The 288358-nt window shown below is 37.3% G+C and overlaps 2 protein-coding genes across 9 annotated transcripts; one reads left to right on the top strand and one right to left on the bottom strand.

Moving 5' to 3' along the window:
* Positions 1-51389: 51389 nt before the first annotated feature.
* GPATCH2 (G-patch domain containing 2) lies at positions 51390-185773 on the bottom strand. Of its 8 annotated transcripts, XM_054194457.1 has the most exons (10): positions 185487-185773; positions 175173-175886; positions 169659-169720; positions 161852-162034; positions 160698-160777; positions 92426-92490; positions 89663-89702; positions 86244-86314; positions 68964-69046; positions 51390-56023 (listed from the first exon to the last, which is right to left on the bottom strand). In XM_054194457.1, exons 1-10 carry the CDS (start codon positions 185756-185758, stop codon positions 55854-55856), a joined length of 1740 nt encoding a protein of 579 aa, XP_054050432.1. In that variant the 5' UTR covers positions 185759-185773; the 3' UTR covers positions 51390-55853. The 8 variants fall into 8 exon arrangements, with proteins under 8 accessions (XP_054050432.1, XP_054050435.1, XP_054050439.1 ...); XM_054194460.1 differs by lacking the exons at positions 51390-56023; positions 68964-69046; positions 86244-86314; positions 89663-89702; positions 92426-92490 and adding an exon at positions 103302-104365; XM_054194464.1 differs by lacking the exons at positions 51390-56023; positions 68964-69046; positions 86244-86314; positions 89663-89702; positions 92426-92490 and adding an exon at positions 121719-126789.
* Positions 185774-185983: 210 nt separating this feature from the next.
* Positions 185984-272628, top strand: SPATA17 (spermatogenesis associated 17). The gene is made up of 10 exons (XM_054196585.1): positions 185984-186058; positions 190756-190845; positions 192910-192991; positions 197663-197713; positions 201843-201946; positions 219563-219686; positions 237686-237889; positions 243181-243332; positions 252227-252362; positions 272548-272628. The coding sequence occupies exons 1-10, from the start codon at positions 185991-185993 to the stop codon at positions 272626-272628; spliced, it is 1092 nt and encodes a 363-aa protein (XP_054052560.1). The 5' UTR covers positions 185984-185990.
* Positions 272629-288358: the final 15730 nt, after the last annotated feature.

Raw genomic sequence — 288358 nt, 5'->3', positions numbered from 1 at the left:
TTGTTTCGCACTGCTCCTCTGCAGCAGAAATTCCTCTTCTCCTCATGGTATGCCTAAGGCTGAAGGCAAGACAGGGAGCACAAGTGAGCACACAAACCTTTGCTGTCCCATAGAATAAGAAAGAGATTCAGTTTTGTTTGGTCTTCTGGAAATCATGGAGGTAGCTGTGAACTGGGAAGACTTGCTGCTCCTGAGGCTGCTCTTAGCTGAAAGAAAGCAGTGTCCCAGTTGCTGCTTTCATAAACCTGCCAACCAATGTAGGATCTGGAATTACAGCTGAACTGGTGAAACATTGGTCAATAACATTGGTCAATAAAGTTGACCACAACTTTTGTATAAGTCAGATAAAAAGAGATCTGATTGCTTCCTCATGAGGTTGTTTACGCATGCTCCCAACTGTCCCTTTCAGCTCAATTCTCACACAAAAGCATGAGAGGAAAAACCAAACCAAAATTATTCCAGATTCAGATTTTGAAAGGTGGTTTTGTGAGTGTCCTTTCTGATTGTAAACACATGGAGGGCAATCAGTTGTGGGGGTGCTGGAGACCACATGAAATCTTCGGTAGTTACACAGGATCAAGGAAGTCTGAGATAAGCTTATAGGACACAAGACTAGCTAGTGTTATGTGCGGATGTGGCTGCTCAGTGTCAGTTGAAGAGAAGAACATATTTCCATCTCTATAGCCAGCTTTTAATAGTGAATACTCTGCTGGAGCCAGCAGAGAAGATGTATTGTTAAAGTGTTGTTTAAATGTAGAAGCTTAATCTTTTTTATCTGAAGATGTAAAAAAAAAAATTTTCTTGCATCATTTTAAACTCATTCTTTTCTCTTAAAGAGCAGGTTGGGAGTTATATTGCTATAGGCAGAAGGAGGCAGAGGTATTCTTAGCTAGGTACTCTGAAAGTCTGTTGTTGGGGGGGAAAGAACCCCAACAAACCCTTAAAATTACTTGACAGCATTCAGACATCATTGTAAGATGCATCTCTCTAAGTAGGCCTTTGAAAACTAGTTGTAATTTTTTTTACTCTTATTCAGAGTATTTCTTTCTATTAAAATCTTTCTGTGTGTGCTAAAACCCACCCCTATCCTTAGCAACATTCAAACAGCCTTAGCTGGGTGTGCAAGTTCACACCTCATTGAGGAATAGGGTGAAACATGGAAAATTTCCATCTTTGCAGCTGCTACAAGCTGACATGGCAGTAAGGCAGGTTGCTATGAGGACAGTGGTACATCTGCTTCCCTGTTTATGGCAACGAACCAGACTCTATCCGTAGTTCCAGTTTCCTTGTGCTGCTCATGTAGTGCAATGGGATGCTATGAAGTCCCCAAGTACCTCATAAAGAATTAAAATTTTGGAGGGGGAAAAAAAAAATTCAACACTCACCTAAGCATGCCAGACTTGAGTTCCCTTCAATGTGGCTCCTACTCCTAGTCATATTAGGTGATGAAAGTTAAATTTTGGGAACAGTGGTGCACTGCTACAACCATGCACTAATGGCCTATTCCAAAATTACAGTTTAGCACAACTTGGTAATTACTGCTATCCAGAGGAGGGAGTGAAATGCCTTTAAAATGGCTCCTAAGAATATATTGAAGGGAGGCCTTGTGCAGGAAAGAATTTAACCCCAAATCTTTGAAAAGGAAAAAGACAAAACCTTTGATCTTGATCTTTTGCTACGGCCTGAGCTTACAGCTCAGGGCAGAAACATTGGCCTCCGATATCTTCAGAGCCTGGGATGGCTGCATGCCAAGCGAGACCTCTGCAGTCCAAGCATAAGGATGGCTCTAAATAACACCGGCTACCAACAGCCCAGAGGGCAGGAGTGCAAGAGCAAAGAATGAAGTCGGGCAAGCAGTACCGTTGCCATGCATCCTATTTTGGCAGCAAAGAGAGGTGATGATTTTGAGAACACCATCCCTAAGTTGTCTCTTGATATAATATAATCCTCTTGTTTCCTGCTGCATCAGTTTTAAGGTCGCTTTGGTCTTCTGGGGCAGTACAAAGCTGCTCTAGCTCCGTAGGGGGAAATCCTGGCTATTCCTTTTAGAACAAAGCTTGACTGTCTGAGATGTTGTAGAAAGGAACATGAATCTCAGTAACCCTCTGAAAGTGCAGTATACACAAATAATCTTTGCGCCTGCAATTCTCTCCTGGCCTGGATGCTAAGGCAATTTTTAATGAGGATTTGGCTCTGAGTGTGTGTTTCCATGAAATGCTTACAATCTTCTTTTCCAACCCCCACAATAATACCTATGTGCAGACAAATAATGAAGTCCCGTGTACAAATATGCAGAGCCACATGCCAGTTCTTCAGTTTTCCAGCCCTTCGAAGGGCTCCAGCAGAGCGGCATTAAAGAGGGGGCAGGGGGGAGCTAAGATGCTGATACCGCGAGCATGGAGCACGGAAGAACATATTGCACCCCTTTGTCAGGTCAGATCTTTACTCTGGCACTGAAGAGAGAGCTATAGACTGACAGAAAGTGTTTATTACCCGGACAGCAAGAAGGCAAGAGTAAAAGGATCAAGGCCTGTTAAAGCAGGATACAGCTGTCCCCAGAGAACTTGATCCCAGCCAACGGGCTTTGGCAAGTAACAGTTCACACGCAATAGCTGTGTTTTGCTGTGGACAATTGCCTAAATCCCAGCTTAAAGTAGTTAAGTGCTCCTTTCCCCCTCACATGATGAGATCTCAGTCAGGTAAGTCTAGGAGAGAGGGATGCAAAAATAAGTAAAAATTAGGTTTTATCTGTGTTTCGAAACACCTATTCTATTTTCATTATGAAAATAAATATATAGGGGAATGGATGGACATGACCTCTTTGCTTCCTTAAGGTTTGAGCAAAATTTTGAGAGACGGTGGGAGGAGAAAAAGGCATGCTGGAATAAGGAAGAGCGGAAAACTACAAAATGTAGATCTTTCATGCTAAAATTAAGATGTCTAATGATTGTAAGAGGAGTACTAAGAGACTGTGCAACATTTCAATAAATAAATGCCATTCACTGATTTCTCAAAAATTGTCATTATCCTTAAGAAGACAGGAGTAATAACAAATAATTCCGGTAATGCTACAAGGTTTTTCTCTATTTACAAGAAAAATAAAATGATAAAATGTTTCTATGCCGGAAAATACAACCTTGAAAAATGAGTGTTTTTCTCTTGGGGAGATGCAAAACATGAATTAATTAAGAGGATGAGGAAGTGGAAGTGTCCACATCAACAGAACGGACCATGGGATCACAGGGATAAAGCTACCTGGAAGGGTCCAAAAGGCAACTGACTCTGTGCAGTTCAGTCACTTATTGGTGCAAAGTCTCTGTGACCAGAAAGCCCTTTGACACTAAAAATTCTACTGGGCAGTGACAGTGACATCAAGTGGATACATTAGTGAATTAAACAACTGAGTTACTCTGATACAGGAGATACTGTATTTTAATAACGATTCATCTGAAAATTGCTTATACCATAAGACAGATTGAAAAGTGACCTGCCCTTTGAGAGACTTTTTGTGTTCGTGCGTACAGCATCCTCTCTCTGCCTCTTCATATGGAGAGTAACTCCCACTTTATTTATTTGAACAGGGGAATGGGGAAGTTTTCCAAAGCAGCTGAGAAAAGAGTAAAAAAATTAGAAGCTTCATCCTTCCAGATACAAATAGCAACAGTTCATGAATGCAGAATTAGTTTGGGAAAACTCAGATGCATAAAATAGGGCTGCCCCAGGCTGTTTTAACTTCTTCACAACAACGCTGTAGTAGCTATTTAGTTATCCAGTAATGCCAAGCAACTGCTGACGACTTCATTATCCACAAAGTATGCATGCATGCACCCAAAATGAGTCCACTGCAAATGTACTCGCATCATTAAATTTAGAGTAAGGCACCAAAGCATTTTTAAAACACACTGGAACTCTTCAGTGAAAAGACTTTTTCTTCCTTATGTGGGTAAAAATATTCAAATGCAAAACCTTTGGCATGCCTTCAATCTAAGAAAAAAACGTGCCATTTTCACCATGAAAGTGGTGGCAGGGTCTCTTTTATCTTCATCTGCCAACACCCCTGTTTCAACTCTATACTCCCATGTGACCACTACTCCCATTTCAGTGTAAGTACTTGCCACTCACTGGGACTTTTCTATATTTGGACATTTTATTTAAGGGATTGTACTGCTTACTCAGCACTGCTGGAGGAGTGCCTTGCAAGTGATGGCCAAGTATGTAGTGGACTTTATGGGATACCCACACTCTCGTTTGGGAGTTAAAAACATGCTTGCGTTTTGTCTTGATTTTTCGTCAGTGTCAGCCCTCTCACTACGAGTTAAAACTAGGTGTTTTAAACCTAGATGAGCTGGTGACACAACCTTTGATGACATGGCCCAATAAAAGGTAGTCCAGATGTCAGTAAAACTTCTTTTGGACCATCTCCATTGCCTGCAGCTTACCATCACACAGACTGCGTGTCAGAATCACTTTGATCTAAGTGGATGGATGCCTAAAGAAATGCAAAATCTTGCATTAGAGCAAGGTTTCCTCATGTTGCCCCCCACAGGAGGCATGGCAGTGAGGAGCTGCACTGCTGGGCACCATCATTCTGCCGGTATTAAACAAACATCTCCAGGGACTCTTGTCTTGCCCAGCTTTTACACAGGAGCCAGGGTGATGTCCATTATCTCCACCTAATACCTACTAGAGCTGTCACTAGGACAAGGTTAATTCTTTTGCACACGCCATGTACATGCAAGACTTTCCCCTTATGTTGACTCTTTTCTCTCCAGTCTTCTCCGAGGTACAAAACAAGCTCCCCTTGGAGACTCACTGGAGAAGAGGTTTTCTCCACTTGCCCTGTGCAACTAGGGTGGTTACCAACTTTGCTCCCTCTTTGGATGAGAGCACACAAAAAAGGAGATGAGAGGATCAAAGAAGGCAGGCTCTTATCTCTCGTTTTGTTCAGGGCCATGATGGCTTTTTCCCTCAGCTTTCATCCTTAGAAACAGCATTCCCTTAGACTGTGCATCTGCTGTAAAGGAACAAATGTCTGTCTGTGTCCACCTCTGTGTGAGCACCTCAGCGTTGTTCATCCCCTGTCTCCCCAGAGGCCTGGGTTTCTCATCGTGGAGGTGCCCAGCCTTTGCTGAAGCAAAGTGACTAGGCTGAAAATCAATAGTACACCTAAGCACAGTAACACCTCTCTGTGCTTCAGCTTCCAACACCAATCATTTTCAGCTCTCCAATATATGCCGAGAGGAAATCAGAAATATATTTTAAATAAAACCTTTATAACTTATTGTGAATGTAACTTTGCTGTAGATGTATAAGTGGAAGTAGGAATTAGTTTCATTCATCACTTCAGAAAAAACTTTAGAGAAGCTTACAGTAGCTTTTACCTTAGTGTTGACCAGTACCTTGTAAAGGAATTATTTTTGAAAGGGTTCGGATGAAAAATAGAATACAAATACTGCTGTAAGTAAATCGGAGATTAGTTGCTTTCTAAAGACTTTAGATTTCTGAAAAATAAAATAAAATAAAATATAAAAGAGACGAGAAACTCTCTATTTTTCTATAGTAGAAATGTAAACCATTTACTTGAATGCTTTAAAGACCACTGCTAACTTTTCCCTATTCAAATCTAGATGAAAAAGCTTTCTTCCCTGTAAAACCATTGTAATGTACTCAGGCAAGGAAAACGTAGAAAAGCCAAGGCATTTGCATAGCTTCAGTGTAAGTGAAGAATAATTAGTATATAGGTAAATACTAATCCTAAAGAGTGTGCTAATGCAATGTAAACTTGCATGAGATCTGCATTTTGTAGTACAGATTTCATATCAATGTCAGAGAAAGAATAATGCCTCACAATTAGAGTTTGTGATGCTCTCACTAGGAGGAAAGGATTTCATTGCATGTCTACAGGGATCATCTTATGAGGCCATTTGGATGCAAGATTGTGATGGCAAACTATTCCACTCTATGTCTAGACCCTATGACTATTGCATTACAATGCTGTTAGGGTGCTGGGGCATAAAGATTTTACTACAATCATTCTGGAGCTAATACGTCCAAATAGTGATCTCAGTGTAGCTTGTTTTCCCAATAGTTTTTTTAAAAAACAGAAAAAAATAAACAAACATCCAAAAACAATATTGAAGGTTGTTAAGGTCTGGGAAGAGCACTCCACTTTAGGAAGGCACATAAGCTCAGACTTTTCCGTATTATTGCAGCACCAGTTGGTTCATGAGACAATGGGATGTGATGCATACAGTTGGAATGGAGAATCCTAAACTGCAAGATATTCTAAATCCTCTATTTTTGAGTATTTTGGATTTGAACTTGTGTAGCTGTACTATCCCTAGAGCTCCTGGAGGGAATACCATACATAGTCTCAAAATCTTTCTCAGATGTGAAATGTTTAATCATTTCTATTAGCTGCTTTAATGCTCTAGTCATATAGGGTTAAAGTTGACTGATGGGGTCGCATACCCTTTCAGAATATCCAATATATCTGTATTTACATTTTTAAAGATAAAAAATGTGAAATTAAAGTATGTCTCATCCATGCCTTAAAGCCTTAACTCTGCCCCTAGACTTAAGAGCAGTTCAGTTAATGGGAATGTGTATGTATGTTGCAGCCACGGCACGTGTCTGACATACCATCCCTTTGGCAACCCCTTGTCTCATTTATCTTCTTGAATGCTCAGCTAACCTTCTCTATGTTATAGGCAGCTGCTGTGATTGGCACAGATGTTAATTAAACTAGGTAGTACCAGTACACACACTGAAAAGGCAGCCCTCGGAGCTAAAAGAGATCCAAGTCCCCACCACTACCTCACTGCCACGCTCAGTTCTATGCATTGCGCAAGGAGTGAAGCAAAATCATCTTATCCGTGTTCCTGAGACTTGTAGCAGTCTGTAACATACCTAATGATGGCAGAAGTAGGGACAGGTCAATCATCAACTGGTGGCAACAGGTGGCAAACGGAGGGTACTGGAGAGCAGGAGACGCGGATGAAACATTGTTAACCACTAATCTTGACTTAAATTCAATTTCTGTTTTCTCTGCCCATGGTTAGCAATTTTCTTTTTCCTCATTTGAGCACTGCATCCTGAGATGTTGTCATGTTGGTTATTTGTCAGGGTGAAATATGGCATGAAGATAAAGACAGAATTAAAACTACAAGAAATAGGCTAATACATAGGATCAGAGAATGGTTTAGGTTGGAAGGGACCTTAAATATCATCTTCATAACCTTAAAGTTCCAACCTCCCCCCTTCCCACCATTTGCTTTTCTTGAATTTTGCAACTGATATTCTGGAAGGGTTTGAAGTATTTATCTCCTACAAATTTTCATGGTGACTTTCTTTGTTATTAAAGAAAATCACAGCTATAAGATGGTCATAACTGTGAGAAAGCCAAATCAGGAAGTTTCCTCTGAAAATCCCGTTGCCATTCTACTGTAACACCCATTCACAGAATGCTGCAAAAGGCAGGATGAATTCCCAGCATAGTGCTGATACACAAACCTAGTTGGACATAGTACTTTTAAAAGCCATATGCTTACTTCAACCTCAGTAAGTCCCTGTCCAATGCTCTGATCTGTAGTAGAGCACTGACTGGTCTTCCTGCACCTATTTAAATGGCTCACTCTGCTGTGCCACCTTGCCTCTAGCTGTGTTGCAGATACAACCTGAACCTTGGATAGGTACCGGATAAGAGTGATGGAAAACAAGCATATCAGTTTAGGATAAGATCCATCACTCAGCTTCAAACATTCATGGCAAAGAGAAAAGAAAAATCATTCTTGGGTGTCACCTATTGCTTTGAGGATGCCATGACAATGGCTTCCTCAAATGGTTCAGAGCATCATTTTTACTTCAGATCTGAATAAGCACAAAGATATTTCAGAACAGAGAAAAACTGTGGATTGTGCATTTCAATAAAAATGGTTTGATATGAGAGAGGGAATGTATTTGATATAATTTTCACTAACTGCTTTAGATTTACTGGGTTCCAATTAAGGCTAAAAGTAGTATCAGAAATTGGTTGATGTTTTAACAGGTACTCCAAATTTGAGAGCATCTGGACCAGACCCGCCTGCAATCAAAGCTGTATACTGCTTTGTGAGCAATGAGCAAAGATTCTCTGTACTCGTGAGCAAGAAATTACCTGCTGACAGCTCTGCAGCCACCAGTCAGCCTTCCTTCTCATCAGTCCTCTCACTCAGTTCTGTGGGGCACCCCAGGTCCAAAAGCGCTCTCTTCCCCGTGATGTGCAACCTGAATATTTAAGGCTGTTAAAGGTCTCAGAGGATGTTACCAGGCTCAAGTCATTACTCCTCTCCCCAGCCAACGTGCTGCTTAAGGACTTTATGCTCTGTTTGCCTTAATCCTTCTTGCTGTTACACATGGCATGCTTCCCCTTTCCTTCTCCTACCAGTTGCAATTTCAAATACATCAGAATATGACCCAGCTTTACCGTAACGGTGTGCTGTTTGCTGCACACAGAGGAGGTAGGAAGCTCCTCTAAGCTCCCAGTCTTTTTGAATCATAGGAATCATATTGTTAGTCTCAGAAGTCCTGTGCCAAGTTCATACAAATGGAACTTCTGTCAAAGTAGAGGAACACTACTGCCATTACAGTATTTAAAGTAAAACCTTTGGCTTTGTGTGCCATTGGAGAGCCTGCTCCTGAAGTGCAAATATTATATAGGTAGAACTGAATATCAGATTCTTCAATTTCCAAAAATTAATTAAAAAAAGTCCTTCTATCCACCTGAAACACTGCTTTGCGAAGACATTTCTGATCAATAACCCTGCTCCTATACTATTACTGTGTGTACGGTGCTATCACCATACGCTTTCTGTAGCTGGTGAAACTGTTCAGTTTAATTTCATGGTTTCACATTCTGCAAACAGAATGCAGGAAAAAAAAGGAAGACACTATCTAGGAAGTGAAGCAAACACTGAAGGCCAGTCAGTACATATCACAGCTTCATAATTTATAAGTTTCAGCTCCACTCGTAAAGAGCTTAAATCACTTATCCCTATTTAGTTGCCAGGAAAATCTCAATGTGCTTGTATTAAATATAATATATATACCTACATAAATATATATATAATTTTATTTTCCTGAGTAGGTTCCAAAAACAGACCATCAGCTCTAAGAAGTACTTGTTAATACTTCCATCATATGACAGCATTTGGTTGAAATATTTGCATGCCATATAGTTCAGAGTACCTTCTTTTTTCCAGGCAACAGCTAAAAATTTTACTACAATATTAAGAAATTTTAATCATTGTTAAAAGGTTCCCTAATGACTATAATAAATGACAATATTTTATTGATGTCAGCAACTAGCAGTTGACTTATGCAGTACTATTTTTTATTCTTCTGGTCTGCTGTGTTCTTCTTACATATCTTTGCTTCAGTTCTTAGAGCAAAACCTTCTGATGCATCTTTGCTGTGACTTAACAGGTTTACTAATAGTGCTAAAGAAGTTAGTGCTGAAGTTAGTTAATGAAATAAGTGCTGTCTCTCCAGTACGTGTTTAATTTTTCATGCTCTTTTCATGCTCATCTTCATTTACACTGGGACGGATGTCTATGAAGCTGTCCAATTGCTCTCCTAGGCTGGAAATCCAAAGTCTCATTATTCATGCCACAATTATTTTTCCAAGTCATCAGCAGAAGGTCTAAAATTTGATTCACGGGTAAAGACGACATTCCAGGCTTAGATGCCCAGTCCATTTCATTGTCATCTACCTTGGTAACAGAAATTCATGCATCACTTTGTTACCACCTGGTGCTCTTTCCTTAGTATCTGTAGAAGTGCCTATGATGATCTATCAGGACGTCCGGGAAGACCACAAAGAGAAAGGTAGAAAGCCTTTGAAAAACTGCAAAAAGATACAATCAAGCAAGCTATTTTTTCCTGAATACACCCACACCGTACAGAAATGAGATATGGCTAGGGTTCTGATATATTTACATTTCTGATTTACTGTATGACCTTGGGAAAGTCACTCATCCTTTTTGTGCCTTTGTTTCTGTATCTGCATTACAGAAATAATAATTACATTTTCTGCTTCACGTGGTTCTTCTGAGTCTTATTTAGTGTTATCAATACACTATGCTTCACAAAATAGTGGAATTATTATAACAAATATGGCAAACTAGAATCACCATTGAGAATAACAAACTTAGAACCACGATCGGCCCCCATGATCCCAGCCGTCTATCTGATAGAGAAAGCTCTTAAAGAGATGTATTATCAGTGAAAGGCAGTAGTATCAAAGCCGCAGGGTTGCTCTGGCCTCTAAATGCTATTGCCGGAACATAAAGGTGAAACAGATGCATGGCTGGAGCAACCCTCATTAACTGCGCAAGAGGGAATTAACAGTTAGGGAGCAAGTCTAATGCATTCACTGGCTCCCGTGGCTGGGCTGGTTGCTGCACAACAGAGCACAGCCCATTTAAAATTACATTGCCTCTCACGTTCCTCCTTGCAGAATGCTGAAATCCCTTACTTTTGATTACTTCATTACTTCCCCTGGTGGAAACCACATTTGGAGCCATGTCTTACACATAGGAAGGGAAAGATGGAAAGGACTTAGGCATGAAGATTTCCTACACAGAAGTCCGCCGGTTTCTTGCAGCATATTAGCAGACCTCCCAGGTCCTTGCAGAGACTAGGAGACCGCAAATTAACAGGAGCGATTAATTAATTACACGCAAGTTGCTGGGCTCATTATGAGGGAACGGAGAGGACAACCATCCATGAGGTCAGAATCGAGCCTTAATGAACCTTTCTGGCCTCAAACCCTGTGACTATTCAATTAGGCATGAGACCTCAGTGTCTGCCAAAAGGCCTTTCGCTGCAGCCTCCGGTGCCGTAGCTTGGCCTTGCTCCGTCCAGCACTTCGTGCCAAGCCACAGACCTTGCCCTGGAAGTCTGGGCCTTCGTTAAACGCCGGGCAGTTGGGCTGCTCTGGATCTCAGCCCTGAAATGAGGGCAAGCAAGCGACAGCCCAGCACAACTGCAGCCGCTCTTCACTTCAGTCTTGCCTTTAAGGGCATTTTATTTTGTCCTCTTAAATTACAGTAAAATTGCAGTCAGCTGGGTAAACCCAAAGGCCCGTGTTGTTCTTCGCTGGCTTCTGCCATTCACAGAGTTTTCTCTCATTGAATCTCATACACACTTGTGGTCACTCAAAAAATACTTAAACGCTATAATGTTTGACAGAAGGGGAGGAATTTCGTGTTTTAAAAAAAATAGCTATTTTTTTTTAATATCCGTTCGCTCTTTAACCCGCCTCACAAATCTCCTTCAAAATGATCCCTTTTTAAGTGATTAATTTTCCACGAGAAGATGCTAACACCAGGACAGTGCAAAAATAAATATCAGAAAAGAGCAAGCAAAAGGGAATGTGTCACATACTGACTACAGGGAAACAGTGCAAAACATCTAATCACGGCAGTGCCAGGAAACTTGAACCTGTCCAAAAGGATCCAGTGCTCTCAGTGTTTAATTGCTGTTGATGGCTGCTGGTCAGTCATGCATGACAATGTGTGTGTCACGCTGCTTCCTGCCTATGTTCATTCCTGTCAGCCTTCACTCCAGGTGACGAGTACTGCTTCTCTGACCAGGGGAGAGAGAGAGAGAGAGAGAGGAAAAAAAAGAGCCCTCACAGACACAAAGCAACACGTACCCAAATAACCCAAGCCCCAGGAACAGAGCACCAAAACTGGACAGCCAAGGCCAGCTTTTATCAACTTCTCTACCCCTCTTCATTTATGTTAAAAAAAAAAAAAAAAAAAAAAGCGGAGCATCTGCGACCGACAGTATTCCAATTGGCAAGACTCAAGTCTCCTGTTTGCTTGATTATATGTTTGAACACATGCTTGGGGCTGCATGGAGCAATTTGAATTACAATCGGGTAGCAATGAACATTATAGTTTTTGGTGAACTGGAGCTTTAAAAACCTCCTCCTTGAGCTAATAAGAAAGAGAGAGTGGGGAATGTAGGAGATATGACTTAAAAGGTCTAGAAATTGTATAACAGCTTTCCACCATTTTCTTAAAGTGACTGTTTAATGGTTTATGTATCTGGGCCCAGATTCAGCAAAGCACTTAAGCATGCATTTAACTTTAAGTATGTGAATGATCTCATCCTTATTCAGCAAAACCCTTAAATGAGTGCTTAATTTTAAGCCTGTGCTTAGCTGCTTTGCTGTAGCGGGGCCTCATCACAGACTTCTGCATCCTGTTATGTCTGTAATATAATCAGAAGGAGTGCTCCTCTTTTACCTCCTCCATCACTGTCGCCTTTTCAAAACAAAGATCATTATTCCATCATTGTTTAACAATTCCGTCACTGTTTAACTTTTTTTGAATTCTGCTTTGGGCAAAACTGATGCCTGAGAGTCAATTCATTTCTTAAACATCCAAGGCGTATCTGCTCATTCATGTTCCACTTCAGATCCACCTGCAGTCGAAGTTCAGTGGGAGCCAGGCCGGGCTCTCGGTCAATAACCACACTCTGAATCTGTTGCAGTAATACTTGAGCTGAGTTGTGTAAGAACGGGAAAGCCAATGTGCGGGGAGATTTTTCTGCAACAAAAACACAGTAACAAGGCTTTAGTTGTTTCAAAAATTGATCTGACTTTAGCTGCAGCTTCCTTGAGGAAGGAACTAAGGCATAATTTCTGTACCACCATGTTTAAAGTAATTAGGACACAGAATATGACGTTAGTTTGGATGATGTAATTGTTTTATGGCCATTTTGTTATTCTGTCTGTGTAATACCTTCATTCATCTCTCCAATAAGTTGGAAATGAAGGTAGAATACAAAGCAGGGAAAAGAGGTTGTTTCACACAACATTTCTGGCTCATTTGGAGATGTTCCTATTGCAGTTACCAGCCTTTCCCCTCTCCATATACAGACAGACCCCAGTGAGAGTCCGGAAGGCAGTTCAATTTCATTGATGTTAAGGATGATGATGATGATGAGAATTGTGTTTAAGTGATAGTACACAGATACACATTGAGAAATGTTGTCTGGGGGCTCAGTCTACTTTATCTTTCCTGAATCAGCTTTTGCTAGCTTTAATATTTGTAAGAACTTTAATATTTGTAAGAACTCTTACATCACTGAGAAAAGTCTATGGGGTTTTAAATTATTATTACTACTACTACTAAATAGATGATATGGACTAAGAGAATAATAGGTGCACAAGGAAGAATAACTCTACTCGATTTATGGTATTTAGCATATGTGCTCATTCTTTTTTACCACAGATTGAAAAGCCCTAGCAAAATAACTATATAGAGAAGTCTGAGGTACCTGCATCTGTCACATTATCTACATTCAGAAGTGCCATGGAAGGAAAATAAAACCATAAATAAGTAGTTTTGCAAGAACAGAACTAATGAAGCCCAATTTCCTATTGCATTGTGTCTCATAATTAATTGTGAACTACAGTTGAAGCTTTTCCCATGGGTGGGGCACATATGGTCCATCTCTCACACTCTCCGAGAAATATATAGATATATATACTGTGTGGATTCTTTATCATTAATAATGCATGAACTCACTCTGCAGTCTTGTTGTTAGGCAGGGTCCTTATCTGTTGTCTCTTCTTCACCATCCTCCTCCATCCATCCATCCATCCATCCATCCATCCATGCATCCTTCTACAAAAAGTAGAGGATTTTTTTTTTTAATCTTAAAGATTTCTGTTTTGTCAAATTTGTCTGAAATCATCAAATAGATTAAAATCTGATTAGGTTAAAATACACGCATGCATATACACAAACATGCAAACTGTGTGCTTGAATAAGCATTACATGTTTACAAAAGGTGGCTCCAAACTGCATGCAATACCTGTAGGCATTTCTTTTCATAACATTTAAAAGCAAGGGGAAAATACTACTATTTAATACCTTGCCCTTTTTAGGCATCTACTGTTATAAAAAAGAAGTCGCCAAAACTCATGAGAACTGCAACGTGGATAAGCCGAATGTGCTCACAAAGGGCTGACAAGCTCACTGCCAGTATGGGAACATATCATGGAAGTTTAGTCTATGAACTTCAGGTTTTGAAGGCATTACAGGTTCTGAAGCAAAGCTCAGACCAGTGGTGTACATGCTGGCACTGAAGAACTTCGTTGTGTGTGCATCCTTTTCTTTCTCTTCCACAGGGATATGAATGATTTAAAGCATTATAAGGCATTGTTACTAGTTATGGTGGTTTTTAGAAAATGGGGACTGTGGAAACAGGATTATCGAAGCATTGGAAACTCAGAACCAGTTCTGAAGTTCAGGCTATATAATGACTGTGTGTAGAGAAGGATGCAGCAAATCACTTGGAACTTGGCCCCAAAAAAGCTCATGCAAAATTAATAAGCAGCCTTTCTTTTAATTTTAAATGCAACCAAAGCCCAAATGCTGGAATAAATACATTCTGTATACAAACAGAATTTTCATAAATCAGCCATGCTTATCCATATTCTTTGTACTTTGTAACCATTAGCCATACACTCTATTGAGCATAATGTTTCCTAAGATCCCCGGTGGCTTCAGTATTAATCTGAATTTTGCGATTCTACTGTCAAGTTTAAATTATGGATCTGACCACAAACTCATTAGAAAATGTACTGCTCTATTCTGTGCTTTGCCTTTCTTGATTTCGTATTTTTACGAAAAATTTACTGTTTGCTCTAGCAAAAGACTGATCTCTATGATGTGGCAACATGCCAAATTTATTATAGGAAGTGTTAAAAAAAAAGGAAATATCTTCATCTAATCCATAACTCTAACATAAATGGAATGCTTGATGTTATATATTTATAACAATTACATCCTGCATCTATTTAATTATATATATTTTACGTAAAGGATGAAAACGTAATTCTCTTAAATACCAGGGGGCAAGTATAATCTATCCAGAGGAAAGCATAGTATGGCCAGACAAAATGATAGCGCTCTCACACTGCTCTGTCATTGCGACTAAGCCCTGACATGAAAGCCTTAAGGGTGTGGTAAAAAGGACTGCCCTCCAGTGTGCCGAAAGGAAACTTCAGCATCCTTGCTCATTCGTTTTTTGTATAAAAACTGACAGATGTGTCAAAGGTGTGATAGTTTCGTGAATAAGTAACAAGTCCTGACAAGTTGGACCTTATCATTCCCTTCAGCCTAAGGTGAGGAAGGAGCCTGGGGTAACAGAGGGGGCAACTGAAAAGCCCTGGATGGGACTTGCGGGATGGCTCGCCTCGTTCGTCTCTGCTCCTGCTGGTACCAAATGGATTTGACGACAAATCTGATCAAATTCATCCCTGGTGTAATTTCAGAGAGGTCAGTGGTGTTACACCAGGGAAAGCATTGGTCCCTTGTGTTTATTTAGGGAAGATGACAGAAGCTTTGGAATAAGAGCCGTGCACTGAGCCATAAGCTTTCTTACCCTCAGCAGAGCGGTACGGATACTTTACAAGAAGGGCAGCGGTTACCAGAATAACGTGTAAGTACTTTGTCAAAACCTGTGTTTCAGCGTGGCAGGAAGGTGCAATTACTGCACTCAGCCACCGTGACCCTTAGATGCCTTGCCCAACACTGCCGGATCCACCTGAAATCTCTTTCCAAACAAAACCAAACCAAGATTCTTCTCTTTGCAAAGGGACATCAGGGTCATATTACAGGAGATTTACATTCAAGTAGAAGAAAAAAAATTACAATATATTTATATGTGAAGCGAAAGGCTTGCCTTTCTGCAGGGACAACAAAGCTTAAATTTTAAATACATACACTTGCAAAGATCACCAGTGAAATGAGAAACGTGCATGAGATATTTTGGAAAGCAGAAATTCCACACAGAAGGGAGCACATCCAAATGGGAACACAGAAATATTGTTACATTTGTACCAGTAAATACTTATGCCCTCAGTTTGTGATTTTCATAAAAAGCTTTCAACACAAGGAAGTGAAACAGTATGGAAATGACAAAAACAGAGATACCTAAGAACATTATTATCTCTTAAACTTGGAAAAAAATGCGTTTGGTAAATTACAATGCTACTTAGTAGATTCACTTATCTATATATTTTTCCACTCAGATATCCAATAAATCAGGAAAATTGAATATAACATTCCAGATAACGGGAAGAGGAAAAAAAGATCAGCCTAACATATTGTTATTATACCTGCAACCTATGTAGGCCATATACACAAAGAGTGAGAGACAAGGATACGGCGTAAGCCATGTGCTGCACAATGGCAGGCAAATGGCATTAACTTTGCAGGTGATGGATAGAAGGAAGACACACAACCTCAGGGACAGAGGAAAACTGGGATATGTGGAAAGCAAAAAAACACACAAGTGTGAGAGGTGACTGCAGGAATGGCACGGCAGTGAAGGACATCCGTGACAGAAGTCAGGAGAAGGTCAGAAGCAAAAGCCAGACATCATAGGGAAAAACATAGAGCCCATTTTCCTGAATGCAGGGCAGCTGGGAACAGGGGCCAGCACGGGGTAGAGGTAGAGAAGAGATGTGATGGGACAGAGATCCGAAATACCCCTCAATGAGGCCAGACAAATGCTGGCACACAAGTTTGGGCTGGGGGTAACAGCCTGTTCCACATTTCCCAGACTTGCTCTAACTACCGAACCTCCCCTTTCTTTATTTTTAAAATTGATTCAGTGCTGTTTTCCCTCGTTTTTTTTCTCCTAGGGCCTGAAACATGATGCCTGCTATGAACACTATCTTCTTTTGACATTTTCACTCCCTGATAATGCTGCAAGCTAGCCTTGAATTTTAAAGAGTGGCGTGCATGCACACACTCAAGCACTCCCACTCTGAGGCTGTCATTCTCATCAAACATCTGGAAGTCTGTTTGCCAGAGTGCTGCTGCCAAATGCTACTGCCTCATCCAGGCAGAATTTTGCTTCCCCTACAGGGTAAGCAAGAAGAGCTCGAGAGCAGATTTACAGCTGTTGATGTGGCAGCACTGAAGTCTCACGCTGCAGCTCAGAGCTCCTTATTTATGGTTTTAACCCTCAGAGGAGTTTGGTTAGAGAACGGATTGGATGTGGACATCCAAAGACTTCTTGCAGCCTGAAGAATCCTTGCTTTTCCTTTTATTTCTAACTTCTTTACTACCCAGTCCTTCATAACTCCAGCCAAACACAGATGGCTGCAATTCCCTCAGACTCTGAAGACAGCATCGGTCTTGGTACTGAGACCTTGCTATGTGAAGTGCCACAAGATTTCATCTTTTTGGCCCAGGGGGAGAAGAGATGGAGGATCAGACTTCAAGGCATATAAGTACCCAAATCCTGTCCCCTCTCTAAAGAACTCTCTGACCTGAAGGGAATCCGCATATTAAATACTGTCTTCTCTTAGTTCAGGGCATAAGAATAAGTGATTCCTCTGTCCTGTTCCCCTGCCCCTCTCCCCCTACCAAAAAAATTAAGTAGGGAAATGGGGGGGGGAGTTGTGAGGATGAGGCACTAAGGTTCTGAGTTAAAAGAATGAGGAAATATATTCGTGGAGAAGAGAAATGGACTTTATTCAATCCAAAAAGATGTTTCTATTCAGTTCCAGCTAGTGAGTGGAAAAGCAGAGGAAGAGCAATGGGAAATGATCAGAATGAAGGCAAAAAAACAACAAGCCACCTGCAGAGGCAGAGAAGAGCAGTAAACGAACAAAAAAAAGCCTTTCATGAACTCCCCACAATATCAGGATCACCATCCAGGAATCCTAATGCAAAACTCAGTCACAGCTGTTACTCTCCTAGCGTAAAATAACTTAATAGAAAATTTACATCCTCACTAAGACATTCAGCATGCTGGTATGCAAATCAGAAATACCCGATTTCTAAAGGATTTTTCCGCAAAGGAGCAAAGCTTGCACACCAGGGCACAGGGAGGCAGTCGATAGCACAGCACAGAAGAGGGAAGTGACTATTCTGTCCCGATTTGGACAGCTGGAAGTTATAGTTGGTGGGCCATTGAGAACAATGGGTTGGAGCCAATGGAAAGCCAACTTCCAAACATTTCAATTTAAAGGTCTCTCAGCTATGGAAAACTTTTGCCATGGGGCTTTGTTTCAGGTCACGGCATGAGGGAAAGAGCGTTTAGAAAGTACAACAGTCCATTTAGCCAGCATGCGTCAGCCACAGGCGCAGATTCTTTCAACAAATGCTTGGTTGTATGTGCGTGTAATCTTCATCCAACTTGTAGGAAGAACAATACTAAAAGGTGAGGACTTTTTCGGTGCTGTTTGCAGGGAAAAGCTCCACACAGGCATCTTCTGATAGGAAAAAAGGCTCTGAATAAGGAGGAGCTATTAGTAACTGCTGTGCTATTTTATGGCTTGTAGGCCAGCCTTTTTGACACACCATTGAGAAATATAGTGCCTTCAGTCTTGATGATGGAAAAAATGAAACGGTACATTAACAGTATTATCTTAACTGATGAACAGCTTGAATAAAATGAAGGCATTTAGACCTTTTTTCTCCAAACATTTATAAACTGCTTTAGTACTCCAGTTATGTTTTTAAGAGAAAGCATGAACAAAACCAGCCAACCAAATAACCCTAAAGAAGTTGAAAAAGCACAGAATACGTCAATATCTTGTTTGAATTTGGACGGTCCCATGGTTTGCCCTAGGAATCAAGACCTAAACAAAAGGAGGCTAAAGCTGATGCAGCCCTGATTACTGTTCACTGTGGTTCACTTGAATGGAGACAACAATGCAAGGAAGACTGAATAACTCACTGCCGGCATAGAGAACCATTGGCACAGCAAAAAGGTACCCCTGTACTTGAAACATAATTAATGTAGTTGGTAGGGTCAAAAGTAAAACTCAAGGAAAAGAGGTGAAGGGAAATGTAGTTACATTTCGCCTTTTCAGCCTTATCTATCACTGCTTATTTGTGCAAAGAGGAGGAGCAAGGTCAAAAAATACTGAGCTAAGAGTTAATTGGCTGATTTAGCACTCACTGAGTTTACATTTGTGGTCCTGCATCATTCTGCATTTTACATCTTGCTTTCTACTATCACACACATCCCGTCGCATATGTCCTGCCCCGCCCCAAGTTTCACACGTGTGTCTTTGAGTCTGGAGATTCAGGGTAGTGGCCCAGGTGTCAAAATGCCATCTCCTTTTAAGCTGTAGCGCGAATCACTTTGGATGCTTGATTACCCAAGAGCAGAGAGACTTATACTGGAATTAGTTGCCCTCAGCAGATGATCGGCTTATTCTACAAGTCTTATAATTTTATCTTGCTTGGGAAGAATAGGATTTAGGGGGAGTCTGAGTCATTCTAATAGAACACATAATCGTGCCTGTTTTATAATTGTGAGAGTAGGCTTGTTATATTCATTAGCTATCTCAGTTGGCAGGAGCACTGTTTATAAAGAAGTTTGAAGACTACCTGAGGCAGCTTAGGCTTTTGAACACGAAAGAACAGCGGTTTTGAGGTACTAAAGAATTAATGGTTTATTTCCCAGTCTTCTTCCCCCCAATCAAATGTATCCTATTGTAGTGTGTGAATGTAGCATGTATGAAGTATAGCTCTCCTGGGAAGGGAAGCAATGAAGACTTACCAGCACACTGGTTCGGAGATACAGCAGGCAGGGATGTAGAGCAAAGCTTGGTCAAGCGTAATAAATCAAATCTGCAAATATATGAAATAGTCAACAGAAGTTTTAAGCAAAAATTATATTTTATGTCCCCAAATAAGTCTTGGCAAAGTAAAGAAAATAGGGTCATTAATGGCTTCAATCCCAAAATGAAAGGGATATGTATTAACCCACCTTTTAGACATTCCTTATAGACAGAGATCTAGTGGGTACAAAGACATGAGTAGTAGATTAGAAAGATCTTTATTTGCATCTTTCAGTGGTTCCATTACAAACTAATCAGTTGTTTCTCTATTACCCGGAAAACACAAAAGTCTCATTCATTCCTTATGAAAAAGATTTCAGTGTACAGACAATGGTGATTTGGGTCTATTGCATCTTGCATGGATGACTGTCTGCTACCTTTTGTTTAGGGATCCTCCCATGTATGCATAAAACGATTCATGTGCCAAAACTTAAATTGCATCAGAACCAGGATGCAGATTCACCCTTACAGGCCGGAACCCTCTGTTGCTCTTCTTTTTTAAAATTTTTTTTCCTAGAATGGCATTTTAAGAGGACTCCACCATTTGTTGTCTCTACATTTTTCCAGTCTAGTCAGCCTCATTATTTTTGTGTGCTTATGTGCTAAGGTGGTGACAGCTGATCTGGGTTTTATTATGTTTACTTTTCTTCTCTTGCACACCCTTCACCTACTTCGACAGAAGTAAGACATCAAGGAAAAAAAGGACTGAAATATTAACAAAAAGGAGGAAAAGACTGAATGCAACAAAATTTTACTTTTAATCAGCTTTGTTCTAATTTCAGCTTGCCCAACAGTTTTTGATAATGCAAAAGAAGTGTCCTTCATATTGATTTAATGAAAATGGTCATTTTGCTGAGGGTGTGAGTATGTATCATCCATTCAAGATTTGAATATGCCCAGCTGAGGTTTTTTTGAGCTCAGTATGCCCTCTGGTTTATTTCCCACTGTTTTAAAAATTATAGCAACTAAATCTGTTACTTTTGCCAATTCAAATGACATTCATTTTTTGTCATAGCCAAATCATTTGTTTCAGCTTTAAGTTGCTTTTCTTAAGGCATTTTGCTGAAGGTATTTCTTTTTCTCTCTCTTCTCCCTGTGCCCACACCTATTCATCCAATATATCATAGAAACTGGTCTGCTTTGAACCTCCCCTTTTGTCAGCCACAATACTATGGAAGGGAGTGATTTGTAGGCTCGGAGCAGCAGAGACAATGCATGCCTGGGTCACTAGTAATTAAGGAATGTCAGTGGTCGAGAAGAAGAAAATTCAGCTCAAGCCAAACTGAAGCATTTAGATATTTTACTGCTGCATCCTTTTAGGCCTCTCGCAGCTTATAAATATTAATTTAAAGACTACCAACAAGGACAGTAAACGGATTTAGGCATAAAACTTCCTGTCAGCAGTGATTTGTGCCCAATAAAAGGAGAGCTGGATAGAGAAAGCCTGCTTCACTAAGTTTATGATAGACAGTGAAAGACTGCCATCAAAATAAAAAGGCTTTCACTATGTAGCCTGCTGTATTGCGATCTTCTGTCCTAACGAGCACCATACCGGTACTGTACTGTTTTCTTTCATAAGCATTCGACTCACTAAGGGAAAGGTCTTGGGGCAGGACCAACACTGGCAGTGGGCTCTGCACGGTCAGCATCATGGGAAGGGAACTTTTACATCGGTGGTGCCTTGTACTGAACTTTGGGATGGAAAAAGTTGACAACGGGTTAACCGTTTCCCTCCTAATGCACAACCTGAAAGTAGAAAAGAAGTCAGTAGCCCTGTGTAGTCTACGAGAGCATGCCCTTAAAATGAGAATACATTAATTACTTTCTCCTGGTCTCCTTTCTGTAGCAGTGCAGGATATATTCACTCTGAACTGTTTCATTCTTCAATGGAAAACAGCGTAAGTTTTGTTTATTTTCTTCATTTCTCTGAAAAGCCTAGTTTCTTTGACTGGTAAGGCGATGCTGTTGCTGACTGGTATGATCAGGAAAAGCTGAATACTAGATAAATATCAACTAAACATAACATTTTAAATGAATTCAACCTAAGGCTTTATCCACGTTTAAGTAATCGAGCTCAGATACAGCAGTTCATGCTTTCTGCCAGTTTAGCCTTGGTCTCTGCAATACACGCTCGGCTCATGCTCCATCTCTGTCGTTAGATCTGTGAGTGGACACTCACCTCACATCTGACAGCTGTATATAATGTTTAGCCAATTTATTTACCCCACACTCCATTTACTGCTAGAACTGCATTGAACATCGTTACATGGTGGCAGTAATTGTTCCAGTTTGTCCTTTTCGCCTCAAGTTTGCATCTCTACTGTTTTAGGAAGGCCAATTAAAGGACATCGACTTCTCCATGAACTTTTAAATCTCTAACATTCTCAATAAGTCACGATGAATATTTCCTTGCCTTGAGACCGTGGGCAGAAGTCATGCACAAAATGGCTGGCCCGCTTTTGAAAAAAGATCTTTCTGTGAATGGCCTTCCTCCTGCAGAAGCCGGTATCTGTAGCTCTTCAGTGGATTGTCAAGGCTCGGCCCACGGAGGATCACTGGGGAGAAAGCACTGCTTGTGAAAACCTTCCGAGCGGAGGGCAGTGGGAGGAGAAAAAGGGAACATACATGTGGGAAAATACCCTCATGAAAAAAGGCTGAAAGACAGAGCTAGGCTTTGTCGGTGGAATTAACATGAAGCAGGGGCCCTTGGAGAGGATCATTCTGAAAAGAAATGAAAAATACATAAAACTTTGTTTAATTTATGGAATTTATAGGCTGCTGACCAGTAAGTATAAAGTTCTGTTCCCCTGGTCCTCACTATCACTCATGTATTACTTGTCAGTAAATGTGGTGCACTCAGAACATAACAGCTACGGTAATATTTCTGTTCCCACTGCAGCTTTACTACGCCCATGAAACTCTGTAATCTTTAAATTCCCTCACTGTTAACATCTGCTGAAACATTATTGGTCCCAGCATAGCCAAGCTGCTCTGAAATTACATTTAGCAGAGTAGTTAATGCTAACAGTATAATTCTAGAAGCAACCATGTCTTAAAAAGGCTTTATAACTGGCGCAGTGGTTGTGCTTCCCTTTGCTTTCACTCCTTCCCCACATCTCTCTCTTTTTTTTTTTGGTCATTATCTCACCTGCAGGCCAGAATTCATGTTTAAACAGCATTTTGGTTTCTGTTAAGAATAAAAAGTTGTAATTTTGTTTCTTGGCCCAGACTGCCAAAACAAACTTCTGAAAGCACTGTTGATTGTCCTGGGAAAAAATCTAGTTAGTTACATCAAATTTTAAGAGTCCAAGGGGTTGGAAACTGAGAAAGCTTTAATAAAATTAATATCTTCTATCACCCATATAGGATGCTTTTCATGACCTAACATATAAACAAAATAAACTAGCTGCCATTATTAATGATACCTCAATATATTCATTTGCAGCTCATAAACAGCTCGTGTATTCCGAGCTTTACTTTTATAAGGAAATGTTGGACAGAGGGCATTTAACTTAATCACTGAATGTTGTAAACATGTAAATATTACTCCAAAAATTAAAATGCAAACACAGCAGAGTATCTGCAATTCTGCTATGGATGTTTTTAATGCTATATAATGCAATATATTTAAAAATACATCTGTATGGCTACTTAATGCGATACATAAAGCTTTTTTCACAGACGATCAGCAAAATAATCATATTTCTTAGAAAAAAATAATTTACATGTGTTTTTCTAAAAAAATTAAGCTGAAAACTTTTTTTCCAGTGGATGAAATAACCCCACCATGCAGCAGTTACCCCTTCAGCTAGCAATCCTGATAGCTCTCTTTCAAAAAGCACCCTTGAAACATACACATTCTAGAGCTGAAAGATTACCTTTGTTAAATGTTTATGTTCCTATTAGATTCTGTAAGTTGTGTATTTAGAATATGACCTAAACCTAAAAACTATGCTAATTAAAAAAATTATCAAGAATTTCTGTTCCCAAAGTAATGAACGGTATAGGTTGCAACTCTGAAGAATAATTATTGTAATACCTAGCATTGTACAAGGATGGATAGACTGCTAAACCTGTTAAATTTAACTGATTCCTGATTCATGAACAGCAGTAAATGACATCTGTGCCAGATGGTAGTCAGCATTTGTGCATCAATACTCTGATTTTCCCTTCTCACGTCCCATCTAGTCTCCGCTAGTATTTGCTGCTTAAGTGGCGGTAGATTAAAGCTATGCCAGTGAAGGCATTTCCCAGGAACACCTTGCAGGTTTTTAATGCTATTCCAGTAACAACAGCACTATATTCAAGACAATTTATTAAATATTCTCCAGTCTGGCTTTATACTTCCTCACACACGTCTTCTAGACACACATTTTTTAAGAGATCGTTTTTGTTACTGTTGTTTTGTTTAAAACATCACAGCAAGTCTTTTCAGTGAATGAGTAAACTAACGATTTCTTCTTTTCTTCTTGAAATCTTCACTTGAAGATTTCAAGTCTTGCTTCACTTGACTATTAAAGCAAGTATATCGCAGTATCAAACTATTTGAAGTAATGTGAAGTAATTTCTTTTGAAACTTTGCGTCAAAGTGATGTCCAGGACAACCTTGTTTGAGGTGTGAATCCCTTCCTTTCCATCTGTCCTGCCCATGTCTGAGGTAGCTGCTACTACCTGCCAGGAGAGACTCCAAATTATATCAATGACAGAGTTTTCCCAGTAAGAGGGAACTGCAGAGCCTTTGAAAGGAAGTGTTAGGACCTATTTTATGCGTCATTATCATTACACGCCAACCCCAAAGCCCATCATGGGGCAGTATTTTAGAAACTTTTTAATGTGGCTTTTTGGAATCAGAATTTAAATGCATTTTTTTAGTCCTGCCTTCCCCTATCACTGCCCACGCGCTGATCAGCACTGAGGATTTGTGGCTGAGGAGCTGGTGCTCTGGGGTGGTGGATGCTGCTATTAAATCTGGCGTTGTTCTGACGCTCCTCCTGCAGCACTGCGAATGAAAAGTGCAGCTCGAGCAGCACGGGTATTTACAAACCACAGCCCACTGTATTTATACACTTAGAGGAGGAGGAATATGTAATAACAGTGTAATGCTATTGTTTTGATAATGATTAATACACAGCCGTAAGTGATGCTAGTCTAAATGCTGAGCTCCACTGCAACTTTTCTGTCAGAAAACTAACTCAGAAAGAGGCAAAGAATTTCCTTAAATAGTTTTTAGAAAGAAACACGGAAAAACAACGCTTTGCTACCTAATCACAATCTTTTTTGAACAATGTGTTGCAACGCTCCATTTCAAAATGACTGCTGGCTTCAGCTACACGCAATGGCATGCAGCAATAAGTATATAAAGAAATAAAGGCAAAATCCAAATGCAAATTTTAAATTGACCCGAGACAATATTTTATTTTGGGGCAGGTGGTGAATTTTTTTAAGGGGTGGCCTGTGGCCTTCTTTCAAAGCACTTTCATTAAAGAAATCTTCTCTAGCCTGGCTTAAGTACTTCCAAGCTCTTTATGCTGCTCCTGACTTTGAAACAAGAGGGTGACGCGGGAGGGTAAGGTTTGTTCCACAGTTTGCAGTATGTGCTCACTCAGGATTTAGCATAAGATCATGGATGATTGTTTGCTGTACTAGCATAATAAAAAATAACAATTTCTGTATTACTGGTATGCAACAGTAATAAAATAACAGTACTGACTGATAACATTATTTTACAGAATTAATTAAATTGGTATTTAGCTGTGAAACTGATGTGGTCGGTGACAACATTTTACTGAGCGTATGAAGATTCTGACCACCTGCGCCAGACCCACTTTTTCCGTCCCTGGTTTTAGCTTTCTACTGCAAAACTTAGTTGGCAAACTGGTTGCATTTCTAGTTTTGCTTCTTCCTCAACAAAAGTCCAAAGCTGCTTAAAAGTCTTACTCACCTAGAAACCTAGAAATGTCTATTGAAATTAGCAACCAAGCTAAGCAGTCTGGGGGTGTGCGTATGATTTACATTTATGGCATTTTAAGGCTCCTTTACCCTTCCTGAGCAGTGGAAAGGTAGGTCAGCAAAAATGAAAATCAGGCCTTAGAACTATGCTATTTATAAAACAATATAAAATCAAAAGTGAATGTATTAAAAAGGCAGGGGGAAAATGGTATTTATATCCATGTCCTGCTGTTTTCTTATTCTTGTGTCACAAAAGCCCTTTCTTTTCTGAACAGGAGAGGTTTCAGAGTATAGTAAAACCTGTATTTTTGAAAAGAATTGTTTCATACAAAAGTTGAATAAAAATTTGCAGAGCCGCACTGTAACAGCATTAAGACACTCCTGGGCATGTTTTAATGGTCCATTAATGCACGCCTCCGGTGGCTGAATGCATGAGGCTGCACATCTACAGCATGTATTAATGGACCTCTGAAACATGTCCCGTCGTGTGTTAATCCTGTATTACAGTGGTGCACTACCTGGGAAACCTCAGAAGTAACTTCCAAAAAACAAGAATGTTTTTGATCTTTGGAAAATATTATTATTAATTGCGTGTCTATCTGTGTCTATGGCATTGTTTAGATATTCAATAAATACTAAAACAGAATTAAGGCAAATAATAAACTCTGTAACACCCACAGAAAACGATCTGTTTTTAAATATTGAAACGCACCCTAAACCACATTAGGCCTCTCGTACACATGTAGAATGATGAATCCTTGCCTTAAAGAGCTTATAGGTAAATGTGGTACAGCTTAAGAAAGGTTATAAATGAAGAAGTGTTGTAAGAGAAGCCTACATATTTCTGCTCTACTGTTTTCCTTCTCCATTTTTATTTTTCACTCTAACCTGTGCTTATTTTGTCTAATGCAACCCTTTTTTTATTCCTTCATAATAAGGATTTTGAAATACAAGATGTTGGGAGCCTCGATTACCTTGAGCAGAAAGCTATAGATCCTCATTAGAAAGAACTTCAGGTATTTTTAACTCAGAAGGGCCTATCAAGAAGTCTTATGTATGGTAAGCCTCTTGAGAAAAATACTTGAGCGTATGCTAAAACGTACTCCCACTCAGCAAAGCATTAAAGTTCCTCCATGAGCTTAATTCCATTGAGCTCCACTAGAAGTTACACGTTCCTAACCACAAGCATGTGTGTGAGCTTCCTGCTGGAAGGAGATGCCCTGATGATGCAGAACCAGAGCTGTCTGTAAAGCTGCCTTTTACATGACGCCACTTAATGCTGCGCATTAAAGTGCTGGGAAAAACACTTTGGTCACGAGTAAGGAAGGGAGGAAGATGTTTTTAAAATATAGTTTACTTACCCTTAAAATATAGTTTACTTATAGAAGCAAAAGATAGGAGTATTTAATATGCTTAAAAGTTGTTTCTTCATTTGTCATCAATTATTATTTTGTCAATTAAAAACACAATTGATGAGAAAATGAACCATTACTGCACAGATTTATGTTCCTCCTCTCCTGCCTTTTTTGACTCTGGTATTTTATGTCACTGAGAGGCCTCTTAAATAAAACATATTAAACAACTGGATCAAATTAATTGCTTATTAAAAAATAAATTAAATACACCTTGTAAGAGATGTGAGTAAGTAGTTACTTACTAAGCAGACTTCTTTTTCAGTCCTTTACTGGCAGATCGTACAATTCCAGGGTCACAGTGAGTTGCCACCCAGTGGTCTTTACATTTCTTCTGGAGTTGTCTGGCTCTATGTGTTTGGCTGAAAAAGTACCTGAAAGGTTTAAATGTTAAAGAAAATGAGACAAATCAAGATTGGGTAACTCTGGGGAGTTGTGCTTTAGTCAAACTGAGCTCATCACAGAGATGGAGGGGAAATGTGAAGTTATGTGACATACAAAAGGTCTAATGCTGCCTCCTGGCAATGAATTGACTTCCTGATTAGTAAGCATTTTTTTTCTTCCAATTCAGCAAAGAAACAAGCTGTGGTACTTTGCTATTGTGTTCACACCATTTGATAGATGTCTCCCTGCTGCCTTTTCTGGTGTTTGAATTGCCCAACAGATGAGGAGGAGCCCAGTCTGTCTCTAGATAGTCAGCAGGCTGGGCCACGAAACATTTTGCGTCCAACCTATACAGGAAACATGCCTCTTCTCAGTCCTATTTGGAAAATCACTATGTCTGTTGGGGTTTCAGAGGCTCTGAGGGAGATGATTTTCCAAGCACAATTAATAGCCTGCAAAAGACGTATTTCACCTAGAATCCAAACATTAACGAAAAGAAGATAGACAAAATTTCTAAGATCCATGTTCTGGCATTTATCACACAGTTAATCAGACATACGGAAATCCAGACAGAGTTTTAATTTTTCAAGCACTCTGATATGTCACAATCTGGAGAGCGTTTCCCTATTCGCCATGCCCGGGAGATGCAGGTCTGTATTTGCAAGGAGGCATAAAGCCTCTACCGCTCCTGCCAGTGGTTTCATGGAAAGGCTCCAACTCAGGAGCAAATTCCTCAGCCCCATGAAACGGCCCTCAGCTCTTTGCTGTGATCCCAATTTGTAAGCGGGCGTACACCTGAACATCCATCAGCCGAAGTGCAGGAGCGCTGGTAGCCTCTCTGATCTCCTCTGTGGGTGGGTGCATGTAGGTGTGATAGAGCTCTTTCAGAACAGCTCCGCGTATTTGTGCTGCTGATTCTGACAAATTTCCCTTTCTCCTTCATTACAAATGCTCTCGATCTCTTCAGGTAAATTGCTCATTTCTGTATCAGAGGCCTTCACTCATCTGCTTTCTTCTGAAAAACCTCCGCCCTTTGTTTTTATACCTCTATTACTTGTTGGACAGTTTTGCTCTCCATTATTTCCCCTCTGTTTGCATGTAATTTTTCTCTTTGGAAGCACTTTCCTGTTTCTGAAACCAGTGCTGGCCCCTTACCAAAAATAGCAGATGTCACGGTCTCGTGATTAGGTTACCCGTTAAAATAAAAGAACAGTGATATTGAGTCTGGTGATATGATAAGGTCTCTTGCTGTAAATAGGATGAAAACATTAAGGAAATGTTACCTATAAATTAAAATGTAAGCCAAGACTGAAAAGAAATTTGTAGCTGGAATTTTTGCCGCAGAGTTATGAAACGGTGATACAGAATCATGATACAGATACCTCCAAAACAGGACACTTAGGAAATTCAAAGGAACATAAGTAATTATAGGGATATCCCAAGACCAGTAGGAAGAAATAAAGATAGAGAAAATTAAAGTTGCCAAGGAAAACTTCCTGACATTGAGATGCACTAAGCTTTCAGCCCATCTCTCCGGGGAACAGAAAGGCCCATCGCTTGAAATGTTTAACAGTAGACTGGAGGAATCGCTAGAAAAATATACTACAGGGAACAACTTGTTATTGGCAGAAAGATGGACTGAATGCTGTAAAAGGGATTTTCTATCTGTAATGTTTACTTTTTATGATAGTCATTTATGTTTTTCCTTCATTACAGGTAGAGAAAAATCTATAAAAGTTATTGGCTCTGGCACAGCATATTTAATTTCTATAGAGCAATGTTTCTGGTGCATTCTAGCAAGCTTTAACTCTACTTCTTGCTTTTCCTCATGAAGTTTTCCTCATACATTTTGAGGTTCTTTTTAGTGAAAAAGGTAAAATCTTTACAGAACGGAATAAATGTTCCCTTCTCTTCTCTGGAGCTTTCTTAGCACGTATGCAAAACACCACGGAAAACCCCATTTAAACACCCCAGATTTGGATTTAGTTTAGGGGTAGGAGAGAATTATGTCCGAGGTTTAAAGGGAGAACTAAAACAGCGGAAGCAAAAAGGAATCATTCAGGACATGAGAAAGGGAAGGAGGAAGACATTTAGATTTGGGAAAGTGGGCATTGCACACATGCACGACGGGAGATGGTTTGCAGCTCTTTGGAAATTACCTAGAGCCAAGCGGGCTGGGAGCCCCTGGGTAACGTAAATCTCTGCTTTGGCAATTCCAACTTTTAAAGGACATAATTTCCCATATCCCTAAGTGATGAGCTGCATTCGGGATGTAAACAATATCGTTATGAGTACAGGAAAGAGCAAAAAGAGAAAAAGTAAGGGTAAAACTATACCTGGTGATGGCTCCTCATTGCCCTAGCATAGCGTGGCTGCTGGGGGGTTTGAAGAACGGGTGTTATCAAATGAAAGTGAACAAATAAAAATCCTTCCATTTTTGTATGTAAACCCCAGGTCCATTCCTTACACTCAAAATCTTTTCCTCAGAGCAGCAAAGTCAAAATATCGGCTGCACATTCTAAATAATATAACAATCCTGAATATGCGAAAGATTACCCCTCCCCATCACCCCCTGCCCCTTACCCTCCTCACTGCAGACACCAGGAGCTGGGGCTGGGTGTAGCGCAGACGTGCTACCAGAGGGATGTGGGGAGGACAGAGGTGGTGATGCGTTAACCCCCCCCGGGGACACTGCGACAACCCAGCCAAGAGGCATCTATTTTACCGTGGAGAGAAGCGGGACGAGGAATGGTTTCCAAAGACACGGGCCTCTTGTTTTTGCCAAGCAGCTTGAGTCTCCCTTCCTGGCTGCTGAGCAAAGGGTATGATTAATGAAAAGATGTCAGAATGATAATCCTTACTATCAGGAAATAGTGGACAGGTTTTTTTTTTTTTTTTCTTGGCAAATTGGGGGGTGGCGGGAAGGGTGAGGAGAGAATAAGAAAGCAAAAAGGAAACAAGGTAAAGGGAGAGGTTTTGAAAAGAGAAAACAGTAATAATATATGTATATAAAATACAACCTCTTCTCTGCCCACCCTTTTTAATGTTTCTCTGGTGGAGTAATAAGATACCTTCAGCGTTATAAATAGCAGCACAGATGTTGACAGAAAAATGCTCCCTTAATTACCATACAAACTGCTTTACTTGAGTGAACCGTTTAAAGCGGCCTCCAAAGGAAGTTCACTCAAGCAATTCCACAGATTACAGCTAATGAACAATATTTCCTCGCTCCTATTTAGTGCTCATTAAAATGTAAAAGCCTTTCATTTTCAACAGGCACACAATAAATAATTCCTCTCTCCCTCTCCCCGCTGCCTGGGAGCAGCCAGGATGGGAGCGGGGAAGGGAAGAGACCGGCAGAGGCAGGGGGGGATGCTGCAGGAGGCAAATAAGTGGGTTGGAGAATAGCGGCCAATTCATTAAAATCCCTGGAAGCGGCGGCGGTGGCCGCGAGAGGGGATGTCTGTGTTTGGAGCTGGGCAGGCGCGTTTGGCGTGGAGCAGACAGCCCGTACCAGCCCCGACTCAGCAGCCCGACACTGCGCTCCTCTGAGGCGCCTCCAGAACAGGCACAAATGACGCCGATGCTCGCGTGAACGCAACAGGGATAACTGGGAGAGGACAAAAGATGAAAATGCAGTGATGAAAACTGGCAGTCCAGCTCGGGCTCTGGTCTGTTTGGACCCTGCCTAAAATTTCTCGGTGGCTTCAACTTTGCAATGACCCATTGCACAGAGTCCCTTTTGTGCTTGTTTGTAATCCTGCCAAGTTGAACGAGGTATTCGCAGTGTCGGAGGTTTGCTTCATTCTTTAGCTGCTGAAATGAAGCATCGTACAGAGCCAGCCCCAGTACCTCGCTGAACAAACAAGGTACTGGGAGGCTGAAGATTAGAGGGGTCTGTGTATACTCAGGTGCCGCGAGACAAAAGAGCCCATGATTGTCTATTCCCCCATCCCCAGCCTCCTAGGATTTTAGCTTAATTTACAAAACAAAAAAAAATAAGTCTGTCAAACAGCAAACCAGAACCTTAGCAAGAAAAAAAAAAAATCAAATTCCACAAATCTGAAATTGTTATTTAAATAGATTTCCAGTTAAGTGGATGAATGGGAAATGCAGAGGTACCAGCTGGATTCAAGTTAGTCGCTGCACCTGTCTGCTCACAGGTATATGGCACATAGAAACAATCTCCATTGCTTTATGCAGGAATTGTTGAAGAAGCAAAAGGTCAGAAACAGAAAGTTTGCAAGCTACTGAGATGGTATGCAGGTACCTGTTTGAAAACCGCAGGAAAGAAAGCCTACTTCACCCTCTCTTCAGATGAATGGGTAAACCAACACATTAATGAAACACAACACTGACGTTAAGCTGGGGTATAAGACAGAACATAGCTGAAGCGATATAGAAACAGACTTTAACAGGGTGTAATTATAGATGGAAACACAACTCTTGCTTTCCTCATCTGCCAGAAAAACCGCACTACCCTTCCCACCGCTTTGGTTCACTGCTGCAGTATTTTTTAATTTACTTTTGATTTTTTTTTTTTCCCCCACTCCACACTTCTAAGTGGCAGAGGGTCTTCACAATCCCTTCCTGCAGCCCCTCTTCTTCCTACCCCCACCGCTGGAACTCTGCCCCCATGAGCAAAGCCACCCCCTCCACAGCCCTGCACAGGAAAGTGAATGAGCAGCAGAGGTAGTTGTTCTATCAAAGGCGATGTATTCCTGGGGGTGTTGTGTATCTCAACCTTGGCAGGGACTGCCCGAACAAAATCCCTGATATTAGCCTCCCTGAACAGAGGGAACAATCTGAGTAGGATAAAAACCATCAGAGCTTTCTCCTGTCTTTAATTTCAAGGCTTAAAAAATTGACAAGTGTATTTCTTGCGGTGATGCTGGTATACCCTATACCTGAGCCATAAATAAGACTGTAGGGGTATTCAATCATCAGAAAAGAAAAAAGCAAGTGGAGAACTAAGATCTTATATTGACCTAAGCCTCAGACTTAGATAAACTTGTCAGGAATATCACTTTGTGGTGACTTTATCTTTGTTAAACTTGTGCATGGGGAAGAGGTATTCTCACAGCTCGTGGGGGTCGCTGTGACCGGAGGAAACCCGCTTGCCGCATTGCCACAATGCCACCCCCTTGCAGTAAAATAAAACCTTGTCTCGTGGATGCAATGAAATGTCTATGTCAAGATAACAGCTACAATAGCATACTTTCTTTGAGAAAAATACTTGCAATTAGTAATTGCAAAAGAAGTGCAGAGAACTATAAGCCAGATCCCAGTCCTGCCCACCTTTCTTAAGAGGTGATGCCCCGCTCTCACTGCGGTCCCACCGACCAAAACACCTTAGGGTTTACGCAGTCGTGAACGGAGCGACTTAATATCTCACTCTCACGTGCGTCCTGTAAGCAGGCAGCTCTAGTAAAGAAGTAAGTTCACTAGCAGTGCGATATTATTGATGCTTTCGACACTCTGTACTTGGCTTTTAACTAAGGTCATTGGAAAACGGTCTTCAACACCCATCTCATTTGCTTTTTTATGCTTGCCAATTTAGTGTTGTATTCACAGTGATTAATTAGTTTGTGGTGAAGGTTTATTAGGTAATCTTTCTGTCAATCAAAAATCACTGAGGTTTCAGAGCAAAGAACACCCAGAGACTTTATAAAGATAAGGAACCGATATTGTTACATTTGTGTACAAAAAGTAGGAGCTTAACCTCCACATGTGACCATGTATGAAAGACTTTAAAGCATGTTTTTGTTCACGTTGAACCACAAAAGCAGTTTGATTCCCTCAGATTTTATTTATATTTTAAACAAGAATCTAGAAATCGCTTTACCTTCTATGTCTACAGCCCACGTTTACTGCCTGATGAACTTGTAGGGCTATTTCAAAAGACCAAGCACTAGACTTCAACAAAGAAAAACCTGCTGTAGCTCATCATTTGGGAAATTTGCTGTGTAGTTCACTCATCTCAATATGACCCAAGGTGAGATAATAATATTTCATGAATTTAAAAGCCTGGAAATTCTTTCAAGTGTTGATATTTGTAAACACAATTTTTATAAAAAAACCAACCTCATAAACAATTATAAAAAGAGATTTCTGTTTTCATCCCTTTCTTATGTGTGGAAAGATAGCTAAGATTAAGATAACAGAGATTCCTTTTAGGGTGAGATGAAAGATTACATCAAATTAACTGTTTCTAAAAATGAAGACTCAGCAGCATATTGCGTAAGAAACATAGACAATCATCAGCCTGCCTCCTTTATGTGTGTTTTTACCGACCCTTTATATTTTTCCCAGCATTGTGTGGAAATCTACTGCAATCTGGACTGCACTATTTTCTATTTATGAGCTTTCTTATTGATGGATATGCCTCAAAAAAAGTCCCCAAAAAACAAAACAAAAAAGGCAGAAAATTCCAAGATTCTTCTTTTCCTTTCTGATAGGTAATATAACTAATCTACATGAACTCAGTGTTTTCCAGAAAATCTTGAACCTTACTGTGAAAAATATAGTGAAGGTAAATGGCTCTCTTGACCAGAAAAGGTATTATACTTGAAGAGGTTGCGAAAAGGGCTTGAAGATATTAGCTGATTAAATTACACACTACGTAAATGTACGTCGCATTATGATTTTTACAGTATTAAGGTAACAGGTAAAAAGATATAGATTATTACTAAGAATGTGACTAGCTTACCACTTTTCAGAGCCATTACTGTTTTAAATTACACCAGTGCTGGTCTGAAAATGTAAAATCTTATATACCACTGTGAGAATAAGTAGTAAGGTAACTGGACTCTTTCCTCCGTCACCTCCTTGAGAAAGCTGTGAGTTATTTCTATCACTCAGAGGTGATGAACAGGCAGCAGCAAATTCAGATGCAATTATACAGATGTACTTTTTCCCCCCTCCCCAGCTAAATTCAGGAGTTCTTTTTGTGGGCTTTGGGATTATACATCTGAAGCTGGAACAGGAGAAGATAAAGGGCACACGGGGCCGCAAATTGGATAACTTTGACATAAGGACAGATAACATAAAACTATAATCTGTTGAATATATAATCAGAGTATTTAAAAGCAGCTTTTCCAAATTAAAAAAGAAATAGGCAAGTATATGTCTGTGATAAAATAATTACAGCACATGTTCTAGCCCCTCCCCACACCCACTCCTATATACAAACCCAATATAGATTGATTCCAACTGATTAAAGTGAATACAGACAGGCAGGTTTTAGCTGAGAGTTCTCCCACAGACTGAGCTTGGCTATGCAAATGGAATAGTTCTGGAGTGTATTATTTTAGTGCTACAAATCTAGCGGCTGAATGAAAATATGTTCAAAGTTATTCTGGAAACCAGAATAATGTAATTTCGGTATGTCTTTATTAATCGTTATTTTTTTATTTTATTATTTCTATTTTAGTTAGACTGCATTTTATTGAATTGGCTTTTGAAAAAGCTTTCTTGGCTTTATCAAAAGTGGTAAGGCTCCATTTAGAGGTTTCCTTTCATGCCTGAGACATGAAATTGGAGTAACCAACAATTTGCACACATAATTCCAGCATACCAAATGAGGAAACAAAGAGAGAGGCAAAAATTGAATCTGCTGCCTTCCTGGTCTTATTGCGGGAGACCACTGGGGGGGGGAAAGGCCAGCAAATTAGCTGTTTTCTTGAGATTCCCCCGGAAAGCTGTATCACCAGCATTTCGTCTATGGGTATGCAGGAGACGCCAGTACGCCTCGCATGCCTGTGGTAGATGGATGATACTGATGGCAATCTAACTGGAACATCCTGCCTGAATATGAACAACAGATTTGTCAGTGTGTGACAGGCTGACAGCCCAGCTCCCAGCTGCTTGTCCACTGTTGTTAAATCAGTACCTTGTCTAAGTGTTCAGCAAAGAGGCAATCTGCTTCCTCCATTCGTACAGGCAGGTTGCCAGTTAAAAAACAAGTATTGGCTTTAGGCTGCAGTGCCATAATGCATTGAAAAGATGCAATCTAAACCTCTGTATACTCCTTAGGCAACAAAGAGCAGGACTTGGAAGTACAGGCTCAGACTCGAGACTATCCTTTTCAAAACAACAAGGATAACTCCACAGGGGAGGCATGAAAGAAATGCATGAGGATTTGAAAGATGTGGATGACTTAATAGAACTTGTTTAAGGAGGAAAATGTGGTTTATTTTGGTATCAGGGAAGCCAGCTTGTGCTACTATACTCAAGAATGTGCCAGAATTGCTTTTATAACTCTATCTTTAAGCGGTTTATAATTCACCAACAGTAACAATTAGCTCTAGGCTGAAATTTCATATGCAAAGATACAATCCAGAAGCACTTTAGGGGAGGAAAAGAAAAAAGAAAGAGAAAAACAGTAAATAAAAAGACCATGCTAATGTACACAGCAAGACTAAGTTACAGAACACAAAGAAACAGCTGGTTTCGGGAGCCTTTTTTTTTCTGTGACAAAAAGTCTCCAGCTGGTTTCGTTTAGTTGCTACTGGTTGACCACATGAAAGAGATGTTTAAAAACTGTGACCATAATGAAACAAACTAAGGAAATCACAAAACCTAGCATTAATAGTAATGTTTTCAGCTTTTGGGGGTGGTGTGCACGGGAGGCAGCCTCTGAGGTGATGCTGTTACCCCAGAACTGAGAAGGATTTACACCACCAACTGCAACATCTCTTCCGAAGCAGCTTTGGCCTGTGAAGTTATTCACGAGGTATATTTAAGAGCCCCTAAATTCAGATCTATACTTCAGACAGGCTGAGAAAGAGTCTATTGGATCAATAATCATCATGGTCTTGTTCGTGCCCTCCATCTAAGTGAGGCTTCTCTGCGGTGCCGCTGGGCACCCCTGTCCTAGCTCAATGTGCCTTCAAGGAGGTCTTACCAAGACTCAGGTTTTGCTCCCGTTCTTGGCTGGGAGCCTTGCGCAGCCCTTCCAACCACTGCTCCTCCCTCAGGCAGAAATTTCATCGGCTGTTTCCTCCGCCATGGGTAACCAGCAGCACCTTCCCACCATCGTTTAGATGCCGCTTACCTTGGGCCCGTAAATCATACTCGAGTCCCACGTATGCAGCCACATAAACATATTAGGTTCTTTATGCGTCAGTATCTTTTTAAGCATCTTTTCCAGCCAGTCCTAGGTCAGGTAAGTATTCTTGTTCAGAACAATATTTATAAGCATACATTTCATCTGGAGTCAGTGAGATTTAAACATGCGCTTTTTACCGCTTTTCCCAATGACAGCCTATCTCCATTTAAAAATTTGTCTGAAAACAAGAAGAATTATATGCATGTACACATTTACATACATTCTTGAAAATTACCCATTCCAAAGTAATCATACAGACTTCTAAAATACATTAGTTATCAATTTATCTCCTTTGAAACCCACAATATGGCCTTTAGAAAATAAGGCAAACTGGAGGATGAAGAGACATGTAAAAAAAAAGCCACTGCAACAGAATAATTTTCTTGCAGAATAATATTTTGCAACCTGTGTGGCCTACGTGGAATACGTAATGGTTCAGAAAAAAGACACAGTTGGCAGGTTTAAGTCTGAATTCTCATCTTAGTAAGAAAACCATGTCTAATGAATGCTGAAGGAAACTTTAGGTCACGTCACATCATCAAGCATGCCGATAGCTAATAAAACAACTACATCTTATGAATAAAGGGAGAAAGAATTAAGCTAATATTCTCTTATCGTGCCCTTCTCCCATTCCCTTGTAATTACCAAGTATCCAATCAATTTGTATTATGATGTTTCTCCTTTCTTTAGCAAATGTGTAAGATTAAGCTTAAAGGCAAGGTACTCAAACTACGAGGTTTAAAGCGAGAGCACAATCAGTTTCTGGTTTCTAGGTGTACTGTAGCTGGAGCCATTTTTACTGTTTGCCACAATCTAGAAGGGAAAGGGGGCAAAATATTTATGGAAGAAATGGCTGCTCTGCATCTCATGTCGCTGTTGTTAGGATGCGTCATAAAATTAAAACATAATTCTGTGACAATTAGCTTCATAATAACATATTCAGAAATACAATGCTGCACCCTATGCCAGAAACTATTTTCTGCTTCAGTGTTTTACTATGGCTGTAACTTTTTAAAGGAGCCAACTATTTTAAACCAAAGCTGCTTCCCCCTCCCCACCCCCCACCATAGAAAAGTAGGACATCAATGTACTCACTTGTTACCCAGTAGTATTTTCCCATTTGTGGAAAAAAAGTTGCATTACAAAAAAAGAATCACCAAAGCACTGCTAAAAAGTTCAGTCTCTTCATACGCTTCATGTTAGGACATTTACAGAATAATACACTTGTTTGTTTTACCAGCCTTCTTGATGATTATCTCTAATTAAATCTGTAATTTAATTCCCTTTTTTCTCATTTTGTCCACCTTTGTCACCTGGCTAGTGGCAGTGAACATTGCACCTTTATGTACAGCTACTTTCACGTTTGTTTGTTTCTCAAGGCTAATGAAATGAAGTGCCTTCAGCAGCTCCGCTTGCACAAGAATTTGTAAAGCAGCTGTGTGAAAATGGTAATTAATATCATAATTAATATGGAGGCGTTATCTTACTTTTTATCGTGATACTGATGCTAATGCAAAAGTTACTGAGATGTTACTTGCTTGGCCAGAAAATAATAACGGCAAAAAAATTTTTGAGTCAATATGAATCTGACACAACGTTTACACAAATGAGTGGAAAATTTCTTTTGAATCCAATGGACTTTGGCTGCTATTTTTAGGTAGCACACAATTAAGAATACAAAAATAAGGGCATTATTTTGTGTAATTTTTTCCCCAATTTCTAATCATACACTGAAGTATTAATTTCAACACCCTGAGACCCGGGGACAGGGAGAGGAAGTCAATGGTGAGATCCAGTCCATGTCTCCAGTAAACCTGCGGCTCTGACCCCGGAGTTTCCTCTCTCTTCGTTACGTATATAACCAAGAATAGCAATGTACACCTAGAGACAATGTTCTCCCTTTCCCGCTTTTTTTAAATTCAGGAGGAAGAGGACTTTGTATGTGGATAACTATTTTTGCCTTCATGTTCCCCCATCCCCATTTCAAGATGATTTTCAGTCAGCAGGATATTATGAATCCTATTTAACTATGCTTAAGATCTCTCATTTAGAGTTAAGTGGAAGAAGAAAAGGCAAAATTGGCTTTGCAGATGTTAAGAAGAAATTCATCGTAAGCAATCATCATTTAATATCCAGTGCTGACTTTTTGAACAAGTGCTTTCTCTAAATAATAAATCAAATGAGTTGGCACCAACAATAATACCTTCGAATATGAATGAGGAAAACAAGAATATTAAAACAATAGAAACATTAACATACAAACCCCTGCTATTTACGGGCGGCAATGGCAGAGGACAGCGTGAAAAATAGCTGTTGCTTTTATTCAGTTTTGTTGTGATCTGTCACTGGCAGTGATGGCTGCTGTGAGGGAAAGAGAATTGGGTCCTTCCAGCCACCAGGTCCCCAGTCCCCTGCACCTCAGCCTGCAGCATTTATTCTTTAAAGAGTCGATGACGCTGCTCAGCAACACACCAGACCGGGCTGTTTGTCCCACCCTGTCCCCACCAGCGAGTGCTCGCTCTCGCGGCTGGGTGGGCTGGCAGGACATCTCCACCAGGAGCACCCTCCTTTCCCTTTGCCCCAGGAGTCTCACCCTGAGCCCTGCCGGTGCTTCCCAGGAGGATGTCCCATCCCTCTGGCTGCACGGGCCATGGAGATAAAAATCTGCAACCTGCAGCAGACCCGTGAGTGCACATGGGCCCCAGGAGCGTTGCGTGTTACTTTGTCAGTAGCACACGCCGATGCGATCCCCTGGCAAGTATTGGGACCTCTGAAGGTTTATTTTACCTTTGCCTTCTGTCGCTGAAGGGTGTTAGATCTCACACTAAGTAGTAGGTTACCCTCTTAACCAAAAGTGCCACATAACAAAGAGTCGGATGCAGGTTTAGCAAACTAATTCGCATTATGGATGTGAAGTCCACGTCTGGGGAGAAAAAAATAGCTGTATCCTCTCTATTTAAAGCTGATGAGGTACGTTTCAGGTGTTTGCATGATGCTACAAGTTAAGCAGGACCTTGGGAACCAGGTAGCACTTTGGCTTCTGTGTATTTTAACTATTTCTTTGGTCTGTTTTGAATTTAACATATACATTTTACATATTATATTCCGGATTAACCACATAATTTATGAAAATGGCATTGCCTTAGTGTCTCTGCCATATTGACTAAATATCAGAGGAAATGTAAATATCAGAGGAAATGAAGAGCGAATTGGCAGGTTGAAGACACAAGTTCCAAACAAAATAAGCAGCAACTTCCAGATTAGCCATCCACCATTTCACTGGTTGAACTATCTGATATGATCAGTGTAGCCAATTGCTTTAGACCACTGTGCTCCCTTATGTCTTGACTTTCACAACGATACCTGTTACATCTTCTCCTATGCATCTGGATGCCAGCAAACATAAAGAAAAATATTATGGGGTATTCAGGATTGACCTCAACTCATTGACTGCTTTTGTGTTTGGGCTGGATTGATGTTACACCTTGAAGCTGTCACAGAAAAGGATACACAAAGGGATGTGCAGGCACCTACCGCATACGAATAATCTGTGCTTTCTCCGAGAGAACAGTGTCGCAGAGAGACTAAATGACTTCACTGAGGTCCCAGTGAAAGCCTGGTGTCACCTCTGATTAAATCCTCCAAACAGGCCCTTAAACACCACCCTACCCATGCAAAAATGCAGTGGCTTTGAGAATAGGAACAAAACCCCTTACATGCTCTGAACTCGGGCACTACTTGGGCTTTAAGAAGTGAGGAACTGTTCTGCAGGTAAGTGCCATTTACCTGTACGTACCGACACGTCCCTGAGGTGCTCCAAGCATGCCGCCGCAGGAAAGGGGCTGGAGGGCACGCTGGCAGCCTGTCCCACTGCAGAGGCCAAGGAGCAGCAGCGTCAGCGCTTCCCAGCTTTGGGGGCTGGGACAGCCTTGTATTTCTCTCTGACTGCCCCAGACCTGTCTCTGCTGGACCTGGCACAGCTGGGGAAGCTGACTAGTACCTACTCTGTTACTAACATGAAGATGGTACAGTTTTAATTCCTGCTGTTGAGCTCTGTTTTAGTGACCTTATACCAACTCCCAGTATCAGAGCGTTTGTTTGGTTTTTTTTTCTTTTTTTTTTTTTTTAATTCAACAAGTGATTTTAAGGACCCTTGAGATAACTGCACTTCACCTTAATTATATATGAAGTACACCCACATCCTTGCTATGCTTTGCTTTCAGCTTTATTGGAATTTGCTGTGGCTTTCTCCTTGCCTTCTTGGGGTATTGCCTACACAATCCCATCTGTTATGGATATGTCTAAAATAGAAGAAAAAAATAGGGCTTTTGAGCAAACTGCAACATCCTACATTTGTTCGGCATCAGACACTAAGGGAAGATGATTTAGCAGCATGTTCCTACAGGCTGATGTTCCAGACCCTACAATCAAATGTGAGGCTGTATTTGGAAGCAATTGTACCAGATGGCTGCATATTATGGAAGGTTCAGTGCCACTAAGAAATTCAGGATGATAACAATAATAATTAAAGAAGGACTTCTTCATAATTTCACTCATGGCAAAACTATGGTCTTTTTAAAGGTGATGACCAAGTATTATTCAGATTTCAGGAGCCACTTTGGATGCTTGTTTAAAGTCAGGCTACAGCAGCACATAGCTACATCTAACACTCTGCTTAGCGTGTGTAAAGCAGCAGGAAATCTTCGGTCTGAATGGGAGGGGGGGAAAACAAGGCAGTGATTCACCAGAGCTGAAATCTTCGCTTTGTCATATACTATTCTTCTTCTGAGTGTGCATATATCATCATACTGAGTAACTGCTGAAGGCTGAAATAAAAAACTCTTCCAGATGACATTTAAGTTAAAATGCTGCTTTTCCAGTATGTGCACATGCACACACACAAAGAAAATATAGCAAGTCCATTTTTGGAACGTCGCCCACATCATTTCAAGACAACTGGTTTTGTTGATGAGTCACATTAGAAAGCCTGCTAAGGAGGGACACAGCAGCCCTGCCACAATGAACGGCAAGAGGAGAGGTCACTTCTTGTAGGGCAGATGTGGACACAAGCGAATGTGGGGAGAAGAGGGTGGTGGTGGATGGATATGTGATCACGTGGGCTGCGGACACGCTCTTCACTCTGGGAAATGGCAGGCACCAACACTGGGATTTCCAAATCCTACCATAAGGCCCTATGAGGGCAAATACATCATGGTGAAGGCTTTGAATACTTGCCCATGGGATGGATTTCAGGCTGTGGGTAGTTCCTTCAGCGGCACAGGAATAAGTATTACTGGTCTCTGCTCTTCACAAGCACTGTGTCACAATCTTCAGAAGGGATTTTGAAGGTAAATTAACAAAAAATAGCACATACTTAATGCTCTGAGATTGCATTGAGTGTTCAAAACTGTATGAAATGCACTTACTGAATCTAAACCCTTTCAGCCAACTGCAGCAATTTATCTTACAGATACATCTCCCAGGATAGGCTCCTGGGAGCCATTTTGCATATTTGCTCCTACTTTACCCTGAAGCACATGAAAAAAACTTTTAGGAGAAAAGTTAGTCAATGCTAAAGTGATAACAAAACTCATTTAGGGGCAGAGAACTAAGAAAGTGACGTCATGACAATAACATCGAAAGGATATTTTAGGCTCTTTTCCAACACACCTGCTGTAAAACCATAGATGAATGTAACTCAGATCGTGTCATCCAGTTCCTTCTGAAATAGGGAGCAATGGCTTTCCCACCCATCACCCCATTTGAAGTCATCACATAACCCACTGGCCACCTCCATACAGGGATCCTTAACAAACTGGAAGTTCTTCAAACATCCAAAGTAACAGAGCATCTATCACTGCTTGGCAGAGATTAGCCTTTTTTATATATTCCCTCTCCCAATACCAGAAAGCTTGACCCACAATAAAGTTGCCTTTTGAAATCTTTTGTCGGTAGCAGTCCAATCAATAGCTACATAGAGATTCAGGACTCGCCAAGAAGAAGGAGGAGAAAAGCTAAATTATTATAAATACAGTGTAAGGTTGAGGAAGAGAACGATATGAGTCATTTAAGTAATATTTACCTGTGATAACATCAGCCTTATTGTAGCCATGAACTGAACTGTAACAACTGATCCCAAACTGTAAGCCTTTAAATGGTTACACGGGGGGCAAGTGCAGGCAGATACAATTTCATCGGTTGAGACTGGATCCAACTGAGGTCTGGCTGCTCAGATTGCTGGTACCTACTTACATTTATGGTGTATTTGAATAAAAACAGCTGAAAAAAAATCAGGCTAGACTCCGCCACAGGTAAATGCTTAGTAGGTGCCCAATTATATACCTTTGTGAGAGAATTTTGATTAACCACCTTAACTTAATTAAATCTCTACTCCAGAACACAATGTCTAACATGAAGGCTGGCCTAGCACCATGTGGCACCATACTCAGATATACCCAAAGCGGAAGCTTTCAAATCTTTCTTCCCTCGGAAGCACGTGTGATCTGTAGGTGGCCATTTCTGCAGCCAAGCTCGTGTGATGTGGGTCGGGCAGCCTGTGCCACGCCTGGCAGGGCTCCGTGAGTTTGCTGTTGAATGTTGAATGCCATCTAGATGTTGCCGTCCCTTCAGGGACAGTGGCGTCTGCTCACGAGGAGGGGGTGAGAGGGGACTTGCCGGGCGCTCCCTTCTCTGCCACCCCTACTCTTCTTGAAGCAGTGGCAAACCCTCCCTAAAGCTGAGAAGACAACATCTCGTGAAGGTAACTTGGACACCAAGGGTTTGTGAAGCAGACAGCTTTACAAAACGGTTTCTTTTCACCTCTGTAACGATCAGGAATCAATTACACAGATTTCTGTTCATATATGCCTGTATTTCCACACGCCTCCCTTCCTCACACCTTCCCATTGAGGAAAATGGAGCTTCCCAAATTTAGACAATGATTCAACCATGAAAGCTATTGCCAAAATTGCATCTCCCTGGGGTTTTGTCAGAACTTGCTTCTTAAATTCATCATTTGCCCTAAAACTTTCTTTAAAACTGTTAAGAAGGTGTAAAGGTTGCAATTTACGGTACACGCGCAATACTGACCAACTTTTGCTTTGTTGCACCAGATACCCAATACGCAAAGCTTCATCTATTCGTCATAAATGTATGGTTTGCAACAGGGCGAAATATCTTTCTCGGCAATATTGATGGGTTGATGTCCTTTTAGAAACGAGTACTTCAGAAAAGACTTAGTTGAATAGTCCTCAATGATTATATTTAAAATACAGAAAGTATTGAACTGTATTTACTTCATATATTTTTATGGAAAACCTGCTTATTTAAATACCCTGCACACACCGAATTTCCTGGTTATGAAAAAAGTGAAGAAAAATACTATTTGCTTTTAGGTAATCGGATTCTGTGGGATCTAATCCTATATCCTATTTATGGCTGTGCTAGCTATTCAAAATTAAAATGAACCTTTCATCCATGTGTATCATAAATGGGCATTTATCAGGATTATATGATTTTGCAATCCATCTGAATATGTAACCAGAATTTGTTTTCTTTCCGTTTCACTATGTAATTACCATGCAACAATAACAAAAGTGACATGTTTGAAGAACAGATAAAATGCTGTAAATTGGCCAGTAATGGTGATATTTCCTCATCTTCTGAAAAACCCATTTATTCTCTCTCTCAACAAATCAAGGCATTGTCAGCCCATACTCATCTTGTGGCCAGAGGGGCCCTACCAATTTCTAGATGTAAGTGAATACTGGAATGCAGATGAGGGCTACTAACTAAAGCTTTCAACCCAGGCAGCTGGTCTTAGCTTGCCTCAATTTCTAAATCATCCATAATGGGGCCAAGACCTCCGAAGCACTAAAAAGAGCGAGCTGACATGCTGGACAAACTGTTAATTTTTTCCTGAAGAAGCTGCTATATTGCACATCTGTCACTGCTGTGCAGACAATTACTCACGGACTGGAAAAAAATCTGCTGCTTGTTTCTAGTGTAGTTGTTAACGGGTGTAATGGAGAAACACAAGAGCGTGAGAGCCGTGACAGGAAGGCTTCTCAGCCTTCTCCCTCCTTTTGTGAAGTTGTATTTAGAAATTAAAACATTTGAAAGCATCCATGCTCTGCAGCCTGCAGAGTCTGAGCTGCTACCATTAAACCCATACCTTAAGTCATTTGACATTTCAGAGCTACGTTAGAGGTGCCAGTTGCAAAAATTTTTGGACTTCAACTACCAACTGCCCTGAATATCTGCCTCTCTAAATATTTGCATTGCTCTGTAACACACATACGTAAGATTTTCAGACGCCATTCTTGCAAAAAGAAAAACACAACGTGTAAGATGAGAATAAATCTGCTGAAAGCATTTTAATGTTACATTTCTTAAATACCTATTCAAATTAACACGAAAAATAATGCCTAATTGTAAAACATCCACAAATTTTAGCCCAAGAGGTGCTCAAACTATCATTAATAATTATTCTGAGCTGAGTGGGGAAAATGATTGCCAGGGGTCCGAAGCTGGGGCAGCCAGCCAGTCCTCAGTCCTGGAGAGCGCGGGGAGCAGAGCATGGGACCACCCCACAGATATGAAAACTACTCAGGTCGGGGCTCATAATATTGTTCATCGAAGTTGATAAAGGAATCCATAAATATCACAACCTTCAACCACACCGGTCATTACACATCTAGCATAAAATACAAACCATAGACAGGCTGACCTACGGAATGGGTTTAATATTTTAGTTATTAAATCAACATACAGAACAATGAAAACATCAGGAAGTCCTGTACCAAACCTTCCTGACTGCAGGAAAACATTGCAACAGTAACCTACTGCTCGTCTAAAAGTTTCTTCCTCCTGGTTTAAGAGGTTACGTGACTCAGAGGATGACCAAGCACACACCTGGGTCCAGACCCAGTTCTACCAGCCCCAACCTTTCGGAAGTTTTGACTCAGAACTCCTCTTCCATCAATTAATAATTTCAATTTAAAATAATTAAATGAAATAAGAAAATAAAACATTACCTTCATGGTTCTTTTTCCTTTCCTCTGGAGCAGGAATTCTGGACCAAAATGGTGATGTTTTCCAGGTAAAGCTTTGGGAGGTAATACACAAACAGAAGTGGTGGCATTCAGCAAAATACGTTATTACGGGAGACTCCCAGAAGATTATATAGGACATGATAACAAGGCCTCATTTGAGGTCAAAACCAACAAAAAAATTCAAATTCACTTAAACAGTGAAAACGCAGCAGCGGACAGTCCTGGAGGAAAGGTCCACAGTGGGTGGGAAAGGGCAGCTGAAAGTGGAATGACAAGAAATACCCCACCTTCTGCAGGAAAATTAAAGAACCATCAAGGAACGTTCTTCCGTGGCAGAGCGGGCGGTCTGTGTGAACTGGACTCTGACAACTCAAAGGCAGAAGACAACTCTAATGTACAGATAAAACCAAAAGTGGCAAGAGTAGATCATACCCTTGTTGGCAGCTAGTGGCACTGTCTCGCTGGAGAGAAACCAGGATCTACTTAAAACATCAGGTGTATAACGTAATGCATGTGTGCTCACTAGGAGCCTCTGTGATTCATTTGCTATTTGGTTATATATTATCGTAAACCTGCTAAATAAAATAGTATTTCTTAACAGCTGAGTCAAAAAAAGATAATACCCAACATTTTCAGAAAAACTTTTAATAAAATGTTTGTGACATTAAACTGTAGACATTAAAATAGATTATGAAGTTGGATTAAAAATCAAAACAGAGTAAAATCGTATTTCATTTAGCAAAGTTAATAGCAATGAGAAAGCGGCAGCTTGTGCCACTGCAGAACAGGCTTTAATATTTACTTGGGCTGGTTGTGAAAAAGGGGTGAAAAATGTTCCACGGAACAGAACAAAACTTCTACCTGGGCCTGCAGCGGCTCCTGCCTGATCAGCAGGCGATGCCCATGGCATCAGGCTGGTGGTCACTTAATGCCTTTATGCTTCCTCTGAACACTGCTTCCAGTAACGTCCAAAGTGATTAAATTTGGAAAAAAAACCCCAACGTCTTGATTTCTGGGGGACTGTGACCTCACATGCCTCACACTGTCACACAAGGTCAGACTTTCAGTTTTCCTTTTGGTTTCTGGGTGGTTCAATTGCGTTGACTTACCACACATGACCTATAAATACATCTTGCTGCTGAAGTGACCGTGTTCACTTGCTGTTAGCACCTCTTCCCGCAAAGGATCCAAATGATCCGAGCCCAAGTCAGGCCAAGATCGGACATAATTTCCCCTTCCACCTGCCTTCGTGACCCTTACTTCTTCCTTCTCTTCATCAGTATTTACTGTGAGAAACAGCTGCCGAATGCGGCCCCACATGAACAAAAGGAGAGCTCTCATTCATCGTGCATTTCAGAAACTGCCTTTTATGCAGGGAAATTTCTTCAGACTGTTTCTCTCTAAAGATATTTTTCAGAAACAATTAGGATCACAAAGGTAGTATATGAAGTGTCACAGAATTTTTCTATGGCTTGAAAAATAATTATCAGCTTATTTGCATTGTTAAACGTTAATTAGCTATGAATGGTAATTTTTTTTTAACAATGCAATACTTCAATTTCTCATTACAAAATAATTTCAGCTCTATTAATTAGTTCTAACAGTAACTCATAGTAATGGATGACACCTTAAGTGAGCTATTAAATGTGCTTTACCACTGATTAGGAAGAAGACAACTAAAAAAACCCTGGCTAGGTTTACATAAAGACAGAATATGAAACAATACATCGCAGATTTATTGACATTCGTAGAAGCAACTCACCCTTTTTAAGGAATGTGGGCTTAGCAGAACCAAAGGCTTTGTCACACTTCTGTGAGCTATGTGGGGCGACAATTTAACAAATGGCCTAACATTTAACAACTGTTTTCATAATTTTATGTGTTACACCATTCTCTATAGAGATCTACATCTATAGGCACGTTTGTGTTTGCTTGTATAGACACACACAGGCAAATAACTTCGTTTTCTCAACTACACAGTACAACAGTTTTTTTTTAGTTTTGCCTTTTTGATTCGCCAGGTCCAAAGGCAGTGCAGGAATGTGGTCCTGGCCAAAATTCTTCAAATAGCCACTATCCTGGATGGTGACAAAAAGTCACCATAGGACATCTTCCTCTCCATGACATTTTAACTTTTTCATCACGATCCAGTACAATTAGTCTTGTAGTGGTTCATTTGGAACGATCCCCATCTCAAATCACTGCCTAAAAACTTGTAACCGATCCTGCATGCCAATGCACGAACTTCACAGATGAACCAGATGCTCTGTTCCACAGTAAAAAGGCAGCCTGTGCTAGTGGCTATCAAACTCCATGATCAGCGCATTTGACCGTGCTAGTGGCTATCAAACTCCATGATCAGCGTATTTGACCCTTCCAGGAATTCTAAGCCTGCACATACCAGGACACTGTTGGTAACATGTCTCAGAAACCGGTGCTGGCCTTTCCCCATGCTCACCTTTAGACTGAAGCGATCAGCCCATCGAGGTCAACCTGCCACTGGTCTGCGGGGTGAGTCGTCACAGACCACACTGCAAAACCAGCGGCTGCTGGGGCTGCCAGTGATCGAGAAGAACCACTACCCGAACTTCTCACGCCAAAGACAACTGATTTTTCACTGGCTTTAACAGGTAACATGGTTACTACTGGCGACAGTAGAAGTTGCCTTAGATGCTGTCCTTTGCAGGACATTTCAACAGTTCCAAAAGAAGTTTGGGAGCAAGAATGTGTTTTTCAAAATGTATTTTTTTTGAGCTGGTGCTCCAAGACCTTGCTGCATACCTAGAGTCTCTAGACCTGCCCACGTTGCAGCTCCCCGGCAGGAAGCTTGGGTAGTCCTGCCTCTACAGCCTCCTGACACAGGTCCTCCTGAACTGGCACAGAAATTACTGCCAGGGCAGCCTCCAGTGATTGAGCTATAACAGAACTGCCAGAGCCGCATGTTTTCCAGTTCTTTGCTCTGAGATGGAGAACTTGCAAGTTTGGAGAGCTTTTGTGAGACCTCCTTGCTGCGGGGCAACACCAGGTGGTTTCAAGGGTTGCCCATTGTCAAGACATCCAGTACTAACATACTGAGTATCGCTGGTATTCAAGAAATTTTTACATCTTGTATTAGCTATACTTATGTATCTATGGTCTATGTTGTAGATCATATCTATTATTACTAGAAACGAGAGGGCCAGCATCACATATACTAGAGTTTGGCATTCAGAAAATTTTAGAGAAGTACTCCGCTTCCTTCATAAATGGCAGAACATCTAGACGCTTGGATCACGGTAACTTGGAACTCTTGGAAAAAAATAAGGGAATGCATATGGAATTCAAACTCAGCTCTTGAGACTTGAAACGAAAAGTACAGCATTGAAGATTTGCATACTTGTAAATGCAACCGGAGAAATTCTTGTGCCTTCCAACACAGTATTCTGTAAGAAAATAGCCAAGTTTTCACAAGAGAGAAACCAATGGGAGTATGGTGAACAGAGCTGAGAGTCTTCAAAGAAATCAAGGATCTAAATGCAGAAACATTTTATGGGAGGAAAAACTAAAAACCGTTAGTACCGACTCTACAAATAATCTCCTTGTACCACTTAAACATACCTTATAGGATAATATGTTGAAACCACATTATGGGCAATTCCCAAGGAATTTAAATGTAAAAATTCACAGCTCGTTAAAGCAGAAAACAAAACTCATGGAAATGGGCAACCAGAAGCAATCTGAGGTCCATCACCAACAGCAAGAGATGATTGAGAAGACGATGGAGGAAGTCTGAGATGGAACAAGTGTAGAAGAAGCCAAGATGGCTTGCTGAGAAAGTTCGAAGCATTCAAAGTGGTAGATGCATGAGAAGTTTAACTTACCTCAGGTACTAAAACTGTCAGTGTCCTTCATAGGTGGGTCCAAAACATTGAGTCTATTTTGCCAAACACTTTGACTCAGTATCTTGTGGCACTAAGTTTCCTGTTTCATGTGTTTCTTAATTGCTCATAATAATAGTTCAAAGAAAATGAAAATTACTTATTTCTTCTTCTTGTCTTGTATGAAACTTTTTTTTTGTAAATAGAAAATATTACTTGTGACGTTTACATTTTCCCTCTGCATACTTCTGATGCCTGTTATCGCTTGCTCATCTGCCCCCGAATTTAAGAGTATTTCTGTTTTCTCATTGTATCGTAGCCTCAGAAGTGATATTGATCCCTTCCATTACCTACAATTCTTACTTTTCTGCTATATCCTTTTTGAACTGAAAACATTTTATATTCCTTCCTTTTTTTCTTGTTACTTTGCTGGAATGAAAGACTCCATAACACATACAGAATCAAGTACTCAGTACTAGACTGACTGCCTGATGGTGTCAACTGTGACCCAGACAACGTGGCATGAGCAGCTCGTTGTTTTATTTTGAGCTGTGCAAAATGGAGAGATTCCAGGTTGAAATGGCACCCTGAGTCCCTGCACTGCTGGGAGGTACCACATTTGGTACTGAAAGGAGAGACTGACATTAACCACAAGCCAACCTGTACGTTACAGCAGCCAAACAGGTACTCTAAAGAAACTCAATGCTGGAGATGAGCCAGCACAATCCAGCAAAGGGGCAGCTGACTCCGGGGGTCTGTGGGAAGTCTGACGCCATGGAAAAATTAGGACCCGTATCTTTTACAGGGAAGGAAGTTAAGGCCCCAATCTGCAAACACTTCCATGCATGCTTATTTTTAGACCTAGTACTTCACATCTTGGAAGTCAATGGAGATATTTATGTGCAGAAAGCATTACGTATCTTCCAGTCTTCATCAGCGTGGGGCCACAGGAAAGAGAGGGGCCAATGCAACAGCCTGCCCAGGCTAAAGAAATTTCAAGTTTTCAGTGTCAAAATCTCTTAAAACAACTGACAAAGACAAGATAGGCCATTCAGAAAACCAGTCTAAGGAGGTACTGGAAAACAACTTCACTTTGACTGGCATCACTTAGCACATACACAAGATTACAATTCAAGAGAGAAAAGTTTGTGTATAATCACTTAAAACATACATATGGTTACACTTTTTCAGAAAAATGGACAAATATTAATGATGAAAGACAACACTAAGGACAAGGCACAATTAAACTGAGCATATCTATGATCAAATATTCTGAAAGATAATATGATTTTAATACGCTCACATATTTAATCAGTGTAAATATATTACAATAAAATATACATTCCTCAGAGACTAATGACTTTTATCCACAGTTTCAGAAGTCAGACTCAATACTTAAATTCATCATAGCAATATGCCATGAGCAGTCAGGCCAAAATAATAATTTTCTATAGATGGAATATCTCATATTAAGTCAAACCACTTTTCATAGCTGTTAATAACCACTGTTCTCATAGATGCAGGAGATTAAGATTACAGAATCTTAGTGATTTTTAGCCTTTTACTTAAAGACTGAATATTCAAATACAAGCAATATATCATCACAGTGAAAATACCTCCAATATCTGTTTTATTGTAGGATGGGAGAAGAGAATCACAGGAAGCCCAAACATTTCCACTAGACAGTCAATCACGAAACTTTTGTTGCTTTTGTGAAGTTTTACACACTAACTTAAAGCACACTTACATTAAAAGGCTATTGGCAGTTTTACTGGACAAGCTCTCTTATAGCTTAGCAGATGCAGCTTATATTGATCTATGCTGGCAAAGTTTTTACATAGTTTTTTAGCAAAAAAAAAAACAACCCTACTTGAGAAAATCAGAACATCCACACAGAAATTGCTGCACCTTCTCCAAGACATTTCTGGTATAGAGAGATCATTTAAACAAACAAACGAAAAAAAAAAAGTCCTAATGCTAAATACCATACCTGTAAAAAAAAACCCTACTTGACCACAATAAAACCTTTTCCAGGGAGAATTCAAAGCAAAACCATATAACAATATTGAAAAATGCCGTTTTCTCTTTTAACATTTCACATTAGCTTTACAGATGGGCTACAGGCTGATAAAGAAAATTTTGAGTCTGTTTTTTCAGGCTGAACACACACACACTGCCCTTAGGTATGGGACTCCATGGTGGGTAACTTAGTTACGCAATTGCTGCTGTGTGCTAACTCTGCCACTGCTCCTGAACACTCTGCTAGGGAGGAAAGTCTAATTAAAAAGCCTCTTGATTTTAGAGTAAGAGGGAAAGGATCCCCGTTTCTGATACGCCTTTACTGTAACCGCCCTGGGAGCGTAGGGAGAGGGAAGGTAAAACAAAGGTTGTGAGAGTTCTCCTTGGAGGAAGAGTTTTGGAGAACTGTTTGAAGGGAAAGCACAAGGTCCTGTCACAGTTATCAAAGAATACACACACTTAAAGAGCTAAGAGAATCTGTATTTCAATGTCTTAGAAGAATATGATAACTGATAAAAGGTACTGCAAACATCTTAAGGCATTTCTTGATGTCGTGGTGTAATCTTTTCAGCTGGTAATAATGACCTAGAAACGAAGCACTAGTAAAAAGGTACGTACAATACTATATGTGTCCCTGCCCATGGCAGGGGCATTGGAACTAGATGATCTTTAAGGTTCCTTCTAACCTGAACCGTTCTATGATTCTGTGTAGTATAATAGCTTTAGCATAATATGCATCTGCTTGCTACCAGATATTAGCAACCTTAATTATATTTTCAGAAACAGCACGTTTTTATACTCACCTGGTAATAACAATGCTATTGAAACACGCAGTGTAAAGAAAAGAACATACAAAACCCATGAAGAATGGAGTCTTTTTATTTTATTTCATCTTGCATTTGTGTTATTGAAGCAAAGCATTCTATACATATTATTTAGCTATTTACTGCCATTCTACATCCATTATTGACCTAATTGCAGAAAGACAAATCCAGGGACACGCTTGTTAAATGAGCATATTGATAATGCTTCCCTGACTTCGACAAATTTATTTAAAAATAGGATACTGCTCACGGGTTTCTTTTATTAACAGTTAATGGCTCAATTCACAGAACTTTGAGACACCATGGAACACGCAGCAAAACGTAATGCTGTTAATACGTAATGCCTCTTCTCTTCACTAAACGTTCTGCATAGGCAGAACATTATGGTAACAGCTGAGCTACTGATTAATCAAACATCTACGTGGAAAGAATCTGGTGAGTGATGGAAGGTAACTTTTAGATACAAGATGATCCTGTATTTATTTATGTAGGCAAAAAAACTTCAGTGTCACAGCCAGTAGGAATTATTATCTGAAAATACTTACATATGTATTTTAAAATAACATAAGCCAGCTTTGTAGCAGGTATGATAGTATGATTGCAAGTTAGGTATGGGAAAGTTCCTGAAGAATAAAAACAACAACTCAAGTACTCTGACTTGGTTCAAAGCCAACTAACATTGCAACAGCTTAAAAAAGAAAAACGTACAATGCATTTTTATTTTGTTGCTTAACACTAGTTTTAATTGTGCAAAATCACACTACTGGAATATCTTTAAAACCACTCCTGTGAGATGTGGAAAAACAGAAATTAAATGATAGTGTAAGTCAGAATGGGAATTTTACTGCAACATAAAAATGTCTGAAAACACTACATTAAAGTATTTTAACAAATCACTTTGTTCTCCAGCTTCTAACACACAAAATTGACTGTCAGCTGGGGCATCTATGAGAATATCTGCTGGAAAACAGACAAGGTGTATCTATCTCTATTGACTAGTCTTAATGTCTAATAGTTTCTCACTAACAGAATGATTCAAAACAAAAAGTTGTAAGATTTCCAATCCGACTAAATAGTTCTTCCATTATGGTTGTTTACTAGGTTGGCTGCTTCACTATATCTGTATGAATGAATGAATGGAGTTGAATGGGCTTAAGACGTTTTCTCTCAACATATATCCATTATTTCCCTCTTATCTTTTTAAAACAGGAAACATTTTCAAGTACTTTTGGAGACGCAGACTGATTTCTTGAGGAACTACTGCTACGGTAAATTGCACAGAAATACTTCAAACAAGTGTTTTACGTGCCATACTTAGAACTTTCAGCCCAAGATATGTAGGTGTTGTAAACAACGCACAACAACGGAATTTTAACAGAGAATCAATATTCCTTTACAATTTTGCAAACAGAGCTGGAACACCAGAAGTTAAAGATTCACTTTCACAATTCACATGTTGAAAATTTTTTTAAGAAATTTCTGATTGCGGTGTACAATACAAAGACAGCTTTAGAATTCACTTGCTGTCAGTGCACATTGCATTGAAAGAACAGGAGCATGCCACATAAATTCATTTTTGTAAATAACACTTACACAAGTGAGCACCTCTGCTAGCTGCAGAATTCCAGGCTCTCAGCCCTTTGCAAGAATGTGGCCCTGAAATTTGTTGGATACGGAATGTATTTAATTCAGTTTAGTTGTGCAAGACATATTTGAAGTGGCGAACTCACCTTATGCTATGCTCCAAAACCTTCCAATAAAAAGTATATGCGTTGATTATAAATCCCGTGTCTGTTTGAATTTCTTATCATTTCAGAAAGCAATCCAACACAATCATACCAAGTATTTAAACAGCAATAGTTCTCCTGAAACTCAGAGAACATGTGCATTCAGCTATCATTAAAAAAGTATCAGGTACTAACTAACCTTTTACTCTAAGCTATGTATATAATGAAACAATGTTCCCGAACCAACAGTACTCACAGTGGAAGGCATGAATATTTCTTTTAAGCAAATTCAATGCTATAATGCTGCTGCTACTTCTTTTCCTAGTATTACTTTTTTCTGGAAAAATGGGTGAAGTTGAGAGAAAAAGAAAAGCAATAAAAACACTTCTTAAAAGTCATCACTCTATTTCACAGTCACACGAATGAAGCTGTGCTCTTTTTAGTCTAAGGAAATATCTTTGCAAGCATCTGGAAGCAAGTCTTTTTCTCTGCAGTTTGGGTGCAGAGGAAGGGAGACATCCTCCTCTTGAAGAAAAAAAAGACTGGAGAATCAAATCCTGTTCCTCCGCAGTCAGGGTAAATATTGCCAGCTACTACATGGGCGGGCAAGGGGGGGCAGGATTTTCTCCTTAGTCCATCTGAACAACAGTTTCCTTCAGCCCTATCATTTAATTTTAAAGTGGAATTTGTTTTACACTGCAGACCAATAAGTACCCTAGGAACTTGATTGGTTAGTGCTTAATGAAATTGCTTCTGCTGACATTAGATACATTAGGATACTGATTAAAACACTTAATGATTCCTCTTGATTTTAAATTGCTAGCTTAGATTTGTGAGATGCCATCAAAGTATCTTTTTCCTTCCTTTCCTCCACCCTAATCCTGCTTCTCCTTGCCCTTTTTCTGTTCACGATCCTTAAAGGTTGTGGCTCACTGGTACCAGCACAATCACAAACCAAATGACAACACAATATTGAACACTGCATTGTTTAAAACATGCCAGAACCCAGAATACAAACACTGAAAGACAGTCATCTTTAAAATACAATTTCCTGGTTCAAAGCTCAAACTACTCTTAAATGTGGGAACACTGAGGATTATTAATATAAAAGGAAATCCAAAGTCAAAATAAACTTTAAGTTTTCAAAATGTTTGCTGAAAAAAGATGATCCTGTAAATGTAAAAACAAGTATAAAAGCTTTGCTTTTGAGCCTGAATGTGGAAGACAGTGATACATTGCCAGATAATGGTGTTGGAATGGCATTCCTATGACAACAAAGCCATTTTTCAAGCTCTTATACAAAATTGCATATCATATCACCTTCCAGTGGGAAACGTGTATATCTTATGGGCAAAATGACAGCTTATCCTCAAATATTGTTAAACACTAGAAATACCAGGTTTGGAAACTTTGCCTGAAAAGGGGGAAAACACAATGGCTGTAAAAAGTTCCATTTTCCTCGACAAATCTTATCAAGACCGTTGAGATGGAATTACACTTACCAAAAAAATTTTGCTTATATACTAAAACCTGCTGTGTCAGAAGCTTTTATGAAAAAAAGTGAATATACGGAATTTTATGCTTAATACAAACTTTAAGATCACAGAAAATAAAAAAGTAGAAGTTTTTGTACATTTTAGCACCATTATAAAGTTAGACTCGAATGCCGGTTCTGTCACTGTGGCTGTACCTTGCAGCTGGTGTAGCTAATGTGAAGCGCCTTGACTTCAGTGATCTTTGAGAGAAGAATAACTGGATTTGCTGATCACGACAAATAATATGTTTGCCATTTTTTTTTTCCTTTTATTTTTTTTGTCTTTTTAAATTAAATTTAAGCTTTGCTTTTATCGGGCAGCCAGAGTGCATTTCTGTCAGCTAAATCCAAGTCCGAGTCCTTTTGGTCTCTGGATGGCTCGTATTGGCTCTGCCATCCCTTTGCCGTCTGGTCCAAGGCCCGTGCCAGGGGTCCAGCCCATGCTCTGAAGCATTCTGTTTCCAATGTTGTTTTCTGGGATTGGTTGGGTGTTTTCACCTACAAACCCTGAGATTAAAGAAACACACAGCATTAATCAGCGCTGCCTGCCATGTGGAGAAGAGCAGGATAATCTCCCTTAAAGCTTTAAACCTTCTTATTCTCCTAATTCGTCTAATAGGTTGCTAGAACAGGCTGTCTTTGCACATGTTGACCTCCTGACTGCATACGATTCTAAATAATACAGTCTTACGCTTTGCTTTATTTTTAATGTTTTTAAAGACTCACTCAGTTTTTAAGTAGGACAAATATTGCCATAGACCTTTCATATTCCAATACAGTGGATTTTACATCCGTCTCAAAGAACACGCATCACCTGCACAAGTCTAACAATACACGGGCAAGATTACCTGAATTTCTTGTCCTATACAGTTACTAAGCTGAGGCACATCACAGTAACATGACCATCTTTCCATTCTTAGCGGTATTTATCCATGCTCAAGACCTCTTTCAATAAAGCACAATAAATAATTTCTGATTAAACAATTACAGCTGTTACAGAAACAGTATATACAAGCGGTCTACTATGCTGAAATTCAGCTATATATTTATTCAGTTTCTCTTTTACTGAATGTTGTAAGAAAGATTGGATATATCCAAGTTTCCTTTTGTTATTGTCAATGCTGTTAAGTGCTGTTTACACTTTTTCTCTCTGAACCATCAAGATCTCTGGGAAAAAGCTGCACCCGTACTGCAGAAAATTTCGTCAGGATTGCAAGTGTTAATACAACAGATTCATTTTTTAATAATAGATTCTTTTTTTCCATGAACACATCACAAAAAAAAGTGACTGTCAAGTAACAAAGCTGTTTTTTCTCCTCATCAACCAAATTCCTCAAGCTAGTTTGGAGATGATGCACGGATAAGCCTTCCCATATATAACTGTCTTGCATGAGAGATACAAATGATATTTATTTCAAGAATCTGCAGTAAAAACTACCAAGTTACACCATACAAACATTTTTTAAAAGGGCCGAAGGTTTTGAACTAACACAAGCAGTTGCATGTAGGCAGCTGGATTTTGTTTTCAGCTTTGCTCAACATCTTCCTCCCCCTGACAACAGAACAAAAAAAAAAAACCCACCATGTGCCCAGCTTCAAATATTACCTGTTTAACCTTCTACCTATTTGTTCTGGCCTGCTACTTTTTGAAAAGTACTGTAGGAGGAGACAGTTTTGTGTTTTTGGAGACTATAATATCTTCAATCAAGAATTTACCGCTGACAAGCAGCTGGCTCATTATATTAACTTACTAAACAAGAACACAAGGAAAGTTGAACATACACTTCTGAAAAGCCTCAATTAACACACACAGGCAAAAAAAGCGAAGTCCCACAGTGGAAACAGCATACGCAGACAGAAGTTCAAAATGAGAGGCGCACATTAAAAACCTTACGATGATCGTGATGATGAATTTACAGTTCTCCAGCATTATCCACTATAGATCTGCCCATATTCAGTAAAACCCTGGCTACATAAAAGGTAGACAGCTTTCTAGTATCTCAGTTCCCGAGTCAAAGAAAAAGAGAAACGCGTTGGTTTGAAGCTATACTTAATGCCAGGCTTAAAATAAAGGCTTTTAAGTCAGCAGCCTCCAGTCCCCGAGAGGGTTCCTCTTGAACTGACCAGCACAAAATTCAATGTCCAAGACTTTCTTTCTTTTCAGGCCCCCACAGGCAGGGTAATTTTCATGCAGACGAGTCCCTGACACTGCCTGGCACGCACAACACAGGCTTTGCAACCTTCTTAGTTACCCTTTCTAGCTCAAAAAAAGGGAAAGAAAAAAGGCTACTATTCAACAAAAGTTATGGTAAGCTTTGCAGGTAAAATCCTGGGACGGTGTTTTAGTCCACTTTCTACAACAAGTGACGTTAAGAAACAGAGAGCATCGTTCCAATGAACATCTGTGGGACAATTAATGGAGAAATGTAAAAGCAAAGAAAGATCCAACAGACCCGCCAAGCAGGAAAGAGCAAGGGTAAGAGTATATTCATGACGTCTAAGAACTAGAAATATTAAACAATTCATCATGCTGCTTAGGCAAGGACAGCAATGCTGCTGGAATGGTATGTGAAGTATAGCCTGAGACAACGTAAACAACTTTTTTGTTAGACCATTTGGGGAGAAAAACCACGGACCTTTTCCTGTAACAGAGGTACCTTTCTATATGAATTTCAATTTTCAAGACAGTCAAGAGCAACCTCACAAAAAAATACATTAAGGAACAATCTGTCCCCTGACATGTTATTTAATAAACTGACATTTCTATTTTTTGTATTTTTTTGAAGTAGCTCAATGTTAGGGTTTTTTTCGGTGACTGACAGGATAATTAGAATACTTTTTGTTTTTAAAGATATATAAGTACTTCTAGGAAGCATACCATAACTATTTTTCCCACCACTGTACATACTTTTCTAACTCTTGTTAGAAGACCGAAACCTCCCCTGAAGAGTTCTGATTTATTCTTATATGTCACCAGATTAAAAAAAAAAAAAGAAAAAAAGAAAAGAAAAGAAAAGAAAAAGAGCAGACACTGCCACAAACTTGGCTTCACAACTCACTTTTGGGCAAACGATCAGACAACATACGCTGTCCAAAGGATAATGTATTTGGAGGCTTTGTATTGAAGCAAGAATAGGGGAAAACCGAAAATCCACCCAACTTGCCTATATTACTAATTGCAATTTTAACCCATCATTTGAAAAATTTATCTGTAATGCCACGTATTTCAATTGAGTCAGAAGAATATGGATAGTGGTATTGCCCCCCTCCTCCATTCCATGACCAATCAGCAATCAGGAAAAGGAAATTCACGTTGATAGACTGCACGACAGGAGAGAGCTCTTAAAAATCATGCTATTCTGCGTGCTATTCCCCTGACCCCCATTCCTGTGCTTTGGGCTTTTATTTTCTAATTAAAAGCAGTAATTGTCCTTGCAATATTCCTCTTCAAGTTCAGTTTTTAATTCATGCCTATGGCAGTTCTTGGACTAGCTGGTAGGGCCTGTTGGAGAGAATGGTCCAAGCGCGCTGGCTTTGGAAACGGCTGTGCTGCCTCTGGGACGTGTTCAGTCTCGACCCACCCAGGAGCAAGAGCAAAATCAACCCACTGCATCATCCCACAAAAAATAACTGTGCAAAATCAGACTATGCAAAAAGAAGCAGGGATACATTTTTTTTCTAAGTTTATTTCTGATGAGGCTTTGTGGGGTTCCAGGAGTTACGAGGAAGTTTCGGTACTAATAAGTTGTAGGAATCTCCTACACAGAGAATGTTTTTAGCAACCTTAACATCTGGGTTCCTTGTCTACCAGACGAGTAGTCTGCATGTAGAAGTGGCTGCCATTACACAAGTGAGGAGCAAACACCGAGGAAGAGTAGCTTGCTTGAAAAAATAGCCCTGTAATATGCCCTCACTTATGTTCCTTCTCTTTGCAATACTGCCAACTGACTTTAACAAAAAAAGAAAAAAGGCCAATCCTCAAACCTTTGTGAACATGAACAGACACACTTCAAGGTTTATACCCATTACGCATATGAACTTACATACATGGAATTTGTAACCTCTGACTAGAAAGAGGCAAAACTGGGAAGGGGAAAACAAAAACCTTGTCACATTTGTTTAATTTTGTTACGATATTTGTGATGGCATGAAAGGCAGGTTTCAATGAAAAATAAAGGTTTGTAATTTTTTCTTAACAGCTGTTGAGACAGGTATGTCCTGGTTAAACAGTACACTAGCATTCAGTGCCATACCCTTGATTTTACAGTGATTGCCATGAATTAATTTAATTCCATCTGTAAGCTAAAATCAGATCAGAGGTCTAATGCTGCTGCAGGCTCCACATCTGTTTAATCATTTTTGGATACAACAGCTTGCAAAAGTTCAGGTTTTAAATTTGCTTCGTATTTAAGAAACAATGTTACACCAGTGTACAACATCTTCAGCAGGAAACAAATGCGCCTATGCACAGTTTTGATCTGACAGATCCATTTGATTTGCAAAATGCGTTTAAAAAAATTAAAAGCTCACCAATTAAGTTATCATTTATTACAGAATAAAAAAGGAACTGTGACCCCATAAACAACTACTGTGACAATATTTATTTGTATGGTCCATTTGCTGGATAAGACTAGCATCAACCATGTTTGGTTTATATTGGGGTCAATAAAATCAGAATACAGCTAGGTTCAATCTCCTAAATAACCCTTATCTAAGAAAATGGTTTGGTTTTGTTCTCCCCCCAGTTGTAAGAAACAAATGAAGGCATACTGAAGTAATTTCATCTCTGGCCACCAAACTACTTTTGATGTTAAGAAAACGGGTTTTTAAACAGTTCTGAGAAAATGACACTGTACATAAATATAGTCTTGGCCTTTCATCTTTCTTTTATATGATTAAGACTTGTGAGCAGAACAGCAATGCCTTGCAGAGCATACCACAACTATTATTTCCTCTTCTATCGCTCCCAGCAGCCTCAAATCCTTTAAATCCTTTCCTAGAAGGATCTCTTTTTGCTTGGGTAATTTTTGCAATACATGGCCTGCTAACCCTTACCCCCTACCCTGGATCTCACTTATGTCTATCACAGCAGAGTCAGTCTTTCTACCTCAAATCTTCCAAGGAGCATTGTGGATGGTAATTCACTTGCGTAATTGGCTCAAGAGATGAAAATCTTGTATCTGCCTCTCTTAGCCACTAATCTATCCAGCTGACTGCAAGCCTAATTGGCAGCTTGTTTAGTAATTTGGCTCCTAAAGTGTTGTATTGATGTTGGATAAACAGCCAATGGAAGGAGAAACGATACATGCTGCTTCACTTTAAAAGCTAGTGTGCTTTCCCCCTCATTTTCTGAAAGCATTTAATATTCCATCTATTCTTTTTCTTTTCTCACTCCTCACCAGACAGATGAGCTCAGAACAGCAGGGACTGATCCTGATACACAAGACAATTTTACAAGGAATATAATCAGACTAATATATTGCTGTAGTGTATCTTTTTATGCCAGCTCTCTCTAACTAGCAAAATGGGAATCTGACTGCCTAGATGCTTATACTCTCAAACTGTTTTGGATAATTGCACAATCGGCATTATGAGCATAGCCGACAGCCATACTGTGATTTTTAGAACCACTACCTGCAGTGGTTTTCAAAAGTCAGTATACCATGGCTGTACATCTAAAAAAACCCCTCCAAACAAAGAAGTTATGAAAATGCCATGTTATTTAGCTAAATATTTGAGATTGCATTTTTATACCAGACTTTTACATATCCCTCACACTTGGCTATCTAAAACGTCTAAAGAATAACCTTAGAATGATTATAGTTCAGGTGAGTCTGCTTGCATTGTATTTTATTCTAGCTAGCAGAGAGACAAAAATAGCAGAGAGGATAGAACTATGACTTCAGTAGTGTTGGGAACATCCATATTTACCCAGCATCCACAGCAGAGTTTTGTTAATATCTGCACTGCCATATTCTCATTCCTACTGCCCCACTTCAAGGGGCATTCAAGGAATTGTCACATAATCGCGGCACGGGTAAATGCATTCTTTCTTGCAGCAGAGACCCTACATTCAAATCCATTTTCAACTCCCTTGAATATATAAACATAAATCCACGCACTGATGAAAACTGAGACACTGAACTGTAGGTTCAATTGGTCATCCAGTATCACAGAACACTTGGAAATGGATTTGCAGGTGCTCTTCTCCTATGCTTTATTGGACTACACTGTGTGTAAAGTGCAACTTTGTGCCCATTCAGTCTTTACTCCTACTAAAACTGGTTGGGAAGAGTTGAAATTACTACATTCCCATTTATTCCTCTGTAAGGGGAATCTCTTGAATACCCAAGACTGTCCTTTCACTTGGGTCGAAAGGAGGTCATTTTCACGCTGTGTCTATGCTGACAAAAAGACTGTCACTGGATGGCATTTTGGAAGAAGCGTTCTCAGTGGGGACCATTCCAAAGTTCTGCTCACCCCCCTCAAAACTTGGCAAAATTGATCCCTTCTGATAAGCCTTCCCTGACTTTTACAAAAAGACTTGTAACCTTACAGTGAAACCCACAGGGAAAGGATTTAAATCACAGTAATATTCTCAAAACACACAGCGCAGTTATCGTTAATTTCAGCAGGAAGATTGAGGATTAAACCGATATTAGGATCACGCACATTATGGTAGCTCTATCCGACCCTAACCCAAGTTGGGATGGATTGCCAGGGTACTGGAGGTGAAGTTCTACTTCTATTGCCTATTCTGTGCCTATGTGTTTGGAGTATTATCTTCTGTCAAATTATCTTAATTTAAAAATGAAGATTAATTCATTAAAACTAGGCAAGTACATCTGCATATTTTTTACTACAGGCTAAATAACTATTTGCCTATTTATTTATGCAAACAATGCTCACTGCGATCCCTCTATCGGTAATGAAGGCATCAGAACGTAACTCTTAGTTATTACATTAGCATTGGCAATGTCAATATATAGGCTGAAAGGTAAACTTCTCTTACAATCAATAAATCAGTTTCTTCTCACTTCAGTGGAAATCAGAAGCAAAAATTTTCTTGATGAAATCCATAGTATAACAGATACCTATGACAGCTTTTATCAGAAAATTTTCCACCAATTACAAAGATTTTATAGAAAGACAAAAACCAGAAATCCAAACTTGCCTGCAATGGAAACCTTATCAATGAATTTTATATTCTCACCTTATGAAAATATTTTCTCATATCTTAAAGTTATTTTTATTCCCCCGAAGTGGCAAAAACCTTCTGCATAAAGCTATCAGGTTTATGCATAGGCCTCATTCCTTATTCAAAGTGTAAATTACATGCTAACAAACCTTTAAGAAAAGTGATTTTTGCATAATCCATAGCGGGGCCTATTTGAAACAGCGGTCCCTATTCCCTTGGGAGAAAAAAAAACTAGTCACCATCAACTCAGAGGCTGTTGTGGAGAGTTGGGACAAGAAATTATATTGACTGGGGAAAAACTACACATATTTCCTCCTTGCACACTTTAACTCCCAAACCTCTGGTTAACAAAAGTCCTTTGGTATCACCAACATAAAGCAGATCAACAGAAATAGGTTGAGGAAAGGTTGAGAGAATTGGATACGTTCAGCCTTGAGGAAAGAAGGCTGAGGGGAGATCTTACCACGTTCCAGTATTTAAAGACTAGCTACAAAAAAGATGGAGACTCCCTTTTTACAAGGAGTCACATGGAAAAGTCAAGGGGTAATGGGTGCAAGTTACTCCCAGGAAGATTCTGATTGGACACAAGAGGAAAATATTTCACAATGAGAACAATCAGCCATTGGAATAATGTTCCCAGGGAGGTGGTGGATTCCCCAACAGTGGACACTTTAAGGATTCAGCTGGACAGGGTGCTGGGCCATCTTGTATAGACCGTGCTTTTGCCAAAAAAGGTTGGACCAGATGATCACTGAGGTCCCTTCCAACGTGGTATTTATGATTCTATGACAAATATCAGGTACTGCTTTTATTGGTTGAGTCCTAGGAAAACTGCATCATGTACCTCAGCCCATCTGAAAAAGGTGATGGTTCTAACAAACTGCATCTAAAATGGAGGTGGCTTCTCTCTGTGGGGAACCACTTCATTAAGGTACCTGGTGGAGAACAAGCAGAACTTGCAGAGCACATAACTGACCTGGAGGATGTCCCTACTGACACCTCTCAGTTTCACAGCTATTTCTCAAGCATATAACTATCTAATGAGACATACCTTTGGAATTTGAAAAAAAAGCCTGCTTCAGCCTTTTTTAAGCAGAAATTTCTCATGTATTATCTTTAAGGATGCTCTCACTGGTGATATACTCTGTTAAGCTGTTTGATGATTCTTGAAAGTGAAGTCCAAAAAATCCATAGAATCATAGAATATCCCAAGTTGGAAGGGACTCACAAGGATCATCAAGTCCAGCTCCTCATGGAGGCAATTTGAATACTTTCCACAACCAGAAAGAAACAGCTACCTTAGGAAAGACTCCCAGAGTAATTTGGGGAATTATTTTTGAACTTTGCGTATTTCAGAAGATGACAGCATTTAGAAAAGACAGGTACAGACATCTTCTATCAGCCTGAAGGTTGCTTCTTGACTTCATATTGGCTGTGTGTACAGCCTAAAGAATGCTGTCCTCTCTCTAGATCACAAGAAACCTATCAGCAAATTCCCAGTATAAGATTGGTGCTTGTTGCATTGTAGATCTTCTGAAGTTTGCTACTGAACTTTCCTCGTTACTCTGGTGTGTATACATAAGGGGCCCCACCTGAACCAAATGCTTCAGCTCAACATGAAAAGTCTTTTACTCTGCAGGGAGAGCAGTTTCCAGCAGTGGATGCCACTCTGCGATCTCTTAATTTTTGAGCTGATTTAGTGAGACAATATGGTAGCCAAAAAAATAAAAACAACCCAAAACAAAACCCACCCAGAAAGGAGGCCCTAAAATTTAATCTGCTGCAGAAACCAACGAACCAAGAAAAAGTATCCACAGGCTGGACGATCAAGCAGATATGCTGTGTGCCCCAGAAAGGACTTTGGTAGACTGAAGATAAGAAATGGTGCAATGCAGTCAAGGAAAGTGTGTTGCCTTGTGGAAAGGGATTTCTGTCTATGGAGTTGTACATTTAGTAGATGAAAAGCAGTGAATAGTGCATAATAGTTTGTCTAGAGTTTTGGAAATTTACTGCCAGTTCATCCAAGTACACAAAAGTCTCCCATTTCTCTGCAACCATCTCACTAAGCTGACCTTCACCACAAACTTAGCCTCAGCCACCTCTGTTATCACAGTGTAATCACAATCTTTTTCAAATCATCATTTCGGTACTGCAGATATTCAGGTCTGATTTTTAATCACTGACATATTAAGCATCAGCAAAATAGTTTGCTTAGCTGTTCCGTTGGCAATTTTTAAAAAGGAATGAAAACATGTACCCTTTTGATTACCTTGTTAAAGTGAGTCATGATGGCATTATAGCAGTGCTCAGTATTTCTGCTGTAATTAAGAATCTGTCATATTTTTCATTAAAACACATTCTTTAAAATGAGACTTTTAACTTGGCCATTTCAATCAGTACCAGCCTGAACTGTAGCATACAACATGCCAACTAGATAAAGAAAATGAGATCTGAAATTTGCTTTTGCAAAATGTAACTATTAAAGTGCCCATAACATACACAAAAATTTATATATTTTATATGTACATTCTCTGTATTTTAACTACAAAAAAGCTTTGTCTTTTTAAAATTAGTTTTTGCCTGTTTTCACCACTGCTCCAAAATATAAACCACGCTATGTAAACATCAGAGCAAAAAGATTCTTTTCAAATAGAAACAAATGGCTATTTACAAGGCACACAAGTAAAAACCTTTTTTTTTTTTTTTTTTTGTGTTCTGAATCAAACTTCCTACATTCTGTAAATTAAGTTATTAACATGCTGCAGATGTGAGGCGGCATTTGATTTTTTCCAACATTTAAGATTTAGAGGTTTCTTATTAAAAAAAGAAAAGAGAAAGAATCTAAAAGGTCTTAGAGATTTAACGGGAGCTGATTGAGGAAAACAAGCTTGTACAGAAGAAGACAGAGTCAACAGGAAAGGAACTGGGGTAAATGCATATTCAGTGTACGAACATGAGGTCTAAAATTCTGTAGCATCTACTGGTTTGATATGAAAGTTAAAACAAGTAGCCTGAGACTGAAATTACTATAAACATTCCCAATGCATGTGTTGCAAGTATTAACAATACTTTGCAGAGAACGTCCTTTCGCTTGCATACAAGTTCTTTTTTCTGTTTTTTTTTTTTTTTTTTGTTATTATTTCCATTAATACTGGACCCAATTTTGGTAGGGCTATTTCCATGATAATGTATTAGTTTGTCTAAGAGGTTTTTATACAAACTTGAAGGCACTACATTGCTGCAATGAAATATGTCAGGGTGTCATATGAAATAGTTCTACCACTCGGGTAGTCAGAGAGGGCATGAAGTCATTGAGAATGACCTGGTCCCAAATCTGTCTAGAATCGCTGAAATAATATTGGTTTCATGGAAGAAGCTGTGCAAAAAAGTAGATATTTAAAACCTACAACACCTTATTCTCAAAAGAAATCATAGGAAGTAAACAATTTCTACTAGTATCTTTTTTTATTTGATAAATTAACTATCTAGGTTCAGTAAAACACAGATGGCACTGTATCATGCACCCACAAACCAGAAAATTTATCTCAGTAAAAAAGGCAGAATAGGATGCTCCTGTCAGTACTGTCAGCTCCTAACAATCTATACCTAAATTATCTCCCATTTTCTTCATTGCTTTTCAACACAGCTTTTCTTCACCTTTACAAATGACATTTTTGAAACTATAAAATGCTCCGTGCTGCTCAAACTTTCTTGCTTCAATAGTTTCTCATTGCTGTACAAGTAAATCTACATCCTTTGTTACTAATATACACAAACCTATTGGTATGTGACTTTGACTCCAGGCTGAGAACAGGCTATAAATTTAGAAATCAATACCTAACTCTATCAATATTCATTTTACTTTTTCAATACAAAATACAAAGGTGAAAGAGCAGTAAATAAGCTGGAGTACTGAAATAAATTGGGTCTTCTTGTCACAATTAATAAATGCTTAACCAATAACACCACTTGCTACAGAATTCTACGGCTTTGTAAGATCTCTGAAAGTAGCAGGTGCTACCCTTGTGAGACTCAAAACCAGAGAACACGTTTCGGTACTTCATTAGGATCACCAGTCATTCTCTCAGTGCTACTGAATCTAAACACATAAATGACCATTTTCAAGACTGTGCAGAGTGCTACAACACTTAACTTACCAATGTGATTTATTCAAAAAACGCAGACGAAAATTTTGAAAATACTTTTTTTTTCAATGGATTGTCTCATATGAGGTGAAACTTTGCTAATTTGCAGCACATTCAGCTCAAGAAAATGTTTGCAGTTAATGACTCATTTACAGACAGCCTTTCGGGTTTCACCATGATTTTAAATGTGTACTATTATTAGCAGAATGCTTCTTTTAATTTCCAACTTTTGTTCATGTAAATATACAACTTTTGACCTTTCTTTCTTTCGAGAAAAAAAGTTTACAAATTCTTCTACATAAAATCTAGTCTGTCTGCTCCTGTATCCTCGTTAACTAAAACTACTGAAAGGAGAATAATCAAATAACAATCTTTCATTTTAATCCAAATTTCAAAACGTATTTCTTTTCTAACAGGAAACCCTGTTTCTTTCATCAAATGGCTTGAAATACTGACTAACAAACAAGGGCTGTGATGGATAAATAATAATTTAGCTGTGGGAAGGTTAGCCTTTGAGAAAACTGTAATAATATATAAAATGTTATACATTATTTACATATATGTACAAGTTTACTCAAAGTTTACCAAAGTTTCTATTTGCTTAAATACAATTACAATGCTGAAATATAGAAAAAAAAAATTTACAAGATCACAGAAAAAAATTTCAGTCCTGCCCAGAACAAAATTAAAAAGATTAACTTGAACTTGAAGAGAAAAAACCCCACACATTATTTAAAAGGCACCTCATATGAAACCTTTATCCACCATTCTTCTCCGTTACTCTCCATATAAAGGCAAATTTCAGGGGCAAAACAATCTCTAAAAATGTGAATACATAGATATATAACACCGAATGATCACATAATATATTTGCCTTAGTATCAAAATATTGGCTTTGCAAAGTTACGCAGAGGAGCTAGCTTGTAAAATAAAATACTGAAACACCGAAAGTCCAAGGTAAAATGAATAATAAAATGAATTTCATGATACTTCATACCCTCTCAGTACAAAATGACATCCTCTAGTACATGAAAGTTGTGAAGTGAAAATCACCTTGTAGAAATAATTATATTATTCTCTCTTCAGCCATTAAGTATTTTTCTCTCTCACTTCACATATGTTCAGAGTCCTAGACGTTGACCCATACATTCTCTTTTTCCATACTGGTGCCGCTAAGGTCCTTTAATAACATTTTTAATATTATTCTTGGTCTGTTTCTGCCACTGAGGTTTGAAAAAAAGAAGTTTCAGGAAGGGGAATTCAGTTGGAATACAAATATTAGGCTTCTCTGAAGACATATATTTAGAATATATTTGAAGAACTGTATGTGTTGCATATGTTGCTATAGTAATTGATAGATGACTAGGACACGCAATCAAGATTTCCGTATTAGTAATATATAAAAAGCCTCACACAGGCGGACACACACACAATCTAATCCTTCCAGTATGCACATATATAATTAATCCAACAAACTGATGACAGTCCTATAAATCACTGCTAAGTATTGAAAAAGTCATTTCACAGCTGTGACATCAGCAAAATGCATCCAATGGTTGTGACCTCGCATCTGTAAAAATCTTTCAAAAATATGCTTGCAAGTGCTTCCTATTTAATCTACAGCACTAATTGTAAAGCTGCGCTTCACAGCTTTATCTCCACATTTTCAATTGTTTGCCCAAGAATTCACATCCTATCTTTATTTTGCAGCATATTTATAGTATTCGTATGCATTCCTCACAGAAAAAAAGATACCTCATGTCTTCTACCCTGTAATGCTTGAACAGACATAAGCAGTAATCTTTACTGGCTATGATTCTCAGTATATCAAAAGAGATTTATTCTCTTTAAAGAAGTGCCGTGCTACAAAGGACTAGAAACTGGAAATGTTTGAGGGAGAATTAAGAGAGCCTATTTATTTCTTAATCTCTATTAATAAATAAGGACAGGATGTATCTGAAATTATACGGGAAGTTACTGAATTTATAGAATCATAGAATTGCCTACCTTGGAAGGGACCTTTCCCCAGGCCAATGACCTACTGCTTTGTATTTAGAGATTTAACATCTTATGTTTTGTGTTCTGTCCCAGGGAAATTGGTTACCTGTGGGTCCTGGCAGGGGAGCAGCTTTCCTTCTCCGTTTGATGTCTCCCATGCACAATGATCCTAAGTGTACACTGGTTTGCCTGCAAGTAATTATAGGAGAAAACTATTAGCAAAGGAAGAAAATCACCCCATAAACGCACAGCTTGTATTATCTGAACCTATATCAAAACATTCTCAACCAAGATGAAGCTGCACAGTCAAGCCACCAATCTTGTTTATATCGAAGCATAATTATGTTTGTTGACAAGCGCTCAGTAGCTAAATGCAGCATCATAAATTGTTACTGGAATGAATAATATAAAGGGAATGCTTTTTAATTTTCAAAACTGGCAATCTTTCTAGCTCAACATAAAACAAAAACACTGTTGCTCCTGACAGGAAAATAGCTAAGATTAATTATCTAAAGAGATCACAATACTCTTGGTAGGTTATCAATTGGCGGGTAACGCCTGACTGTCAGAACAACATTTATTACATGAAAAGTATTATCAATTTTTTTTTAAGGTAAGATGAAGAATGAATGAGAAAACATGAAACAATGAACTCTTCAAGGGTGCACGAAATAAACTTGTAGCACAACAATTTTTCCTTTCCTAATTCACTGGCAAGTTGTAAGAATGACAACATGGAAGCACAGTATCTGGTATACTCAAACAATTACGAGCTTACACTTGGAGACTGGAAAATTGGTGGAGCTACAGAAGATGACAAACAAGCAAATCTTTTTGCTTTACAGCCAGCTACTAGAAGTCAGGTACCACAGAAAAGGGTTTATTTGGAATTTCCAATATTGAATTTTGGAATATACTCTTAAAGGACAATTACAGTCATTATTTTTCTTAATGTACAGTGCCTGTAGAATGGAATATATGTAGCTGGCATTTTTTGGGAAAGAACTATAACAGAAGGGGGGAAAATGCAGTAATTTCTAAACTCCACAATTTTAGTATGTCTCCATAAGTGTTACAGAGAACTGTGATTCTTACCAAAGAAGCGTAGAGAATTTTGATAAAATTACAAGCTGAGAATTGCATCTGACAGTCTACTGTAGCACAGTAACACTCTGTCACTCACAGGATCTGGTTTCAGGGTGGATATACGACTTATTCTTTATTGCTTTTATAAATGTTTTAAAGCTGTGCTGCTTCTAAATGAATACCAAATGGTCACGTAATGTTGAGAGATCTCCGATCTGCTCAATAACGTAAAATAGTGACAACAATGCCTTGAAGAAAAAGATGACAATGTACAATCCTCTACATACTACTTCTAAAAAGTTACAGCAAATTAACAAGTACCACTGTGCTTTTATTTAAATAGTAAAATATTCCAAGAAATTTGTTTCACACAGAAGTGCACTCTAGCCTCACCTAGTGAACCCCTTTCTCAACACCTATTTAATTCACTTTGTTTTAAAACAGACATTTTCCTTGCAATTCTCCTAAGTTGAAATTGCATCCTATTTTAACATCCAGAAACTGAACACAGTTGAACTAATATACCAACACAGTGATAAATTTAAGTTCTAAATTTAGAAAAAAATAAAGCAGTGTAACCCTTTCATAACTGGCTGTACAATAAAGAAAATTAATATTTAAATACAATAGGTGGAAACAATTATTAAAGAAAAAATATTTAAGAGATGTACATAACATGCAGAATAAGTTGTGCGGTAAATTATATGTTAAACAGTGTGCAAATCTCCATTTTCTCTTCCGAATGAAAAAGGGAGAAAGTCTCCAGGAATACAAGTAGGATAAAAGATAAAAATTAATAAAGTCAGGCAATTGAACCTGAAGACCTGAGCTACAGCAGCAGCAGCTAGCAGTGTTTGAGTTATTTTACCCAGAATTGATTATCTGTTACACTACATTGAGATATCTAGATTATTGATCTGTAAGATTATGGTGCTGGGGTCTCCCCACTTTTCCTCCAGGCACATCGAATGGAGTTGCAACAAATAACACTAAGTAAGGACTACTTTGTTATTGTTGTCACCCTTCATGTAGAACACAGCAGTTACTTTTTAATTTAAAATCAATGAGCGTCTGAAAGGCAGCCTTGTTCCTTCGGCGTAAATGAATCATTCGCCTTTGCTGAGCACAACAACCCGATCGCCAGCCAAGGTGAGAGTGGGTATTTCTTTGTTGTCGTCCAAAGTTCTGTGTGCTACAAATAAATAACAATATGCTAGAGCACCAATTACGCTTTGTCAAACCCGTGTTTAGGGCCACTAACATCAAACATTAAGCTAACTTGCAATTCTAAAGTGGCATTTATTTTCGCCAGGTCTTAACATTTGATACGCACTGTCAATGTCGATTACAGCAAAACAAAAAAAGCTCCCCCCGCCCAAAGAGGAACAGACAAGAAGCATCAGTGCTCTGGAACAGGCAGGTTACACGAAATGAAGTATTATTCTGAAGCTGCACAGTACATTTTGAAATGCTTGTAATGGGGGTATTATAAAGTAGGGAGAACTCTGACCCCTAATCAGGCTAAGTTCAGCATTATGTTTCTTAGCATTAAATCAGAAAAGCGTGGATTACAGAAGGGAAGAAAGCTATTTGCCTGACTTCTCTCTACTTACCCCTAGCTTGCTTCCAGCTATCATTTATAAATAGTGCTCTGGAGGGAAGCTAGGCATTTTATTAGGGAAAAAATAAAACTTGTTAAGACCACCTTGCCTGAAAACTTGGCTTTTGACGTGCTGGTGACAGGGACTGGAGCAAGCAGTGTCAAATGGAATAATTTTTCAGGAAAGACAACAGGAACTTGTCGCCTCATTGTATGCATTTACAAATAGAAGCTTTTCAGAGTATTAGGCCTAGTTAAAGCTGCCCTCTGGATAAAAAGTGTTCCCAAGCAGCCTCAGACAAGCTTGGGAGACAAACAGATGTGACTATGGTCCCTGGCGTTTGGCAAGAACACTCACTGTCAATAAGAAAAATATGAGCATGGACAGGGCATCAGCTGCACCGCGGCCGAGCAGGCCTGCAAGTGTCACAGCCGCGGCAAAGTTGCGGCAGAGGGAAATAAAAGGGCTGCAAAAGCCAGGCTGGTGTGAACTTACACTAGCGTGCCAAGAATTTTTGTTGTTGTTTGTTGTTGTGTCATGCCTCAACATATTAAACAAAAACACTGGAAAAGCCACTGTCAATTCTTATTCATTTTTCGTCTTGCACACGGTGTTCAGATTCTCCTTTCTACATGCTAAACAAGATCTCAGGAATGAAGACGGACTGGAAAAGGCAGTAATGACAAAAAAGCTACTGAAATAATAAATAATGAACACAATAAAAAGTAGTTTTGATATAGCAAATACTTTTACAGAGGCAACAATATGTAAAGCAATTCACAAACATCTACGTATTTCTTGTGACAAACATTCACTCAGACAGAAATTTTGCTATTTTCTTCTTAAATAGCTGCAGTCTCCCTACTATGTCTTTTTTCAAGGTAATTTGCCCTGTACTATGGTAACATGCCTGGAATTGTCTCTTTAAAGTCCCCAAATATTTCTATGCATGCCTCCACAACACAACCTCTTTTTCTGTAATTTTCATAGCGCAACAGGCAAATATTTTTGACGAGGGCCTTTTCTGCGGTTACACTTGTTCACCTCTCCAAGACATTTGTTAAAGGCTATGTCAGATTTTTATCTACCCTGACCTTTGCAGTCAATGGACCATTCAGTTACATTCGCCAAATAAAGGTCTCTTCTGCGGGGGAACCTACAGCTGCACCGCTTTAATTGCAGTCCACCTTCTGAGCAACTGAACACACAGGTGGTTCTTAACTCTTTCACTAGTAGTTATCACCTTTGCTGCTATCAGAGTTCTAAACTCACCAGTCCCGTCACTGAGAAGGATAATACAATAAAATGGGTGTAGGGCAGCAGAGGCTCCTGAACATGAGTTCTAGCTCTCTTCTGCAATTACTATCATCTCATGCGTAAAAATCCTCAAACAAAACTAAATCCAAAACCCCCACCAAAGTGCAGAGAAAACCCCTCTCCCAAATTAAAAAAACCTATTCAAATTTGGTAATTGTTCCACAGTCTCTTCAGAAAGACGCAATGAAGACACAGCGTTACATAGCAGGTAGCTTCACAGGCACTAGTACAATAGCCTCAACTAGTGAGACTGTCATCTCCCTTGGGGGAATGCTGGGTACTACTGGATTAAATTCAAAATGTTTGCATGTTTATTTTATGCGTCTCACTGCACCAACATGTCTGTTGACCACTTTACTCTGTCTGTCTCCTGTTAGCAGCTGTCACTTTCCTTGCAAGCTGCAATGCTTCATTTGGTACCAGCCCAGTTGCTCTTGTTGGTGCACTTGAATTGTGACGACGGTTACAACTATATTGAATGCAAACTTAATTTTGTCCCTTAGTATATTTAGTGATAAACCATTTACCAGACAATACTATGACATTGCTAAGATTACTTGTAAGGAACAAACGCGATCGCTTTGTGTTCTGTTTCTGTCAAAAACGCATAAAGTTACTAACAAAGGCAGAGGTGGAAGAATGTGTATTTTTGGTTTAACAGTATTCTCTCTCCCCTGAGGAACAAATCCTCGGTAAGCAGTGCCACAATATCTATGCATTCCTGCAGATGGCTGTAGAACTCTGCACGTTTATCATCGCTGAATGCTTCAGCTAATGGAGAGCCTTGATAAAAGTTTATAAGTGAACTTCTTTCACAAGAGATTACAATAAGGCAAGATTGGACTGGTTTGCATTTTAGAAGGGACTTGAGAGAATTACTTTGAAGGGGAAATCTAATTGACGCTATCAGTCCTCAGTCTTAAACCATAGATACGAAATAGACATGAATATGGATATGATTGAAGAGAGAATGCAGTGAGGACCACAGCTCACGCGAAGCTTGAAATGACTGGACAATTTCTTACAAACCGAAACTGAGTAGGGAATATGTGAAGCAATGTTCACAGCAGCAGTTAAAAATGAAAAAAACAGAACTCACAATTGGGTAACAGAACAAGCCAATAAAATGGTTAAAAAAATGGAATGTGTGGAACAGCTCAACTTTATAAAATCAAAGAATAATCTGAGCAAACCCTCCACTATTCAAGTACCTTTTACACAAAACTATCACAGAAATGGTTCTCATATCCTTACACAGAATGGACCTATAGTAAGATTATCTCATTTCTTACATGGCTTAAAATGCAGACACTGCTGTATCTGGTGGCCAATGGAACTGCATCCATTAGCACTGCTTAAACAAAAGAGCTTGGATGAGTTTTAACTCTTACTGTACCTTCCTAAACCTTCACAAGTTGTAGACAATGGCTTCAAGAGCATCCTGAGTCCATGGAACAGTTTATGATCAGTTTAGAGGTGAACACCATTAAAAACCTGTTACATATGTATTTCTAAATGTCCAATCACACTATTAGCTAATTAGATAAGATGAATGCAAAATTCTACACTTTCATTTGACTTAGTTTCCAGAAGTACGGACTTAATCAAAGGTGTCACATCAAATACATGTACTAGGCAATTAGTGCTGTAAATCTGGGAAGACTGTTCTATACTACCTAGGTATAATGAATACTTCTAATCTTTGCCTCCAGCATCTACCTCAGTATAACCACAGAAAAGATGCACGATGATTTCATTAATATTACACTGAAAAATGGAAGGCATGTTTGCTTTTCATGAATAATACATGAAAAATAATGGCTAAGGAATTTTACAAGGAAAGATTTCCTCTTTCCCTTGTAGCATACAGCTTGGTCAAAACAGACACAGCCTCTGGTCTCCATTTGAACACCCAGATTAGAGTAACATATGCAGTAACGTACGTGCCCCATGGACAATTAGAGAGGGAAGGCACCTTGTCCATTCTGAAGAAGGTACCTACATTCTTTCACTCTCTAAAATATGTATAGTGCGTGTGCACTTCAAGTGGATAAACAGGACACTACTTTGAGGTCAATGTTTCTCGGCAGTAGATGAAGACAGAAAAGAGCGAACAAAACAGTTGCTTTAACAAAGAAGATTTGGAGTGCAAATCTTAGTATTATGGCGTAGGACAATCTTGAAAAACAATCTGGTAATGTTTTGTTAAGAACATTTGAGATAAAGCTCACTCAGTACAAATTTACCCAACTTTAGGTCAAATCAATGTCTGAAATCTATTTTATTTGTTGCAGAAACACATCAATTGCATGTGTGCCTATTGGCAACCTAGGCAGTCAGTGTATTAAATGCCCAAACACGCACCACAGTCTACACCAAAACTCCTGTGACAGCTGCATTCCTGGTGGACAGTCCCTCACCTGAGCTCTTCTTCCAGAGAAAAATACCTTCAATAATGGGACACTGAGATCGCATGCTCAGGTTGTATATGACGTCTACCTCTACATCCATCAAATCCTCTCAGTGAATTAGAAGGATTCATGACTTTAATGGAGCCCACAAAAGCAATATTGATGATGCGTAGTATCAGGAGATATCCAGATTCCTGGAAATCAGAAACTTAAGAATCCTGCTTTATAGTTTGCTTGATTTTGTTTTTAATATGTGAAATAATTCACAGATTCATACATATTGCTTCATGCTAACTTTCTGGAGGTTGTAGAAAGAACCACCCCTCACCTCTCCCAACACCAGAGTGTTGACAGCATTGGAAGGATTTGTCTCTGAGCTAGGAGTGGCAGACCAATACTGCTGCAAATTAGTCTTGTCTACAAAATACATTAAAAGTCTCTACAGAAACTTTTCATTCAGTACTAAAGAAATGGCAATATAATAATGAAATACAATGCATATGCAGCATATATATTATTTTTTAATGCTTACGAAGATGAATATATATTTCTTCTTGGTATGACTTTTCTCAGACACGATTCAGGTGAAATTAGTTCCACACTTGATTTCTCTACATCTTTTACAAACAGTAAAGCTTTTCTTCAGGCTTGTCTAAAGAATGACATCATCTATACAACAGACTGCTTCATCTGCCTCCACAAGTGCAAAAAACATTACATTAACCACAAGCACTATGCACTTTATTTTCCTTTTATTAAATCTTAAACAGATGTGATAAACCCATGCAACTCTATCAAACTCCTTTCATACTATGCCAATCTGTTCACAACATAATTTTAAACATAAGGGTGACATACCTGTATCATCGAAAGTCTTAGTGGAATCTTATTATGAGAAGAATACAATCTTCCCTGGCCCCATCAGATTATCTCATCACCTAATGCTATATCTTAATATGTTCCTTTCTGTTGTCTTTTTCAGCACTTCTAAGTGTTATTCAGACACAGAAGTTGTCCAAAATTTTCCTGAACTCTACAAATCTAGACACTCAACTCCACACTGACGTAATTTTACCAAACACAATGGAAAATAAAAACTTACATCACCACATACACTTTGACACCCAATCTCAAGTCACTTATGTATTTTATTTGTGAATTGAGTCTCCAGAAAAAAATTCTGTAATAGAGGCCTACTGCCCTCAGAAAGGATAATGCATTGTTTTTTCTTGTTTCTAATTAGTAATTTAAGCATATGTTCAGCATTTAACTCTAAATGTTTGCCTTTTCCCCAAGCTCTAAGACAGCTGTCCAAGATGTGAATGCCAGAAAACATTTAAATATCAACATCTGTTGAATTATGTTAATTTAGTGTAATATAATTGGGCATGAGTTGGAATTGATCAAAAGTATATGAATTACACAAAGGCAAATCCAAACCAATATCTTGGTGTACAAACAAGTCACCAAGGAACACTGAGGGAATAAAACCAAAAAATCCACTTCTGTTAAAAATTAAATAGCTAAAACTTACAGTTTTCTCAAATGACAGGATTTCACATTTTCAAGAAAGGAAACGAATATTCATACTAATTCAGAATATAGATTTTATATTCATTCAGAATATTTCTAAATATTTTTGACAGCAAGTTCCAATATTATTTTATGTCAAGCAACACCTGATGAAAATGAATAATGCTCACGTGTGTAATGGTGAACTGTAGTTAGAAAATAGGTTGCAGCAATAGAATACTATCCTGTTACAGGGCAATATTGTTTCAAAAATTCTAAAGCAAACATTCTTTTGTTTCTTCTTCATCTTGCGACAACATTGTTGGTATCCAAAAGGTATGGGCCCTGATCCAGCTGTGAAGTGATTTAGAAATTATCTTTGTGACTTGAGCAATAACCACAGTCTTGAACAGCTACTTCCACAGAAGGACTCCACGGCTTACTCAGCTACACTATTCCTTCCAGCTATTTCTGGACACATATTTGTTTACTAAGTAAATATTAAGCTGGTGCAGGACCAATGTATTTTGTTGAAAACACATCCTACCTATATAGTTCTAGATTACACTGATATAGAGTTATGTTAAATTACTTCAAACATTAGCACCATATTCAAAATCCTTTACTTGTAGAACAGGTACAGATCAAGAAGTAACACTAAAAATACACACATGTCTAATATAGTAGTTTAGAAATGGAACAGAGAAAATATCAGGTTGGAAACACTCAACTTGTTTATCAGTTTCTTTGTTTATCAGTTTCTTTGTTTACCTCTGTGCTGGGAAGGTGAGCAAGCACGGCCAACTGGAATGAATTTGGTCCACTATAAGAGACTGATAATTCAATTAATATAGGTAAACAGCCAGTACAACGTAATGATTTTTAATCAGTCTTTCAGACCTAGATCTGGACCAGTGATCCAGAAGCTTCTGTCACATTACAAACACTGCAGTCAGTCCTTAACCTACTGCCTTCCAATCGGTTCCAAGAAAGTAACAGCTCTGCAGCTGGACCCCAGCATCATTCTCCTCCTTAGTCCCTTCTGCTTCCCTATTTTTAATACTATGCTTGAGAAACAACTCTTCAAACAATCTAATTGTCTGGCCAAGATAGTACAGTTTTAATGCAGCTGATCTGATAAACAAAGAAATGTCTTCAACGTGGGATGGGGGAGGGAAAAAAAATAAATGACTAAAGCTAAGACTGAACATTAAGCAAATTATGTTTCCTAACACAGCACCCATTCCCCTCGGTAACTGTCATGCAACTCCCTTGAGTACAAGGGGTCTGCATGTGTAGGAGTGAATGCAAAATTTGACTTTCTAAGAACAACGGAGAAGGTAAGAGAAAGTTAAAGGAACATTGACTTTTCTTGTTCCTTTTTAGTTTCCAAATTCTCTATATTATTAATTAGTGATACTAAAACTTCTAAATAGATATATAAAGGAACAGAAGCCTTGGCAAAACAAACTCCCAAATCAAAAAATTAGGAGGCTGAACACTGAACAGTGTCCTTTTCTTCTTTTTGGCTATGACAGTTACTGAACGTTAGTTTCCAGATAGGCTGAAATGTATTATTGTAATAAATGATCACAATTTCAAAATACCAACAAAGAAAATAAATATGAAAATTCTACAGAATTTGAAACAAACTACTCAAATTTTCTTCTGAGCTCTTTCTCTCCTTACACAAAACCACAGTCTGGACAGAAGCCAGCGTGCCTACGCCTCAGAATTTTAGCGAATGTGCATCAGTGGATGCTTCTTTGTGTATATGGGATTCAAGGATTAGAAGCTTCCAAGCTTAGAAGGAACTCACTGTAAAAACTGCACAAATAGTGCAATTTACAATAAGAACAGAAAAACAAAATGCAAAATGACCTCTTTTGATCGCAATGTTGCTTAACAACAGGTTAAACAATTTTTGGAATTACAATGCAAGTTACTGCACACAGCTCCTGCTCAGACTTCAAACAAGTCTGAATGGTCTTCACACCTCTGAAGCCCAAATTAACTTTATCCTTATGCCATTAGCATTTTAACAAGTAAGATGAGACAAGCAAAGCTTAAGCTTTGGAGCACAAGCTCAAGTATAAAAAGAGAGAGATGTAAAAAAAAAAAAAGAGAGCCTAATGCAGTTGAGTGTGAGAAATAAGCATACCATGTGCTAAAATTCAGGTATTGAAATTAAGAAATTTGCTATCAATTCATCCAGGGGAAAATTCAATTCAGATGGTACATCAGGAGGATCCAGAAGTACATAATTTCTAGAGGTTATCTGATTTTTTTATTATATACATTTTTTAAAATCAGGACTAATTGAATTCCTGTTAGTTAGCATACTCACATGCACCTGGAATTCAATTTTAAATGACACATTTTCAGTATCATTTAGCAGCTTATTTATGTACAATATTATAAAGTATATTAGATTTTAGTGCAATAACAATGAAATTTGGCTTGTGGTTTTGTACTTAATTAGTTTTGCATTAAAGATCATAGAATCATAGGATGGTTTGGGTTGGAAGGGACCTTAAAGATCACCTCGTTCCAACCCCCCTGCCTTGGGCAGGGACACCTCCCACTAGACCAGGCTGCCCAAAGCCCCATCCAGCCTGGCCTTGAACACCTCCAGGGATGGGGCAGCCACAGCTGCTCTGGGCAACCTGTTCCAGTGCCTCACTATCCGCAGAGTAAAGATGCAATGAAACTGTCAGATCATATGGAAAAATATATTTTCCAAACACAGAACAGACTCTTCAAAAACTTCTGCTACTTTTGCATATGTTCTCGTGGAGTTAAAATACGTTTAAGACACTTGGTGGCTAACATTCATTTAATTAATGGATACTTTACATCTATCCATGAACCACTACTGAGGCTTGAAGATTAAAGCATTACACACTGGCTACATTTTGAAATAACAATTAAACTGTCGTAGTCCCGTCCTCCTCCCCCAAATGAAATGCTTTTTAGGACCTTAAAAGTAAGGCCATAGTATATAAAATTCAATCGGGAATTGTCCTCTTCCAAAATGGCACCATCTTTTACTCTTCCCAGAGAAGAAAAATACCAAACTGATGGAATAACACTGTCCCTGAGGGTGACAGCAAGGGAGGAAAGCAATGTGTCCTCAAACATTCACATAATTTAATCTGGAACTGCAAATATTATTAAGCACCAATCATAACATCACAGTTACTGCTTCATGGCACTCCAAAGAGGAGATAAAACTGCTTAGTTGTTAATTTCTAATGATGTAAACACATTTGGATTTTAATATTGCATCTGAATCTCCTGCATTATTAGCTCTGGGGTTACAAGATATTAACTTACTACCTTTAATAATTTTACACTTGAATTAAAAGGCATGTTTAAATATTACTTTCTTTTAAAGTATTTTTATTGGGAATATATGTTCATGTGATGGTAGAAGTGAATCATCGAGTACAGCAACTATGCATTCCTTAGCTTTACTGCAGTGTAAGTATGTGCACATTTTCATGCATAATTTTCAAAAACTGGCTGAATTTACCTCCTCTGGTATTGTAATTTCATTCCGCAAAAGCCACATTAAACAATTACAGTTCTTGTAATTAACCAGTAGTCTAATGTACAGTTTTCTTATCCCAATCCATTAACAGCTGCTCAAAAAATGTAGTAATTAATGGTTTCATTTATTTTTGGCAAACCTGCAACTCGACAAATAGTTTTGTATCTGCTGCAAATTAGGACTCTTTCCCAAACAACAGATGACACGGTGGGAAAGAGGGAGCAGGCAGAATCCTTGCACATCTTTGTCTCTTTAGAAGATCAAATCAAGAGCAGCTGTAATGCTATTTGTCACATCTGTGTAAAAAAGTGCCATGATCCGTATCATCAGATGAAAATGAATAAGTGCTGTACAAATGTACAAATAGGGGTTTCCCTTCCAAATGGGGAAAGGCAGAAAGTCGTATTTCTAACCAAATCAATAATACACTTTTGAAAACTCTCCTCAGGTTTGGTGTAAATTTTTTCTTAGGGGCTTTCTTTAAGTACTAATTCATAGAGAATACTGTTAGTCATAAAAAGCGAAAATACTTGAGAGTCATCCTCTTGTACCAACACAAGGCACAGATTTAAATTGGATTGAGACCAACTAGGGAAAGGAGGGAAAGAGACAGTTGCAGGAAACACAGGGAAGTTACGGCTAATGTTCTGGGGTTTTATTGACCCCTCACCATTTAGTAACATCTGACATATTTCCTTTACATAACCCTTCTCATACTTCTTCCAGAGTCTGCTTTCCTGAATGTGTCCTCCACAAGTGCAAAGACCTGTATTTCAGTCTGTGCTGTTCACCACAGCAGACGTCTTCAAAGACTTCTTGCCAGACCAAAACAGAGCAGCTAGAGGTGATCACTGGATGACTGGCACACAGTCCTCCTTTCACACTATAATAACAGCTGAGTAGGTGGCTCCTGGCTCCTGCTGATTTTTAAAGAACTATCAAGGTACTACCTCTACCTCAAGCTATGCTCTACTTTGCAGCCACAAGAAGTGGCAAACTACTGCATACTAAGCTGCTGCTACATGGATTAGATTGTTAGCACAGTATCAGTTAGCTAGTTGAAACCTAACTTCTATAATTCTACATCACCTTGAAATCATTTTTATGAGTATGACTTAGCCTTCTTTCAAGCCAGGACTGAACTGCCTAAGAATTACAAATAGCTTTTTCTTCTTTTAAAGATCTCTAAGGGAGCATTTGAGCGTGGAAAGCTAATCTGGAATTATTAAGATATGACCAAAAAGAAACCTGGTAAGTGGCAAAAGTTCTGGCACTGTTTTCAGTTTCTCCATTCACGCACGTGTCAAATTCTACTTACAGCACAATAAGAAAAAATAAGTACATAGAAAAATAATTAACAATATGTAGCAGAGGCACACTGTAAAAGAAACCTGCCACAAGACCATTATGTATATTAAAGGAAATAATCACACTAGTTGAACTTATTCAGTAGTCTCCTGTTTTCCCGATCTGTAATTCTGTTGTTTCTAGATTACAGCATAAATTTAGTACTTGTGGCATGGACTGTATGACCAAAGGCAAAATATTAAATTGCTTAGGTATTCTGGTTATTCTGTCAAACGATTCCTAACTTCGTAAGGTATCGCAAGGATAAATACATTAAACATTAAGAGACAGGCGACAGTTGTGTGATGGAGGTCCCCCTTATATTTAACAATAGAATCACATGTTCAAAATCTTGTTATAGCAGCTCAGCAAAATATTGTTCAATGCTGTCTCCATAGCTGACCAAATGAATCTCTTAGCCCCGGGGAGTCTTCTTTGGGTAGAACTCATTTTTATAAAATTTTACAAAGGTGAATTAAGAAAACGTGTTCTACCTTATGATGGGCGCAGGCAAACAATGAGCGCATGATCAGCTATGGCAGTTCAGCTGCCAAGCAGCAACTTGTTAACTCGCCATAACTCAATCATGTTCAATTGTTTGCCCACAGCCTGGGGCTACAGACAGACATTTGGTCTGCTAACAACTGCGCCAGATGAAGACATTACTATCCCGAGCTATTTGTTATCACACATCTGCTGGAGATTATCATCTCCACAGCTCTGCCGGAGGAAGAAATCATGTGAGCACTCCCTAATATGGTTTGTACAAAACCAGCCAATTTAATTTAAATAGGTGAGTTGAGCTAACCAGGCTGGTTTTGCCCGAAGTGTATTAAAAAATGCAGACAAAAACCCCTCTTTACTGGCAAAAGAGTAGAGGATGAAAACAAGCAGTTGGAAGAATTAACAACTTCGAGCAGTGTAGCTGGACTGGGGATGGGACTGTTCCTGTCCTAATGCAGAGAGACAATGTAAACAGAGAACTTCTTCAAGGCTATACAGGAAAAAGAAAGGCACCTTCTAGAACAGTATTATTTAGTACTGTTTATATAATTTAAATATTTAATGGAGAAACTACGTATTTGTAGATTAAAGCTTATCTGTAAAGGTAGCATAAATTTTTATATATATATATTTAAATGTGTTGAATACAGAAGATGTGTTGAAACGTATCAGCATAATATAATCTATTCAGGTTCCAATTTTTGTGGTGCAGGACTGTCCCCCTTCTTAACATTTGGTTCATAAGTAGCCATATCAATAGTTCTCAACAATCTAATTATTTTGTCACTAGTAAAAGTTTGTGTTAGTTTATGTAGGATTGGCTCATTATTATTAATTTGACAGAAGAAACCTAATACAAGCAACCCAGTACAGTAAAGCTCACCCAGAAAGTATCAGTATTATCCCACCACAAAGAGACAGCTGCAGACCACTGCTGTGCTTAGAGCTCCACACCTTTTTGATGTATTTACAGAGTAAATTATTCCGCAAGTCACTGATCTAACGTAATATGGGTATTTACATATTGTCTACATGCTGAAACAACAACTGTGTTCAGGCATCCAAAAGGGGTAAGAAAAGTCAAAGCAAGCATAGAAAAACGTATGTGTATATACATATGTCATGTACACACAAAAACCAGTAAAAAGGTATTCCAGAAAAGCAAATAAAACACAGTCCCACAACAAGAAATACAGTTGTGTGAAAACTATGTGAAGACCGACCCAGAGAAATTCAGTCTTGCAGTAGAAGCAGATTAAACTGTATTCTGGATAAGTACAATAATTTTATAGAATTTCCAATACTTACTACTGCTGTTCTACCACTGCATGTAGCAACAAACATTAAGACAATATAAGGTTACAGCCATTACTTTTTGTATGCCTCTTTTTAAGGGGGTTACTCATCTGAATTACTTTGATGCGTCAACTGCAATAGTTTAACACATGCAAGAACTAATTTAGAGTTAATTTTAGAAAGCTTCAGACTTTCATCTGCGAGAAAACATTTGCATTCAACAGAAGACTTAACTGCATATGCATGTAACACACTGAAATAATGGAAGATTTACTAGAATTACTAAAATTTACTATATTTATATTTATGGTATAAAATTTACTATAATTCTATAACTTAACCTTGTGACATTTCATTGGTATCATTGTAGTTTAGTGGTTTTTAAAATATTTGGCACATGCAAAAATCTAAATGACAGATTTCCATTTTAAGACTTCATACGCAGTAATGAAGATGCGCATTTGCAACCAAGGTGATGTTCACCATTTTGTTAACACTGTGAGCAATATTTGCTACTAAACAAGTAATTTCTATAGGTACCTTGTTAAGCATAAACATTTTCCTTCTCCCTATTGCCTGGTGAAACCAAGATTAACGCTTTTGGTAGAAGTGATAATTTAAAATTAAGTAGTTACAAAATCAGCCTTCGATATTAACCACAGATAAATCTGACATATGTCACTATGCACCACGAATTTCATTTGTAAGGAACAGAATACCACGGGAATTGTCTTGAACTGAATGAGGACAGGAACTTAGGAACATATGAGGAGATGAACTATGTATTTGTCATGTGTTGCTCCTATACATCTGGAATTCAATCTCTGTTCTGGTTGTAACAGCTTTTCATAAAAAGCAAAATATTAGGTTATAGAACACTAAAGCTACAGGAAGAAACTAGACACCAGACATGCTATTGGCTTGATAGAAAAAATGCTTGCACATTGTGCAAATTCAATTCTTATTTTCAGCAGCTAAACTGTAGCAAGAATGTTAAAATTTGTTCAAAATACAACTTGTAAATAAGACGTACATTCTAAGACAGCAGATGGCCGGCTAAAAATATCATTTTCATAGAAGTTTAAGAATTTATCTTCAAGTCACCTTAAAGAACTTACAGTGAAGTTTCTGTGGTAAGGAGAGAAAAAGGTGGCAGCGACCTTGCTGTTTTTAAGGGTATTACAGTATGACAATATACTGTGGCTTTATGTACATCATCATCATAGTTTATATAAGTCCTGTTTTACCATTACAGACATTTTATGGAAAATGCTAGTCTTCAGTCTTGGATTTGCCACCTGTTGCTCCTACACAGCCCTGCCAGACATTTACTGGGATAACAGTCTACTCACGCACTGCTGATTAGACATGAAGAGAGGTTGAAGATCACTTCAGGTATTTAATGCCATTTAAAAAAAAAAAAAAATCTCTAACTGCTTGTGTTGGTAGCAATCACTTCACAAGAGCTTCATTGGTCAGAATAACAAACACGTAAGTTATGATTCCGAATTCCTCAGACACCGTTTTACATTGCTACAGCATAAAGAAGATGCTAAAATGACTTTAAATATAACCTGTTTCTTCCTGCTCACTTTATATCCACTTTATACTCTCAGTTTCCTGTAAGGAGCCTTACAGGAAAATTCGTATCTAAAGTGTAGTCGTTCTAAAATTCTGAGCAAAGATATGACTTAACAAGTGTGCTTGCCAGAAAATGTATGCAGAAATTTTCAATTTTGTCTTAATATAAAAGGTTTAATAGACAAAGATAACACAATTTCTGAAGATGAATGACCAACACTTGCACGACCAATGTTTTATAGTCTGTAACTAGAACATGTATACAATGAAATAGATTCATACTTAATACGCATATTTTTGAAAGAAGTATTGGTCTCACTTTCCAGGTATTCATCAAAGCAAGTATTTAACAATATTAATAACTTATTTCAGGATGACAACATATATACTAAAAGACAAGTGCCTGAAAGACAAATGTCTCACTCAAACCCTTATTATTACATGATGATATAAATCTGTTATAACTTTTTGGAAAAAAGTAATTTGATAGCATATTGTCATCTGTACAGAACAAGGTAAAAATTGTGTAAGATGTTGTGTATAGCAAGGGAAACATTTATGTAGGTTTCTCATTTTAAAAAATACTAGAACTAAAATAATTATTTGGCAGAATAGATTCAGCAGGTAATACGTACATAAAAAACCCTCTAGGAACAGACTCCTAGACCAGTTCAGTGTTGAATTTTTTGTCTTTTGAGGGGGAAGAAAGAAGCCAGAGGATACAACTAGATTTTTTTTTAATAAGTCTTCACAATGAAATTTTTATTCTCAAAATGTGACATAAGAATAATTTAAGTATTACACTATTTATCTTTTTGATTTCAAAAGAATGTATGCATAACGATGATTTATGATTATAGTACCTTTATACATTTTCAGCACTTAACTTACGTGCCAGAAGCACAAACCTTACTTTTGCATTCATTTAATTCTGATGGTTAGTAAATAGATTAAGTTCAGCAAGTATAGTTGGATAGAGTCACCAATGAAGTCTAATACCTGTATTTTAGGCGAAGATTATGCCATATAAAAGAAATTCTTGAAAGTAAATCACAAAAAAACAGAAGAACTCTGAAAATGCCCCAAAAGAATGGTGTCATTTCTTATATAAAAATTTGCGAGTTTAGAAATCAACAAATTCATAAACAGGATTAATGGCAGCTGGAGCATTAATTTACCTGCTAGCTGTTTTTACAGAGCTGTTCTTCTTGTGTCCTCTCTCTGATCGGTTGTCTCGCAGAAGTTGAAGCTATTAAAAAAATTTTTCAGAACAGTTTCACAAGCAATGCCTTTATTTGCCTTTTAGAAATGTTTTCCTGACAATGCTATTCTTTCCTGTCTTGAGTAATCCTTCAATAGTTTTCAACCAAGACTTAGAAGAGATGGACATCTAATAGAGCTTTATTTCAAGATATATCACAGAATCACAGAATGATAGGGGTTGGAAGGGACCTCTGGAGATCATCTAGTCCAACCCACCAGTTTAAAATTCCTAAATAATTGAAAATGTAAAATTAAAGCATTCTGAAAGCATTTCAGAAAGCCATGCAAGTCAAACTTTCACAATTACCTATAAAGTTTTATAATTGTCACAATTTCAATTTACATTTTCAAAATTGTATAACAAAAAACTATTCAGGTTGGCACTTGTATCTAAGCAGTTATGAAACAGCTATAAACTCTTCTAAGCCCCCCAGGAGCTTTTGCAATTTGAAAGTTGCAGAATCAACAAAACCACAGTATTAAAGCTTCCCATAATAGTGGGGAAGTAGGAATAATGAAGGATTCATTTAACTGAAACAGTCATTCAGTTTCTGGAACAAGCTCCGATTCACTCTATTTTTAGACAAATAAAGGAAGACTTTTCATTCAGACTATCTCCGATATTCAGAAGTCTATTTCCAGCATTATGATATTTACCAGGATGAGTAAAGTGGCAATAACAGTAAATAATGATTGTCAAAAAGTTACACTAAAGATATTAACACTAGACAGTATAAAAATACAAATGTTTCTTGAAACTCAACATATATTAAAGAAAGTGTACAATGAAAGACTGTTTAGAAACAGTCTATAGGTAAATGGATCTAACATTCACAGCAAACTCATTTAGAAGTCCACTGGAAATTAGGAAATTATGAACTTTATGACTTGGCCAACCACACCTTAGTGTTGTACATGAGTAGGGACTACAAAAAATGACACCTATCTGAAAAATGACACTTGATTAATTCTTCCCCAACTATAGCCTGCTTCTTGTTTAAGGAATGCTCCTTGTCATTCCAACTATTCAGTTCCCAGATGCAGTAAAAATAGTGCAGTCTGGTATGTATCTGAAGGATACATAAAGGTAAGGCACCTTATCCTGACAAAACAGTTTTTTCATTCTCTTATCATCAAGAGTACTTATAATTAATATCTAAAGATAGCCGCAATTTAAACCAGCACAACATTCGTACAATGTATATCTATTTAATGACAATTCTATGATTCTATGATTCTCTGATCAAGCTAAGAAGAGCAGTCTTACTATTATCAATATACTCTGGCTGATAAGTAAATTGTAGTTACAGCATGTACAAATACAGATCACCTGCCAGACTTTGAATTTGGCTAGTTAATTACTTGTGTTCTAACATAACTTCAACTCCAGGAAATAATTAAAAGAGAAAGTAGCAAACCCATGCAACCATTAGTTAAACACTATGGATCTTCGCAAATTTAGTGAGAATTTTATAGGCTGTCAAAATTGTCGTAATTACATTGCACCATCATTATTATTTCTTTTACTTGTCTAAAAAAATAACCCATTATATGTCAGTAGCACCTATATTATTTGATGACATTAGCTTTACTTTACAATTCTGTAAGTTATGAATACAGTGAACTTCACATAAGCTCTGAAAACGCAGCTCTTATGAAATACAAAATAAACACGTAAAATCTAAAATTAATTCAAATCTACTATTATCTGAGAGAAGATGAATTAATCTGTCATGATATACCAGCTAAGCAGATGTTTTTCACACTCTACGGTGAATGGATATTGCTAGTACGTACGATGTAGGTTTATGTATTTCTCACCATGGAAATTTCTGTACTGTTTTAAGCTTAGAATCTTTCAAAGAAGTGAAGAGTACATCTTCAGTTAACTACTCTGTTATATGAGACAATTAATATATCAAAAGATCCAATTAAAAAAAAAAATCACTCAAACTCATTCTAATCTAGCAAATTTGACTACTTAGAGCATCAAAATTTCAGGAAGAGGATAAAGATTAACCCAAGAGAACTTTTATCATGATTAATTAAGATGAAGCATGGTCATATTTAAAATGCTCTTTTTAATGTCTGTCTTCTACTAGAAAATGTGTTACAAAATAATGAGAGTTAAATGTGAATCATATAAAGCCGTCTGTTTAGATGTTAAGTGTCAGTCAGCTTAATATAACATGTTAGAAGTTCACAATTTACAGCTAAAACTGTACTATGTTTTATCCACTCTGGTAGTTTTGGGCAAGTAATATAACTTTTAGAGATCCAGCTTGCTCTAGAGTTCAAAGGAAGGGAGAGGGGACAGGAAAGTGTATACACTGATTTAAACTATGACTTACTGGAGCTACAAGTGTTCATGATGAATCATCCTAAGGTGAACCCTCCAAAGATTCTGTGTGTCTTATTTCCTTTTGAACTTTCAAATCTATTTAAATTTGTAAACGTACTAGTGAACTGGCACAGACCTAATGAAATCAATGGTGTTATATCAATTATTACCAACTTAAAAAATTTACTGTGGAACTTTAGTCTTAAGTTTCAAGGCATTGCTGATACATTCAGCTTCTTTTACTGAATAGTTGAAGTTAACTATACATTTACAAAATGAAAACAGATATTTTTCACATTATAAAGTTCTTGGACAGTATGTTCTGTTTAGACCTTAACTATCATCCATAAAGAAAGGTATTCCTCCATATCTGAGGACAAGCTAAAGAAATAAGTGCTATGTTGATAATCAAGTATTAAACATGCCTTCACATTCCCTCAACAACATCTCTAGGCTTGGACATCCTAGGGACTACATTGTAGTGGCTCAGCAGACAAACTAGTGAGATATTTTGATCAATATCTGCACCATGACGGAGATCTAACAGTTCAATTTTTACTGCTGTGCTTGTTTTAACCAATGAAAGGCAGAAAAACGAAACAGAAAAATTTCCTGTAGAAGCCTGCCCACTCTTGTCGCTGTTCTGTATTTCTTCATTTGTGAGTCAAATGTTTTGCTTTCCAGCATTTTGAGAAACACAACATTTGGAGATACTACTATTAAGAAAATAATTTAAAAACTAATCAGACTTTTCATTTAACCTGCTAAAACTCCAAGATACTTAACTGAAATGAAGTAACTAATTAAAGATTTTTAATTAAGGGACTTTTTGAAATGCATTACTGTAATATATGTTTCCTTACAAGAAAATATGAAATCATACCTGCTTTGTTTATAATTTCCTAAAATATTAGCCCACAACCTCTGGAGTAGAGGTAGTTAAATTCCTTTACACCACTCAAGTAAACTGTTCTTGATCAAAGCAGTTCTTACCTGGCTATGTTCCTTCCTAGCCCCAGGGCTAAACCAGTGGCTGTGGGAGAGAAAGAAAAGACAGGTTTAACAATATAACTAACAAAGCACATGTTGTCATATGACCAGCCTGTGCGTGCTTTTGGGTATTTTATTGTCTGCCAGGAAAATACAGCCTTTGGCTATGCTTTATTTTAATGGGATATTTTTATTGAGCTCTCTAAGTCTGTAACACTTTTGAAAGAATGCACCACAAATTTCGCTTCTGAGTAGCTATTGGCTTTATAGGTAATTATATTTTGTCAAACAAGCTAAAATAATATATAAATAATAGTATTTTAATAGACCATAATGCGTGTGCTATAAATAAAAGTAATTCCATATTTAGTACTGAAGTGTTACTTATAAATGATTATAGCTAAAAAGATTTTTTAAGTACTCTGGACTACCTGGTAGTCGTTAATGTATTATTCCACAAACTGAGGTCTGAGTTGAATCTAAAGTGAAAATCACAGTCTGTAAATACAGTAACTTCATATCTCCACACAATTGCACAATTTTGCCTATTGGCAGCCTTATTTCATAGGGACAAAAATCTGGACTAAGACATTGATATGCAGGGCAAGGACTCACAATGTGACTTTTCCCTCAATAGCAGTAAAAGCGTATTAATACTGTCTCACATACAAACCGTGATCACAGAGAACCGAATTAACATCTGAATGTAGCTGTAGCAAGCATTATACAAACCTGGGGCAAATCTTGGCACTTCCAAAATAGAAGAAGGTAAAAACAATTAAAGCAAGGGGGATCTGAAATTACGTAATAGTACCTACATACCACTCATGTAAGCAAGCAATAGGTTTTGGGCAAAGGATAAAATAATTCCATCCATTATAATACTGCACAAAAATACCATTGCATTATCTGCTATTATGTTTGTAAATTCCTCTAGAAGTGTAACCATAGATCATAAGCTTAACCTAGTCACACTTTTTCTGAAGTAGTTAGATTCAATATAGTTTACTCTCATTTTTTCCCCACAGCAGCCACATGACGACACTAAAATTTTTACTTTAATAAATTTACATAGAATTGTCTGGTCTAAATTACTCTTTTTTTTTTTTTTTGGAAGTCACAAATCTGAAAGTTTTGTGGCTTTTTGTCACTCACTTTTTGTAAACTTGCTGATGAGTAGTTAACCCTTTCATTCTTCTATGCAAGACTAGCTGTCACTGAAACCCACATACAGCTAACTCCTTTTTCTACTTTTAAGATGACTAAGGAAAAAAAGTAGGAAATGACAAAAGAACAACATCAATAAAGGTCCAAGTATATTTTGAGATGAAAATTAGTAGATATTTATGTATTTTGGACATGAAACGTTCATCAACTGCACTGAGTAGTTCAAAATTTGAGGAAAACGGGGAGATTTCATGCATGCATGACTTTGATGTTGGCAGTGCATGAAAAGAAAAACCATCACATTTGCTAGTGACTCAACAAATAAGGTTACAAACATCCAGAAGCTGATGAAGATAAGAAATATAATGGGTTAGGTCTAACTTCCACACGGATGAGTGTCTCATCTCTGACCAGGGTCAACAGCAAATGCTCAAGGAGGAGCAGCAAACTAAGCTATCCTCCTCCACATAAACTCTGCTGGTTTGTGACAAATCAGTGGATTACAGACTATATGATTCGCAAAATGTATTTCTATTGAGAAAGTACATCAAAGTAATTCAAATGCGTCTCATGTTTAGACAGTAAAAAACCTCTTTCTAAAGAATAACACCTCTTCTAATGAGAACAGGGTTTTTTTGTCACACTTTTTTATAATTTTGTCCATTCACTTAATTACAGTGTTCTTTGTTTGCTTGTTTGTTTTAGTAAAATAAACACAAGTAAAAACCATAAAGTATCAGCTGAATTACTTCAGGGTAGAAATAACTTATGAAGTCACAACCTCTTTAGTTAACACACACATCAGGAAGCCATGGGGTGCAAGAAGTCAATCAGTACCATAAAGCAGTTGGTATCGAGGATCTGATGTTTGTAGTATATTTGATTTCGCAAGTTTTGTTTTCAACTGTGGATGCTATATCTAGTAGCAGTCAGAACACATAAACATTTCCGCAAATACATTATTTCCTAATCACGTGTGTCTGTGCTTTAGATTTTTGATTTAGAAAAGTATAGGAAAATGTAATCTTCTTATTGTAGCTATTCAAAAGAGATAACCAAGAAATAATGCTGCTAACGTTGTCAGCTGAACAGAGTAAGAGTTTACAGTAATGGCACACCAGAGTAACTAAACGAACCGAATGACATTCCGTATTTACGTGTATCCAAACAATTAACTGAATGTCTTTTTGTGTAATTTATGATAACCTTCTTCCTCACATGATACATCATGTTGAAGACTCAAAGGTGCGATGCTTGTTTATTTTCATATACTCAAAGCTTGGCGTTTCTGAATTTCCCTTTGGAGAAAAATAAAGCAGCTTTTTTTAAACAACTCATATTTGTTGCGTTTTAGGAAAGCATATTACTTATCAAGTTAATAAAAATACATTTACAAAGCACTGAACGCCATGTTTCTTTAACAAACAAAATGAATAATGTTTGTAATGCTTTTTAATTACTAAATAAAGATCATTATGTAACTAAGCTCAGGTTGTCTTTTCACATGTTTATACAGTTGTAAAATGTGGCTTTGGGACAGAGGCACTACTGTAAAGCAAACAATAATAAAAAGTTGTAACTCCCATCACTGATACTCACTCATGGTGAAGAGAATCCTGGGACAAGTGAACCGTTTTCCTGCTACCGCCTGGTCCTGGAGTTATCTAATGGAAAAAGCAGGAAAAAAAAGTCTTTGAATAATGGGGTAGCATACACTCACAGTGATTGTTTATTAAGAAAACATATTGCAAATACTAAATAGAGACAGTACACTAGATACAGTAAATGCAATTAGCAATATCTGCCATTTTTAAGTCAAGTCTGAATGCAGAAAGTACTACACAAGATTTGCCAAAATCCTTTCTGTGTAATTCTGCTCATGAATGTTAGACATCAGACATTTACAGATATCGGAAGCCTAAGTTACTTTTGAAAAGCCCATGAAACACTTCATCTCCAAAAAATTGAAGTTATATGTTTTCAAAATTATATTCAACATACACCTCTCCTTACCCCTCCTGCCCCCCCGGTACCTCTGAACAACAGATATGAGGTACTGAACGAGGATGGCCAGTCGAATGAGAATGTGGATGACGGGCAATCTACACTAGAGACACCTCCACAGTCATAAAGGCGTACTGCCTGTATTATTACGACACCCACAGGGAAGAAAAGAGGGGTTGTAGTCACTGGGGCTTTGGAATCTGAGGGCCAGACAAATAAGGATGGGGAGGATGATCCATCTAGTGAGTCACACAGGGCTAATCACTCACCCCCACGACTCAGGACCTCCTCAATCAAGAAAAAAAGGAAGGTAATTGTAGTAGGTGACTCCCTTCTGAGGGGAACAGAGGGCCCTATCTGTCGACCGGACCCATCCCACAGAGAAGCCAGCTGCCTCCCTGGGAGCAGGATCAAGGACATACGGAGGAAACTCCCTACCCTGGTTCAGCCTTCAGATTATTATCCACTGCTGATATTTCAAGTAGGTAATGATGAGATAGCTACCAGAAGTCTAAGGGCAATGAAGAGAGACTTTGGAGCCCTGGGACGGCTGATTAAGGGATCAGGAGCACAAGTAGTGTTCTCCTCTATCCCACCAGTTGCAGGGATTGATGAGGGGATTAACAGGAAGAGTCAGCAGATTAATTCCTGGCTCAGAGACTGGTGCAACCGGCAGAACTTTGGTTACTTTGATCATGGATTGATATACAGGACACCAGGCATGCTGGCAACAAGTGGGGAAAGCCTAACCCAAAAGGGAAGAAGGATTCTGGGACAGGAGTTAGCAGGACTCATTGATAGGGCTTTAAACTAGGTTTGAAGGGGGACGGGGATGTAACTAGAGTGACTAAAGTGGTGCCTGGGAGCAGCATGCCAGTACTGGTGGGTAAAAGTGCTAGCAAGGTCTTGCAGCCTGTTGTTGCAGCGGAGGTGGGAGATGATGACCCATGTGTTAGCAAAGACATGAGTAGTGGTAGGTTGGCAACTGCAGAAATGTCTGAGCGCAGACAGGTGGGAATAAGGGCTTGTCCCCCCCAGTAAAGTAGCAAGGTAATTAGCCCAGCTGAAGTGCATCTACACGAATGCACGCAGCATGGGCAACAAACAGGAAGACTTGGAGGCCATTGTACAGCAGGGCAACTATGATACAGTTGCTATCACAGAAACGTGGTGGGAAGATACACACAACTGGAGTGTGGTGATTGACGGCTACCAACTCTTCAGAAGGGATAGGCAAGGAAGGAGAGGTGGTGGGGTGTTCCTCTACGTCAGGGGCAGTTTTGAATGCCAAGAACTTAACAATGTGCATGACTTCACTGATAAAGCCGTCCCTCACGAATCCCATACCCTGGAGGCAAGGGGGAAGGTCTGGAGAGAGGAAGACTTTCCCTTAGTTGAGGATAACCGGGTCAGAGACCACTTGGCCAAGCTGGACATTCATAAATCCATGGGCCCTGACAGGATGCACCCGCGAGTGCTGAGAGAGCTGGCAGATGTTATCGCTAGACCACTCTCCATCGTCTTGGAAAGGTCACAGGGAACAGGAGAGGTGCCTGAGGACTGGAGGAAGGCTGACATCACTCCAATCTTCAAAAAAGGCAAGAAGGAGGACCCAGGGAACTACAGGCTGGTTAGTCTCACCTCTGTCCCTGGGAAGGTAATGGAACGACTCATTCTGGATGTCGTCTCCAAACACGTAGAGGAACAGGAAGTTATTGGAAGTGGTCAGCATGGATTTACCAAGGGTAAATCATGCCTGACCAATCTGATAGCTTTCTATGATGTTATAACGGCTTGGCTGGATGAGGGGAGAGCCGTAGATGTCATCTACCTTGACCTTAGCAAGGCTTTTGGCACTGTCCCCCATAACATCCTCATTAGGAAGCTGAGGAAGTATGGGCTAGATGAGGTGACAGTGAGGTGGACAGAGAGCTGGCTGAGTGACAGAACTCAGAGGGTTGTGATCAGCGGCACAGAGTCCAGTTGGAGGCCTGTAACCAGTGGTGTGCCTCAGGGGTCAATACTTGGTCCAATTTTGTTCAGTATATTCATTAATGACCTAGATGAGGGGACAGAGTGTATCCTCAGCAAGTTTGCTGATGATACCAAGCTGGGAGGGGTGGCCGACACTCCAGAGGGCCGTGCTGCCATCCAGCGTGACCTGGACAGGCTGGAGAGCTGGGCAGAGAAGAACCTAATGAGGTTCAACAAAAGCAAGTGTAGGGTCCTGCACCTGGGAAGGAAGAATGCCAAACACCAGTATATGTTAGGGGCGGACATGCTGGGAAGCAGCTCTGAGAAGGACCTGGGGGTCCTGGTAGACAGCAAATTATCCATGAGCCAGCAGTGTGCCCTTGTCGCCAAGAAGGCCAATGGCATCCTGGGCTGCATAGGGAAGACTGTGGCCAGTAGGTCGAGGGAGGTCATTCTCCCCCTCTACTCTGCACTGGTGAGGCCACAACTGGAGTATTGTGTCCAGTTTTGGGCTCCCCAGTTCAAGAGGGACAGGGAACTACTGGAGCGAGTCCAGCAAAGGGCAACCAAGATGATTATGGGACTGGAGCATCTCCCTTATGAGGAAAGGCTGAAAGAGCTGGGACTCTTTAGCCTGGAGAAGAGAAGGTTGAGGGGGGACCTGATTAATGTTTACAAGTATCTAAAGGGTGGGTTTAAGGAGGATGGAGCCAGGCTCTTTTCAATGGTTCCCAGCGACAGGACAAGGGACAATGGGCACAAGCTAGAACATAGGAAGTTCTGTTCAAATACACGGAAAAACTTCTTTACGGTGAGGGTGACAGAGCACTGGAACAGGCTGCCCAGGGAGTTGTGGAATCCCCTTCTCTGGAGATTTTCAAGACCCGCCTGGATGCAGCCCTGAGGGATGTGCTTTAGGCAATCCTGATCTAGCAGGGGAGTTGGACTAGATGATCTCTAGAGGTCCCTTCCAACTCTGAAGATTCCGTGATGACATTGTTAAGTGTTTATGGCCACTCTCCATCATCTTCGAAAGGTCATGGAGAACAGGAGAGGTGCCTGAGGACTGGACAAAGGCCAATATCACTCCAGTCTTCAAAAAGGGCAAGAAGGAGGACCCAGGGAACTACAGACCGGTTAGTCTCACCTCCGACCCTGGGAAGGTGATGGAGCGACTCGTTCTGGATGTCATATCCAAGCACGTTCAGGAAGTTATTGGAAGTGGTCAACATGGATTTACTAAGGGTAAATCATGCCTGACCAACCTCATAGCCTTCTATGATGTTATAACTGGTTGTCTGGATGAGGGCAGAGCAGCAGATGTCACCTACCTTGACTTCAGCAAGGCTTTTGACACTGCCTCTCATAACATCCTCCTTAGGAAACTGAGGAAGTGTGGACTAGATGAGGGGACAGTGAGGTGGATTGAGAGCTGGCTGTGTGATAGGACTCAGAGGACTGTGATTAATGGAGCAGGGTCCAGTTGGAGGCCTGTAACCAGTGGTGTCCCCCAAGGGTCAATACTTGGACCAGTATTGTTTGAAGTATTCATCAATGACCTGGACGAGGGAACAGAGTGTACCCTCAGCAAGTTCGCTGATGATACCAAACTGGGTGGGGTGGCTGACACCCCAGAGGGCCGCGCTGCCATCCAGCGTGACCTAGACAGGCTGGAGAGCTGGGCAGAGGAGAACCTAATGAGGTTCAACAGGGACAAGTGTAGGGTCCCGCACCTGGGGAGGAAGAATGTCAGGCACTAATATAGGTTAGGGGTGGACCTGCTGGAAAGCAGCTCTGAAGAAAAGGATCTGGGGGTCTTGTAGCCAAGAAGGCCAACAGAATTCTGGGCTGCATAGGGAAGAGTGTGGCCAGCAGGTCAAGGGAGGTCATTCTCCCCCTCTACTCTGCACTGGTGAGGCCACAACTGGAATACCGTGTCCAGTTCTGGGCTCCCCAGTTCAAGAGAGACAGGGAACTACTGGAGAGAGTCCAGCGTAGGGCAACAAAGATGACTGAGGGATTGGAGCATCTCCCTTATGAGGAAACGCTGAGAGAGCTGGGACTCTTTAGCCTGGAGAAGAGAAGGTTGAGGGGGGACCTTATTAATGTTTACAAGCATCTAAAGGGTGGGTTTAAGGAGGATGGAGCCAGACTCTTTTCAGTGGTTCCCGGTAACAGGACGAGGGGTAACGGGCACAAGCTGGAACATAGGAAGTTCCAATCAAATATGAGAAAAAACTTCTTTACGGTGAGGGTGACAGAGCACTGGAACAGGCTGCCTAGGGAGGTTGTGGAGTCCCCTTCTCTGGAGACTTTCAAGACCCATCTGTAATGTGCTCTAGGCGATCCTCCTTTAGCAGGAGAGTTGGACTAGATGATCTCTAGGGGTCCCTTCCAACTCTGAAAATTCCGTGATTCTGTGATCCTTATTTATGGATAACACAGAAATAAATTTATCAAAAAACACTCCCAACTTTTGTATCTCAACGTAAAGCTTTTGAAATTCAAGTTGACGTGGGACAGAAAGCAAAGATAAAATCATTTTTACCACACTGTACTGTAGTGCTTATCTAGTCCTTTATATATACAGTGAAACAGAAAATACGTAATATGCTCAATTTAAGAATGATCCTAACAATGCACGATAGCACATGCACTTTTGTAGATGATGTGATATTTCGGTATTCCTCAAGAATGCATTCAAACAGCTTCATTTTTATTTTTAGAATCTGCTTAATTTGTCTGCACCTATAGATAGGTAAAAGCAGAAGAATAAATGACCACCTGATCAAAGTCATGCTTGAAGAACCAGAGCAGAAGGCAAACTGTTCCTGTTGGAAAGAATGCAGGAACAAGTTTTCAGTTCCTTGGAGATAGTTTTACAGTCGGCAGATGACCAGAGGTGGGACTGAAATCATATGTTCTGCAAGTTTTGAAAGGAGACCACAAAAACTCAATGCCATAGGCTTGCCAAAAGTACATATGCAGAAGATTCACAGACAAAAATAGCCTACTCTTTATTAAAAGAACAATGCATTGAACTTTTAAAGGAAAATATCCCTATTCATCTGCTCTCATGCTGGAAAAAAGCCAGGGCATTTGGAGTTCTAAGTCTGGAAAACTTTCAAAGAACACTCACTGAATAATTTGAAAGCTCCATGCAGTAAAGTATTTGACCAAAATCTGTTTCTTTGCCCTGAAGAATGACATCGCTCAGGGCCAATTTGAGAAACCCTGAAGTGTTGTCACTTTTCTGGCTGGTGGCAATTGAAAAGAATTGGTAATAGCTTACTGCAGAAATATCTATGCAAGCATACAAATCCCTAGTAGAGGAAATCATGGCAGCTACACGGGAGAACAGCACCTACTGCTTTACCCGCATTTGGAATTTACTGTTTTATTAGACTTATTGAGGCCTTACATAGATAGAAGATAATAATAAAATAGTGACCAAACGTTACTTTTGCAATGTCATAGTTCAGCTAATAATAAGAGCAAAAAATGTCAATTCACAAAGACAGGCCCAGAAATATGAACAACTATTTTAATATGTAATTTCCAAATTTTAAGATTAATAACTAAACTGTTACTTTAACACTACAGGTAAACACGTAGCTCAGCTCTCCAGAGTTACATCCTGCATTAATCTCAAAATGAGGTTTTCATGCTATTCCAGTGGGTATCCCTGGAATATAGTAATCCATTTTCTACACTGTGGCTATAAGAAAAGCCGACTGTGCCTATGTCATGCTTTGTTAGAGGTTCATGATCACATTATCTCATGGTGGACCTGACACTTTTATTCAGTTTACAGTATGTTCTGTGTACAGGCAACTTATTTCCTTTGCCAGGGCTGCTGACAACCTTTTCCACACTATATTAATCTTGTTTACAGACTTTATCTTGGTACAAATATCAGAAAACTGAACTTTTTATCTCAGGGAGAAAATAAACAACATGTTGACAGAAGCAAAAGCTATTTTCTGGACTAAAATTGGTTGTTTACCTGCAGCCATACTTATGGAAACAAGTTTAAGTTTCCAGCTCACTCAAAATACATAATCTGAAATTTAATAAGCATGGAAATTTCAAGAAAAATCACTTGCTAAATTGCCAGTTTTAAAATAAAATATAAACCACAGAGAAGTATGTTTTTCCACTAATTTATATGAGAATATGAACTTGCCTGGAATACAGTTGCAACTTATCAGAAAGTACACTGCTGAGGTTTCTCTTGCACACCCTAGATAGCTGCAGTTACCAAGCAGCCACGGAATATTTATAAAACTAAATTCATACTGCATACATATGGATCCTTACATAAAACTGAATGCTGATTATTGTAAGAGTCACAATATGTTAATGCAAATGAATTCATATTTGAAAAAAACCCTGTTACCTCAGGAGTAAAAAACCAAAACAAAACCTATTACCCATCTTCATCTGCTAACTCATCATTACTAAAATCTACTGCAAAATTCCGCTGAACCTCCACAGAAGAGAGCCAACTGCTACAGAAGTGGCAGCAGATTGCAAAACGTTAAAATCAAAACAAAGAGCCTCTCAACTATTCAGATTGCTTATTAATGAAAAAAATAAACAAATGCATAGATATCTAGAATTGGCTTAAGTGATGAAGTCCCAGTGCAAAAGAAGAAATCAGGGGTTAATGCAAGCACTGCCTTTCTCTTGGGATACTAAGAACAAGCAACACAAAGTTTGCACAACTAATATTTTTTTTTAATTGAATGTATGTGAGTATGTGTGTCTGAGTGCATACATGAGTATCAGGGAATCAGAATTACTGTTATGGGAATGTTTAGAAGACTGACAGATCAGGCCCGTTTTAAACTACGTTCATCCATTAACAACACACTTCTTGATAGTGGTCAATTCTTACACACTATTAAACACCCCCCTTATATACAGAAGGACATTAGCTTTTAACCTCATATGCTATATCAGCTGTGCATACACAATTTCATAGAGCTGATGCTGTATAGAATCATAGAAAGGTTTGGGTTGGAAGGGACCTTAAAGACCATCTAGTTCCAACCCCCCTGACATGGGCAGGGACACCTCCCGCTAGACCAGGCTGCTCAAAGCCCCATCCAGCCTGGCCTTGAACACCTCCAGGGATGGGGCAGCCACAGCTTCCCTAAGCAACCTGTTCCAGTGCCTCACCACCCTCACAGGAAAGAAGTTCTTCCTAATACCTAATCTAAATCTACCCTCTTTCAGTTTAAAACCGTTACCCCTCATCCTGTCATTGCACTCCCTGATAAAGAGGCCCTCCCCATCCTTCCTGTAAGGCCCCCTTTAGGTACTGGAAGGCTGCTATAAGGTCTCCTCGGAGCCTTCTCTTCTCCAGCCTGAACAACCCCAGCTCTCTCAGCCTGTCCTCATAGGAGAGGGGCTCCAGCCCTCGCATCATCTTCGTGGCCCTCCTCTGGACCCATTCCAACAGGTCCATTCTTGTGCTGAGGACTCCAGAGCTGGACGCAGTACTCCAGGTGGGGTCTCAGCAGAGCAGAGTAGAGGGGCAGAATCACCTCCCCCGACCTGCTGGCCACGTTTCTTTTAATACAGCCCAGGATGTGGTTGGCTTTCTGGGCTGCAAGTGCACATTACCAGCTCACTTTGACCATCTTGTCCACCAGCACCCCCAAGACCTTCTCCTCAGGGCTGCTCTCAAGCCATTCTCTGCCCCACCTGTATTTGTGCCTGGGATTGCCACGACCCAGGTGCAGGACCTTGCACTTGGCCTGGTTGAACTTCATGGGGTTCGCATGGGCCCACCTCTCAAGCCTGTCCAGGTCCCTCTGGATGGCATCCCTTCTCTCCAGCGTGCCAACCGTGCCACGCAGCTTGATGTCGTCAGCAAACTTGCTGAGGGTGCACTCAATCCCACTGTCTGTGTCTCTGACAAAGACCAGCACTGGTCCCAGAACTGACCCCTGAGGAACACCACTCGTCACTGGTTTCCACTTGGACATTGAGCCATTGACTGCAACCCTTTGAGTGCGGCCAACTGGCCAGTTCTTTATCCACCACAGTGGTCCATCCATCAAATCCATGCCTTTCCAATTTAGAGACCAGCATGTCATGCAGGACAGTGTCAAACGCTTTGCATAAGTCCACGTAAATGATGTCGATTGCTCTCCCCTTATCTATCGATGCTGTGGCAACGTCATAGAAGGCCACCAGATTTGTCAGGTATGATTTGCCTTTGGTGAAGCCATGTTGGCTGTCACCAATCACCTCCTTATTCTCCATGTGCCATAGTTAGCACTGATGGCTATGGTCCTCGATGGTTCTTAGCCAAAGCGGTCAAGGTGACCAGGACTAAACCACTTGAGAAAAGGCACTGGAACTGAAGTGGGCTTGTCTTCCTTCTCATCAAATTCTCCATGCATATGTCTGATGTCTTTATGTTACTCTTCCCTCTGAAAAAGTGAGGGAGGGGGTGCCTTCTCTTTTTTTGTAACAAACACCTGAGCCATGGGTAAGTTAAGTGCAATCTGAAAAAGCGTATTTTGATAATGGCCAACAAGTGCTGTAGACTGCTTTTGCCACATGCTTTACAGGAAAAAATGCAGCAATTTTTTTTTTCTAATAATATAAATAGAGTAATATTTTTTTCAAGTCTTTCGATGGATAAACTTTGGGAAAAAAATGCCACGGCACACTTTAAAGTCCATACACAGCATGAACAGAATTCTGCCTTCGAAAGTTCTCTCCTATGAGACATTAAAATGCCTAGGAAATGCCCAATAACCTCTTCCAAGCTTTTTAGCAGTATATTTAATAGTCTGTGTTTCCAGAAGTCACATTACCCCGTAACCAAACATAATCACACTCATACTGGAACTTAGAAATATTTCTGCTTCTTATATTAGTTAAAGTCAATCTATTTCCTCTAATTAAGAATAGCAGCTTTGACTAGGAATGATATCCTACAGGATGAGGAACAATATCAACCTTCAGAAAGTACATTCATAGTAAGCAAAACCAGTAAAATTTCAGCAAAATTTTGCTGAACACTAGTTACATAAATAAGCTAACCATTTTTCTAAAGGAAAGAATAGGTCCCTTTTCCCATTCTAAATTAACTGCTATGATCAACTACAGATTAACACATGTAAAAATTAATTATATTAATCATTTTTTTTAAATTCCAGAATAAGAGAAGATACTTTTCTCTGGGTTCATATATTTATCTTTCTCTAAAACCACTATATTGATGAATACAATTTTCTCAGGCAGGGGTTTCTGCAAAACAAGTTGTTGTCCAAAACAAAATGCAACTAAAACCAAATCCTGGACAACAGGATTTTGCAGTGAAAATTACGGCATCACAATGGCACTTCCATAATTCATAGATCTGTAATTGCCAGTTTATCGGAAATTAAATCAAACTATATCAAGGACGAAATAGAGAAAAATTCTTCACTAGAAGCATGGGAAAGCACCTACGATAAAAAAATATCTGGATTTAAAATACATGTTTAAAAAAATATAGGTACAAATTCTTTGACTTGGAGCAATATAGAAAACTAGGAAAATAAAAACAGCTTTCACAGTACACATTACTGAATCATTGCCATAACGCTAGCTTGACATTACCATTACATTTTTATTCCCTCTACAAGCACACTCTTGTTGAAGGGCCCAAACTGCCCATTCCAGAGACGCATCTCTTTAACGTAGAGATTACCTTTAAGTGATGCTCAGTCAAACTCTAAAAAGTCTTCATGAAGACAAGGTTCAATGGCAGAATAATTCTATGCCAGTTTCTTGCTACTCTAGTTATAATTCTTTAAAAATGACATCTTGCTAACATAGTGTTGCAAAAATCAATGGATCATTGCCATTCTGCTTGCAAAATACATGCAAGTGATAAGAAAGTAGAAAAACCTCAAGAAAAACAGGTCAAAAGACATGGCCTTTTTAGGACTAATCCTAAAGCAAACCCACATCTCCCTGTACATGTTTTATTGTTTTCTCTTAGTAAAACAAAAAAAGAGAAATGAAAGAGCTATGCACCCTTGATAAAAGGAGAATCAGTAAGCTTCTTGGAGTTAAAGAATATGCCTCAGCTCCCCAATCTCTCTAGTGATTTCACATACTGTTAAGAGTTTTCTCCACATTTCTTTTCACACAACTGATCAAAATACATCTATTTCTTCATATATGGTTTTCAGTTGAATGATTAACAGAAAAGAAAAACTACGGTACCAGAGATTAAAAGAAAAAAGTCCACTACTGAACATAGCTCCTTCAGAGAAAGATGGAAAATTTCAATCTCACGTACAAAAGCAAAACAGCAAATTTATTTGTAAGTCTTTACTATTACAGAGTTCTTCTCTGCTGCTTTTAAGATAAAACCTGAATTTGAAATTAAATAATTATAAATTTAAAATAAAAAAGATTTTTGAGAAGAGACTAGTCTGGGTTAAGGTTTTTTGTTTGTTTGTTTTAAATGGTAACACTAGCAGAATCAAGACCATGTTTTGTCTTAAATCTTTGTCAAAGGGACAAACTTTTATATACTATAGAACAGGCAACAGAGTAAGTTTAACGATGCATTGTTATGTTATAAATTAATGCATACATGTTGCCTTTAAGTATGTGATACGGTAACACAGGAAGAGCTATTAAAGCAGAGAACATAAGTGCTAGTACGTAATGTAAAAAAATAATTTGGTCTATGGAGAAAGCATCAGGTAAAGTGAAAAGTGCAAGTGTCCTATCTGCAGGGAAGTCAGCAGGGGAGTTTCTTTTGAGATTCCTAACATTTAATATGAAATAGTACGAGGTGGCAACATTGCTCCAACAGCAGCTCACAGCACTGCAAAAAATGGACTGATTTATAAGTCTCAAGAGGAAATGATAAACCAGAATTTTTAAATTTTTTTATTTTGTTTTAAATTAAACCAACTCCTTGTTAAAAGGCAAATATAAGATACTTAGGACTGCATAAACACACAACACAGCACTACAATTTCAATTTTTTGTATTAGGAAAGGGAAAATCTTCAGGGCAGATGTCTGAATTGTATTAGATATGGCAACAAAACAATGGCCAAAATTTTGCCTTTTCATTATTCTGTAAATAGCTAATATTTAACAAATTTTATTTAAATGAAACATTTAAATGAAACCAAATTTCCCTTAGTACAAAGAGCTACTAATTAAATGCTGTGGTAACACGCTGTGTATAAAAAAACCCCTTTATTACGATATTTTTAGCTGTCTGTTTAGACATAAAACTTACTCTAGGGTGAAATCTGAGCTTCACTAAATCAACAGGATTTTGACTTCAGTATAGCTAGAACTGTACCCTTATTAGTTAAGAATTATCTAAAATGCTGAAATAATGTTTTTTCTGGTAAAATTACCATCAATAAGTGAAGGTACCCACACAGCGCTAGAGACAGGAGGAAGCAGCAGAGCAGTGATTAGGATATAGGCCCTGACCTGGGAGATGCAGGTTCAATTCCTTGCTCTGCTACAGGCTTGCTGTTTTGACCTTTGGTAAGTGTTTTCTGCAGCTCAGTTCCTCATTTGGGAAAAACAAGAAAAACATACAAACATGACCCTCCTTTCCCCCTCACAAAGTAATCTGTAACAGTTTTTCCTTACTTCATTAAAGTACTGTGTTATAATGACAGTAAATACTGTACTAACAACAACGGATTTTATCAAAGCATTTGATTTAAGACTGCCTGAAGTGTACTTCTGAAGGTGATTTTTATTCCTAATGCCACAGGACTTATTATAGGAAACAGAAAGACACCAATATTAAATGTATTTATATACATAAGCAGAATTACTCACAACAGAACTCTTTCCAGGTGCAAGTCATACTATGACACTTCATGGCAGTGTAAACTTATTCAGAGTGGATTAAAAACCCCATGCACACAACAAAATCCCCATTTTCAAATCACCGCCCAGCTTCAGCAGCAAGCTATGAGTGGCCTCTACTGGCTGACCAAAGGCTACAGAAGTCACTAAGCTTTTGCTATGAGTTACAGCTGTGGTTATCAAGTGTGTGAAGAACTGCTGAGAGAAAGAATACGCTCGTCAGTGCTAGATAATTCACTTATGCTATGGCCAAAGACAAAAGGCAAACACAAGATGAGTGATACAACAATCAGTGTGAAAAAAAAATATCTTTAACATCAGCGCTCCTAAGATTTGTCAAAATATATACTATAAATATATACACATAAAAGTCCATTTTCCAAAAGCTGACAATGGAATTCAGCACGATACACTGTGCTACCTCTAAAGGTGGAAACAAAACCAGAACTCAAGTAGTTTATAATTTGTTTATATAAGTTACATATTTTGTATGAAGACTAAATGACTTCTATTATTATATCAATGGTTTGATTTAACGGCACAATTAGAAAGCCTGTTGTGTCATCTGAGAAGGTATGAAACCAGAGACTACATAATCATTTTTTTCATAAACGTGCAACAGATTTGGCCTTTTTCTTACTTATAAAATTAAAAACAGTAAAATACAGAATAAAAAAAATGAAAAAAATGAAGTATGAAAGTGCATCTATTGCCACAAAGATGATCTACAGTTTCCTCAAAGTACATAAAAATTATATTTTTATTAAGAAAAAAAGAGAATAATTTAAAATAATTATGCTTTAAACGCCACAATAATTGTGGACAGCACAACTGGAAGACAGTAAAAGCTGTCCAAACATGGCAAAAAAAAAATTACTTATTAGATTATCATGCAATATCCATGTTAAAAAAAAAAAAGATTAGATTAAAAAAAATAGCATCACTAGCAAGCAAGAATTTTTTTTACTTCACCTTTCCTTCCTATAGGAATATGTACCTGATTTGCCATTCTCCCACATTTTAATTGCACCCTATCAAGAAGGATTATTGTCAAACCTAAGTGACTACTGATGCCAAAAGGTGACTGCCTTCATAAGCAGCCGTACGGTGCTCACACGCGACGCTGTACTCTGTGGTATTTCCAGCTCCCGTTCTGAATTCTGCCCCATTTCAGAGTTCTACCTCATTTCAGAATTCAGTCCCATTATCTCCACTGCTCAAAATTGTTCACAGGGTTATCTAGCTGACATATAAGATAACCCTCCATCTCACTAGACACCACTGGGATATGACATGCTGACCCACAGTAAGCCCTGATTATTAGCTTGAAACATACACCATATAAATGGAGCTTCAAGCCAAATAATTTGTTTTAAAGTCTTTTCATTTTACTTATACATTTAAACTCATTTTAAACATGCTGACATCAGTTCCATTAATCTACATAGCCATGAACATATTTAGACAAGTTAATGTTAGGTTTTGACTATTATCAGAAAACAGATGAAAAATACTGTGACTAGAATGCAGATAGCAAGTAATGCCTTTCTATTTCCAGGGATTTTAGTTTAATAACTTATAACCAAATGAAAAACAAGTGGCCAGTCACTGCAATTAAAGAGAATACCCCATTGCCTGCATCGCACTGAAGCCCACAGTTTCACCTCACTGAAAAAAAAAAGGCTTGTAGCAGACAGAAGTACAGAGAGGTCCCATTCTTTCTGTCCCATCTTTTCCATCCTGCTACGCTTCCAGTGACTGGGAAAGCAGTAAGGATTAGCAACTGCAAACAGAGGTGGGCAGAACTACTAGGATAACCCTCCTCTCCCTCTCAGCCGTAGAATGGTTTCCTGTCGTAGCACCTACAGTTCTGCTCGGTCTTAAAGTCTTGAACCTGTCAAGCTTCATTTGCATGAAAACCTCGTGACCTTTTGTTTTTAAAAGGGGCACCCAATGAGCCATATTTTACAGCCTGGACAACAAAACCCAGACAATACCTAAACTATTTTTAGGAGAATGAGACCATAGGAAGACCGGGCGCAAGAGAATGCTGGTAGCAGTGTAAGTAAGGATTTCCTACATGAAGAAAATAATTGAAGTATCAGAAAATTTTGGTTTAAAAGATCACACTTTGGTAAGACTTGGAGTAAAATACCTTCCAAAATTTATACAGTCTGATCAATAATAGACCTTATGAAATTTACACATTTGAATTGCTAGAATAAAAGCATGACCCTTTAGGTTAGACAACATTTAAATAATTAGTGCTCACAAAACAATTTTTCTTCATTACAAGTGAAATTCCCACCGGAAGGGCTCACACAAGTGGTGAAACTGCAGGAAGAAGGCTTCAGGGAGTTTCAGGTACAAACCTGGACAGTTTCACCATTGACAGTATTGTATGTGGATGACACTTTTTATTTTTTTGAGCTTGCATTTATGTAAATGTTTTACTCTGCAAGTTTAGATGACTGGCAGATTTTAGAAATCCTTCTGTATACGCCACTTTCTCTGTCATCTGAACTTCTAATGTATAACTATAACCGTCGTTTCAAATTCTAAATGCCAGTAGAGATGAACAGGGGAAGCAAGGAGGAAGCTCAGAAATCAACTTTTCATTGGGCACTTTTAAGGTCAAGCTAAATTCAGGCTTAATCTTTTTTATTTTTCTCCCTAAGGAAAATAACGTAGAAATAAAATATGTTTTAAAATATATTGCAATAAATGTAATTTTTCTTAGCAAGACATTCTTAAGCTTTTCCATCATCATGTCTTCAAATATCAAATGACTTCTGTTATAGAAGAAATGGAAACAAGCAGGTTCTAATGGGGGAGGGGGGGGAAATAAAATTGGGAATTCCACACATACATTTTAAAAGAGACTGTCAAGCTTGTTAGGCTTAATAGCAGCCCCACAATGGGATATCAACGCTTGGATAAGGTAGCATTGCATTTCAAAATTTCTACCATAATGCAGATACTGAAGATGTATCCTAGCAAAAGCTCATCAATGGATTGTGTAAAGTCACCATTAACTTTCATTTGAAGACTAAACTCTATTATCTTACTCTCTATTATCTTACCCTCATCAGTAAGAGTGCTCCAAGGTTCTCTTTGTACAATATCAAGCCCCACATAATGCAAAACATCACACTACTCTCTAAAGAGAAAGCCTATACAGATCCTTACATCAATCTAAAATTGCAAAGCATTAAAGCGATAGCAATCCCCAAAAGCTATTTCATAAAGGAAGGCGAAGCCTGTGCTGTCGGAGCAGAATGCTGCTTGTATCTGCTATCCACTCCTCCACCAAGATGAAATACCATTGCTATGTTTTGTCTTATGTTTTTAGCGGCACACAACACATACGTCCTTGGTAGTTTTATACTGTTTTGTTAAAATGGCGGATATTTCTGGAATTGTGCTGTGAAGTTAAACTTACTTTTACAAACAGTGCTTCTGTCAAAGTTGTGTTTAGCATGTAGAAAACTTTTGCTCCTTTAAAACTTAAAACTATGAGTTTAACCACTGGCGAGATGAGTGTGTGTGTGACTGAAGGCAGGGAAAGGTGTCTGACTCTGTGGTTTCCTCTGTTGCAAGCCCAATATCAGGGCACTGTTCTCATTTAGAGACTCTTCTGTTCTGGGATTAACATAGGGGAAAGACAATTCACTTTCCTCTAATATCTCTGGTGGCATCAATTTTACTTCTCTGGCCAGATTCGTAAGAATAGGTTTTGGTCCCTATGCAACACATTAGCTGCCTTGGGCTTCTGAAATTCTTGATAAAGCCATGTACAGGCAACTGTTGGCTACCAAATGCATATCCTCTACTTTTGAAGAATTACTCTAGAAATAGGGACAAGAGGAATAACTGGTTTGTTGGGTCCTGACTACACAGAGGGTCAAATAATGAACATTTTTCTCTCTGTTGCAAGCATTTAATGTGTTGCAGGGCACAGTGAACAACATTATTTTTCAGACATGAAGCTGTAAAGCACATTTTGCCAGGTCCTGGAGAAGACTGACTTTCCACACATCTTAGGGTGGAGACAATACGTCATAGAATTATGGCCTGTGGCTATCAGCAACTCCTTGAAAAATGCCAAGGAAATTCTAAGTTGCCCTTGGGGAGTGTTCTTAAGGGAGAAAAAAAAAAATAATTCAAGAGAAGCCAAAGAGAGGGTCTTTGCCACAGAGAATATCTTGAATCAAATACCTATATTTTGCATTTATATGGGTATGTTATTCTGGAAACAACTAGAGCTAACCTAGTCCCTAAAAAAGACAAATTGCCCTAAAAGCTTACAACTTGTATAAGAGCACAACATGACTCACCAAGACAGTGTCCAAGACAATGCGATGGAAGGAGCAGAGTACTGCCAGGGAAATACATTGCGTCCAGCTATTTATGAGTGACAGCCTTGATGTTAAAAATTTCTACATGTCCAGAAGTTTTCAGAAACTGTTTGTGGCACAATCTGATGGTCTCCAAGATACAAACTTCTCTTTCAGTCAAGGGAAGCATTTTCACTACCAGTACAAAAAGTAAGCATTCTCCTATGGGATGTTGGAATACATACGTGATTTTAGTTCGGGAAGACAGGAAGAGGAAAATCAGCCAGAATGAAAGCAGAAGGTACTGTGTGTAAAGATTACTATTTAAAAAAAATGGAGTATTTGGAAAAGCACACCTTCACAGAAATCTACAGTAAGATAAAAGCTAAGAGGCTGTTGAAAGGTAGTAGTGACTATCCCTTTAAAAAATGGTGCTTGGGGAATTCTTTGAATCTCTTTGCTCTGTTCAAGGCTCAAAGACATCAGGCTAATACAGCCCTATTCCTCTTCTCTCCCATCCCAAGATGGCTGAGAAAATACCACCAACACAAAGCCTTGCTGAACCCACTACTTGCCATTCAAGTTGGTTGTGGTACGATGCTGGGCACAGTTTACGAAGTGAGTTATTAAGTTTGCATTTCGTTTGCTGCCAATGCATACCTGTGATATTTGCTTACTAAATGCAAGTTTCGGGATCAGTACCTTTTATTTAGCTACTGAAACAATACTATGCTGACAGGCTATTCCATTTCCTACCAAATACCTGAAGACTTTACAGACTACCGGAATGGAGGCTGAATTGAGGGCACTCAGCATATCATTAGGCCTGGTTTGGTTTGCAGGCAAGTTTAACACTACAGAGCATGGTAGGCTTCCAGCTGTGGATAAGATGCTCAGATTTCTCCTGGAAAAATGAAAATTGCTGGTCAATGAAAGCTCATCTATTTAGTTATTAACTGGACGCCAACATGGTAAATACTGCATTTCACAAAGTTAACTGGAAACTCTGAGTTTAAGAAAAGCTATAGCAAATAAACAGCTCAAGTCATGGGAAAACAAAATGAAAACAGGCACACCTGTAATTTGGCTGGATGTCTTAAGAAATTGCAGCATTCAAGAAATTGTACAAATTGGCAGAAAGTACTGTTGTACGTATCACCCCCGATAGTGTGAAATTGTGCAGGTGGCCAAGAAGAAAAATATATGGAAATAGCCATTGGAATTTGGCATTATGACCCACAGATATTTAAGTAGCACAAAACAAAATACATTTTGAAGGTGGCTTTTTACTATTTCTAAAATCATAAATATATAGTGATATATTAATTAGGTGGAATGTTGCTGGAAAGAGACAAATGTTCACTGAAAAGGTGCCATAAATGCCATGAAATATTTGGGAACATTTTCAAGTTCTTCCTGCATATAATCATGTGCTGAAGAAAATAACCAATAGAACAAAGAAAACTTACAGAAAACTCCAGAAAGTTATCAAAGCAGCTCATATTTAAAAGGAACAATCCAGCTTACCATTAAACCAGAGGTCACCCGTCCAATACTGGATCAAGAGGTGGTACCTACTAAGGGAACGCCTGTTCCTTGAGGTGGAGGGAAAAATGGTACCAGTGACATGGTTCAAGATACCTTCTTGGAAAAGCACCAGTACAACAATCTTTAGGAAAAAAAAAAAGTCTTTCCAACTCTGAAATTGAGTGATGCAGGCATATTTGCCCTACTCTAGTTTTGCCTAGCTCATCCTTAACCCCAACTAAACCAGCTTCAAACAATACAAAGTGTCCTGGACCTTGAAAATTTCATATCTGCCTAACATGATACACAAACATTTTTATTTTTTTTTAAATACTGTTAAAAATATTTACCTCAAGTCCTTCCACAAGTTTAGCCAAATCTCTGGTGCAAGGATAAAAGCAGGTAAAAGTCCTACTTGAGAAAGAACTACGGTCTTCATTCATTCCTTCAAAGTGAAAGCCTATAAGCTTCAGAAGTATTCAGATCAAACTACTTAAGACAGATTTTGTGGCTAAAGTTAACAAGAGTATATTTTCCATTTGTATCCTAGCTTAACATTTCTGAAGTTATTTCCTATAATTTTGTACGATCCAATACAATAGCACCATTTCACTCTTAAGAACGATTCCTCTTTTTCATGCCCCTTGAATTCTTTGAAGGCACTTATCCATCTTTAGGTAAGATCTTAGTTTCGCATCTACAAAAATATTTCTAATGAAAGGTAACATAAGGAAACAAAAGGTGACATAAGGAAACAAAATAATTCAGGGCTCTGGACTGATTCAAGAATAAAGTAACATTGTATTTTGTTAAACCTAAATATTTGTGCAATTTCTACCACTTAAAAATATTTAAGGAGAATACTATCTCCAAGGTCTAGTTTTAGAAGTCAAATAGTAAACAAGCAAACAGAGAATAGCAGGGGAAAAATCCTTGATACCTCAAAACAGAGATATGACACGCTTCCAGATCATCCTTAGGCAACCGGAATATGTTTTATTCATCACACCACCAGGCTTAACGTTTTAAAATTGACAAGACCTAGGTAAGGGAAAAAGGGGTGGGAAGACCAAGGGTTTTGTTTTGACTCTGTAGATATATCCATATTGGCAGTTTTTCAAATATGTTATGCTTGGAAATTACTGCAGTTTAAATAAAGGAGCTACTTTTTAAATCCAAACATTTCAGTTTCTGTTCTCCTTCCACCTGACATCAAAGTCAACCAATGAATGCATTCCTGCCAAAAGAACAGACACTACATCTTCTCTGTATGAATATTTTCTTCCCGATGTGCTTTAGGATTCTGATCTACACAGAAGTAATTGCCCTTTTTTTTTTTTTTTTCATCCTCACAAAAAGCTACTCATGCTTTTGGTTTCTATTAAAAGGTATTTACTTCTTAAACCTGGTACAATACTGCGAGAGATCTATGGCAGGGTTTCAAAATCATTACTGATGAAACTAAGTACAATATTACAAATATGGGGCATTAGTAAAGAAACTGAAGACACAGGTCTGTGTTAGTTTCCCCATTGCCCCCCACTTTAATACAATTCCGGAAAAGCAGTTCCTAAAAGTTAACTTTCCACAGTTCCTCAGGGTTCCTCATTAAGTAAATGACTAACAATTTTGAGCTGAAAATCTTACCCCTAATACAACGGAGCTTTTCCCTTCTAAGTTTGGAATACATTTTTTTCCCATCGCAAAAACAGAAGCCTGCAGACAATGCTGCAGACAACAAAATGTGTGGTAGACTTAGAAGATCTAGCAAAAACAAACAGAAAACCCACTAATACCCCAAAGCTACAGCCATTCATTTTAACGGAGCACTTAGGTTCTCACTAGATGTCTAAAAAGGGAATAAACACTGAAGATGAGACAATATCCTTCACAAATGTTCTGAAAGTTAGCTGAGTTCAGAAACTATAAAACTTTAGGCTGATTAGGACAGGATGTCCCTTTGCATGCATCAAAGCAGCCCTCATCTATTATTGAATCATCACTTGCAGTGAAGAGCTATAGTTCAAAACAAAGTTTTAAAGATGCCACATAGTAGCAGAACAACAGGATGGGTGATCTTTAAAATGTTTGAAAACAGAAAGCCCTAGGAACCCTACACAGCAATGTCATTTTTACTTAATGTATGATATGCACATCTTAAAAGCTGGATTTTTCTTAATATAAAAAAATGCATTCCCACAGAGAGTATTTAAAAATAATTTCTCAGCTGTATGACTTGGAGAAATAAATAAAAATGTCTCCATTCAACAGTAAGCTCCCAAATCAAACTTTGTTAGGTGTCTTAATCATATCTGTATGTATTTCTTTAGGAGTGATGCAAATATTTATTTTCTGAAACGTGCCCTTCCTTCTGGCTGTTTGGAGTGACTTTGGTCCAAAATGTTGCACCCCATCTGTCAAGACAAGCCACTTTTCGTACCAGAAATGGTATTTCATCTCCACTTTTCTCTTCTTTTAATTGAATCATTTGGGGTAAAAGTTGTAACAACAACCCATTCCCAACACACCGAAGTTTCAACCAAAGCATTTTCTGATTGAATAACTCAGTATAATAGGTATTTTCCTTAAACGACAACTAAAAATAAAATAAAGCATTAACAAATGTACTGAGTGCATCATCACCGTAGCTTTTCCGCATTTACAAAGCTAAGAGTAAGAATGCATGCATGTAAGCAACAAATGTCTTGTTTTACAATACAGCTTTTTGTATCATAGCACACTGTTTGTAGATCTACTATCACTATATGGCGGACAGATAAGGACTTGCATTCTATATGAATTTAATTACCTTAAGTTTACACTAAACATAACACGTTTATTCCAAAACAAAGTGGAAATATCTTTAAGTAGTAAATTATGTCCCAAGTAGCAGGTGATAGGACAAGAGGAAACGGCCTCAGGAGAGGCACCAGGGGAGTTTTAGACTGGATATTAGGAAAAATTTTTCCACTGAAAGGGTTATCAAGCATGGGAACAGGCTGCCCAGGGAAGTGGTTGAGGCACCATCCCTGGAGGTATTTAAAAGACGGGTAGACATAGTGCTTAGAGATATGGTTTAGTGATGGTTTTTGTCAGAGTTAGGTTGATGGTTGGACTAGATGATCTGAAAGGTCCCTTCCAACCCAGGCGATTCTATGATTTTATGTCTCACACACTGACACCTCGGCCTAAGCCCATGAAACTGCCAATTCTGACATTTTAAAGTATAAGTTGCACTTATTTGACAAAACCCCCACCTTTAGCATTTCACAAGAAAGTGAACGCTACTACAAAGACTCTGTATAGCTACATTACTTCCAGCTCTATTAGTTTCAATTTCTTTTACCCTTATTTACTTTCCTGAGGGGACTAGCCTTTCAGCTGGTATAAATATGCACATTAAATGAGCTACAATTAATTGATAAAGCTACCATCCTTGTACTAGCTGAGGAGCCAGTTCTATAATGTACACTCATAAATATTTACATTTCCAGGGCAGTAAACTTCAAATAGACTTGAAAAAGGAAATGTTAAGATCCAGAACACTGCACGTCTTCTTCCATATTGCAGGACTGTAACATTTGTATTTAACAGTTAATTATCTCATGGTGTGAAAAGGCTCATTGGCTTCCATTTTCAAAGTAGTTATATATATTTAAAATATAAATATCTTTTGGCTCTTCAGCAAGAACAGACTGCTAGATATTCAAAAAGGGCAGCTGCCACATTGTTCCCTGGGTGCAACACAATGGCAGGTCAAACTTTTGTTCCTCTTGTCCTACAAACAATTTTCAAGCCCCCGCTCAATAAATAAATTTGGTTTCAGCACTCCCAATCAGGGCTGCACAATCCCCTCAGTAGCAGACCTATGATAAATGGACTTATTTTCCCAAATCAAACACTTGAATTTAAATTCAGATGAGTTAATGCAAAGGTCAACATTGTAATCAGTTCTTTTGATCTTTATAGAATTTCTAGAGTAATACATAATAAATCTGAAACAAGGCAATTTGCAGCTCTGTATGTGTGGCTGGTAATAAAAATCTTAACGATTAGAGCCTTTATGTACTTAGGGAACGTTTTATAGTAATAGCTATAGTGAGAGCCTCAATGCATGGGGAATGATGGCAATAGATAACACTGAAAGACATGATTGCTTGATTCTTTATATAGTTTATACAGTATGTATAGATTATACATTATAAATTAAAGCACAATGTTTCTGAAGAGTCTCCCAATGTTTTTCTAATACCCTACTTTGGATGTGTGTCTTCCACAAAATAGGGCGTTGACAAAAACTTGCTAATTTAACAAAGATCTCATATATTGAGAATTTTATTGTTCACATACTAATGTGTTACTTCAGCTAACTGTAAAGAAGAAATGAAAATGTTTGTGCACACAGTGTGCACATATGTCTTGGTGTCTCTTTCAAAGAGGAAGATTCCTTTTTCTGAAAGCATGTATTTAGAAGTACAGTATGTCACATCTCTTACGAACATAAAAATGATTATTAGACAAAAGGTATTCTAATTGAAAACTGGAACATGCAATCCTAAAAGCAGACAAAATGTCAGCAGTCATATGAGGAAATTCTTAAGATCAAAGGGGTAAAAGCTGATTTTTTTTTTTTTTTAATAATCCCTTGATTTTAAAGTTTTCTTGATAATAATCAGATAACTACCCAACCACTAAAAGCTGTAAAAACATCTTCCTTTTCCAATATTCACAAAACAAATGAGACATTTAAGAACTGGTGTCAGAGAACATCTTCCATAAACATACAATTACGTAGTGGAGCAAACATACGCGATAGTTTAGGAACTACAGAAAGAATACTTTTTGAGGAAAACTAAGAATAAGCAACTGTCAGCGATGACTGCACAGGAAGGACCAAGAACTCATCCATTGAAATAGCAACTGAGGATCCCACTATCAGGGCACATCCTTTTTCTGCATCTATTCAGTGAAGCTGAGAGATAAATAAAATAGATTATTTGTTTACTTTTCCTGTTCACAAGTCTCCTGTTCTCACAGAACACGTACGCTTCTCTTCGGCAAAAATATAACTCTTCATTGTCTCACTCCAAATTCACTTAGGTGTTAATTACACAAACTAAAACATACCATCACACAGAAGCATTACACATATTGAATGGCATTCATGAAAAATAAGTAAGGCTTATTGCTTGGTTTTGGTGCAAGACACCATCTCCTCTCTAATAAATGGAGTACTTGACAATGATCCTCTTGGCATGCTTGGCAGAACATCTTAAATCTCATCAGCTGAGATAACACAACTGTTTTAAGGTGAATACACATGCTGCATCATATAGGGGTTATGAAGTACATCTAAGCCTAAAGAATTCTCTAAAGAATCTGACTTGATAATGCATGACAGGTCTATTAAAAGTTATCGTTAGTCGAAAATCAATACACCACCTAGTATATATAAAATGGATTAAAATCACAGCTGATCATCTTCAGAAATAATTATATATGGGGAATCTTCCTCCAATAGACATATTCCCAGTGGCACTCCACAGGATTCTGATAAAGACACTAAACAGCAAAAAGCTAAGAATGCAAAACTGGAAAAAAACCCAAACCAACAAACAGCAAGTTGCAGCAGCTAGCATGCAGGCAATGTACAAGTTGCTATTGTGGCAAGAATAGACAAATCAGTTTTCATAGCTCTCAAGCTGTCCCTTTGAAAGACGCTGCTGGTTTTTGGTGATTCTCAATTATTTCATTAAACTTTCATCTACGTTCCTTAGAAAATACTGGTTTATCAAAACTCAGTTCACGGGGATGGACTGACTTTTGTAAATCTGTCACAGCAAGGGCTTTCTCCAGTCTTTCACTGCATTTCTTATAAAAAATAGAGGAAGCTTCTTGCTACAAAACAACCGATAATCTCACAAAGAGGAAACCTTCTTGGAACACACCAACTGAAGAGTGGTGATAGGACTTCAGTTTCTCATACCTTAACTCACTTGCACACCACATTGCTGGCTTAGTGTGAAGAAGATAGAGGGAAAGCATGACATACAGGCCTTCAAAGACGGTAAGTTACTATAAAGAAAAGCACATAAATTGCCATCTATGATTATTAGAGTAATAAACTTAAGAATGCAAGAAGGTAGATCTAGATTAAAGAAGAGAAAAACGTCCTTCCTAGGATAAGATCACAGACTGCTGGAGCAAAATGCACAGGGATTTCACAAGGATGGAGATTCTTCAGCTTTATAGAAAAACACCCAAAAACTGACTTTGTGGTTTTGAAACAGAAGGTAAGTGACAATACAAGTTAGTAAATATGACTGAAGACCACATCATCATATTGGAGTAACTGCTTTTGCTGTCAAGGTGACAGTTTGACTGCATTCCTATTAGGGAGTACTTGAAGAAACAAAGGCAGTAAGATTAAATTCTTATCTTAGTACCTTGTACACAGAGCTTCATGGCACAAGAAAAGAAAAACCCCACATATAGATTCCCTAAAAGTAAGGTGTGACTCTTAATCCACATTTTTAACTCAGATACCTTGCTGTACTGGACTGTTGGCTGAAAAAACAAACCTGTAAGGATCTTAAGAAAAGCACTTTAAGTTTGAAAAAAATCAGGAAAGGGAAGGCAGTGGAAGGATGATACTGCAAAGACATTCAGCTAAGAAAACAAGCTTCGTAACCCCATTCTAAATGGATATAAACAGGCAAGAATGATTTTGTCAAGGCTAGACAAGAAACTGTAGCTGAAAATACAGAAAAGATGGGAGCCTGAGCAAAGGATTAGAACTGTGTAGAAAGACAGAAAAAGAAACACTCTTTCTTAGCAAGACAGCCAAATAACACGGTTTACAAAGAAAGCTAAGTCAAAGCTGACACACACTATTGACTGATATGACAAAGGCTGTGAGCATTCTCCACAATGATTAAATAAGGGAGTGCCATATATATATTAAAAAAAAATAATAAATAGAATAATGATAGCCCAGATGGGATACTAGAATATTAGAGGTGAGAGGTGAAGGACTGCGTGAGATGGGGATAAAGACTAGTTATGGATAATTTCTTGTTATAAAAACTGGTTTTATTTCTGGTTTGCTAGAATAATTAAAAACCAATGCATAATAATTAAAACCCAATACTGTATACTTAATTCTTTCCACTATTCCATCTGCTGGTATGTCCCTATCCTGTCTCCAGCAATATCATCATGAATATTTCTCTCAGAGAACCATTTTGTTATTTCTGTTGAAACCAAGACCACCAGAATAGCATACCATTATTTTTATATTAAAACTATGTACTATTGTTTTTTACGTATAAACTATGGTTCTAGAATGCTAGCTACAAACTTGCTTTCATCTAGCAGGTTAAAGCCACCCCCCCCACACCGCCCAATATGCAACTATAATTTAGTAATTAAACATTTTGGTAGTATAATTAGTGCAAATACATATAACTTGCTAAGTAAGAAATATAATAATTAAGATGTGCAATTATACAATTATCATGTGTAATTACACAGGCTTTCTAAAAACTTTGCTTGATATGATGAAAGACCATTTTAAGAGATTCCAGAGTCTTTCACAATTTATCTTGTGGATTACATCCAAACAATCAGTTCTTATCACAGACTTAAGCGATGGAGTGTTTTTCCTCCAGAATAAACTTCCTGCAAATGCAAACAGTAGAAATGACAGAGCAGCCATGTAATTAAAAATATCTGTAATAGTATCTGAGTTAAGAGTCTGAGCTTTATAATGAAACTAGTCTGGATTGAAAGCTTGAAACTCCTTTAAAGGTACTAATCCAGGCTACTTTTCTTTGACAAATTACATATGAAGTGTGCTCAGAGTGTAGTTGGAAGAGAACTTGTCACACCTTGATGACCCTAAGCCAGCTCTTTTGCAGCTACACAGTCACTGTCTAACCCTTGAATTAGTGTGCAAAACACGAATATGAACAGTCCTATGTGCAGATTCACACATTATAACAGGCAGTCATTGAAGAAAACCCAGAAGTAATTCCAGAAGGGAGATCTGGGAGTTCAACCAACAGTCTACATTCTCACTTGCTTTGCTTCTTGCCCACAAGTCCTATTTTCCATTCTGCTCAGGGACACAACATCAACAGCAAGACAGAACAGTGCCCGTGCACAGCACTATAAGCTAGTTGTTACAGAGACTGTCTGCTGAGATGCAAGAGGTGGGTTAAAGAATTTTGCTAGCATAGATGGGCAATGGACCTAGAGCTTGCACCTACCCTCTTCAGTATGGCAAATGGTAAGGAGTTATGCAAAGACAAGACGAGGCTTCTGCCACTACCACCAGCATTGAGCCCCCGGATGCCTCTGCAGCTTTAGGCACTCTTCTCATGAGAAGGCTCTGAAATCTAAATTTTGTGTCAAGGAAAGCACTTGCCTACAACCCTGTCTCAAATGCCTAAGCTCTGCAAGGAAAATCAGGTTTCAGTCATATCTCTCTACATTTGCTAATTCTGTGCATGTGCGTGACTTTTTTGTCCTGATGTTGAAATGCACATGCACCGAGTATGACATTAGGGAATTGATTTTTTTTTAATAATTGTCATTTTAAATAATTAAATAGTATTTTCAAGTATTTTAAAATGTTTTCGCTTTTTCTCTAGCAATCAGAAACCAACAAAATATTTATTGATGTGTAGTTTGTATATGTTTACATCTTTTGAGTCTTACCATCCTCTTAGTAGTAAAAGAGTCAGTCATTAGTCTACAGAAAGATAAAGCCACCTTTTGGAGACATATTGCTGATAAAAAACCCCCCTACTTCATCTTTTAAGTAGTGCAATTAAGTTTTAGTAGGTACAGAAAATGAAGACACCAAAAAGAAAAAAAATAGGGGAGAGAACTATCCTTCTTCAAATGCAAGTTATTTTTAATATCTCTCAGTGCCTCAATTTGGTCAGATACAGACTTTAAGAAGCACGGGTATATGGAGAAAGCATTTTTATAACTTTTTTTTTAATTAGACAACATTAATAAACATTATTTAACTATTTATATAAATATAGTATTTCTATCACTTCACAGTTCCCAGTTTCAATCACAAAATTCTTAATACCACCTGCATACTATTTGCTGCACCAGTTCTAACAGGGAAGAGAAACAGAAGCAGTTAAAAATTTTTCTTATTTCTTTCAATTCAGTTATATTCAGTGACTTGTCTCCAAGTTCTTCCCATTCTACTACCCTTCCTTTGTTTTTTTCCACACTAGTCCCTTGCTGTCTTCTCTCCTCTGTGAATTCATGCCCTCACATCCAAAAAAACAACCTGACCCTACAAAAAGTAATAGGAAAAACCACAGTTGTTTCAGTCACAAGGTATCACTACTTGTGAGATAATCTTTTTGCTTCCTGCTTCTACTGCTCTAGGTATTTAGAACCGTAACACTCCCTGGGTCTAGGATTACTTTTACTTTCTGTTTGTGTATTGCTCAGACCAATGAAAACCTGAAACTCTGTGGTTTGTTAGGTGGTCTTCTGATGCATTCCAACATGATAATCAGTATTTAACTTACTTGTTAAAAAAAATAATCCAAATTTAATGTATGATTTGCAGATAGAATACAGACAAAAAAAAAATCTTAGGACTGTTAAAAAGCACAGAACAACTCTGACACCATGCTAGACACACTGATGAATTCAGCTTACACAAGACTAAATATTACTCTGGAATACCTGCCTTGGGAGCTTGCATATGGGGGTAGCATCCATGTCCAACAGAGGATTTCAGCTGGACAATGATGAAAAGTCCATATGTTACCATGCCACCATAAATTATGTTAGAACGTATGGTCAGGCCACAGAGGGGCTCCAAAAATAGGTTAGAAACAGCTCTCTGAGTGAAAACAAATTGCCTAAATTCCAATAAGAGAAAACAGTGTTCTTGACATATTTTCATGTGGCTACCGCTGTTTTGAGTTAAATCTATAGAGATCGAATACAATATGCCGCTACTTTAAATTTTGAAGCTATTATTCCGTCAAGACACTAAAATGCAGAGAAATCTGCATGGGTCTGATGCCTTCAGGCTTCAAGATTTATTATGAAATAAAGAAAAAATGAATGATGGTATGTCAGTTGGCCTGGACATCAGCTATTGAACCTGCGTTATAGAAGAAAGAAAATCTCAAAAGACTTTTAATCATCATAGACATTAAAATGTTTGTAAAACAACTATTATCGCACAGCTGAGACATGTATAAAATGTAACACTTTTGAAATACAAACAAAAGAACATACAAGCTAGAATAATATTCTCCCATTGCACTTAATACTCTTAAAATTAAAAGAGCACCTGACTCTACATATCTATAATGCATCACTTCACAACTTTGAATCTTTTAAAGCTGGGATTATGCTTTGTAAGAACCTACCCTGAATGCAAAATAAGGCAGCTTTACAGAAGAAACTGCTGCTAAGCAGCTTGCAATCTAGATAATATAAAATTCTAACCTCTAATAAAATCACCTTCATTTCAAAATGATGACATCTGATTTTTTTTCTTGCAATAAGTATCTCAAACAAAACAAATTTACAAAGTGCAATTATATTGACTTCATAAATTAATATTCAATAAACTCAATTGTCTTCTGTTGAAGTGCTATACCTCTAAGGGGGGCGGGAATCAATCTGGGATTCGCTGATTAACATGTTATGTTGATTAATCCTATGATCTCATTGAAAAGTCTAAAGATCAAACGAATATTAGATAAGCTGCCATGTTAAACTAAGCAGTATTCAGTTTTCCCGTTTGTATTTCTGGTGTACAACATTTTTTGGAATAATCCTTCATGCTTGTCTGATAAATACATTTGAAAGCTACACATGTGATGTAAACCCAGCAGAGTCACTTAACAGAGAAAAGTATCAAGTCAAAATGCATTAAGACAATTAAGATTTATAGTAATTACAACAAACTTGCCAGGGGCTATGCAACCCTACTACTTCTGTAGTAGCATTTATGATGTTTTTGCATTTTTGCCAATTTCTGTGTTACATTTTGATATTTTCAGATAGTGTAAAGCATGCTACTGGGAAAACACGCACACAAAAACCTCCATTGTGCATGTATTTTTAAATCTTTTTGCATTACCACCTTAAAAGTTTTCAGTAACTTGGCATTAACTGGTCTAACTTGACTTCCTTACTCAAAGAAATAAAAAGCTCTGTAATGTAAAGATTACTTCTTAGGATCACCTTTGGCTAAAGTAAAACAGAAGCTTGAAATAAATGAAAAATTTAGTTATTTTAATTGCCATTGCTGTACCAAACAGCACAAAGCCATATTGTCCCACAGCATGAAGTGATCAGATATCTGCCCAAAATGATGGACAGCTCTGGCCCAGTGAACAGGCAAAAAAATCCCATTTACTCTCTGCCAGATGGGACCTACTGGACGCTTCAGCGCAAACAACTCATCCTTCTTCAGACCTTCTTGTCCGACTCTTGAGCTAGCTCCAGCTGATAATGATGGATATCAAGGCTACAGTAAAGTGGGTGACAACAGCAGCCTTGTTATAACTGCCAGTCTTTCAGTCTTGTCATTATTACACATTGAAGATTTATTTGAGTTTATTGTTGTGCACCGGGTCTAGCCATTTACAATTCATCACCTACTACAGAAGGTTCAAGATAGTGGCCATAGCTATAATTGCCACCTCCACCTGCTTCTGGAAATTATGAGGTCACCAGCTAGGGCAGCTCAACATCCACAGAGCTCCGCAAGTCCTCACGAGCACCTGCAGCAAATACCACTGATGTTACTCCTGGTACTTTTGGAACGCCAGATTTTGTTTGTAGTTACAGTATACACACTCTTCAAAGCATCCCTGAAAGTTCTAATTCATCAACAATGTAATAAAGCTTTACACCTGCTTCAGAATTCAGTGAGCAGATGTCGTAATTCTTTTGTATTTGTAAGCTAATATTTATTTTATGTACCTACAAAGAATTAATATTACTTTAAGTACAATGGGAATGTATTTTTCAGACGGGATTTCTTAAGGCTACAAAACAACATGATGCACAATGTTCTAATGTTAAACAAATCAAAAATAAGTAACTTAAGAAAATAATTCAATGCAAAGAATCATGTACTTTTACCATGGGTTTCTTACTGCATAAGAATTATAAAATATTTTAGAAGCGGAAATTGGTTACTCACTGCTGAAGTTTTCCTTAGTATTGGTAAATATTCAAGTAGATAAATGCTATCTTGAAAGAACAACACTGGTTCCTCATCAGCTCCTCCATTCCCACTACTTACTGAAATATTTTCCGGTTTTAATATAATACTCTCCATACTTGCTTCTTTTTTCATTATTAGAACAATTACCGTTATCTAAAGTGAAAACCTTGTGAAACATGGATTTATCTTCTATTAGCAATTGAGGATATATTATTAAGAAAAGCCGCTAATTTCTCTAACATCCACAATATTCTAAACCCCCTAAACCTCAATATATGGAAACCAAGAGTAATGCTTCTGCTGTTCATTACAGGCAGTCGTTAAAGGCAGGAGGGAACAAGTTAAGGTTTTAGTCAAGTGGCTTGATGAAGGAAAAAATTAAAATTCTGTTCAGGCTAAAGCTGGGCTGAAGGTCGTCAGTAAAGAGGGTTAACTAGGACCTCACAGTAAGTACTAAGTCAACATAGCAGAAGTGCTTCTACCTGAAAGTCATTAAAAAGGTGTGGCTTTCAAAAAATAAAAATAAAAAGTAAGCCTGATCTGGCTAATGGTTACATATGCTGCTTAAATCCAAGGAAAAAAAAAAAAGTTTTCTGGTAGTGTTAGATCGACAGTATCCTTTCAGTTCCTATGTTAGCTATATTGCATGAGGGAGAATTGTGTTATATTTATGAAGAATTTAATAAGTATAAACTTACTATACACTCTCAGATTTATAGAACTATCACATGAACATTGAGGTTATTAAAAAAATACTTCAGGATTCAGGTCAGTCATTAAAAAGGTATTTTCTAACAAAGTCTCATACAGAAGTGCAAACATACACCAAATGATTAAATTATTCAGAACTCAACATGACCCAGCATTATTAAAATATCATTGATGGATTTGCACACTTCACTTTCAAGTAACTCCTTTCATCCAGGAGAAGCTCTCTGATTTTATTTTTTTTTTGCCTTCCCCTGTGTCAGACAAGCAAGAGACAAAGAATTGTCTTGGAGTAATTTCTCTTTTTAAGCAGCATCGTTTAATTTCCAAATGCAGAACTATCTAATAAAGTAAAATGATTTAAGGTCTCAGTCATGAGGTTTCCAATAAAGAGGAGTATCTTTGCTATACTGTAAGATACAAATAGTATGGAAAAGCGTATTGGTATAAGAAAATATTGAAGCACCTTTCAGGTTTTTCATCTCAAAGCAAAGCCGTATTCTGTTATTGCCTAACATAAAGCAAAACAGGAGACTGTTCACTTAAACAGTCTTGCATCGTTATTTTACTTATTTAAAAGTCCAAGTCAGGGATGAACTGTATCACATCCACTGAAGAGGTAAATTTACTTAAAAATCTAAAAATACATACCTAAGTTTAATAAAAGATCTGAGAATGAAAGTGTATACTTGCTTTGAATTCTGAATAAGTATAGGGGTTTAGCAAACAAGAGGGTCTGATGTTATTAAACTTCAATTAGTTACAAGTTATGATGCTTTATTTTTGAAATGTATTTAATGCAACACAAACTGAGCTAAGGCTATTTTTTCATTTTACAATTAAAAATATTTTCCTATTATAAGTTTGTTATAAAATACCATTTAGACTACAATCAACCCCCTTGCAAGAGTCCAAGCACTCTGAAACACAAGGCAGTTATTACAAGGATATCAAACTTTCCAGGTTCCATTTAAGTACAAGTTGTATCTGCAAAGGGAAAGTGTAGTCAATATACTAAGACGATTTCAGAATAGATTCTGTGTCAAATATATTGCATATGCTTTATGAATACTATTTCCAAATAGCGTCAGAAACTTATGAAGAGTTGTGAAAATTGTTTTTTTCAGGATTAGTGCCAGATTTTGAAACTTCTTTTTGCAAGCGTGTTCTCTGAAGGCTTGTCTCAACTGCTGCTTCTGTAGCTCTGCAATTTTGGGCAAGAACATGGAAATCCAGGTTGCTCCTTCACATTAGTGGAATGTAGTGGAATGCAAAATGAACTGGTTTTATTTTAGTTTTTGTGAATGTAGCTAGATTCAAAAAACTTGGAGATCTTGGAAAGAGACTGCACTGCATCGATGGGCAAAGCAGAGACCAAGCAGGCCAAGAAAAAGCATCAGCCTTTAGTTCTGCGTTGACAAAGTGGTGCCTTGGTATTCATGAAGCCAACAGGGAGAGGGGGAATGCTTTTATCTGACACAGCATCCTTGGGCTTCTTTGTGCATAAGGAGCAGCTTTAAATCTATGTATTTGTTAAGTCAAATATTTATTACCAAAAATCATCCAGAGGCATTTCCAATAAACGAGAAACTCAACAGAAAAGTTAAAGAAAACTTAATATATTTAGGATTATAAAGTGCCCTTTCATTCATAATGATCAAGAGGCATGAAGCAAATTGATTAGTACACGTGTCTGTGCTTTAAATAAAAGGATGGCAAGTAAATGGATGTCAAGAATCTTAGAGGAAGAATTAATTAATGCTGAAAAATATAAATAAAATGGTGACAGAAATGCAATGCTACAAATTACTAAAATAGCTTTAAAAAGTTTTTTTAATGCCTTAATTTGACATGTGATAAAAATCATCACTTAAAAAAGATAACATTATTTGCAAATTGAGCAAGAGGACCTGATGATAGCCATATATAATCAGTTGTCACCTTGCAGCTCAATTAGCCCTCATGTAAAAATGAGGCATGTAAGGAGAAATGAGGTTTTGACATTATCTCTGCCAGCAAGATAATTACACAGCCTTCATTTAACAGTAGGGCAACACTACTGTAGCAACAAATTAACTCAGCTCCATTTGCAATTCATGGTGTGTTTTCTCATTTAATACCATTTGTCTTACCCCAAGTGAATGTTTCCATTAGTTTTCTCCAGCACAGCAAAATACTCTTTGACTTCATACATTACATCACCAACTACTTTAGTTCCAGTAACTTTCAGAAAGCTGTATAAATTTGATTAAATGATCTTCCCCCTCTCCCCAGTTTTAACTAAACCATTTTTTTTTGGTTTACAGCCAAATAATAATACAGCAGGTGCTTTTGGATTTAATGAGCAAGGAACTGATTCTATACCACATTCATTTCATTCCTGTAGTTGACACCAAATGCCCTAATTTCCTTCATTTTATGGAAAATATATGAATACACATGTTTCTACTATAAATTTAAATGAAACCTAAATGAAACTTCCCCAGCCTCGGTAACCAAAAAAGTGATACACACTGCTTAATGGAAGCATTATTAAATAGAACAAGTTTGTGCATAAAACTGAGATCCAAAGACTTAAACGCAGATTGTCATGTCTGCCTTTTGTTAATGCTCAGAAAACGTGCACATGCATGATTACTTGGTTTTTTTAGACATGCAACTTCCCAGATGATACTATGCAAGGGACTATGGGCAAGAATTAACTTCCCACAAACTTGGATGTATGCTAACTTAAAAATTCCAGTCATACCTTAATGCTTGTGAGCTCATAGGAATAGTTAATGTTTGAGTAGAGCTCTCAAGAGCTCCTTAGTGCATGTACTAAACATTCGTGTACAAAAACTAAGAATACCTTTCCAGTCAGCAACGAGCTAGCTCTACATGCAGTTTTCGTTAAGTTTGAAGAATAATCAACAGTCACTTGCTGGTGGCTTCACTGCCAACTAAGCAGAAGGTCGCATAAATGTCTGAAAATTACCATACTTTGTGGTCTAGGAAAGTGTTTACATACTATTACATACTATTTTGCAAATATTTTAATTGCTAGTCATCTTTATAATGTACACAATTGCTAAACCCTTTTCTGAAACCAACATCAATAGTTTAAAGTCTTTTCTAAATTTTTTTTAAAAAATCACCATCTTCTAAAGGAAGGTCCAATCTGCATTGGAATTTCAATTACACTAGAAGTTGAAAATGCACGGATACTGTCTGTCCTACGTTACTCAGCAGGAAATGAAGAAATGAATTACTGCTTTCCAAAGCCGATTTCTTGGCATCTTCATTTTCTTCCTCATAATCACTCTTTCACTGTAATAAAAGAAGCTTTTTCATTAGTTATGCAAAACTCCAAGATGACTTGTAACTTCTTGATCTTCCCAAGGATTCTTACTATAAAAGTCTAGAAACTACTACAACTACTACTGTACTGACAAACACATAGAAGAGGTAGTAGAGGATCATTCATCACAGTGACAATCCATCACAAAAAATAACGCACCCAGAACACATAGGCCTAAAAACTTGAAGCGGTCACTGCAGCTACTACAAATTGTGGCAGCTTAGAACAGCCAGGTTTCTCAAAAGTAAGTTTGCTCTTTGTCTACTTTGGAAATATTCCCCTCTGCATCAATAAACAGATTTTGAAAAGAAGATATGCATTGGTTTTAATCACATACTGTAAAAGATTAGCTGGTTTTCGCACCAGTCACAAGTCTGTTATCATTTCCATCATATTGAAAGCTTATCCAACAGATGCCCTCCTCTTACCCTCCAGTAGCTCTTTGTGCACTCAAGATTAACACACTAACACAATGTTTTTCTGTATTAACCAGCACGAGATATTTGGAGGAGTCTTTGTTGCCATAAAATAAGGAAAGTTGCATTAAAGGCATTCAAATTGTGTTCACTTGCAAGGAACAAGAGCAAAATACTATGCCAGCACTTTGTATAGGGTATACCATGCAAAAACTAATTAAAGGGTTTGAAAAACAGTATTATAGATACTCTTTTGAAACTTTACTTCAGTTAAAATTGGCTACCAATGATGTGCTGAATGTCACCTTTTCCTAGTAAGAATGAGCAACCTCTCTGATAATAATCTAAACCACTTCAAAAAGCATAACTGTTTGGGGTTTTTTTGAAGTATTTAACAAACGTGAACTCTGGGCTTGACAAAGGAAAGCACAACTATTTTCCAAATTAATTAAATAGAATAACAGATAGAACTGACATACAGATGATTTGTCTAACTAAAGTTCATAAGATATATTTAGCCTATAGTAAAAGAAAGGGTGTCACTTTTTGTTACATGATTCCAAGGTGACTGCTTATATTTTGTACTGCTAGGCTAATTCTAGCCTGAGCACAAATCTGTCTTTTATTTCATAATTAATTCTCAGTGTCAAAACCAGTAGATGTCTTTTTTTGTATCAACGTACTCTGTCTGTTAATTATACCACCATAATAACCAGGCTTGAAAACAGAATAGTGCTGTGACAGTATGAACGCACAGAAAGACATTTCTGAGGGGAATAGAGAATCGAGGCTCCAGCAAGCAAATAAGTAAAGTGAGCTCCTAAACTCACTTGATAAGAGACTCAACTTCACAGAAACCTAGGTTTCTTTTATTACAATAACTGGAAAAAAGTAAATTGAAAATGAAACTGGTTTAGTCATGCTGGTATCTTAGTATGTAAAACAAATGGTATTGTTTTACATACACAAGGGTTATATTTTATATCATTGCTCAGAACACTTGTATACAGAATGTGGAACCTCTACCAACAGAGATAAGTGCTTATCTTCTATTTGCTAGCTTTCACCTAACCCAGATCCCAGCTCCTTTCCTGAAATCTCACCCAGGCACCTCGGGGTCAGTTTAATACTAATACAGTTCTTAAAGAACAAAGTAAAACCCAAACGACCCGTTCCTTGATCCTATTTCCAAAATCTTTTAATAACACTACAAAACTGTGACCAGCAGGGATACTGATGTCCCAGTCTTCCTCTCTGCCTGCTATTCTCATTTTAGGCAGAAATTCAGGTTTAAGACTCAAAGATTATAGGATTATTTGAATTCCACCACCAATATCACAAAATCTAATTCAAGCCTTACATCATTTTTCATGCCCCACACATTTTCCCCTGTTTTCTTTCATGCCATCCCCTCCTCCCTTGACACAGAAGACCAGATTCTGCAAAATTTGTTATTTTTTTTTTAATGCTCCTAGCATTAGCAGTTCTTTGACTTCTCCCTGTCTCTTGTGCACAGAACATTTTTCATGAACTCATCTGTACAGCTTTCACCTTTCCTCCAGTTAATTCCCTTTGGAAGACCCTCATCTGCCATGCTGCCCATGGGAAATCCAGCTGATTTATACTGACAAGTTAATTAAAAAAAAAATCAGCTTATTCTTATTTACCAGCCAACAGTCAAATACCCTGCTAAACTATTTCCCCTCAATCTCTTGCATGTATGTTTTTATCTCCTTGTGGCACAGACAGCGTTTTTTATATTTGGAAAGAATCTATTACTTTGTGAGAACAACAAAAAACAAGTACAAGTATGTGACACTCAAGTCCACAAGGAACAAAAATTCCAAGTTGTAAATATGTAAGAAGTGACTGATTGACTCCCCCAATTAAAACAGTAAAAGTTCAATCTGCCAGTGTTTTTGCTTTCTTTCTTTCAATAGTTACCTTTTCTAGACTAGGCTAGGTCTAGCCTTGCTCTGGAGTTTTTCTTTTATTTTAGCAGAATAGCACACTGCACTGGAGAGGGGAAATGGTGTTATTAATCCATCCTTGCCTATGTTCCTCTTATACCACTTGGCGCCTTCCATCAGCTATGACATTTACTGGATTCAGTGAGCCGATTCAATCCACTGAAATCCTGAGGGGTGGGAGGGTGCAAGCAAGTGGACAAATTCAAGTCGAATAATTTCAGTGAAATACTGAACTATTCCACTAAGTGGCAAGGAGCAGGATCAACTGAGAATGTGCATCCTCTTACCCTCTCCTCCTTTAGGGGCCACAAGTTGTTAAGCCAGTTCAGCTGTTCCATTTAACTTCTCAAGATACTGAATAAATTGTTAACCTTCAGGGTGGTGGTAGGGGAATATTACTATAGGAGACTGTTTCAAGTTCTTTACTGAAAGAAAGGCCATGCTGCTGACTTAACTTATTCTACCTTGAACATGAAAGACGGAAATAGAATCCAAAAGCCAACAAGCTAAGCCACAAGAAAATCTAACATATATTAAGAAAAAAAACCAAGAAAACATCTCCCTAAAGAATGACATTTGTAAATAAGTGCAGATGAATCATCATAGTGAAAGTTTTTGGTCACTTTATTGGACCCCCACTTACATTCTTTTGTCCATCCGATAACTGCCTGGATAAAATTAATTTAACTAGAGAGTTGAATGCATATTAAAAAGAAAACATAATTAGAGAGCTAGATATGGTACTTCCCAATATTTTGGGATCCCATCCTATGATCCAATCATAAGATTATAGGATGGGATCATTGGCTAGAATCAATAATTCAGGTGGAAAGAGACACCAGGACGTCTCTAGTCCAATGCCCTGCTCCTCAGATCTGAGGATAAATCGGATTAGTCAAGGCTTTATTCAGTTGGGTCTTGAAAACTGCCAAAGATGGAGACTGCATACCCTTCCGGGCAACCTCTCCCATTGTTCAGTTGTCCTCACGTTGAACTGAAAGAAGACATAACCTCAAATACGAGTTCTCAGCTAGTTAGATAACCACAATATATTTCAGTCTTCCAGACAAAACGATTAATGACAGGAAAAATATGTGACTGAAATGAGACTGGTATGCTGATGGTGAAAGAAGGTAGTAAAGCATTTTTTTAATTAAAACTGTACCACAGTCACATCCAGATTTTTGTTCTTTTGAAAAGAGTATTTTGAGTTTCAAGTGAATAACAAAAGTGATTTCAATGTACTTTTGTTTATCGTTAGCTGCCATATTCATATCCCAGTCTGATTAATAGCTAGATTGTCATATATTATTAATACAAAAAACAGTAACATTGAAGGATACATGTAAGTTTAAGAAAAAATGAACTTTTTCAACTAAAATATTTCAAATTCTTCCTTAAACGGGGGAACTGAGTTCCGTGACTCCCTCTAAACCAGTAGATAACATACTCACTGTACACATAAAATGATGCATATAATAATGCTCTATTATCACACAGTGTTTGTGCACACCTACACTAGAAAGGCAGCATGTTTCCTTGAGGCAGCAATGGTCTATTAAAGCTAAACTTAAACTGGTTACAAGAATCACCTTGCTGGGAAAATAAATTATATCTTTTATTGTGTAGACAAAAAAAATGTTGAAGTTCCACTTGTTTATACATTAAGTATTCAATGTTATTAACCATACAACATTATCAAATGAAAATATTTTAATATAAGAATTTAGCATAACAGGACATTACTGTTCTTGCGAGTTTAGATATTTAGGCAGCCCGTGTTTCTAAGACTACAGATTAACATCCTAAACTACTATTTCTTGTTTCAGGTACAGAACAGGGGAAAATTTAAAACATGCGTAGATAAGTGTAGATTACTATTTTTATGCTTTCTGGGATGCTTCTTCCAGAAGCAACAAATCAATGTAAACAGGATTTAAATCAACAGTATGCATTTTTACTTACAGTAGAGCAGTTTCTGTTTTTTTTTGTTTGTTTGTTTTTTTCCAGACTAACAGAATGTTTCCATAAGCACATTGCAGATTTTGGGCCAGATTCTCAGAAAGCATAATAATTTAGGGACTTACCTGTACTTTAAAGTGGAAGTTAAAAACTTCCACGGCTTTGCACCAAGAAACCTAATATTGAAGATAACTTCTCTGCTACACAGCAAATGCTCTGTTTTGGGGTTTTTCTCATCCCTGCCCCTTTCTGCTTTCTACGTATCACTCATGCAGAAGCGTTAAGAGGACAAGCTAATACATTAGACAGAGAAGTGTTAATGGCTGACTTTACTATAATTGGTCAACAACTTCACGAAGTAAATGTTTTGAACAGAGGATAAAAAGAGGGAGCTTTGATAAGGCAGTCAGCCAGGTTGTAGACTCTGGCTGGTTAACATTCCTTGCTGATTTAACAGTGGTAATTCCCAAGATAGGCATTGCTTCTGATGTAGGACTACCAAAGCACTTGAATTTAAATGTTTCCCTGTAAAATTTAAGCACTTGGTCAAGTGCATAAATCTCTATCAAGAGACTGCAGGCACCCTTTCAATATTGAATACTATTCAGTTAGCCAAAAGACTAAGTGAGATTAAGTCTCTGCCAAAACTGGTTCTTAACTACTCAATTAAATCTGACATGCTTTAAGAGACAAAAGGTGTTTAATCAGTTGTTACAGGTTTTTCTGACAGCTTGAGCATATGCAGTATACTCTGTTCTTACTCAAGTCAATTCCAAAAACTTCTGCACTGTTGCTTGAAGCCCATGAAAAGCAACAAGGCATACTTCCCATTTCCAGACTGGATACACACTGGTGCCAAAAATAGATACGAACCTTTGGATAATAGAAAAGACCAAGTAAGTTGCATGGGGATGAGAAAGACTATCATTTGCCCATCAAACCTAGACAGGTTTCTAAACAACGTCATAGAATCTTATTTCTCAGTTTTAACTTCTATAATCAAGAACTAAAGGTAAAATCCCACCAGGAAAGTCTGTCCTAAATGACTCACTACTGCTAAAAGAAGCTGTCCGGCATCCTCCTTTCCATCCTGCTGTCAGCTTCACATTCCTGTCAGAGTTGATGTTTCCAACCTTCTCCAGATCACTTCCAGTTCACTAAAGAGACCAGAAAGCTAACCTCAAAAGAAAAGTCTGGGTGTTTTTCCCCCCGTCTTGGTGAATTGAGGCAGCTCAGAAATGGGTCTTATAACTGAGAACTGTGGCAAGATATAGGGGATGAACCACATGGCCTGGAGCCAGCTGGGAGATGGGGTTAAGAGCTAGGATAGAGTTAAAGAAAGCAAGAAATACAGAGGCAAGCCTTTTCCTTCTGGTGGCAGGAAACCACTGGATTGACTCAGCCACCTCAAAGACCTTACATTTCAAATTTTCAGACATGTTTTCCTTAAATATTAGAAACTTAGAATATCCATTTCAATTCTCATTAACTGAAAGACTGAAATAACTTTGTAAATCTCAGCAAACAAGCAGTATTTTGTTTCCTTCAAGCTACGGACATAATTCAGATAATGCATCACACCTGGAAAGAGGCTTACTGAATTTGTGTGTGACCAACTCCAATTCAGTAAACAATTCACATGCAGAACTGCCTCCCTTTGCATCAAACGAATTGCGTTATAATGGAAAGAGTGTGATACTTGAAAGAATTGCTTACAATTGCACATACGAGAGAAAAAGAGAGCTAAATCTAAATTAAGATGTTGCCTATGAAGTTTCCAATAGGACCTTGACATGACTGTTGACCTACTCATGACATGATCACACCAGTAAGGATTTGGAATTCTATTAGTATTACCAGAGGAAAAAAGTCAAGGAGTCATCAGGAAAACAAATCTATATCTGCTACTCCATCAGCCAATTACTGTTGTTAAAGTGGAATTAGATGAGTATTGACAATACGAAGGGGATAAGGATTAAGCAGATGACAGAGTATACAGCTAGCATTGCTGTTCTGTTTTTTTTTTCCTACAGAAAGCATGAAAAAAAACTCAGATGGGAAAGGAATATGCTATACAAAATATAGTATTATAACTCTGATCATGTCCTGAAGTAGCAGTTACATACATTAGCCTTCCAGCTAATCACAAATCCAGGCCAAAAACTAAATACAGTATTGAAGTGGAGTCCGCTAAGGCAAGAGTATTATGTGGCATTAACTTAACAACTCGCTTCAACCTCAATTATCTGAATGCCATGAAGTAATGTAATTAAATTATGTTAGAGGTATTTTTCTTAGTTTTGATAACTATTTTAATGTAATAAATGAAACCATAAGAAATTCTCGGTTAAATGCAGCAGTCTTTACAAAGTCAGTGCACTTTCAACATTTAAGAAGTTAACTTCATAACCTATTTGTTAATCTTAAATACTCTAGGTAACGTGAAAAAGGGTAGACCTGTAATTCTTACTGATTATTTATTTAGACTGATACAGCTGTCAGGCTGCAACCTGGCTTTATCATCAGCTACAATCATCATTAATTTCTTTTTAAACACAGACTCAGCACGGAAAGAGTGTATTTCCACATAGAACAACAATATACAAAATCTTAGCAAACAATTTCCTCCTATGGTCTAGATTCATAGGCACACAACTTCCTTAATATAAGGGACATAAGTCAATCGATACAAACAAAGCTAATAATGAAGTTGTGATGAAGTAATATAAATTTTAATTGTTTGTATTTCTTACTGAGGATGCTAAATACTACTGACAAATACAGCAAATCTCCTGGACAGATTGTATCAAATTCTCTTTTGAATCAAACACTTCTTATCTCCTGAATGCCATTACTTTTAAATGAAAAACATTTGTTTCCAGCAAAAGTATTGAATTCCTGCAGAATTATGCAGCTATGACAGATTTTTTTCTCCAAGATCAGCAGTACTGAACAGTGAACTCTGTCTCTATGCAAATCAAAGGAAGAAACTTAATCATATTCAAGCAACTTAGTAGCATTGTATTATTCAGTTTGCTTATTTAGTCCAAATAAACATCAAGAATGGCAGGTGACATAATACCATGTAAGAGGAAATTAGAAGGAATGAAACTGTTGAATTTCTAAAAATTTAAACTCCAAGTGAGGGATAAAAAAAGATAGTATGAAGATGCACGCGCAATAATTACTTCATTTTATTTAATACTTATTAGTGCTGATAGATGTCAATGTGCTCCATGTAAGTCCAAATTCAAAGAATTAGCACACTATCTTTTCTGTTTTGTGCTTTACTTAACGGGACCTAGCAGAGACCCAATTCTTATTCTGTGCTACCAGAAAGCACATCTGCTTCCTCCTTGACCCATCATTCTTGGAACTCAAGGGACCTGCTGCTCTTGAAAATTTGCCAAGAACTTTCTTGGCATTATCTTTTATCAGTACCTTAGGGAAATTTAACCTTAGACACTATTAAAACAAGAAAACACAACATTTTTAGAATATTCAGACAAAAGTTAAAGTAAGATCTAGAGGTCATTACAGCCATAGATCTAGCCACACCAAAAAAAAAAAAATAAAAGAAATTAGTATGGCTTCTATTGGTAAAAATCTTCAAGTATAATGAGCTGAAATATAAATAACATTATCTAAAATAATTAAGGATAATAGAGGATACTAGTTACTAAACATAACTGAACTGGCGAGCGAATCAATAAAATCAGTGCTTCTGAAGTTTCTATTCTAACTATCTCTACCTGTTCTCATCATGCATTCTGGATTTTGATAAAGGAAACTGGAAACAAAACGAGCAATTCCATCTGGCTTCTTACGGCTTTACACCTGACATTTAACTGACTTTGAGGTCTAAATAAGGCAGAAACACTGATCAAATGTTGAAGTATTTATAAGGTTACTCTCACATAGGTTTCTCTCATGTCGAGTTTATGCTGCAAGCCTTTCCACAGAGGAGTTAATAAATTTAGGTTTGTCACCTCAGCCTGGCTACTTCTTTTCAAGAAACTTAAGGTATTTAATAATCACTTATATCTGAATGACTGTCAGATTTCAGTGGGTTGTCAAATAAACTAGGAATTTCTGAAGATGATGGAATGAGGCAAGAAGTATGAAAGAAAACTGACAATAGCTCACCTCACTTCCACAGAAAACACAGTTAAAAAAGGCAAGAAAAAAATTGGCTTTCCACTAGCGAATGGCAATGGACAACACCCGCCTCTCCCTCTCCCTAAAAGAACAGATTTATTATACTGGAAAAAACAGAGGTACCAAGAACACAGAATATATGTTCACAGAAGAGGTTATACAATGCTGGCTATGCATTTCAATTCATTATCATAAAAGAGTCTAAGATAAGATACTTACAAGTTCAAATTAATGTGATTTGGAGAGACAAAGAAACTGTTGAATTTTTTTTCTAAGTTATATTGTCTCTACAGATATGAAGCAGCTCTGGTATAAGTATTTTTTCTTGCCTGTGTACAGAGCAACTACCACTGGCCTCACAGCATGCATAGATGTCCCACTGCTACAAGGCTCTGGCAATCACTATCAACTTATCTCTGAACACAGAAACTACATGTCCAATTTCCAGAAGCTTCTCTACAACTTTGCTGACAAACATCACTTAATTTAAAATTTTCGATGGCCCATACAAATGTTACCACAATTCTCCTTTTCTTCCTTCTTTAATATACTATTTCATTAAAACAAAGTGGCTGCTATCATAATCTGTTCTTTCAATTTGCTGCAAGTATTCAGATTAAGAATTAGTACAGTATTAAAATAGATAATTGCTTTTAAAACTTAATCAACATGCATGTTTAATACCAACAGATAGACACTAGCCAGACCACTAAGAGAGAATTTTGACCTTTTAAAAGTAAAAAGACTGCCAGTTTCTCTTTCAGCAGGAAAAAAACCCGTTACCTGTATCCAACACTGCCAAAGAGAATCTCTTAGTGACTTTCTAGAGTTTAAGCAACTGGAATGACAGTATTTAAAAACAAAAAAAAAAATAAAATCAAAAAACCACTACCATAGTTTTTAGGGAACTGGTCAGTCCCCAAGTATATCTGCCTGGCACTTGGAAAGATTTATATGAACTTACTAAGCGTGATCTAAGTCTACATTTACTTACAAAAAAGGCTCAAATCCACAATATTTTCTCAATCTGCCCCAAACTGATGTTCCTCTAGCAAATGTTACGCCCAGCTTTACATCTCAGCTCCTCTCCAGATCAGCAATCAGCAAAACAGGCTGAGCGGATATAAACAGAGATACGGACAAAGAAATTTTAACAAAGTAAGTTAGAGGATACCCCTGTAGTCCAACTACTACACAAGTCTTCATTTGCTTACTTAGGACAAATGAAGTAGTTTAACATCCATGTGCAAGAGAACAGAGGAGACAAGCAGTAAGATTATTGGCATTGGTAACTGTTGTACACGTATTCTAAAAACAAATGACTTGCACAAGCAGCTGGCTGATGACAAGCAGTGGAAAAAAGAGGTAATTATATTGTTATCTCAAAAAAAAAGGGACACACCTGTAACACTTTACTCAAGAGCACTTACAGTAAAAGCAGTCATTTTGAGAATCCATTACTATTACAATACCATTAAATTTAAGAGCTCTGAAGCGATTTTAATTTTTAGGTATTAAAAAAAACCCCTAACCTTAGGCAGAATTTTCATATTTAAGCACTTATTAGGAGTTGAAAACTCAGAAAACTTAAGGAGGGTCACATTTGAATGACTGCAACTTTCTATGAATTCACAGTGCAACTGGCTGCGTCTTTTCTCGGTTAGGGGACATTACAAATACCTGTAACAGCGATTGGGAATAAAGGGCAAAAGAGTAAGAACACACAAACAAGTAACATGCAGAAATATAAACTTAAACCAATCCACTAAATGTAACCTGCCTTGCCAGATCTTTTTAAACTTATTGGAAAAGTTGTTCTTCTTAATATTGACAGAGAGATGCGTAAATCAATACATTTGGAACAAGCGATATATTTTAATTTAAAAACATTCAAACTGCAGCAGTAAATCTATGCACTTAGCACATACAAATCATCAGAGGGGTTTGCTTGTTGGGTACTTTTGATAAGACAAGATGGTACGCAAAGCTCAGATACAAGTAACATAACAAAAAATAAACTTTTTGAAAAATATACTAGCTAAAAATAGGAATAAGTTGAAATGAACTCTATTACCATTGGCTTGAATTTACCCAATGAAGTCAAGGAAGGAACAGTATGGAAAAACTATCAGAACTCTGAGTTGGTCTGTTTTGCAATCTGCTCTACCTACTTGCTACTGTCATAAAGTTCAGACCCAAGCAGTTTTCAGTAAAAAGAATGTCAGAAAGAGAAAAGAAAATGAGGAAAAAAGCAGCTCTAGAAGTCTCAAGTGCAAGTAAAGGCTCCTCATTTCTTTCTTATGGTATAATACTGCCCCCACACATTCTCCCCATGCTACTTCAAAATTACATTGCTACCTTCCCTAATTTCGTAGTCTGGTAGACATACTAAGTTTAATAAACTTTTCGTAAAAAATATGCAAATCTAAAGTCCATTACCTCAGTTTGACATTTTAACATAGATTAGAGCATGCCATACAGAAAAAAAAGCAACAGCTTTTTTTATTTTATTAAAAGACGTACTATGGTAAAATTAGAGCCTTTTTAAGTCAGCAAAATATACTCTTATCAAATTTGAAAACAAAAGCTTGGTATGAAATCATTAATAAAAGGGGATGAGGGAGAAGTCGAGTAACTATTTATCGAAAGAGTAATTATTTGAGGAGAAGGAGCAGGCAAGCTGGGACACTCTTTAAAGGATCTCAAGTTAAAGAAGTGTTAATTAATATATTCCATAATAGTTATTTGTGATTCTCATTTTGTGTTCTTTATCACTGAGGGTAACTGCAGTAAAAGGAGAGAAACCATTCTGAAGAAAGAAAAAACCCTATAGATATGATTTCAGAAAAAAAAATTAGTCTTAAATTTATAAAGCTATTATTTCTTATTTTAGAAACAATGATGTCACCTTCATTACATACCACTTGTGTGGACTAAAATTCTTCTTGGCAGCTCTACTGCTCTTTGTGTTTGTCCTATTTGCTATAGCCTAGCACATAATCAAAGTTTCTGCTGTTTCTGCAAATGAACTCATCAAGTTTGTAGTAATTTAAAATTGGACTACAACTTTGATCATAACAAATTAGTGATAAGGCGGCCAACTGTTCATTCACCATGATGCCATGCTATATTTGTGATCAATAGTAAAAGACTGATAATTATTTTACTTCTAGGTACAGCAAGAGAACATTAGAACCAAGAGCCAGTACTAAATCATTCAAACTGGATTTCAGCAACTGTGATCTTATAAAGAGTGGGAAAACACTCCTCTTTTCTCTTCCTCTACATTTCCTGTAAACACTGACTAGTAATACATTAATTTCTAATAACTAACCCTCACCCAAAGCAAAAATCCAAATACATAAGCTCATAAATGGCTCCTGAGGAATGGTTGTGGATAATAAAATAAAAAGGTGTTTTAAGAATCACTTTTAAACTCCACTGGAATGTGCAAACAACAAAATATACTATTATAGTTATCAAGTTATAGTATTTCAGATTGCTGTAACTGCCCAGTAAGCTGACCTGGTATCCTTTAAAATGACAGTGAGAAATATATTTAATATATCACAATTTTTCTTTAAAAAGGTTCCTCATGTGACATTTTAGCATGAATATAGGATTACAAAATTAGAACATTTATCATATCCTTACCACTAAAAGTGAAACATGCAACATATCAAAAGTATGTTGAAAGCAACTGCACTGTCTTCCTGATTATTTGGGTTCTATCTTCAAAACGAGCTTTCTCTCTCAGACTACACACCCATCCCATAATAAAAATTTTGTTGTACTTTGGGTAGTCGAAAAAAAATACAATAATTTGACCTTTCCTGGTAAGCTGCCAAGGCTTTTTATTCAACTCTTAAGAATTTTCCACTTTGAATGGAAGAGGGTTGCTGGTTGCAGCGCTGGACCCCTTGCAATCCATGTAAATTCCTTCTGCTGGAATGACTGTCTTGAATTGGGCTCTGGAAGCACAGAGTTCATAGAATCACAGAACAGTTCAGGTTAGAAGGGATCCTAAAGATCATCTAATTCCAACCCCCCTGCCATGGGCAGGGACACCTCCCACTAGACCAGGCTGCTCAAAGCCCCATCCAGCCTGGCCTTGAACACCTCCAGGGATGGGGCAGCCACAGCTTCCCTAAGCAACCTGTTCCAGTGCCTCACCACCCTCACAGGAAAGAAGTTCTTCCTAATACCTAATCTAAATCTACCCTCTTTCAGTTTAAAACCACTGTCCCTCATCCTGTCATTACACTCCCTGATAAAGAGGCCCTCCCCATCCTTCCTGTAAGGCCCCCTTTAGGTACTGGAAGGCCGCTATAAGGTCTCCTCGGAGCCTTCTCTTCTCCAGCCTGAACAACCCCAGCTCTCTCAGCCTGTCCTCATAGGAGAGGTGCTCCAGCCCTCGCATCATCTTCGTGGCCCTCCACTGGACCCATTCCAACAGGTCCATGTCCTTCTTGTGCTGAGGACTCCAGAGCTGGATGCAGTACTCCAGGTGGGGTCTCACCAGAGCAGAGTAGAGGGGCAGAATCACCTCCCTTGACCTGCTGGTCACACTTCTTTTGATGCAGCCCAGGATGTGGTTGGCTTTCTGGGCTGCAAGTGCACATTACCAGCTCACTTTGACCATCTTGTCCACCAGCACCCCCAAGACCTTCTCCTCAGGGCTGCTCTCAAGCCATTCTCTGCCCCACCTGTATTTGTGCCTGGGATTGCCACGACCCAGGTGCAGGACCTTGCACTTGGCCTGGTTGAACTTCATGGGGTTCGCATGGGCCCACCTCTCAAGCCTATCCAGGTCTGTCTGGATGGCATCCCTTCTCTCCAGCGTGCCAACCGTGCCACGCAGCTTGATGTCGTCAGCAAACTTGCTGAGGGTGCACTCAATCCCACTGTCCGTGTCTCTGACAAAGATGTTAAACAGCACTGGTCCCAGTACTGACCCCTGAGGAACACCACTCGTCACTGGTTTCCACTTGGACATTGAGCCATTGACTGCAACCCTTTGAGTGCGGCCAACTGGCCAGTTCCTTATCCACCAAAGTGGTCCATCCATCAAATCCATGCTTTTCCAATTTAGAGACCAGGATGTCATGCGGGACAGCGTCAAATGCTTTGCCTGAGTCCAGGTAGATGACATCGGTCGCTCTCCCCTTATCTACTGATGCTGTGGCAACGTCATAGAAGGCCACCAAATTTGTCAGGAATGATTTGCCTTTGGTGAAGTCATGTTGGCTGTCGCCAATCACCTCATTTTCCATGTGCTTTAGCAGAGATTCCAGGAGGATCTGCTCCATGATCTTGCCAGATCAGACTTCATAATGCTCCTAAGCTGCTACGGCAGTGAGTTCAGCATTGATGCATTGCTAAGCAAGGTCTGTTGTTGCTTTTCAGTCTCTGCTGTTACCACTCCTTAATGGCAACGTGTAAGTAAGCATTATGCTTACTGTGATAGATTTATTGAAATTACTACCAAAACCGGTACAAACAGTGCTGGTAATGAAGGAAATTATGATTATAAAGAATACTGATAAAAAGACTGAAAGAGAAAATGCTATCAAGTGTTTCTGGGAAATGAGTCCAGGAAACATTATATAGGACAATACAGTAGGTGGCCCTCTCTCTGTTTACCCTTATAGACCTGCCTCTGCAGTGATACTAAGTGGTAGTCCAATGCAGGACTAATGAAAAAGAGAAGGGGGTTCCAGTTTATTTTTTGTCTTAAAAAAGACAATTAAGCAAGCCATTTTTTAGCTCTTATTTGGACAACACAGATTCTTATCAAATATATGAAGCTTAATGGTCTGGGATCATGTAAAGTACGCCTCCATGCAATGCCTTACCTGATAAGAAATAGAGCATGATGGAGGCTGCTGTGAGCGAGCTGGTACTTTATGCAGTGGCTCTCCAAACACTTGCCTCTGCTAACATGCTTATGTCCACCGAGTCCTAAGGAGCTGCAGATTTTTCTGTGGTTTCTGGAATTCATACACCTAAACCAGGTAGAGAGAGGCCTAACCGGCCAAGTCAAAAAATTCAGAGAGAATGCCGGGGATAGGAAGAAAGCACAGCACTGTGCTGGAAACAGAGGCAGCATTGACACCACTGACTCCTAGAAATGAAAGCCTCAAGTACTAAGATTTGACAAGGCTGTTCTTCATTGTTTTACAAGATAAATATTTCATGATTTTATTTGTTTTTAGTAAATCTAAATAATACTTATTAAATAAAATACTTAAGCACAGAGAAACACTTTGCATTTGTTTTTGGCAACATGGGCTATCACGTGAATAACATACCAGCAAGGACAGCCTTGTCTTTTACCATACTCCCACTTTAAAATTCCTTTATTTGATAAATATGCATCTTTCTGCTACATGCTCTACATCAAAGATCTTCCCTTGTTCTTCTTAAAGCCCATGCACTATAAACCCTATTCTGCGTCAGCGATTTTAAATTTCATCTATAAAAGTCATTTTACATATACTACAAATAACAATACATGCCTCAGTTTGAATATTAAAGCTGTAATTCAATTTCAAGGTTCTTCTGACAGTATTTCAGGACCACTCTTTTTCCAGGTTTTACTTGAATCCTTTTCAGTAAATTCACAAACTACCACAAGTCAATAGCTCAAAAGCAGATATATTCCATCAAGAACTTCATGAGGGGTTATTGCTACCCATTCAAAGAGTACCGAGAAGTTGGTCCTATAGTATAATACTAGAAATTAACAAAAAATAGTTACACAATACCACATTCATAATCCATATCCTACACATATTATTTACAACTTGCTATGTATTTTCTTCTTGCATTCCTATCAAATGGAAAGGAGGGTATTATCAGCTATCAGAGAGATATGAAAGCCATAGACATGTAAAACCAGATTTGCAGAGCATAAACTTCACCCAAGTGTCTATTCCTTTGATTTTCTTAGCTTTAATTGCTCAGATATACCTAATTAATAGACAATACGAGGCATGGACTGGATGAAATAGATGAAACTTAGCCTCTACAAATCTGATTACAGTCTCAATAGAGACGTACTCTTCCTTCTGTAAAGCATGAGATTGTATTAACATAGTCACCGCTTGGAAATTATCTAACATACAATCACATGAGGCACAGTTTTTACTAAAACTAGTTTTCTACACTGAAGAGAAGTCATAGCTTTTTGAAAAGCTAAACATTAAACTTGGAAATCCTCCTTACTAGGAAGCAAACTAGTACCATAGAAGTGATTTGCATTGCTTTCTTAAAGTATGATCATATTAGTAAGCTATGTGCATTACATATAGGATAACACCTATAACACCTGGTATTATCCAGGCACATAAGAGGTTTTGTACCAGTTATGTATTCAGTTTTCCATTCTAATTTTAACTTCTCCAAGGCATTTTATTGAAACAAATAGTTTGTGTAAGTAACCTCAGCAACCGACAAATGAAAAAACCCCACCCACTTTTGAACACAACTCTATCCCCCCTCTCTATTTTCTCAAGCTTCTCTTTGTACTGCTGTAAGCATCTTCATATACAAAACCAAACCAAGGCTACCTACCCTGTATTCAGCCCAGCTAGCAGGATTTGGGCAGCTGGAGGAGGGGGCTGCAGGGGTGATCTGTGTAGGAGGTGGTGAGGGAGTGCTCTGTGCCAGTCACAGTTGGTGATGGACAAAACAGACCCATTGTGCACCAAAATGAAATCAGAGGTGGTTTTGGTTGTTGCTAAGTGGTTACAGCCTTTTCTGCTCCCCACACTGCCACACCAGCAAGTAGGCTTGGGGGTGCACAAGAAGCTTGGAGGGGACACAGCCAAAACAGCTGACCCCAACTGACCAAGGGGATATTCCATCCCATGTGACATCATCGCCATCATATAAAGCCGGGGAAGGAGGAGGAAGGGGAGGATATATGAAGTTGTGGTGTTTTATAGAATCACAGAATCATAGAATGGTTCGGGTTGGAAGGGACCTTAAAGATCATCTAGTTCCAACCCCCCTGACATGGGCAGGGACACCTCCCACTAGACCAGGCTGCTCAAAGCCCCATCCAGCCTGGCCTTGAACGCCTCCAGGGATGGGGCAGCCACAGCTTCCCTGGGCAATCTGTTCCAGTGCCTCACCACCCTCACAGGAAAGAAGTTCTTCCTAATACCTAATCTAAATCTACCCTCTTTCAGTTAAAAACTGTTACCCCTCCTCCTATCATTACACTCCCTGATAAAGAGGCCCTCCCCATCCTTCCTGTAAGGCCCCCTTTAGGTACTGGAAGGCCGCTATAAGGTCTCCTCGGAGCCTTCTCTTCTCCAGGCTGAACAACCCCAGCTCTCTCAGCCTTTCCTCTTAGCAGAGGTGCTCCAGCCCTCGCATCATCTTCGTGGCCCTCCTCTGGACTCGCTCCAACAGGTCCATGTGCTTCTTGTGCTGAGGACTCCAGAGCTGGACGCGGTACTCCAAGTGGGGTCTCACCAGAGCAGAGTAGGGGGTAGAATCACCTGCTTTCCTGGAGATGGCTGAACACCTGCCTGCCTGTGGGAAGTAGTGAATGAATTTCTTGTTTTGCTTTGCTTGTGTGCGCTACTTTTGCTTTACCTATTAAACTGTCTTTATCTCAACCCATGAGTTTTTCCTCACTTTTACTCTTCCGATTCTCTCCCCCCTCCCAACTGCTGGCTGGGGTTAAACTACAGCACTGGCCCAGAGCTTTATTCCTGTAAAGACAGCTTACTATTATATTGTTTGTTCCATAAAAGTCATTGTTCTACTCATGCTTTCAGAATTTTTTAGCTTTTTTTTTTTTTTTGAGAAAAAGGAGACCTGCATAATTATCTGCAACTTTTGACCTCCTAGCACTCCCTTGCTAGCTTTTAAGCCCATTAGCAAGTTTCAGCTGGCTCTAAAAGGAGAGCTGTCTTAAAAATAAGTTTGCATTTGTGACACCTAATGGGCAGAGTCATCCAAACCAGTGTCCTCACTCCAGGGAGACATCAGCACAAACTCAGCCAGCTCACACGTGGAGCCTGGAACAATTCATATCATACACTGCCCCTTTTCAGTCAGGAGTTAGGAGGATTGTATGCACATATATGAAAAGGGAACTGTGGGTATCATTGGGAACAAAGAAAAGACTGAAGTCAGAAAAACCCCAAAAGGTAGAGGGGAGCCAAGGTTACTGTATCTAAAGGAATTTTTAAAGTGGCAGCAGAAAGAAATCCTTAAGACACTAGAGTGCCTTGTGATTGTCAGAATTTTATTTGCGAACTGCATTTTATAAATCATTAACTTGCAAATAGGCATTTAAACCTTCAACCTGTTGAAAAATGGATGTTCAGAGTCTGCTATGTGAAATCTAACACAGTAAACACATGCACTTCAGTTTCTAAAAGTCCTAGAAGCAGCACCCATTTTTCCAGCCTACAAAACCAAGTCAGTGCTTCCCAATGTAAAAAAAAAAACAAAAAACAAAACATATGGAATTCAGGGACATCCAGAGCCAGGAGAGGACACCAATTCAATACCTGTCCAGAACACCACTTGTCAACAGAAAGACATACAAAGGTCACAAGCAAAGGACAGCTATAATTCATAGTTCTCAGGTCAACTTGCTTCACTTGGAAGAGGCAAAACAATTAAAACAAAGCACAAGACAAAACACTTGGACAATCTCAAAGGGGTTCTCCCCAGTCTCAACCTTCCATAACCCACCATTCTGCTACATGTAACAAAAACTCATGGTAATGCCGGCCAAAACAAAACCGCTTATCTAACCTCATTTGTTTGACAGCTTTCACATCAGCTATTGCCACACACTAGGTGAGACCCTGCCAAACTCTTAGAAGATCCTCGACCATGTGTAATTGGCACTGAAAAAGTGAATGAAGGTTCTAGTTCTGGATTATCACTTCTGTGAGAGAAGGTTTAAAGTGCTTGGGATTTGTCAGCCTTCCCCAAATTGTTCTTCAGAGACAAGTTCTTAAGTATATAGGTGCTGCTGCTCAAGCAACAATAAGCAATACTATTTTTGTCAGGCCACACAACATCTAGATGATACTACACAACATTGGGCATGCAGACCCAAAGGAGTGATCTATACAAAGCACACAGCCACCTAAGCTTTAAGAAGAATGAGGTACAAACCTATACAAGAACCACCAGCTTCCTCAGAACATTCAGAGTCAGAAGACGTGCACTAAGGAAAGTACATAAAGCTTCAAAAAGTCTGCTTAGAGACTTTGTGCCAGGCATTTTGCCAAAGGATAGATCATTAATGGTTTCAATGATCTCCCCTTGGAGAGGGGGCTGCCAAGACAAATCCTCTTAGTTATACTAGAAAGGTTAAGTGAGTTCAAAAAGTCCCACCTCTCCCCAGCTGTGGGCACTTCACCAGTTTGATAATTCTGATAAAGAAGGAAATGAATGCTTTAGGTGTTTACATTTAATTAGTCTGATGCCAGCAGAGTTTCTAATAACTGGTATTATACTTGGGTTTGTGTCTGCTTTGATTAGCTCTCTTAACAGCCGACCAGCTCTGTCACCCTACTGGAATAATCTATTTTGCACAAGTCAAGGCCATTTGAGACTTCTGGGCTATGTGTACGCTGACAGCACGGCTGGCCACTTTCAGCTTCCCTAGCAAGACAGTAAAATAAAGGGGACACCAGATGTACCTGAATCTCCAGGCGGTTTTCTGTCTCCCTTTAGGTTAAGGTAGACAAGAGAGCCTGTTTATTCTCTTCTGAAGGTGTAATAATAGTTGCGCCTGTGTAACACACTTTGAAAGCCACGGACAGCATAGTGGACAATACCTCAAGGATATTATTTACCTTCCAAATCAAAGTGTCTAAACATTCACCTGTTCCTAAACATTTCTATGCACAGGAGGAAAGAATTAATCTCCTTTCAAGAATAATACTCCTACAATTGATCTTCATGGCAGCAGAGGCATAACTGAAAATTGAATGCTGTCATTGTAACATTTAGTATCCTTTCAAAATAGTTAGCCACAACGAGTACTGAGAATTATTGATTCAAACACAGTGCAGTGTTCTCATTTCATTTATTTTGAGATTAAGTTTCTTTGCCTTACTGATTTAATGGAAGAACTGTAGAAGAAACATCCAAAAGAAATCCCGAATTTTTTAACATAAAAACTCACAGAACATTGACTGAAAGATCACCATTTTCTCTCAAAGAGCCAGTAACAAACAATACATCAATAGTCTGCAATAATCTTGGATAATTTTGCTAGCATTTTAGTGAAAGCTCTCTTTGAAATTAAAATATTTGCTACTCCCATCATCACTACATGGTAAACTAGAAGACTACAGATATAATGGATATAATCTAACACAATATAGCGCTTTCATATCTATTAACCTAGCATTAAAAGAACACTAAAAGATTAAGGACCTACTTCTCCAAGGTGCCACAATCATCACCACAACTAAAAGCAGGTTGCCATATTGAAGCTTTCCATGTTCATGAGGGATTTCAGGTCTGCTACTCTCTAAGACTGTCCAACAGCTCTGACCGTACCACCCACAGTAGCAATTCCCCTGAAACCAGCAAAGCATGTATAAATCTCCCTCCACAGGATTAAAAAAAAAAAAAAGCAAACTATTCCCCCTGACCAAAACCTTGAAAAGACACACAAGCAGACTGCTGTTTAGAAAGCACCTTTCCCCATCCCGTAACATCTAAAAGAGAAGACTATAATGGAACTTCTGGACAACCACTGGAGTTTGCTACTAATGGGTTATAGTGACTCTGCTTATGTTTTGTCATTTTGTATTCCTTTACTGTACACACATATCAACTTTTTTTTGTGTAGAAATCGTGCTCACTATGGACAGCCTTCTGATTTTGAAGCAAACACACTTGCACTGAAAAGATGAGATTTCTCTTGCATGCAGCATACGCACTTTCTGAAAAAAATAAAGATTCATGGCAAACAGTAGAGTCTGAGAAAGGATAGTATAATGAATTATTGAGAAAATTATGTTTTGAAGCTAGAAAGATTTTACACAAAGTTAAAGTGATCAAGTTTTCCTAATGTGACAATTGTTACTTCCCTGAGTACATTTACAGCCTCGCATCAGTTTATTCCATTAAACACTCATTATACCAACTAGGCTTACTGATGCTTTGCTGGCTTCTCTCCTCTTAGGCACTTCCAAGCACAGAAGAATGTAGCAAAAATAGAGTTACTCTTTCTACAGATCATGCATCCTCAGGCTATTGGTTGCAAATACTCCTTTCAAAGGTAATTTCTTTCTGGATCTTGCCAATTATTAGTACTAATTAGGTGATCTCCACTGCCCCACGGCAGTGACAAATACATATCTAAAGCAATTAAAACAGACAAGATATTTATAACAATTTGCTAAAGGACAAAAACATACACAATGCCTCCGTTAGGCAGAGTAAGCTACCATAGAATTAGAGGAAGAACCTTTCTCATGTAGGCTGTAGTCCTACAGAGGACATACCTCAGAACAAGAGTCCTAAGGGGACTCTAGACAGATTCGTATAATTGCTGGAAACTGAGTTTTGTTGCAGTGATTTTGATCATTTTTGTAACACACGCTATTATAAGTACCACTGAGTAGTATTGTTTTTGGCATTTTAAAGAGGGAATCTTTACCCAACTTATTCTTGTAGAATTTCCTAAATACATGCATTATAACATATGCACCCCTTAAGAAGTACTCTGAGTATTAGACCTGTATTTGGACGCAATTAGAGTAAGGCTTAACAAACATGTAACAGAATCATACTTCCATATAAAAATCAGAAATTAACTTTGAGAGATATGAACATATTGACACTATTTTTAGATGAGCAGGTAAGACCTGTAATTAAAGCCTGATCTTTGCCTAAGAAAACATCTGTTTTCTTCACTGTGTAATTAGTAAAATTAATGAATTCCAATCCATCCACACAAATGATTTTTTTAACTCTGAAATCAATCACCAAGATGCTTTCAGCTACACAAGTTTACTAATAAGTGATACTGTAGATCAAGTTCAAATTATGAATGTAATTTTCCTCAGTCATGTTTGAAACATTTTCTAAGCCTCTCTCCTCTATTCTGCCTACATTGACATTTATAATATAAATAAAACAGATTTGTGCATTAAGAGATTTTATATGGCTATGTACTACACCAAGCTTCTCATATATAACTCTTGTCAGAAAACTGACTAAAAGATAACACTGTTTAACTGGAAATATGATTATAGATAGATTTTTAAAAAATTAAGACTGTCCCTCTCTGACACATTTTATTGTATGCAGAGCAGGAAACTGCTGCGCAGTGAACAATTTCACAATGCAGATTAGCAAATCAATCTAGAAAAAGTGATGAAAAATTTCTTTTAAAATATTTTCTTCTTTAAAAAGTTTTACTTTTAAGAATGTGAAATAGCAGATGAACACACTTGAAGAGGTTAGCATCGGATAATTACAGACACAACAAATAATTGGAAGCATACAGTATGCTTTAGTGATCTCCATTGTCTTGCTGCTATAAAGGGACAACAAAAGGAGGCTTTGGTCACACCCTACATGGTCACAGCTGGATTCTAATTCAAAAGGGCAATTCTGACTGTCCGTACTAAAAATCTTTGGCCAAAACCTGTGTATCTGTTCGTTTGCTATAATTGTTTCAATCTTCCTCTTTGAATCAGGAAGATGTGCAGGAGAAAACCAGCTAACAATCTCATACCTACTTGTTTTATGAATCTGGCCCTCAGTGAAGAAGTTGCCGTGAAAAGTCTTTTAATCACCTTCTGATCAGAATTTACTGGATTGTATCTAAGTTCAAGGGTATTAAAATGTGCAAAGGAGACTATGAAAAAATGGCTAGGTTATAGATTTTAACTTCTTAACTAGAAAATTGACTCAAAATAGATTTTCTAATTTACAATGAATCAAAAGAAAAAACATTAGACCATAGCAAAAGTGGCACAAATGTATCAAAAAGCAAATGAATAAACATTTGAAAAGATTTATTATTAGAAATTGTAATAAATTTTGGAAAGATGAATCGATTTTAGTTAAAAGGTATAACTGACAATTTATTGGGCGGGAAGATGCATTATTTTCCAATTGTTATCCACCTACAGTAAAACTGATTTGTGTCCTATTGTATTTTATGGAAAAGGAGAGAGCAACTTTCAGTGATTTAGATTAAATGTATTAATCATAACCAGGCACTGTGAACTATATATCTACTATTAAAGAAGATTTTTGACATTTAATTCTGTAGCAATATTTTGGCTCTGTACTACTCTTCCTAAATCCAATTCCTGCTACAGTTGGCAGATTTCTCCCTTTTAATTTTATGGGGCTTAAAGTAGCATTTAACCACCCATGCGGTAAATAATGCAGGATTAGAAATATTTAGTGTTTTGTTTCCCTTTGAAGAGAACTAATCCATCAAGCCCCAAATATTTTTGAAACATTTTCCACATTCTAGTAATATTTAATGTAAGAATCAGTAAAACATCCTATGTAAATGTTTCCTGAAACAAACAAACAAAATCACATTAAACCCTAAAGAAAATATGTATATACATCACTGATATAGGGGAATTAATTTTATAAAGATACCAGCTTGTGTACAAAGAAAGCTTTAATATATCCTTCAGAGTTTTTATATACAATATATGATGTGACTATTACATAGTTTATTCTCAATAATCTGACAAAATATAGTTAAATGTTCTGTTCTCTGAAGAGGGGATAACAATATATTTTAAAATACTTATGCCCAACTTAACACTGAAATGCTAGCTTTTATTTATGCAAAGACACCCCCCCCCCTCATTTTTATGCAGTCATTTCCTATATTTCGCTTAAGTGCTATATTTTACGCATGGGAAAGTTGTCTTATCATAACTTCTAACAGGCAGTGTTCTTAAAGTTATGCTAGGTACTACAAATTGCCTTAGACCTACACCAATGATTAGATTCCAGATTTTTAAAACACACAGAAGAGAGAAAGCAATACGGCAACAGTATCTCAATTGCCATATGCATTTCAAAACACGATGTGACATAAAACAGAAAAAAGGTTTCTTTTTCTCCAGTTTGAACTATATTCTAATAGAGAATAAAAATGCAATCTACTATAAACCTACTGTATCTATCTGTTTAGTTCTTTGTAAAATAAGTCTTTTAGAACCAAGCAATCCAACAGGAAGGGGTCACAGAGAAGGTGAAATGGGGCACATTTCATCTAATCGCTTAGAAGTTAATTTCACAAGTGTTCAGAAAAATATATCTATAGCAGGACAGTTGCAACAGAACTCGGCAATCAGCTAGCAGTAAGAAAATGACTGCTTAAATAAACAATTTTCAGTTCTCTGAACTAAGGATAAGTTACTTGCTTGACCTTTAAAACCATAATCTACAGGACTGCTAAGTCAAGGCAGAGAAACAACAGAATAAGAAAGTTATTCTCACACTTGTGAATGCAGGTTTTAAAACTACCTGTCAAATGAGGGACTACCTGAAGTTAACAGCGAGGAAAGGAAAAACAAGCAACAACAAAAATCAGATCATCAGAAGCAAGTCAGAGTTTGCTGAATCGAATTGAAAGGGTGTCCTGGTTTCAACCGGGACAGAAGTAATTTCCTTTCTAGTGATTGCTGTGAAAGGAATGTCACCAGTGCGTATTGGTTTAATTGTTGCTAAGCATTGTTTATGCTTTTCAAGGACTCTTTTCAGCTTCCCATAGAAGCTGAGGAGGAGTACGGACAGAACAACCAAATGGCCAATGGAATATTCCCTACCATAGACTTCATGCTGGGTATATAAATGGAGGTTGGCTGGGGCGGGGGCAGGAATCCACTAACACTGCTCAGGATAGTGACAATTCACAGGGTGAGTCACAGAAAGTGACTTGTGTCATTACTGTTATTGTTATTTTCCTTTTCTATTATTGTTCTATTAAATTGTCTTTATCTCAAACTACAAGGGCTTGGGTTTTTTTCCCCCCATTTCCCCTCCTTTTCTCCCTGCCCTTCTGTGGGAAGGAGGACAACTGTGCCAGCGGCTGCAGAGTCCTACCAGCTGGCTGGGGCTAAACCACGACAAAGAGCCTGAGTGGAACAGATTTTGAAGTTATCAAAACTGTTGGACTGAAAGGGTTCACTTGATCAGTCAATGGTTTGTGCTTCACTTGGAAAAGAACCTAAAAAAGCAGCTGCTATTTCCTAAATGAAGGGACAGTAATCAAAAGGCAAGGACCAACAGTCTCTTGAACCACTCCAGTTGAAAGTGCTGATGTCAACAAACCTTTTCTTGTTGTCCTCTTTATTCCAATATACAATATGTAATGCAGTAATTAGACAAATGGTTTAAAGTAGACACAAACTAGAAAGATCACTATGCTTTTGAAAAAAGCATACCAACATTATACACGGGGATTTCCACAACATCAAGAGACCACTAAACAGAAGAAACTTCGAATTTTTCTGTGACTCACCTCGCAGCACTATTAACTTACTGATTACCTTTAGGAAATGACCTTTCCATTCTATGATTGCTTATTACCATTTATTTAAAGTTAGCATTGCAGACTCTGGTATTGGATAAACATGTCTGAGAAAGTATTCACTTCTGGAACTCATTCAATTTGAAAATCTCTCAGAAACACACTAAACAAGACTACAGTTCTGTAAAAAAAAGTGTCTCCTCTGCATTCAGTTACATGTTTACTTGCTGTAAAACCATGTGATAACTACAAGAAAAGGCAGTCCCTGAGAAGTTCCGAGTACTTTCTTCTCTCCTGAAAACTATGCTCTCAATATGCGTTTTTGATTTTCTTATTTCAAGAAAAAAAAATGCTAACGAAAATGTCATTTTCCAGCTAAGTCACAGGTATGTAAGGCTACAACAACTGCAGTTTGCTCCACTTCTTCATGGTTATTTTTAACAGGTTCTAGAATGTTGTCTTTACATCTGACTAACTAAAGTCACAGCAATCAAACAGAATGGCAGAGGAGTACCTCTTCATTCCCATATTATATCTCACATTGCAAAAGCAGCAGAATAATTTTCTTGGGCAATTCAGTTTCAACACAATGCATCATGTGTGTTTGCTACTTTATTTTCTGTGCTGTATTTTGAAGTTATTTGATATATGAATCTCCATGACAAATTGCTGGAGAGGACACTAAAGAACCAGTTTAATGCACTATTTTTACAGCTGACTCTTACTCTGCGTACAAGCCATATGAACTCAGACTGTATATATAGAAAGAAAACCCAACGTTTCAAGTTGAAGTTTGTATTTTTGCTTTTGTTATAAATCAAGAAAATTCAAACATTTTAATTCCTCATCTTTGCCTTATTTGAAAGATAAGCTGCTAAATGACTTTTCAGACAAGAATTTTTTAAAATATGTATTACACAAAGTAAAGCTACAACAGCTTTACTGTTTGTTCTAGCAAACAAATGACTACATCTGAGTATAAACTGTGTCTCAGAACAAATCTAGAAGGTCGCTATTAATAGGCTTAATCTAGATGCCTAGAGAAAGGCAGAGATCTAAAGGGCCACTGTTTTCCCAATAGATGGCCACCATATGAAATGCAACTGAAAAAACAGATGGACTGCTTTCAAGTTATTCTGTCCATCAGTAGCCCTCGTTCTCCCACACCACGTATTCTAGGCAAAAAGACAGTTTCCTTTGGAGTGGAAAGTCTACCATGTGAACGAGTTATTATGGTTTGAATTAGCAAGAAACTTTCAACAGTTTAGGAGCTGTATCTGATGTTGTCTTTGCTTTCAGTTAAAAAAATGCTGAATAATGCGTTAGCTGAAATCACTGTCCCAATTTACTTGACATTTATGATGTCACTACAGCATAAACGAGATGCTGCCCATCAGCTAAGCCACGGTATCTGTGTGTGTGTGTTCCTTGCCCATTACACATATGATTTTCTGTCTATTCTCAGCATTACACGATCAACTCCTCCAAGAAGCTCAATACAAGGAAATACAACTCCTAACTTGACTCTGGATAAAAGATGCTGCTGTTTTACCATTAATTCTTCAAAATGCTACTATTGAGGCATTAAGAAGTTTCTGGAAGAAACGCAATTGAGTGAAATTTTTGCAGAAAAGATACTAAACCCAGTTATATTTAAAGTAAAATTATTTCCATTAGAATTGCACTAAAACATAAAAGATTAAAGAACCAATATGGACTTCGGAAGTCAAAACAAGCAAATTCCAAGTGTCTGCAGAGGACACGTTTCATGCAGCCAGACACCAGAGTGTGGGATTTTTTCATGATAAGCAGCAGAAAACAAGAAGAATAATTATGCTGCCTCGTATTTTGAAGTCAGAGGTTTTTTAAAACTATTATTGTCTGTAAGTAGTGCTGTAGAACTGTATTAGAAGTGTTTTCAAAACAGACACTGCCTGAAGAATAAAAGGGATATCATTATGCTCCTTACCCTGGTTTAAAAGTAAACTTAAGTGAAAATGCAAATGACTATCATTTGAGCAGTTGGGTTAAGGTGAATTACAAGGAACGCTGCTCAGACTAACAGTTCATAGCCCTTGTCACCACGAATAAACCACAAGATGCATTTAAAAAATAAGGAGCATGTTTGGCATTTCTGAGACTAATGCTGGAGGCAACTATTTCGCTGAAGTGGGATGCTGGTTTTGACACTATACTTGAAGTGAAAGTCCAAGAAAAGAGACTAAGTCACCACATTCACTTTAGCTAGACAAAAGTTAATCTTTGATATTGTAAAGGTATGCTTTGATTACCACAGCAGGTGAAATACCAAGAAAAACCATTGCAAGCTCTGTTGCTCAAACAGAGTATCTGTTTCAGTGCTTATACCTAGGCAACATCTTCCTTTTGTCAATACAGTACAATTGTTACCTCTACAAGCTATTAATCACCTGATGCATTTAAACTATTTTTTTTTTCTTGATAGGCATACATTCTGTAAGAATGAACCTAAGACACAATTCAAGACTATACACTCTAATTTACAAGATAGGTGCTATAGAAGAAAAGAATAAGAGAATCACATGCTCACCTTCACCAGTTAGTCCCCTTACAACTACTACAAACCAGATGAGTATTTCTCTAGCTATTTTAATTACGGCAGAAGGGTTTTTACACTGAGGTAACAGAACTAATAACGAACCTGACCAAACTTATATTTGTTGAAATCCAAACATTAGGTATTTGAGTTACCTGTAACTCCTTTTTGGCTAATGAACTGCAGCTTCGAATGAGACAAAAATGCTGTGGTACTATTTGTGCTTGTTTACTGGTTTGATGACACCAAGTTGATCATAGATATTCATTAGACAATTACAAGTGACACACACACCCCCAAAAAAAAAAGTCACTGTTGGTTAAAACAAACATAGGTTGTAAGGCAGAGTTTATTAAACCTTTCAGGTCTCATAAAGGATAGGTAGAATTCAAAATATTTTGCAACAATGACAACTACACTGACAAAGCCGACCTACTAATTCTAATGCTCTGCCTTAAGTATGGGTACTACCATTGGTACTACCAGTGATGGGAACCACTTTGAAAAATGCTGACTTACTATGAAAGATGGTACAGGTATAATTATGATTCTTTTGATGTAGTATGCTAAGCTATCACTAAGCAGCTTTTACTCTTCCATCAGGTGCTTCCGTGGAACAAATTATATTAAGCTTGCATCAGTATAAGTAAAAGCTTTAGCAAAAGTGCACTTGAAAATTAATTTGTGGAAAAAAGACCCTCTTCACTATGCAAAATACGTAGTAGGTGTAAGAACAGTAAGCGGTTCCCAAAAAAATGTTAGATACATGAACATCAGAGGTAATGTCATCCGCAATATTTACATCCCCTTTTTGAAACCCACATTCTTTATAATGGAGTTTTGAAATCTGATAGAAGCTTTTTTTTTTGTCCCTTTTGTTTTCTCATAAAGTAAAGCCATTTCAACATGACTAAGTTCTGAAGTGTAGAAGAGTGCCATTTCATTAATTCCTTGGGAAAATTGTAGCATATTTGCCAATAGTGACTGAACACTGGAAAAATCAAAGGTAGGGCCTAAACTGCCATCACAGCAGCACCTCCTCTGCTAACAACCTGAATTTTTCTATCTGAAAAAAAAAAAAAAAAAAAAAAGAAGGCCTATCATTGGGAAGCACATGAGTGCAGGAAACCACCCACTCTGCTCAAGGAAGTTTCTCCCTCCCTTGTAAAACTAAGGTACCGAGTTAGCTAAAGTGGGGATTAAAAGAGCATGACTAATTCACTACATTTTGCATAAGCAGATATAAATTCATGACAATCGCAAACAAGGAAAAAATTTAAAAAAGAAAAAGGAAAAGCACAGCAAGCAATGTTTTAAATACCTGAAAATATATTTGATAACAGAAAATCTTAATAAAATGCCCACTACGAAAACCCAAAGCCCCTAACCTTACAACCACTTAAAGGAAAAATCACTCATGGTTTTAGCAGCGTAAGGTTTCAAAATGTCATCCTCAGACACAGAGGCCTAACGTTCCTGATCTTGAATGAGAGAAAGTCTGGAATCCAAGAAGAGTTTAGTTTTCTTATCAGACATCGTCTAATACCACTGATATTTCCACAGAGTTTGACCTAGAGACTAATAACAAAAGTCATTAACTAAAGAAAATAATTGAAAACTCACAGATAAATTATTTCATGCACCTCACTGAAACTGAATTGTGTTTTATCCAACTGTATGTCACACATCCAGAGTAAAACAATTCTCCACAACACCAAATTAACTTTAATCTTGAGAAGTAGGATTTTTCCAAAAGTTGAAGGGCATCTATAAAGACACTTCTGACCAATACTGTAAAAACAATGCCCAACTTACTCTTTAAGGAAACATTCCATAGATCTGTAACAAGGTTTCTTATCTAATACCCTTTTCACTCAATTTCCAAAATGTTGAGAACAAAAAAAAAAAAAAAATCCCTGAAAACACCTGGGTGTTCCTTCAGTTAGAAAGTACTTAGACACAGAAATGTTTAATTTGATTTTACATTTTGAAAGCAGTTAACACAAAGCATAAATGCCCAATACATCTTTTCTCTTCACATCAATAGAGGAGTAGTTATCTGACAACAATTTTTTGAAAGAAGCTCTTTTATCTTGGAACTTTTGAAGAAGACACAGAATTTGACAGAACTCCCCAGACTGCTTCAGATAACAGGTCTCTGAAATGTAGCTTTCATTCTCTACATACTTTTTGAATAATTAGAACTATGTGTAGTCAAGCTCAATAGTACAGCTGTGCAAAAAGAAAAAAACAATGCTAGCAGTGCAAGACTTAAAATAGGCTGTCTTTAATATCATGAAATCAAAACCCATGACATAAAGGTAGTGGATGAAAAAACTGGCAGAGTTGAAAGAAAGCACCCATTTTATTGGCCACGTGTTCTGCTCTTTTTATCCCAGTGAAATCTCTTCCCAGCTTCCAGCCCAGACAGAGAATCCAGGCAGGAAGAGATGACATGTAAGAATCCTCAATTAAAACCCTACAATGTCTCTCCCGGTCTCAGGGAAGCAACTGTATCTAGAACCACACAAGGAACAGCTAAGACGGCAGCACTGATTTTTAAAACCTTCACTTATTTGTATGGAGTTGTAAACAAAAGTGAAATTTTTCAGTCATTGAGTACTAAGTTGGACAAAACATTTTGAGAGGAACAAAAAAGTAGTCATGTTCTATTTATACTAACTATAATTATTAACTCTTATTTTCTTTAATTAGGGCTTTTGTGATCTCCCCAGGAACCCATCCGAGAAAAGCATGGTGGCCTTAACCATTGAAAGTAAGGAGTTCATCTAGTATTCTACATCATAGAAATGAACCTTCACATTTTCAATGCATCTAAAATATTATATTTCTGATTTTATTCTGCTAAATACCCAAGTTTCACATGTAATTTGTTGGAAAGAACAGATAAATGACAGTACTAGAAAAATGACATAAAAGTCAATAAACACATACAGGAAAAAGACAGGACCAAAAAAGCTTTCCTTTTAAGAAATCAACGTTTCATTCGTAGAACACTACTTCTCAATTGTGAAACTTTTGCCTTACAGAGAAGAACGCAGGGGTTGGGAATAGTTGATCAGGTCACATATAGCTGCAGAATTCAACCAAGCACAATATGATTTCATGCAATATACTTTATTAAAAGAGTACATTAAATACCTGTATGGTATGATAGTACACCTATCATGGTTCTGATTATAATTACAAAGTTGCTACTAGCAACTTGACACAGGAGGGATCAAAAGCATAGTGTATTAGAAAAGCCACATGGTTTTCTATTTCTTTGCAAATAAAGTTTTTTTACAAATGATGCTGCCACAAAACAAGTAGTGAAGACATGACAAGCCAGCATTATAATTGTACGTCAAAATACATATCTGACAAATCATTTAATTATGGATTCCTTAAAAAAATGTGCCTATCAAGTAAATCGGATAATCCAAAGGATGTAAGCCAGTTCTGATGAATTCTTTTTTTTCCCCAATGTTCTTGCTCAGCTTCTTCAGTTGTCATCTGCTGTATGTCAACTCATTCAACCTGCACTTTGGACAGGCAAGGATTTTCATAGTATTTACATGCTAGGTTTTTATTTCTCTTGCTTGTCCAGTGTTGCATGATCATTAGAAAAGTTTTGACTCAAAGGCAGTACACTTGATGACAGAAAGACCCATACCACTGCTTCCAGAAACCATGGTATAAAAATGATGTAAGCTGGCAGTTTGCTCATTATATAGCAAGTAATAATCACACTCTTAGTCTGATGTGTCTCTTAGAAGAAAACACAGAAACAGTTGGTCACTAAACACTTTTTGACAGAGGATGATGATATATCAAGGCATTATCATAGCTATTAATTCTGCCTTCCTAAACTTACAATCTCTTCAAGGCTTCACTAGCTGCTATAATTGTGGACCTTCAACTAAACTTTCCAAAAAAGTTTAAACACACATTGCCTGTATGCAAAGGTCTGACTATATTCTTATGTTCCCTAGATACAAGCTACACATCCTTAGATTGAATACAGGATATAATGCGTGCCTTTTAGGGAGTGTATCTCAGTAGGAAACCCTATGTTTTACTTTGTCTCCCTTAAAAGTCTGTGTAAAGGCAGTGATGCAGACATCAGGCTCCTTGCTGTTAAAAACGAATTAAGCCATACCACAACTCTGTTCAATGAGTTGAGTCTGCAGTGTTCTTTCCTCAGGATATTAATCTCTCTAAAAGCATTCTTGCTCTTCTTCGCTGTTACCATCTAATAGCAGTAATTACTTCTTGTTCTGTCTTATCAGATGTCACAGGTATTAAATGACTTTTTTTTGTCATTGGATTGAAGTGTCTAAAAAAGATTTTCTTTAAGAAGCAATCACTGACAGAAGAAAGCACATGAGCTCTGGCTTATAGAGCTACATTTGCAAAGACGGATGCAGCAGATGTGCCCACAAACATAAATAGTCATTAAGAAGGTCAGAAAACTGCAGCTACAGAGCCAACTGCACATCCATTCTATATATGCACTCCTGCCTAAATATAGTGGCTTAGAAGGTACGTTCACATGTCATCTTTGTTTCACAACACTATGTAAATGATATATTTAATAACTGGAGGTAACTGAATTATCAGTCTTTAGTAGATCAGCTTGCATTTTTGTTCTAAAGGGAACTACGATACCATCTTTATATATGAGATATCATGACTGGAAGACAAAATGGGCTCCTAAGGACAATCCAGAAAGCGTAGCAGAAAATAAACATTAGGATTTTTTATTATATATACGCATTCACAGTATATCTTCATCAATTGAAATTTAATCACCTTTTTACAATTTAGAGGAAAAGGCAGTTTTTAGGGTAGTTAAGCCATGTATCATCAATACCATGAAGCTAACCTATCAGTTATAATAGCTCCTATAAAATACCAGAGTGAAATTGCAATAAGCCCAGAAAATGGGCTACAAATCCCAGATATGCTCAAGCAAGCACTGAACCAAAAATAAAAATAGGTAGATAGGAAACCAAGAACTAGATAGCATTCATCTAATTCATGACCACTAACAGCAGAGATCACAGGCCAAGGTTTTAAAGCGTCTTATTCATCTCCAAATGGCAATTATTGGACAGGGACTTCAATTATAAAAACCTTCCCTCTTCAAAACAAGTTAAATTTCTAACAATTCCATTCTATTCTCCCCACATATAATAGATCTTATATTTCTCAGAAGCATCTTATTTTGTTTAGGCAAATTGAAATTTGAAAACATTTAATGTACTCAAATAATAAAGAACATTGATCTTACAGTATTTATTGTGCTGGGATATTTTTATTACACACTGACAAAGAGTCTCCCACATTCTCCTTTTCTTCCAAACACTATTCTGATAAGGAAGGAATAGACTGCACTACAATGAATACATTTTAAGATTTTAATTCAAATCTCTCTTCTCCTCATGCCCTCCTCCAGTGAACAAACTCTTAAAAATTCATTAGAATCTTGTTTTAGAAAAAAGCTGTATGAAAATCCAATTATTAGATTGTACAAAAATGCAAGGACAGTTGTATTTTTTTTTCTTTCACTCATAAACATTGCTCCTAGAGCTGAAGGCACTAAAAACCCCAAACATCTCTCATTTGTAGTCACAGCCTTGTAACAGACTCAGTCCAAAGGAACACATGATGTCTGTGACAGGAGCGTCACTAACTTGCTTCAAATATTTTGTATAAACCCTTTCCGCTGACCACACTGAAGTCAACCAAACAAAAGAGAATAAGGACAGATTTTGCAGACCAGACTTTTGGGAGAAAAAAACCCCCACATAATAAAATAAATCAATCCGAATTGTATCATAATCCATCCTAGAATGGTTTCAATATCGGAAAAACTTAAAATAACTTTGGTTTGATTTTCATTGTGAGAGGAGAGAAACATTATTTTTTTTTCTGTATAGACATAAGATATATATACTGAAAGTGTTAAATAATGTCCCCCTTTCCCAAACCTTTTCATTCACTCAGTTAAAAATAAGTACTGAAAACGAGTATCAGACTGTTTCTGACATTCAAGTACACACAAATATTCCATTACAACAGAATTGCAGTAGGAGGAGTCTCTCTATTAAAAGAGGTAAACACACAATATCAGGGAACAGTGGCACTGTAGTCTTACCATTCCATTACCCATCTACAACATTAGGAGACAGGCATGAGGGGAATATGCTTTTTTAAAAAAAAAAAAAACCTCTAAGAGCAGTGCACACTAGCTCACAATAATAAAAGCACCTACCAATGCATTCTGGTTTCCTGAAGCCTTTTTTATGTTTCTTGCTGGCATTCCATGAAGATGACTAAATCTACTCTGGAAACCTACAAGAAAGAAATACAAATTGATTTAAGAATATTTCTTATACCATATAACCGATACAATTCACCAATACATACCAATCTATCAATCTGACTTCAGTTAAACAACAACATCTTAATATTGTCAAGCATTGTACTGATGGAAACAAAAAGCACAGAATGGGAAGAACATTTCTGTAGATATTCTTACTGCCATCCTGGTTCTACGCACAGTTGGCTGCATAGGCAGAGCATACTGAAATACAGGAGGAAAGTGATTTTTGCTTCACTTACAACTTCATTAGTAGTAGAAAATGTTAAATCTGCTGAATATACAGAGACTAAGCCCTTAGAAACAATTCCAAGCATCTAGAAAATAAGCCTCTCAAAACAATTCGATACATTCAGTGTGCAGAGTAGTTTAAAAGTGATTTGACCACTGCTAACGTAAGAGATCTGTATTTGAATATGAAAGGAGATCCTTGTGGCAGAGGCAAAATTCTTTGGCAGCAAGTTGAGGTCTGACATCTTTGAACTTTAGAACAGAGTGGGTTCCTGGCTGTAAATGCAATCTAACACTGGTACAACTTACCATTGGATCCACAGTTTAAAGTATTTCAAAGGAGAAAAAGATTTGACGTTTTCTCAGTTACAATCTCAATCCTCACTCTAAAGGAACCCTTCCCACTTGTCTACAAACAATATGGCTCAACCATAAAGCAAAGCAAAACAGATGGTCACACTAGTCTTTCCAGCCTTTGAATTAATGAACTTATACAGAATTCTAAAGATTATCAACAAAATGGAATGTAAAGATATTTAAATATTTTAAATACCACTTAATAATTCTCATTGCAAACACTGAGACAACAAATAAAGGAGTAGGCTATCAAAATGAGTCACTTTCTGGCTTTTCTAATCATTGGCTTTTTAAAAATTATTTCTCTCTAATGATACCTTAAAAATGAAATAGTTCATGGAAACAAAGTGGTAACTCCAAGATCTTGTCAACATTTTACATATTTTGTATAACACACAGATATCTCTCTACTGTACCCAAGTGATTCTACAGTTTGCATTTGCTTGATTACTACTTACCTCTTCTCCCTGAACGGGACATAAGAGGGAAAGTACCAGTTAATATACTTTCAAAGACTGGATCAGGCAATTCTCTCTCCAGTTCTGTAGAGTCTTCTTGTTCCCACCACGGAATGACCCCTGTAATTCCACATGCTCCACCAGATTCATTTTCATGAAACCAATCACTCTGCTCATCATCACCTGCGTGAGGGCAGTATCCCCCCAAAAAAGAGGGAGGAGCAGAGAACATAAAAATCAGATGTTACCATCAATAAACACTCTGACAGGACAATTATTTCTTTTGCTTTATAGCTATATAACAATTACTTGTATATAGCGGGTTTATTTGGAAAATGTTTCTCAATAGCGTGACAAGTGTTGCCATCAATGAAACTACATAAAACGTAATGTTTTAAAACCAATTTACAATAGTGAAAAACAATAATAAACTAGTTAATCCTTTGGCAATAACAGCGGGGAAATCCATTTAAGTTACTGCACTTTACATATTAACAAAAAACAAGCCTAAATCTCCTGCAGGGAATTAAAAGGTATAAAACTGTGAAACTAGTTCTTTGCAGCTGATAATGGTATATAATTAGCTTAATTTCATGATTTGTATGGCTAGTAAAAGGGGAAAACAATCACGAACAGATGTGACTAAATGAAGTTAATCTGATTAAGTTCATTTAGAAATAAGTTTTGAAAAAGTTGATTTTAAATGAAAACTGACAGTATCATGCAATTGAGAATTATACTGCATTATACCACAAAGCTGGTTATTTTTGCTGACCATAGTTATAGATTTAGTATTTAAATACCTGGATTTAAAGTCAAAAGTAAGACAAGACTGAAAATCTGATCTTAAACATAGCTCATAAATGCACTGGCAACTAAAAAGAAATTATTATGCGTGTTTTAAAACATGGTTTTTTATACAAACCAAGTAGCTTACAGAAGGATCAGAAAATATCTTCATAAGACATGGAAAAATTTCCTTATTCCGCTTCCCCCCCCCACCCCAACGCTGATAGGGTAGGGAGAAGAGGGAAAAAAAAAAAACCAAACCCAAAACTCATGGGCTGAGATAAAGACAGTTTAATAGAATTGTAATGGAAGAGAAAAAATAATAATAATGGTAAAAGAATACACAAAGTGAAATGATGCAATATACTTGTTCTCAAAACCAGATGATCAATTGCCCAGCCTGTCCCAAGCAGCGATCGTGGATCCCTGTCCCCTGGCCAACCCCCATTTATATACTGAGCATGACATCTATGGTATGGAATATTCCTTTGGCCAGCTTGTCCTGTCTATGCTCCCTCTCAGCTTCTATGGGAAACTGAAAGAGTCCTTGACTTCATATAAACATTACTTAGCAACAACCAAATCAATACGCATTATCAACATTATTCTCATACTAAATCCAAAACACAGCAGCTGCTAGGAAGAAAATTAACTCCATCCCAGCTGAAACCAGGACAGTGCTGTGTATTTTAATGCTACTTCAAAGTATCAAAACCATGCCTCACTACTTCTGCATATAAATTATGTGTTTCGTATTTCAATTTTTAAATAGGCAGAATTAAGCAAGACACACATGCAAGATTTATTAGACATAATTTTCAAGAACAAAAAGCATTTGTGCAAAATTTCATTGCCACTCAACCCTACAATGGGAAAATACAAATAATGAAAACCCAAGCCAAAACTTGAGGTAAAATAAAATTCAATACTCTCTCCAAATAAATTTTTGCAATCAAAAGAATACTTCAAGACCAAGCACGAGTGAAAATGACTGTAAACATTCATCAGGACAAGTACTTCAAGAACATATAGAATAATTAAGACCCCTCACTGGTCACTTGCAGGTAAAGCATGATCCTTATATCTTTAGTGATCACTACTAAAAGCGAAATTAACACAGGCTAGAGAACAGGAACTTTTAGATGGAGGAACGGGAAAAGTGAGGTGGAAAGAGTTACATAGGTCCAAATAAGATTTAAGTTTCTTTGTGTTCCTCAAGCATTTCGGATTACTCTCCATATTTATTCTAATCCTCATTTATAGCTATGACATTTCACAAAGGCATTCACCATTAATTCTATCCTCATTACGTTACAGCCAGGTATGGTTTCTTTGGAGGATGTCTAAGAGTACTGAACAGAGACAGTGGTCATGGCGGAGGGAGAATCACACCTTTTCATTAAATTGATCTGTGGTTCAGAATTAAGTTTGAACTCCTTTGTTCCATTTTTCCAAACTTCCACGCAGATAAACTTTTTCTGAATATTTTGTCATAAGATGAGAGCTCTAGAGACCTCAACTAATAAGAAATACCATCAGGAACTCAAAAGAAGTCTTGTTCCACAATTCAGCTATGAAAGTAAGCACAGAATTCTGAAATTCAGTTTCACAATCAGCTCAAGAACAGAAGCCTCTTAGAGGCATGCGATGCTGTTTTAGAAGAAAGAGCCAGAATTTAAGACAGGGTTGGTGGACTGCAAGATAAGGCAAATAGTGGCTATAGAAAGAAACTAGTATCTTCACTATATGCCCAACAATGGCTCTTCGTGAAAAAATACAAGATGACTTTTCCTTTTTGTGCAATAGGAATATTTGTATGTTAAGCAACCATCTGTTAATACATCTTACCTTTTATGCTATTAAACACTTCCCTAACCACTTAGGTTGCTTACTGCCAAAGGCAGACTTAAGATCTGAATCTCATAGGCTCTTCCCACCTGACAGCAGAATCCAGGTATACCTGGTTTTTAGATCCCTTATCTGTGCACTTTAAACAACCCTGAATCCTTTTACTGTTTTCAATCATATCATCACCTTGATGTGAGCATAAACCTATTACTGCTATTATAATCCAGGTGAAAGCACCCACAGGCATTTTGTTTACCAGTTGCTCCACCTTGAAGTGATGTCATTTTCAAAAGGAGTCAGGGAAGACCACTGCATTTAATCTATCCACGACCTCATACATATAGGCAATATAATAGAGAGGCGTCCCTCTTGAGGAGGAGTTCGGTACGCAAATACTTGGATTTTATCCTACTTAACTTGCAGCTCTCAAAAGGCAACGCAGTATCAATAGCAAAGATGCACTTATGAGAACTAAAAATTCAGAGCAACATTTTTGACTTTAAAGTACTTCAAAAGATTCACCATGCTGTCCTTTCCTCTTAGGGATGCTGACACAGCACAAGACGACAGCAAATTATTGTATTCTTACAAGCTACAGGGAAGGTAAAACCACCTCCAGATCTCCAGAAACTCATCTCTGAGGCCATGCATTCTCCAAGCCACATATTTAAAATACAGCAAACTTGTTTGTGCGCAATGCTAATGCTTCAAGGAATTGAAAGATATCATGTGATCTCAGCTTTACGTTGATCTCTACCACTGTGAACCACATGCAATATTTAGGATTTTAACTACTCAGGTCATATACAACTACTTCATGTTATTTCTGTATCACCTGCAAAGACTATTTGGGCAGAACAGTTGAAAACTTGTGATGATTGGGCGGAACTAATTGGTCAGAACAGTTGAAAACTTGTGATGATTATGCCTGGCATTGCATATTCCATTTTTAATATAAAATATATGGAGATAGAAAAAATATATAAAATACATGGAGAAGAACACCTGGACACCTGCAGCTACTGAGATACTATACAAGGTCCAAATTAGTTTCTTGCTAGAGAAGACAAAAGGATGGAATTCTTATATACCGAATCAGTAGTGGGTCATCTTCATAAAGGACTCAGTAATGAATATGTTTAATCATAAAATAATGAACAGCTATCTTTAAAAACTTAGCCACATGACATTCCCTGACCTCCGATTTTAACTGTTTAACACTTTATTAATATAATTTTCCTTCCCACTTGCTTAAATCTTAAAGGACATTTCAAGCACTGCATGTCATGATTTAAGAGGTCTTCAGTCAAACTTTGAATTTCCCTAAGTGTACTAGTAGGTGTAGATGGACTAGGAATGCAGAATATAGTGTTTTATTTGCCATAACCACACTGCAAAATTTGTTAAAGAATATACTTGCAATTTTTTTTTCCCCAAAGCATCTATAATATCAACTAGTGTTTGAATAATGTTACAGTTCCGTTAACATTAACATTGTTAACATGAAAGCTTAACTTATAAAGTGCCTTTTAACTTATAAAGTGCTTTTGTAAAACGCACCTGTAAAGTGCCTTGAAACTGCAGGTGATCCTAATAACTAGGCCTATAATACAGTTGTATTATATGTTGCAAGGTAAGATTAGACATTCTATTTCAAAACACTTCTTGCAAAAGTTTTATACATGGGGCATGACACTGCTTATTATTAAAGTTTTTAATAATTGCAAAACAGGCATTTATGAAAATGCTTCTAGGAACAAAGGAAAGTTACAAGAATTTCTGATACATAAGCTACAGTCACTGTTCAAGCACTTTGTTGTCAGGCTCTCCCACCTCCATATTCAAGGACTCAAGTGCTTGATATACGCATAGGATTTTGGTTTTTTGCTAACTGTATTAAATCTTACCCCAAAGTTGGCCAATTTACAAACCTCTGAAAAAAAAATACAACCCATAAGAATTCACTTGAGGTTTGTTAATAGTTCAGCAGCTACCTTCTCTAGTGACTGTAACTGTATGGAGCATTTTCCATGATCTTTAAGCTTTTTCTGGCTAACTGTACGGGGTTCATGAAGTTTCACAGAAGAAAAACATTTGCCACATTGGGATTGCAAAACATTGAGTACCAATTACTTCTGCCAGAAGGAGTGGAATAGAGCACAGTAAGAGAGCTGCTTTTGCCCTTTCACATGACTTAACTTAAGCACCCGGATAACTTGGAAAAGGAAGACAAGCATGGCTAGGCTCAGAAGAGGATTTCATAGGAACAAAACAAATCAAACAAACAAAAAAGCTATGAGACTGGAACAGATGCAGGCTGGAAAGGAAAAGGGTATAAAGGTTTTTAAAAAAAGGTTAGATGGCACACCACATATCAGAAGCTGAACACAGGATTTTCAAAGTCTCAGCAATTTTCTTTTATCATGGCAATTAAAATATATTTATCTAATAATCCACTACTACCCCCAATTACAGCTACAGCTAGTTTTCTTGAATCAAACTATAAAAGCTGAAACTCTTCTGAGAATCTGTGCACAGTTACTGCAGTGGAATTTATTTCCATTTGCTTGCTGAAACAATTTTGGAAAATAGTAAAAGTTGCAAGGTCAGGCACTCCGAAGTTCAGAACTCAATATTCAACTGTTTAACTGACTGGCCAACTGCTCAAAGAAATTGCTGCTTTAGATCACTTTCTTTTTAGAATGTCTGCCCCATAGGATGAATATGCTTTGGGAATTAATTAGAGTTTTACAAAAGAGTATTTGTCTGTAATAAATGAGATATGGTTCTTAATCTCAGACACACAAAATGAACAAATGTTGCCCTGGAGAACAGGATAGTCTTGTCCTCTGCTACCCAAACTTCTGAATGACGGCAGGCACATCATTTAAACCACATATTTCACCAGGCAGCATTAATCAGTCTCTGGTTCTCCACTTGAATTAGCGGAAACCTGAAGTCAGAAAGTGCAGAAAATTTGAACTACAAATGAGGTAAAGATGCTGATGTCCTGAACATATATCCTGGAGGAAGGACACCGGGAAGACAAGAATCAGAGTCTAGCTTTCAAAAACAGACAAAAAAATAAGCCAGTTCTTCCCTTAAAACATTTTCATCCTGTCCTCTTCCAGCTTCATTTCTCTCACCTAGGTTTTTCTTTTGCTTTTATCAGATTTATTTTCTCCTTCATTCTTTTCAATTTTCTATGTGTCTTCGATCAGCTATAAATTAATTTATAGAGCTAAAATAACCTCATCTTACTTCATAAGGTGAGTACAAAGATAAAAGTTACTATCATTTTCTTTTTGGGGGAATAAGTATTATTAGAAAATAATTTTGGTTTTACAGTAGGATCTCTGATACTACTTTCACGGAAAGTCTTCACAAAGCCAAAGCTATAATGCAAGTACATCTGAGATCCAGTGTGAAACTAATGGTCTTCTGATCATACCCACAAAATAACTAGTCTAAAGTAGAAATTAAAAAAAATAATGTTTTGTCTTGACAATATCCTTCTCAAATTTAATTATTATTGTTCTTTTTATTTATATTTCAGAATACTATCTCAGGTCTAATGTTTTCTGCCTGAAAATTACAATTAAACTGAAACAAGCAGGCAAAAATAATAATTGCATCTCTGTAGTAAATAACCATACTAAAAAAGGTAACACTACACCAGTGAAATAACACTGTTCTTCACCAATCCCTCCTCTTCTCTCCTCCCACAAAATACATAAGAAAAACAAAGTAACTGAGAAGTTTTCAACCATATTATTCAAAGATTTAAACAATTTAGTTCAGGATTTAGGGATAAAAAAATTGATACAAACGTATCAGAAGGGTATTTAAAAAATGTATGTAATTATGAAATGTGGTAGGGTCACATTACATACAAACATACAGAATAAAAGTTTTAAAAATTGCAAGTCAGAAGAGAAATTCATACAGGGAAGTAAAAGCAAATCTTTTTGACATGTCTCAAAATAATTTTCATCTGAAGTTAAAAGATCAATCTAAACTTTCAAAGGGAGCCTCAATTCTTCAGAAAAGCTATGTGTTAGCATAGCTAACTAGGACAACTAAAAACAGACATTCAGACTGGGAGGTACAGTTTATGTAGCTCAATTTACTGTTGAGCCAGGAAGGTTACACCTCTGTTCTAAGTCTGAAAAATCATCTCCCTGTTGTAATGTTAAAAGAGAAGATAAAAACCAGAAGAGACTGAATTACACATTAGAGAAAGCAAAAAAACCCCAACCCTAAAAAACTGCTTTAACTAGATCACTACAGTGGAATGGGCCAGGATTTGTTTTCTTGCACACACTAACTAGTCTGTGCAAACTGCATAAAAAAAATAATCTCCATTACCATTAATTTAGAATTGCCAACAGAAAAGCAAGTCTTAATCACCTGAGAGACTATTTTTGACTCATTTTTGTATACTGCCAAAGACAGTGAATTCCTAGTCCATGAGCTGGACACTAAAATGCTAGCATAATACAGGTAAATGTGTTGTACTTAAAGATGGCAATAAACACTAAACCTGAAAAAAAAAAAAGAGTCTTATACTTCCATCCTCAATAGTTTTATCACATAAAAACATGTGAGAACATTGTACATACTGAAGGAAAATTTTGAATTTTCACTGCATTTTAGATTAAAGAAAAATTTTTCAGTGGGGAGAGACTTTAAGCAGCATGCATCTTCTAATCTCAATCTTAGACTGATGAAAATGTTTGTTTGAAAGCACTTTTCAAAGAAACTACTTAATGAAGAATAACCATAAAATTCTGCTATATTGATTTGGAAGAAAAGAAAGAAGCCACCTCAAAAACAGTTTGAGAAGCAGTACTATGATCACAGACTCCTGTCTGAAAATTGGAGCAAGTGAAGAATTAAAACTTAGTATAGATAATCTTTTAGAGATGCTCAAATTATAAGGACATTTATTAGATTACAGAGACTGCTTCCGAAGACAGCTTTTGACTAAGTCATGGATTCAGGACACCCCCGGTAACATTTCAAAATACTCAGAGAGCTATACTTCAACTCATTAAAATAGTAAAAGCAACCGAAATATAGTAGTTAACCCATGAAACGACTTGTAACGCTTACAGAATTTCAACTGATGTGGTTTGAGGGGTGGAGAAGGGAAAGATTGTTTCAATACCTTGTCTTCCCTCATCATTGGTAAACAAACCAGCATCGCTGCTGCTCAGGCTGCTGGATTCACTGTAATAAGAGAAAGAAAGAAACAGATCAAAAGAACAATTGATCTTTCAATCGTGAAATTTTAAGGAGACAAGGCTCTGCTCAAATTGAACTTAAGCCCAACAAAGATCGGAAAGAAAATAGGATGATTTTTTTTTTTTTAAATCAAACTGCAAATATCCTAGTTCCATTAACTACAAAGCATATTATTTTTGGCACGCAGAACCACAGGAATCTAATGGTACCCTCAGAGTAAGCCAGATGTAACTGCAACGAGGTGCTGACACAATTGATGCATTTTATTATCTGCTTCCATCAAATGCCCACTGCTTCCTTCTTATGCTGTGCAATTCAGGTTGATCCTGGAACACCACTGCTCAATAAAATAGGAAAAGTCTCAATCAAAAGCAGCCTAAGCCTTCCTTCAGCACATGTAATATAAGAGTCTGAAAATCAAATTACCTTGCCAAACATCATTTGCAAATATTTTGGAAACGACACTGCTTAAGGTTTCATGATGTACTACTTGAGAAGAAAGAAAAAAGTTTATAACAAAGGTAGCCAATTAAATCAAAATAAAAGTAATCCTGAAGAAAAGAAGTATGACCAATGATCATAACATCAACAAAAAAAAGCAAGCTACAGTTTACTTTTCCATGACTACCATCATGGCCTTAAAATTAGAATGTGTGTATAAACATGCACACATATCTAAAGTCAAAGACATCAGTAAGTAAAGTATTTTGTTCTTTGCTGTATACACGCTGTTACAAACAATATTCCATGTGTCTCTAAACAGTAAAACAGACCTGTCTTTTAACAACACAGATCACAATTTGGTGAGTTTCACATGAAAGGATTTTTTTGTAAACCGTTTATTTAATTTTTTGTCAAAAGAGTAGCTCTGCTAAGGAAATAACATTCTCACCAAAATTTAATCATATTTTATTTACAGTAAGATGTACAACAATTTGAAAAAAAATAAATCACTTCACCACACAAAACCAGATACAGGTTAAAAATACTATGGCTACTCTCAATGTTCCATACAAGCTATTTATAAGAACTTGTGGTCTGTTTACCTTTCTACACATTCATATTAAAACATACATGCAGTCCTACACTTGAATTCAACTGGTTTCAATTGGTTTTAGTTACTTTCTAATAAGTTAGGTTTATTTTTGGTTTTAAATAACTAGCACACGTAGGAAAATTATTTCCTTTTTAATCTTTTAAAAAAATAAGCCTCAATTTTTTCAAAGCTTGTAATATGAATTCTACAAAATTAGTCTAATGTGTGTTTAATTATAAGTATATATTTGGTTTTTGTATCTTCCTTGGGAAGCAACCCAACAGGATTTAAAAAACAATATGGTATCAGGAGACAGGAAGAAGCGAATTTTTTTAAAAAAGAATTATATGTATGTAAAAATTATAGATATATAAAAGAACATAAATATAAAATTATATATAAAAGAATATAACATGAATTATACATATTTACACAGATCTGTGTTTGAAGATTAAGTTTCCTGAATCCTTGGCTGTATCTTGTGTTTACCCATATTCTTACTCTACAAGCAATACTTGTATCATCTTTTATACACAATATAATCAGAATTATATTATATTACATTAAGCACTTGCACAATTGCCCTGAGCAGAAGAAAGATGACAGGCACGCAATGAGATTGGAAATGTGTTTCATGGGGGAGACCAAAACTGGAACTTCCTAATATTGCAAATCCTAGTAATTCTTTCTAGCAAGCATACCATCCTCACTTTAATTACAATATAGATGGCTTTACTGTTTTTACATTTCATTGTGCACAATTTTACATCATACACGTCAAAGAAAAAACATCCCCTTTTCATAGATTCCTCATGCCCACTTATTGTTTAGTTGTACTTGTTAAAACGAAAGTTAGGAAATCCTTTCAACTCTAGTATTTCAGCAAGTTTTCCCCACCAAAATTTCCAGTTTTGAGATAAAAAAAAAAGGAAGGACGCATAAGATATTTTAATTGTGCAATAATTCTTACTGAAGGACTAACCAGTTCATGAAAACAGAACCACTTGAAATTTTAAAAATTGCACATAATGTTTGGGGGGGGGGGGGGGGGGGGGAGTGTTTCTTTGTTTTTTTCTTTTTTTAAAATCAAACCGTAACACTGGCATATCCATGGCAGGCACAGTGCTCTTTCTCCTCAGGCCACAGACAAATAGGGCAGGGATTACAGCAGAGATAATTGCTACATGGCAGTCATTTCACTGAATACATTCAAAACCTTTGGAATTAATACATTAATATCTAAGTAAACGAAAGCTGTTATGATGGAATTTATTTCCAGTTTTAATGTAATTTTGCACTATGTATTTCTAATTCCTTTGCTTTCTACTGAGAATTCCCCTCCCTGCAAGACTTCCAGGAAAAATAAAAAATGCCATAGATTCCTTCTAGTCCTATAAAACAGGGTATGCAGGCAAAAAATTGCAAGGAACAGCTCTACAATCCAAAAAGCTTTCACAGCTTTATTTATACATTTGTGGAAACAAAGAAGTACTTCTTATTACTAGTTATTATTACTAGCAAACTGTCCCATACCTTGGTTTCATATGAGACTTGTGACCTTTGTTTACTGACCAAGCCTGTCCCCAGGGACTGACCAGTCACTGTACTTGCACCAACTGGCAGGCTGGTGGCTGGGTGTCTCCAAGTTTCACTGCTGCTCTCTTTCAAAAGGGGCAGTTGAGATTTCTCCTCTACTAAGTCACTTAAAATGCAAAGAATTGCCAAAGCCTGCAGGAATTAAATATCATCCAGAACTTCATGTGTTTCCAAATTTGGCTGAAACTGGCCAAGCACCTAAGCATTGACGATAAGGGAGAACGAGCAAAGGACAGGCTCTGATCACAAAAATCTAATTTCCAGTGCTCAAAACCAGCCTCACAGGAATTCATCTTTGGGATCATTTAGATGCTGACATTTTAAGAGCTTGAAGACTCCTCCTCCTAAACACTGCATTTAAAAACCAGTTATTGTTGTGTTTGAACACATGCAAATAAAAAACTGCAAAAGAAGTGTCACTTAGCATTTTTAATGTGCACTTCAAATATATAGGTTATGTTATTTTAAAGTAATTTCATGTGTACACTGAAAATTTCTCACCAATTTTAGATCCAAGCAATTTAACTCCCATTTAAAATTATTGGCTTTGTTTTGATTTTAAAAATTGAACTTCTAAAAAAGTTATTCCTTTTTTGGACAAATTGTCAAACTATGCACACAAATGTACAAAATTAGAGTAGCTTTGTATATTTTTTTATTTTTGCTTTTCCAGCAAGTGTTGCTGAAGCGCGAGTCTTATCCACGATGCTTTGTTAGCTCTCCATGTCTTGTGCAGTCTTACAAAACTAATGTTCCCTTTTAAAGTCTCAGCTTTTACTTTTAGAATATACTCTTAGAAACAGTTTGCTAGTTGTTTCCTATTCTTCTGTCTAAATGATCTCAAATAACAGAGGCACTATTGCATTCAAGTTAGTTTAAAATGAGTTAAAATTATTCACACACAAAATATTCAGCTACAGTACGGACCCAAGATGCTTAGATATGGTGGATTTCTAATCACGTTTTGGAACGCAAATTTTCTAATTCAGTAGTTTCCAAACCTTTTCACACAGATGACCATTGCAAGAAATTCCACAAAATGACAGACCATCACTCAACCATGTGCATGAGCAGAAAAACACTATGAAGATGAGAATAGTTTTAAAGGCCATTTACTGGGGCCACAGACAAACATTTGAAGTATGATTTGAAAACCACCACCATTCGGTATAACAAAACATTAAGCATTCTGAAGAGGAAGATGAATTTCTAACTCAATAACATTTCTTTGGTGAAAAAAATAAAAAGATATTCAGACTGACCTGGAAGTAGCACAATTTTGGGAGTGTACAGGGGATTTTCGTATTGGTCACTCTTCTCTCCACTCAAAAATTAGCTACAGAATTTTTGAGTTGGAGAACTGTTACCCTTGTAGCACAACAGAAATTTTTTTTATAAATAAAAAAGTGACATGACTATGGACATACAATAAACAATGCAATGGTTCCTAGCTCCAAGGAAATTTTTAACCATCTGTCTTCAGGTACCAAACTTGGGGGAACAGACTCCCAGTATCATCAAAGAAGATGTTTTCTAACTTGTTTCTAGATGTTTCTAGAAGCAAGTTTTCTAAAGGCTTCCTGACAACACACACTCCTGTCCGGCACGTCAAAATGAGATGTCTGAAGTTATACTGGCTGCCCTTAAGGGCTGCTTCTGCTCCAGTAATTAAGACATTAGGAGCAATCTTTAAGACTCAGGATTCATTCAGCTCTTTCAGCTGCTTATTGTCCGCAGGTAAGGGACAAAACTAGTATGTAATAAAAAGACTGAGAAGAACTTTTCCAACCTTAACTGGGGTTAGTCACTTACCAATACTGCTGCTATTACAGTAACCAATCTGTCTGCTCTGGTCAAAACCCCTGGGTACTCTCTGCATCTCCAGCATGGAAAAGGCTTAACAGTTTATAGATAAAATGCCTACATAAAAACCGGGGACACTAGTGCTGTCAAGCAACCGACCAAAATTATGTGTTTTAATACGAGTCTTTCTTGTTGACAGTTCTGCATTCAGAACCAGGCACATAGGATAAACATAATCAAGCTTACCAGGCCCTGCAGGTAACATCCCTTGTGTATGGTGGAAAAATGACTTACACCTTACTGTGTTGTCAAAATAGTACTTTGGAAACAATTACCATTGTAGTATGACTGCTGTCTGGAATGGATGGATGAGGTGTACTGCCAAAGGGTCATCATTCCCCCATTTTTCTAATGGTAAGCTCAGGTGTTTCTGAACTGTAAATTGGTTTTTGCATTTCGTAAATGATGTATATCCTTGGCAACCTGCAGACTTTTTATGCCCATGACACATAAGAACATACTGTCTAAATGGTGACTCTAAACACTGACAACCTTTCTGATGAATAGAGATAACAATCAAAGCGCCAATGTCTAGAAATTGGAAAAACACTTAATTTTTGTCTTAGAACTGTCACCAGTTGAAATACCCAGAAAAAAAGCATATTAATCATTTGTATATTCTGTCATTCTTAATCTTGAAACAATTCAAATGTGTTATTTCAAGAAACTGTCTTCTTGGTTATTCTTCTGCTATGTGACTACTTTATGCTGAATTCCTTAACCTAAGCAACTCACATATATTAAAAATATACTTAAAAAGAATTAAGACTTAAAGAATAAAGACTTAAAAAGAATTAAGAGTAACTTCTTAAAACAGATACTGTTGGTGCTAGCATTTTAACTCTGTAATTAAGGAAAAATCCAAATATTCCAAATACAAGCAATAGTAATAAAAGCAAACAAATATCCAAAGCTTCTGTAAAAAGGAAAAGAAAGAATAACCTGTCACTCATGTTCTCATCTGAGCCTTTTTGCTCCTCATACTCCATTTTGTCCTTATTTGCTTGGTTCAATTCTTCATTTTCTATAACTACTCCTTCATCCAAGATTTCCGGTCCTTGTCGAGCTGCAGCTACTTTTCTTTTTTTCACTTTGCTCTTGGAAAACTCTTGGTGTGGGTATGATTTATTGTTATTGTCCATTTCTTGATCTCTGCTGTTATCCTGCTGTTGAGTTATTGTCAGTGCATTAGAGACTTCTGATGGCAGATCTATTGCCATCCGTTTTACCTTTCTTCTCCTGCGCAAAGTTCTGTTTCCCAAACTGTCAACAGCCAAATCTGGTTCATGCCACAGAGGTCTTTTGCCTCTAATGTTATTTAAGTTTGAGGAAGGCCTACGTTTAGCAACCAACAACTGGTCATCAGAGTCACTGTGGTCTTTCTTATTAGCATGATTCTCCCTGTAGTCTTTGTTTGATTCTTCTAAACTGGAATCAGAACCTTCACTTAAGCAGTGACCAGTCTCCCAGGGATGATGGGTGGTAAATGAACGTCTTTTTCGTCCCCTCCTTTTCCTTGCCTGTCGCTTTAGAAGACAAGACACACTTCGAGAATGATCTCCAGTATCAGCAAAACCTCCTCTGGCTTGCTCTGAACTTTCTTCCAGTGCTGAGACTAGATCGTGAACCAGCTCCTCCATAGTCCTACTGAAATGCCTATATATTTCAAGGGAAAAAAAGCACACAAGAAAACAACAAATGAATCTGAAGTGTTAAGCACAAACTCTAAAATGATTTTGGCAGGTAAAGTTGTTATTCACTTTAGACAAGGTAGTCTTAATGTCCATCCTATAAAGATTACTGTATTTCTGCTAAGAGACAAATCATTGCCAAACAGTCCTATGCAATTTGCAACACATCAGCACACATCCCTTTTAAAAGGTATCATCCCAAATTTCTGTCTTGGAAAGAAGAGAGGGGTGGGTGTTCCCCATTTGTTTTTGACCTCATTATTATTTTTTGGTTTTAATTCACCTGATCCCATTTTTATGATTTTCAGGGATTCCACATGGTGAGAGCATCAAGACCATTCACTCTAACTGCAGGTCGGGAGCACATTTTAGATTTACAATTGGTAAACGGAATATATGATATTCTTTCTTGATAGTATATATGGGAGTTCTGTTAAAGAGTTGTCATTATGATAAAATATTTTTAAGGCTCATAATCTCTTGATGCTACCTAAACGCCAAAAAGTAGTTAAGACATAATTCTTTGATTATATATTACTTTTCTTTTCCCTAGAGCAACTAATTCTGTCTTTACAAATGGCTGATATCTGTTTGATTTTTTTTGAAAATATTGATTCAGTGCAGTGATATTAAGTTAGCTACCCTGCTATAGGTAATGCTAGAGTTGCAAATGCAAAATTTCCCACTACACGTAGGCACTCACATCCATAGAATCACACGTTTGTGTTAGGAAAAATATCCCTAAACACAGTGTGCAATTAAGACCTTATCCTTTTAAATGTTTTGGTCCTTCCTCCTCAAATTTCAGTAGCATTTGTTATTTCTTTAACTCATGCTTCAGTAAGTTCACCCATGCATTACATGAACATAATTACAAAAAGAAGAGAAAACATGAAGTGATTGCTGCTGAACTCTCTAATCCTTCTTTGAAGGCTGTGAACCTTCTCTGTAAACACAACAATCGGATTCTCACATCAAAGCATCAGAACACCCCTTAAAGCAGAGAATAATGCTCATGCTCTTTATGCCATTACACCAACTGATAAATATGGAAGACATTCAGTAAATTATGTAGAGGATGTTTAAAAGCAAGACTCTTCACTTTGTTTTACAATATAAATTGATGGAGGAATTAAATAGTTTTCTACCCATATCATCAGAGTTGTAGCTGTGGAGAAAATCTGGACACATAGCACACAGGTTCCCTCCCTCACCACAAGCTCCAATATTAAAGGTACCTAATGGTGATGGCTGAATGGCTGAACAGACAGTCATGACCATAAAGTATGCAAATTTTAAATATTAATGGAGGAACTGAGGAGCATGTTTAAGGAGAAATCCAAGCTGGTAATGAAATATCTTATCTAAAGAAAGCATATATTCTCCTTTTAAACCATTTTCAGAAATACTTATTTTAAACATTTCAATTGCAAAAATCACCAAAAAGTAGAGCGGTAGAAACACAAGCTCATTTTGAGTTCCTGAAACTACTGTGTCATTTGCATTTACTTCTCACACCTCTTTTTCTGTCCTGCTGTAATCTCTAGTCCTATTACTCCCTCTTAACCTAACATTTTCTTTGGCTCTTAGTACAGCACAATCATCATATTATCTTGTAAGACGCTCTGAAAAAATGCTACACTTTCTCCTTAATCCATTTGGTTCACAAAGAATCAAAACCTCCATTATCACACAAAAATACTTCTCAGAAACAAGAGAAGCAACATGGTAGGAAAAGCATTCCAAATAAAGCAACGGTTTTCTGAAAATTCAGAGAGAAAGAGAAAAGTAGAAGACAGTCAGCCTCGAAATTACTTTGAGACAAGTGGCACCACAATGAGTTAAAACCAATTCTTACTTTGCGTTTTCAAAGTTTCAATTACTGTGGAGGGTTTTTGGGTGTGGTGGTTTTGTTTGGTTGTTCTGCTTGTGTAGTAGGAATTTCAACCACCAGTAGAGGCAAGTCTAGGTATATTTGTACGAGGTTTCTACACATAATGCTTAAATAGATCTATTAACCCGTGTTTCTCAGTAGCTATAACTGCACAATGGGGAGGGCACTGGCCTCTCTAGCCTTACTGTTAAACACCCATGAAGACAGCTATCCTCGCAGGTGTGCATATCAGAAATTAGATGCCCTTAAGATTTAAAGGGCTTCCTAATACTTCTGTGCTAATATAACAGAAGCTATAAGAACTGAACAGCGAGGCTCCAGTACATGGATTTGAGCTGATTTGAGATATCAATTCCCCCAGATGCCTGACCAGCCCTCCTGCCACAGGCTTTCACATTTATAGCAAACCGATAGAAGTGAAGGCGCCACCAAAAACTGAACTAGTAGGCTTAAACCTATGTTCAGCTCTCGAAACAAACAGGTTCCTGCTAACATGCCAGAATATGAACTAGCATATAGAATCTCTTGCAGACCATTCTGCTACTGCACATGCAGCACACAGTAAAAGGGAAAGGAAAGACAGGGACACTAATGCCTTACACCAGTTTATGATTAATTCGATCAATTCAGTACCCCTAATCCATATGGATAACTATATCACTAAAATCAATGTAACTCCTAGAGTGGACATACCAATTTATTCCAGATAATGGCATAAGTATGGTCATAAAGTTGCCTTAGTTCTGTGAAATACTTCAAGATCAAACGCAATATATCCAGTTTGGATTTATATATCTGATCTAAACTTGCCTTCCCCCCCAAAATACTGTCAATACAGATGATGCCAGATCAAAAGATGAACCTCAAGAGGAGTGAATACCCTGAAGTGTTTTTGAAGTAAAGGGCTAACATGATTCTTAAAAGGCCCTGAGCAGTGAGGCACTTAACTTTCCATCAGACTACAACTTTGAATCTTGTGCACTCCTGCAATTAATCTTTTCTATTGAGTATCAGGTCTCTTCGTAAGATCTGTACAGGGCAGCGACCTTGTTTACCCTAAAAATTACAGCCCTGGCCTCATGTATAATATAACTGTATCCTAACTGCATTACCCCTTGGACAGATCACACAAATTAATATTATAATTACTTCAACATGTTTCCTTAGAAAGATTATGAGAACTACTTGATCTATTTGAGACACTGGAAGCTCCTTTCTAATAGACTGAGAACACAATATACACACTACTTCAGCTTTTTATTCACATTGCACTTCCAACATGCCAGTGGTCCACACTAAAACTTCTGAAAAAGTTCTCCTGAAAACACAAGAAGCCTCTTTTGATTTTATTGGAGCTCGCTTTTCTCTTGCTATAACTGAAAAAAAAGAAATGGCAACAGCAACTAGATAGAACAGTTAATCTGAAACTTGTCTCCAAAAATCAAAAGCGTATTTCTATTACAGCATTATTTATCAAAACCTCAGTTTTGCAACTTTCTCCATTGTTCATAACCAGCTGTCAAGCTTGTAATCCAAACCTATGAAGTAATTTTAATCATTGCTGCAGATATTACTGTAACAAAAATATTTGCATTTGAAAGAGGTTGAAAAATAACTCCAAGAAATATTAAAGACATTACCAATGAGCATCAACTGCGTTCAGTAAGATGAGAAATTTCAAAGGTCGTAATAAGGAATGTAGAACAACATATTGAGGTACATAAAATATTAAGTTGAGCCATAGTTTAGCATGACTCACATAAGGCTATAAAAACGCTGTTACAGCAACAGCCTACAGCTAGCAATAAACTGTAATGTCTTCACCAGGAGAAGACTCTACTTTACTATTAAAAAAAAAAAAAAACAAAAAACCTAGTTTGCCTACACTGACCTTTATATTTATCTGAAGTAATTTTAATGTAGTTCACCAAAGCTGACCCATTTCCTCTCTAACCCTTACCAGAACAGACCATAAAAGTACTGTTGCAGGAAACAGTGTAACCGCTTTCCCCTGCTCCAAAACAGTTCACACAGCTTGTGTTAAGCATCAATATTTGTATTTAAACTCCTAATGGAAATAATCAAATATCATTTTTGTTTACTTCCCACCTAAAGCATGTAACACTGTAAAGCTCTGACTGCTCACAAAATATTTAACAAGAACACACTAACAAGAAAGCTAGTTTAGGTGCACAACTCCTAAGGAGAGGCTATATCTTTTACTAAACCGACAGCTGCATTTACATTTACTTTCTAGTTCTACACCTTTTCCTGTTAAATAGATATGGAGCTTCTTGCAGCTCAATTTATGCTGCATCTGTGTCTCATCAATTCTGAGAAGCACCATGATTTCTGCTGCCTTCACAGCCCACTTTGATCACAACTTGAGCACAAGAAAAATCAAGTAGTTCCTTGAACATCAGGATTATAAAACCTGACTTTCTACAATCTTTTCCAATATGGATTATTCAATGTCTTGTAACATGGCTATCCTCACAGTGTACCTTTATGCTCAGACAGGTACTAATCTGAAACCCATTTCTCCACCTCAGAAGTTATTTTCACAAAGCCTTAGAAATATTAGTTTTGAGACCCCTACTTTATTGATGAATGTGACTGAAATTTGGATTGAACAGGTGCAACTATTTGGGAGAGAGCAGCAGATGATAAATCTCACCACCTTGCCTGAAAAATCTACAGATTCAAAAAGAAGAGAACTATCATGGTTCTTGGGATACCTAAAGGGGAAAGCAAAACGGACCAACACAATTCAGTTACAAGTAATGAATAGCTAGCAAGAAACTATGATGAAATCCATCCACGAGTCCTGAGGGAGCTGGCAGATGAAGTCGCCAAGCCGCCTTCCATTATATTTGAAAAGTCATGTCAGTCTGGTGAAGTTCCTGCTGACTGGAAAGGGGGAAACATAACCCCCATTTTCAAAAAGGGAAAAAAGGAAGACACAGGGAACTACAGACCCGTCAGTCTCATCTCTGTGCCTGGCAAGATCATGGAGCAGATCCTCCTGGAATCTCTGCTAAGGCACATAGAAATTAAGGAGGTGATTGGTGACAGCCAACATGGCTTCACCAATGGCAAATCATACCCGACAAATTTGGTGGCCTTCTATGACGTTGCCACAGGATTGGTAGTTAAGGGGAGAGCAACCAATGTCATCTACCTGGACTCAGGCAAAGCATTTGATGGTGTCCCGCATGACATCCTGGTCTCTAAATTGGAAAAGCATGGATTTGATGGATGGACCACTGTGGTGGACAAGGAACTGGCTAGTTGGCCGCACTCAAAGGGTTGCAGTCAACGGCTCAATGTCCATGCGGAAACCAGTGATGACTGGTGTTCCTCAGGGGTCAGTTCTGGGACCCGTGCTGGTCTTTGTCAGCGACACAGACAGTGGGATTGAGTGCACCCTCAGCAAGTTTGCTGACGACATCAAGCTGCGTGGCACGGTTGGCATGCTGAAGAGAAGGGATGCCATCCAGACAGACCTGGATAGGCTTGAGAGGTGGGTGGGCCCATGCAAACCCCATGAAGTTCAACCAGGCCAAGTGCAAGGTCCTGCACCTGGGTCATGGCAATCCCAGGCACAAATACAGGTGGGGCAGAGAATGGCTTGAGAGCAGCCCTGAGGAGAAGGTCTTGGGGGTGCTGGTGGACAAGCAGCTCAACAAGAGCCGGCAATGTGCGCTTGCAGCCCAGAAAGCCAACCACATCCTGGGCTGCATCAAAAGAAGTGTGGCCAACAGGTCGGGGGAGGTGATTCTGCCCCTCTACTCTGCTCTGCTGAGACCCCACCTGGAGTACTGCGTCCAGCTCTGGAGTCCTCAGCACAAGAATGGACCTGTTGGAATGGGCCAGAGGAGGGCCATGAAGATGATGCGAGGGCTGGAGCACCTCTCCTATGAGGACAGGCTGAGAGAGCTGGGGTTGTTCAGCCTGGAGAAGAGAAGGCTCCAGGGTGACCTTATAGCAGCCTTCCAGTACCTAAAGGGGGCCTTACAGGAAGGATGGGGAGGGCCTCTTTATCAGGGAGTGTAATGACAGGATGAGGGACAGTGGTTTTAAACTGAAAGAGGGTAGATTTAGATTAGGTATCAGGAAGAAATTCTTTCCTATGAGGGTGGTGAGGCACTGGAACAGGTTGCTTAGGAAAGCTGTGGCTGCCCCATCCCTGGAGGTGTTCAAGGCCAGGCTGGATGGGGCTTTGAGCAGCCTGGTCTAGTGGGAGGTGTCCCTGTCCATGTCAGGGGGGTTGGAACTAGATGATCTTTAAGGTCCCTTCCAACCCAAACCATTGTATGATTCTATTTATGTCTGTAGTCATTGTCCACTGGACAACCAGGTATGCAAAGCTGCACAGCAACAAAAACGCATTCTACCCCATACGAACCACCGCTGGGGGACATCAAGCTATCAAGCTACTGAGAACTCCTGTACTCTTCCCCGCTGAGGATCCTGCCCAGTGCTTCCTGTAATGACTAAGACCCAACGCACTGGCAACACATTCAAAAGTAAATCTGACATGCAGACCAAAGCAACTTAATACAAACGCAACTTTCATGTCATAAAATTTAAAAACGTGACAGCGTCAGAACAGAAACTCACAGAAATTAAACGTCAGGAACCATAATTATTTTGAGTTTCATATAAGACAGTGTGAACAGTTACAAGAATTGAGGACTCTTGAAAAAAGTCAGGACACTATGTTGGAGCATGTCTAGATCTGAAAAGCAAAAAAACCAGTCAAAATCCCAGGCTATTTCTCATTTTCAAGGCATGCCAACTCTCCTTGTTTGCAGTCAGTTATGTCTGTAGATAAATCCGTTTCACAAAATAAAAAAGTACAGGAGGAGTTTAAAAAAAAAAAAAGAAAATTTATGAAAGTCATTGTTCTGCAATTAAAGACGTAATTACTACACTTGCTGGAAACTTCTGCTTCTACTCTTTGTTTTATCAAATATGCAGCTCCCTTACATTTAATGGCATACAATTACTAGCAGCATTTTATTCCTCCAACCACATACTACACATCAATTCTTGGTACAAACTCTGCATTTGAGACACTTCTGTAGACAAATTTTGGAATTTCCTTACACTTGTCCTATACAATATAAAATTCTTAGTATTTGAGGAATGATGAAATTTTATTAACTGACAATGCCGCTGATCCCCCTAAAATTAGGGCCAGACAAACTTGCAATAAGTACATCTGATTTTTCTACAACTGCTGCTTATTTAAGGAGGCACAACCATAAATACTATCAAGTCTACTCATATTTAACAGTGAAAATGTGTTCAGTACAGAGAAATGGTACACAGTCAGAAAGATGCTGACATGAAGTGCATTTAATAAGGCTCTAACACAAATGAATTGGTCAGACAGAAATGAGATTTAGAGCAATTTATCACGAGAGGTAGCAATTCTTCCAATCCCATTGCTGCCATTTACTGATATGCTTGCCCTTTTCAGAAGTATGACTTCATTAATTAATTGTCAAGGTGGAGAATCACATGAACTATCAAATGATGGTAATATGCTGTAGCACCAAAGTCATTATCAAAAGAATCAGAGTGCCCACTAAGTACCCAAAATGCAAATTATTCCTAAATTGTTACATGTATTCACAATAGAAATGAAAAATATTCAGCTTCAGAGGAGCTTTACCACCCAAAGTGAACACTCTTCCTCTGTGGTTGTTCTGAAGCTACTCACTTCCTTAGGGTCTTAATGTTTTTAGAAAGCACAAGTTCTTGATCTTCTACATCAAGTATTAGACATTGAAAAAAATATTTTCCTGCATCTCACTCAAATGGGTTTCCTTTAACAGACAGCTTCTGAAATAACTTATGTATAAGGATAAGAAAAGTGAGTGGCTCTGAGAAGTAGTCAGATTTTTAACAAATCTTTCTTCAGAACTGCAAATTAACAGTCCTATAAATAAGACTTCAATAATTCTCCTGTACTGAATTCCTCTGGGCAGCATATTTGTACAAGCAAAATCATTACTCTCTGATGACAGTTACAGAAGAATATGCCAAATTCCCACACCTTGTGTTGCTGAACACTGTTGTCAAAGCCTCTGGAACTAAGTTACTTTACGTGGACACAAGATAGCAAAATTTAAAGACAAATGACAGGTTAAGTATATAACAAAAACTTTCTCAGAGTACAGGCAGAAGTTCAGAATGCCTTAGGCAATGTTCCTACTGCATGCAGGATTAGTGCTGAAATAAAAATACTTCTGCCCACTAGAATATACCTCATTCTCTCAAGCGTTCTGAATTACACCATCAGAAGGAAAGTTACATTTACACCAGGCAAATTCTCACACCTAGCCATACTCGCAAACTTCTAGCAAATATATATTATCTTGCCAAATAAATTCCCTCTTCGAAAGCTTTCTCACTTAGAAAAATGTAAAGAAGCCATGAAAATATGCATAGGAAAAAGTGTTGGTATCAGCAGAAGGGGAGACAGAATGAAGTTTCCTATGTAAGAAAACTAAGTCTGGAGCCTTTCTCTTCCTCTTCTTCCCCATTTCCCCCAAAAAAACCAAAGAAAAATGTAAAAGAAAATCTATTTCAGATCTGGGAACTCTATGGGCAGGTGTCTGTCTATATAACATAGCCTCAAGGCCTCAAGTTACCAACATTCAAGGAAAAAAAAAAACCACAAACAAAACCCCATCATGCTCCTCTCCACCTCCATTACTAAAAGTAAAATGAACTAGAAGTTATACACATCGGTTAATACCTAACATAGCACAAGATACCTAATGTTTCATGAAGGAAATGAAAGGCTTCCTAGCTAGTTGTTTGGGACATCTCGCTTCCATCATGCCTCTCCACTACCAGCCTTTATACCTCCACGGCCTATTAACAAAACTAGCTTTCCCCTTTTTCTAGCCTGTTACTCAGTTTCCCCTCTTCACAGTTCCACAATAAAAACAATATAGCCTTTGGTGTCACAATGCTAGCATATGGAATTACACAAAACAGTAAATTTGATATTGCAGTAGAACTACCCATATTTTCCTTGCTCATTGGCTACAGCTGCACTTGTTGATTCTTGGTTTCCAACAAAATAGCTCCAGAGCAGCAACCACATCTAAGTGGATGTTTCTGCAACACACACTGCAAAGGGTTTAGGCCTTAGAGGGTCTACCACAATTAGAAAAATACAAACACACACAGAAAACCAAAATAAGCTTGTAGCAAAAGTTTTGATTTATCGTTTGCCTGCCGTCCTTTTTCAGCAACGAGGGGAAGTTTCTTCCCCCAGCCCACTGCTCGCTCACAAAGGCGGCAAGAGCCGTTGAGACGTGCCAGGGGCATCTGCCCGGCCGCCAGCCCCTCTTCCTCCGGCGGCCTCGAGTGCAGTGGAAAGCACCGACGACTCTCCCCCAGGTAACCAGCAGCAACGGGAGGAGGAGTAGGGATTGAGACAGGCCAGGCGAGGCCTGGCAGCCCGCCGGGCAGCGGGGAGGGCCGGCCGGGGCGAGGGCACCACTCGCCCCTGCGTTCCCAAGCCCCTCACACGTTGCGGAGATGCTGTCTGCGATCCCCTCCCCAAATACAGTAACCGCCCCGGCGAGAGGCAGGGGGCGGCGGAGACGTGCCACCCTCCACGGCGGCCCCGGCGCCCGGGCTTACCAGCTCTTTCTCGCCGCCTGAGCTCGGGTCGGGGTAGGCTCAGCGACCCGGAACATGAACCCGGCGCCTCCCCCGGCCGCTCCCCGGGGAGGCTGGCGCCACTTCGCAGAGACTGGGCCGAGGGGAGACGGGGCGGGGACCGGCGGTAGCGCCGGGGGCTCGCGGGCGAGAGCCGGGAGGGGAGGACGCGGGCGGCCAGCGCTGCTCCTCAGTCCCCCATGATGAGAGCCCGGAAGCAGCTGCGGCGCCGGGAGGAAGCCGGGCGCGACCATCTCACCTCTTCCCCTCACTCTCCGGACCGCTGCCCGGGGGAACAGCGTCTCCTCCAGCACTACTTTTCTTGGCTTGGCTTCCGTCCTGGTCCCGCTCCGCGGGGCTGCCGCTGCCGCCGGTGCCCCTGCAGGCAGGGCTGCCTCGGGGAGGGCCACCCCCGCTCCGCCGCAGAGTGGTACGGTCCCGTTGCCATGGTGGCGGCGTCGGGAGGGTTGTCAGGAGGGAACGAGCATGGACGCCCTGGCCCGACTTCAGGCGAGGCTATCGGGGCTGCGGGAGGAGTATTTCCGTAGGAAAAGGTAACCGGGTCGTGCCGGTGGTGTGGCGGGACGCCCCTCCTCACGCTGGGCTGGGACTGGCGGGGCGGGCAGCGGCCGCCGCAGGAGCCGGCCTCCCCTCTCCCGCCCCGCTCCGCTCCTTCGGCATAGCTCTGCCCAGAGTTTTACTCACACTGGGACCGTGAGGCCTTGCTGTCCTGGCTCAAATCTGGAACTTTTACTGGACGTTTAGTTTAGCCTGTTGAAAAAGGCACCACTTTTTTTTTTTTTTTACTTTTTTTGTTTTTTGGAAGTTAATTGACAGAAAACCCCCTCCCAGCTTCTGAGCGTGTTGGTATTTATTATCCACACTGCTGAAAACTGAGCTTTGTTTCTAAATTAGGTTACACAGTGTGAGTTTCTAGTACCTGGGACATGTTTTGCCTTTTTCTACTTAGTTAAGGAGATGTTTATTCTACTAAAGGTCCAAAATGGCCCATGTAGAGAGAGAGCAGTGGGCCGATTGAACAGATCACCTCTTACCCTTGGCTTCACAGTGGGACAGTTTGTGCTGCTGAGTTTTCTGACTGCTAAGGTGGTGGTGGCCAACTTCTACCAGATCAGATTTTAGGAAATAAAATGTTTTAAGACCTATTTTAATATTGCACAGTTTTGTCCTGTAAACCCTTCTGTCCAACTGTATCGATGTTGCTGCTGTATGTGCTATGCTAATACTTAAAGAGAAAAAAAGAGCGTGTTTAGCATAGTTGTAGGGGGTTTTTTCCTCTTCTAATTAATGAATCAGTTGTTTTAGAATCCCAATACAACATCATTAGCATGAATCACAAAGCTCATGAACATCACTAAAAGTTACACTGAGTTCAAGTCCTGACTGCATATAAAGTGTTGTGTTTTCCTGTTCTTTCCCTGAACTTCAGCTCGTACACCCAGCAGTTCACTAAAAGAGCATCAGTTACAGGAGACTATGCTTGTATTTCACGTATTTCAGGTTAGAAAGAGCAGGCTGAGCCAGACGTGGAAATCCATTGGAGGGCAGCATGCTTGATGTTTGGGGATTTGTTTTTTGGCAGAGCTTTCCAAAAGTGAATTGTTTCCCTTTTAAGAATAGGCTATAATCCATCAGCTTCTTGAAATTCAGATTTTCAGCTGAGAATTTAAATGAGAAGCTTCAAACAGTCCAGCTCAGCAGCCGAAGGGCTGATCAGTAATCTGATCTTTGTTCTTTAGGGTGAAAACCTTGGATTACTTCAACACAGCTGTCAGTAAAATCCTGAAACAAATCAGAATATCTTGTTTAGAGATTTTGATAGAACCTTATTTAACTTTTAAATTTAACAAATAAGTTCTGGGCATTAAAGTGTGTCCAATTTGCAGTGGTCTGAATTATTTTTGAAGCATTTGTATTTTGAAGTCAGACAACAGCTTTAATTTCCCTTTCTGAACTATGCTTTATCTACATAATGTAATAGATCTGTTAAAATTGTCAAATCTGGAATGCTGTGAGTACGAGTCCGTGTAATTTGTGCAGTCACTCATCATTCACAAATAGGTTGAGGGCATTCGGATGAAAATACATGATGCTGTAAAAAAAGAGGTTACTTACTCTATTAAGTTAGTATTCTGCATCGAAATACCATATTCCCCGAAAGATCTGAGTTGATCTGAAACATCAGAAGGTGCAGAAGAATATAGATTACCAAATATTGACCTTTTATTGTATGAGTTGCCCTGTTTGTGAATACCTCCAATGGTAAGACCTGAAGGATTTAGTTCCATGTGTGCCAAACACGCTTTAAGACAAAGACTAATGTTTCTTCTTTACCTATCTATCAAGACCTAAAAGCAGAATTCTGTAGAATGTCTAGAACACACTCTAGACCCTCCAGGGCAGCTTGACTTAAAGCAACCTTGGCGAAAACTCTTGCTAGCAATTACTGCCACAGAAGGAACATAGTAATTGAAGTGCCTTAAAGTAAATCCCCAAATTAGGAAACTTTCTTTATCTTTCACAATGCATTTGCTATTTTAGGACTGTACACTTGTTCTATTAAAAATTAGGGCAGGTTGATAACTGTAATATCTTGCTTGTTGGTTGTGGTTAGACAGGTTTACCTGATCTTAATAATGTTCTTCTGATCTTAATAACATTCCTATCATGCTTTATGCAGAACTCTATTTATGTCAGAGGTATAAGGTCTCCTAAACTGACTTTTTAGGGGAAGCACCTTTCTAGGGAAGGACTTGCCCAATGATGCGCAATGCAAAAATGTCATAAGCCTGTACCTTGATAAATACTCTGTCACCATAAGCATTAAAATATAGAGGATCTGTTAATGCATTCTCTTATTTTAAGCATTGAACAATTTTATCACTTACTTATGTAAGAACCTACTTGCTGCCTTTGAGTATGCCTTTTTAATATTTAGTAAAGTCTTTGGGAAGTATGTGTGACTCTAAAAGCTTAATCCAAACGGTATGACAACTATGCAATCTGATCAGAAGGGCGGTTGTCAGCTTGAGCAATTTATACCCCAAACTACTACTTCTGCTGTAATCTGGAGGTGTCTGCATCCTATGAAGTCTAGGATGCTGCACAAGAAAGGAACAAGGAAGGTCTCTAGCATAAATGCCAGCTTTGATATCCACTTATTCTGTGGTTTTAGGTAAAAAAAGTCTGTTTTCCACAGTTACCAGGTACTGGACAGGTCTGATGCATGTCGGATGATGATGAAAATTTGTGCCCACTTAATGTGATTTGAGAGCACATGCTGCACCAGATGATATAAAATGAATTGATCTAATGTTTCTTGATCTCTGGTAGTAAATCTGTGTTTCGTTTTTCAAGAAATATAATGAGGATAATCCTAATTTATCAGATAAAAATTAATCTTGTTGGTGTTTACTGAGGCAATTAATGTTGACACAACACTTCGTTAACAGAGTTAACTAAGATCAACTAGTTAAGAAAACTAACTGATAGTAACATAATTGTTCTTTTGTAGCAGTTGTAACAAACTAAACTATTTGTTAAATACGTTCCTAATACAAATGGGATAGCAAAAAGATCCATGAAAATTAAAATATAATTTTAAGTTCAAAGACTTGGCAGTTATTGAAGTTTTAAAACAAAAAAAAATGTCAATGAAAGCTAGATGTGATCTCATGGCTGGGTTCTACCCCTCAGCATTGAAACTCATCATAGTAATGATTTCTTACTAAACTCTATTAATAATCTTTTCCAGATTCATATATTTGTTTAATCTCTTTCAGATTCATGGTTTTCTTTAGGTGACTTTTAGCTTTGTCACAACACTATTCTCCTAAGAGACAGAGTCACAGAAATGAGGCAATCAAGGACTACCTCTTGGAATTATTTTCTCACTTTTTGATGAGGTCCTTTTACTTGTGCTTCTTTTCCACTTGTGCACATGCCTTTTCCTTGTACTATGTCATTTACACAAAGCTTTGACAGCTAATAGTTATTGAAAATCTCCTTGAGATCATCAGTTCTCCACCTACATCTTCAGCTGCCTCACTAGTATCTCTTTCTAGATAACTTTCTTCTCATGTAACTTAAAAAAAAATTCTTATCTTTCTTTGTATCCTCTCTTTTTCATTAGTTCCTCTAGCATCTATATTAATCAATGTTGCAACCCTAGTATATTTTCTAATTCTTTTGTTTCCTTTTGTTCCCTCCTTGCCTGTCTGCAGCACGTGTGAATATGCTGCCAGTTTCATTTCTACATTATCTTCAAAATCCATGTCTTTGAATTCCCATTGTGAAAAATCCTGTCAAGACTCAATAAACTGTTCCATCGACTACTGTAATTCCACATAAAAAAATCCCCATGGTCACCCCTTTGGAATCTATCTGAATTACTAACACCATTTATTTTCAAATTCCTGACTTCCTTTTTAGCCACACTAAGATTTCATATCCTGACATTCCACACCTTCCAAAGTCTGGAAATTTCCGCATCTATTTTCTTTCCTATGCTTTTGTTGTTCTAACTCATAATAGTTTTAACTTACATTTGTATCTCACTTTCCTTCAGTCACCTCTCCTTCTTTTTCATATTTCTTCTCTTTAAATTCCTTCCTAGGAAACTAGCTAAAATGCCTAAATCCTCTACTTTCACCCTGTAAGATAGTTTGTATTCATTAAAAAAATCTACAGATAAGGAGTGTATCTGTCACCATTATTGATGCTACCACTGTTCAGGTAATAAACAAATAAAATATTTTGTAACGATCATAAAACAATGTATTTCAACTATATCTCACCCTTAATATATGCTTCTTATTAATGTGATTGTTATTTATCATGATAATATTGACCACAGTTATTTTATTTTATATTCATGTTATCATTCTGGCCTAATTATCATTAAAGCATTATCCATATATTTCACCTACAATGGAAGAAGTCCATGACATGCTGACATGGATATTCAGTATTGTATGGGCATAAGAAATACACTCTCCCAAACCCTGTATCATCTACAAGTTGTGATACTCTCTGTCTTTCTTTTCTTTATATGACAAAACTGATGTAAATTATATTGTTCTGCACTATTATTGAACTACGTAGAATTAAAAAGTGAAAAACCCAGTGAAAAAAAACACAAACTGCAACAGTAAAATATATTTAGAAGAATTTTTCTGCTTTAGTATTAAATTACCGTGCTGACAACTATTACTACTTTTTATATTTTCAGATCCGTAGATGAAATCAGAAAAATAGAGTACAAAGCTGCTATCAAAATCCAGAGCTGGTTTCGAGGATGCAGAGTCCGAGCCTATCTGAGGTAGTATACTAAGCCTATCTTAATCTGTATTTCAGTCTTGATTTTTTTCCCCAAAATTTCTCATGGTATTTCTTGATTTTAATAAAATAGGAACATTTTGAAAAGGAACACCCCCTGTTATTCTACTTTTAAATAGAATGAAATGCATGCTGTGGCACTGTAAGAAGCAACAATTTTTAATTTCAGAACTGCATACAATTAAAAAGGCATGATGATAATAAGTAGCATGGGAATAGTCCATCTTCAGAACAGATACACAGTACTGTTTAAGAAATCTTGGCATGAGTGGAAAAAAAAAGATGTCCCTCGGATTTGTTGTTTGCAGAGACTTTTCTTATCTCTGTTATTGTGGCTGTTACAGAAAAATTGCCTAGTGGGTGTATGGTAACTGGACTCTTATTGTTGAAAATTAAGTTCTACTGCTGGATTTGACCAGGTAGTTTTAAAAAATCTTTCTTTACATAATTTTCTCCATTTATAAAACAGAGATAATGTACGATTACTTTGTTCTGTAAAATGCCATAGTGACATTGATATAAAATTTTTGGAAACACTATGGTTGGTCCCTTCTCCCAGGAGGCCCTTCTCCATTTTTTATGATCATAAACCCAATTGGTCAAACTCATGTGCTCAAATTTCTGTATCTTCATGAAAATTAAGATTGTGAGGAAGAGGGATTGTTACATCTTCTAGTGTGATCTCTTGTCTGTCACAAGTCATTATGTATCACACAGACGTGCTGTATCAAGCCTGGAGGATTATTAGATTAAATAACATTAAGTACTTAACAGCCAATATTTCCCTCATAAAAAGAGGCTACAGCCATTATGTGCACTTACTAAAAAAAAACCACTGGTAATTTGTTTTCCATTGCTGGTTCAAGTGTGTTGTCTCAGGATGCAGCTATCAGATGCAAGCGTTCAGCAGGCAAACGAACAGGGTATTTCAACTGTCCAAGGAATATCAGCTTTGCCATCAATGTCAAAGGCCCCTACAAAGACAGAGGACTGGTTAATGCCCCTCTGCTTCCAGCACATGAGTAACAACAGCATGCTGCAGAAGAAAGTGAAACCCCAAGTGTCTTTGCCAATCTGTTCTGTAGGAAAATGCTCTTCTACATGCACAGTTGGATTTAGTAGTGACCAATGCAAGAAGAACAACGTAATTGTAATAAGCGTGTGAGAAGAACTAAATCAGCTCAGTGTAGAAGAGGATTTTCTCTGCAACTGTGTACAGAGTGATCCTGCTCAGTGTCCTCTTCCCAGAGGTGGATGTGGTGTCTGATTTAGAAGCACAGGCTCAGTATAGCCAGTTGTCAGTGTTCCGAATTACCCTCTCACTTAGGGCCTTTGAATTACCTGCTGGAAAAGGCTGCCTCCCCTGAGTGACTCCAGCTGTACTGTAAGGTTTCTAAATTTGATGTCCATAGTTTGGTGATATGAATGCTCCCCAAAGTAATAATTGCATTATTTTCTGCAAAATTGATGTGAGACATCAATTATGGAATTTTTAGTGGCGTAATAAAGTGTGTATTTATATACTGAGGACAGAGTAAAGATTTAGTTACAATTAAGCTAGGTGTAATTTTATAATAGCAAAAAATTAGTCTAAAAATTACAGATATCTGTGGGTTTTGTAAAATATTAAAAAAATGCAAAGCTGTGAAAGTGCTGCATGTGACTGAAAAAAATTCTGAACTGGTCAGATATATTGGTTAAAACAACCCATGAAAATAAGTCATCTATCATGCAAATTACATTTGTAAGGCTATTTCATTAAACTTTTGTAATGATAACTGAAATAATGTGTAGGTAAATTTGCAGTAGACTATTTTTTCCAAACCGGAAGCATGTATGTATGTATAAATATGTGTACATATTGGTTTATAAGTGTATGTGTGTGCATATACATGTATATGTATAAAGTATGTTTGCAGTGGCCTTCTGTATATAAGGAATAAGTATGTGTAATACACTATATGTTATTTTTAATACTAGGAAAAAAATAAAGTTATATTATAAAGTCTCAAAATAATCATAATTTTGTTAATATATTTCATTTTAGATATCTGAACAAAAGGGTGATTTTTATACAGAAGTGGTGGAGAGGTTATCAAAGCAGAAGATACTTCAGAAAAATGGTGGAGGTAGAAAACTAGTTTTAAAAGTTTTGTTTGGTTATTTATAGAATACATGCGAACTAATTCGTTCACTTGTTGAAATTAAAAAGCTGAAACTTGATCCTTTATACACACAGACACGTACTTAACTTTACTATCATGAAAAGCACCATTAATTTCAGTAAGCCTACTCATAACGGTCAAGTTAAGTCAGTGTTTAAGTGGTTGTAGCTCTGGAGTATTAGTCCCCAAACCAGCAATGAGATCTGCTCATGCAGAAGCCTGCCCACACGATGCTAATTGCAGGATTGGAGCTTTTCAAGATGCTTTTTTTCCTGGTAGAACTTTTAACTCTGAAAATAAAATAAGCCAATGTGTCTACACATTGCTGTTCTATATTTTAGTGGTTTAAATTTCTTACTTAATGAACCTTGAAGTATTTGAGGTTTTGCCTTAAGGCACATGGCAGATCACAGTCAATCTAATCCCTTGACAGACTTGAAGATAGCAAAAGTGTATGGTAGCACACAAGCTAAAACCTCTGTTAACAAGTTTAGGAGATTAAGAAGAGACTAATTTGCCTTTAACATAAAACAATTAAGTTTTTAATATGTAGTTTGCTTCACTAATTTATCAAGTTATGTTAATATTTTACAATAGATTTAAATTTGTTAGTCATTTATTCTTGATTAATTTTATTGAAGTTAAAGTGTTGTATTTCAGTCAAAACAAACGAGTCCAAAAAAAAGAAAAAAATAAAAAAGAGACATCTCTTTGGTTGGAGAGGACTAAATAGGACAGCTTGATTGGAAGCTAACCTGAAAGCCATACAAGTAGCAGATGAAAAGGCACCTTTTTCTCCCTTTCGACCTCTATATTCAGTATTGTTTGTTTTGTGGTGAACTTAAATATAAAATTCAAGTTCATGCCCTATATTCATTGTTATACTGCCTTTACTCAGTCAATGGCTGAATTTGGAATATTTTAAAAAGAAATAAAAATCTTCTCAGCAGCTTAATGCAACTTTTAAGTTAAAGGATCAGTTAGTGTTTGCATTGAACTCTTGCTAATAACTGTTGTAATGACTCCTGATTATGAAACACAGTATGTTTGACATGATACTTCCTTAAATACAGAAAAAATTGGTCACTTTAAAATTTGTCCACTGATAATGATTGGATTGGTATCTGCTGCCAGCAAACAAGGCAAAGCATATGCACAAAATACCCATGATTACTTGATAATAAATCATTTTAATGATTATATTCAAAATTGTGAAATGTGAGTGGTACTGATGCGGAAAATAACAAAGGCTGAGGCTCATCAGATTGCCTGTCCATATGTGCATCACTACTAGTATTTCATTTGTTACTCCTCTAGTGCCTCTTCCTTTGGTTGTTAAAATATATTAAGTTTAAAAAAAAATAATTGATGGTGTTTATATGACTAAAGTTATGTGCCTTTCTATATTCTAAATATAGGTGCTTTGGTATAAAGCTTTGTTTCCTAATATTAATCTCAAACCAAAATTAAGAACTGTGCTCCTATAGTTTTCTTAAGAACTTAGTTACATGGGTCATTCTGGATTCTGAAAATTCATACTTTCAGGAAAGGATGAATTTTAAAACCAGGCAAACACTGGAACATGAATCAAACTGTATGTCACTCTTTCTTTTTACAATATATGTCAAAGTCAAGAAATCACTTGTTAAAGCAAAGGGAATTTTAGCATTTCATTGTTATATGAAGCCGGCATGCATGATGGACATATTTTCAGCTCACTTTGGAAGGAGATGCAGTTGAAAAAAGTGAATATCTTATGTGATGTAGTTTGACACCACCCTAAATAGTAACCAGTTTTAAATAGGCCCAGACCAATAGGAATTAAACAAATGCCTATTTGCTCTATATATTAAAAAAAAGGGCCTGTTCCCAACTTAGGCCATGTGTTGGTTCCTTCTCTTAATCTACTCTTAATCAAATTTTGGTTCTCATTTGAATTTGTCACTTTGTATTAACTGTTTGAAGAAAAAGGAAACACCAATCAGGATCAGATCACATTTGTAGGTGATCCCGAAACATGTTTTTGAACAGAAAAGGAGAAAGTAGTACAACAGTTTATAGACAAAAGGCTTCAAATATATTTTGGAATCATAGACAAAGTAAACTAGTAGGGAGACCTTTATATTGACATCAGAGACAGATACAAAGACTTCATGGATCAGAAGTGGAGGTGAGATGGCAAGAGAATTCTTTCCAGAGGGTCAGCCTGACAGTGTCATCTTGGAATTGGCACCCAGTGAAAGAATGAGAAGCACAAGCTGAAATGCAGGAAATTCCACTTAAGCATAAGAAAGGAGTCTTCCTCCAGAAAGGCCCCTGTTCAGGAAAGAGTCTTTTGTTTACTAGGAAAGCACATAAATATAGACTTGGGTTGAAGCACTAAATTATGGCTTTGCTTTTGTGAATAGGAATGAATATATTCTCCATCACTTGTAATAGGAGAACTAGTATTTATTATTCTAATCAGGATTAGAAAACAGAGAAAAGAGATCCATTTGCAAAAGAACCTAGATGGTGATACAGGCTCTGGCTTTTGGCACAATGATAAGGTAGTAAGACAGTTATATCATAGAATCAGAGAATGGTTTAGGTTGGAAGGGATCTTAAAGATCATGTAGTTTCAATTATGAGCAATTCTGCATTTGGATGACTTTTGATAGGTAGTGGTAGGGTAAGGCTCGGATTTCTCACTCCTAAGTGAGGTATGCAAGTTAGGACCCTGGTTGCCATTGACTAGCTCTGTAAATAGTAGATACAGATGCAATTGCAGATCCCTTCAATACTTTGCCAAGCTCAGAGGGAAAGTGGTCCCACTGTCTTTCACTATGGATGATATAAAGATCATAATGACGTTAGGTCTCCAATTTAGATTTTTCAGTGAAATGGAATGGGTTCAGACCTAAGTGCTCACAGCCTTCAAATATGAGAAGAATAAACAAAAAGATGTGAGATTGTTTAATTTAATCATTGATGAACAGAATTCTGATGATCATTTTTAAGCTCAGGAATTTCCATGAAAAATGTACTTTATGTATTTGGTGGTGCAGCAACTCATACATTCCCTTCCAAAGAAAGAAAAGATGAGCTTCAAAGCAAAATTGTATCAATTTAATTGAACAGTTTAGGAATATACTTAGACCTGCCAACCATTATTTCATTCCAGTATTAGCTATCTACAGTTAGTATCACTCAGAAAGCATTTATGGAGACAAAAGGGGAGACAGAGTCCACTATTAATTCTAATTCATACCTTTGGGGCGGAGATTCCCTCACATATAGACATGTATACATCTACACATATACATGGAACTTTTTTGAAATTTAGCAGTCCCGCATTTTTCTTTCATATAAGGAATATCTTTTCTACTGTTTCCATTATTAGTAGATTGGTAGGATATTAAAGTGAGCATTTAAAATGCACCTTAATTAAACTGCAGGAATTATGCCTTGCTTAATGTAATGAAGAAAGAGAATTTAAAATGAAGTAGCATCATTGTGTTCATTTGTAAATAACATATTGCAGCCAACTGTTTCTTAATTGCCCAGACTGTTGATAAATAATCCAGTCCTGCTGCTCTCCACAGACAATTTGCTTTGGATCAGACTAGGCAATTCAAATAACACTAATTACAGTGAAACCCTTTTATAGTGAATTCCTGTTTGCCATGGGGGAGAAAATCACTATATCAGGGGAAAGCACTTTTGCCTTTGATTTGTGTCTAAAACATGAGAAACACATAAAAGCTGCATGTTGTGCTAAATAAAGGACATACTCTTGCATTCAAAGTACTTATATTTTACTTTTTATGATACAATTGTGAATTATGTTCATTTTGCATTTGTAATTAGAGGGCGGAACAGATGTGAAAGCTTAGTTTAAAGTGATGTATCCATTAAAATAACCTATGCTGCCAAGTGATTACTTAGTATAATAGGGGATTCGTTCACTATGAGAGGAATTCTACTTTATTGGAAGGAAACCAGGACTTTAGGAAATGTTTTCTATATCAGGGGATTCACTGTAACATGGTATCATTGTATTTATGATTTTATGATGTTAAAATGAATATTAAATGAAACAAAATTCCCAAGGATTACTCGGGAGGCAGCTAAGTACATAACATTTAGTACAGATGGTTGGAAGGCACAATTTTGCTCCATCACTGCATCCGTATCCTTGAATGATTTCGACTGAAGACAGCATTTCTTTGAATTTTTCATTAAACCAGACGTCTTGAAATATGAATTCCTTTTATGTTTCTGTGAGTTTTGGCTAAAAGAACCCCAGTGAATAAATCATACAATACTACGTGTCACCAGCACTTGTGAATATTTCTGCTTTGTTATTCTACTCTCAGTAGAGCACCATTGATTATCAAACTCAGCGGAGAGCATTTTATGATCATATATCTCCATTAGCTCCTAGTTTGACTACCATAGATTTTTCTGGTTAAGCCTGCATTATGTATTAGGAAGCCTATCTCTTCAATACAAAGTTTGATTTTATTCTCTCTAAGACTAGAACTCTTATTATGTATTATGTATAAAGATTCTTATCTTTTATATGTAAAAATAGGAGCACTGTCTTTGAGTAACTGAAATATATGCCATCTTTTTTTTTTCCTTGATTCACAGACAGCATATTTTATTATGAAGATGAATTTCTACAATGAAATGGCTGTCAGGGTAAATATTTCTTCACTTGTTAAACAAATGAAAAGTCAATTGTGCTCCGAATTTGCTTTTAATAAAATGAGCAAACCAGAATAATATACACTTGATTGATATGCTGATGGCAACAGCGGGAAATAGTACATGGTTAAAAATTAAAGTTACACACAGTAGTCTGTGTTGTATTTGAAAACTGTAGCTGAATTTAAGGCATCTGCATGCATCTTGCCCCACTTAAACGGTCATTGTACCATATACCGTACTGATAAAACCCCCAAACATTCTATCTGCGAGTATTCTTACAATGTAGACATATATTTATAATTCTGACAAATACAGAGCTTTTGTGTTCATTGATGTGGCTGTGCTTTTTCTTTTGTTAGTGCATGATATTTGATGTACCGAATCTCAAAAGAGTTACTCAGAGAGCACAGGACAATTCATTGCCTAAACGTAGAGGTGGAACTGCGCTGATCTCATTGATGATGAGTGAATTTTGCTAGATGAAGAAAAATATAAACAGTCGTTGCACTTTAATAAATATACAGCAAATGAAGTTTATTATGGGGAAAACTGCAAAATATATTTAACTGGAAATATGCATTTTTCTCCTGAAGTTTGAAACTGCAGTTAAACCAACACGTAAAACAAACATGGGAAGGACATGAGATAAAACTTGGTATGAAATCTTTTTATCTTACCTAATTCTTCTATTTTGTGGACTAAATGCGCTTTACTTCAGAGGCCTATATCTTTTTAGGCAAGGCATCTTACCTTTTGAATTCTACCAAATGTGGAATGTAGTGGGAATGGCGAGTAACCCAAAGAAACTCCTGTAGAGGGGAGGATTCTCAGAATAGATTTTAATTTTGTGGCCTTTCTGGTTCCAGGATAACTCAGACTCAAAAGAGATGTGTGTTCCCATCAGTTTTTTGACTCAGTGCTGATTCTCTCAAAGGTACAAAATAGAATGTTACATTTGAGAGAGTTGGGGTTGTTCAGCCTGGAGACGGGAAGGCTCTGGGGAGACCTTATAGCGGCCTTCCAGTACCTGAAGGGTACCTGCGAGAAAACTGAGAAGGGGCTATTTGCAAGGGTATGTAGCGATAGGATGAGGGGCAATGTTTTTAAACTAGAGCAGGGTAGGTTTAGATTAGACATTAGGAAAAAGTTCTTTACAATGAGGGTGGTGAGGCACTGGAACTGGTTGCCCAGAGAGGTGGTGGAGGCCCCATCCCTGGAGACATTCAAGGCCAGGCTTGATGAGGTTCTGACCAATCTGGTCTAGTTAAAGATGTCCCTGCTTACTGCAGGGGGCTTGGACTAGCTGACCTTTAAAGGTCGCTTTCAACCCAATACATTCTATGATTCTATGAATTGGTGCATGTTAGAGAGCTGAAGGTGTTTAATAGCAATCCAATTTCTCAGAAATGCACTTTTTTTTGGTTTAAGTGTATTCCTTAGTTAGTTAGTTTGAAAGTGTGCCACAGTTTCATGCAACTGAAATCAGTGAGAAAATACAAGGCGCAAGCCAGCTCTTAAAAGTTGGCTGTATACTTTTAGAAGGCATTTGAAGACCAAATTTCAGATGTAATTATGTATTCTAGTCAAATGGAGTTTTGCATTTGGTCTTTCATTTTTAAAAGAAATTGAATGTGTTCCCATTCATTTGTAATGGAAATATAATGTTGAATCATTAGGTGATATAAATCTTCAAAGTACCATTTTTTCAGTCATGTCTTTAATGGAAATTTAAATCAGTAGAAAACAATAGAACAGATCTTTATTTAGCTGCAAATGTCAGAATCTGATTCTCCTCTGTCTAAATCTTGTGCAGCTATATCTGCATAGCAGATTTAGAATGCTACCATTCTGAAACATTGAATGAGAGTTTTTTGCTGTCATCTGTTTTTTGAAGAGCTAACTAAGGTCCAGGACAATAGAGAACAAGGCCTGTTGAGTTTCTGCACAGAAGATATGTGGCCAGACTTTAGGTTTCCTAAGCCAACAGTGCCTCATATTCACACATTGTGAGCTTGATTCATGATTAATATACTTCAGTGTTCTGAAAATATAACGCTAACTGTGTACGTTTTTCTACTTAATCACTTAGTTTTGCCTCATCATGTTATTAAAATATTTAATTCAGTTTATAGTCACTGATTAGAAAGGCATATTTGGTTCTGGCAATTTAAGTATCATTGAGGACATGCACATGCTCATAGTTTTGAAATCGGTCTACATCTCTGTCTTCCTGGGTTGCATTTATTTGTAAGCAGAACTATCAGTCTCACCTTTTTAAATTAAATCAGAGAACTTGTTTTAATCAATTTCAGTTTTGAATACTAGGTCAGAATATGATGCTCTCCCTTAAAAAATTTAAGGTTGCTATAAATTTTCATCAACAAAAGTAATCCTATGGAAAAAAATATTTCCATGAGCAGATGGCTTTTGATATATCAAGGTTTTGCCATTTGTTTTAGTGCTTAAAATAAACATTATTTATAAGACCACTTACATTTTGATGTTACTTAATGAGGAATATGCATCATTGATTTGACTAGCTTAAGAGGTCATTTAGAACTTGCCCGTTAACAAGCTGTAATCTGCTGAGCACACAATGACTTTGTTTAAAATTATCTGTTCAGTGCTGATCAATGACAATAATTGTTTTGTACCAATCACTGTTGAAACTTGCTAATTACTTTGAAGGGCATACACACTTGTCTCTTTTTTTCCAAGAATTTTTTAAACATTCACCTTGGAATTAAAAAGAAATATAGTCGTAATGTGTTATACTTCTGTGTAAAAGCAAGCTTTTGGAACTTTCACACTGAAAATAAGAACATCATCAGAAGCTTTGTGTAAAATGTTCTTTTCCAAAAAGATTAGTGTTCAGTTTTGTGACATACAGAAATCTAGCATAAAATATTTTAAGACATAATGTGGTTTTTCTTACTTATGTTCTATTCAGTTGAAATCAGTGAGGTCATTCTGAACAGAATGTGGTGTAAATAAAGGTAGAATGCGGCATTTAATTGGTACACCGAGCCCATTGGAGATAATTATAGCTTTATACAATTTGAGTCTTTTGTCTTTCAGTTTGAGTTTTGATCCTTTAACACAGAAATTTCCAGTTCTGCATTTATAACTGTGAGGTGAAGACTGTCAGAAAGAGTTTCAAAGGGACCATAATCCTGCATTAATGAGCACACAGCTATACGGGAGCCAAGTTGCTCTTGTTGAGAAATTTTGAAGCCAAACAGAAAAACAAAGCTAAGATCCTTATTCACATGCAAAGGATTTTGCTTAATCCCAGATCTCTGAAGGCATACTCATTCTTTGCTCTTTCTGTATCCCTTTTTAACCCAATAAGGTTGTGTATGAGAAAGTAGAGTTCCAAACAGTATGAAATTCACTATCAGCTAGTGCAAAGAAGCATTTCTGGTGCTTAACATGTCTTGTTCCCATGTTCAGCTGGTCACATAACTATTATTTGTTCATATAATAACAATGTCTAAAGGTCGAAACCCTTTTTATTTAAAAAAAACCCAAACAAACACCACCACGCTGATAAAGGAAAATACCAACTGTTTAATTAGTTCTGAGACTTTAAGAAGAGAGGAAAATACATGGTGATGCACAAGAGGGAAATAGGAGAGTGTACTAAATCTAAAAATAATGAGTATCATCTTATTCCTAATAGCTTTAGTGCATCATTTTATTTTCTTGGTGACACACCACTCAAAGACTTTCTGAAAGCTTTCCTGTGATACTTATTCTCTTGCTAAATCTCACATGAAGAGATAATCACAACTGTACCACAAGGTGCCATCAGTTGAGAATGAATGCTAATTTTTACTTTAAAGTAGCAGACGCTTCTTTTCATTGACACACCTCAATATAAGCAGTGGTTTAAAGCTTGAGATTATTTTTTTAATGTTGGCATTTAATAGTAAATTCATATCACCATTTGACTACAATATGTTACATCCTACCCTCATTTCCTTCATTGAAACATATTGGTGCTTCTACTTGATATCACTTTTAAGAAAACCATATTATTTGGGAAATACAACAGATATTTGATATGCATACAAACTTTTGATTTGAAATATACTAAGCAAATTTTTATTTCCTCTAGATTCAGAAAAGATGGCGAGGCTATTATGTTCGGAAATATATCCATAATTATTACGCACTGAAGAAATACCTGGAAGCCATTTCTGTGAATAATGAGATTGTCAGGTAAAGATAACAACTCGACGTGGTAAAGCATTCATTTCCTCTTCTTTCATTTGTAAAAAGTTTACGGCACTATTTAAACTATTTCTTTGAGTGTAGGGTCCTCTCCATTATCAAATATATATGTATCAGTCACCATTCTCTTTATCCTAAGCCTGTGCATGTTGTGCCACTTTCTGTTCTCATTTACACTATTATGAATCCATAATAATTTTTTTTTAATTAATTAGACGTACTCTGGGTTCATACCATTTTCATAAAAACGAATTTGTCCCTTCACCTATGCTCAGAACTCATAGATTATTATGCCCTAAATGTGGTTTGAAAATTGATTATTGACAATAAATGAAAGTGCAGATTTGGCTCCAGGTTACATGCATGAATCATACTATGACTATTAATTGTGAAAGATACTGGGGTGGACATAGTGAAGCAGACTCTTTTCATAGTTTCAGAAGAGATTAATTCGCGGCTTAGATTTCTGACTAGAACTGTTGTTGGTATGTGTTCCTACTCTATTTCTCCTATCCATCCCTTGTCTTTCCCTGTACTTAAGTTGAAAGTTCTCTAAACTAGAGGTAATTATTTCCCTCTAGCACATTTGATGTCTTGATCCATGACTATTTCTTCAGATATCAGTGGAAACAAACAGACAAAATACTGGATGGTTGTGATCATTACTTTCTTGTTGTAAGTGGAAGGATGTTGGACAAAATTCGTCCAGTTTTTGCTCTTCAGAAAGCCTGAGAAAAATCTTTGCTTTCTGAAGCATAAAAATACAAGGGAGCCTAGTGAAAAAGTATTTATGGAAGTCTCCTCTAGATCACATGGCAAAAACAATTCATCTAGAAGGCTATTAGAGAAAATGGCATATGCAGGTTATATATGAAAAAGAAAAGAATTATCCAACTTTTTTGGATGCTGCTTATTAATCTATATTATTTTTCCACAACTATAGCTGATGCTACATCCTCTTTGTCATAGAATTATAACTTGTGTATTACATTGTTACATATAATGAAGAATACTGATGACCCCCTACCTCTAATCTCTCATTAGTATTCATTTAAAAGTATTCTATGCAGAAAGTTAGAGCATAACTCAGCAAAACCAGACTTAAAAAACCTGCCATGTCTTCAGCTGTACCTTTGTGTTCTGAAATCCTTGAAATATGTTCTCTTTTTGAAAAGGTAAAACCCTAGGAAGACTAGACCAGATCCTGGAAAGTAAATGAAGCCATAATTTTCTGGTCTAAAATGATTATAACTGGATGAACTGCAGTGGGACAACCTGCTGCTTTGTTCATAATAGTTTTATCACTCCTCTCCGTTTCCTGCCTAAACCTGGAACAAGGCTCATAAAGTGTCAGTTAGATTGACCTTTGATGTGTGTGAACAAAACAAGTTAGCAAGTGGTATTCTCTCTGTACTGAATGCAGATTGATAGGAGCTTTGTATTTTTTTTCCCCGCACCCACAATAGATCTCTGCTGGGCACATCTAACTTTGGAGGACTACAAAAATATTTGTCTTTCAGTACTTTGACAGGTTCATCAAATTCCCTAGTATTTGTTCCAGGTCATTAAAAACCATAAGGCCTGTGCATTAGTTAGGTATTTTAATCAAGAAATACTACTGTGCTGTTTTTCTTTAACAGGTAAACTGAACAATATAGCTTCAGGTACGTAAAAATCTGTCAAAGTTGATCTGTGTGATCTCTTACCTGGCAACTGATATATTTGAGTTCTCTCTTCCAGAGTTCACAGAAATATATGTCTTTCAGGTTAAAAAATACATCTTTCAAATTAAAAACGAGTTAAAAATGAATTTTTGAGCAAATTTGCTCAAATGCATCATATTGTTTCAGTTTTAAAAATGCATCAGTTCTCAAGTGCAATCAAGATTCACGACAGTAATTTCTTCACTGGGGTACATTTGAAAACTAATATGTACATTATCTTCAACATTCTTCTTATGAAATCTAACAGATGTTTAGTGAAGATCAGGCGTAAGCCCTCAGCCAAACAGATTTTTCCTGTCATTGGTCTAAATTGCTGCCAACTACTTTGGCCCCAAGGTATTCCACTGTGTTTCTTATGAGGAACAGTGAACAAGACAGAGGAGAGATTCCCTGCATATTTTCATCAGCCATCACATCTAATGTGGAAGAGTATAACCTCATTGTTCATAAACATTTTTGTGTATATGAAATTACTGCAACTGTTCATTGCAAAAAACACCAGGAACTGTCTGAAATTAAAGGAGTGCTTTTACGAAATGGCTGGGTGTTATTCCAGCATCAGCATTATGGAAATTCACATGTCGGTGGACAGAACCACTAATATGCTTGTGCACTCAGATTAGGCTGGCTTTGAGTGTTTCATATCTCTAGAACACCCCAAAACAACACAACATGATATATGAAGTAACGCATTTTTTTCTTATTTGTCTTATAGCTTTATTCTTTAGAATATATGCATTAGTGCAGTGTAAGGGCTAGTAAAAAAACAAGTTTCTCCTGAAAAAGCATAGAACCAGAGTAAAACAGAGACAGATTTTAAGAACTCTATATTGGTGTAACTCCCCAACCCACCCTGAAAAAAAAACCAAAACCACGCAACAAAATGCACACTAGAAGTTTATAATTTCAGAAGTTTGTTTAAACTGTATTCTTTCACGAATTATGATGTAATTCCAAACTGAACTACAATATATGGTTCTCAGTCTTATCTTCTCGAATAATGCTGACAGAATTTTTATTTATCAACAACTACCTGAAATCACATTGCAAGTCCTTCTGAGATTTGTTTTTACCTCTTGGTCCAGTACCAGGGGCTGTGCCTAATTTTCTTCTCTTTCATTAAGGAGGATCCTGTATCAAATTATCACTAGTTTCTAAGAGAAACTTCAGAGGAAGTTGCCGTGAAACTTTGGACATTCTGTTAGTTTCTTATAAGAGTATCTTATAAGAGTTATTGAACAAAATTTATTTCCTTCTCTCTCCTCCTTCACCCTCTTTTTTTTTTTTAAATAAAAGACACTTCCCTTGCTAAGGAGTTTTCTCAACCAGTAGCCACATCTTTACCATTCAGCTTTAATACAAGCCGTCCTTATTTAATAGCTGCCCTCATTTAGTAGCCAGACCTTTATCATTTGTCTTTACTGTGAAAACCCCAGGAGAAAGTAAACTTAATAGAAGCTGCCCCAGTTTAAAGCCATAGAGGGATGTAATTAAGTTTAACAGAAATTGATTTAACAGAAATTGACCTAAAATATAATTAAATAATAATAGTCATATTATGTGTGAGTTTGCGCTCACTTAACAGACTGCTTATCCTAACTTAAGGCACTGTTTTTGTATGAACTGAAGATAACTGTCAGCTTTGGGTCCCAGTCTGAAGAGTGGGTGGGTTTTCCTCCAGTGTTCCCATTACTTCCCACTGCTACAGAACCAATTGTGTGATGGCTGATGATGTCCTCAGTAGAGTCGCTAGTAGTTGAGTTGAGAAGTGATTTGAAGAATCCCTGGACAGATGGCAAAAGAATGAATTTGAACCCTGAACTCTGTCTACATAAGGTCATACTCAGATTTTTCTTGACATTTGTACAGTTTAGCTTCAGTGTAATGATGAAATTAGTTCATTGGTCCCGAATTCTGTTTTTCCTAAAAGATTTCGGAAGTTCTAAACCAACCAGGTAGGAAACATGTTCTTAAATATTTATTTTCAAAAATTTTACTATTTAGATTTTAGTAGCAAGTCTTCATCTATTTATTTATTTAGATACTAATGCATACTGTATTCGGTCTGAATATGGATTAGTTGGGTTGCATATATAAATGCATGCATTAAAATCAATTCCATTACTTCTCGGTGAAGCTAGTGTATTTAATTTTAAGAGAAGATACCTTGTTTCCAAACATTCTTAAAGCTGCATTTAACATCTCTAAGAGCTGTCAAAATGGTTACAAGGTGAAATATGCCAAAAGCAATTAGCATAGGCTATAACTCCGTATGATGCATTAGAATTTTGTTTTATGTGAAATAGTTTCCAATCTATGATAAGCAAATGGACATCACTTCACATAAATTAGCGTGCTGGTGCCATTATATCAGAAGAATTTATGGATGATGTCAGTTGCCCAATTGAGTGATTAACTTGCAGTTTTTGACTAAGGTTATCTACACACTGGCCTTTAAACTACAGCAAAGCAACTTTGCTACATGTCAGGTGTGCAACTAGAGATAAGATTTTGGGATGTAGTGCTCCATTTACTGATGAATGGCACCATTTGAATTTTTCCCTAGGCCCAGAACTCAGTAAGACAGTCATATCAGAAAACTAACAAAGCACTGGCAAAGTACTGGCATTGAGGCTCTTGCGTAATCAAGGAAGGTAGTTTAGCTTTCTTGGCGATTGAATAAACCATGTCTTAAAGGTAGCAAACTAAGACCTGAGTCTAGCTTTAGCAAGCATCATAGTGTGCGTAAACACTTTTATGATTATAAATTGTGAACTTCACACATTTAGAGGATTGACACCAAATTCTTTCCATTGTTGTTTGCCTTAGTAGTGAAAAAGCCTTGAGAGTAGCCCTGAAGAGTGTGACTTTCATCCAAGTTTGACTAGCTCTTCTATCAGCGGATTTAGTATCATAGTCATCGTAAAGCTTTTCGGTGTTCAAGAAATGCCAGGGAAACAGAAAATGCAAAGTGATAAAAATCATTTCCTTGGCAATATGTATATTCACAAATCCTTTATGCAGTCTGATTTTTTATAATCTTAATGAAGAGCAAGATACAGTAGTGTTACATGTTGCTGGTGATATAATCCAGTGTTTAGCTTTTCTGCAAATATGCCTGAGCATGTAGTACTGAAAAGAGTAAGAGTATCTAGCTTATTCTTGATTACTATAGCATTACTGAGGTCTGTTTACTTTTAACATGACAAGTACTTTCCTTCTTAAAACTTTTGAGGTATTGCTGTTTTCCATGAAGTGGGCTTGAAATAAATAATCTGTTGTCATAGTAATATGAGCAGAACTTACTCAGCTTCCATCTGTCTGTTCCTTTCTGATAAAGATAAGTCCAGGTGCTGGCCATTTTCTCAAGTGTCAAAGTATTTTGAAGAATGTATATATTGTCTTATAATTCAATTAAAATGTTCCTCCTCATTGACTGCAGAAGCAATTGATTCTGTAGTCTATTTTCAATTAGTGTCAAAGCCTTTCAGACAGCTCCTTGGAATTCTTGCCACAATAAAAAACTCATTTTTGTAATGTTGTCTTTCACTTGATATTTAATTAACTAATTTATCTTCAAGCTGTCTTCTTTTCCTTGTCTTCAAAGATATCTAGAGGAAAGACATTATGCTTTTTAACTTATTTACCTGTACTTAGAATTTTCTGCATGTAAACTTACCCGGTCAGCTTTCTTTGGGAGCCATAGAAATAGAGACAAGTGCCAAATATGCTTTCTTGTATTTAAATATTAATTTTGAGTGCTATGGCACATAGCCATAGCCATTGAGACATCTAAGTCTTTTCCAGAGGATGTTAGGTATAACTGCTAGATCTTGTAGGAAACTTAGGATGGTAATCCATTGAGGATCCCAGCTACTTCCATAGAGCTTCCATAGCTACAAACCTGATGCTAGGATGAATAAGAGAAAAAACGAGTTACTTGATTCTTCTCTGTGATTTGACCCAGTTTCCATTGAACAATATTAAGATGGTGATATTAACTTAAGTGGGAGTTAGACCAGAGAAAAGCTTTAAAATTATACGTTTTAAAGAGACTCACATCTGGTTAAAACATTCTTTACAGCCATGTATTTTGTGATGGTTGTTCCTTCTGAAACATGTTGTCCATAAATCCAGCTTTCTTCACAGATTATGAGCATAAAAACCTTCTTTGAGAAGTCAGTCCATTTTTAGGTCTTCTCTTTGCCTACCTTTATACATATTAACACAGTTTAATTTACATATATACTTTCATACAGCATATCTGCTTATATACCTACAGGCTTTTAATGACACATTTTGCAAAACAGGACAATTTAGACAGGCTTCTTGTCTTTCTAGTTTGAGTGTGAAATTGAAATGAACTGGCTAAAGCTATAAAGCAGGCAATACCGTGTTTTAACTCCATAGGAAAGCACTTTCTGAATGCAGTGAGGTTAAGGTAGGAACCCTTGTGATTACACAGTAAGCTGAATTTCCATTGCAGATTCAGCTAGACATACCTCATGTGCCTTATTCTATTCATGTCTCTCTTGAGCAAGTAGTAAAAGCAGTCTTACCATGTTTTTAGCTAGGTCTGTGTAATATAGATCAAGTTTTGCACATAAACATGAATAAGTAACACGAGTAACTGGTTATATTGTAGTCTTCAAAAATATGAAGGCTGTATTTTCTCTTTTATTTTTGTATAGCGCTAAACACACCGTTAGGAATAACATTAAGCCTTATTTCCCTTGCATCCAAAGGAAAATTTTTAATCTGAGTGTGTAGAAAGAAATTTGAGATCCTTGCAGTCACTCATTGGACCAAATAGTGTGTGGTGTAGCTGATTACTTTTGGTGAAGGTAGAATAAAACAGATGTGACAACACAGCTTTGTAGAATAACAATAGTTTTATACCTGTGAGCTTTGAAGGCACTGTGGTGTTGGGATAGAATTTTTATTTCGAAATAGGTGTCTTAGAATTACTGACAGCTCATAACACATTTTCTGCCGACAAAGACTGACTAATGTTAGCATTTTATATTGTCTTATATAGACAGACTTCACAGCCTTATATTTTGCCTGAAGTAGGCTCTTTACTGTAAAATAAGTAGAAAAGGGGAAGAGGTACAGTTTCATTAAGCTCTAACATATCATTGACTGTCAGGTAGGTCTTGTTATGCTGTCCATCCTCATTTAACTATCCCACAAGATCTCTTAATGAAGTTAAGCCCCAAGTTCACTCCAGTAATTCTGTGGCAAGAGTTTGTGCAATGTAACAATTCATCACTTGTCAGGAAGGCACTTTTAGTTTATACATTTAATAAGGGCATCCTCTAGCTTGGTTAATTAGAAGTGAACAGTTTGCATATTTACTAAATGCGGAGTGTCATTGCCACCACGGCCTATTGCCTACATGAATTATTTCTCTATCTGCAATAAACAGCTGGGTAATTATTACTGCCATAATCAGATAAATTCCCTCTGTAAGGCTTTTCTTACATGGCAATTCTTTGAACTCATCCAAAGCTGAACAAAATTTATGAACTCCAGCAGCTAGGCCACTTTTTCATACTGTAGTGTCCCTGTTCCCTATTTCAAGGACATGTAGAGTATCATAAATATTGTGTAAATTAGGAGGATAAATATGATTACCTAAAGATTACATATTAATAAACTTGATTTTCAAAATATAATTTTCAGGTTGTAACTGATTAAATTATAGCAGTTCTGGTTTTATCTAATTGTGGAGATATGACAGGCTATCTATATACAGGCTATACTAGGTTATCAGGGAAGAGCTTTACTGCTTGAAGACTGAAGACTCATGAAAAAGTACATACATATTTTTCATGTGCTGTTTGTAGAACTAGTCATTTCAGCTGTTTAGGTCATTAGAAGTATGACAAATTTTATGTGCCATTTACTGAACTTACTTAAAGCAGTTCTTTTGTCATTAAAACAAGGTGATGGTTCTTTTTGGTGTGTAACTTCCAGTTTAATAACGAAGCATAAAATTTAAATGTATGAATTTATGTGTTACATTAGAAAATCAGATATTTCTTTTATTTGTAGAAGCCATTTGTGTACAAACATTTATGTAACTAAGCTTGCTCTCTGCTATCCAACAGATATGTCAGTGAATACTTAATTTACATATATAGCTTTCTTTGAATGTGCTGGAATGTAGCTTATTTTTGAGTTCTCCAAAGAAACAAAAGAAAATCAAAAGACATCAGTGTCAATTTATTTTTTAATTAATGCACGAAAGTCTGTTTGATTTAACACCACACTTTCTTTTATCATAATGTAAGATAGTGTGTCTGAGGGCAACTAGAAAATTGATCGTACTTTGTAACTCCTTATTAAATAAATAGTATACCTCACAATTTAACAAAATACTCAGAGATAGCAGGAATTTCAAGGAAGACCAAATTAAGTAGAGTGTTCTTTGGCACTGCCTTACCCAATGGAAGGCTTTTGAAGTTAGACTGCCTTTCTCATTTCCCATTTATGTGGGAGAAATAGAGACTACAATGGTCATGGCCTTTAAAAAGAGCCAAACCACAGTTGTGTTTTGTTATTAGCAGTGTGGTATCTATGCATTGAATTTTTGCAATTTCATGATCTGATTTTTGGCTGAGGATGTGAAGGCTTATTGATCTTTCTTTGACATTTCAGATTTTTTTATGGTGGAAAATTATGGTCCTTTCCTTTATGTTGGTATATCCTATCCCATGAAGTGTCATAGAATTGCATGAGATGCAAAGCAGTATACAGCCTCTCATAATCACCTTTTTTGTTGTTTTAAAAGAAAAATGTCAAAAAAAAAATTTTAAAAACCCCCTATTTTTTATTAGTTAATTATTTTGGAGTTTTCCAGATCATTGAAAATAGACTCTTCTGTTATCTAAGAGCAGTTGGTTCTCTTAAGTACACACTCAAAGGAAATGGAAAAACTAATTGTCTTCTATTTTTACAGTCTAGAATAGTAATGAGGAGTAATAAAAAAAGTGGAAATATTTTTTGTTGTAGTGATGCTCAAAATAATGTTATTTTGAATCAGATTATCTAGTGTGACTTCAGATCTATCACCAATACCACATCTATCAATAACAAATTTATAACAATATCTATAAAAAGCCCTCTAAGCTCTCGCTGAGCAATGATTTAAGAGCATCAAAAAATAGAAAATGCCTTTTATTCTACTCCAGGAGTTAATTACCTTTGGTGTTCAAAGTATGTCCCATACTTCCCTATTGAAATAGTTTCATTTTATCTTTGAACCATTGCTTCTTGTTATATCCTTCTCTACTAGACTGAAAACTCCTTTAATATTCACAATCCATACATTAATCTAGCCATCTTTTTGCTAAACGTAAACAATGGAGGTCATTGCAAGATGTTATCTCTCTGCTTAAAATAATTTTTGTGGCCATTTTGGACACACTTCCAAACATCCTTTAAAATACTATCAGCATCAGAACTCAGCACAGTTATGGTGCACAAGAAGTTAAAAAAAAAATATTTTTTTTTATGATGTATTGTCAGCTTGTGCATTGATTTATGTACCTTTTTATTACAGTATCAAAAAAAGAGCTTCATCTCTATTAATGCTACCCTTTAAAAGCCACAGTTCCTCATACTGTGAGCATGATTTTTTAAGCTGTGCAAAACTTTTACGTATTATTATCCCCCTTTCAAATTCTTCAGACTCTTCACCTTGTAGGGATAATTACATGAATCCATTAAGTTGTTTATCCTTGACGGTGAAGCTAAATCCCAGTGTTTTACCTTGAACAACTTAGTTCCTACTGCCTTCACACCAAATCAACAAGACACAGTATTTAAAAAAAGCAATATTTTCCACCTCTTTTCTCCAAAATTCTCCAACGTTCTTTTCTTGTCTGATTAACTAGCTGATTGCAAAATGTTTACAGCTTCATCTAGCAGACTAATTTGATCTTTCAGCTGCATGGCACCCAAAAAGCACTCATTAGCCTCTTTGTATTTGGTGGTGGGAGGCCTCACCACCATCTAGCATTGTGCTTAGAAACTCAAGAAGGGATCTAGTACTCAGATCAGAAAATTATGTGCTTAGGTATAGACAATAGAACCTAATGTTGGATGTACTTTTTAGGTATTTATATTTGGATGCCTCAATACATAATTAAATGTAGTCTGGTTTATATGGCAGAACACAAATTTCAGAGAATAGACTTTAATTCTGAGTGTAATTTCTTGCATGCCATACTAAAAATGCCTGATTTTTTGGATGTTGATTACTTCAGAGTTTTCAAGACAATAAGAGATAAGGTTTCCTAGCACTTCTGAAAATTGGGATCTAGTTGATAATTTCAGTTTGATAATTAGCCACTGCTGTGAAATCACATGCTTACAAGTAGTGCTGCAGTATTTAAAAATGTGTCAGATCTCTCCCAAAATAATTCCATTTGCTATATAAAAAATACACTAATTTGCTGTGTCTTTCATAATGTTCTATGCTTCATTAAAAATGACATCATAGGTGCTTAAGTGGTAACACCATTCCATGAATATGGAATTTGAGAAAACCATCAGGTACCATGAAAATCACTATGAAGTTGTGAGATTTGGCATTACTGCTCTACTATACAGAATGCAGCAATACATAAAAGCTCTCCCTGCCTTGCCACTATAAAACCTCTTTAATGTGAACAAAGTGTACTATTTTATTTGGAAACATATGCAGACTTTTATATGAAAGTAAGTGAAAAATGTGAGTCAGGCAGTAGACCTCAGTCAAATCGTTTCATAATTCCTTGAGAAAGAAAATCAACTTAGCTGATGCCCTTTAGAAGTTATAATGTCATGTTTGCTTTCTAAATCACATAATGTTGAATATTGTAAATGTTGCCAAGTACCGTATATTAAAGTAAAAGGAATACAGATATGTCTACGTTGTCCTGCACTGCAGCAGAGAGATAACAGCTTAAATGAGTTCGTTCTAGTACTGGGAGCAGCTTAACTGTGGCAAAACATAGCAGTGTGCTTTCCTATAGTTATTACTGCGCAGATGGTAGCATATATAGTCTGCTGGGAATTGCAGTGCCAAAAGATAACAGATACTTTCACATCACATTCACGAGAAAACTTTCAATGGTATTTGGCTGTGGTTAGACATCCTCTTTTATATCTTGCTGAAAAAATTAAGAACATGCCTTCTCTCTTAGCAGCTTAGCTCTGACACTGTGCTAGAAATGACCACTGCTGCTAAGCTGCTATCAGAATAATTTGTTAGGGTTCTGTTATCCGTTCTGGGCCAGATCAGCTTTGTTACCCCCAAATACTATTTTCACTGTTTAAGCTAATCAATCGGGCTGATTTTCCACGAAGGGGTCAACAGCAAACAGATGTGGAGTGAAAATATTTTCCCTGCTATGGTTAGCTATATTAGTATAGACCTGAGAGTTAATAAAGTTGAACCAATATACTTGGATCCGGTTCCTCAGCCAACAGAAGGTTCATTGTTGTAGTTACTCTTATGCTATATCCATAATGTGTGGGTTCTAAAGTTTAATTAAACCAAATATTTAAGGTAACAAAACACCATCGTTTAATTCAGACCTTTTACAAAATTAATTTTAACTTCACAGCATTTTGTGCTGCCAATAGTATGAAGTAAATTCAGCTTAAAGATTTGTATACACAAGGGAAAAGCATTTGGACCAATGCATGTTTTGAGAAAATGGAATAATTTGAAAAGATGGTATATTAACAAAAAAGTAAGTTTTAAATGGCTGTGAGGAAAAATTCTGTCTGAGTTGTTATTGAAACCTTAATTAGAAGATCCTGTATAATGGCTTAGGGAAAATACTCCCTTTTTAGTTATAAACTGGTTCTGCAATCAGTATTTTGAAAAGCTGTTGCACTCTTGAGTAACTGCGCAGCAGTGGAAATTGGAAGGATAAGAAGGATACATCAGTCTGTTCTTTCCTATCGTCTGGTACATGCTGTGTCCTGATCTCCTGATCTGCACAAGGTATTCATTCACTGTATGCCCTTCGCTGCTATGTTCATTGCATTTCCTACATAGTGTATCGATCACATTGTGGACCTTGACAGTCGAACTGGTATGTCACGTAGTTCCATTGGCAGCGTACACTACGTGATTAAGGAAAGATGGGCAGAGTATGTTCCACTATGCACAAAGTATAATGGGATTTTAAGTTCTTTCTGTAAAATTAATAATAATAGAAACTATAGGGTGGTTTTGCATGCCTACGCTTTAGCTTTATTTAGTTTAACTTTTTTCATCCTAAGGAGTCATATTAGTTTCCTGTTCACTGCACTGCAATGACAGAGCAGTACCATTCCTCCAGATTTTCAAGACAGTGTCATGATTAATTTGTTGAATGGATTGATGTAAACATTCACATTTAAAATTAGTAAGAATTTTGGACATCCATTTGTGGTAGGTCTCCAAGGCAGTAAGATACCTCATACCACTAATAACTGACTGCCTCTTTGAGCATCACTGCAACTTGGCATCAAATATTTTGGTCAAGGAGTTCTGTCAGGACACACACCAGAGTATACATCGTAGTACAGAGGAGTAAGGGCGTTACAGAGCTGCTGTATTCTGCTCAGTAAATCTGAAAACGTTCATTCAAAAAATGGGAAAAGGGTTGAGGATCAAGCTATCTGAAGATGCATAGCTAACATAAGTATGTAGTTTGTGTATTCTGTTAAAACTTTGCCTTTAAAGTACAGAGCTCTCTAAACTATTTTTACATCCTAGGTTAGCCTATACGTATATTTCATTTTTTCCCAAATATAATAGATTAAGTCAAATGATATTATGATGGCAGGTCATATTCCATTCTCGCCTACACCAATGTAATGTGAAATCAAGTGGCACGCAGTGGTGTACCAAAAGTATTGTCCCACTAATTTCATTTTCACTTCCATTTTCTGTATTTGAGCAGGGAGGATGATATATAGTCAGAAAGGTGAAATTGATTTATGTTATCTCCTTTCATGCTAAGGTTGCCTACTGCCTATGTTGCAGGAATTTTATGATTTGGGGTCCAAACTGCTTAAAATCATAACAACTTCATAGTCTTTCTGGGTACTCCAGGCAACTATACTAATTATTGATTTCCTCAGATGCCCTTTACTTTAGTTAATATTATAATTTTATGGTTATCTGGTCCAAGGACCACAGAATGCCAGTGAAAATGCAAAGAGAATGCCATAGTTTGATAAAGTTCAATAAATGTAAGTCAGTGTGAATTTGTAAAATGATGCAGTTCTGTGCAGAATTATTAAAGTCTGTATATTGCTGAAATCATCACTTGAAGACCTTTCCAAAAGTGCCAGGAACAATATTATATATGTATTTTTAACCTTTATACAGACAGCAGGAGCACTGTCAACTGAATTTGCATCTCATAGCTGGAACCAACACCACTGCCTACTGCATAATGAGGTATCAGAATAACAATAAGTTACCTTGTCATATGAAAATGTTGTATTTTCAAACTATATAAAGCAAATAATTTTATCATTAAGAAATAATAGCTACTTCACAGATTTTTGACACAAGATCATTTTTAATTGTGGGCTTTGAGCACATACATTGATAATCCTGTGCCTATTTTCAGTTACATGAAGAATTCCCTATGACAAGGAAAACACACTTTATGTTACCCAGTGTATTCCCTTTTTTAACAAAAGGATGCAGCCTAAACTTGTGCTAATAAAAATTTATATTCTTCTGATTTTTTGAACAATTTTCAGATCATTGCAAGACACTACATTTGTCAAAACTTACACATATTTCGTCTACAAAGATATTCCACAAAAATCTGTATGGGAGAAACTCTGATTGGACTAAGTTTATATGGGAAGCCAAGTTTGTAGGAAGATGCAGTAGATGCTGTTAATATAGTGAGATAGGCTCTAAGATAATGAAAAGATGGTGTGCTAAAAAAAATAGGCATTTTTTTCAGTTATAACAGTTTAATAAGCAGTATTATTCCAACTATGAGCCATGCAACAGACAGATCATTTATAAAAATAGAACAAGACTATTAATTAACCTAAAACATGTTTTGCATCTTCAGAACTCTTTTTCTCCCAAAAAACTTGGTGAAGCTTTAGAAACACAAGCCAAACAATTTGCCCATATTCAATTCTCCCACTCACACTGAACCATGAAAGGTTCATCCTGAAGAAGATTTGGTCCAGAATCCACAGAGTATCATGCATCATAGCTAGTAGTCATAATATCATATAGTCCCAAGAAAAGATTGCTTTCTATTGCTCAATGAACCTAAGATATGTATGAGCAAAGCAAAGGCTGGCAGTAAGTGTAAGCGTTTAATCCAAAGATCATATAATTTCAACAAATTTTCAATTGACTTTAATGGAATTTGGATTTACTTTCTCCGGGAAGGCATACATGTAGAAGGTCACAAGCATGAAACTTCTCAATAAACACATTTACATGTAAGCCATCTGAAAGTCTAACTCTATTTGGAAGTCTAAGTTTATGTCTTTAGTATCACTTATGCTTATACGCATTTTTCTGTACAGTAACAGTGAAACCCTCTGCACAGTGCGTAACATGTTAGTATTAATCTGCTAATGTGTGAAATAGTATATTCATATCCAACTACTTTGAGATTCTCTGCTTTTGTTGCTCCTATTCAAATTATTAAAAGTACGGTAAAAGAGATGAAAGTTTCAGGTTCAAGTAGCTTTTGAATAGAATCTATGTTTATGCTAAAACATCTATGCTTTCCAGTCAAGAAATGTTTCGGCTACTACATACTCCTTATTTTGTACTGCCTCTCAGGAGAGAATAATCTTGGGAGCTGTTATCCCTGAGACAGAATTGTCTGCGTGTTCTGTGCAACTGTACAGCGCAGTATAATGCATGGCAGAAATATTTTAGCTCAACTGACAAAGTGTATAGGCTGCAAAAGTATGTTGAAGATTATTTGTAACTGCTTAAAAAACCCTCAGACTTTTAAACAACATTAGTGAGGACATGATGATCAGGAAGGATCATGATAATTTGGATGATAGTACTTTCTAAAAAGATCATGAATTACATTGAACTTCGACAAGTATTTTAGACTTAATTTCTGAAAATAATTACTATTATTCATTCATTCAAAGTAACCTGGTAAATTCAGATTAATGACAATAGGAAAAATTTTGCATCCCATTATCATTACATCTGTAATACAAATTTATATTTTTATCATTATTCGGTATTTTTCATCACCAGTTGTGTTCTAAATAACAAAGTTTCCATATCCATGAAGAAGTACTTATATACTTATATACGTGAGTATATGTAAACTATAGTAATATGTTGATAGACATTTCATCAGTTATAGATAGCGGTACTAAAGCTGAATAGTGGACTATAATCAAAAAGGAAAAAGAAATAGTATTAAATATGTAAAACATTGATCATACACTCTGATATTGAAGGTAAAGTGGCACAAAATAAAAGAACAAAGCTGATACTATATGCATTGTCTATTTATTCATTTGTTTATGATTGATGGATATAGAACAAAGAATTTCCAAGTAAAAATGCTTATGTGCCTACACGCAGGGACTCTGAAATCTGTACCTTAAGGACAAAGAAAGGTCGCCAATCTCTCCAACTCCTAGTTCTTTGTCAAAAATGGACACAGTTAATGAGGTTTGTTTGGTACAGCACAAATTCTCAGACACAGATAGAGATCCTTTCAATGGAAACAAATTTGTTTGGCTTTACCAGGTTACTTAGCGATTAATAATAGCCTTGAGATGCAGGTCAGAAAGGTCATCGTCCCTGCTTGCCAACACAATCTAAAATGTGCAGCTAGTCCAGCTCTGCAGGCTTTGAGGCCCCGAAACGCTATGCATAAAGTAAAACAGGCTATTTTCCAACTTCTTTTTTCATATTAATAAGCAATTTTCAAGAGAAGTGTGGCAAAATGGGGGCCATGCCACTCTAAGTAATTCATTTATTTTGCAATTTAATCTTATGTTGGAAAAAAATTACACTGCTGCAAAAGCATAGCATGGTGATTTTTAAACGTCAGTGTGCTTCATAAGTAACCTTGTATGAAATATTGTATTAGCAGCCTTAAACAGTAAACTGCAACAAAAAATATTTCCAGAGATTGGAACAGACCTATACATCTTTTCCAATCTTTAATTTATTTCCTTTTCATTCTATTTTTTTCTTTTACATTTGAAAAAAATTATTTAATTACTTAATATTTTATTTATTTTAGTTGATAAAAACTTGAAAGGTTGCATGAAACAAATAAAAATTCTACGTTGCAACTTGTATTTAACAATGCGATTTCATAGTGTTCATATTTATAAAGCAATTATTGCTCTTTCACATATTTTGATAAACTAATTTAACATTATGATAATTGAAATATTAAGAATAAGTCTAAGTCACAATCTTAAAAAAACTTTCAGGGCAATATGACTTTCCCATGGGATTATTCATATCAACAGACTTATTCATGAGCATTTGGACAGGATTTGACCCTTGTCCTAGAGTGTCTTATTTGGTACTCATTGAAACAACTGAGACTATTAATGTGGACCTCTCTAAATAATTTGTTTTGCTGGAATATTTGAATTATCCAGACATGTGAACAGTGTATTTTTCTTTGCTTTTCATTTTATCATATACGCACATGCTTAAAAAAATAAAGACTAGAATTTACTCACTTAATTAACTTTTAAACAATCTAAATGCTTGACTGAATATGCTTGGTGTCTTTCGCACCCAGGTTAATTTGAACTAGCCATTTCTTAATAACAAAAATAAGAAATGTTAATCAAACTAACCTTTTTTAACTGGGTCAAAAAAAATTCCATACACATGCACTGTGCAAAATAGCACGGAATTTCATTTCTTATAGAGCATTAATTCATAGAATTAATTCACTCCACTGTTTACATAATTTATGGCAAGCCTGGGTCTATGAAAAAAAGCCATTGAGGAGAAAATCTATGCCCATTTTCTGTTAAAGTCTTCCGCTAAACATTCAGTTAAAATCATGAGTTTTCTCCATTCTTTGAGAACTGGTATTAAGTACAGTTCCTTATTTCTTTTACAATGAAAGAATTTTCTACGACCTATTGAATACACAGATCTACACATTCAGATGACACTGTGTGGTTGCAAACCTCTGTCATGCAGTGGCTCATGAGGCAGTTACGTTCCTGTTTTGTGTGGTGGCCTGTACCATTGCTACCAGACCAGAGTAGAAAGTGACCTGTGCAAGAAGCCTAATGCTTCTCTTAAGGACATTGCACGCATAAAAGGTTTACATCCAGTTCTCCTCTATGCCTACATTCTCAACCTTACAAAAGGCCCAAGGGTCTAGGAGTGAATGTCAACTCTTACCCTGTGTCTCCTATTCTCTCTTATTCCATTAGGTCTCCCCTGTTTGCAGATTAGGAGGAGGTCTTGCAAGGCACTAGCTGAAACACAAGTGAACACCTTGTATTTTGCAACCACTAAATTACAATAACTTCCACTTAGAGAAATTAAAACTAAAATGACTCTTAAAGACAAAGAAAGGACATCTATGAATGCTATTTTATCAAGCTATAAAAATACGTAGGTTGACATATTCTAATATGAATGAACATACTATTCGTATTTTTTATCATTTTAATCCTGTTTCTTCACAGTCATATCCATGTAGAATCCTGCTGCTGTGGAACTGAATGAACTGTAATTTTGCTTTCCAGTGTTGTCAGTATACTGCTAATACATAATAGCAGAACACTGTGAAGCTATATAAGGGTTAAAGTAAAAAAAAAAATTTAGCACATCTTTTATTGTTCTAATATAGTCAGCAGACTTATTTTATTACAGGAATGAACTCCAAGAGTACGCAGAAATGAAGGAAAAGGAGGAGAAAAGGAAAGACATAGAAAAGAAAGAAAAGGAAAAGAAATACCAAGCCCGAAAGATGCATTACCTCCTTAGCACTGAGAAGGTTGGTATACCTGTCCCTGACAGCTCATGCAAACCACTTGGGCCCCCAGCCTGACAGAGATAAACTATCAGGCTGAATGGGACATGACTTGTTGAAAAGATATCACAAAGACACTACTTCGAGTTCAATTTAGTGCTTTTCTATAGGCAAGAGCAGGTACCATGACTATTCTGTGACAGCAGCTTCATAGAGGCAGCATCAGCACTGCTGGCAGAAAGAGTCCAAGTCAGCAGTTTGATCTGCCACTGCGATAACACAACACGAAGGGCATAACCTCGCTTTAAAAACTCATTTTGACTGGCTTATTGTTGTGTTGTTGCACTTGTCAAGAACTAACAAGTTATTAAGCTGAGAAGGGATTTCTTTTTTTTTTTTTTTTTTCCCTTTTTTTTTTTTAATTGAGCTAATGCTTGGATTGGTGCTGTGTTCTGCTTGGTTTGGGGATAGATTGCAAATGCAGGTTTTCAGCTAAAGCTTTTCCTAGAACTGCCCGAATCAGCTTATTTAGTGTGATTGTTCACATAGAAATGCCTCATAAATTTTAAATATTTACTGATTAATTTGTTTTGTATTGATAAAAGTGGTTATTTTTTCAAGGTTTCTAATGTAAGCTGCTTTACAGATGTGGCAGTATGACATATCTTGGCAGTAGATATATCTTATACAAAATTGATATGATTGGTAAAGCTTTTTTTAGTCGCCTTATGTGAACTTTTGTAAAAAAAAGGTTTTCTGTCCATAAATGTTTGGTGGCTCATTGTTCTTCATATGACTAAACAATTAACATGCAATCAGGGTATGAACTAAGTGCTTGTTTTTTATAGGTGGTTAACTATGATCTGTGTGTACAAACTGTTAATCCATTAAACAGAAATAGTTTAATTCACTGGATATCAGTTATGAAATCTCAATTTATAAATCAAATTTATTTGCAAGAAAAAATAGCATAGTAAAATATTAGTAGAAAATAACACTAAAAGTTTTCTGAGTGGTGTTTAGACAAAGGAGCTACTTAATAACTGAAATTAGCTCACAATAATTGATTTTCCAGATGTAAATCTAGAATATTAAGAATAATCTGCACAGTGTTTTTATACTGTTTGAAACTGTAGAAAATTGAGAATTCTTGTTTTGAATGGAACAATTTATGTAAACAAATGCATAAACATTAATATAGAATCATAGAATAGTTTGGGTTGGAAGGCACTTTTAAAGGTCATCTAGTCCAACCACCCTGCAGTTTCTAATTTTACAGAATTAGAATTTAGGTAGCAGTGTTTTGCAGAGCAAAAATATTCTTGGTTTTGATTACTGAGGTGGTTTGCGAATTCTGGGACTCGGACCCCACAGATTTTTTCCTTTTATCACAGAACTGTGCTCCAAGAACCAGCTTCTTTTGCAGCTTGTATTTCAAAACACGAAGGAGTGTAAATCAATACAACACCTACAGACAACCTGAAAACCAGCAAAGCTATATATGAAGTAAACTATTTGTTGCAATCAAAGTCTGTATTCTACAACTGCACGTGGTTATAGAATTTGATATCTTGCTAAGATACAGGGCAAATTATTTCAGTGCAGAATTTACTGGTTTGATGCTCTGTGTCTGAAATTTTACTCTCTATATGCCTGGTCTTCTAATCTGACTACATCTGTGTCTTGCTGTCTTCAAAGGATAATTAATCGTATTACTGAGCAAGGTCCATTCATATCACAGCAGAACCAGGCAGCAAAAGTCAACACTTTTAAATGATACAAGGAAAAAACATAATTTGTAAGCAGGGCACATAGGAAATGAAAAGAGGAGGTTGATGAACTGGACTTATTGTAGAGTCATGCATTAACTAAAGCCCAATAAGCTGCAGAGATGATCTGCTAAAATTAGCTACATTCTCCTCCCCTTCCTGGAATGCATAAGAAGGTGCAGTGATGGAGCTAAACCACCTTATGCATCAAGGCTGCAGATGTTCAGGCAGGTTATACAGGCAGCATTCCAAAATCTGTATTTGCAATAATTGTTTCAAATATATCCTATAGTTTTGAATAATTCTGTTTTACTCTAGGCAAAAAGGGTAAGAAAAGGGTGTTTACTTATTGACAGAAAGGCATTAAGGAGTTGTTGCCCCTCAGTTTTGCTAAAGAAAGGCACGTCAAGTTCCATTCTCCACTCTCCACAAGCTGAAGCCCAGAAACCCATCCCAGAAGTGTGTTACAGGTTAAACAGGGAGATGATCAAATATTGTAGCAATGCACAATGTGGCAGATGATACAGTGATCCTTTCTGGCCTTAAAGTCTATGAAACCTTTATTGATTGCAGAATTTGCTTGTCTTATTCCACAGATTGTATGTATGTGTGTAAGGTTTTGCCCATTTCTAATTTCTAATTAATTATTTTACATTTCAAAAAGTAAAGCTTAAAAATGCTAGTATCATGAATGTACAAGGGTGCCTAGTATGTATATAATAGGGTGGCCTATGATGAAGTCAACGTTTTGTCTTTTTCATGAATTAACTTCCTATTCAAGCATTTATTTCTTCCATAAACTGCTACCTTTATACAGAAAAAAAAAAGGAAGAAATGTTTATCAAACTCTGAATTAGTATGCATTATTTGTTGTTGCTGGTACCAGGTATATACACATAGTCTTATATAGACAGATGTGAGCTTGCTTTGATTACTTTCCAAGCCAATCTGGAGCTATAACATGGGGCTGAACCCAAACTAATTAGCCCTGTTGAGAGCCACGGTATATTAGCTCAAGAATTAATGCAGTTACACAGCTTCTGGTCAGCTCAAAATATGGGCAGAATAAGTGTGTGCATGCTTTGAACTCAGGAACAAGGAGTTTGATCTGCTAACAAAATATTATATAGGCATACCTACATTTAAGTTGTTTTGTCTGCAGTTCCCCACCTTTCTCGGAGGGAGCTCTGTATATTGAGTATCATCGCAATGAAACTGACATTCAGGGAAATCACTGGATAATAAAAAATGTATTATACCATACTTTACAATTTTCTTGTATTTTTTGCAAACAGTTGACTGAATGTATTTTGCCATAGAAACTTACCCAAATATGACTATTTCCCATTGCTACTTGTAGAAATACGTTGCATTTACACAATTATTTTAATCCACGTAAGAACTAAGTAGTTAATTTCAACAAAAGAACGTTAGTATTTTAGCAAAGAAGTTTAAAGAAAAGAAAGTTAAACAAGTTAGGATATTTGCATAATCAATAATTACTGAGAGTAGTAATGTTAATTTGCTGTTATTAATAATTTATATTAATAATATAATTATTGGCCGTCTTTCTGTGAAAGTACAATGTTACGCATCCTGCCAACTTCAAAACAGTTTTTTGCTTTACTGAAAACCAGCTACGTATTTTTGTTCTGTAGTGCCAGTAATATCCATGCAACACAAATATAATCCTATTTGTAGGCATAAGAGTGGGCTGGAAAAAAGAAAGTAAATTTTTATTTGATTTAAATTCAGTTAGTTGCCAAATAATGTCTGGAGAAATAAAGCATGAGCTCTGAAACTTCATGGTAACGGAATACTGAGCTTTTAATCAACTTGCTATATATGCCATTAGTATCATTGACTAGTCAAGTAACATCTTACACACGTGAGCTTCTTTTGTTTGAAGGAAGTTTCTCCTACATGATTCCCTTAATTATGAAAAAAACCCAACAGTCAAATCCATGCCCTTCTTATCACGTGTTAAGTAATGTTGTCTGCTCCGCCTACTGGTTGCTTGTTACAAGAGATTCCGGTGTAAAACACAGCAAGAAATTAATGTGAAGTGGCAACTGTGGAGCTTCCAAACTAAATTCCACTTTAAAAATAAGATTCTCTATATTTCAGAATTTAAAATGTATATATATATATAACAATGTTTTCCTTGCCCATTTTTACCTTAACGGTCTGATAAATTATGACTTCATGATGAACATGATAAAAATTGCAGGACATATTTAACAAACCTTTGCCTTTGTTAAGAATATTTCTTGTCATTTCTTATTTGTAACAATAGAAATAACAGTGCAGATGTACTTTTTCATTGTTTGTTTTATCATGAACGGCGTTGCAATTTCTTATTGAGACATGAAACTTATAATATTTAAGTTTTTCTTATTGATCCATAATCACAGTATTCTATTTCCACTACAGTAGTAATAATCCTGGGTCATTAATAAATGAGCTACTTATTGAATGTGGTTTTCTATTATAAACATGTTTAGCTATGTAGATTATCCTTCTATATCCCTGTAGTTCCCCTTTCTGTATTAACAAAATAGGTTCTTACTTCTGCTCTTTGTCATACTCACAATGGAGACATTTGTAGTAAGGGCTGTCCTTTGCAAAATGCTGACAAATGACTTTTAAAGTCAAAGAAAGATAGAATCGCTGAGTCCATTGGTGGCACTTTGTATAATTGTGTATGAAGAGTCCACATTTGTTGGAACATGGAGTTGCATGATTCCTGTCGTTGGTATTTCCAACCTTCCAAGAAATATTGCAGTTGGTCTTTGTCTTACAGTGGTGATTAGAATTAGCTATATGACAGACTAAATCCAGAGCTCCAGTACCAAGCTAGAATGCGGACCTGTATTGTTTAAGTATCTGCTGACAGAGCAAGCAGCAATGCTCAGGTGAGTCTGTGAGTAGGAGCAAGTGTGTCAGCTGGTGCTAGCACTGCTGTTGCTACCAGGTGGTGCCAGCACTACTGTGCTACCCACAGTGCGGTGGGTAGCAGAAGGCAGTGGTAACTGAAAGGAGTCAGAGCGGGAGAAAGTAAGTGGTGGAAGGAGCTACGTGTCTTGTAAAGTCATGGAGATTAAAAAAAACAAAATGTAAGAATAATGTTCTGTGAGGAGGAAGGGGATGTTAGCATGAAGTGAGTAACAGTGAAAAGTTCTAATTTCAGCAATGAGAACCGAGTTTTTCCATTCTTATTCTCTCTGTGTAACACCCATACTCCATAAGCAATTCCACTTTAGGGTAATGGCATTCATTTAGCAAACTTCTGTTGACTCTGGATTAAAGCTTTTGTGTATAAAGGTAGCAAACACGTGCCTGAAGGTTACTTTTCAGCTTTTGTTTTTTGGACCAGTTTCGTTTTTCTTCTCTAGTTGTTGTAGAACTCAAAATTATACCACTTTTATCAATTGTATTAGTCATTATTTCATGTTTGTCAGTTCACAGAATGAAATATTTTAAATTCAAATACTATTCAATGCTAACGTATTTTTTTTATTACATTTTTCCTGTCAACAGAGATGGCAATTCATAAACATTACACTGACTGTCTTTGTCCCCTTTTTACACTACTGGAAATCAGGAGTTAATTCTATTGAAGGTACTACACTTACACCAGGTGTAAGTGTTCTAAGTGAGGAATAAAAAAAAGCCACAAAATCCTTCCTGGAGCAGGCTAATGAATATTCAGAAGGCACAACTGATTAATATGCTTCTAACCTAATGTGCTGTCCTGTAAGAGCTTGAAAAACAATTGGTCTAAAATGACACTGTTTGACACCCACTCTGTCTCTGGACATCTGGCAGTTTTATTCTTATACAGGTGAGGACTCCGTGGATAAAGCTCTGGCCTTTGATCTTCAGATCCACAGTTTAAGAGACAAGGCTGCAAGTTTGGTCATTTGAGCTTAGTCCCGAGTGAGCAGTCCACATCACAAAATGATTATACATAATTTGTTACTATTGGCAGTGTCTGTTCAGGAAAGGCCAAGGACTGAGCTAGCATGAAGAATGAATTAGCTCTTACCTTTTACATTTTATTTCCTCTCTCTTTACTGTTGTAATTTTATTATCCTGTCTCTAAAACATTGAGGGGGTGAAATTATCATTCATTATAAGCACTAATACTTCCTGAAGTTGAACTAAAATGGTTAATTTTTTTTTAATGTAGGTGCCCCAATCACTGAACATCCCTACCTATCCATGGGTGTTTAATATCCACTCATCACTTCTCTGCCAAGAAGTCAGATATTTCTGAGTACTTTCCAAAGCTTGTACCATAAAAAATCCCATTTAAATTAAAGAGGAGAGAGTGAGCTTTCCTAGCTCTCAGACAGGCTTGCAGCTATATTTAAATAGCATTAGTGTATAAAGCACTTCATGCTACAGTGTTCTGTTTTTATAAAATATTATTTCCAAAGGATTCTCAAATTACATTAAATCCTTCTTACAGTACTTGTGACAGGTATGTTTGATCAGCAAGCCTTCTTCATGTATTCACTTCCACATTGGAAGCCAGACGTATCAGTCTATTCACAGGTATTCACTATAGGAAAATCGTTCAACTCTTGTGCCTCATGGGGCACTATACACACAATCTCAGTTCGCTTGAAAGGAATCTCAGTTAATGTTGCTTAATGTTTCTGTCAAAAAGAAGGACAAAGTAAGGTAAACTGAAAGCAGCCAGTAACTGAGCTGTTTGTGACTCTGGAAGACGTTGTACCTGAACAAAGAAAAATGTTTATGTCTAGAAGCTTAGTTCTACTATGTCTGAATTCCAAAAATGACCTTTAAGTGATTTTCACACACACTCAAAAATCTTTAGTTGGCTTAGAATTTGAGTCCAGCTCTTGCCCTTTGGGATTACTCATCCTCGGAACACTCAGGACTGTAATTCTACTACTAGTCAACACAGTATCATGTTCATGTAAAAGGAAGGCAAGTGCTGGAAGCCAACATACAGCTCCAGAATGTAGTGCATGCTCTGCCTTCATCTTCTTCCAGACAGAATTTAGTGACAAAGCTTACAACTTCCGTAGATTTTCCAGGTTTGCTCATATTCTTTTCAATCAGCCTTTCTTTTTCTTTAAGAAGGGGTGGTTGTCTCCCTAGAGAGGGCAAGTACAATCAAAACCAAAACTAAGATGGCAAGCGTGGTGATCTTCATGCCCAGAAAAGGGTAACTCTGTAGGTTAGGGAGCAATGGAAAGAGGATGGGGAAGTGCTATCTGCTGACCTTGCTACTGTAAGAAATAGATGGCTATGCACCACTTCAGATGTATTTCTCCCCAGCGTCAATAAAAGGACTTCCTTCCCATTCATTCTTCTTATAAGTCTCATTCTAGCACAAGTGGTAAGTGAAAGTGCTTCCAACAGAAATGAGTAATTTCTCCCTTTGTCACACTTCCCAGAAAACAAGATATTTGCACCCTATTTTTTAAAGATAGTGACTGAATGAACTCAGAAATACAAGTAGTTTAATAATTTTAAGCATGTTCTGTGAAAGTACTGGAAACTCTATTTTTCCCAAAGGCTGCTTATTATAAAATCATTTCAATTTGTTTGATAACTGGGTAACTGCGCAAATAAATCAGGAACAGTTTACACTGAAAAGTCATCTGTCATTAGAAAGAGCTTAACTCACAATAGGATGTAAAGTTTGAGTGCTGTTTTGTGGTTGATCCTGTGCAAGCTCAGTTGTTTAAAAGCATATCCAGATAGACATGGCAATATTTCTCAGAGCTTCCTTTAGCTTATTACTAGCCATGTCACTCATACTAAGTATATGTTATTATAGCATAGTGTTATCTCTGCTGTATCTACCATGTATTAGAGCATTTAGCATCTCTGCATCTAGCATTAGTCATTTAAAAATACACTAGCTAGAAGGTAGCTGCCTTTTTCAGCATCTGAATTGTATAATCTCTATTTGTGTGGATTTTTTCTAGACAACAAACTTCTTGCTCAACTCCTGTGGGTAGGATTAATGGCAGAGTTTAAAGGACAAGCTGTGTGATCTATCAAAAGCGTACATGCTGAGATCTTAGAAAAACATGACCACGTTTTGTGTAATACTGTCAATTGGGGTGGCAGAAGGGTTGGATTGCTGCAGAGTCAGAAAACTGGTAAAAGTGAGTTATGTATTGAATGTTGGCTTTGTGTGTTATGTGGTACACAAGTTTAAGAATCTCTATTGCAAGGAAATTACAATGTAGTACAGATATAAAATAAATAGCTCACACAGAGAGCCACGTTCACACACACTTATATAGAGTGGAAATCCACTGACATTTCTGAAATTGTTACTGGGATAAACTTGGCTGATGCGTAGTAGTCTGTCTGGTGTTTATACAAATTTGGTGTGATGTACAGTCTTGGTCAGGTAATTTTTGAAACTATTATATCAGAATAAGTACATGCTTAATAAGAGATAAATGCATAAGAAGAGGAAGGTTAGGAATGGCATGGGAGAAGTCATGAAGATAAAATGCCGTACATTTCTCAACAGCAAACCTTCCTGTTGATTAAGAAGTGGCACTGATGGTATCCTTGCTTTAATGAGACTTCAAGATGAGTGATGTACACACTGATTCTTTTGTTTTTCAGCTCTTAGGCAAATGAATAGTATAATGGTAAAGTTCTTTCATTAACTTGCACAGTTTATTCAATATTCAATGCTTTTGTTTAGTATCTAATATATACTGTTAATTTGGGAATTGTATCTGTCCTGCAATGGACATGATGAAAACTGTGTATCTTCCCCCATCTATTGTTTTATTTACCTTTATTTTGCATGTTTTCTTTGCTTCCATTTTTTCTGTTTCAACAATCTTTTAATAAAATTTTCATCTTTTCATTTTTCTCTTATTACATCACTCTTTTCTACACATTTCTGACAACCTTTACTAATCTGACTAACATGGCTCTCTTCCCTCTTTATTCTTTCCTGTATACTATACTATGACCATTCATTAAACATCCACTTCATTGTTAATTGGTCTCATTGAAGACTGCTTTTTTAAATATACTGCCACTTTTCAAGGTTTTAGTCATTGTCTAAGCCTATAGGTTTACTACAGCAAATTGTTTAATAAATCTGTCAGCATATATGTCCCTGAGGGAAGATTCAGATGTAAGCACAATGCAATAGACATAAGAAACAATGAAAGGAAACAAAATGTTACATTTTTTAGTTGCATACATGTATTTTTGGAGAAGTGAATGAATTCTCTATATTTAGCAATTATTTAATTAACAAAGGAAATTTCTGTATGATTTCCATCTCTATCTGTTAAGAAGAGCTTCTCCTGTCTTCTGATGTATTGTTGTAGGTAACTTCTGGTGTTACAAATTCAAAGATACTAAATGGTATAATTACATTACATTACAAGGATTTTCTCAATCCAGTAAGAAAAGGAGTGAATTTTGAGTTGATTTTTTTCTTACAAAGCTTATCTTTTCCATTATGACAATGACAGTAGATGGAATTTTAATTGTAAAGATGTAAGTAATATCAAGCATTTAAATAAGTGTTCTAAGGCTCTGAAAACTTCTCACAAGCATAAATAATTTTAGCCTCAAAATAATCCTGTGAAGTAAGGAAAAACTGTCTGTGTGTTCACATGCAGTTATTGAGACATGAAAGAATAAAATCACCCTCAGAGATTATTCTTCAGAGTAAGCAAGCTCTTTAATTCCCATTCATACAGGGTGGTTGTAGAAACAGGTTGGTTTTCAGACAGTCTTAGAATTTGTACATGATCCCATACTCACCGCAGCACTTCTTAAAGAAAAAATAACAGTAATGGATTTTCCATTCCTATTTTTAAAATAAAGTTATTAAGCAAGTTAAAATGTATTTTTCTGCTTGTTTTGAACTCAGTTAGCAGTCAAATGAGAAGTCAGTAGAACTTAGAGTGCTGTGTGTCTGTTTGGTGTCTTCATCATAAAAGTATTGTTTCCCATGCCATCACTCACTCATTCAAGTTATTATCCCTGATCTAGTCATGTCATCAAGAGCCCGCGTACGAATTAGATTTGACAGAGTAAGCCTCGATCAGAGAGAGAATCAGTGAAAGGTGGATACATTTTTGGGATGCCTCTGCATTTTCTGGGCTGCTGTGTTTTGGATGTGCCGCAATGATCCATGCATTAAACTAAGAGTTTGTTTTTCTTTTGTCTTGTTGCCTAAATACCCAAGGAGTTGGTACCTCTTTGGAGACTCAATTACAGTTTTGTTTCCTGCAATTGAACTTAGTGCCTGTGCAGGTTTAGAGGCTGTTTTTATGGTCTGTGGCCAGGATACAGAACTTGAATGTTTCCTTAACACCTCATTGTATAGTCCATAAAATTGCAGCCTGGTTTACTTATAAATGTGCATTTAAAACATCATCGCACTATTATTTTGATATCAAGCAAACATTTCACAGATGAAAAGAACTGAACCAAGCTTTACAATCTGAAGGCAAAATAACAATAATTAATGCTTCTATTACTCTGTTTAAACAGAATATATATTAAGCAGAAGACAGGTAATTAATCCCACTTGAAAGAATACACGCTAGTCATCATTCATTTATGAATTTTTTAGTCTCTGCATGAAAACTGTATCTCAAAAAAAGCTAAAATACCTTAGGCATAGTAATAGACTAGGTTCTCCATTCTTATTTAGATTAAATTTCTGAGAGTATATTTTTATAAGGATTACAGGATCAGGCCTGAGGAGTAGCATTAGCTCGGTGAGAACTGAACGTAGATTTATAAAGCTGGGTGAAATTTTTCCTATTGTCAGCCATGGTAAGGAAATTGTATCTCATTTTGGAATGTGTGAACTACACTTTAGTATTTTTCCAATATCTGAATAAACTTTACTGTTTATTTCATAATTGTTAATACAAAAATGTGTTCATATTAGTTTAAAAATCACAGATTATTCCTAGTAGAATACATTCGGATGTGGCTTAAATATTTTGATGTTTCAAATTTGAGTTGATGGGCACATTTTTATTATACTTGTTGCTAGAACAGCATTTACATAATATTTATAGATGGCCCCCAAAAAATTTCTTATGAAAGATGTTATCCTTTTATTTTCACTACATATGGAATATTCTGACAGCCTGTAATAAACTATTTTTTTAGAAGTTTTAAATTCCTTATCTTTTACAGACATGGTTGCAACATCATTTAAACACATTTTTTCCTTGTGAATCATTAATGTTTTAAGGTATTTCTTTTACCTCCTAGAGAAACTATATCTGGGGATTAACAAGATTGTTCACTGGAATTCATGTGGAAGCATAACTGCAGTAGCTGAGAAATGATCATGTTTCCTTTTAGTTCTCAGCAAGAGTAATTGAATGTTGAATATCTTACTAAACTCTGGACTGTGACAGTGTGTTAACACTCCGACTATCTCCTAACAGCAGGGCAATTATTTGCTGAGTGGGATTTTTATAAATCCCTTGGCAGTAGTATGTCCTGATAATTATGATGAAGTGCACTGGTCAGTGTTGATTCAGCAATCCCATCTCTAGCAAATATTTCATTCACAGCTCTCCTTCATGCTTTTACTTTTATGGCTTTTAAAGCTCTCTTACCTCTCCTCTCAGCTTGCTTAGTTTTTTACAAATTACAATGGAGCAAAAAAGGATTTTCAAGTTAAGTCCCTATTTTGTTGAAGTCTTTTCCTTCTTGTTTAACTCCTCATTAAAAGACCAGAAAGAGAAAGTAGGACTTTATTTAGGTTCTTACTGTGACAATCACTTGCAAAGTCTTCCTCCTTCAAAGCTATTTTTGTCAAGATTTGATTACTGTTAAATGAAACATTTATATTCATGATATATATTGATAATTTCAGACTTTCAGAGTTGATATGGAGAAGTAATTGAAATACAGCATACCTTTATTATTTTTAGTTAAATTACAGTAAAAATTATTTTAAAGATCTGAGGATATGCTTTCTGTTGACTTCATGCTTACATTTTATCTTCAGCTTAACTTCATTGATTTTTAATTTTGCATATGTGTAATTATTTAAAGTGCAGTACCTGCACTGTATTTATTAGGACATATTTTGTTTGGAAATTTATATGTAGACTTTAAAAGCTCAGTTAATAAATAAGAAAGAAGAATAAGATCTAACTCATTCATAAATAAAAATTCCAGCATCTAAAACTGTTCACGTTTTATTATACCACTTGGGATCACCGATCTTTTCTGAGGAACTACCAGCGTAATCAACACAGCCTTGTCTTTCTCTTTCTACCTGCACATTTTTCTTTCCTTTCTTCCTTCCCTCTTTCTGTTTCTTTTTCTGCTCTCTTCCTTCATATTTTAGCTTTCAAGGCAAGCTCCTTAATAATTTCTTTGTTGTATTCTGGGAAAAAAAAAACCAGTTAAGTTTTTCTCTCCATATAGAAATGATAAACGGGAAAAGACAAAAATGGATATTCTACAGCATAGGCTAAATATAGGATTGGAGTTAGAAGTAATACTGAATATTAAAAAAAAAACAAACCCACAAATATTTTCTTTGCTAATGCTCATTAAATTAATATTTGTTTTCTTATGATTTTTTTTTCTTTCTTTATATGCCACCATTAATTATAAAGATAAGAAAATGATTGGGAGGAAACTAAATGATAGAGTGTTAGAAATGCAAAATGATTCAAAATATTAATGTAATGCTAAGGATGACTGGGTAACAAATGGTACATTTGCCAGTATGCTTGACCTGACACAATTAATATTCCAGGTCATGCTTGGGTTTCCATGATGGAAGGTCTGAGGCAGAGAATTCTAGGGGAAAATATATCTATTGTATAACTCATTTCTCTTTTTTTTTTTTTTTTTTTATTTTCCCTGACGAGTCAGAACCATAGTCTTAAAAAAAAATAATATCTGTGCTTTCACACCTCATTTGCCATATTCACCACTGGGCCACCATTCACCAGAAGGGCCTGATGGAAGGAGGTCAGTGAGAAGCTATTAGCAGAGTCCCCTCCTGAGATTTCTTTGGTCTTATTGAGGTGGAAGTTAGCATGACAGTACTGCAAATAACTCAGTTGTAGGTTTTTTAACAGTTAGCACAGATTTCCCCATAGTGTTTGTCACTTTAGAAAATTGTTCCTGGAAATGAAGTCCCAGAAAGCTGGCTTTGACAGAGCCCCTTCTTAGTTGTGAAGAACATGGGTACAGAAAAATGTGTCATTCTCCCTGCAGACAAGAGGTACTTTTTGTAACCTATCATAATATTTTGGAGGGTAACATATTTTCTTACAGACTAAAGGTGTGGAAAATATTGAAATCAAAGTATGAGGTAATATCTCAAGACAGATACTCTTCCACCATCGAAAAAGCAGTATTATCTACAATGGCTTTGCAGTTGAGAGAATATTGTAAGTAGGGAAAAGATGAAGTAACGCTTTTAACACATTGTACTGGTCTAAAGAAGATATGCAAATTTATTAAGTACCAAAGGCTTTGATCCTCCAGATTCTTAAATTTCTGCAGACTGCCAGCTCCCTGCAGAGGATGGAGTAAATAGGGCATCCATCATGCACAGCACATGTGCAGGAAATTACAAAAATAAGACTCTGATTTACAGAGGTATTTAAAAATTAATGGAAGCAATTTTGCCAAACAGTGGTCTGAACTAGAAAGTAGAATCAAAGTCATCCCCTTTTCTGTCCTACCAAATTTTGGCAATTTTAAATCTAGGCCTAAAACCTTACCAGAAACCTTGGGGAATTGAGAGTAAAGTAGTATTAATTTTATCTATCTAGATACTAACTCTGCCAATCGCTGTGCTATCTGTCTGTTTGAATACTTGAACATATATAATTAAAATGTAAAGTAATTAACAAGGATTGCTTATTTAAAAATGCACTTCATAATCAATTTTGACCCAGATCTTACAAAAAATTTCGTACACTCTCTGTATGTTTAACCTGATAATAGGTAAAAAAAAGAACAACAAAAGATGGCTCTTTGTTAATACACTATTTCAGCAATAATAATTCAAAAGACACTGCCTCAATGTATTCCCACACCTATTATAGCTAATTTTGGTGTCATTAAAAGTGCTAAAAGCCAATCCTATTCGTGCACCTCGAGATATTCAGCAGCATTTCACAGTATTTGAACCCTTTATTAACTAGAGTTTTTTCTACTGCCAAACATTTAAACAAACAAGTGTCAAGTAGAATATACATAGTATCTCAATATAGGTGGCAAAATGCAGGTTCAGAAAGACATTGTATTCATGGAGACATTTATACTTGCATATATATATATATATATATACACGCGTATGACTAACAGAAGCAATACTATTTCTTTGAGTCATAGAATCATAGAACGGTTTGGGTTGGAAGGGACCTTAAAGACCACCTAGTTCCAACCCCCCTGACATGGTCAGAGACACCTCCCACTAGACCAGGCTGCTCAAAGCCCCATCCAGCCTGGCCTTGAACACTTCCAGGGATGGGGCACCCACACGTTCTCTGAGCAACCTGTTCCAGTGTTTCACCACCCTCAGAGTAAAGAAATTCTTCCTAAAATCTAATCTAAATCTACCCTCTTTTAGTTTAAAACCACTGCCCCTCATCCTATTGCTACAATTCTTTATTATTTATTATTTTATTTATTTATTTATTTTATTTTTATATTTTATTTATTATTTATAAAGAGATCACAATTTGTGATAAAGATCTTTCCTGTAGGTCCCATTTTAGTACTGGAAGGCTGCTATAAGGTCTCCCTGGAGCCTTCTCTTCTTGAGGCTGAACAACCCCAACTCTCTCAGCCTGTCTTCATAGTAGAGGTGCTCCAGCCCTCGCATCATCTTCATGGCCCTCTGCTGGACTCGCTCCAACAGGCCCATATCCTTCTGATGTTGGGGGCCCCAGAGCTGGATGCAGTACTCCAGGTGGGGTCTCACTAGAGCCGAGTAAAAGGGGAGAATCCTTTCCCTCAACCGGCTGGCCACGCTTCTTTTGATGCAGCCCAGGATGCAGTTGGGTTTCTGGGCTGCAACTGCACTTTGTCAAGTCATGTTGAGTTTCTCATCAACGAGCACCTCCTCAGAGCTGCTCTCAATCCATTCTCTGCCCAGCCTGTATTTATGCTTGTGTGTTTGTCCAGACAGCACATTACTTTAAAATCATGGCCTGTATTTCTTCAGAGGAAAGATGTTTACATTATTTAAGATGTTGTATCTTCCCACTTTGGGGAAACAAAAACCAAAACCCAAATTTGTGCTATATACATTGAAATAATTTTTTTTTTTGGTTAAAATTTCCTACCCAATTTCCTCTTCCGCTTTTCTTTGAGTTTTCTTTTTTAAATAAAAGGCTTTTAAGGGGTGTAAATTTTTTTAAGGGGTGTAAATTTTGGGTGTATGTAGCCCTGATCTGGATTTGCTACTGATCAACAGATCAGTAGCAACATCAGAGAGTCATTTCTATGCCATAGTGGTTTATTCTAGATCATCCTGATTCTCAGTGGTGCACATGGAGATGTTTTTCTTCTTGAAAATGTTTACATTTTCAGCAACATTGTAGTTTTCTATAAAATACGTGTTTCACAGCTGTACCATGAGAGAGCAGTATCTCTCCCACTAGCTGGCAACCTCAGCAGATGCATGGCATGGCTAGAACACAGAGTCTCCACGTTAGGCAGGATTCAACAGCTGAACATAAATGGCATAGGAGTGGGTGGAAAGGTGAAGTAATGATACAATGAACAGTTCATTGAAATGTGAAAAAAAAAAGGTAGTCACAGGCAATCACCTTTCTATTTTGCTGTCATCAAGAGCGAAGGCAAAAATTCGTTGATCAGAAGGTAGGCAGATCCAATGGCTATGGTAGGACTAATGCATGACAAGCCATAATGACCACAGCATAGAGTTGGTTAGTATGTCTCCCACATGCCGTCTAATTTGTGTGGAAGACCTTAACTTTTTTATGTTTGAGAGAACTTGTGTAACAAGTATATAGTGTAAATGCATTCAATAATCGTGGAACAGTGCAATAAAGCTGAAGACAACATATGGAACTTTTGTTTATGTAGCGCTTAGAGGTGTTCACAAGTAAAAACATACTGGGCTGATAAGAACATTGCCATAGGACAATATCTGAAATATTACAAAAATAATAACAGCATCAGGAGAATCTGTAACTTCATGAACTGTTTATGTGAGTAAGAGCCAGACTTGAAGAACCAAACTTTTAAGATGCAGCTGGATTTTACAGATCATACATATGGACCTGCAATGTTGCATTCACTCCAGTGGTTCTACTTGCCTGCTATTTGAAGCATGGATCCCTGCTATTTCAGTCTGGCATCCTGAAGAGCTGAAGGCACAACCAGTGGTTGTTTGGCATACATATGTTTCTACCATTTATCTCTATTCAAGTCTTCTTTCCCATTACACATTTAGACTGATAGTGTAGTGGATAGTTTATAGGATTTGCACTAAGAGGGGAACATATAACAGAGTTCCAAAATAAATTGTCCTTAGGGCCAGATCACTTACAGAATTGAAGAATATGTATAGTAGAATTTTGAATAGCCCAACAATATTTTGAATAAGCTACCATCTCTGAATATTTTTGTCCATTAAACAATAAGTTTTATATGGGCCTTATTTAACTGTTTTGACACAAGAAATTGGAACTTCCCAGTAGGATACGTTAATGAAAAATGCATTAGAGCTAATTGGGGAGTGTTCAATCCTACCAGCCCCAAGAGATTAATACTTTATGAGGAGGCTGATGCTCTACTTAGTTTTCTCGTGGGTCCTCAGTAGTGTTCCAATGGAGATTTTAAACATTTTCTCTTTTCTTTATCTTTCTGACATCAGGAAACTGATTTCTTTTCCTACTATTTTGTGTCAATAATTTTTAACAATTAAAATTATAATAAAAGCAAAGAACAATATATTTTAACTGAGCAAATCTACTTTAAAGGTCTTAAGAATACTCTGAGTAGACTGTTGTGGGATATATAATTATCCTTAAAGCAATTCAGTATCTTTAAATTAATTTTCATCAGGTGTATTTTGAGCATATGTCATCATTTTATAGGAGATTTAGTGGCTTTCTTCAATACAGTATAGGAATTCTCATGTTTAACAGTTTATAATTAGTTCAGTAAACTCACATATGTCTATTTGAGAATTGTTTATATACAACTGATAAAATCCCTACATTTATAGGAATGATTTGGGAACAGGCTGTCACATAATTTTGACTTCCCAGATATTCACAGAATGTTAATGACATAGATTACTAGTTCAGAATCTGAAATGTATACTTTATATTAGTAATTGTTTTATTAGATCACACTAGTGATGCAATTAATGATGTATCTTGAAAAAATAAAATATCAAATTCAGTGAAGAATGAATCTTTCAGTTGAATTAAAAATTCAGAAAATTTTATTCTAAATTCTTGTTTTTCACAAGTTTTATGCTATTAAAACTAAATACATTTGACTAGTGGAAGGAATTTAATACAAACATTTTGTCGGAAAAAAACAATTACTGGTTTTTCGTATTCCATAATTTTTCTTGTATTTCCCCTTAATTAATCACTCAGCTTTACTTTTAAAAATTCTGCGGTTGCCACTGCCTTAGTCCTCATTGTGAATTAGCTAGCACAGAGTTTAAAGGGACAAGAGTTATATTCCCTTGCATATTTATTTTGCTCTTTAAATATGTGTTTGGAAATAAGAGGTGATATATTTTTGTTCCTATTTCGTACAGGAATTTAAATTGGAATCTAATTTAAACTTTAAATTTCAAAACAACTATAATACTTTGCCTTTAAACTTTATGCAAATTTGTACACATTTGATTATTTTTTAAGGGAAAACTGGCATGTTTCTTTGACTACTGTTTTGGAAAGTGGAAGACTAAATGTGACTGAATGAAAACATGGGTTTGAGATACAGGAAGCTCTTCCTTCCATAAAATTAAAGTTACCCCCATTTGAAGGGCTGAAACTCAGATTATACATTACATTATCCTATTTAAACCCTTTTGTAACTGTAATGCAATGCTAAGAGATGCATTTAAACTATAGATCTATCCCATGTAGTAGTCGTCAGAGACTTCGTGTAGAACTGTTTGTTATGTAGGGGCTTTTTTAATTGATTTGATTTATAAAATAAATGCAGGAATGAGTTCTAAGTTAGTTGAAGTCAAAGATAACTCCATCTTCTGCTTAGATTGCAGGTATCTACAATTCACCGCTCAGAAAATCCCCAGATCCAATGGAACTGCTTCTACGGAAGTCAAAGCCATTGAGCCACAGACAGCAGCAAATGAAGAGTCCCTTCGCCTATGAGCTCTATGACTGGCCAACTTGTAAAAGGCCTCCGACTTTCTCCACAGCACAGCCACTACCACCTATTGGCAGACGGAAACCTCAGGTAACATTTGTTAGTGTCTCTGAGGCAGCTTTTGTTTGTCTCTTTTGTCAGAGATTATCATCAAATATCTTGAGTTGGATCATCGAGTCCAAAAATCTCGTTTGTGGATTTGGTTTTTATATATAGATCTAGTGCTTGTGATCAGGATATAAAGTCTTTGAAACAGGTTTGTCCTAAAGAAAAAGAAACATAGGTGGTATGTAAAAACAGGGAAATATGATTCTTTAGACTTTACTTGTGTTCTTTGGGGAAAAAAATATCATTTCTGATATTTCAAAGGGAAGACCTGATATAATTGAATATCAATATTATGATTCATTAGAGGTAGAATACTTAATTTCCAATTTTAAATCAATAAAAAATATGAGAAATTAAAGGTAATGGGACACATTAACCAAATTGTGATAACTTTTTCCTCTTTTTGGAATTGTTTTCCATATGAAGGCCAAGAGACATCCTCTCAGTATAGAACAGTTCCTGCTTTTTTGTGTCCACTAGCTGCATGTCAGCTTTAATTACAAAAAATTCTACATTTTGTTCTGCATCACAGACAAGTTGCCCGGCTTCCATTCTTAACTGTCATGGTGTCAATTTTAACTTTAGTTGATGTCAAGATATGTTGCAGATAGCTTTTTTTTCTATTCCATAAGTTAATGAAGATCTCTGAGATAATGCATCAGACTAAACATCCCACAAGATGGCAAAACAGTTTTTGCCACCTTATTATCAAAACCTACTGGAAATGTGCCCAATATACACAGCAGATAGCCTTTTGAGACCTTTATGTTCCTCACTGAATGATAGTACAATGATATGTAGCTTTTGCCAGTAAATGCCTGGTACAGGTACTTTTTGGGATAGAAGTATTCTGTCTTTCCCTCTATTCTGAAGAATTTTTCAGTTTGCCCAATCTACTGAACCTCCTACTTGCCTCACACATACACTTTCAGTGCCAGTTTGACTTTGAATGACCACAATGTCTTCAGAACCTCTTACACTTTTTTTTTTATCTGTCCTATATTTAAATTTTGTCTTCCATATTTAGCTTGGAAAGACAATGCTTCTGAATGAGTCCCTCTCAGTAACTTTTATAGAAGCTATCATTTAGCTAGAGAAATTAAACAACAATAATGAGCAATAAGCAATGTATAATATATCTTTATCAGTATTTTACTCCTCTGAATCAATATGGTTATTTTCAGTATATTATTACAGCCCTTGGCAGAGGTGATCTGAACACAGTCTTAGGTCTGAACTACTGCTGGCTTCAAACTATGTGTACATATGCCATTTGCCACAATTTGCCTGTGGTTTATTGATTGCATCCAAATTGTTCTTCAGTGGGGACAGCCGTGGGTGTACTGGCTATTCCACACAGAACAGGCTTTTCTCATCTTTACGTCAGGACTGACTTGTCTGTATCAGTGGTGGGACATGAAGGTAAAGGCAATTGGGTTAGAACACGAGGCGAACATGCAGGCCTGCCAGAATACCTCTGTAGAAGTAGAGGTGAGCCACACAGAGATCCACACTGCTTATAACAGTAAGAATCAGCTTCGGGGCAATTCTCCACCTTTGTCCTTCCCTCCTTGTGTTCTCCCTACTGTGACTGCTTGAGCTTTCTCATTGAATGAACTCGTTGACTCACATTAATATCGAGACAAAGTGTGAGTCAACAAACAGTTTGGGTGATCAGGGAGTTTGGCGTTGAGATAAATATGACATTATAGCTTTACCTTCTGGGACCAAAGGGGCCATGATGGTCCTTCAGTGGGATGTGTCTGAATGCACTGTCTCTCAGGACAGAGGGAAAGATTTTGCATAGTGGATGTGGTGTAGGAGCCATGCTTTTAAATAAAGAGGGAACTCAGAGGTTTTCTGTTGTTAAGTTGCTCTTGTAAAATCTCTTTGCTGTATACAAAGTATTTTACAAGCTTCTGTTTGGATTTCTAATATTTTATAGACCTTTCGAAGTTCAGACGCACACACAGCAGTTGTGCACAGATAGCCTTTTAGAACAAACCAGAAGAGTTCAGTTTATTTTCTGCACCTCAAAGAGGGAATTTACTATATAATACTTTAATCCTTTCAGTACCCTGGGATGTACACTGTGGGGTAAATTTTCAAAGCACAGCGCGTGGATTTAGCTGCGCGACTCTTATTGATGTTAATGGGAGTCACACGGCTAAATCCCTGCACAACACTTTGACAATTTAGGGTTGTATGTCTAAGAAAAGGACACTGGTTTGAGCTGATGAAACAGCTGGAAATGAAAACCCATCAGAACGCATCATCCTAAAAGTTTTCTGGTGTGACAATAAGGAATTTAATTATTAGATATACTTGTGTCCTAGTTCTCTGTGGTAACACTTTTTGGCACCAAGCTTTTTTTTCTAATATTTATATGGCCCACTGTGAGTCATTTGTTACTTCACTGTTCTTTCAGTTATATAAAATTTGTATTGCACACAAAGTTGGATATTTTATATGGTAATGTCATTATAAATGTTTAAAAGAACAAAAATTAGCTATCTATCAGCTTTCTCTTAGGGAAATGGGTATTTAGCAATTTATAGGCAAGCTCTGTGTGTGTAAGACAGTGTATTTATAAGAAAAGTTTTAATGATACTTATACATCAATTAGATCTATCATTTTTATTACTGAGTTAACTAGAATTACTATTTGATGGAAACATAGATAATGCTAAAATTAGTCATCTGTTCATTAAAAGGCATTAATAAAAGAAAGCACATTGCCATTTTTAAGGAACTTTTTGCATGCCGTTAGCTCTCCTGGAATGGGGGTGGTGAAGCACATTTGATTTCATGTTGATCATAATTTTTATCGCAAGTTTCTGATTTTATGGTAAAGTAGTAAGAATGCCGATCTGATAACCTTTATTTGGCAGACCAGGCAGTGGTGAGAAGATTTATGCTACTCAGTATAAATTCCCAACATAGAAGACAGAGTTGTGTGATTTGCTTTCAGGATGAAAAGCTGTTGATTGATTCCCTCCCTTCCTTTCCTAGCCTGACCTCCCCAGGAAGATTTCCATTTTGAAGCAGGATGCCCAAAATGCTTGCAGGCACTCCCAATTTGAAAAGATTTGTAAGCACCGTTCTACCTCAGATTCCACAAATCTCAAAGTTAATGTTGTAAGATGGAAATCACAGAATCACAGAATGTTAGGGATTGGAAGGGATCTCTAGAGATCATCTAGTCCAATGCTCTGCTAGGTAAATGGGTTTTTTAGAGGTCTTGTCATCTTAGATATACTTCTTAGGTAGCTATTGCTAGGTAAGTTTCTTCAAATACATGATCCACAGGGATGGAAAAATCTGCTGGGAATGTTTAGAATTATCTTAATATTATAAAGTGTATGTGCCACTTTCATTAGTGATGACACAGCCTTGTTTGAGAGACCTTTGCTTAGTTACACTGTTACCCCCCTCCTTCCATTACTAGTTGGACTCTGTTAATTTCTTTTGAACTATGGATTGAGAAAGAGTTAGAAGGTCTTGGAAATTAAAGTTGGAGAAATATCCTTGCTTGGATATCTGATTTGGCCCCTACCCTGATGGAATATGAGTCAATATTTTACAATGAAGAAGAAATATTCTGAAAGACTGTTTTCTAAAAGCAAACATATTTATCTTGCTATGATTTGACAATAGTACATTTCTTTCTTCTTTGTTCTGTATATCCACTTCATGCAAACATCTTGCAATACAGAGTATTAATTTTTATTGCAAATTTTAAACTTTCTTTCTAACTTGATAATCACATTATGTATTACTAGAACATTGCTTACTAGTTTTAATGACCTGTCCTAGTATCAATTATTCTCTCACAGGCGATAACACTTTTAATTCTTTTTTTAAAGACTTACTGTGATCATATTAAATTAAAATATTGGTTTTTTATGCAGACTTAGAACATAGAAGCAAGAAAATACCTACAAGAAGTGTAATTAAGCTCACTTGCTTTCTAGGATCTTTAAAAAGATCTCCAAATCATGGTGCTGTGCCTTTAAAAAGTAAAGTTCCGATAAAAATCCATTAACTACTTTCAAATATAGCAATCCTCCTGTCCAGCTGTGAAAAGTACTAGATGATACTTATTTGCCATTTGTGTTATTTACGGTCCATGACTTTTATGGTAACTGGTTCCTATTATTGGTTTCTATTAATGTAAAACATAAGTGAACATAAATGAGGCGTGAATCATTTCTTTTTATTAGCCCCACAGTCTTCACTCAGTGCTTGCAGTAACTCCAGCTGTGACTTGTTAGTGATAACCTATTTAAAGAAGGATATCTTTAAGAATAGAGGCTGTGATTAGGATTCTTTGTCTGTCCATAGTTTCAGAAGGTTTCACTAGTTCATTGCAGGATCAACAACAATGAAAATAAAATTAAAAAATACTTAGCGACACTTCTAAATCCAGAGCTGCCACTAAACTGTCCTGAGCATAATATGTCACTAATTATACTACAGGTAAGTTTTTACTGATTAGTACTAATAGCAAGTCATAGGATATGTCACTTTGAAAGGATTTCCTGCTGCTGTTTCTCTGTGTTGTTAAATGTTAGATGCTGATGTGATCAGCTATTAAACAACACACTCTGAAAAAAAGATATATATGCGTGTATAGAGAGAGACTTGTGAAAGAATTATGAGCTTTCGTTTTTCTGTTAAGAATAAGGAATTTAATGTGGAATTAGACATTTTGAAAATCGACTATATGCCTTTATTATTGAAGTCATTAGTTTGAATTGTATCAGAAGAATTGGGTCTTAAGTCATGTATCAAGTTCCCTTCCAGGTAGCTTCGCAGTTAAATTGAAAAAAGCATGTCCTTTAAGGTAAAACACTTTTTATCCTGTGAAAAGGAAAACACTTAAGATATCTGCTTAAGCAGAATCTAGATACAGTTAATACTTGTGTATCAGATTTCATTTCACCAGTATTTTTTCCAAGGAAAATTAAGTTTTCCTAATAATTTCTAACAATGTATTGTTTTAAAATAATAAATATTTATTAGTAGTAAAATAAATCCAGAGTGCACACTTCTCATTCTCTCTTTGGAGCTTTAGAGCATGTTATCAACCTTTGTGTTATCCGTAACTCTCTACAAAAATAAACTGCTTTAATTATTTTGGAAGAAAAGTCTTGCTACACTTCCCAGACATTCCGTGTCCTCTTTCATCAGTGATGTGTCATGAATAAAAGAAGGAAAGAAAAGAACTGTAACCCCACCATAAAACACTAACATTATCCTATACCTTTCAGGGGCCTTTCCGCGATACTGCTGAAGTATTGCAGCAGCGCTACAAGCCTTTGGAACCAACCTTGCGAGTGGCAGCATCAATCAATTCACCACTAGAGAAGGCCAGAGAGGAAATGAAAAAGGAGGAATGGAGAAATTGTATACATGACAATGAGTAAGTTCTTTGTTTTTTCCTATATTGTTATGAGAATGTTTTCTTTATTCCGTTGCTTTCAGAAACCTTTCATGCCTGACAAAATAAAATGTCAAACCTGACAGCTTACTAGCAGACATTCTATGTACGTACTTCTGAATTCTGTGTCTTTAGATTATAAACTGTTCAGGGCAGAGACCTTATCTTGTAATTGTGTGACATGTGCCATCCATATCTATGAATCTGTAGAAGAACTTGTAGTAATAGTAATATGTGATGCAACAGATGGGCTTAATGGGAAATAAGAAAACAAGTGCAAATTCTGTTTTGCCACATGCACCTTGCCAAGGAAAAAATACTGTTTCAGTCTTCGTATTCAGGGAGCTTACAGACTATGGGAGGAAAACATGGTGTTGCATGCCAATGAGACTTGCTTTCTCTCCCAGTCGACTACCAAAGCTCACTTGGAAAGGAAGGGAGCATATGTTGCACATGTTAGAACGTGATGCAAAAACGGTAATCATCTTTGAAGCAGTTTGGGTTCCTAAGCCATAGCATCTCTAACATTGTTAGACAGGCCAATTCTTTTCCATACAATCCCAAATACAGGCATAATCCATCCCAAAAGATTTAAGGCTTCTTTCCCAAAAGATCTAAGGCTATTGCCAAAATATTTCCAATTTTTTTCTTATCGTGATGTAACTCTTTTGTCTAATCATAATAAAAGCCTATTAAGTCACCTGCTCTGGCTTTGTAGCTAACAAGAAAAAAATTGATGTTTTGTCAACTTTTCCCTTGAATTCACTGCTCTTGACAATCCTTTGACACTTCAATACCAGAATTCAGGACAGAAAGGAATCACTTTTCCTCATGAGCAGGCTGTCATCCACTGATTCACTGGGACATGATGCTTTGCTATCTTTGATCTGTTTCAAGCTTTTATATCAGATCCATGTTGCCATGTGTCAGCTTCAGAACTGTGACTAGAATGCCAGAATCAAGTGCATTGGCATAGTTTGGCTTTTATGTTTTTATTGTTGGATTGCTTTCTTTGCATTTTCCTTGATTTAATATTAGCAGTGACTTTAAATGGAAATTCTACTCAAAAACAGTTTTGCAAGAAAAATATCTCTTGGTTCAGCTACTTTTCCACTTTTAGGTTGTGTTATTTTTTACATTTGGTGCCAAAAATGAGATATAGTACTTCTTATTCCTTTCATACCAAAAACGTAACTGAGTTAAGTCACAAGTAAAAAGGTACTTCAGCTTTCTATTCCTCTCAGTATTCTTTCATACATTGGGATGAGAGGGAAGCAGCTTAACTTTCACATATCATCTCAAATCTGGGCCATTTTTTAAAATTACTTTTATTTTTAGCTTCTGCTGTTGAAACTTAAAAAAAGAAAAAATAAACAAACAAACAATCAAAACATGGGGTAAAAATTAACACTCTAGCTCTCATTTAAAGGGTTCATTTCACTGAATAAGTTTTGATTGATGCATTCTAAGTGAGGATGGATGATATATTTCATTTCTAGGCATGACTGTATTGCCGTTTTAATTTGACAAGGTTTACCCCAGACATCACTGTGTCAACAGTTTCAGAAGGTCAGATCTTGTAATAAATATTTCACTCTTCAGTGACTGAATTGTGAAGCTTTGGTCTTGTACAGTTTGAATTTGGAGTCTCCAACTTTGACAGATATTAATTGATCAGGGATCTTTATTTACCTTATGGGTAAGGAAACATTTGGAGCCATCCTTAGTGCAAAGAAACAATGCCCTAACACCAATGATTCTCAGCTTCATGCACGCTAAATGCATAGTGTGTTATACATTTCCAGGCTGTGATCATTCCGTTTGTGCTTCATATTCAACCAACCATGCAAGGGTCACATCTGTAACCTTGAAGAGGTGATGACAGAGTTGCAGGTCATCATCAGGACTAACACTTACTAGTCATGCTACAGCTGCTGTGTGGGATGCCGGTCTCCAGGGAGAAGTCAGCAAAGGGTTACTCAGATCCTACAGTAGTTTTTTCTCAGCAGTGTCCATTCTGAATTGACAAATTTCTGTCTCTTTCTATGTAATTGTGTACTTTGGGACTGTATTTCTTCCTGATAGTGCTTCCTATGCTGATTATTCTCCTATTTTAGAAAATAAGGAGAGAATGAACAGCGGAAGTGTGTGGCGTTGGTTGAGAAAGCTTGTGTTTGCATAAAATAACAAACTGAGACATTGATCTATATATTTCCAGAGTGCGTATTGTGTGATATCTCTAAAGACAGAAAAATTGTCTATGTATACCTGCAATTTCCAACAACATTCAGAATTCCCACTCGTCTCAGGATTCTTTAAAGTGGTTATATGTTTTCTCTAATTGTTTCAAGTTCTGAGAAAGTTTTTGCTTCTGATAAAATGCAGAAATAATTGAAAAAGCTGTAAGAGTTTGAGGCAGGTGGAAGCAGCACAAATGAAAGCAAGAATGTTGTACTTGCTTAAAGCAACTGATAGAATTTCTGATTTTTGCAATGAAAGAGCAACTGTGTAATCTAGCCTAATAAGAATGATTTCTTTTTCTCATGCAATTGAAGCTGTTACTGCCTTATTGTGCTATTTTTCATCCAAATGAAGTGATTTCCCCCTCCACTTGGATAGGAATGACAATCGGACTCCTTCAGGATGGCCACTTAATAAACTAGTGTCTACTTTGAGACACCAACTGCTGGATCCAACAGACTTAGATCACTAAGCATGAAAAGTTCTTTACTCAGTTGCATGCAGCTGCATGCTGGTCTGATTTTCCAGAGAACAAAAATGTAAATTATTTTCATTAACTTTGCTGAAATCTGTCTCACGTAATATGCCTCATACTTCAAAGTATACTATTAAACATCTTTATAAACTCAACGTATATCAGAATGAGTTGCAATGTGGTGATAGAATAGGGATAAATCAGCAATACTATAAGGCTGAGGTTTCCTGATTTATTGTAGTCTTTCGGTGTGACATCAGGCAAAGCATCCCAGCTTCTGGCTATGTCCGTGCTCAGTGCTGCACTGAAGATAGCCAGGCTTGTCCTGAACACACTGGTTCACTTGTGTGCAGCAGAGTGCAATGTTTGCATACCCTGCCTCTCACTCTGTGCGAACATCGCAGCACCAAGCTCCTCATGGGCTTAATCTCAGCAAGATAATGCTTTCCTTTAGAACCAGTTTAGGTGCTTCCGTGCTACGCAGTGCTGTTCATGGAAGGTACGCTTACAGAGAAGTTAATGGCCTAAATAAGCTCTATACTTGGAGAGCATCGGTGTTATGAGCTGCCTGGTATTAATGGTAATAAAATTTAAAAAGCAAGTCACTTCAAGATTTAAGATTTTAAAAAAATCTTTTAATTTCCACATCTATAAGATCACTTTACTGTATTTCTGACTTAGCTGCAGTGAAAATGGCTACTAGATTTTATGTCATACAAATAAAACACATCTGAACTTTTTTCAAATTATACTTAGTTTTTCATATGCTTTGCAACTTCAGCAATTTGCATATTTTCTGGACTGTTATTGTATTATGATAAACAGGGATTATCATATATTTTCAGATAATGTTTTCTTAACAATTCAACTTCTATTTGTAACTCTTCCATTTATTTTAATTACTAGCACAGTGTGCAACATTTATTAATCAGCAGAGCCTTTTTAAGTTAAAATACTAAATTAGCTAACCCCATTAACACAGAATACTCCAAACAAGCAGTAATAGGAGAGGTAGTTACTGTGCAAATCGTATTATACATGCGGGTGCTCTAGGGCACAGTTAAGCATGATTACCCTCTTTTGATCCAGTATTCCTCTGCTTCTTCCAGCTAATTTCCACTGGAAATTTACAAAGTAGCGCCTTCATTTTTCCATCTTAATTTTTCTAATGAAGTTCTGGTACTTCATAACACTGGGGATGCAGATAATAAGTCTGTGTATAATTAAGAAGTTCCGGAATTTGCTGCAGAAGAGATCTCTTTTACTTCCTACAAGAAGTAGACTATGCTTCTCTGTGCCACTTTACTTTATCACAGACAGGAGTTAAACAGCCAGAGGCTTCTTAGATTTACTGACGTTAGGATAAAAGTGATTGATAGTTTATTGAAAAAGTATGTATTTAGTATATTCCCGTAGAAAATATTTGTAATAAGGCACCCAAGAAAAGTATCTTATGGCAAAAACACGGCTCTAAACGTAATCTGACTAGCTATGTTCAGTAAAACATTCTCTCTTTAGTTTTGTAAATATCACTTTGATTCTCTTTAGTTTTGTACATTACACTTTGATTTTAATATGCACTCATTATGAACTAAATAATGGCTGTCCTGCTGTAGTCGTTTTGATATGGAAAACCATTGTGCTTCTTCCTTTGTTCCCTGAGTGAAAAGATAGACACTGTTGGATTTGATGAAGAAATTACTTCAGGTATTATCCAAGTTTGAAAGCTTAAAATTAATTTAATGTTTTATTTAAAGAAAAGAAAAAGTTAAAAGGCTCACAGCTTCCTGAAAAGGAAGCATAGCTTGTTTGGAGTTAATTGTTCATGGTCTCATTCAAAGTGAGATAAATTTTTTTTTTTTATTTGAATTAGATAAAGACAACAAGGAATTGAATTGTTATTGCATAGAACCACTTCAGGTAAAAATATAAGAACACTATCACACATCTAGAGTTAAGATTTTGGTAGTATTTTTACTTCTAAATTACAAAAATGTACAGTACATACAAATACTATGAAAGCTTGAAAAACCACGTAAACAGAATATTCCTTCTAGTTCTCTGGTCTCAATATTTCTTATTGTGCCCTGGTAGTGCAGCATGTATGGCAGTCTGGCAGTAGATAGACTGCCATTCTCAGAAGCCTGGGTAAAGTTTGAAGCATTTCTGGTATGAGGATTACAGGCTTGCACTGCTAGACTGCTGGAATTTTGCCTCTTGGGCTGGTCCAGAGAACCTGCTGAAGGACTGCTTTGGTTTTTGCTGCCATTTCAATTCAAGAAAAGGTGAATGCCTCTGAACTGTGTCCTGTTGGTGGGTACCACATAGCATTGGGATGCTGCTTCCCAGCAGTAAGTAACGGACCTGACAAATCCTCCTTCCTGTTTGTGCTGCTGCTCTCTCCTCTCACATAGCCATAGCCCAGTACCTACTGCTGCTTCTATCATCACAGATAATCCAAATGGAAAGCTTTTAGTGTCTAAAAGGCCTCCCCCTTCTCCTGCCGCAATAGTGAGAGATATTACAATAAAAGAGTCAGAATAGAGGGAAGAAATGGTAGGTGAAGAATGCAGGAAGAAAGGTCATGAGGAGGTAAAAATTTTTTGGGGAAAAAAAGGATTAGAAAGATGAAATTAATAGTAGCAGGGAGGTGCAGGATAGGATGAGTGAAGGAAGAAAGCAAGCTATTTTTATTTTTGTTAACAACAAATTTCAAGGGTATCTTTCAAAATTTAAATACATGCCACCAGCAGCTGTCAGGTCCAGGACTGGCTACTAAATCGAGGCTTCTAGGTCTTTTTACGCTAATTAGGTTCAACGTAATGTGGTCCTGGCAGCAGTGCAGCTGGCCTTCAGTACCAGTGACATTGCCAGCTTTGGTCCTGGTCCTCCCTCGGCTTGTTTATGTGCATGTAGTACTGCTATTTGTAGAACCTGAGATAGTTTCTCATTTTTTGGTTCCAACTCTTTCCCCCTGTCCCCTGTCTTGAATGTATTCTTTGGCATATCTCTCATTTAAGCTTTTGTGGTGGGTGAAATGAAATAATTTTTCATTTTGAAATTTATTTCTTTAGGGCAAGTTCACCTCCCATTTAATCATCAACTTTTTGAAAGGCTCAGTTTATACTGATTATGTTTTATGGCACGATATAACACCAATATGGAATTTAATTCTTCTTTGATCCTGCTACTTCTGTCTCTGTCATATTTACTGAAAACCTTCAAGAATTTGTGAATTTATACTTACATCATAAGAAAAAGCTGAAATCCAGATGTAAGAATCCTGTGAGTGAGCTTTTTGGGGGGGGGGGGGGGGGAAGCTATTGAGGTCTAAAGTTGTGCAGCTGATAATGGCATCATACCACTGTCTGGATTTAATTTTCTTCTCCTTCCATCACTCTCTTCTGTCACATTCAGAGCACATACTGTCATTAATTTGGGGAAAAGCTGTGTCAGGTGTATATATAGAGCTACAGAACACAATACCATCACTGAAGTGTTTTGCAGTGCTATTGCTTTTTACTGTTGTTACTGGTTGTGGATGTATAATGTCTTTTGTATGACTCCCATTAATTTGGTTACCCTACTTGAACATTAAAACAATTTTTGTGTTTTTTAATTACTTATTCACATAGAGTAATGAAAATTGTTACTTGCTATAAACAGACATTGAATTTGCAAACATGTGATCCTTTCTTCTAGTTAGACTGTTACCACTATAAGGATCTGCCCCCTTGGCTCTGACAGCAGAACTATAGACAGAAGGAAAAAGAAAATTTCTACTTTAGACTACTTTAAAAATATAATAGGGTATAATAATATAATGTTCTTTCATTTCAATTTTAATATTCTTTATTGTTCAATTTTCCTCAAAAATTCATAGTTGATTTAATTTTTTTTACTCAGCCATAGACATACATTTCAGGCTGTATGGCACATAATGATCTTAGAGGAGATATGCAGAAGATCCCATTTGTGTTAAACTACATGTAGAATATACTGTTAGGTGTATTTTAAAGTGTTACAATATGTATTTTTTTTGCTTGGAATCATGGTAGAACATAGATTATTCTGATTATTTTTTTGCCAAAAAGACAAAGATTAACTGATCCACAGTAAAATCAAAATGTCTGTGTAGGAAATGTTATAAGGAAAACTATAATTACTTTATCCTCTACTTTCCTCAAGAATTATTTTTTGCTATTTTGTGTATAAATTTTAAAGACGTAGTATTCATATTGAATTATGAATGCTATGCCTCAACTAAATTCTATGCATATATGGGCAAATCCCTAAACTGCTAGTCTTGTCTTCACAGCTATCCAGTCCCCTGAGAAAGCCAATTTTCTTTCATGTCTGAACAAAAGAAAAATGTACTATTAAAATGCAATTCAGAAGTGATAAAAACTGCAAGCGGAGCAGCCGGCTCACAGCACCTTCGATGTATTCTCTGGGACACTGGGGCCACATTAATTTTTGTGTGTGTGTGATGTCCATCCCATGTGCAAATTAGCATTACAAGTACCATAATCTGTCTTATGTGAGAGTGTCCTTTCCCATGAGTATACACATGCTACTACAGCTTTGTATAATTTAAAAGTCTGCTAACTCAGTGTTTTTCTTTCGCTAACTTTACATGACATTTTTTTGTGATACTTTAAAAAATAAATTGATATAGCTGGCAAAAATCTAAAATAGCTTCTTTTTATGAAGTGGAAAGACAGACATGTAATTTAAAAAAACCCAAACACTCAAAGAGTTGCTGATGGATCACTTAGTCCAAATAAATAATTTCTGAGTCTGTATCAGCTAAGAGGCAAAGAAAGGTATTTTAATGCCCAACTTTACCAAAAACTTTTTTGACTGCCTAACTCTTACAGGGATTTGGGATTCTGAAAAGCTTTCAACTAGAAAAGGTTTTAATTAACTACACCTGTTGTCACGGCAGTTGAAGTGATATTTTATACTTCTGAAGCATATATTTCTAATTTTACTGTACAACAATTTTTCCTGCACTTGTAGAATTCACAATGTTTGTTTTGTTTTCAGAATGCCAGCAACGATAGGCTTAATTCACAAGATTTTACTTTATATTAAAATGCACCTATTTATTCTCATAACCCTCTTGCAAACTGAAATAGATGGAACTAAGACATCGCTGTAGGGTCTCTTGCAGATCCTTTGTATTTGTCTTTCACCTTCCTCCATAGAGTTTGCTGCAGAACCTACCCAGAAAACCTGCAGTTGTCCATGGGAGTTAGGGGCATCCATCTGAAAATCTATTCCATGCCTAAAGCAGGTAGCTGGAGCTTCACTGTTCAGGGGCACTATGTGAGCAGGGAATCCCCCATCAGTATGACCGAAGGTGAAAGAATCAGACTCCAAAAGATTTCTAATTAGGACATAATTATAACTTGAGCGAAAGCACAAAATTTGTGAATTAAGAACAAATAATTTCTTTGCTTTGTGGTCTGCCAATCCATGAAAGTCACCAGTACTATTTGTATAAGTTTTTATTCTGCTAATTGAAAGTATTGTTTATTTAGCTTTGGTTAACAGACATAAAAAGATGCATATCTAATTTAACGTACAGGGAGAATTCTTTCTGGTGCAAGTTTGCCTTGGTTTATGCTTACAATACTGACATGCTTGAAATGTCTCCATCCCGATGGAACCATCAGGTTTAGGTTATGTGTTGGGGGCCTACATGACTTGTAGAGCAGATGCAAATTGTCCAGAAATGAGCTCTGTACTTGTGCGTGGTGCATGCCTGCCACTGCCTGCTAAAACTTGAGGTGTCAACATGCAGATTCCAGCAAATTGAACCTTGCTCATTCTCTCTTCACATCACACCAGTTGGTAGTGCAGATATGGCCGAAGTAATAATCTAGTAATGCAAGTTATATCTCTGTACAGAAAGTCTTTATTTTATCCTGTTGAAGCTCTGTATCTCTTTGTTCCAAATTTAATATAAAAGCAGCTATAGGAGAAATTGCAGTAATCCTCTCAAAATACCGAGGGGGAACATTAAGAAGGTAGTGGAAAATAGCAGAAACATGTGTCCTTGTCACCTCCTGTAGCGTTAGTATCTATGATTTACATCAACCCTGTGGCATCTAGAGTAAAGCATAACTGTTTTTTAAATATTCTTGAATTTCAGGTTTCTGCCATTTTCTTCGTATCATAAAAATGAGAAGTATGACCCATCGATTCATAGGTCAGTCAAATATGGCCAAGAAACTTATGGAATTAAACACTTCCGGGAAGTACAGCCTAAGAAGTGGGTAGCAGACAAGGTAAGTCACTGCATATTTACTTTTGCAAATTAAGATAAACCTTCAGAAAATCATGGCAAAACCTGATTAGAAACAATGAAAGATTTTACTGCTTACGTTGTTTGGAAAATTCTGAAAATTAGTGAAGAGCCATTCTTGAATGCAAGATTGTCTCATTAAACTGACTGCTTTCTCAGGAGCATCTCATGTTATTTCTGGTTTTGTAGCGCTGCAAGTTTTCCTCAGAACATGTTCTAACACGAGTTTGTGTCCTGTTTGCATTGCCTCTATTTGTATTAGGTATCATAATCATGTTAAAATTTCCCAGTACAAGAAGGATAACGGACTTGGTAGAGAGTGCAGCACAGAGCCACAAGGACAGTTAAGGGACTGGACCATCTTTTGTACGAGGAGAGGCTGAGAGTTCTGGAACTCTTGAGTGTGGAGAAGAGGAGGCTCAGGGGAGATCTCATCAATGTGTATAAACACCTGACAGGAGGGAATAAGAGGGAGCCAGACTTCTCTCAGACTCCGTAGTGTCCAGTGACAGGACCAGAGGCAATGGACACAAACTGAAACGCGTGAAATTACACCTGAACATGAGGAAACTTTTTTCTTTTCCTGTGAGGGTGACAGGTTGCCTAAAGAGGTTGTGGAGTCTCCATCCTTGGAGGTATTCAAAACCCAGCTAGACACGGTCCCGAGCAACCTGCTCCAGATGAGTAGGGGGGTTGGACTAGATGATTTCAAGAGGTCTCTTCCAATCTAAACCACTTTGTAAGGTACGATTACTCATTTCCTTGAAAGTAACTTGACCTTTGTAAATATATAACAAGTTCCAAGGAATCTTAGTTTGAGAAGTAGTATTTTTAAAAGAATTGCTTTTCAAAGCTTTAAAAATGAGCTCAGAGTTAAATTTTGATAATTTAACATACATTAATTAAATCATTGCAAATAAAGGCATAAAGATCAATATTAAAAGAAAAAGATCTAAATTTGTCTTTCAAAAGCAATGAATGGAGGATATGACTGGCTGAAGTCCCACAGCATAAGTATGATATATAAAAACATCTAAAAGTCTTATTGGTGGTACTCGTCCTCTAAAAACTTTCCCTTTACCAGTCCTTAGCACATCTTGCTCAGGCTCAGATGAAGATATCAAACAATGTAAAGATATTTATATTGTGTATCATATCACAAATATATAAGTTATGGGCTTAGCTGAAACAACTAACCTCACTTTACTTGTGATCTTGGATAGATTTCAACATAAGTCTCTGGAAGTGAATACCTGTATACATTAACCCAACATGACACACAGCCTTCCAACCCCAATTCTAAATCAATATGAAGCTTCAATTAGGAGCTGCTTACCCAAACAGAGAGATAAGAGGAGAAAAGAGCTATTTATGACCTACCTGCTGCTTTAATGGGTCATTATTATCCAGAAAAAAAAAATCCACCCACCCAAGCCCTCCACCTCCTCACTATATTTTAATGGAAAAGGTTCTATAGGCAGGTGTGAGGTCATACTTTCTTAACTGTTAAATTTGAAAGAGCTCTTTGTCCCTTTCTATTTTCTAAACTGTATTAAAAATTTGTATATATCACTGCTATGAACAAAATTATCCTGTTCTAATGAATCACCAGGCTAAAGGACATGTACTGAAATATTACCAAAAAACCCAGATTTTTGATGATCTGTGAGACAGTTTGTCTGCTAAACACAAGCCTCCTTTGAGTTTCCCGTGAGGTGATATTTCTGTGGATGCACTTATATTACAACCTGAATAGCTGCCATGACGTATATTCAGCTTCTGACAGTATTATACCAGTGAAGTTTCTCTTACCATTGCTGGGAAGACAAACTACTGCACAAGTTCTTTCAAGAACTCAGTTCAGTGGTCAGTGGATCAGTGACCCCTCTGAACTGCTGAGGTATTATTTGATATTAGCTGGCTTTTTTTAAAACTACATATAAAAAATTTCCCTGCGTATGTTCAAGAGCGTGTCCTAGTTGTATTTTCCTGAGATTTTCATGTGTTTATGAATTTTAATTCAAGTCACAGAAAAATCAGTATGTAAATTATATAATTACTTTAGAAGCCAAATGAACAACAATGAAAAATATTGCTTTGTTATATTTCTTCTGGAAAATGTAAGGGTATTAGCATAGACTTCCTCTAAACATGATGATTACCATAGATATGTGAGGAAAAGTTAATAGTTCTTCTTTTCATCTAGTTATAATCTGCAGATTTTTATCTCATTCTGTTTACATTTCAAAGAAGTTTCTGAGTTAAGGGAAAAATTGTTGTATTCTAATTCTTCACTAAAAATAAACAAAAAATGGCAATATTATACCTCTAGTGAAACTGATTCTAGTTAGTTTACCCAGTTGTAAACCTCTATAAAAATGCTTGCATATTTTAAGTTTAATATTGTATGTCCAAATACCTTGGAATGCCTTTGATAGAATTTGTGAGAAATATCAGTATAAAAAAAAATTACCAGTCACTGTGAATTTAATCTACAATGATAGGTTCCAATGTAGCTGGACAGTCAAGGGATCACATACACTAACTATAATCTTTCAGTTGTCAAAACACTCACATATGTTCGTATTTACTGAGGCAGAAATGATAGCTTACAGCCTTTAATCGCTATTGGAATTAGTTTGCATATGCATTTTAGAAAACTGACTTTAATGACAGTGTTTAACGTTTTCTTATTTGCAAAATTCAGGAAGTGACATTTTAAGATGTTCCTTCCTGATAGATTCTTTCCTCTGATGCCTTATTATAGGTGAATTACAGTACGACTGCATCACTGTTTCATTATTTGCACAGGCATTTTGGCCCTAAACAGAATTTTATTATCTACAAAGCATAAAAATACCCAGTACTGCAAAGAATTAATTTAGAGAACCCAAGCATATTGCACAGAACATAAAGTTGACCTTTACCGTCTACAGCTTTTGGAATGGAGTGGGATGTGGAACACATCATAGATTTAATGTGGCACAACGCTGTCTGCAGAAACTTGGGTGGGACTGTGACTGCCTGCCCATTGCACCCGATGATTGAATCTGCTGTCACCAGCATCCTGATAATAATGAACATTCAGCTTAACGACCGTGATTATGATTATCATAATTGATGTGCAAGTGCAGTGTGTGGGGATCATTACAGCTGAACTGTACAGCAGAGAAACATGCCTTAGTTATGGATAATTTTACTTTTATGCATTGATTGGGATAAAATATGCCTTTCGAGTTCAACAGGCCAGCTTAATATAATTTTAAGAAGATTTCTACATGTATGAATTGATGATTATGAGCTTCCTACAAAACAGTCATTCTAGCTGTTTGTTTTGAATTGTTTCATTCCATTAATAACGTGAAATAATTAAATAATTAGACGTTGTTGAGTGGAAATCACTTATAGAATACTGCCAGCATTAATTAAATATCGAGTTCAAATATTTCTGATTGTCATGGCCTTGCCTAGGCTAGGAAAAATAGCCCTTGTAATTCACCACCAACCCAATTCGATTTTTGTTGGAGCAGTAGAAATTAGGCTGTAGTCAACACTACTGGCATTTTCACAGTATTGTGTAGCCATTAGAGCAGGCAATAGTTGTTCCTTATATAAATTGTCACTTCCATCTTTGTCACCAGACGCAGAGAATTACAGGCTCAAATTCAACCAGTGTAGATATAGGTACAATCAACAGATTCAGTCGATGTTGTTGGACAGTGATTGCCTTCAACTGAGATTATACGAAGTTGCAGAAGTATTTAATTAAATCATGACATATATAACAGATAAACACCAATGTGTGTATGTACTTTAAGCCAGAGTTTATATAAAAGAATGTTAGGACATAAGTCTAATGCAAAGTATAGAGTTTCATTGATTTACACTAGGTGTAAATTTGGCTCTTTGTCCAAGAGCTGTCACAAATTTCCTATCTGGGATAAGAGAGATAACAGAAAATGGAAAAAATTCTTGATCTGGAATCAGAAAGAATTCCAGTACCTGAAGGGTACTGAAGAAAGCTGGGGAGGGCCTGTTTGCAAGGGCATGTAGCGATAGGACGAGGGGCAATGGTTTTAAACTAGAGCAGGGTACGTTTAGATTAGACATAAGGAAGAAATTCTTTACAATGGGGGTGATGAGACACTGGCACAGGTTGCCCAGAGAGGTGGTGGACGCCCCATCCCTGGAGACGTTCAAGGCCAGGCTTGATGAGGCTCTGAGCAACTTCATCTAGTTGAAGATGTCCCTGCTTACTGCAGGGGGGTCTCTTTAAAGGTCCCTTCCAACCCATCATATTCTATGATTCATTCTATGATCTTTTACTTCCTTTCTATTGAAAGAAAATTGTAAGGATCAAATATCTATGAGTGTCTCAACTACATAATTCCTCTCACGTGACTTCACTGTTTGGGCTTTTTATGATGAAAAAGAGAACCTGCTGTGTGTCCAAGGAATTAATCCTATTTTATATAGTCTGCTGCCTCTAGAAGTTCAATATCGTCTGTGGTTTTCATTGTTGCTCACCTTACGGCCCAAGTGGAATCACATTATCAGATAGGGCCCTAACTTCCAGATATGTGGGAAGAGGTCCACAAAGAGAACGTAATATGGCCTGAAAATCTCAGTGCCTTAGGAAGTGAGTGTGACTCTTCTACACGGCCATGGCCAATCCATTTTCTTCCACATTATTCTGAGACCACTACGTCCTGTGGTTCCACAGTAAATTTATCTTTGTATAGTATTTTTCTGAGGGGAAAAATAGAGCAGGAGCAGGGAAGTGATTCGTTCTGTTTGAAAATTAGTTTCATCTCTTGTAGGACCAACAACATACTCACAACAATCACGTGTCTAGTGGATGATGTCATTATGTGGCAGAATTGTTTGATACACTATTGACAATTTTCCATCCCTGACTATACTGAAATTTATTTAAATTTCACCTTAACTCTATTTTTCCTGACCTTGCAGTGACTGGACTTGAGATAGAAAAAGTTTACACATACATTATACCTCTTAGATTGTGACTTTGTGACAATTTTTTAAAGAAATTTGCTTGTTTTCTTTTCACTTTAATTAGGAAAAAAAGATTACACAGAATATTTTCTAATACAGTGTGATATTGGCTAATGTGCATCTGTATTATCAGCCTTATTACAGGTTACTTTTAAGGCCATGTTTACTAGTGAGCTTTGTGACAGAAGTTATTAATATACAATGAGAAGAGCTAGAATGTATTTTGAATATCAGATTCTTAGTTCACCAATACAACTGCAATGTGTTTTCCTAGGCAATGCAGAGCTGACATAATGTGGCAGCCAGAAGTGACTCTGTTGTAGGGGAATTATTAGATGATCTGTAAGAACACCACCGGTTTCCTCATGAGCCATATCAGGGATAATAAAGGTTGTTGCCAAAGTGTGTTGCACTCCAGCAATTCCCGACCAATGATTATTGTCCTGTATGATTATTACTGTTGGCATGACATGATGTATCTATTCAGATGCCCCAAATGGACCCTTAGTTTGAGTTATCAACTATCTCTTTCCAAGATAAAGCTGCTTTCTGTCACTTTTCTTCCTACCCTGAGTCCTGTGCCAAACCAAATAATTTAAACCCAAGGATTTGGTCCTACAACAGTGCATCCTATGCATTCATGCAATCCTATGCATTTTTTACCTGTAGCATATATTTTCTGCTCTCAGAACAATCACTGTGAGTCAGAAGGCTGCTGTACCTTCATGTGAAAATCAACTTGAGTAATTCCTTGTTGGCACATAGGGCGATTCCCACAGCAGCATTATTCTTCAGAGCTGTGAGCTCCTTGGAGCTCAGGCGTTCAGCTACCTGGTTAGGTAGTACAAGAAAGAGCAGTGTTGCCCAATTTAATATCACAGGTGAGCTTAATATTAGGCGGTCTCTGAAACTGGGTAACAAAAAATGGCTTAGTCACTTTTGCAACTTGTACTGATTTTTTTTTTTCCTTTTATTTTTAGTACATGTCATAATGTACTGTTCAGAAGCAAATATATTAAAAAAGAGAGGAGCGTGTCATATCCAACAGTGGGAACAGCAGACATTACCTCTCATTCACAGGACTAGAATGAAATATCTCTCATTGTAAGATGCACCCATTCAGTCTTACAGGAAAGCAAATGACAATTTCAACTTTTGACTGTTGATATAGTGATTTTTCCAGATTCTTTACTGAATGACTGTGTCGTATGTACAGAAATATACTTTGTCAGGAAGATCACTTTCAGAACTCCCATTGGAAAAGTTCTTGATTGTTTCCTTTGAGAAAATCCTTAAGGTCACCACTGCCTTTGAAAAATGCTACTCTTGATATATGTAATACAAATGATTATTAATTATCTGTGATCTTTCAAATTATTTTCTTAGGTATAGAAGGAAGGTAAACACTGTGAAGCAAATTAAAATATACAAAATGTATCCCTGGCTACTATTTTAACTGAATGCAGAAAATAATCTGTGGATAACTGGAAGGCTGAAAAAAAAGGCTGGAAAAACTTTCTGGTGAAGGTTACTGATGAGTTACAGGGTCTGATTTTGAGGGAATGCTACAACGTAGTGACTGAGAAGAGTCAAACCAGTCAGTTATTTGCATAAGAAAAGATACTGTCACCACTGTTCTAATCAAAACCATTCTAGTGGTTATTTGTAAGGGTTTGTCAGCAACTAGTTGAATATTTTATAAAACCTGATTTTCAGTTCCCTAATTTCTCAACGGGAAAATGCAGTCCCTTGATGATGATCCAAGGCTTTGAAGAATAAATTGATTCGAAAGAGAAAATTAGATGGTACTTATTATACTGTCTAACTAGCAATCCTGTGTCATTTGTCTGTTGGATGATAAATGTCTTGCTTTGCCTACCTTCCTCATTTAATAATGGAGCTTGTAGTATAAAAGAAAATCTTGCTTTTTAGTAAGAGCTAACTTTAACCAATATTTCTTTGAGGGAGATATACGTATGTCTTAACTTTCTAAATAATTCCTAAGGTATGCATTGCTTAAACATTTTAAAGCCTCTTGTTTATTCAGAAACACTTTAGAAATAGAGTATCCTATTGCACCAATTCCTTCAGTGCATTCTTAGGGTACATTACAGTAACTTGTGGCAGAGCTTTTAATGCAAAAAAATAATCTGTTGAGCTGGAAATGGTAGAGTTTGAAGTTACACCTAATTTGTTTTGTTTATATTGGTTTTAGGTGTTCCCTATTTGAATATTATTTTGTTTGGTGGAATTGAAAATCCTCACACTCAACTGGGAAGTGCTTGGCCTTGCCTTTTGATGACAGTTTTGGATGGCCTGTTCAGCATTCTTGGAATTAAGTAGATTTGTTTATATATCTGCTGAACATAATGTATTTAAACTCAGGTCCATTTGCCACAATATTGAATTAAAAAGGCTGTATTTTGAAGTGACTTAAAATTCTTTATGAAACGTATCTACAAAAGCAAACTACTTATTATTTGATAATACTTACCTAGACCTTGATTGTGCTGGTTAAATAGAGTTGAAGTGAAAGTAACATAAAGCTTTTCACAATCCTCTAAGAATGACATGGTCTATATAATTTAAAAAATCCAGGTATGAGAACTGATCCTCAGCACCTAGCGTAACTGAGGTATATCCACGGAGCTAGGCTAATTTGCATCAGGTAAGGATCTGGCCCACAATGAATATAATCAGTATGTAGATAAATGCTATTTAGAAAGAACGGTCTAGGAAAAATGGTGTTACCCATTTTCACAGAAAAATAGACACTGTTTTTTAATCTCACCTTTAAATACACATTGCTGGTGAGTTGGCAAATTGAAATCTGAGATCAGAAATACATATTCTGGTGTTTTCTTGCAATGGATACACTTAGCACTACAGAATGTTGCATCTTAAAATGTTGCCTGAATGACATATTTGGTCACAATGACCCATTATGATTGAATAGTTGTATAATTTGCAGTGTTATTAATACATATAACCGTTCTGGGAGATTATGCCAGGTGTGTGCTCCAGCTGAGTGAAAGGCTGCAAGGTTTTGTTGTTTTGATGATCTCTCCAGAGAGCAAGAGTAGATTATTCTTAGAGCAGTAGGACTTCAGTGCAGTAAAATGGATTTTAGAGTAACCTACATTCCCTGAATAGGAAAAATCACAGTAAAAGATAGCTTTGTGCACTTTCATTGGAGTGAATGAGAGACTGTAAGTAATACAGACTGCTCGTTGTCTTAATGGCTTGACATAAGTAGCTACTGCTTCTTTCTTTAAAATTTATTTCATGAATCAGCTCTGAACTCATTTAAATAGTAATATGATATTCCCTTTGGAATACACTTCAGTGTTTATTCATTTAATGCAATGAAGGACTGGTTTCAACGTGCCCTTTATAAACTCAGGTTAAAAGGATGTTCCACCATGATAGAGATAAGAAACTATATTCTTTCTTCTCTTATAGTTTTTGTTAATCTCAACATAAAATGTGTAGGGAAAGTGAAAAGCATATCCACATAAGGAGTTATTTATGAGTAGGTGTATTACCATGTTTTAATATTCTAGAATGAGAGTTATGGAATTATTTAGGAATAACCTTTGCACTTCACATTCAGACTTCATTTCTATTTAAATAACCTTACAAGCCTTGATGAGTTAATGTACGGAGGTATTGGCACCTAAACTAAAGGGGACAAGATATAAAGGCTGTGATGCACACAGTATCTGTTTCACAACTGTATTGGTTTTCTTTTTGGTAATGAGACTGTTTGAGTAGGAATTTACACTTTGACTGTGATAACAGGAAATAATAATATTCCCAGCCAGTAGCTTTGAGATGTGTTAGGATCTCTCACTTGTAGTTGCGTGAAGGAATAACAGCGTGAGTGAGTGGTAAGTGCTTATCTTTAGCAACTGAATACCCTGCTCGTTTAAAGTATAACTTATCAGGTATGAAAGTCTCAAACTTAGAGGGGGAAAAAAAAGAGAAACAATAAAAACATTGCATATTAACAGACTTTGTACACTAATGTGAAGCTGCTTGATTGAGCAGTGTAGTGTCAACCATGTCTTTCTTCTAATGCTAAAAGTAATGCACATAGACAGAGTGACAATCAGAGTACAGCCTCCCATCAGCTGTAATTAATCTTTTAGTTAACAGAGACTAGAAAAGCTTCTCATCAGCCTCTTCTGAAGTCTGAGGCACCCTGTTTTTTGATGTTTGCATTCTGAGTAAAATTGTCCCCACCAGTTCTAACAAATTGAAACACCAGGCTAATTATGGCAGCTAATGAAGTGTGTGGAATGGTCACAGCTTGTCGTGAAACTGTTCCTTCAGCTCAGATTAGAGTTTCATCAATCACTTTTTTAAACTGATCCAGAATTGCTTCTGCCCAGTGCTTGGCATTTTTAATGCTGTTTCTGTAATTGGTTTTTTCCCCAAAGCTTAGGCTATTTTTTGAAATATTACATTCTCAGGACAGGACTTACAAACTCCAGTTTATAAAAAAACATTTCATTATCGCCTCTATCAGCTGATCAAGTGCTAGAAAGCTAATAAAAGAAGCAGAAATATAAAATTTGATATATTGCTTTTAATCCAGCTAAAGGTAGCAATAAAGCATATACACATATATGTATATGAATCATTATTACTGTGGGCTGGATGTATACTGCAATCTCATGAGACACGGTTTGTGGGCTGGATGGTTCAAATCCCACAGAAGGACCTAAATGAAATGAATGAGTTGGTCTTAGCTTATTTCCTAGTGGATTGTGGTCTTCCATATATCACTCAAAGAGTTTGGCATGATTTGTAGTTTTTGCAGATGCCCAAGCCTTTGGCAGGAGGAAGACCAAAATGTGTTGCTATTTAAAGAATTTCCACACTTCAGGTCAAATCCAAAGTCCTCAGAGAAGTATGGGAAACTTTACAGTATAACTTATATTGCTACTACACTGTCAATGAATAAATTAGCATATAAAACATTGTAAAAATTCCTAGTTCCTGTTCATTTATAAGATATAATAGTACTCAGCTACACATTGAAAGTTCTGCATAGACATTAAAGGCATAGATGTTAAAGAAAGTCTAAGGCAAAATTCTTCCCTCAACATGGGCAAGGGAGCATAGAATTTAGTTTGGAAGTTATCTAGCTGAAAAATGAAATAAACTTTTGCTTAGGTACTACCGTAGAATATGTTTGCACAAGTTGTTACATTTAGTGTATATATAACATGTATTATTATCAGAACCAAGACAGCATGATTTTAGCTTGTGTTCAACAATCTATTTCTTAATTTTGTGCTAATATGTGGAATCCTTTTCACTTTTCTCAACACTGTGGAATATGAAATAATGTTTGGCTATAAATATCAACTGTTCCTCTCCCTGAAGTTTCTTAATCAGCAGCAGTTTGACAGAACTAGCTTCATGTCAATGCCAAAACAAATCTGTGGCACCTGAGTGAATAATCAGTGTTGCTGATGCTATTCCTGAACTGTATCAAAGAACCGATGGTTTTATGCAAGAAAAAAAGTGCCACTGAAAAATGAAAAAAAACCCATGATGCACAAAGAAGATATGTTATCATATATGAATAAATGCAGGCAGAAAAAGTAGCAATGGGTATTAGCCTAAGAGCTATTGTTCTGCTTTCATTGATTAGTGAGAACATTTGTGAACACAGTATAGGAGATGAGTAGTTTTTCTAGCATTAGCTGGTCTCCAAAGTAAGATGACTGCAAAACGAGAAGGGTCTTTTCCTGTTTGGTCACTTCAATCTCTTCTGAAGGTAGCTTATATTTACAAAATGGGAAAGCTGGTTTTCTCTTCAGCTTTCATCACTGCTAGGGCACATTGCTGACTCATGTTTAGCTAGTTGCCCACCAGGATGCTCAGGTCCTCTTCTGCAGAGCTGCTACCCAGCCTGTCAGCCTCCAGCCTGCTTTGTTTCTGGTGTTAGTCTGTGCCAGGTGCATTTGGCTGTGCTGAATTTTGCGAGGTTCTGTCAGGCCATTCCTCTAGCTTGTCTACATCACTCTGAATGATAGCCCTCAATGAATCGATGGCACCCATTAGTTTGGTGTTGTCCATGATCTTGACGAGAGCGCATTCCATCTCCACCTCCGGGTCACTGATGAAGATACTAAACAAGACAGGTCCCAAGATAGCACCTGAGGAAATACATTTGTACCTGGCTTCCAGTTACAGTACAAACCATTCATTGCTACCCTTTGAACCTGATACTATAATTTACCAGCTTGATTAAAAGGACTCTCTGGGAGACTGTGTTGAAAGCCTTGCTAAAGCTCAGCTAGACAGCATCCACTGTTCTCCTTTGATCTGCATATCTAGTCATTTCACCACAGAAAGCAGTCAGATTTGAAAGCATCATCCAGAACAATGACAAACAAGATGAAATCTAACTGGAGTACTGGTTTTGCTGCATATGCCAAACACAGTGCAATCAATGTACTTTTTTTAAATTGACTCTAAATGATTACAACTTTTTTTTTTCAAACAGATACAACTTAACCCGATAAGATAAAAAATATTTTTCACTCGAGGATTTCAACTCCAGAATTTTTCCTCCTTAACTCCTAGTGACATGATTTTGGCAAGTTAGAGATAGCTACAACTTGATCTTGGCAGGTTAAACGTTTTCTGGCTTTAGTCCAGCAGGTTAAAATGGTTCTGAGTTTGTCTTGGCAGTTAACACTTGGCACTGGCTGATTTTCAGCTGGATAGAGAATGTTGTGGTTGAACAGATTAGACAATGAAAGGGGCAGCTTATGAATGGCATAAGTCAACATACTTATCCCTAAGTGCATTATTTTCTAATAAAAGTCCTGTTGGTAGTGGAGTGTATGTGATGGGTAGGACAAGTTGGTTTAAAAATACAAGCACTATAAATACTTCCTCTACTTTTTCATCAGATGCTTTTAAGACTCTCTATATTTTTCTGTACACAGGAATGTAGTATTAGGCATAGTTCCACCTCAGATTTAATAACTTCATAAAAGGGTTATGGATTACTCATCAGTGTGTTTTCATACTTGACAATGTTATTTATACATCTCAAACAAATTAAGACGAACATGTCCTAAAAAATATTTTGTTAAAATACCCTGCAAGCAGTAGACACTTGCATGACAATAGCAAATAAACACCTCTTGGGATTCTGAATACCTACTCAACTATTTCAACTGCACATTTGTTTTTTAGCCCAGATTCAGTAAAGTTCAAGGGTATCCAAGTATGAAATAGCTTGCAGACAAATTCACATTGGTTTCTTAATTCAATTTACTTGTAAAAAAAGGCTACATTAGTTGAAAAAGTAGAATATAATCTTTGGCAATTTTGGTTCAAATACAGGCATTCAGAACAGAATTTGGGTGATGTTTCGTAATGTTGACTAACATAAGGTACAGCATGCACTGGAACTTTCTGTGTGGCAAACTGTACTTTTAATATTGATACTGGCTCTGAATATGTCTAAAAGTACCTTAAAAGTATCTACATAAAGGTGATTTATTCTTTTTCAGTAGATTAGCTTTATACACATAAATAAATTCATGATCTTATTATCATTTATTATAAAATAAATTATTATTTATAAAGGAGACTGTATTTCTTTTTAAAGCATGGCAAAGCTAGTACATGTTTGGGAGGAAGGACCAGGCAGCGTCTGGCTTGCAGATCATCAGTAAATGGAATAAATGAACACAGAGGGTACAGCTGGGAATTCCACCCTTCCTTCCCCTTGGGCAACCACAGTAACTGCAGGGTACTAAGTAAATGTAACAAATGCAAATTTGGACCACAAATCTTCATTGCTGGTTGTATTACACATGACAAAAAGGACAGGCTAGGTTCAGATGCCAGGTTAATTTTAGAGGGGCAATACTTACAAGAAAAAGTAATTCACTGGACCAAATTCTTCCCCTTTTTTCCTTTGTCCTTCCTTGCACAAAACCTCCATCAAAGCCAAGAGATAATTTGCCTTTGCTTGTAAGAGAGCACTGTAAGTGTTGATGCATTTGTAATCCTTAATGAACACAGCTATTGCAAAATATCCTATCTGTTTAGAAGCGCTTTTGCTTTCCTTGTACAATGGCTCAAACTATTGCATTCTCAAAAGCATCATTATTTTCTGTCATATCGTACCTTAAGTTGTGCAGCTACAGAAGAGTACCGTGGGATATGCTTTTGTTCCTTTGCCTAAACTGCTTCTAACCATGCAGGAGCAGAAATAGGCTCTTTTCCAGGCTAGAACACGTTCTCTCCTACCTTGCGCAGATGAGGACAAGAAGTTTTAGAGTTTGACTTGTGTTAGCCAGTTATCTCCAATTATCTCCAGAGCACAAATTGCTACAGCTTAGCTGCTGAGCTAAGAAAGCAAACTTCAGTGACCACAGATTAGTAGCAGAATACTTCTTTCTCAGAATACTAGAGAAAGGGAGGAATAGTGTTATAATTTCCATGTTAGGCTCTCACAAAGGAGCACACGCTGCTGTACTGCTTGTACTGGACGCATCACGCAGGAAGTATCTAAACCTATGTGATTATCAGATAAGTGGTTTTTCAGATTCATAAGCCATAATTAGAAATCTTTCATAATTTCTAGAAAGCACTGCTTGAGTTTGGTTTCCTCATTTATAATTCCAAAAGATGAAATGTGTAAGAGTCGGTGATAGTTATAAATCTCCATGAAAGTTTAAGTGTAATAATAATGAAATGTTTGTTACATAAATTAAATAGCAATTAATGTTTTCTCTTTCTGTTTGGAAGATACGATATTAAAATAGTGTTGTTAGATTTCCTACTGTGAACATAATTTCCTTATTTTTTTTTACAACACATTATCATAATGTCAATAAAAGACTAAAACTAACAAGTAGAAAAAACTTGCCTGATGTAAGTGTAACACAGAAGGTTATAAAGTTGCCTTTTAATGGCTGTACAATATAATTTTATTTTAAGATCTAATAGCAAGTTGATTCAAAGGGTAAGACTTGCACTTATGAAGTCATTAAAGGAAATAGAAAATTGCCTTCTACCATAGTCACTCAGTCTTTTTAAATCAAAGAGGTTTATTGTTGTTGACAATGTTTGTACTTGCAGGAGGTAATTAGGGAATGAGTTAGACATCATACTCAGCCCTCAAGCTTGTCAAGAAGAACCATAAACTTAACTTGCAAAAAAAAAAAAAAGGAAAAAAAAAAAAAAAGGAGGCAGTTTAGGAGGGAAATGGCATAGAATAGAGGGAAACAGGATCATAAAATTTTAGGTCAGTTTGACCATCGCTACCATCGCTGTGTCAATCCACAGTATAGAGAAGCTCATAAAGTCTCCATGGAAGCACAGTTTTTTTTCATTGCACTTACCCAAAAGAACAAAATTTAGATGGTTTAGAATGGGTAGCAGTAGCAGGCAGCTGAAGGATGGTATAGATGGTGTCTCCTTAAACTCCTCCCCTGCATTGCGCTGGTAAGCTGAATAGTGGAAGGTGTAATTCTACCCTTTTCATCACAGCAGTGGTCACTTGTCCACTGTAGCGCAGGGAACTCCGATTAGGCACGCCTTTCCCTGGAAGTCAATCCTTCTGCACTGGCACAATGAGAGCCAGTCCCTAAGGCATGATCCAGGCTTTTGTTATTATCTCTTATTTGAAGGGGCTAGTTGACCCAATTGGTTAACACATTAGCTTTTCAATTTTATAGCCTTAAGTCACAGAAGACCTATTCCTCATTTTTGGATATTTCTCCACAGCGGAAAGCAAAATTGGCAGTCTGTGCCCACCAGCCACAAAAACAGAGTTACGCCAAACAACTGTGTCCTGAACTTTATGGCTAATTAGCTGTTGAAGCTATGCCCAAGAAATAGGTTCTGTTGCCCATGGGAAGAAGTGTGTAGCCATTATTAATGTCCCAGCTCATATCTCTCAGTAGGTCTTCTGAGCAGTGCTGCTTAAAGAGACTAAATGTACAACAGGGAATTAAAAATTATAGTGCCCCTTTCACTGACTGAAATATTGTAAACTTGTTTCACTGGGGCCAGGATTGGTGTCAATGTACTTTGTGTGAAAAGTGCAATAGAAGCATTAGTATTTGACAGCACTGGTTGAAATAAGTGAAATTAATGGAGCTCTTTTCATATACGACAAGGCCATGGCACCCCTTTCATGCTGCTTACAGACAGAGAAAAGTCAATACTTTTTTATTACTTGATGCTGACCTACATTCTGCACTACAAGTGCCAGGCCCACTAATTGGTTTCAGTTGTGAGAAAAGTTTGCCCCAAAGAAACACTGGAGCAGATAAATCAATCTTTTTTAGGGTAGCTTAGTGGGTTTTGAGCACTTGAAATGACATTTGTGCTGTATTGACAGAATGGGTTGTTACACTCATTTTGTCATGTCAGAAGGCCCTGTACTAGTTGGAAGTATTGTTAACCAGTATTGATAAATTTGCTAAGAATAAAAGTTAGATGGATCAACATTTTACTTGTATAACGGCTTGCCATTTCTGCTTTGCTTCCTTGTTAGAGGCCTCCATAGCTATTAATAGGCCGGGAGTCTTACTATGACAGCTCAATTTAAAACCCTAATTTTACTGTTACAAGCATTAAGATCATAGGGAATACTTAAATGTGACCACTTAGTATTAAACAGAGGGGGTTGTGGACTGTGGCTGTACGGTGGCACCTGGCAGTACTGCCTGGTTTTCAGATGAGGCGTGCGCATGAGCTGTGTCCCAGCCTTGTGGGAAAGCAAGATTGCTCGGTGGGCTTACCTTGCACTAAGCACATAACTATTACATGGACATTTATGCAGAATTTCCCATTGCATCCTCTAAAGTCTTGATGTGTACCTGTGGATGTTGTTTTCAAGCTGAAGAGAAGTTTGTTCCCTGCTTTTCCTATTCGGTAGCATGAAGATAGAATTAGGATTCTAGCAGCTGTGCCCATTTTTCAGTCATTCCTTCTGCCATTGATTCTTAGCAGAAGTTACCTACAGATATAATTCCAGCACCAGAAAAAAAGTTTTTCTGAGATTCAAACCTTTCATGGATTGGTTTACCTTTTGCATAGCACGTGGTGTCATGGTTGACATCCTGCAATCGTACAGCGGCTCCAGTATTGTTAGATTGGCTGAGAAGAGGACTCGGTGCTCTGAATCGCCACTATAGGTGGAATACTTTTCGTTAGAGAGGTTATAGAATTTATCTTTGAAACATCTTAAGGTGCTACTTTTCCTAGCCTAGGAAGGAAATCTGCATTCATACAACCGAATGCAACTTTTATCTCCATTTACGCAACCCAATCTCTATTTATGCAACAAAATGAAATTTTTGTCATTACAGAGAAAGACTATACAAAGCTGTAAATCAGGTATCAGAAGTTTGTTGTAAGCTTATTGTTCCAAGTTTATCACATACTTAACAGCTTCATAATTATTATGGACCGGATAGATTTGCTGTCGGAAATTACCCGAAGTGTATATGCAGGAGCTGAGAATAAATGGTCATGAAATTTCCAAGAAGATACTTAATTGTAATACCTATCTCATTCCAAAATGCATTTTTATATTGCAGGAAATTGTACAGTACTCTCTAAATTGTTTGGAAAGAAACACTGTTAGGATAAATTTATCACTAGAATATGAGGGAATGCATTTTCAAAGGCCTTCAAACTGATATGTAGGTCTACAAGGTCTCATTGGTTTGCCAATGTTATTTGTACATGGTCAGTATTAAGGTACGTCCGCATACTCAGGTGTAAAATGTCTTTAGAAATTGCTTTAATAATACCATTCCAACAATAAACTATGTGTGCATTTGGCAAGTCCAATCTATGACATCAGAGTGTGCTGACTGAGACAAATCTTTGGTGGCTTTATGTCACCTTTTTTGACTCCATTGTTTAGAACTGATGAGCACACATGACAGTCAAGTAGTCACATATATTGAAAGGGTTCATAGGTCTTGTTAAGCTCTGTCAGTTGAATTTGAGTTACTTACAATTACACTAGAGTGAAAGGAGTCAAAGCTTGGCAAGTTTAAAAAGGAAGTGTTATATTAACTTTGGGAATTTAAAAATAGGTCTCGGTCCTGAGAATTACAGGGCTCTGATGCTGAGAATTATATGGCATGATTTAAGAATTCATTGTGGAAACATTCCATAAAGCTCAGCTCCATGCTCCTATGATCCTGAGACTGCAACACGGTAGGGTCAATCTCGCCAATATGTGGGAATTCATATGTGTAAGCTAATTCATTCCAGCTATCAACAATGAAGGACCGATGGTGAAAATAATTTTGAAGAAGCCTTAAAAGGAGACTTCAGAAGGATTATCTACATAACTTCATATCTTCTACGCTACGTAGCAATCGGCTTAAACTCAAGATGATCCTGGCAGTCTACTAGAATCAGCCAGCAGTGCATTGCAGTTCTTCACTGCATACTTTGAACCTACATTTCACCATCAAATTAGATAGACGAGAGAACCTGGCTCCCAATGCCTTTCCCTTTATGCTGCTACAATGATAGAGTGGGACAGACTCTCTTCAGTGCTGCGAGGTACATCTTGCAAGGCCAAGTGGTATTTTCAGGCCTTACTTTCTCAGACCGTTGAAATCTGATTAAAATCCATATCTTCAAATCCAGAAATGGATGGGGTTCTTTTCCTAAAAAGATATTTATATTTTATATACATGAAGTGCAATGTTTGCCTAGTATACATTCTAAACTTCTTTCATTTATCCATCAGACTGTGTGATGTTTCCTAAATGTGGTCAAGCATAACTGCTGTCATCATAATCGGAGCCAGTTGTTTAAATGCTCAGTTGTGAGTATCTAGCGAAATAGCTTTAAATAACAAGATAAACAGTACAGCTGCCAACCCAAAGTAATCTTACACTGAGGGGGCGTGTGGCACAGAAAATTTCCTCTTTGTCATTTTGATTTGAGTTTGAAGCTGGACCTGGGCTTAGTTCCAGCTCAAAAAACTGTTCACTTCAAAGGCTCCTAAAGCGTCCCAAGGAGCTAATTTTGGCAGCCAATTGTTTTCGTTTGGCCAGGCATCCTAATAGCAAAAGCCGTCTGCTCCAGCAAATGAAGACTTCTTCAATGCTCAGACTTACCATTCCTGATTTTGTCCTGATGTGGAGGGTGTACACCTTTTACTGATTTCTCCATCTCACCCCAAGTTCACTGCTTTTTTGTTAAACTGTACTTAACTGTCCTGCGTGTAAATTGAAAATATACTTCCTGTTTTCAAAATAAAGGATACTATATTCTACTCTGAATTACTACTTAATTGTAAATTATAGCTGTATTATCTATTTGATTTCTCAGCAACTAGAGCCGGTGTGGTTTTTTCCATTCCCGTGAACATGGTTGAATTTACTGAATTAAATATAACTAGCTTCACTTTAGAAGGAAATTATTTGCAGTTATGCTGGAGTTATAATAACATTTATTATAATAATTGTATGGACAACTTTTCCTGCAGTAAGAAGGTGCTTGCGATGCCAAACACACAACGAAAATTAAAATACTGTGGCATTCTTAGAGTATAATATGAAAATATGCAAATAGACTGTTTCTGTTGGGTAAGAAATCGGGTGGTAGAAGGCATAGAGAAACATTAAAAATTAAATCTTGTGAACAGTTCAGAATGCGACAGTACTCACTTTCACAGCACATACAGATTATTTCATTTTGAATGTATATGTCTACCTTGCTATTTTGAGACTTAGGCCCCAGAATGGTGGAGGAATCATAACAAATAACTTTGAGTATGAGTTGAAAGAAATTATATGGTGACAGCTTGGTAATACGCCGTGCGTATGAAACTCAGGTTGGCCATGTCGGTGTTTGCATCAAGCTTACCAGAAGTCATAGTTGCTCTGTCTGTCCGTGGAGATTCAGCCAAACTGTGGTCTGTGAAGCAGCTAAGTCTAAATCATCCAGGGAACGATGGTTCTCCTTCACATTATTTTTCAGAAAAAAAGAAATAGTTTTCATTCTGCTTTTAAGAGAAAAACAAATCTTTCAAATTGTGAAATGTGTTGAAAACGTAAAAATTTTAGTTTTCACTCACTCATGGCCTCAGACATTCTATGGAGACGTTGCATTTCCATGCCCTTTCACAGAGCATCATGTTGACAATAGAAAACAGTAGAAAGTGTTCAGACCAACTTCTCTCTTAAAAATGAATTGTCAGATCCTGGAAAGCTGATAATTCATCTGTGGTATGTTACTTTTGGAAACGGAAAACAATTTTAATGCAAAACAAATATTTTGTATTGATGATACTATTCCCAGTATTTCAGGGTCAAAGAAAATAGATTTATTAAGAATGGTTTAAAACCTTGATCTTAAACACCGTATACTTGCTAATCATTTGCCGTGAGCATTTATTAGTAAGAAGCTAAATCAAAATACTGAGTAGAATACTTAGCTTATTTTACTTTCTTGTTTGTTGGCTGTATTTACATTGTATTCTAAGGCACAGGTTCACTTGCATTTCTGTTATTCAATTTAGATTTGTAAGCATTTTCGTTTTAAAAAAAAATTGAATGTAATAACCGAGAACTTTTCCTGGAAAAAACGTGTTCAGGAGCCACCCTGCTCATATTTTTTCTACCAGAACTCCTAATCAATTCATTGCCACCGATACTTATTGAATATATATTCCTTTTTTTTGCCATTTCTCATGGAGCTGGTTTAATATCCATGTTTTAATGTTAACCCAGGTAGAAAAGTTAAAATATTGCAAGGATATCTTGCTGTCTTTAACTTACCTGGTTGCGAGGGTGGAGAATATAATTTTGTATACCATGATTTGCAAAAGACTGTAAATCTAGGTTTTGGAGCAGGGAATTTTTGCAGTGCCTATAATTACTTCGACTTTGAAATACGTATTTGCTTGCAATTAAATCAATCAATTCTCATGCTCTTCTTCAAAGTAATGTACATATAATGCAAAAATTTGTGGTTTGTACACATTATTTTGCATAATTGCATTCTAACTCATATAATGGAATGTAACTAGAAGACAATATTTAGAACTCTAAAATACCTTAAAAAAAAAGATTAAACCATGAAAGACAAACTTAACTCTTTTTTTGTCTCTCTTATTTCTTTAGGACTTCCAAACAGTGTTACCATCGATTGTTCTCTTCGAAAAGTTTGGAAAAACTTATTCCAGAGCTGGGCAAATAGTGTAATTGTCCTGTAAACTGCACAATATAAGACACCTGAGATGTAATCAATAAATGTATTTCACCAAATGCACAGCAGTATGTTGACTGAATGTCCCATAAAGTACTCTTTCTATAAAGTGATGTATGCTATGTCTGAAGTAGTGTTACTTGATTTTGCTTGATCTTTAAACTATACAGCTTCCAAGATTTATAAAAAAATATTTTTGCTGTTTTGCCAGAAAACCCCAAGTAATATCTTAGGAAGTTTATTTCAAAAATGCTGTATTTTATTTAAGGTGAATCCTTTAGGATAGAAAACCAGAGTAATCAAGTAAAAGACTTGGAATCACATTGTATTTATTACAGATTTGTGAGGTTAACACTAAAAAAAAATGTTTAAAAGTTACATCTGTTGTTTTTTTCTCACAACTCTACATGTATCTGGTTCATCATTGTTCACCATTATTAGTGTTAGTATACATCCTTTTTGGATACTGATCCACCTCTCCAGAAGGACAGGATAGGCTATTTTCATGGGCTTTACTATTTTAAATCCTTTTAGCTCTTCTGTAGGTGATAACAACATCAGCGTTGAAAAAATAAAGTTCTAACAACATATAGACCTTATTATTAGATCAGTTTTTCTATATCCCCTTAATTTTCTTTATCAATAGCTGCGTATTTACTCCTAGTCCCGCGTTAAGCAGACTGATACATGGGGACATAATTATGTGGTGCTTAGCAAGGAAGAACATGTTTGATCACACAAAACTGATATTTGTTTGCTGTGTTCACTAGCATGCAATCCTGCAAAATATTATCTTCAGAGCCCGTTAACTTCAAAAGACTCACAGAATTCAGCGTCATGGGAAGACTTCAGCATTTCTTAAGAGCAAATCATAAGCTAATTCTTAAAATCATGTGAATGAATTTTTACAGGAGTTTTATCCTGAATTCTGTAGGATACCATGTTTGCTTTTCATATCATTTGACTATATTTGAATCAAACATATCTGTTTATCCGTTACTCAATGGTAGGCTTTTTATTACTGAATTTTGTTATGTGATTCTTTTGTCTCCTACAAATGTGCAGAAAACTTCCATGAGACGTCTGTTTGAATGAATGCTTTCTGAACTAGGAATCATACATTTCACTTCCTCAGGTTTTCAGCTGTCGGTATATGCGAAAAATTTTACTGCTATCGTACACAGGAGTAAAAGCACTTGCAATTCCACTGCATAAGTTACAAGTGCAGGCACCCGACTGTGGTGGTGTCACTTTTTGGAGTTCGTCATTTTCAGGCTTTGAAAAGTGAATTCTTCCGCGTGGCAGTGAGAAATTCACTCTGGGAAGTAAGCAGCAGGCACCGCAGTGGGTCAGTCCCCCACATAAGATTTAATCTGATCAAATGTGTCAGAGTGCTTTAGTTGTTCATGGAAGGGACTGAATATGAGACACTTGTGCAAAACTGTTGATGAATAAAGATGCCACAGTAATTTTTATATGTGAGAGCTATCTCTTTGATTGCTTCAGCTTTAAGGTAGTTCATCACTGTAATTCACCCCGTGTTGCCTTTTTAACTTCATACCACGGTTTCCCATCAGTCCGATTAGAAATGGCAATGCCTTTATCAGATTAATCTTTCTTTCTCTTTCTTCCTTTCAGTATCTCTGACCCCAGGACAAGACAAAGCCCACCGTGCAGACCACTACTGCCCTGGCAGCAGTGCTCATAGCTAAGGGTCTGGAGCACGTATGGAGGTTAAAGCCAACACTTATAACTTTAATTGTTTGCTACATGCGCACTTTTCCTCCTCTTAAGAAAAAACCCCCACACTTTTTTGTTTCTAAACAGCTAGCTATTTCCCAGAAACCTTCTTACACAAAACCAAGTCTGTTCATTTCATTAGCTAAATAAATATCCACAAAATTAATAAAATAGCAACCGTATTACCTGACAGGTTTGGGTTTTCGGGTTCTTTTGCCAACTATATTTCATAGGGAATCCAATATCTTTCTCTAACTGGAGTTCACATAGAGTTTATGTCATTTGTGGTCATATAACATCCAAACTATTCTGTGTGGCCACACTATAATCCCAGAATCCTTTAATTTCTCTTTCCGTACATTCAGCACTTATTCAGTACTTTTATACAAACTGTTTGATAATGATTCTAGTGGGACCTCTACCAATTCTTCCATTATTTAGAGGCTTTTTATTATTTCTATTACTCTCTTAAACTGCGTATAAACACATGCAGAGCATTAACAGAAGATTAGCTTGAAGATGTTTTTAAATATAAAAGCATATCAATCTATGAAACTTTAGATGGATCTTTTTTTTAGTTTTAACTCCTGTCCAGACGCTGCACAGTCCAGGAACCTTTGCGAGCGTGGGCTAGAGAGCCTGCCCATACATTTTTTTTACATATGGATGAGGCTGACAGGGAAAAATCCCAATAAAAGGAAAAACTAGTAATAATTTAAGAACTCACACTTGAGATATCTTCAGCATGTCAGACTCCCTGGTTTACAAAAGAAACTCAGAATACCTAATATAGCACAAGAGACGCCAGTAGGTTTTTATTATGTATAGGAATTAGACATCGTGAACGATTCAAAAAATAACTTGGAAGTGAATGCTAGCAACTCTGCAGTATATAGGGAAGGAGATAAAAGACAAATTTTAGCCCTGGGGTGGGGCTAATTTCTGTGACTCCGGTTAGACCACCACTTCCATTTGGTAGCCCTCTGTGGCAAGCAAGTGAATGTGTCTGTCTGGCAAAGGCAGTTTTGTTTTGCTCTCTTGTTTAAGTCAAAATGTGTGCATGTAGCCAGTGAAAAGCCAGTGAAAGCTAAAATTTTGATATTTTTCTTCACTGCAATAATACAGTGACCAAGACAGTAAGCATTTTGATGATGTCATTATGTAATCAGTCTATCAATATTAACAGTGATTGTGTAAGTGATTTTACTTTACTCCCCTTTATCTGTCTTATCGATATAGTTTACCGTATCAATTTTCGTAATATATTTGAGTAATGTATTTTTAATATTTTTTTACTGTAGGTTTTCCTTATTAATAAGATTGTTGTTTTATAAGATTCCCAAGAACAACACAGAATGGGTATAGATAGAGGCATCGGGAAAGGAGCACTCTGGAAATTTGAAATGGATCCTGTTAAGTCTTGTTAAGTCTGTAAGATATGTAGCCTCTTAGAACTGTAGCTGGCTATGACATTTAGCAAGCTACTCAAAGCTGTACCTAAAAATCAAAAAGAATCACTGTGATGCCAGAGAAATGGAAAAATATAAGAAGCTCTATATCAGTCTTCAGAAACAGAAACGTAATTACTCTAATTGCCCCATTAAATGTATTGCAGTCAGTTGTAGTTGAAGAAATGTGAATAGTAAAACAGCCAAACTACACCAAAGCGACCTGGTTGCTGTTTTCTGTTCTGGTTCTGTTTTCAATACTAAAATATGCCCTTCAGCATACAGCAAGACATGCACGATCCTTGCTTTTCATCCACAGAAACACAAATATTTTTTGTGATTTGGACTGATTTGGTCCACGTGTACAGAGGAAAAAACCTACTGTTGGGCTTTTTCATACTGCACAGCTGAAGAGGCCTATCATACCTTTAGGAAGCAGCGCTTACTGGGAAGAACCTGTCATACCACGTCACTAACAGAATAGCTCTGATATGTCACTTAAGTATCTTTGTCTAACGATAAAAAGCATGGAACGTAATACTTTGATGTCCACTGATATCTGAACAATTTGTGTAGATCACAGAGTGGCCTACATCCCAGGTGCTAAAGATTCAAAGCATCTGTGATAATGATCAATGATCTTTGGGTTTAAACATCACTGGGGATCGCAGCACTCATAAAAAGGATGCAGGCGAAGTCATTAAAATGGAACAGCAATGTGCTAATGTTGCACACAGTTTATCACATCATGAGGAGTTTCAGGGATATCAGAAAATGTCTGGTAACATCTTTTCTTACTCAAACTATCTGCTGTTACTCAGTGGATTAAGGATCTTTCAGCGTTCCTATCTAATAATTTTGTTTGACTCCTACATAGCTGATGTTGTAAACACAGAAAATCTCTTAATTTAGGTAATCTAAGAACCCTCTTGCGGGTTGATCCAAAATGTTCTCAACACTTGTCAAAGAAAACATTTAGCTTGTAATGCCCTCTAGAGGCAGAATTGCTATAATAGCGTTGACCACAGATTTACTCCACACTTCGGTCCAACTGTGATACTGGAGATTTCAAGCAACAGCAATTTTTTTTTTTTAATTTTTTTTTTAATAAGCCACTCTTCACATTTCTATAGGAGGAGAAGCCTAGAACCATTAGGAGCTCTACAACTGATGTAGATGCCTCATTCTTGACTGGATGGAAGTGGTCTCCAGCTGAGATGTAGCCTTACTCAAACTGCAAAGCAAAATGGTGATGCTTGTAAACAATAATGGAGTTTGACATACCAATGTTTGTCACTGAATAAGACTCTGAAAGTATCAAAATGAAAAAATATTTCTAACAGTTTACTGTTATTCCAAAGGATGTGTTTGCAGCATGCCTTTCATAAGTCCGTGGTCCTCAGTTTAATTAATTAAGAAGTTATGCATAGTAGAGTTTGTTAGAAGGATGAGGAGCTCTGCTTTTTCCTGGCTCCTATACTCAGAATAGCAGAGACTGAAAAGCAAAGGACGTGCGTAATTCCTTAATTTTAAAATCTGGATTACCCCATATTGAAACAGAAACACTACAACCACAAAGAAGTCACATTCATGTAATCAGAAACAGAATTTAAGCCTTGAAGATTTTATTTGTCTTAACTGCATTCATAAAACTTTTTTTTTTTTTTTTTTTGGTGAATTGTCCTTTACTAATTGACAAAGGTTTCTGGTAGTCCTGGAAAAATGTCAGCAAAGAAGATCAGAGAACGCAAAGCTGGCTTGGCTTCATATTCCTCCATCTTTTAATAGTTCAGCTCATTAATGAGAAAATCATCTGGCTGTTGGCACAATCAGATACAGTCACTTATCAGTACATTGAGTTCAGTTTATAGTACTCCGATTCATATTCATGATCAGAGGATGCAGTGGAGCAATTCATTAGTGCACTGCTGCATTAAGCAATCACTGCCAAAATGTGACATATTAAGAGTTTGCACTAAACTGCTTCCTTTGAGAATCTTTTGGTTAAGAAATTCCTAAGTGCAGAAATGTGTTGAGATAAGTCACTCAGGCACTTCAAGAAAAAAACATTGAGACTCTGCGTATATAACATTTAGTTAAAAAAAATATTCATTCACTGGTGCTATTGTACGTGTGGCATGATCATATCCTCAAATGCATGTTTAGTATTACAACAGCTAGTAAGATGTATAAACTAGATTAGAATTGCCCCAAACTTAACTCTCTTTCTTACTCTTTATTACTGTATGCTGCCCAATGAATGTTAAGATTGTTTTTGTTTGGGGTTAAGATATTCAACAATGTGAAAACCCCAACCTTCTACATTCTGTCTCTTTGCTCATGGTACAAATAAGGGGCACTTGCAATTGCAGTCTGTGCATGCTCACCTCACAATCTTTTTAAAGAGGGACAGTGCTTATAAATTAGAAAGACATGCTTCTTGAGTACTATTGTGAGAAGAAGGTGAGGCTAGGTGTAGTTTCCTTTTCACTTCTTTTTAAGTTTGTAGTATTGTGGTCCACATGCTGCATTTAATCCCACTGTATCATTTTCTACTGACAACTGTTCTGCCAGTTTATCATCTCTTCTTCAGATTTATAAAAGTCTGAGCTACTTAGTCGTAAGAGATATGTAGGGAAAAAAAAAGGAGTAGAACTGTAAGTTTGTGGTCACTCATGCATAAGCAAAATAGGTGCTAAACTTTCTTTTACTGTGCCCTTAACTCCTCTCCCTTCAGTAGGATTATTCTTGTTTTTTCTCACTAGTATTTTGACCAAAATCTGGGCCAATGAGTCACTGCTAAGAGAAGCATGTAAAAAAATGAAACAAACTGCCCACACTTCATGTTTCTGTAGCAATAATAACCTCACGCATGCCTAGTAGTTTGGAATAAGAGTGCATAGTCAGCTGTGTTTCAGGCACTGACCAAACAGCCTCTGACATGGGTCCCTTGTTACTTCAGAAGACATTTGCTGGCTTCATTTTTCATATTTTCCAAAGCTGCATGCCAGATACATGAGATTCCCATGTACCTGCTAGGAATCATCCACCCTCTTGTTTCGTTTCTGTGCTTGATCTTTGCTTTTTTCCTCCCACTTGTTCCATTTTTCCTGCAACATAGGATACCTCTAGTTTATGATAATAATGGCATAAAAAAAAACCTTGGCAGAAAGTAGTTGAAAATGAATTGGGAGTAAAAAGCTCAAATTTTAAGAAATTTGTATATGTAAGGTTTCTTTCCCTCTTACGCTCCTGTATCTCCCCCACCACAATGTGTTGCCATCCGCAGATGAGGCAAGAATTGGTTTGCCATCAATCTTTTGCTCTAGACAACAAAGCAAATGGATTATTCTGAAGCAGTCAGTGTGGCTTTTAAACAACACCTAAACATTTCTTCAGAACAGTAAGGTCTTTCTGATTTCTTCCCGAGTCCCTGAACACATGTATGACAGTGCCATAAGCATGAACATTTTGCAACCGCTGGTCTGACTGAACAGCTTATATCCTAATCTCATTCAGAATATATCAATGTATTTAACGATAGCTATATTTTCTAAAACTTAAATTTCGTCCTTAATTTCTCCTTAGTCCAGATGATTACTTAAACTATCCATATTGCTAGGCTCTGTTTCCAAAGTCATTTACAACCAATATGATCAGCTACAACTGCACTGAAGTATGTAGTTGTTCCAGTGCTAAACTAGATACAGAAGAGCACTAGACTCCATATATCTAAAAACTTGTCCAGCTCTCTGCCCATCACAGTTTTTGGGGCTGTCTGTTGTGAGGATAGACATTGTTATGGTTTCACAAGACAGTTCGTGTACCCTATTCAGAACAGAGACCCTTCTGTGCTGCTACTGCTGCACAAATCTAAAGGAAAAAAGAACTTAATTAGACGGGGAAAATACAGTACGAGAAGTTTAAGAACCAGGGCAAACAAACAAATTAGTGACTGGAAGAACCATAGAAACAATCTTCCCTATGAAATCTAGCTAGTGGCATATACTGCAAATAGTGGGAACATTTTATCCAGACTTCAAACAGGAAAAAGAGAAAGAACTACTCTGGGCAAGGGTGCGAGTCACTCTCTGCTTTATGCAAGCCAGTAATAACCAATTGCTCTTAATCTACAGCGTGGTGACTCAAAGCCACAGCTCTGCAGTAAGGAATGAACTGGAAATTCACTGTTGCCTCTGAGGAGGCAGGAGTTCTGACTGAGACCATTTTTCATGTAGATACTTGGTACCACAGCTCCTGCAACTTGTTAGTTCGTCACTTGTAGTCTAATGACAGTTGAAGAGGATGACTGTGACAGACAGCTGTGTCTGTAAGCATCAACAGAGAGCTTATATGTGACCTAGTTCTGGAAATGATTAACACATGATTTAGCTCTCATTCATTTCTATTCATGGTCATATATCTCACAGCTGTTGCTGAACACCAAGAGTCACGAAAGGTTTTTGATAACTTCATACTTGACAAATGCACAATCGAATGGTGAGATCTGACCATTTCCAATAACAAGATACATTTCTTGTGAAAAAGTAAGAATATTTGCTCCCGTTGATCTGAAGATTTTTTTTATTTCCATTTAAGCACCAGCATATTCTAGAAATGTGTAAACAGTGATGGTGTATATAATTTCTCATAAAATATATCCATCTGTTTATTTAATTCTTCACAGCTACTATGCCTTGAGATGAAATCACCTGTGTTATACCAAGTGTAATAAAAATCTTTAAGATGCTTGAAAGATTCCCAAGTGCATGTCTCCTTTTTTAATATTGTATTTTTACAGTGAAGGCTGCGTGATTCCTCCTCCAGTATAATTGCAGCTAAAAGGACAAGGTGCTTTTGATGCATCAATATTTAAACTGCTTGCATGTCTCTCACCATAATAAAGAAAAAAATTGCAAATCAATGACCAGCTGGGAACTTCGTAATGCCGCAATAGTTCCGCATGCGTACACTTAGAAATTCATAGCTTTGTTAGGGATAGCATGTGAGTGATTTGCTGCTCAGTAGCAACCTGGTAGATCACGGCACCTGGACTGGGAGAGGATCTCCACTGGCTGGAAAGATTTCTGGCAGGCTTACTCATTTGTCCTGAAGAAGGCAACGAGGCACATTGTGCAAACATAGCCCTTTTGTGGGAGGTTTTTAGAAGCTATGAGTACAGGCAGGCATGTGTGAGGGTTTGTACACTAACAATTTTTTTGGGTTCATGAAGTATTACAATGTTTTGCATATCTCTCCTACAGTATTATCCTCTGGGATCCCCAACAGTGAAGTGTGCAAAATCTGACTGTTTCGGATATCTCTATTTCTGTCTTGTATCATATTCTTCCCCTTGCCCTGCTCTTCTTTGGTAATGATTGCTCCCAGGATCAGCAGATTTCAATAGGACACACTCACGTCTCTCTGGTCTTTGCTTCCACTCTTCACAGATCTGACTGATAGGGACAAACTTGTAAAGGTGTTTAGATGCAAAAGATTTTCAAAGCCACTCCAGCTGAAGGCATTCAAGCTGGAAAAAAAGTGTTCTTTCATCATAGCTTTTTTTAAGAACAGATAAAGACTTGGCAAAGAAAATAAGGGTAGCTTTTACAAAGCTGATTGTCTTACCATGGGTAAAAAAAAAATGTTCTGACAATTTAAGAAATCACAAAAATTGAAACGGATGTTTCAGTCTTGTGAATGTTTACTAAGTGTTACAATTTTGTTAATCGTATATTTTTCTCAAAGTCCAGCAGCTACCCAGAATTATTTTTTTTTAAAACTGTGGGTTTATGTCCATTTGGGAAAAAAATAACAATGTCTGTGCCAATGATTCTTGAGAATTCTTCTTTCTGAAGAATCTCAGATTCTATTCTAAATATTAAAAGCTCATATAAACAGCTGAAATTTGAAAGACTCAGATTTGGCCCTTGTTATATGTAGAGAAAGATAGATTGAGTTGAATAATTTTAGTTCAATCTAAATTAGTAATAAATTACAGATTACTCACACTTTAGAATAAAGGTGAGTATATAACATAGGTGAGAGAAGATTCACTTTGAACAAATCACTGCTAACCTTGTGATGAGCTTGAAAACTAATAGGCTGCCCCAGTTTTTACACTGATGAAAGGAATCTTGCTGTTTTCTCAAAATATGTTGATAAACTGGCTTTTCACAGCAAGAACACATTTAGCTGATACATCTGTTACTCAGATTGTCACATAGAATTAGCAAATCAATTAAAATATTAAGTATTTTATTGCTATCTAGAAGTTAGAAGCAAGGACTAAGGGGGATAGGTCTTGGCACTTTCTGTGCAGAATTTATAAGTGAATAGAGAAATAACTTAGAAACAACTGAATCATCTTCTCTGACAAGAGAAAATAATTAAAGAGGGTGAAAAGACTAAAGGACTTTAAAAGTACTCAAAGTTTTATAACTAGAAAATATGGCTTTACTATAGAGATTTAAATTTCACAGAAATGCTCTCTGGTCATTTCCAACAGGTTCCTGAATAGACAACAGCAGTGGTTTTAGAATATTTGTTGTGCTCCAAGTCTGAACGTGCTTGGGGTGTAAGAGCACTTACAAGTAACTGAAAAGCAAAATGAAAAGGTATAGTTTGCAATGGTATTCAGAGGACATCAGTGCACTGACAAAATAGGACTATGGTGACCATTCACTGCTTAGTTTCTTCATGTGCATATCTCTTCAGTTCTTCTCAACTTCTGTACAGATGATTTTGTACTCTAAAATACAGATAGAAGCCAATTCTGTACTCTAAAATACATAGAAGAACAGTGTAGGTAGCATAGACCCATATTTCAACAAGCATTAGGAATTTAGCTGCCAGAACACAGCCTTACACGACAGGCAGTGCAATAGTTTAGTTCAGAAGAGACCAAGATAAGAGCCTGGCATTATATGTGGCTCCCAAACAACTTAACGCAGAAGGTATGTTTTCCTCTTTGGTAGTGGGACTGTGATGGGGCACCAGGCTGAAGAGGGAAATAGATTGTCGGTTGAGGATGGAAGTAAGCCAGAAGAGCGATGAGGGTTACCGTCAGTCAGGATGCCAGCTGTGGGCCTAATCCACCTTGGTTTACTGGGGCTATTCAGAAGCTGTTTGCTACCACGTGCATTGAACCACTTCTGGAAAATCGGAGGTAGTAGGTATATGTTTTAAAGCCGTCTGTCATAAAGCCTTTGATGGGTTGCTCAAAGTGTTTGCAATATTGGATATTCTTACACTTTTTTATTTTCGACAGAGCTGACTTAAAAAAGTGCACCAAAACAACAATGTTATAGAAAGTGAAAAGTTATTTCTATGTCATCAACTGGAACTAGAAGCTGAAAATAATCTATTCATCCTTGTGATCCTAGAGATGCCCCTTCTGTTAATGAAGCCTGCTTGTATTTGTTACTCAGTGATGGATTCTAAGACAGACACAATTTGTATTTTCATGTGTCAAAGAAAATGATTGTGTTGATTTTTTCCAAAATACCAAAGTGGCACTATTGGTGCCAAAATAATCCAAATCTTTATTTAGGGACCTGAAGTGGAACCTATTCGAAAAGAGGAAGGTGTGGAGCAGAACAAATTTTGAGGCGGATCTCTGTCTCTTCCATCGAAAGCTATAGCAGGGAGCCTCAAGAAAAGGACTAGTCTTCCCTTGGTCACAGTTTCTATTTTTTCTCAAAAAAAGAACAGGCAGGAGAAGTAGTGATTCATATCTGATATTGATGGAAAGCAAGTATGTACCTCATCCACTGAAAACATTGATCAAGGCCACTTCGCTCTTTTTTAATGATGGCCCCATAAATCTGCCAGTATCAATGAAAATCACTGTTATCTGCTTGAGGTTCTAAATGGCTACGCTAAGGAAACTAAGTCACAGCTAATGGTTCTTTGCATCCAGGAGATGAATTGTCATACTTATCTCATTCAAAACTCTCCTTCTGCTTTTTTTTTAAAAAAAAAAAAGAAAAAAGAACACATGAACTAAACCAGGACACATTAAAAAGAGAAATAAATCCCACATATCCATGGTAAATTTTAACGAAATGGTTTTAATGTTCAAAGCTTTTTTCAACATCTTTCGTCTCTGTGCGTTTTGGTAAAGAAGGATGAGAACCCGAAAGGATGTGGCATTTTTCTGTGCATACAGTGTATTGACTATGGCGAACAAATTTGAATAAAAAAAGTTTGGAAACATGATATTCCTGTTAAATGTCAATGTACAGTTTGTGGTTCAAGGTCAAATCAGAAACAGGATTTAAATTCAATAGCAATGAAACCTTGCAAGTTGTTCTGTTCAAAATGCTATGGGAAATGTTCTGTTCACCCTGGATCTTCATCCAGTGATGGACACAAATCTGTGACTTACCCAAAATTTCATATGGACAGTAATTCCCGGGATCATCCAATCCAAACCAGAACAGAAAAATGGGAAAGAGCCTAAAATGGTAAAATAAGCATCTGTTGCCAGTTAGATGGTTGGGTGTGACTGCCATCTCCCCATAACTGCTTTATGTCTTCTTTAAGTAATAGGATGAGGGCAGAGACTAAAAGGAAGCGTGTGCTATGGCTGGAACAGAAACCAGATCACAGGGGCTTCAACCACAAGGTCGCTCCAAATAACTCACTGCGTATAGAGCAAAGGGAGAAGACTGGAAAATCTAGTCCTCTGGATGTACAGTCATTTTAAAAAGTCACCTTATAACCGCAGCCAGGGAAGCATTGCAACTGCCAAAACTCCCACTCGCAAAACATACTGTACTTTGTTCAGTAAATCAAGGTGTTTGATTTGGCCATTTAATAAAGCCAAGGAGGTGCCAGACACCATATGTGGGGTGCTAAGGAGATATGAATGCATGAACAAGCAGGTGGGACCAAGCTCCTCCTAGCTCACAAACTGTGTTTAAATGCATGGGCTTGTTCTGCACTGCCATACTGTCTCTCAGCAGCACAGTTTCATAACTCCCAGATTACACCTTTGTCAGGGATTCTTCAGCAATACCCAAGGTAGTCTGAAGAATCTTTCTCGGGAGCCCCAGTGTAAAACAGGGATTACCGTTTCAATATTTTAGACTAAATATATTCAGAATTGAGGTATACCCTCAATGGAAGACTTCACCTCACACAATGGGAAGCAATAAACAACCCTTCTCTGAAGAGATGTTGAGAACATTTTGAAAAGGAAATTTGTTTATTTTTTGTCTCAAGAATATCAAAGAGATTCTCTAGACACATCTGACTGTATTTCAGCTATCTTGGCAATGAAATCCCTCCTTAGCCTTGCCACAACACACTTTCCTGTGTATCATGTACAGAATCTCAGAAACAGATGGAGTACACTTTACCCAAAATCTAATCCTAGTGAGGTAGAGAGGCCAGATGGTCTCACTTTCCAAATGAAAACTTTCAGAGAGTCTTTAAACTAAGCAAAGATTTTATTAACATTGATGGCTGGATATAGTGTAATACACAGAGAAGATTAATTAGAAACCCTAATTAAATGTAACAGTGTAAAAAACCCAGAGCACTATTTGGCATCAAACAGCTTTTTAAGATTCTTGTTGAAACCTGGAGTATTCAGCATGGCTGAACCGCAAAGCGAACAAGAGAAAAGCAGAAACAATGAGATTTACTAAAAGGTGCCAAACTCAATTCTACATGCAATCATTTCATGTATTTTTTGTAGAATCATAGGAAAGAGGGCTGAAAGGAACCTTTAGAGGTCATTTAGTTCAGCCCCCTACCCCAAGGCAAGATCAGCTATACCTAAATCATTCCTGACAGATGTTTGTCTAACCTGTTCTCATAAAGCTCCAATCACGGAGATTCCAAAACATCCCTAGGCAATCTATTCTGGTGTTTAACTATCCTTGTTGTTTGAAAGTTTTTCCTAATGTTTAAGTCTGAATCACCATTGCTTCAATTTAAACTTGCTGGTTTCTGTTCTATTGATCAAGGGCATAGAGAAAAGTTTATTCCTTTTTTTTTTTTCTTTTTTACGAGGTGCCTTTTACAAATATGAAGATGACTGCTATGTTTCGCTGCTTTTTATTTTTTTTCTTTGGACCAAGCAATCCCTGTTCTTTATTTTCCTCCCATTTAGACTTCTGATCCTTTCCCTTTATTAGGATTACATCTTTCTCAAAGGTGGCTTCAGAAACTGAGCATTGGAGCTGCACTCTAACCCGTGCTAAGCAGAACAAAAGGACTGTATTGCACATGTTATGGATGACGTTCCTGTTACGTATTCTGGTAGTAGGCTTGCTTCTTTTCTAAGGTTTGACTTTGTTAATTTGTGCTAAATTCATGTTCCTTTCCCGCAGAACTCTTGCCTAGTCACTCATTTCCACAATGGTTTTAATAAAAGTTGACTGAATATATTGAAGAAGGGATTTCTTTGCTGTTTTCCACTGCGGACAGTTGCAGAAAAAGAATATTTATTTGCACGAAGACATTATCATGTCCCCCAAGCCAATGAGGTGAAAGAGTCGGTTTTCTTCAGCCTGTTAAAGGAATGTACATCTGGAAGTAATGTTTTAATTCTCAGACATATGGAGCGGGGAGCTTGAGGATACAAGCGTCACACATCACTTCTCCCGTTAAATTCTGTGCTTGTATCTCTGGCTTGCAGCAGGAATTCTTGCAGACATGCAATATTGTCCAATTCATGGACAATAACCAGGAAAGTGTTGCCACGTTTTCAAAACGTCCTGACGTCTAGGCTGTTACTTAGTTGATTAGTCGGCAGTGCAACCCTACAGGGTTGTACCATCTTACTAAAACTAGTTTGGATCTTCGAGAGATGAAGGGCATACTTAGATAAAGCAACCGAAGCTGGCCAATGGCACAGAGAATGACTTCCAGGAGCTTCCTCCTGATCCCACCCACCAAGTGTGCTCCTACTCCAGCTCCCTAGGAAAATTCTGCAGTGAAGTGCCGTAGACAAGCACAGGAAGAGGCATCTGGACCCCAACTGCTGTGAAGGTTTGCTGAGACAAACACATGTTTACAGCAGAAAAGGGAACAGATGTGCAGATTCAAGGAATTTTATCCCCCAAATGCTGCAGTCACAGCTAAAGAAGTAAAAATAGATGCAGTTGTGGGAGCAGCAGTGATGGCAAGGACTAATGCTGAAAGGGTGCAGAGAGGGAGGAGAGGACGACTTATCACAGAAGCAAGGATAAGTGAGGAGGGCATTAATTATGGACTGCCCTGAAACAGTGACAGCACCCTAACTGCCTCTCTTAACAAGTTTCCTCTTTTGTAGTTTCCCAGTTTCAGCTGCATATCACCCTTTCCCACTACCAGTGTGCAGCACATATGGCTGCCTTGCAAGAATCACACAAATCATCCAGTAAGTTCATTTTTATTAGTAGCTTCTGCTTAATTAAGGGATGCATCATGCTTCATCAATCAGCTTCTGTGCGTGTGAGTTGGTCTCAGCCACTCTGCTGATGCAAACTCCAAGCAGATACAGTTCTTGTGCTGTAGGCAAGAGGCCGGTTAGCTTGACTTTGGGGAGCCAGGGGCAGAACTGTATCCCCGATCATTAAAGGGAAGTTTCATACTACAGCTATGGCAATGGTAGATCCACAATGACTTTCTGCTATCATGCATTGAAACACTGTTCCAAAACATAATGTGAAAAAAAAGGTTAGTGTTAAGACAGTGAAAAGCATAGTTACAGATTGAAAGCTGTTGTTTGTTTTCAAATGTAAACCTTTTTTAGCTTTCTGTTTTTTAAAGAAATCAGTTAAATTAGCTTCTTAAGCCACCACTGGCTTACAATGGTGCCTTTCAGCCCTGTAGAAGACATTCCTGCAGAGGTGCTAATCAGGCAGGTGTGTCTAACACAGTACAGTGCAAACAGAGATGGTGGGGACGGAGTGTAGCTTTACTTCCCAGAATGGGCACATGAATCTACACAAGAGTACACATGTCTAAAAGCACTGGACCTAGCTAGCTTGAGGTTGACTTGAGATCTCTTCATGGTGCTGCGCAGTGAGATGTATATGCAATTATATATAATCACATTCCCTGGTCTTTTAGTTAATGATAAAAAGGACCTTCTGTTATCGCCAGTCCAGTCCTGGCTCCAGAATAATGCTCATAGCAGCAACTCAGTGAATTACTTTTTATTTGCTTAATAACATTAAAGGCATAATTGGTCAGATAGAAGCTTTGCAGTTTAGCTTTTCCATTGCAACCTCTTTCGTGGCCTCAGATACACTTTTCCTGGATTCCTCTGTGCGGGAAAGGTTAATTCTGATGAATTATACCAAACTCTATCATAGTTTTTCTGCTTGAAAGATTCATTAATAAGTGGAACCTACCAAAACACAACTCACAGCCAAAATCAAATTTGACTTCTAATTCCTGATGTGAAAACTAGTGCTTTAACCCATGAGGGTATCTAACCCTTAAATGCATCTTTTCAATAAATCGTTAAGTGGATGTAAGTAACACCGTAACATACATGTAAGCCACTTCATCTAAATACACAGGTCATCATTTTCCT

Source organism: Rissa tridactyla, chromosome 3 (assembly GCF_028500815.1).
Source record: "Rissa tridactyla isolate bRisTri1 chromosome 3, bRisTri1.patW.cur.20221130, whole genome shotgun sequence".
Classification (NCBI taxonomy): Eukaryota; Metazoa; Chordata; class Aves; order Charadriiformes; family Laridae; genus Rissa; species Rissa tridactyla.
Note: the sequence above shows the minus strand (reverse complement) of the source record. Positions and strands in the feature narration are given on the sequence as shown.

What these genes read in the sequence shown, in the direction of transcription:
- GPATCH2 (XM_054194457.1), bottom strand. Translation starts at nt 185,758, where the DNA reads ATGGTCGCGCCCGGCTTCCTCCCGGCGCCGCAGCTGCTTCCGGGCTCT. An exon ending in GTCCCGTTCAGGGAGAAGAG is followed by an intron (nt 160,778 to 161,851) that starts GTAAGTAGTAAT and finishes TCTTTCTTGTAG; the next exon opens with GTTTCCAGAGTAGATTTAGT. An exon ending in CAGGAAACCAGAATGCATTG is followed by an intron (nt 92,491 to 160,697) that starts GTAGGTGCTTTT and finishes TTTTTCCATTAG; the next exon opens with ATAACTCCAGGACCAGGCGG.
- SPATA17 (XM_054196585.1), top strand. Translation starts at nt 185,991, where the DNA reads ATGGACGCCCTGGCCCGACTTCAGGCGAGGCTATCGGGGCTGCGGGAG. An exon ending in ACTTCAGAAAAATGGTGGAG is followed by an intron (nt 192,992 to 197,662) that starts GTAGAAAACTAG and finishes CTTGATTCACAG; the next exon opens with ACAGCATATTTTATTATGAA. An exon ending in GTGAATAATGAGATTGTCAG is followed by an intron (nt 201,947 to 219,562) that starts GTAAAGATAACA and finishes ATTTTATTACAG; the next exon opens with GAATGAACTCCAAGAGTACG.